This window comes from Lonchura striata, chromosome 1, assembly GCF_046129695.1.
Source record: "Lonchura striata isolate bLonStr1 chromosome 1, bLonStr1.mat, whole genome shotgun sequence".
Lineage (NCBI taxonomy): Eukaryota > Metazoa > Chordata > Aves > Passeriformes > Estrildidae > Lonchura > Lonchura striata.
The window spans coordinates 20,919,414-21,207,771 of NC_134603.1; the positions used below are offsets into that span (position 1 = coordinate 20,919,414).

A 288,358-nucleotide genomic window follows, 5' to 3' on the forward strand; every position below is an offset into this window, starting at 1 on the left:
CCACTGCCAGCTGCTGCCTGGTGGGCTTCCCTGAGAAGTGGTCCTTTTGGGGCAGGAGGTTGCCTAGGACCAAATCTGCAGCCTCCTCTGTGTGTGATATTGAGATGTTGCTGCAGAAAGATCCCTGCCAGCACCTGCAGTGGAGCTTTGGAGAGAAAATTACTTTAGCTGGCTGGGGCCAGTGCTCAGCAGAGGTTGAAATAGCCTCTCCAAGAATTTCAGCCCTGTCCAAGACATCTTCAGATCCTGGGAGAACTGAGCTGGGAGCACAACGTGACAAACTGTGGTGCTTCTGAGCAAACACTGTAGTTGGTGATGAGGCTGTGGTGAACCTGCTGCTCCCTGACACCACGTGGATGTTCCTGCTGCTCCCTGGCACGCGGATGCCCTCGGTGTGCTGGGCAAGCACGTCGCTGCTGCGTGGGCAGCTGCCTCCAGCCTGCTGCAGTCTGCCTCTCTGCAGAGCAGGAATTGCAGCCAGGTGCAGCATTGGCCCAGGGAAAAGACAATTCCCCCCCCCCCCCCTTTTAGGCCCGTAAATGAAGCAGAAAATAATTTTGTACTGCAGATGTTTTCAAATGCTTCTTTTCTGTAAATGTACCTGCATCCAAGACGCAAACTGCAGATTCTCTGTGCCAAGAGTAGTCCATGAACAGCAACCACTGCCCTTCTGTACCAGGAGTGAATGTCCTAAAAAAAACAAACAAAAATGGGTGAAGAGAAAAAGTTTGATCAAAAAGATTTTATCAATGTCAGTTGATAAAGTAACAAATCCATGTGCTTATGTAAGTTTTACAATCCCTTAGAACTGTGGCCAAAAATTGAGCAATTCCCTTACTTCTCTCTGGTGCCAAGTAACTTTCAATCTGCACTATCTATATTAGCTCATATGAAACTCTTGCTACTGCTTTGTTGATTTTAAAGCCCAGCTATCCTGGTGCTTTGAATTTGAATTACTGTGGCATTTACTGGTGGAAAATGCAGTGAAATACTGTGGCTGGTAGAAAACACCAGCCTGTGTGTCTTGCTTTTGTTCTTTATTTTTCTTTATTTGGAAATTTTAAGTTTATTTCTTTGCCCAGTCAATGACACTGGTGATGGTCACTTTTATTTCAGCTGAAATGTGTCTTAAAACCTGCTGAAGAGTATGTTTGGCCGTGTGAGTCTCTTGTCCTCTTGGGTCCTCTGATTGCCACTTCCCCCAGCCGGGTGTCCCTATCCTACCTGGAGGTGGTCAGCATGGATAGATTTGTAATCATGTGCCCTCTGTGCTCAGCCCTTTGTGTGGAGCTGGGCACTTCTTGGCAAGCATTTATCTACCTTCCATAGACATCACATAGGAACAAAAGAACAGGTGGGGTATGTGCAAAAGGATTTGCCAGCACTTCCTTTAAAATGTTAATGCTGCCTCAGGCCTCTTGAGGGTGTTCAGTGATGTGCAATAAATTGATTTTATATGGTTTTGTAAGCAGTTGTGAATTTAAGACTGTTTTCAAGGAGCAAGAAGTATATCTATAATCACAGTCAGGGAGATGGAATAAAAACCTTTTCAGCAAGCAAGCATAAAAATATCTGGCCTTTACCTTTTAAGTCTTGATAATGTTTGAAATCCATTATAAAACTCTATACCTGTGAGAAAACTAGTAAAAATAATGTCAGAGAGATTGATGCTAATGCTAAGCAAGGGACAGAGCTTCAGGCTCTTCAAACACATTCAGCTACCTTTCCTTCTGTAAAAATAAAATGAATATTCTAAAAATGTTAGATTATTAGAGGTCAGCTCATCTCCCTACTTGTGATTTGTCATACTCTGCTCTGGCACAATAAATGTAAGTGATGAGCTGCTGTTTCTGCCAGATCTCATGGGCCTTCCTACATGAATGATGGGAAGCAAGCTGAACTCCATGTCTGACTGGAATTCAAAGAGGCCTATGGGTAGAAAGCTGTTAATAGGACAGAAAGAATAAGCTGAGGCCTAGAAAGGCACCTGAATTTAAGTGGAAAGTCTGGGTCTCCCTGAGGTAACAAAGTGGATGAGAAGAGGAGGTGCTGCCAGCCCCCACGATGGGATGAAGTCAGGTCTCTGGGGTGCTGTCAGGAGACACTACTCACAGATCCCAAGCCTCAGATTTACATCTCCAAAACATGGGAGGGCCAGGACTGACCCAATATTGCTGAAAGAAAAGAGATTAAGGACCAAAATTCAAGTCTTGGAGAAACCAGAGTCTTTCTTGGAGCACTACAAGATGTATTGAGGTGATTTACCAACAAAGAACCGATTAAGCTTTCTTGTATGGAGATACCTGTTGTGTAAGAATGTGAGTGTTTAACCGGTAATTTCATTTATTTCTGATTTGAAAGACAAACTTTCCCTTACAGAATACAAAATGTGCTGGGATTTGAGCTACTGCTGTCATTGGCAGAGGAGATGCAGGAGCTCCTTCCTACACCCTGTGGTGAGACTTCCCCATGATGCTCTGTAGAAGCTAATGAGCCTTTCAGACTAGCAGGTACATCAGGCCATCTGTTCAGCACACTGTTTCAAACCATTACATCTCAGCTGCCTGTCCCTGAGTTGAACCAAATCTTGGGCTCTGCCCCAGGTTTTTTTGAGGGGAATCCAGTGTTGCCATGACACACCATCAGCAGGGGGAAATGACACCAAAGTTTTTGGCACATCAGCCATATTCCAAAGCCTGTGCCTCTCCCTGTTTTTGAGGCAGGCTATTTGTGTAGCCATGCCCATTCCTTTCCTGTTTGCATTGTTCCAAAGTCAGCTTTCCTCCTACCATGTAGTTTAATGCTCTTACTTTAAATTTGTCCCTCATTCTGGTTCCTTCTGATGTTGTTTGGAACCTCTACTCTTTGCTCTTTTAATATTTTGTCCATGTTTTTTTTACTCAGATGAAGTACAGACTGGAGCACTATCTGTTCCATCCTGTGCTGAGTCTCAGACATAGAAGCTTTCTGCCAAAACAGGTAGGTACTGGACATGGTTCTCAGGCAGTCTAAGGGTGCAGCGTCTCCCAACACAATGATTCCAATGTCCTCAAGCCTCTGCTTACCTTGTCTATGGGAATTCTTACCCTTTTTTTTTCCTGACACCATTGGTCAACCTTATCCTTGTTCTGTCAGTAAAACATTCCCAGAGAGATGGGCAGAAAACCAGAAAGGCCCCAGCACTGTCCTTAGGCACCACTTCTCATCCTGGGTGACTCCTGTCTCCAGTAGCTGTGGACATGGCACAGCAGAGGTCCAGCATGCTCCTGGCACAGTGAGCTGGCTGCAAACAAGGTGCAGCTTTTGCTTCGGGGTCCCAGCACCCAGGGGACAGTCTAAGACTGATAAATTCCTGTCACATAGGCTATTAGAGGGCAACTTTTGGTTGTGCTGCCTGCAGAGCTGCCTGCTGCTGCTGACACCAACAGGCAAGGCATCCCTCTGCTCCCCAGCTGCACAGTCCTCCATAAATTCATTTTTAAGTGGCCTCTTTTAGACCATATTTTGCCTTGCATCTAAACCTTACCATCTCCTGGCTGGGGCCAAGCTCTGCTGCCTTGGCTTTCCTGCTCCCTGTCAGCACATGGCACTGAGGCCCAGAGCTGGGTGGGTGTGCAGCCCTGGTGAGCTGTGCTTGTGTGTTCTCTCTCATACAGCTCAAGGGTTTATGCAAAAAACCAAGTGTGCAAAACACATAATTGCATCCTTGCAGTGTGCCCCGTGTGCCATGGCTCCCAATTGCACAAGCTGACACCAAGACCTGCATTGGCTTCTGGCTCAGTCCTCTCCATTTGCTGTCAGGGTGATGGAGCACCTCGTGAAGGGCTTGTTCGTGCTTTAGAAATCCCCCCCAAACACAGCTGGCATGTTTGCCCTCACTAGATCCTCTCTGCAAGGGCTCTGGGTCCATGTGGTGGGATTGAGGTGGTTGATCCCACTTCCACAGCAGGCTGCAGGCACCCTGGGGGAAGAATGGGGTCCTGGTGTGGTATCCAACCCTGCAAACACACGAAGTGGGGATCCAGGAGCAGGAAACTTGTTCTTTTCACTAATGGCCTTGGGTGGGCCAGTGTTGAAGGACCTTGCCACTGAGGGTGCAGCAGTTGCATCCCTGCTCTGTGCCTGCCTGGGAGCCAGGAGGACAAGAGCCAGTTTCCAGGAGCTCCCATGGGACAGGGCTCAGGCTGCAGGCAGCAGGACCCCTGCCTCCAGAGACCAGCAGCCTGTGCAGGGCACAGCTGGGAGCCAGCAGGATACCCAGCCCCCAGGGCCACTGTCTGGCCAGTCTGTCCTGACCTATTTACTGCTGCTCCCTCCCTGCGTGCTGTAATCCTCTGCCGTGTCAGGACTTGCTTTTCCTCTGTTTTCCACATGAAGCAAGCACGTATAAATGGCTGAACAGTACTACAGTACAAGCATTGCTCCTGCTCCTTTAGTAGCTGCTCCAAAGATTAAACAGTGAGTGCTTCCTTCCTCCAGGTTGTTTTGGTGCTTTAATCCAATATGAAGTGTCATTCTCTGTGCACACTTTGCATACCCCTCCTGGAAGAAACCTATCATATTGTCATGGAGTCAGCAGCACCACACTGGAAATGTCCTGCTAACTGGGCACCCAGTCCAGACTGGATGGCTTGAAGTTTATGTAGGTCAGTCCCTTGGGCTATTTTTAAATATTGAGGTGAGGATTACATTACCCTGGTGCACAACCTTCCATAAATCTCTGGGTGCCGGCCCAGGATTTCAAACTAAGTGCCTGGCTCTCCAGGCACAGGAAGCAGCCAAGAATGGGTGGGTGACTGGTCAGACAAGGTGGGATTTTGACACTTTTCCCAATATGATTGAATTTTCCTCTTAGCTCTCTGTGGTGACACTCAGTCCTGGTCATGTAAATATCTCTGTGTTTCTCCAAGGGCATTTACTGTGTAGGTGCTCACAGTAATGGTGAAGTTCTGCTTCCTCTGAAGTTCCAGAGGATTTAATGGGAATAGAAAGACATGGCATGAGTGGGTTCCAAGTGCTGGAATTTTAATTTATTCATCTCTTTTCAATGTCCTGGAGCCTTACTGAATTTGCAGGTAGTAAAACCTCAGCAAGGCTGCATGATTTTTAGCTGCTACAATCAGCTGTTACTACCTGCTACAGTGCTGGTTTCCTTTTCTTCTGCTGCCTCTCTACCAAAAGATGCTCACTGATTTTAATTATTTATCTGAGGTCATTATGCCCAGTTTGTTCTCAACTTCACATCTCCTACCCCAGTCATCTCATCTGCATCCTGCAGATTCTGCTCATATTTAAATATTTCTAGCAGGTTTCCAGAAGAAAGGGAGAAGCCAAGACACAAAGCAATGGTAGCCACAGCTCAGCATTGCTGCTGCAGCTGGCCTAAGCAGGAGGTGATGGCTCTGAAGCACCTTGGAGTTGCCCCGATGGGCTGTGCTCAGGTTTGATTGTCTTCAATGCACCTTGCATGGCCCCAGCCTCTCCTGTTCCCCATCCCTCTTCTGCTCTGCCAGAGGACAGAGCCTTCCCTCCCTGCTGGGCTCTGGAGGAGTCTGTCCTGGTGTCTGTCCCCAAAGCTGGGCTCCAGTGCTTGCCTGTGGCTGGTGTGAGGCTGCTTGTCCCTGGGCTGTGAGCACTCTACAAACTCTCCCAGGCCCCTCTGCCTTGCACTGACGTGACTCCTGCTCACGTTCTCCTGGAAATTCTTACTGGGCCACAGCCAGATGCTCTGGGTGGTGCTCCTGGTTCCGTGCTTGCAGGAGCACCACCCTGTGTTCCCCAGGCACGTGGTGGCTGTGACCCGCAGACGGCAGCCCTGGGGCAGGGGGTGTGAGGGGACAGGGTCGTGTCCTGTGGCTGCTGCTCCTCTCTGTTGGACCCAGGACTCTCCAGGGCTTTGGGGCCCAGACCTCTGCAGAGAGAGGATTTTGTTTTCTCTTTTGACATGTTCTAAAGTGCCACATGCACTTGTGTGACTGTGAGTCAGAGCCCTGGCAGCTCTCTCTTTTGCAGGCTTTTCTGCACACACATGTGGAGATGCAAAAAGCTATGGCAAAAAAAAAAACCCAAAAAACCCCCAAACCCAAACAAACAAAAAAGGAGGCTGTATTTTATTTTTCTAGCAAGTTAAAATCCGTTCTAGTGGGGTGTGGGGGCTGGTGACTTTTAGTTTTCAGATTTTTTAATTCTAGCATTATTGTCACTTGCAGGCCTTTAAAGACTCTGTGTAACACCCCAAGATAGGGACCAGCACAAGCAACCAGAGAGCTGAGAGACCTGCTATTATTTATAATTGATGTTGAAATTGAGAAAAACAACTGCATGGGGAGGATTTCACACCACATAGCAGGGCAATTGAAAGGAAAACCTCTAGGATAGCAAAGCTTTTTGCAATAGAGTGGGGTTTCAAGAGAAGAAACAAGCCCTCATACATCACTTGTCAAAAGAAAAGCCTGACCGACAGCAATTGGAGGGGCACAAATGGCATGGCAGAGGGAATTAGAACACAGACAGAGATGGAAAACTTCCTTTTCATTCCAGAGACCAGGGAAAGGACCTGTAAGGTTAAAGAGGAGAATCAAGCGCCAGTGTCCCATGCTCGTGGAGGTGGCAGCTTCATGACAGTCATGCTGAGTGTGCTGGAAGGATCAGCTTACTCCTAACCTAGATTCAGTGCAGGGTAATTAATGAGGTGGCAAGTGCAGAGTCCAGAATGACAACAAATCTGTGGAGTCTTTGGTACAAAGGCAGAGTTGAAGACATGGGTCCTGCTCTCTCTTCTAAACTCTTAGGGCTTTCTCCAGGAGAGATGATGGAAAACAGGCTTGGAAAGTTTACCTAAGAGACTGAGATGCCAAAGAGCTTGGCAAGGACAATGGTTAAAATTAACTTTAAGCACAAACAGGATGGATGGATGAAGCTTCTCACCTCATGTGGAGGAGCAGTGGAGGACAGCTGCACCAGCCCCCTTGGCTGGGGTGATGCCAAAAGCCTTGCCATGCTCCGAGGAGGTGTGAAGAGCGGAGCTGGCCCCTGTGACAGGCATTTAATTCAATCCTTGGCAGGAAGAGCCCTGCCAAGCAGGCACTGCCCACTGGGAGCAGCAGCCCCCTGCCCGAGCAGTGCTGTGCCCTCGGGAGCAGCAGGGCACCGAGGCACCAGAGAGGAAAGATGGGATCTTTCCATCTTCTCATGAAGGCACTGCTCTCCCCAGGTTTTCAATAGCAGAGAGAGAAACAACAGTTCAGCACAGCCTAAACCTGTGAAGATCACAGCAGAGCACTGCCTGGCTGTAGGAAAATCCCTAGAAATTGATGACTGAGGAGAGGTCTGGATTTAGCATCCTCAGACAACCTCTCATTACAAATTCCTTGGCTATTTATAAATGCCCCCCATAAGACTAGAGTTCAAGAATGCACTAACATTTAGAACCACAGAGCCAATTCACCCTCTCTGATATCTTCCTCATGCTAGGGAATTCAGAGAGATTATCTGCTGCATGAGGATGGTCAAGATTGGCCCCAGAAATAATTTGTTGCAACAACGTGCTGAAGAGTACATGAACCACTGGAAGCCCCTGTTGGGCTGATACCTGTGGCAGAGACAGGCTGCTGAAGCAAATTAAAGTAGCCTTAAACAGGAGCCTTATCTCCATGGGGGAGACATATATTCAGTGTAGCAACCTACTGTCATGGTGGTCTGTCCTGAGACCTCTTGCACACCCAGGATCACAAAACAGCTCTGTCTCCTGTCCTCCTCTTCACTCGCTATTATTGTAACAGAAAAAAATGCCAGATCTGGTGTGTGCCAGCCTTTTTGCTTTGTGACACACCCTCAGCATGTTTGCTCTGAATAAAAGCGTTACACAGTGGTAAATTTTAAAAAATAGTATCTGCCACCTAGTGGTAAATGAATTTTTTTAATGGGAGATGATGATGTTACGGCTTGCTAGGTTAGTGGTGGCTTTCCAAAGGTATTTTCTTCTTCAAAACTCTCAGTATTTGTTTATTATAAATTCTGGGCTAAGTTCCAAATTGTTAACAGCATGTAGGTATTAACAAAACTAAGTGACTATTTAAGTGACTTGCTTCTATTACAGAAAAGGTCTCCAAGATGCTCCCACCAGCCTAGACTAACAACTCACAGGATGTAATATGAATTCAGAATTTTCCTCAGAAAGTCATATCTGTCAATAAGTGCTCAAGAGTCTAATTTGGTTTTAGGAGCGTAAGGAACCTAATTTAGGAACAGCGTGTGAAGAGCATGTGTTAAAGGATGAGCAATAAGGATAAGAGCAGTCATAGCCAGCCTTGTGATTGCTGTGGGACTCGATATGCTCTGCAAGTCACGGGTAGAGGGGAGGTGTTGAAATATAGTTCCCTTTTGCATGCTTAGACAGCTTCTGTAGAAATCATTACAAAGTGCAAAAACCCTATCTCAGAGGGGTTTTGGTTTTATTACCTGGTGGGTTGCTTTGTAGGAAGATGGTCTTTCCCAGTCCATCTCCAGTCCCCATCCCTGCTGTGTGCTCTCACTGGAGGCTCTCTCTGAGCCTCCCAGGTGAGGGGTGGCTTAGGTCTAAACATCCTTGGCCAACACCAGCAGAATCAGACTACCTGTGCATGGGCACCCTTTCAGTATATTAGGAATGTCTATAAGAATGATGAAGAGACCCTTGATACCAAGGCCTGTAGAACTGAAAAATATTAGATTTAAATGTGACATGAGGAATTTTTTTTATTTTTATGGGTGGTGAGACCCAGTGGGTAACCGGTTGCCCAGAGGCCAGGTTGGATGGGTGTTTGAGCAGCCTGGTCTCGTGGAAGATGTTCCTGGTCATGGTAGGGGCATTACATAAGGTGACCTTCAAAAAGTCCCTTAACACCAAAACTATTCCATGGTGGTATGGTTCTATATTGACCCAGCTATACACTAAGCCTATAAAGTTTAACATTTTTTAACAGGTGTTATTTTAAGTGGTAGTTAGATGCTGAAAATATCCCAGAAGCAGTTAATTTCTTGCACCAAAGTTAAATTACCAAGTTGTTTATAGCCAAGCTAAACTGATCCTCAACTGATCTGCTTGTAACATGTTTGACTGGAGGAGCTCCCACCCAGAGGATGGGAGCAGGTGGCAATGGAGCCAAGGGCCCCCCCAGCCATGGACTCACTGCTCTATAACCCATCCCCTGTGATTCACCACCTTCATGAGGTGAAAGTAAACCGTGGCAGGGAGGTTGTGTGTTTGCAGGCTGTACAGAAAGGACTGGCTTTGTTTTCTTCAGGCGTGGGTGTTTCCAGGGGAATAGTCCCTGCTGCAGCAGTGAGTGGGTGCTTTTTGGCTACGCTGGGACACATTGACCCAGTTGGTGTGAGGGTTCTTTAGGGGCCAGGGTCCCCATAGGTGACAGCAACCCAATGCATTTCTCAGCCAGGTTAATGGCAGGGACAACACTCCACTCTGAAGAGTTTCAGCGGTGCAGCACACCTGCACAGCACCAGTCCACACGTGCTCACCCCCTCCCCCGGCAGGTTAGGGAACATCAGATTCTGTGTCAGCACAACCTAAAACATTGAGTTCCCTGTTAGGAAAGTGCTGCAGGGGAGTGCATTGCATGAAGAGGTGGTAACCTTCCTCCCTCCAGCCCCAGGCACTCATGAAGCCTGAACCAGGTGGTGCTCACTGGGGAGATGCTGGCCCAGGTGGCTGGTAAATGCAGGCACCAGGGATGTTCTGTCACACACCTTTGTGCAGTGGGAGGTAATGCTACTTCCCATAAGAGTGAACACCCAAGTGCTGGAGCTAGGGCGGCAAAACTAAAATTGCCTTCAAGCAATTATACTGACAATTCTCCCCCTCTTCCAACATGAAAAATGTTTTCTTATTATTTTGGAGCCATTGATTCAGCAGGAAATGCTGTCATTCCCTCCTCAGCTGGTAAGAGTTCTACCCTAATCACAACTCTTCTAAGGAAAAGCTCTCTGTCCTTCTTCTGCAGCTTTTCCTAGCCAAGCACTCTGTGCAAGAACCAAACAAAGGGAGCAAAGGGTACAGCTTGATTTTTTGGGGAGAAGGCTCTTCTCCTCAAGGTGTTTCTCTTCAAGATTTTTCTCCTAGAAATACCCCACAGCACAAATGGAAGAGGTTGAATTGACAGAAATGTGACTGATCATAAGTGGTGCCTCTCAGGTTTTAAAATCCATGAGATTGTATGCCCTGAGTCCACCACCTCTAGCCCTGCCTTCAGTACCCAGCAAGTGACCAACAGTCATGTGTGCCCAAAAATATCTTTGTGTTTTCCTGGCGACCCTCCCCTTTTGTCCACCAAATTCCTTCAAAATTAGGCTCACACAACCTGCTCAGGATGCTGTTTTCTTTAATGACAGAAGTAAGAGAAGCTGCTGACACACAGTCATTGGGACAGATCTAAATGTGATGGAGAGGAGTGAGGCAGAGGAATGGCTGTGGCTGGTTTGGCTTCCTGCTGCAGCTCAGAAGTTGCAGAGAGAAAGGCAGCTCTTGGCTGGCTCCCTGGAGCACTTGGATTCCACTGAGTAGGTCACCTCCTTGTCATCCACCCCTGGCGGCAGGCAGAATTCCTTTACGAACCTTTTGTAGTTACATGTCTTTGTGAAGCCGGTGCTGCACTCCACCTTGCGCTCCGCTGACACGGTCACCTTCCCGTCCTTCACCGTTACCGTGATGTCCTTGGGGTCAAACCCCTTCACATCGATCAAAGCCAGATTTTTACCAGAGCATGAGTTCAACATCATGCCAAGTCTTTTCGTTCTGGAATTAAAACAAGAGAACAATCTTTACCTTCCTGTATCCCTTTCAATTTATTTCTCCAAAATGGCTATTTTGCTCCCATGCTACTTACCTGTTTCAACCTTTGCTCCTGATAGCAATGTCAAACCTCCCTTTATCCTACCCTAAAGGTTGCCAAAGTCTGTAGAAAGCAGGCAGGTCTCTCTTACCTCTCACTTCTTGAGATGCACCTTCTCCGGAGGCAGGGATGGGGCGGGCAGCAGCAGGAAAGGGCGCACCTGTGCAGGCGGGCTGCACACAGCTTCTCACGGAGCAGCTGCAGGCGCAGGTCCATCATCTTCATCTGCCTCTGTATGTGCCTCAGGTTCTCGGTCTCAAAGTAACAGTGCGTCGACATGGTCGAGCTGCGTGTCAGGGGAAGAGCGATCTTGAGTGCCCCGAGAGCTTCATCTGGCGGTGGCTGCGGAGCGGAGCTGCCGTTGTTCCGCAGCCTCCCGGCAGCCGCCCTGTGACATCAGGGATCGGGACGCCGCCGTTCCGCTGTCCCCATGGGAACAGCAGCCGGGCCCGCACAGCTGCAGCCGCTGCTGCGGCTCCCAGCCCTGCCCGGGGGAGCCCAGGGCAGCGGGACATGCTGGCGCTGGACCGGGCAGGATATGTGCACAGTGGCTGGGCAGCAGGGCCGTGGGGAGCACGACTTGCATGCAGTTTCGTTCACAATGTTGCTACAGTGTGGCTGCCCAACATTCCCAACAATGGTACTGACCATCATCTTCCATCCCATCACCTCTGGCAAGTGTTGGAACCCAGGACATGAGGTGTATTCCCTCAGACTGGCCTGTGACACAAAAGCTAATCCCAGCCTCAGCAGCACCAACACCCTTGTCTCTCAGGCATCTGCCCAGTGGCAAGCCAGATGATGTGTTATTTTCCCAGGGTGAAATATGAATTTGGTTTATCAATAAATCAAAAGGGACAGCTTATTTTATATTGAATGGTAGTTTCATCCATTAAAAAGCAATGCTTTGCACTTTATTACTCATAAAAGGCATCACTTTTTTGGTCTGAAGACCAATCTTTTATTTAGAAGCTGATTTCAAAGGCTGACAACATGTGAAGTGTCCCTCCCGTGTGGAGCCTGTACACCCCTCTGATGGCACTACTTTGTCTTTAAACCTCTGACACACTCTATTCTCCTCAGATCTACATGAGTCCTTCAGGAGGTCTCTCTTGCCTGGTGAGTCTGAGCCCTTTATTTCCCAGAGGGGGTTTTGTTTGCCAAGCCCAGTCTGAAGAGATGATGTCTGGAGCAGATCACTCAAACCGAGCATGGAGCTCAATCTGCCTTCTGATACATGAGTAGGGATTGCAAAAGCCACTACAAAGCAAAGATGCTGAACACAAGGGTGGGCATCAAAACAAAACTTCTGCAGGGAAAGCAACAGCTCAAAAAAGAATTTGAAGTTAAACCTTCCTAGCACATTAAACTAGGGGGTTGAGGGTTCGCTATGTGCCCCACAGGAGAGCGAGGAGGGTCTGCAGGCAGTGGTGCCCATAGATTGCTGAGTCCTTTGGGATGCACCTTTAAGCCAAGGGATGTGAACTTTTCCCCTCAGGCATGCTCATCCAGGGAAGTTGTCCCCAGAGCAGGGGAGCATCAGCATGGTCTGCAAGCAGAACACGGAGCAGAGGGACCTGCAGGCAAAATAACCTTGAGGGGCATCGCCACATGCCATATGTAGGATAAGCAGGTGTGTGTGGACACCAATCAACCAAGCAGGTACTTGCCAAGCTCTGCTCTTCTCTGCTGCCCCCTTTCCCACCCATCATCACAGGAAGAAAGGCAGCACCCCGCCGTGCTGTCGGCTTGCATTGCCATGCCTTGGGAGCTGTGTGTGTTTTGCTTTGTCTTACTGTGTCCCAAAACCTCACAGAAAATCCTGCAGTTGGATGAAATACTGTGTCAGCAAGTGCCCACTGTGGAATTCATAAATCCAGGGGTGGAAACAGTGGTTTACAGAGACTTCTCAAAACACTGCTGTGTGGAGCTTCTCAACCCCAAGGGCTCTCTCACATCAACCATATACCTGCACTTATGTTTGCAAGCAGTGTTTAAAAAACATAAAAGCCTATCTGCAGGCAGGATGTTTTTGTAATGCTCTGAAAAAAGGGTTGTAGTTTTTAAAACAATGGAAACATAGAACTCTGAAAGTAATTTGTAGCCTTGTTTCCCATTACTGCAGCTGCTAAGCAATGCTGGTAAAGAGCTTTTTTTCATGCTTCTATAGCTGTTTTTTGTTACTCCAACACACTTTAAACTTTTGATCTTCTGCTGCAAATATTCTCTTTGCACATATAAGAGATGGATGGGTAGCTAGTCTAGACAACTCAGTAATTATTTTTCATCTTATATTTTATGAAATTTCAATAAAGATCTGCATTGGCAATCATCCTCAGTGTGACTTCCTAGGGGCTGAGCAGAAGTGAGCACCTGCTGTGGTTGACAAGTGATTGTCTTGACCGTATGTACTTGCAAAGAGCTTTGGAAGGTGGTTGCTGCTTCTTGCTACCACTTAGCACTGTTTGCAGATTACAGCAGCCGAGTATTACAAATTTAATTCTAGTATTCTCAGCCATATGTGGTGATTTCTAGTAGTGGTCCACAGAGCTTACAGTCTGTGGATGTCATTTTTAGGAAAGGGGCCCTCAAGAGCATTCAGAGAAGAAGGACTGATCTGTCTCTCTTGGTAAATGAGAATGGGTTGCCTGGTATCCCTTTACAGGCTTTCACTCCCTTTGGGTGCTGGCAGTACACAGAAACCCACGCTCTTAACAATTCTAAGGAGTCAGATCCCTCCTCAGACTAGTACATGAAAACCAAAAAATGTTAACAATAAAAATCCCCGTATTACAGCAATTTCTGAAAATATGTCTCTGTAATAAAGGGTTGGGCTCCTGACTCATGAGAAGCAATTTGATTTACAGAAACAGCTCACTCCTGAGGCAAGCTGATCTGCCATGTGTTAAACAAGCATTTCTTGATAGGCTGCTTCCCACAGCCAGAGCTGTGATCTCCACTTCCTCCCCAACTCCCCTGATCAATGTGCTGTCCAGGGCTGGACCAGCCTCAGATGGGAGTGGGATGGATGGCTGAGCCAGGGCATGGGAATCAGTCTGGGAAATGTCACCCACTATGAGTAATGCTGCTGCTGGTGCCTCTGGGAAGTATCAGGAAGAGTTTTGTACTGCAGGAAGGTGAGCTGCTCTGTAATTATTTCCTGTGAGCTGCGTGAGAGCTTGCCTGCCCTTCTGGGCATGGATGGGTAATTATGGGCCCACACTGGAGGAATAAGCAACCTCGTGCATGTGACTTGGACAATGCCACCACTGTGGAGCTGGTGATTCTCAGGCACAGGGAAGTGGCACTCACATTTCTGTGGGTCTGCCTAGCTGGCCTCACTTGAAAGGAGCACCAAACACTTCCTAGAAGATAGACGGATGAATAAGAATTTTTTTGAGTACAGATCAACTCTACCTTGAGGGTGCTCTGTCTGTCATTTCAAGAACTAACTCAGCTCCGTCTCCCTAGGGGAAGGAGGGACTTCTGCCACACAGTGTGTTACTGCAGCTGCTGGTGGGGTAGTTCCAGTACTCCTGGCTGGTAGAGAGGAATTCTTAGTGTTTCTCTTTCACTGCAAGTCAGCTGGAGCTCTAAATGCAATGTGGAGTTGCTAGTGGCATGCTGGTATGTGGGTGCTGCATGTTACTGGGACATGGAGAACCAGCAGGGTGGTTTCAGCTTAAGCAGATCCCTGCCCAGTGAAGCCAAGGTGAATTTTGACTTCTACGAAGACCAAGCCCCATGTTTGGGGATGTTAAGGAAGTGGGTTCACTGATAAGCCTAACTTGCAAGTGTTGCTTTGAAATTGTCTTTACCAAGCAATGGAATAGGAAATCCTCCTGTTTCATATCTGCTGCAGTCCCAGGGAGCCTGCACAGTCAGCTCTGGCTTGGCATGAGGAGGAGGATGAAGGAGTGCATGTGCTACAGCATCCATGTCTGATCCAGCCCTTGTCAGTCTCACAGGTTGTCTTGAACCCACTCCCACAAGTGACTTCAAAGACATCTCAACACAGACAAGTCAAACACAGTATAGATTATTTGGCTCCTTTAGCATCCCTGGCTGTCAAGGTCTTCCTGATACCCATGAAGCTGAGAAGCTCTTCAAATGGAAAAGCTGAATGGAGCAATGGAAACTGGTAGATGGCTTTCATTGCTTACTGTCAGGTGTAACTGTCTCCCCTTGTTCACAGCACAGACACAGGGACCTCTCCACTTTGAGTCCACTGAGTTCACAGAGTCCAGTGAATTGCCTGGGGAGTCCACAGAGATGGATTTAAAGATACTCCATATGACCTGAAACTCAAAAAAAAGCCCCTAAAAAAAGTCCCCAAAAAACACCCGCCAAAACCTGATCAAACAAAAAACCCAACCACAAACCTCCAGAACCCCAAAATCTAACTCCCATGGCTGGAAGCACTATCTTCTTTCAAACACAAGTCCTGAATTAACTATTCCTTCAAGGTTTCTCTTGGTCTCTTTTGAGCAAGAACACATCAAGTTCAGCAAGTACTGATCAATTCAGGGTGTTGTCAACATATTTTCAGACCTACTAGGTTTTGACAGTGTCTGAAGCACTGATTTACAGGTATGAGGCAGAATCTCTTAACACCCCAATCACTTTCTTAAGTGGGGTATAAGGATATCACTTGAAGCTGACTCTGGACCAACCCTCAGAAGAAATCCAGGTGTTGTTTAACTGAGTGCAATTGAATACAGAGCACTGTAGCCACACACTGCACTCAGGTAATCGTGTACTCAAATGGATAATAATGATAATTTTCTCCTCTTCTCATTTCCATATGGAACAGAAGTAATTAGCCATGTAACTGTGCCCCTCTGTCCAGCCAAGTATTGCTGAAAGGCTTGGAGCAGACCCAGTGTGTCAGGCTCCAGCTCAGCCTCCTGCTCCTTGGAGTGGCATTGACTTCCTGTATGAACCAGTGGAATTAACTCCTGGGGATGGTATTTCTGTATTGCCAACACACTGTTTATGTAAACAAGACATCCTTTGATATTCTCTTGTTTTTACCAACATACTTAACACTCTAACCTTCATAGGAAAAAATACTCATGTTATATTAATGACTGCTTTTTATATATTTCCTCAAGGAATTTTTCTCCACTTGAAACTCATAATAGAGCAGTTGAATTCCTTCAATTCAAATTTAAATGATTCATCAAATATTTTGCACTGACTCCTCAAGCTGCTGCTCAGACACACTGATGCTTAGTCAACTTTTTTAAAAAGAGCTGTCTTTTCCTTGTTTTCCTAGTGCTGTCCTAACATGTCTTTCTACAAAATAATGTTCCTGCATTGTCCTGGGCTCTCTCCCACTCCTGCTTTCCCACTGATTCCCCACAGTGGTAGGGATCTGAGAGGGAGGACCATATTTTGTTACACCTAAGTGAATATATGTCCTTCCTAACAAGGTCTGCTCTAAACAGGCCAGGCGGAAGAAAAGGAAGGGGGTACCCTTCCCTTTCACAGCAAACTGGTTAATCAATTCCTGACCTGCTCATGGTATTACTCACTGTAGCTGTGCTTGTTTGAATGTAATTAAAGCAGTGACAGGTCTTTCCCCAGCATACTTCAGGGCATCATGCTACCCATCATAATTGCTAGAGATGCTTTGTCCCATGTGCACATGGGATCTTGACCAAAACATCCTGCAGCACCATGCCATGGACAGTAAAAGCCCATCAGTGGAATGTCAGTGGTGCTAATTCACAGGAGGGTCTGGCCTTGCTGGGACACCCCTGCCATTGCTCCTGCACTGGTGGGGCAGTGCAGACCGCCTGGGCTTGCAGCAGCTACTTGCCATCCTGCATGTTTGGAGGGGTGATGCTATGAGAGAGCTCCTCAATCCCTCCATCAAGCCAGTCCCTCTTCCCAAAGGTATTATCTGAAAGTGGCTGCAATGCTTAAAGGTAGCAGCTGGCTGATACATTGAAATTATTTTCTCTCTGTCACAATCAGAGTAATTTCTAGGACTCCTTACTATCTTTCTGTAGCAAAATCAGGAAGACTGCAGCAGTTTTCAGGCCCTAAAGTTGCTCTGAAAATCCCCTTGCTTCAGCTTTTGTTTTCAGCCAACATTACTGTATTCCTACTGTTCCAATTTAGTACAAATAGCTCAGCTAACTGAGCACCCAGAAGAGATGTAAATTGTGGTGTAGCTGGAAATGTTCATTATTTGTGCTTTCCAGTTCTCAGATGTATGAAAAAGGTAAGTGATATTAGTCAGCTATGTATAACACCCGGGGTACAAACCACTATCTATGGGCAAGTGACAAGAGCCACTGGTGCCTGTGTAGTTCAGTGTGTAATGTATCTACTGGCTCTTGTTCTTCCATTGTAGGTATCTTGATCACCCAAGTGCAAACAAAAAGCTATTTGCTACAAAAACTGCATTCTATGTTATTAGTCAATAGTCTGACACCTGCTGTTCAGGAGAGTCCTCCACAAATGAAACACAATTTTGCTGCAGAAGCGGAAATCAAGTGTGCTAGTTGTCTCAGTTTGAAAAGACAGGTGTCTGCTAAGGAAGACAGTTGTTTCCCTTGAAATGGAAAATGTAAACCCCTCCCTCCAAATTATTATAATTTTGAAATTAAGGTGCTCTCAGGCAAAGATATGGGAATAGGAATAACAGTTCTTTACTAAGAAAATGAAAATTAAAATGCAGTAGTACAAAAAAACAAACCAACCAACCAACCAAGCAACCAAAAAAAACCCAAAACAACCTACTGGCAGAGTGAGAATATAACCTGATACCCTGTTGGTCAGGGTGTTGGTAGCAGTCCAATTAAATGGTGGCTGCAGCCCTCCTGGAGTGACAGATGTGGTTCTGTTGAAGCAGTGATCCTGCAGAATCAGGGTACAGTTCTCTGGTCCAGTGCTGGTGCAGATGGGTCCAGTCTTCCTCTGGGAATCCAGTGGAAAAAGGCTGACTGTGTTGTTCTAAATCTCAGATTATATCTAGGTAGGAGTGCTTGGCTCTTCCCCCTGGGCAGAGCATCTCACAATGGGATGATGTAATTTTTTCAGTCATGCAAAACAGTTTGCATGTGCCTTTTGTTTTCTCTTCTAAAGATGAAGGTAAGGCCTACCCACTTGCCAGAGATGTGCCCAGGTTACTTGAGCAGCAAGAGAAGACCTTTACCTTTCCATCAGTGTGCTTCAGAAAGTGCTCTCCCAGAACGATGGGAGACTTACCCAAGAATGGTCAGAGCTCTATGAGATGTCACATTTTCTTGGAAGAGCTGATTATTTCACACCTCCTTTCATTCCAAATTTGGAACATAATATAAATATCAAAACTAAGCTTCTTGAAGTCTTTTGCTTACATCCTGGTGTTTGGATGTTTTATGGGATTCATATAAAACCAAAAAGTATTAAAAGTACTTGATAATTCTGTCAAAGTTTCAGTGAAATCAGCGATTATGTGAAACATTTCCACTCTTGTCTGTTCTGCTAGGAAGAAAAAAAAGTTGTCAGCTTTAATAAGAAATTAGCTACCAATTAAATTCATACCACTCATCAACATCAGCTCTACACTCCAGGCTACTAGCAGTGTCTTCCTTTAGCAGACAGGTACCACCACCAGCTTCCCATCATTTCTGCGACAGCTTTTCTCCATGTGGATGGAACAAGGCATGGGCTCTTGTGATGACAAGAAAACCTCAATCCTATTTTGTCTTCCTTTTCATTCTTCCATGTGTAAAGGAGGATGAGCAGCTCTTGTTTGCACTGAGGATCTCCTTGGCAAGGTGCAGCAACAGCAGTGGCTTAGAAAAATGAGCTGTGACCTTACAGGTCTTACCTCACGGCACTAAGCATGGTAAACGGGAGGAGTGCCAGCCTTACTTTCTTCAGTAAATCTACCCTAGGGTCTCAGAGCTTTAATCTACAGTATCCTCAGAGCAGAGGTAAATAAGGCTGGTGGCTAAAATTGAAGGGCTTCTGTTATCTTGTTTCTGCAGCAGTTTAAGGCCAATTACAGGGATGTGAAGCCTGGAAATACATCCTGATGTGCCACTCTACAAGAGATGTTTAACCACTTAAGTATCATGAAATAAGAAGTATCTCAATTTTGAAACAAGGTTTTCTTCTATTTTATATTTTTTTTCTTTTCAATTGCTGGTTTCCAATCTGGGGAACACCTGGAGATTACTCAAGACTTATTGAATCAATTTTCAGCCCCTGTGAATAATTATAAAATTGAATAGTTTAAGAAGAAAAAAATGGAAAAATTCTTTTTTGAGTGGAAAAATGAATTAGCCTTGGAGCTTGGTGTCCTCTCCCAAGAAACTTGCAAAGTGTCTCTTACAATGTGGGAACAGCAATTTGATTGTATTAGAAAACAGACTGGAAAAATGCACAAATCAGACTGACAGGCAGTTCCAGTCAGCAGTGATTACAAAAACTCCAGCTCACAGCATGAGCCCTCTCTAACCACATCCAGGGGGGTCTATTTTTGAAAGGGATCAAAGACCTGACAAAAACATTCTCGCTGTCTCCATTTTAGAAGAATTCTGAATCACTCCATATGCCACGGTGTAAAATTTCAATTCTTTCCCTCCTCCTTCAGCACCACTGTTAGGGTGTGAGACAGGGTCAGACAGTAACTACTTGTATGACTGAGGAGTTTAAAGTTAAGCCTGTGCTTTGATGAACCGTAACAATCACACCGTATTTCAGAAGCACTGATCTCTGAGATGGCTCAGATGCTCTGCACCTCCCAGGCTCAGGTCTGTGAGGGCTGCTGCTTTGGAAGAGGCAATTACCTGTGCACAAGGATGTTGTGGTGATGAGCAAAGCGTATATTTGCTCCATAATCCTGCCTCTATCATCCTGCCTGTGCTAATACTTTGGGGAAGACCCCTTCTCATTTCCAGCTAGAGACATGGTGCTGCCACAGTATATCCTGATGAGAGGGCTCCAGTGGACACCAGTACGCTGCACGGGGCTGTGCCTGCTCGCTTGGTGTTACTATGTCACCTTTATCCTTTGTGTCACACCAGCCTTTGAACTTGCTTTTCCTGTTTTTCTCCTCACTACTCAGCTGTCCTGCATCTGAGCAAGACCTGCCCAGGCCCTGCCTGCTCTGTACCAATCTTAGGCCCATGGCTGCGGTGAGCACAGAGACCAAGAGATGTAGTGACACATGAACTTGTATGGCTGAGGAGATCATTCGTGGGAGGAGCACATCCTTGCTTCAGGGCAGCTGTGCCTGCCAAAGGGGCAGGATGGACTGCAAGGGGTGCCTGCTTCAGTCATCCAGCACCAAGTGGAACCTGCATCTCCCAGCACCCCATGTGGCGTGGCTCTGCCTTCAGAGCAGAGAAAGCAGAAGGCTCCCCAGCTGCAGTTACCAGGCAGCTTGATGGGCCTCACCCTCTTCAAACTTCTTCAAACCTCTAGCAAACACATCCACTTCCCTCTAAATTTTCTCTGCAGTCAACAAAGGAGAGGGGTGCTGCTAAGATATGGATATTCCTATCAGCAGCTATCCAGCTGAGTCCATTGGGTCCTCGTTTCTCCTCACTGGCCATAAGGAAGGTGCAGTGAACTTGCTCAGGTGTGGACGTCACTGCTGTAAAAACATGTGATGTGGGTGCTACTTTCTGAGTCACCAAGTGTGGAATCTGAGAGTCTTTGGATGTCACTCTACTACAGTAACACCACTGGAACAGCTTTCTGTGCATGTACATAATCCTTTCTGAAATGCAGAAAAGCCTTCTTTGAACCAAGAAAGCTCCAGATGTTACCATAACTCTCACAGTTTTCTTGCTCCAGAAACTAAAGGCTTTTCTTTAAATTAACAGCTGAGTTCCTGGCCTTACACACTGTTTTGAGCCCTCCCTCCCACAGCATCTCACAGGGACACAGCTCAAAAGGCTGCTAACCATCAAGTGCAGAGCTAGTCTATGCCTGTCAGGAATATCCTGTGCTGATTCCATATATTAATTATATGCTGTGTAAAAAATTACTTCCTAAGAGGTTTGTTTTTTTTAAGTTAAACTGAAGGTCTGGATCTTTTATATGTGTCAACAGACTAGACAGACCAGAATGGAAAATCCTGTAAGAGCCATACTTCATGTATCAGTATTGCATATCAGTGTCACATCTTCTTTGTTGTGGAATGAACCCTGTTGTTATAAAAGTAATCGTTCTTTAAAGGAGTATCCTCAGGTTTAACGTGTATTTCTTATTTCTCTTAATTTATTGCTTACCTTTGAAGGAGCAGGAAATCCCCTTGTCCACCTTTTGAGTGCTAATGGCTTGTAGCATGATGGATCTTTCACCTGGTGGGCAGGGAGGAATGCAGAATGAACGATATAACAAGGACAGGTGGTGGCAGGCAGGAGTTTGCTGGTGACACACCTTCAGGGGGTTCCCACACAAAGGGAATTTCACAGACTGTAAATTTCACAGCTCTGTTCACTGTGCTCTCAGCAGCCATTCCTTCATCACTGTACCTCACATCACCCATTTTTGCAAAATGCTACCAAGGAAGTATGTAGACAAGCAATCCCTAGCAACTCCTGATAGACATTGCGTGTCTTAATCCCAGTCATGAGCTGCATGGACAGATGACTTCATGATGATCTTTTGCCTACTGATTTCCTCATAAAAATTGACTTAAATGGTTAAACTATGAAGTAGCCATACAAAAGAAATTAAGTGTTAAAAGGATTAAGATACCATCATTAAGATACCATTATAATTACAACTACTTGGTACTGAAATTGAGGTTTTAACATGTGCACACTGACACTGTGGACCTGCAGTTGTAACATTTTTGATTGATGCAGTTTTCTGAAGCATGCCCATGCAGAGAACCCACCTGAGCCTGCAGGAAATCTCTGCTGGCAAAGCCACCATGCAGGTCAGTGCAAAAGTAAAGACTCTGTGGCTGTGCCTGCAGAATTGACAGTTTACCTGATTGAAATCTCAGCATGGGCAAAGTTAGAGCTCACAGAAGCAAAGGTCTTTGCTAAGAACCTAATTAAGATGACAGCAGTCTGGGCAGACCTTGTCTGGACACAGAAGTCAGGGCTTCAGTGTTACTGTGGACAAGACTTTAGTGCTGTCTTCAGAGATGGTTCTGGGAAACCATCAGTTCCCTGAAGCTGCACTGACTTAAAATGAGCTGTAAGGCATTTCCTGGTGCTGCATTTATAGAAATCAAGGTGTATTACAATTTTACACCCCTGTTTTTAGGAAATGCCCAGGCTGGCAGGTGGTGACAACTCTCTTTATAGGTGCCTGCACTGCAGAACTTATCCAGAGCACTGTAGAGGTTTCATAGCAACTTCTTTCCATGGTCTTGCTGCTCAGTTATGTTGTTTGCCATCATAAAACAGTGTTTCTGCCTATTTAAACTAGTTTAGTTCTTTTAAGCTGGCCAGGCATTGGCAGTACAGCAGCAGTGTCTGATTTATATCCTTTTCAGCTTTCTATCTTCATATTCCTCCAAAACTAACAAAACCCGAACCAATGTAAGTGGGTTTCATGCTTTTTTTTTTTTTTATTAACTAGACCATCAGCCCATTGCTTAAATTGCTGAACAATAGAAAACCTCCCAATTCAAAACAGAAAATCCAAATTTAAAAACAAATATACACAGCAGCAGCAATGTATTCTCTGATCTCTGCATCTCTTACATAGCTCCTCTGGCATATCAAAACCAACAGATGCTGATCATGTGCTCTGGACAACTCTTTCCAAGTACCGTGAGAGACATCACATTTTTGAGCCAAAAATGCTCTTAAGGACAAGCAAAACCAAAGTAGCTAAACTGAGATAACCTTTATGTGCACACATGTGTATCCAGTTTAAAAATGGCCATAGGTTTTAAGCCTATTCACCAAGAGCATCCAGGTTTGAACATATTGAAGTGTTTATTCAGTATTGCTGGCTGAGACAGGCAGCTTCTGTCAGGCAGCTTGAAATGACACCTTTAACTAGAAAAAAAGTGAGGGAGCAATTTGGTGAGTGGAGAAAACTTTAAAGGGTTTGGGTGTAAAAGGGTGCAAGAGAGAAACCCAGATTACTTCTGTGTCCTGGAGCAGGGCTGAGACACTGTTTGTTCCTGAAGCAATTCACTACAGAAATACATATTCTTGGTGTTTTCCTTGAAACCTGCAGTGCTCTGTAAGCTCTCTCATAGAGAGCCATGAATAACTATGATTGTATGATTCTACTGTATGATTCTATGAACTGGAGTGCAGGAGGAAATGTGGATTCAAGCCCTCCCATACTGAAGCCAGACTCCTTCCTGCCCTCACCAGGATCCATCCCTGTCTGATGATGAACAAATCCAATATTCACAGGACATGGCATCCCACATGAGTATGACTGAGGCACAAACCAGGCCTTCCAAAACTGCCCAATATGAACTCTCTCCCTCTTTCCCTGAGCTTGGCTGCCACTATTTTAACCCATCATCAGGCACCTCCACTAGAGATTGGCTGCACTTGCCTCCTCATGCATGTTGGGGATTTGCCTGCTCTTGCCGTTCGCCAAACTTTACTGCTATAAAACATTGGATTTGTTGCTCAGCACTAGTGCTTGGACCAATGTGGCTATGTCAGCTGTTGGCATCAGTTGCAGAGACCACGGCAAACTTCCAGAGCAGATCAGACCTTGGATTTCTATCAAAACCCATCTGTTCCTGACTGAGAGTGATTCCCACCACCTTTATAGCTGGGTGGGATAATGAGCTATTGAATCCACAAATTAGCACAACATGGAGTTCTTTTAATAGCTTTCCTCTACAGAAAGTCTAGTGTATACAAGCAGGCCAGCAAGCTAGAGGACTTATAGCTGACAGAGTCAATTGTTTTTAAAGAGTTACTGCAGTGCTGTCATTTGAAAAGCAATTTAATATTACTCCCATGACAGTCACTTCAAATATTCTGGAAACAACCCGTATGAAACCATGGATGACAGTTACAACACTAGTCTTTTCTGAGATGTCCAGACCAGATTTGTGTACAGCTTGTGCTGGGCAGGACTGTGAGGTGAACAATGCAGCAAACACAGCTCTTCCATCCACCTAAATCCACTTGGCAGTGGGGGTGTGCAGGGGGTGAACCTCACACCTCAGGCCTGCCACAGGAGTGCTGTAATTGAAGAGCATAAGGGCTGGAAAGAATTCTCACAAAGGTGCTGCAGCAGCACTCCCTCCACAGCAAGCTGCAGCACCAAGGGTTAACACTCTGCTGCCTGCCTCACAAATCTGCATAATGCCTTGCTTTGGCATCTCATTTGCATAATTTTAAATTACTCTGGAAAATAAAATCTAAAACATAGGTTCAGACATAAGTGGTAGATACTAATGTTTCATATCCTAAGAAGGCTTGGTTAAGTCTATTTGTCTGAACTCGACAATAGAGGTTGTAAAAATAATTTTAACAGAGAGATGTTGTTTCTTTATTGTACAGCCTTGAGTGCCATTTTGACTACCTAAATAAGGTGTAATGTGCTCACCCACTCCTCACAGAGGGGATGAAGCTTGCCTACACACGCTCAGACTCTCTGGCTCTCCAGAAGGCTCTGCAGCTCCATCCTTTGCCGGGAGGGGGGAGGCGGGGGGCAGTCCAGCCCACCCCTCTCATTAAACTGCAGAAACAATGCAGCAACTGGAAACTGAATCCCTGTCATCAGCGCATCCTTACCAGGGATGGGCTTCCAGGCTGTAGCTGTGTACGCAGAGGTGTCGACACCCGATGAGCTCAGCGTCCCACCTCCCACTGCCAGGAGGGATTCAGTTTAACAGAGGATGGATGCCTACATTTCCTCAGACGAATCACACTTCCAGCTCCATTGACTGCCATAACTAAATCTCCACTGCCTAGTGTGGGAGACTAGACACCTAAATTCAGGTATCTGTTTTCTGGATCTGATTCCCACTCCAAATTCAGCTGACAGCCTGTGAGGTGGTCTTTGTAGGCAGAGCCCCATACCTCTCAGTAATCCTCTCCCTCATGCTGGGAGACAGATACAAAGCACAGTGTCTTCTCTCTGTGATGTGTTTCAGTGTAGGAAAAGGGGCTGTTAGCCTGCACTGGCACTTCAGTGTGTTTTAAATCATAGCTTATCAGAACAGCAGAATAAATCCTAGGAAATAGAAAGCCAAATGGCTAAGTTGCTTGTAATTATGACTGAAGCCTATCTGAACTCCTGTCCTAGTGCCTTATGTACTATAAACTTCTGTACATTCCTCAGGCAAAAGCTGGTGGCATGTGCATTAAAATTTAATAATATTTCTAAATGGGACATCCCAAACCAATGTATTTGTGCTCTGTAGTCCCAAAAGCTGGGTGACAGAAGAAGACATTCCCAAAGGGCATCAGCAATGTGCCCAGCAGGCATTCTGCCCAGGGGAGCAGCCAAGGGTTGGTTCCCCTGCCAGCTGGAAGGCACTGCGACAGGGAAAACTTCAGGCAAATTTAGCTGGGTCTAGGTTGTACAAAATGTACAGGGGCAAAGGCCAAGTGTAAGTACGTAATTATGAGTGAACAGATCTGTCAAATGCTAACAAGTTTATACCTGGCTTATTTAATGCAGTTTTTCTTTTGCCCAATGCTCATAAACCAAATTCAAACTTTGAAGTTTCCTGCAAGTGATAATATACTGACTGCCCTCCTTCAGATTCTAGTGGCATTACAGTTTTCATGAAAATGTTTCAAAGATGACTTATTTATATATGGCCATATTTCTTCTCCTTTCCCATTTTGCAATACCTAAACCTTTTGCTTGACATTTTTGTTAAAAAATAGACAAAGTATATATACAGTATTAAACATTTAAGCCCCAGTAACTAAAGTCTCAGTTCACAGCAAAAGGCAAGTGAAATTACCTGTATGTTCAGTTAGTAGTAATTCTGAATGTACAAATCTGCCTGCAGTTTTGTGTCAACTACCTACCTGCCTGTCTATAGAAATACGCTCACCAACACAGATGCAGGCATATGCAAGTGTTGCAATTGCTGTTATTCACAATCAAATGTTCAGCCATCAGTTAACTGTGTCCCTTTCCCCTTAACTGCAATGAAAGAAAAACCTTCCACACTATTTATTCATATTTTCTTTCCTCCATTAGTTTCAATAAAGCTAAATGTTAACTGCCAAACAGTTCCCAGCACAGTCTTCTTGTACTCCGTTTCCTGTTGACCACTGTCTCCATTGCAATTCTTTTTCTGCCTTTCAGTACTTAAGAACCATCACCACAATCCTGTTCTGTGGGACTCACAAATGTTAGAGCTGCCTCTTTTGACATGAATTTAACATCTACTTTTTTTGACATTTAATCACTTCTGTAACTGGTTGCAAGACCAACTGCAACTGTGTTCTCATCTAGGGAAGATGCTATAGGGACATGGAAGAACACTAAAAAAAAAACCATCCTGTTCTGTGTGAATGCCCTTAGTGATTGGAAGGGGGAAAACAAAGAAGAAAAAACCTCATAAGATATTTAGCAGAAGGTGCAATCACCTCTGGAAGCAACACCCATTGTTTAAAGGGAATGGGCTGTGTTTGACACTTTGCCTGTGCCTCCTGACAGGAACCTGAAATGCTGAAATATGGAAGAGATATTTCAGAAGGGATGGTGGATGTGTAGCCTCTGTGTACACTCATTTTGCCAGGCCAAATTTCTCCTGAACAGCCGCTGTTTATAAGCCACTTCTCAAATGACACAGCTTCTGGTTTGCTTCGAGTGCCAGCTGTAAACGGAGGCTGCCTTGGAGCTATTTCACAATCAGATCAGCTTTCTGTCTGTGTGCCTGTGCTATTGTTCAAATCAGCAGTCTGGGCTGCAACTCATCTTCCTCTCACCGTCTTCTGTTTGATGTTGTGGAGCAGCCTGAGAGCACACAACTGTGGCCTCCTTTGGGGTAAAACCAAATGGGAAATTCTGCTCCCAAAGTGCCTCGTTATCTCTGGGAAAGATATGGATGTTCAGTCCATGAGGAACAGATAGAGCTGGCCAACAAAACCATGCTCAATAGGGGGATGGCTGGGGACTTGGCACCCACTGCTTTGTGCTACACTGAACTTCTCTGGAAATGTTTACATTTTAATTTTTTTTTTTCAAGGGGAATTAAAACCCAAGAACTATCTACTATTTCTTCTGATAGTATAAATAGCCATGCATGACAAATGGCTATTTAATGGCAGAGGAACAGCAGCTAAAAAGTGGGCTGAAAATATGTATGCTGAAAGGTAAATCCTGGCCCCACTAGAGTCCATGGAATAATTCACTTGCTTTTGACCTGGAAGGTCTCAACTCCTTTCCCTACCAGAAACAAATTTACTCTGCAATAATTTCAGAAGGAAGTACCTGAATCAAGGCCACACAGAACTGTTGCTGTGAATGAATGTATTTCACCCACACATTTTATAATGATGACTTTTTTCAAAACTGCCGTCTTTGAAGGTAAATATGGTTAAGACAAGAGTAGCTAACCCAATCAAATGAAACTAATAGGGGACAAAAAACTAAACAAACCTTTTCTTGTCCTAGTTAATCACCTTGACAGCCTGCAGATAGATAAGAAGGCAACTCCCTAGGGAACCCTGAAAACCCCTCACCTTAAAGTTGCCACAGTTCAAACAAATTCTGTCTTTCCTTACCAGGAACTTAAAGGAAGCTGCTCTGATACAAAAGAACACAATTCTGGTTTACAGCTGCCTGCACAGGAACACTTGCCCAGGTGACACAAAGTCTCAGAGATAACACCACCAAGTACACTGTGCACGCCAGTTGTGCCCATGCCACCTTACAGGGACAGTCACACAAGAGGCTGCCCACAGCCTCCTCCTTCAGCTCCTGCACAGTGCCCAGGATGCCTCATGAGCTCCTCGTCACATTCAGCTGCATTTGTCACTGGACAGGTCTGGTCTACACATAAGGAAGTGATCATGTAAACTTTGTGGTGGGGCTTGGACAAGATGTCCTAGATGTCCAGTCAGAAGGAATAGATGTTCAGAAGTGTCTCTACAGGAGCTGGAAGAGAAAGATGCAAGTAAGGTGACAACCATGGTGAGATGCAATGTCAAATGAGTGTCAAAATCTCAGTCTACCAGCTACTGGTGGATCTACAAACTCCACCAAACACTGGGCAGATAGCTTACTTTGATCCCAGACATGTTGTGCCAACACCACTAAACAAAGAAAGCAAACCATACTGTAAAGGAAGGAGAAATAGATCATAGGTACCTTGCGTTACTTGGGTTGGAAAGGACATTAAAGAACATCTAGTTCCAACTTCCATGCCATGGGAAGAGATACTTTCCACTGGACCATGTTGCTCAAAGCCCCATGCAACCTTGAACGCTTCCAGGGATGAGACATCCACAGCTTCTTCAGGCAGTCTGCTCCAGTGCATCACCACCTTCACACTGAATAATTTCTACCTTATCTTTCATCTAAATCTGCCCTCTTCCAAAGTAAAGCCATTACTATGTGCCTTTGTAGAAAGTCCCTCTCCAGCTTTCTTGGAGGCTAAATTTCTTGCAGAATCCTAATTTCTGTCCCTTCACTGGGGCCCTTTGTTGCAGAGCTAAAAAGAGGAAATGCAGAGTAGATCAGACAAGGGAGGAGAAGGGAGATTACGCACCTCCATAATTGCCTGATTTTAAATAATGTATTTTAGTCCAGGCTGTGTGCCAAAGCTCACCATATTCACTTCTGAATATCTGAGTCTCAGCCAAATCTATGGTTTCAGAGGTTTCTGCTAGCTTAAGTGACCCAAGAATTCGAGAGGCAGCAGGAGAACCAGCTAAGTCCTCCTGCTAGGGGAAAGATAAAGATCAAAGCAGAGCTTCAGTAACTTTTTTAGTTGCTGAAGAATCACAGGGCAGAGAAAAATCATGTGTGCACTACTAGACATTGAAAAACCCATTGTAAGAAAAGTTCCATGGAAAATGAGTTTTCATCTGCTCTGCTATGAAAGTGTTACCTTGCTTCAGTCTGTGACACAAGGTGATGGAAACGTTGCCATGTACTTTGCTCTTCATTATATGAACTTCTTTTCAGCCTTGGGAACAATCTAGAAACTGCAGTTTTCTGCACAGCAATCTTGCCTGACATTTCTAGGAATGCTGGCCTCATTTCTTCCAGAGCAAAATACAATCTTACGGTGCCAGCCTGATGTCAGCTGTTGATATCTGGAGTTAACAGCATGGAAAGTGCACTCCGGAGCTCTCCTTCACTGCCTGAAGCCTTTAATTCCACTAGGGGCCTCTTCCCTGACTTCTGCACATCCCATCAGCCATTGGCCTGTGCTACACCTGCTGGCATCTGCTCCCACTGTTTACAGAGCAAAGTCCATTCCAGTCCTCTTACCCCAATCCTCCCATCTTTAGCAGGTCCCCTCCCCTCAGAATGAACAGACTCTGTGTAATCTGCCAGGCCTGCAGCTGCTGTGTAGCAAGCAGTTGGGAATAAATCTGTCCCAGTGCATGTTATTGAGAAGCTTTTTCTAATGTGAAAGTTCCTGATCCACTGGAACTGAACATCTGTGGAGCAGGAGGCTGGATAAGATGACCTCCAGAGATCCCTCTTTGGATCTCTGTGCTTCTACCAGTCTGAAAACTTCAAGAAACACTGACCCATCAAAACAGAATTTCAGATATGACAGCAGATATAACAGGAGTTATTTTGTATGGTATTTCCAAGTTGACAAAACTCTTGCACAGAAAATATATGAGCAAGAGACTTGTTCTGCAGGTTGGGTGTTGGTGTATTTATAGCTGCACCTTCATAAGGAAGCTGTTGCTTTACCTGTAGACCTGAAAATAGCACTATCTACACATGGAGGAGCTTTGCAACGTAGGCAGCCAAATTTCTTAGGCCAAGACATACAGTGTCGTCTTAAAGTTATATTTTGTAAAGAAAGATTTTTTCATGACTTGGCAAACATGAATTCAAAATATCATTTCAGTATTGGATGCTCACATCCAAGACTGGGGCAATTGAGAGAACACTTCAGACAAATCTTCTGTTTTGAAGTACTTAAAAAACACAGGTTGTAAGAATGAGTAGCTCTGCAATCAGAAAGCAATTCTATTTGAAGTCAACTTCAGATAATCAAAGGGCTAACATGCTGTAACCCCCCGTAATTATCTTCCAAAACCAATTGGCCAAAGCAGGCATTCAACGCTTGCCACTTCCTGGTAATGCAAAAGTCAACCAGTAAGATGCAGCCTCACATCCTTGAGCTGGAACTTCCTCCATATTCCAAACTCCTGTCAGAATAACATCATGGGTTGAGCACTTGGCTTTGTGTCCTCTCACCTATGTTTAGTTGCCATTTTAGGCAGCAGTGTAAACTCTTTGTGTGAACAAGAGCTGACATTTGCACTACTCAAGTTTATTCTGGCTCCGAATACAGTTCCAGTGGAATCTGTTTTAATTTTTAAAAAAATTTTGGTCATGCTGAGTGTTTGCATTGGCAAAGCCACAAGCAATGGCTAAAACCGGGGTTCAGACACAATGTAAATAAAGCTACAGAAAAGGATTGCTTGGAAATGGCCAGCCGCAGAATGCTGAGGCCTAACAGATGTGCACCCCCTTAGGGCTTTCCCAACTCCTTTCCTGTATCTATCCAGTTTCCATAACCCATTAACTTTTAAAGGCTGTGTGTTAATGGTGAAAGAGAGAGAGCAATGGAAATCTCTTCCTTATGCCCATCCCCTTGAAGAATTCCAATGAACAAATCATAGCATTTGGAAATGTAAATGCTTTGGAGAGCTACATCTTGAACAGAAAAGCAAACACAATTATCTGGAATTTCCCAAAACCTACCAAAAATTCTTGACAGTATTCAGAAGGGCTCCACAGGAATTCACGTGACCCATCTTCCTGCTGTTCAATGGAAAAAAGAAATGATGGCCAAAGGGAAATATTTTTCTTTTTTGCATGGGAAAAAAAAATCAAATGGAGAAGCAAGGCTTTTCAGGTGCTTATCAAAACATGCAATTGATTCTGATAAAATAACTGAGGTAAACACAGCTCACAAGAATCACTGTGATAAACACCACAAATACTTTCAGGGAAAGCATAAAGACTGATGCTGGGAAGAAAAAAGGCAGGAAAAAACCTAACAAACTTAGGTACAGTCAAACACAGAACTAAATAATAAATAAATGCTAAGCTCTGTTCTAACAGGAAAAAATGTAAAAACATAAACATGGATCTACTAGTTTTTAGAAGCACAGCTACTGCACTGTCTCACTACCAAACAGAAGGAGTCCTATTCCACGCCTCATAGATTTCCAGAAACCTGTTAGTATTTCCCTCCCAGGATAAGCTAAATTACTTATTTGTATTCTTGGAGGCATTTGAGTATCACTGCCACTTGAGAACAGAACATATGGAGAAACTTCATCTAAGAAATCTGGAATGCATCAATTGAGTATTTCTTCTCTTTATGACATTTCCTCATGTTAATGATAGTTGGGGAAAAAAAGCTTCATAAACTCCCCAAATCTCTGGGCAGCAAGCAGCTGCATCAGCCTATTCTTGGATTAGCTCCTTTCAGCTGAACTGGAAAAAGAGGCTAGGAAGAAAAGGGAGTGGAAGATGGGAAGTTACAAAGTTCCTTAAGGTCTGAAAGTGGGGAACAAACTGAGATTTTTAGTGTTTACGATTATACAGACTCAGAAATCAGTTCTAACTCACTGAACTAGGTTCTAAAAGTTTTTTGGCACTGCTATCATGTGATCACCATCATTTCTCACATGCTAAAAAATTCTGAGTCAGTTTTCAAAATTTCTGATTTCCCGAAAACAAGAAGAGCAGGCTGCAAAAGCAGTAAATTCCAGTTAAAAAAAAAAAAAAATCACCAAAATCAAAGCTTGGTACAATCCCTGCTAAGGTGTTTAGTTTCTATAGAAACAAATGGCTGTTTTATTGACTTTGCTACTCAACCTTCGGTACATTGACATGTTAATTTGTTAAAAACAGCTCCATTGGCAAGGTGTGGAACAATTCAATTGAATCCTGTCCAGAGGGAAGGCATGCCAGGCCAGAGGCACCGAGTTTCACAGCGTGGTACCTTTTTATTCTTCTATACCACCAACCTAATGGTTAGCCTAAAGAAGACTGAAAAGGGACCGCATCAAAGATATAAATATCTTAAAGGAATGTGTCAGGAAGATGTTGCCAGATGCCTTTTGCTGGTGCCTAGCGACAGGACGAGGACTAAAGGCCCTAAACTGAAATACAAGTTCCACCTCACCGTAAGGTAGAGCGGCTTTTATGCAGAGTGTCAGAGCACGGAAGAGGCTGCCCAGGGATGTCGCTCCCCCTCTGGAGGCATCCCAAACCCACCTGGACACGTTCCTGTGCCACCTGCTCCGGATGACCCTGCCCTGCCAGAGGGGCAGATCTGCACGATCTCCAGAGGTCCCTTCCAAACCTAATGATTCTGTGAACCTCCCTGAAAAGTGGTGAAAATTCCCGGCTTCTGAAGGGAAGACTTGACTAGAAATGCAACAAGAAACGCAACCGGAAAGGAGAGAGTCAGCACGGGCCGCCGAGAGCGGGTGCCGACGGGCGCTGGGCCTGAAGCACCTGCGGGCACTGGGGGAAATCCCTGCGCAGCCCCGGGGAGCGGCGCCCGGGGAGCGGCCCCGGGGAGCGGCCCCGGGAGCGGCGCCGGGAGCAGCCCCGGGGAGCGGAGCCCGGGAGCAGCCCCGGGAGCAGCCCCGGGGAGCGGAGCCCGGGAGCAGCCCCGGGAGCAGCCCCGGGAGCAGCGCCGGGGAGCGGCGCCGGGGAGCGGCGCCGGGGAGCAGCCCCGGGGAGCAGCGCCCGGGAGCAGCGCCCGGGAGCAGCGCCCGGGAGCAGCGCCCGGGAGCAGCCCCGGGAGCGGCGCCCTCCCGCCCCTCCGCGCTCCGGCCGGCGGCGCCGGCTCCGCTCCCGCCCCTCAGGGGCACCGCGCGCGCCGCCCGCCGGGAGCCGCCGGGGCTGGGGGAGGGGGGTGGCGGGGGGGGGAAGAGAGCCAGGGGCAGGCACGTGGTGCTTTACGTCCCTCTTGCGCAATGACGTCACCGCGGCCCGCCGCGAGGGCGGCGCGCCGGGCCAATCGGCGGCGCGCTTAGTGGCAGGGGAGGGAGCCGCGCGCGCCAGTCAGCACGAGGCTTGCACGCGCGCCGCCGCGCGCGCCGGTCGCGCCCCGCCCCTTCCCTGTCGCGGCGCACGGAGGGCGGGGGAGGGGCAGGGAGAAGGGCCCGCTGGAAGCCAAGATGGCGGCGCGTGCGTGAGCGCGGCGCGGGCCCAGCTCCGAGCGGCGCCGTTGCGGCCGTTCCGCCCCGCCCCGCGCCCGCAGCGCCGCGGCCGCCGAGAGCCCCAGACTCCGCCGGGCGGCCCCGAACCACCCCGGGGGAGGGACGGAGGCCGAGAGCCCCCTCCCCCGCCGCCCCCATTGTGTGCCCGGCCCCCGCCCGCCCGCCTCCCGCCGCCGCCGGGGGGGCACCGGCGCGGAACATGACCTCGATCCACTTCGTGGTGCACCCGCTGCCGGGCACCGAGGACCAGCTCAACGACCGGTGAGGGGGGGCGGAGGGGAGGGGCCCCCCGGGGACGAGGGGAGGGGCTCCGGGGCAGCGGGGCCGGCCCGACCCCCCCCGCCGGGCCGCGGTTCCGCCGGGTCCCGGCGCGCCCCGCTCCGAGCGGCCGCTCCCGGCAGCCGCCGCCGCCGCGGTTCGCCCCGCGCGGCGCCGGGGCCGCGACTTTCGCCGCGGGCCCGGCGGGGGCTCCGGCCGGCCACGGGAATCTCGGCATCCGGCCGAGGAACGGGGCTGCCGGCGCTCCCTGGCCGAGGAAGCGGGTTCCCGGGGATCCCCGGCCGAGGAGCGAGAACGCGTCCATATTAACCAGGGATGGAGCGAGGCAGACAATGCGGATGGGGGATCGCGGCGTGTGAGAGAATGACGGGAGCGGGGATAAAGGCGGCAGCGCTGTCACACGCAGCGCCGGTGTGCGCTGCCTTCCCCTGCTCACGCACCGGGTGTTCGATACAAAAGGAAGCCCGATCTCCAAATCACTGATGTTGTGCGGCTTGGCGGAGATGGGGATGACAGCTGCCAGCCTGGAAACCACGCAGCTAACTTTATGTAGGATTGGGGGAGAGAAATTGCAGGCTGGGGAGAAACTGGAGTGCTTTGAGAGAAAATGAATCCATGAAACAAATTTTCCTCGCTGCTTGACGTTTATTTGACAGCTCTGTGTGGCTGTCAAATATTTCTTCTATAGCAATTGTTAATGGTATGTGTAATAGCTTGCAAATTTTACTTCTGCTCTTTTATAGAGGAATTCTTAAAAACTTCATGTTTAATTTCTCACAAATTTATGTGTGAATAAATCGTGATCTTTAATCATCGCTAGATAGAAACCTAAAGTGTTTTTACACTAAATACGAATGTTATTTAATGATTCTAAACAATATTTAAGTATTTTTAAGTCTTAAAAAGCATAAGCTCTTGCTTATACTCTCCTGGCTTTGATAGTACCAGTAGGTCAGGGTCCAGGTCATTCCACAGTTCTTTGTAGTTAGGCCACTTCTCCAAGAACAGTCTTTGCTGAGATGCCTTTTGGAGCAGGTGAGGTTTGAGCGTGTATAATAAGGAAAATAGGTAGTTTTGAAGGCAGAATTTCTGCCTAACTACATAGCCAATATGTTTATACAGGGAAAAGAAAAGATAAAACAGATCCAAAACCTGAAGTGTGTTACTGTGGACTGTATTTTTTTCCATAGCCTGATAATGCATTTTACAGAATCCTGCTTCCTAGGAGGCCTAGCCATTCCTACAGAATTGATTTGCTTTCTCCATAGGTACTGCATTCAAATTTGGCATAGACCATCTTCCTTTAGAGTGACAAACTGAGAGATGATGCTGTTCTGTGACTTATTGCTTGCACTCTTTTGGTTTGGAGTAAGATCTAGGCCTTCGAGCTTGAAAAGACCCCAGTGGGTTTTCTTTTTTTTTTTCTTTTTATATTGGTTGGCCCTTAGAAAACATTTAGCATGTAATTATCACACTTTGCTCCAAGTGAGAGAGCTCATCTGTTTTTTCTTTAATGTTACCTCTTCTGTTGACACATTGATATAAAATGTGAGTCCCTTTCAGTCTTCATAATGCTTTCTCGGTTTTTAAATTTTTTTTTTCTTCTTAACACAGCAGCAGCTTCTACACCTACTTTTTGATACATGAACCTTCCAAATATGTGGTAATTAATATATGGAGAAAGCTGCAGCAGTGCTGTTAAGTAGTGACTGTTCTGAAAAATCAAGTGACTCCTTGATCTGAGCTGCAAGTCAGAAATTTTGGCTTCATAAATGTAATTTTACTAAAAGGGCAGTAGCTATGTATCAGAACTTGTAATGCAGTGAAATCAGAATGATTCATAAATAGAGTTGAGGCACACACATATGTGCTGGAAATGCCAGTTCAATTTTATCAGTAGCATTGCTGCATATTTCTATTCTGTCAATGTTGATAAAGATCTAGATGGCTTAATAAATTCTCATACACATACTCATAGAAGTTAGGATCTTGGAACGTCTCGTGTCTCTGTGATGTTTCTTTTCTCTCTCACTTTATAAGCTTTTTTGAGTCTGGGTCAGTGGTCAGTCAAGTTTTTTTTCTGTCTGTATTCTGAATGATAGTTGTTTCTCAAAATTAGATTTTGGGATCATACTTCTGTATTGTATGCTTTCAATAATGGATTTGTGTTTTTCATCTAAGGAGTAATCACTTAAAACCCAATGAATTTATTGTCGCAATCCCTGTGTGTTCAGAGTACAGGACACTGTTGAATTTTGTAACCAAGTATTTGATACATTATGCTTAATAACCTAGATAATAGTCTAGATGTGTAAAGGCAGTGGTTTTTGGAAACCATCTTTCTCCTGAAGTATTGCTGTGCTCTTAAGTAGTTGAAAAAATGTGAGGAAGTAGTTTTTTCCAGTTTGGTTTGGTGCGTTTTCTGTCATTTTGTTCTACAGTTTTTGTTAGGTTTTCTGTGTAATTTGTTGTCACACTTATTCATGCAGCAGCTGTGAGAATGGCAAAACACTTCAAAGAAAAGAGGAGATAGTAACTGTAGAACCACAAATAATCGGAGGACTCCTGAGCATATCTGCTGATCATCTGAAAATTCTTCTTAGCTAGTGTTTTTGAAAATGTAGGTTAATATTGCACCTTGATGGTAGTTATTAGTCCTCTCTAAAATAAGCTGAAACAGTGTTGACTTCTTCACTCAGAGGTCTGGAGCTGATGACACTGAAGAGAGTTCACAGAGGACAAGGTCATACTTAATTTTGTAGTTGTATTAGGATTCATCTTTTGAAATGGATACTAGCCTAAGCTTTTGTTTAGGATGAACTGAGGTAATTAAGGTTTTTCTGGCAGGTTTATTAAGGAAGACAGGTAACTTGGAATTTTTTCCCCAAGCAATTTGTTGTCTGCAAACTGAATATGAGGAGTTTAATGGAAGAAAAATTCTGTATGGCCTGCAGTTTGAGAAACAACTCTATAGAGTATTTGGGATGTAAATAATTAATGGCTTTAATATTTGAAAAAGAGATATCCAGCCTCTGTTGCATTGGGTGTTAGGTATATTTTGTAGCTTATCCGCCTCTTTCAGGGTGGGAGACTTTGTGCTTTGTGAAGGAAGTTTGACACAGTTTCATAGATAAATTAATCTTAGTAAATACTTAGTATATTTCTTAATTTTTTATTGGGTTAGGAAGTGGGTGTAACCATGACAAATAGCCTTTTCTTGACTGTTATGAAACCTCACAGGAGCAGTTTAACTTGCTGCTCTGGGAAGGAGAAGGGGACTCTTTCACCTTACACAAATGACTTTCCATACATGAACTGACCTTCAGAGACAGGATTAATCTCAAACCTTTGACTTTGTTTTTACCTTATACTAAGAAAATTCTTGTCAGTTAGACCATTTAAGTCCTAGCATAGAGTAAGATGTAATTTTTGAAGTGGTCATTGATACAGTGTTAGTGTGGTCTTTTCTTTCTTCCTGGAGATGAGATGTAATGAATTTGGTTAAATAGAGTGTGGATATTTTGAATATGAGGGTTTAGAAGTGTCATGTAGTAAGTTTTCTGGCAGTGACATCTTTGAAATCAGTAGCACACCTGAGAAAAGTTAATTTGAAGCTTCAGTGAGTCTGTATGTAGTCAGCTTTGGGGGAAGAAAGGATGATCTCGTTTTTTACATGACTTTGTTTTCTCTTAGTAATACATTCAGTGCCTGTCTCTGTTATTTGAATGCTACTTACTTTATGCCGTGCCTGAACTGAAAATTTAAGTTGTGTACTTTGCATTGCCTGCATTGTTAGCACTCTCTGAATTTGTGTGGAAAAAATTGCTAGCAAGAACATACCTTTTTAATCTGCACATCAATTTAAGGTGCTGTGCAAGTGATCTGTGGATATGTGGCTGCTGCTCTGGCAAACGCCACCCCCCCTTGCACTTACTGATGAGCAAATCTGTTAAAAATCTCAAGCAGATGTTGCTGGAAGGAGCTGCTGTAGGGTGTGGTGTGGCTGTGCAGGGAGCCAGCAGCGATGTGGAGCTGATGTCTTGGCCCCACATGTGTGCAGCAGCCATGCACGGGGAGGGAGAGAGAGCTCCTGATAATGCAAGCGTTCATGTTAAAGTGATATTGCGTGACCTGAACCTACTCTGCTGCGTCCAGAGGCATGCTGAGAGAGTACCTGTCCTCTTGTGTAGAGGAATGCAGCCGAGCACGAACTTCTGTGCTGATACTTGTGTGTGTCTGCCCCAAGTTGGGGAAAAGAAGGGATTGATGGATGCATTCTTAGAGAATCTGCAAGTTTTGTGCAGATAATACAGTACTTCTTTTAGCTTAAGTGATTTATTTTGGTGTGCTTTAAACGATTCCTAATCTACTTAGCAAAAGTGCAGGTAGCCCTCCTCAAACAGGAATAGGTGGTTTAATTACTGGGAAGCCATAACTGATGTATTATTTGAATTACCTGAGTTACAGCTGGTTGATAAACTTTAGTAACAGGCAAAATGTTGAACTTGGTTTTAGGATTAATTTCTTGAAAGCATAGCCAAATTTAGATTGTGCTCTTTTGGAAGAGAGGAATGGAACAGTATGACTGTCATGACATTATTATTATCATCAGACTCTTAGATGGAAACACTTTTTAAAATACAAAATGGTTTGGCTGCCTCAAAAGATTTGCACCACCACTATGATAATATAGACTGTTACAAGATTCATATGTGCATCAGTGCATTAAGATTTGATCTTCATATTGTTACTTGAGAGCAATAATTGGGGGTTAGGCATCAGAATGTACAGTGTTATTTCATGTCTGGTTGAACGTGGAAGGTTACTTTTACATAGGCCAGTATTCTAGGCCTTTTTGAACTTTGCTCTGCCGGGGTTGTCTTCTGATTACAATTGCGTGCTACACCACAGATGCTGCTTTTTAGAGAGTACATATGTAATTGTCTGTGAATGTTCTTGCTGAAACTTTCCTGAGATGTTGTAAGTCAAAGTAATTGCTCTCTTCTGAAGGTGGAGATTTGTTTTCCCCACCTCTTAGGTTGCACTAACTTTGAAGTTTCTGGTCCCATAGGAAACTGACTTCAGTTGCTAAAATGATAAAAGATAGCCCTGGTAAAGTGAAGTAAATATAATTTAGTGCACTAGGAAGTTGAACTGGTTTATCTCCTTGTTGGGTGTGCATCAGAATATTTTGAAAAGTGCTGCAGAAGGGAGAGTTGGTAGTGAAGAACGGGAAAGAGGAAGCAGGGTTGAGTTCCTTCCATTTTGAAAGCAGCAAGTTTATTTTGGCTACTGTAATCTGAAACTGTACTGTGAATGTGATCTGGGCTGAGAGTAGTTGTGACCTGTCACAAGGAATTTGGTAAAATAGTAATTGGGACACAAATGTTGCTTTCTTTTTGCTTCTCAAATCACATATGTAAGGTTTGAGTGTATTGGTTGGACCAATGACAAAGCAAGACTGACTAAGATACTAGTAACTATATTTTAAGATTGGCACTGCAAGTCAAAGCTGTCAGAGAACAACATTTTTAATTCTAAGAACAGTAAGTCAACATTTATGCGCTAAATATTTGTAAAAGTTAAAAACTATAAACAATGACATGCATTTGAGGTAATTTTTGGTATAGTATGTATTTATGACATATTCTTATTGCCATGTAGGATGTTTGTCAAATTTGTGATTCAATCAAAAAATAAATGTGAAGGGTGTGACTCTTTCTTAAGCAATCTAAAGTAGATAACTGTTCAGTATACAATTATATGAAAAATGACACTTGAGGAAAAACAATGAAGGATGTACCTAAGCTTGGCAAAATGCAAGGTGTTGTAGCTGCCTTTTCACATTTCTGACACAGTTAATAATTTGTGACTTATATAGGTGGTATTATGTATTTGAAATTTATATGAAGAAGAGAAGGGGTTTCAAAGTATTTTCTTTTAGTGATTACACTAGAGGTAATCTAATTTGCAGTTACTTTTGCAAGATGCTTAGTTTAAAAGCTGCTGTTTTGTCTTTCTCTGCATCAACAGCCATTTATGCAGGAAAAAAACATAAACAGAAAAACTATTTGTGTTTTTCAGTTGTACAGACTTTCTTTAACCTTGAGTTCATTGAAGTCCACAAAGGATTTGGCTCTTAGCAACAACTCCACATAGGAGACTGCAGTAGTTGGCATCTGTGTGTGCCCCAGAGAAAATGTGAAGACAAGGCCTGGTTGCAATAGTTAGCAGATTTTAAATTGAGAGGAACAACTTGAAGAAGAAAGATGTTGAAATAAATGCACAAATCAAATTTTCAAAGTGCACACGTGTGTTTTGTCCAAACCCTTAAGCTTGACAGTTTAAGTGAGGATGACACAGCATTAGTTACTCCATTACAAAAATAATTATCCAAACTTCAGATCTTATTTACTCTTTCTGGCATAGAACTATTTTGACAATAAACTCTGTGCTCTATTTCTAAAAGTCTTTCTGTGCTTAAAAAATGCAGGTCACCAACATTGCTTTCTTTTCTCTTACCTTTCCCCTCTAGGGAAATTAGTGTTTTGCTTCAATTTAAATAATGTTATTGTTTTATATGAGAGAGAACACATACTTACTGATACAAAGGTATGAAGTGTGCCAAGTTTAAACAGTGGAAACATACTGCAAACCTGAACAGAAAGGTTTAAGGTGGGAACACTAGTCGTCTGCATTTATGCATTTACACCTAAAACTGCCAGTTTGGGTCCAGGTGAGGAGTGATGTAGCCATTAAATTTGCTGATTTGAAAAATTTTGTCTTCATCTCATAGGTCTCACTGCTACACCCAGCACTTGTCAGAGGAATTTCTCATACTAAATATGCTTCACCCAGTCTTTCAGCAAATCCTAGCTGCTCCACTTTAAAGTGCATTGTGTTTTACAGCAGCAATCCATGTTGGTACAGTGAATATTTAAATCCCAGCTTGATTGTTTCGTTGCAGTTGTAAAAATGATTTTTGGGGTAGCATCTTAAAGTTTGTCTTACTGGCTAGGTTTTGTAATCCCAAGCCAGTTGCTGTTGAGGAGATTTCTCAAATTGCTTATATCTACAGTGGAGATGAAACATGTATTTTCTGTAATGTTGTTTTGGACAGCTTTTCATCATTAAACTGGTTACTGCCTTTAATCAGAAAAGATGCCTGAAGATATTTTGGTCTATCTTTCTGATTTAGTTTTTACATTATGTGTTTATTAAAGAGTGCAGAATAAAAACTTTGAAAACATTTCCATGATTAGTACTATTTTGGACGTTAGCTATGTTGGGATTTCTTGCTATCATTGTTGTTTTATTGCCAGCCATAAGGTCTGCCAGTGTAATTTGTAACAGCAGTAGTGTAATACAGTAGATAAAGGTACCAAGGTTGCTGGAGACTTCAGTAATCTTACAAAATTTGTCTTCAGAAAAAAAAAAGCCTAAAAAATAATCCACATTCAAGAGAGTGTGGTTTTTGTTTGTCAGATGAATCAGTTCAAAATATCTCAAATAGCTGAGGGTGATAATAACCATGCAGCTGTAGTTTGCCTATCCATTATAAGATAGCCCAGAAAGAAACTGCTCTGTGCCCAGGTCTTGCTGATGTTACTTTCTGCAGCATGTTTGCCATCATCTTTAGTTAAGCCAGATGCTAATTTTGTCTTTTTTTTTTTTTTTTTCTATGTGCTGTAGAAGTAGTAGTTGATTACTTCAATCCAAACTTGTTATAAAACAGCATTTAAAAAATTTGCTTACCGTCTTTCATTATGCTTCATTCTCTATTATCCATTATGGTTCCTCAACCTCTCACCATTTTCACCTTTGGGATGGATTAGCTCTCTGTATAGGTAGGGAGTTCTGATACAGTGAGATGAATCTTGATTGGGATCTCAGGATTCTACTGAAAATTGTAATTTCACTATGTATGTGTCAGCATGGAGTCTGACATTGACTTTATATAAACAACTGTTTCTGCTACAGTGTTTTTCCAAAAACTTAACTGGAAAATCAGTATTTGCCTATGGGAATAAGGGTGAATGTATGCCTTACTCTGCTTTTGCTTGAAGCCGTTGGAGTTTGTCACTTCCTTCAGTAAGGCTGATATAATTTTAATTTCTTGTTCATTTTGCAAAATTAATTTTCTTAAATGTGTCTCTGTATTTATTCTTTCATTTATAGTACTAAATTCTTGCTATTCTCTATCCAGCCTGAAAACAGTCAGAGCTGGTTTTTTTTTCTCTCTGGTAAATATCAGTATATGTTTTTCTGAAGATAATTTATGGCCTTTAATCCATTTCATATTTTTTTAGTATAAATGAGTTATTGTTGTCTGATCTTTAATGAAGATCTTTCTTAGGTTGTTGGAACAACTTTTTGGCTTTGACCACAGTCTATTATTAACAGCAGTTTTTCTTTTCTCATTTTCCATTATTTTAAGTCATTGTATACACAATTCAATGACTTTGGCAAAATGTGTCTGTCTCTAGAGCTGTAATTTAAAGGCACTTAATAAAACCTTCAAATGAGATGGATCATAACATCTTGTCATTGTGGGGCAGATTGGATAGGCAGAAGATAATCTGGCAAGGAGTGCCCTGTTCCTTATGGGAAGGCTGGGGACCAACAGCCTGTTTTGCTGGAATGGCCAAAGTTTGTTTTTTTCTCTTGTGGGGCGGAATCTGTATCTGGCAAGATTGTTACCAGAGATAATATGGCCCTAGGCAAAACGTGGTCCAGGAGGTGCTCCATGTGCTGCTTCATGAGTTCTTCTAGGGGAACCAACACGCTGAGGTTACACTGAGAGAAGCACCTGGAGTTTCATGGCTGGGGTGCAGGCACATGGAAAAAAGAATTATTTTCCTGGCAATGCAAAAAAGTGTTGGGATGAACTGTGCACCTCAGAAGCTTGGGTTTCTCATTTTGTTTGCACTGTGCATCAGACAAAGCGATTTGGCTGCTTGTTTTTCTGGCGCAGTGCTTGCTCTCTACTCTTTATTCCAGGCCTCAGTCCATTCCTATCTAAATCAAAGATGCAGTGTCTGAGAGAAAGGTTTTGAAGATGTGTTTTTAGTGGAAGACAGAGCAGTGTGAGGAGGAGGTCTGGTATCTAAAAGGCAGTTTTTAGCAAGTTCGCAAAAGTGGTGTGCAGATAACTCTGTGATATCAGAGTTTTTGTTGAATACTTCAAGGCTTGGAATTGGAGCAATTGGCAAGTAAAGGACTGGACATGCTAAGTGATCTTTCCCTGTTGCTAAAACTAATTCAGAATGAGAATAAGGTCGTTGGACTTTATAGTAAAGCAATTAGAATTCAGTTCTTGTTTGTGCTTTGTTTTTCATAAAATCACTTGTATAAAACATACAGTTGCTTTTCTGTAGTCAAGACTCTGAGTGTTTAATAATGTGACAGTTCTTACTTTTAAAAATATTTTTATAGCATTTGAATGCCCTAATCAAAGGCCATTTGCCAACTTTGCACAAAGTGATCACAGCTCCCAAAAGCTTAGGGCAAAGGAAAATGGTGAAGAGATGATTTGGGTTCCCGCAGTAGCCTCAGCTGGGACCAGAACTTGGCTCTCCAGGCTTTAAGCTGGTGTGCTGGTAAATTCACAGCCTCCCTGGTGGCTCCTAATGAACTCCTGAAGGAATGTTAACAGCCTTATCACAATGGGGCACAAAAAGGTTCTATGATTTTCAGTGACTGGAGTTTAATTTGATAGCATTTTTTAATGGCATCACTACAGCAATGTTTTGACTGTAAAAATGTGATTTTTTCTTTTCTTTGCCTTAATGGGATCTTTTAATTTTCATTCATTCTAGTTTAACAAGTATACAGCTTCCTAGCTGTATTTTGATAGCTAGCATGTTTTGTTGTTCAGTGTAGTAACACTGCTCATGCTATTATCACATGTGTATTTTTCAAGTATCCTTGAATTTAGAACCATGGGGTTCTAAATTCTCATTATTCATGTTTTATTATCGCAAGAGGATCTATTTCCTAAAATGATGGATAGTTAAATAGCTTACAACTTTAATTGCTTTAAGATTCAGAACTCACCCAATTGAGTTGGTCGATCCAGGTGTTTAGCTGTAGTGTTCTGGCTAAAGAAATGGCCTTTTGCTAAATGTTAAACAAAACAGCTGTGAGGACTTTGTGCAGTTGAACAGAATGTTGGACCACAAAATGATGATTTGATGTATTCTGCACCAGAGAACAGATTTCTGTCTGGATTTGCAAACTGTACTTTTGGAAATCTACTGCCATAGAAGGGCCTCAGATTGAGTCTGACCCGTTCTTCTGTAGTGTATTTTTCTTTTTTCCCCCCCAGAAATGACACTAAATGCTTAGGCAACTTGTAGCTATAGATCTACTTCACTACTAAATCCTATAGATAATGTGCTAAATAACAAGTAGGCATGTTGTTAACTCCTCTGTGGCAGTCCTGTCAGGATCATATGATTTGTGATTTCTTCCTGTTTGTATTCATGTTGTTAACAATTTTTTTTTTTTTCCAGAAAAGGGGCCATACTGTTTCATAGCTTATGGGTGTTTACTTATTTAAAAAGTGTGATTGACTTTGTATTCCTGTTGAGCTAGGCTATGGCCATCCTCTGTGCTGTGGTATGGGGTTATGGTTCTATGTGTTTTTTTTTCAGGGAGTGATGTTTTCAGAGTCACTTAAATTGGAAGAAAGGGTGTAAGTAGATTCTGAGCTAGAGCAACCAGTCTCCCAGCTTAGGAATTCATGGCTAGTTAGAGGCTTTTCATGAATTCTACAGGTGTCTACCCCTGCTCTTGCTGTTCCTGCTAAAGAAACAGAGTACTTCCAGCTTGATATTTAAGTACCTATGAATTTTTTTACTGAATGTGTAACTCTGACACTTTCCTGACTCATTGGTGTAACTTTTTTCCTGTGTCACTGACCATAGAGGGATTCTATACAGCAAAACATGAGTTACTAGCTTTTCAATGGCAAATCCCCTCCTTTTGCTGCTGTGCCTTCAAGTCAAATATATGGAGATCACATCCTGAAAGGATTAAGTCCTCAGTATCAATTGCAGAATAGCTGAGGTTGAAGTGACCTCTGAATATCATCTGGTCCCATTCTCAGGAAAGGCCATCTACAGCTGGTTGCCCAGGAGTCTGTTCAGATGGCGTTTCAGTAACTCTCAGGGGTTGAGAGTTACCTGAACCTCCCTGAGCACCTTGTGTGAGTAACTGGTCACCCCCACAGCAGAGAAAGTCTTTCCTGATGTTCAGACAGAATCTCCTGTGTTTTGTGTGTGTCTGCTGCCTCTGGTCCTGTTACTGGGTGCCACTGGAAAGAGTCTGGCTCTGTCCCCTTTACTACCCTTGCTTTTGGTGTTCATATATGTTGATAAGATCCCCTCCAGAGCTTTTTCTTCCCTATGCTGAAGTCTCAACTCTCTCAGCCTTTCCTCTTGTGTGAGATGCTCTGGTCCCTTATTTTTGTGTCGCTTTGCTAGACTCTCTCTAGTATGCTCATGTCTCTATTTTAGTGGGGAGCCCAGAAATCCAGATGTGGCCTCATGAGTGCTGAATAAAGAGAAGGATTGTCTGCCTCAGCATGCTGGCAGTACTTTCTCTGTTGCAGCCAGAATGCTGTTTTACCTTCTTTGCTGCAAGGCATGTTGGCTCCTGTTCAACCTGGTGGCCACCAGGACTTGCAGGTTCTTTTCTGCCATGCTGTTGTACAGCTGGACAGTCTCTGGCATGTGGTTGTTCTTGTGCATGTGGTTGTTCCTGCTGAGGTGCAGGGATTTGTGCCTTGCTTCCCCTTGGTTGTCATGAGGTTGCTGTGCTCTGGATGGCAGTGATGTCCTGCATACCCACCAGTCCTTGCAGTTGGGTGTCATCAGCAAACTTGCTGAGAGTACCCACTGCCCCATCATCTGGATTGTTAATGAAGATGTTGAGCAGGACTGGACCCAGTATTGACCTGTGGGGCACACAGCTTGTCACTGGCCTCCAGCCAGACCTTGTGACACTAATCACCACCCTCTGGACACAGATGTTCAGACAGTTTTTGGTTCACCTCACTGTCTGCTCATCCAGCCTGAACACCAACTACTTCTATGTGAGGATTTTATGGAACACAGCACTGTAAGCCTTCCTAGGCAATATACAAAGCTCTCCCCTTGTTCTTCAATACAGTGATATGAAATATACCTTTTTTTCTTAAAACTGGAACTAAAATACACATTCTTATCATGCTTTCACCTTTTTGTGGGCTATTTTTACCCAACTTAGGTAATTGTCTAAATCAGTGTTGTTATTAAATAGTAATGATCTACTGTTAGAGAACTTTCATTCTGCAATCACTGTATTACCTGAAGACTTTTCAGTGACAGGAGAAGCTGTTTTCAGGACAATTAATTTGTTTGGTCTTTGCTGTATTAGCATTCTATTGCAGATCACAGAGACAGCGCATTGTGTTACCATTGTTCCAGAGAGAACTATGAAGTGTTCAGAACTACCTTTATCAACCAAACGGACAATCCTGCAAAATAGGAAATAAAGTTTGGGAGAAGTGTCCTGTATGTGTTCTGTAAACTTGTGTTGGTTGATACTATGAAATACAAGAACAGCTGTTCAAGTCAGACAAGAAGTCCATCTTATTTTCCTCCTGTTTTCTGCTGACAGAGACCAGTGCTAGATTAACAGGAGAACAGTGTTAGAATAGGGCAAATATACAGTGAAGCTTTTCCAACTTCTAAGAATTTGCAGCTTGGGGATTTCCTGAGCAGTAGGTGTTGGTTTAGTGTGTAAAAACCAAATAGTCCTAATTTATAATTCTTGAAATGTGGAGAGGGCACAGTGTAAGCCATGGTTCCCCCGAGTACTGACTGAGTAGAGCAAAGGGTTTCTTTGTCATCTAGTTCATTTCAGTGGTCTGTGAATTATAGTCTAAACACATTAGCCCACTACCCTAATGAGCAGTATGGGTTACCTTAGAGCCTGTCGTTTTGTAGTCGCGCTTGGAATTATTTTTCTTTTTTTTTTTTTCTTAAGTGCATTACTTTATTTTCTACAGATAATCTTACTGCCTGCTTTTGGCTGGTACTTTACCATTTGATTTTATGGATTCTTCCCCCTTTTTACCCGGAATGACTTAAATCACACTCTAAATCTTAATTTATTCCAGTAGGAGAAAGGTGTAGCTGTGGAAGTGTATCTTCCTCCTTGGAAGCTGCTCTCTAATGCTTGAGATGGCAGCTGGGGGCAGGATCCTTTTGTATGCTGTATTGTGGCACGGAAGATAGCTGGGTGTGACTTTACATCAATGGCAATGTCTAGTGTCAAAGTTATCCTGGGATTAGGAAACTAAGATAATGTATTTGCTTAATATTTTATTGGTATCCATTTTATGCATTTTTGAGACTGTTTTTGTGACACTGATAGACTGGGACAGGAGCTCATTTCCATGTGATTCAAGACAGGCAGGTGAGAGAGGTGTTTGATCTGGAGGCTGTGCAGCTCTGCTAGTAGGTAAACTGGCCCCAGAGGTGCTTCCTTGGGTCTGGCTTGCTGTGCTCAGAGCCCTTCAGGCTCTCAGATGAGGCACAGGGATAAGGTTGTATTTGCCTTTTAAGTGTTGATAGGTATGTAATACTGTTCATCAATGCTTAAATGGATTGTGTCATATGGGTGTGTCCCCTTGGGTATCTACTTGTTATTTTTATTAGTATTAGCATTAGCCTTCCCTTGGCAAAGCATTGTAGTGGTGCTTGAATACTTCTGTCTGCTCTGGTGTGGGAGTCTCATGTTTGTTGCCATACAGATTTCATTGACATACTGTTTTAAAGAGACCTGATGACTTAGAAAGATCTACCAGGCCTGAAGTAGCTTTATTTCTTATTTCCCTACTTGAAGTTGTTCATCATACCAAGCTGGTTTTGGAGGCTTTAGGGTTTTGGGGTGCGTGTATTTTTGTTTGTTTGGTGTTCTTTTTGTGTGCCTGTGTGTTTTTTTGTTTGGCTGGTTTATGTTTTGTTTATTTGGTTGGTTTTTATAAAAAAGTACATTTTTGTCCTCTGCAACTCTTACCTTCAGTATTTTGAAATTGAATTTCTCTATAACTCTTTTGCATTTTTGAGTCTAACCTGCTTTTATAACACAAGATATGGTGGAAGAATGGGTCCTGAGATAAACTTGTCTGGAAATAGAAATTTTCTTTGAGAAAAGTAATGTATTGTTATGAGTAAAAGGGCCATGTCAGAAATCTGAGCTGTGATAGTCCTGACCTAGAGCCTTTTTGGTTGCTTAGTGTGAGCATAGATCCCTTCTATTCTGATCAGTTTCTGGAGACTAGAAATTGGAGCTTGAAAACTTGAAATTAAAAAATCCCTCCTTGGCTTGGACAAACTGAAAACTTTATTTTCCTCACAACTGTTTTTGGATTAATTTCACTAATAATATTAAAGAATGTGTGTCTTGATAGGAGCTATCATCACTAAACCTTTTGTCTAAAAGTGTTGCCAAGCTCTAGTGTATTTCTTCAAAAATATTTGTGATGAAAATACTTGTTGCTTCTAACTTTGTCCTTTGAAGTAGTTTAATTGCCTTTAATGAGACCTTTTTGAAGTGTAGTCTGTCAAGGCGTTTGTATTGGAGATTTCATTTACCACAGAAAGGTCTTAGTGAAAACGTTGACCTTGATGTGGGAATTGACTAAATCATCTCTGCTTGTACCTCTTCCTCCAGAGCAGATAATTTGAAATTACTGCACTGTATAATTAAAATTAACCTGATCTTAAATAAGCTTTTCCCTTCAGAGGGTCAGTGGTACAATACCCTGCAACTGTGCAGGTAGGAAGGCTTAGATTGCTGCAGGAAATGATTTCAAGTTTTTATTTTCTCCGTAGAGAGTATACAAACACATCTTTCTGCTTTGTTCTTGTTTTCCTGCAGGTTTGGTTTTGTGATTGGTGTTCATGGGGATGCTGGTGCCAGCACAAGAAAGGGGAGGAGTGAGGGTGGAACCAGCAGACCAGCAGGGAACAACTCCAGTGGTGTTCTGCATCAAATTCAAGTCCTCATGGACTTATAGGAGCTTATGAGCAGTACTTTTTAATTTTGCTGTTACAGCAGTTGCATAGGAAATTTTCCAGGCATGAGATAGTACTAATCTCTTCTGTAGAAAGAAAAATAAAAGTAAAAACTATCAGCATTGTTGCTTATAGCTTTCTCTGTTCCCTCCTGGTAAAGATTGATGCTGGCCTCTTTTCGGGAACATTAGATCTCTTTTAGCCTGTGCTTCTTGCAGATAGACCTACTCTCCTGAGATTGATGTTACTCATGGGTTCAATGACTATTCAAATCTTAGCTTTCTGAGCATATTTCTTTCCTATTACTTCATTTTGTACAGGTATAAAAGGAACATAATGATTTTTTTTCAAATTCTAATGTCTGTGTTTTTTTGGTAGTGGTGTGGTCTTGTGACCAAGGCTCAGGTAAGGAAGTTTTAAATGTTGCTCATAGACTAGTCTAGTAATCATGTCTAATAAAGTGCTAGTTTTTTTTGCCATCATATTTTCTTCAAGGCAGTGCAATGAATTTAAAGGTAGGTTTTCCTATTCTCTAATATTACTCATGCTTGCCAGAAGATAAATGTTAAAGGGAAACTACTCAATATCCCTGTGGGAAATTGTTAGGTGGGAAATCAAGACATGGAACTTAGGGATGTTTTACTTGTCAGATATTAAGCAGCAATCCCTGCTTGCTGTATAAAACCATATTATAAGGTGTGGAGTGTACTTGGGGTTCATTCCATAGTCTCCCACAGTAGTTCACTCTTGTGGGGTACCTTTTGCACAGATTGCATGGGAAGTTTGTGTTTTCTCTTGATCTTGTGGGTTGTCTTCTCAGAAACCTTATCTGGGTATGTACTCTTGGCCTGTGTGAAGTAGTTGTGGCTGGAAATTGGGAGTGTGAAATCGTCTACTTACAAATTGTCAGCTTGGCTTGGATAGCAGAAGACAATTCTAAACACATTCAATTCCTTCCTGCTGTCTTCATTTCACTTCTCCTTTCTTCTTGGGCTTGGAAGTTACTTCTATCAATATAAAAGACCTTGTTTCTCAAACAGATTTAGAGATATTTTTCTTTTTTTTTTTTTTTTTTTTTTTTTTTTTTTTTTCTTTTTTTTTTCTTTTTTCCTTCCCCTTAGGACAAGTACTTCAGAGTTAAACACTGTTGGTAATGTTAGGATTTCACTGTTTGGACCTCTAGTCTGTTTTCTTTCTCATTTTCAGGGTTTGCAAGTAGCTGAAGTCTGATGTCCATAGTCTGGGTATAGAAACTGAAATGAAGCAAGTAAAAATGAAGGATTTAAAGATATGGATTCAAACAGATGAAAACAGTGTTGGTGTGGCTTTTTGTTAGGTTTAGAAAGGTGTTGCTGATTTATGCTAGCATGAGCATGGTGCTAAAGCTGAGATTTTAAAATTTTAATTATGAAGACCTAACACAAGTTTTACAGAATTAGTCTTCGTTTTATATCGTGATAAAATTCAAGTACTCTGACTATAATTGGAAGCCCTTTGGAGGCTTTTTCAGATCGCTTGTCTCCTTTGGGAAGAGGGGAATCCAAGCTTTAATTGACTGCTTGCCTGATAGTACTCCAGTGTCTTTGTTGCCAATAGAGGATCTTTCCTTAGTGGATTGGAAATACCTTAGCAATTACTCTGTTGCTTTCTACTTTTTGACACAGTATCCTCTAAGCAGGAGCGGTATATGGGTTGTCACTTTCTTCTGCTCTGATATTTTGAGCTTTTGGAAACATTGTTTACCTTTAGTAAAGGTAATGTTTTACGAAACTCTATAAATAGTGATGTTTCTCTGGATTGTTTATTCTCTTAGGGAGAATTTGTTTTTGTCCCTTTTGCCATTGGCTTTTGTTAATCTATTTCCTTGTGTTTTCTGCTTTGGGGAATTTACTATCATATTTTTGGCTCTCACATGCCACATACTTGGATTTCCTAGAAGATTATAATCCTTTCTCATCTGGGATACTGTATTCAAGCTTATACAAGGAAAAACAAGTATATCTGCAGTTCATGGTCATTGCTTTATATTTCTGTTTTGTGCATGAAGTTGTAAATGGTTGTAACAAGGCAAGAGTAGTGTTTTTTGATAATGACTTGCAAAACACACAGAAATGCAAGCAAATGTTGGCTCTGTTGCAAGGGTAAAACTTCAAAGCAAAACAGACTCCTAGCACCAAGTAGTATTTATATTAAACTTAAATAAATGTGGTGGTAAGTTATTCCCATAACATCATAAATATGCTGTGTGAGTGGATATTGTGGAGTATGTAATCAAATAACAGCTTCATTTCTTTCTGTTTCAGATTAAGGGAAGTTTCAGAGAAGCTGAACAAATATAATTTAAACAGGTAAGGCATATCATATGCTGCTGTAAATAATTTAGGAAAGTACAATTTTTCTAACAGCAACAAGAAGCAGATGATTGTACAGTAGATGATGGAGCCTTAGAAATCCTCAGTGCTACTGATACTGAAGTCCAGACATGCTTCAGATAACAGTTCAGATAACACAGGAAGAAAATGGGAAGTTCTCAGTTATGATAAATTATATTATTAAAATCTTCATTATGGAATGACTTTATAATATGAGGTATAAATCTTCATTATGGAATGACTTTATAATATGAGATGTTGTTTATTGCTGATCAGATAAAGTGAAAGTTATCACCTTTTAAGATCTTTTCCCTGCATTTTATGTGCTGTGTGCTTCAATTAATGCACGCTTAGTCATTTTTGAAAGTTTTTTGTATTGGTAGCCAGCACTGCATAGTTTTCCTTTCATGTACAGCTTGATTTTTTTTTTCCAGACTTCAAAAGTTCTAAAATACTATAAATTCTCACTTTTTATTTTCAGCCACCCGCCTTTGAATGTGTTGGAACAGGCCACTATTAAACAGTGTGTGGTGGGACCAAATCATGCTGCATTTCTTCTGGAGGTAAATTCCTGAAATCTTCTCAGATAACAAATTTGAAACCATACAGTTAAAATTAGTTATTCTAACATTAAATTGATTAATGCTCTTCAGTAACTGAAGACTTGTGTTTTAATTTTTTTGGTAAACTTGACTTATATTTCAACTTTGAACACTTGCTTTTCTTGCTCTAAATACAGGATGGTAGAGTCTGCAGGATTGGTTTTTCAGTTCAACCAGACAGATTGGAATTGGGTAAACCTGAGAATAGTGATGGGTAAGGAATGTTTTTCTTCTAAGATATTTTTTGCACTCAATAAGCAGCTCAGCTGCTTTTCTGGTTTTGTTTTTATTTGTGTGTTTTCAAAGTAGATTTTGGAATGGATACTTTAAGTAGAGACACAATGGTTATGGTGATGCAGCCAAACAGCCTAGCTTGACAAACTGGTATAGGAAGAAATAGTATATGTGATTCTGAAGGAAGTAAGACAGGCTCTCTTTAACTTGAAGAAACAAACTACTCCAAAAATAATCCTTAAGAAAGAAGCTGGGTTAAACTGTTAAGCTTAATGCAGAATCTATTCTGAAAGTGGTCCCATCTGGCAAGGCTCACTTTCTAGACGTGTGGTCCTCAGTCCAGGTAAGTCCCCCTTAATAGGACTAATTAACAGTTCAGATTTGAATTTAAACCACTTAATATTGAAGTAGCATACTCAGGCTCAGGTTTACAGATAGAACACCTGCTGATTACAATTTGTACATATACATTAATGGAAAACTTAGCACAGTGGCTAACTCCAATCACTAATTAGCTTAATATGTAATTGCATCTGTGCTCTTATGGATTGCTTATGTACGTAAGGTCTGTTAGGCATGCTTTCCACTTTCTTTTTCCAGTGTACCTCTTAATATGCAGTTAGATTAGTTTGGAGTATTCCCCAAGGGTGTTGCTTAAGCTGGTATGTTACCAGACTAAGTCCCTGAGAATTTCAACCTGGGATTCCAGGTTTTGTTCTTAACCCATTTGGGATTGTTTTGTGACTGATTTACCATCTTTTACTTTCAGTTCAAAGTTGAGCAGTGGCTCAGGGGCAGGAAGGACATCCAGGCCAGGCAGGACTAGTGACTCCCCATGGTTTCTGTCTGGTTCTGAAACTCTGGGCAGACTGGCAGGCAACACCCTTGGGTAAGTTTTGATAGGATTGAGGCTGCAATCTGTGTGTTCCATATTTGAGTATATGTGTATACACATATATAAATTGTATGCAGTATGTCTAAGGGAACGTATAATCACAGCAGTTGTGTAGGTAGGGTATAACAAAAAAAAATTTGATGGACTTTGTTAAAATAACAGATATTTAAATGACCCTTCAGCACATAGGATACAGAGAGTTCTTCATATATGTGCGAAGAATAACCTGGTTTAGGCTGTGTTGTCTTCTTTTGAATGTTTTTTTTAGTTTCTTGATTTTTGAAAGCGGTCTTTTAGAGGGACACTATCAATTTAAACCATGATAAGCTAGAAGCATACAGTGAAATGAGTGCATTTATGCAGGAAGAACCTTCATTATGTGCTTCATTGTTTTGTGTCTTCCACTCTTGCCCCAAGTCATAAGTGGTGTTTTGATAGCCAGAGTCCTATACATCATAATAGAAAAGGAACATTTGGAACAGGTTATTTCTCAGAATCTTTAAAATTGTACTATATGCAAAATGTACTGTATAGATCCAGATTTCTCATCATTAGCTTTAAATTTGATGGTGTCCCTTTTTATAGAAATGTAATTTACATTCCATAATGACAGTGATCTCTTTGCTATGTTTTTGTAAGGCATGTCTAAATGTGCTGCTTCCTAAGGTTACTAACTGAAGTAATGAGAACTGTGGTTTCTGCATATGAATGATTTGTTAAGAGGAAGGAACTAAATTTTTACCATGAATTTCCAGAAAATTTGTTGTTTTTTTCTTACCAAATACACTAATTTCATTTGGGCCTGAGTTGCATGAAGAATAACCATCCCCATAACCTTGCCATTTTTTTTTCTGAATTCATTATGAATCTGAACCTAAAAATCCATGTGTTAAAAGTCAAAGACAAACTAGTATTGTCATGTTTAAGAACTTATTGTGGTACATGTAACACATTTTTTTCCTCCTTATTCCTAGTTAAGCATAATGTGTTAAAATTGTTTGAGTCTTAGAGACTAACCCTGAAGTGTTCCTAATGTCTTCTCTTGAATGTCTCAGAACTAGATAGTTGAAAGTCACTGAACTAATAGAATAGCAATAGGCACTATAACTAGTCTGTTAAATGGAGGGAATAATTATCTTAATAAGTTGAATTTAAAACCATTCAAACTGTGGAGCCATTAGAGTAGGTAACTGGATTTGGAAAATTGCTAGCATGCTGCTGCATAGTGGAGAGATGTGGTAAACTAGTAGGTGAACAGAAATGAGAGGAAAGATTTCTATTCTATGTTGATATTTATTTTAGGTTTAGATGGTTTTAATAGCAGTGGCTGTGTCCTTATTCTCCTTAACAGGACCAGGTTAGAGCACACAGGGAATATTCAAATTATTACAGAAATAGAAATGGTTTTAACTGTTAGGTGTCTAAATGATGCCATTTACATAACTTAAAGTAGAAAATGCATCTATGGTAAGTATTAATATGTAATACAGAACTTTTTCTTTAACCCCTCACCTCCCTGCAGAGCATTGGATTGAAAGATGCTCTGTAGGTAAAATTTGACTTCCTCTGAGCCTTGTTCTTTTCCTCTTAGCCACCTTCCCACCTTCTAAGAACAGTTTAAGTGGCTCATTTTATTTAAAATATCGCATTGTTTGGTGTTTTTTTCTTTCTTTTTTTTCTGTTTTCAGTAATATCTTTTTATTTTTAGAATTCTCTTTCTAATTCATGAGACAAGACTTTTCCTAAAGACATAATTTTACCGTTTTTTGTCTTGTCATTGTCTGTGGTTACTAGCTAGAATTCTGAAAATGTAGATGGGTCTGACAGGGCCTTGTCTTAAGCAGGCAATTGAGTTTCTCTGTGATTGCAGGGTCTTGTCAGGAGGAAGAAGAAAAACCCAATTAAAAAAGGGTGCTAGTAATCAACTGAAGTCATGCAATGCAAGACAAGTATTCTCACTTAATTAGCTTTTAATAGCTGTATATGATAGACTTCTAATGTTAGTTTATTAGATACTGTTTCAGAGAACGTATCTTTATTTTGGTGTCTAATTTTACATGTTTTTCTTGAAAGGATTTTGAGACTTCAGGTGGTCGATAGCTGGAAGGTTCTTCTGATACAGATTATTAAGTAGCAGTAATACCATATCCAATAACCTTTAAGGTGTATTACAAGATAAAGCTTGGTTAACCTTGAAGAACAAACTAGAGTCTCTTGTCTTACTTGACAGCAGATTATCTTCTTTTAAATTCAGAACCAATTCAATTGGCACAGTTCTGTGGTGATAATTATTAGTGGATTCTTGTAATGATGGTGAGATGTCTATTTCTACAAATCACTGTCTTTTTGTTGCCTTATTTTGATCCTGATTCATTGAAATGAAGAAACCATTCAGTCAGTTAAGGCGTGTTTTTGCAATGCGTAGAGTTGATGTTGATTTCTGCAAAAGGAATAGGTAAAAAGTAGAGTATCTTTTGAAAACTATGCCTGAGGATCAGAGAACTATGTAGTGTAAGATTTCTTCTGCCATAGAGAAGATTACTTGCTATTTCTAGTGTAATCTTAACTATTTTCTTAATGTAAATCAAGTATCAGAATCTTTAGAAGATCTACCTAAGCATAGTGATCTTCTCTCAGAGCCACTGACAGTGAAGTTTGTGCATGTGTGCTTTTATAGCAGGGAATTGACAGATGAGTGTTAAATGTTATGTTGCTGCTACTGCTTTTAGAAAATCAGGAATTGATCCTTTTATGTGTTTATGTATGCATACATCATGCAGCTGAGTAGGAAAGAATGCAAGTTCCAGTTGGAGTACTGTTTTCTTTATTTCTTCTGCATATTTCAGAACTTTATCAGTTTCCTGGTGTTCTTGTTCTTTCTAGTTTTGAGAGTTACTTTTATAGCACTTGTCTGTGAAGTCAAGCTGCAGTATTTTTCAGGGGCTGTTTGTAAGTTATTAATAATAAAATTAAAGACTTTTGAAATAGTCCCCAAAGTATTCTGCTGTATTAACAAAAAAAAAAAATCTAAATCTTCTAGAAGTCGCTGGAATTCAGGGGTTGGTGGAAGTGGAGGAGGATCTTCTGGTAGATCATCTGCTGGAGCTCGAGACTCTCGAAGGCAGACCAGAGTTATACGCACAGGACGTGATAGAGGATCTGGACTGCTGGGGAGTCAACCACAACCAGTGATTCCAGCATCAGTCATTCCAGAGGAACTGATTTCACAGGTGTGTGAACTAGAAACTGCTTGCTGCCAAAAACTTGGAGAGTTTCTCAGAGCATGTGTACCAGAATGTGTTGTAGTAGTGCCTGTTCTCCAAGGAGTAATGGCATGCAATTGAAGAAATTGACTTTCTTTAGCTGACTTGGTTTTATTCTTAAATGTGTAGTGGAAGTGATAGACTTGGATTCTAGAATTTTCATTTTCCAAACGTCACCCAAGACAAGGTATCTTGATGGGGAAGGCCATGTTTGGTTGCAGAGGGGAGATTTAGTGAGAAAATAAAATCTTTGAGAATGGTATCAAATTAAGTTTCTTGAAGGAATGTAATAAAGGAGGGCAGATTGACATTTTTTTGTGTTTGATAGAAGGAATGATCCATTTCAGCTGTAAATGAAAGACATAAAACTTATTTATCCTCTTTAAAATACTGATAATTTTTCTTCATGGACACCTGCTTAATTTTTTATAAATGTGACTTTTATGAATGTTGGGTTTATATTGCTCTACTTCTGCCTTTTTATTCACTTAAGTCTGAAGAAGAGGTTAAGTCTGTTAAAACATTTTCCTTTGTATTTGAAGAAAAGAATACATTTAAAGTATGTGACTAGTTAATGCATTATAACTATTAGGTTAGAACTAGTTGCTGGTTGACATTTGACATACAGATGTTAGTTGCTAGGCCAAAGTTAATCTGCTTTACTTCCCTTTCTGTGATATTTTGCCTTTTTTAAAATTTTATTTTTTAGATAGTGTACTTTGTTTGCCTTTAAAATAGAAGGTGTCTAAAACATTTTTGAGATAACTTGAAAGCAGAAAAATGGGAAAGAACTTAGCAGATGGTCTGTATACTCTAGGAGGTCTCAAAAATCTGTAAACTTCTGGCATAGAAGTTTATGACAAAAAAATTTACCTTTGTGTGCTATTAGAATGTCTCCCTTTTTTCTTACTCTGTTGTGAAAATACTCAGTACTTGTGTCTTATGTTCTTTTGTTTCTGATCTTTCAAAACTCTTATCATCTCTGATATTTGGTAGAGGCTAGTCTGGAAAAACAAAGTGCTCTGAGTCCTAGGCTCAGTGGAATAAATCAGAGTTTCTTTTTTTGTGAATTCATTGCATCTGAAGTTTGGGAGGTTTTATCTGCATTTGCACTTTGTTAATAAAAACTTCAGTGTTGCAGAAAGTGCTGATGATAAGCATTTAGAAATATAATGATGAGGAAAATAGAGTCATTAAACTGGTTTTGTTTGAAGGGCAGTGGAAAGAGAAACCAGCATAAAAGGGATTGAGGTGTGGTTTTGGCACAGCAATTGATTGCCAGCTCTGTTGATTGACACACTAAGATTAAACACTTTTATAGAAACATGCAGAAACCCTCAAAACCAGATTTTACTTATTATTTAACTGCAGCATTAAACATTCCAAGAAGTAGATTCTAAGATTCAAAGATTCTGTTAGGAAATTTAGTGCCAGAGCTGGAGTTCAGTGGCCCAACTGGAAGTGAGAGAAGGCTGGATATCAAGTACATGATACTGTGAAAATTGATAGGAGCTTGTGTCTGTATGTACAGTTACTGACTTTTGATTCTTATTAGACTTTCTTTAGAATTAAGCATTTTCATATGAATAGTGGTTGGTGATCTGAGAATGACCAGTAACCAATTCACTCTGCTCTTATAGGCACAAGTTGTTTTACAAGGGAAGTCCAGAAGTATTATTATTCGAGAACTCCAACGAACAAATCTTGATGTAAACCTTGCTGTAAATAATTTGTTGAGTCGTGATGATGAAGATGGAGATGACGGGGATGACACAGCAAGTGAATCATATCTTCCTGGAGGTTTGTATCCTGCAACTTTTGATGAAAAAATGCCAGTGTGTTCTTACTTTTCTGTATTTAAGTACTGCCAGTGAGCTCTGTGCCGTGCAAGGTACGCAGCAAAGACAATTCTTGCTTATAGGAACAAAGTCTAAAAATGTATAAAACAAAAGATGGACTGGGATATCTTGAGGGATTAGGATAGCCACTGAAGAACAACTGTTGATACTGTCGTGGGGAGCATGAAAGTTATGGATTCTTTTAGGATCCCAGGCTTTGTAACACTAGCATTACTTTCATCTATTTTGCTGCTCAGTGAGATGCTGAGACTGCTGTGTGGCTTGCTCGTAAAAGCTTTCTAGTGACTTGCATGTTTTTTACTACTAACATATATTTTTAATATTCATATAAGTTTTTAGAGCAAAAATTACATGCTTTCTTAAAATCAAAAAGCCTTAATAGAGAGCAAAACACTTTACAGTGGTTACAGTTAGACTGAGGGTTTAGTCTTCATCTCAAGTTCCCCTTACAAATGCTGTTCTGGCTATAATGGCAAAATCTTGTAATATAAGTGCAGCTGTTTTTGAAATACTGCCTGTCCCATAAAATTGCTCTTTATGAAAGACTTTGAATCTTCTTTTGCATTGGCTAAATAATTTAGGCAATCTTTTCTTCCTGAGTGAACAGTTTGGAAAACAGCAGCCAAATCCAGAGTTGTGTTAGTTGCACTGCGTGAAAAGAGCATACCTGAATTCTGACTACCTGGTAGCTTTTCTTCTGTGTGTCAAAATGATGTTTTGATATTGTTCTAATGAAGGGTTGTGCTTTGGTTTTTTCTTTCTGCTCATCTGGTTCACCAGGAAGGTTCATGGGCTTCGTCCATCTTTATCTTCAGTCATGTGATTAGAGAATGTTTTTTTTTTTTAAATTTCTGCAACAAAAACTTTGCATTTCATTTTGCTTCTTTTAGTTTTAGTTGCATCTGTCAAGCGTCTTTATTTTGCTGTAGAATCAAGACTCTTTTGGTGAAAGGGGTGAAAAAGTTTTAATCTCAGTCTTACTTTTTAGTGATCAGCTTAATAACATTAGACAGATGCACTGGAGGAAGTTAATTCTCTGAAGTTTCCAAGTGTTCAAAGCACTTCTTAGTCTTAAGCATACTCAAATGCATTCCTCCAGAACTGACCTTAAGAAGATAAATCACAGTTAGGAACTTCTACTGTAAATTACTCCTTTTAACCATACTAACCAGCCTTCTGCAGCATTAATTGTTCTCTGAGTACATCTTGTGATCCTAAAGATCAATTAATAGGGACTGTCTGACAACCTGTGACTGGTGACATTTATTTGAAGGTGCCTCCAGTACAGTCTGTGAGTCTCATCAATTTGAGATAGGTAAAGTAATATGCAGAGTGTCACTATCCTCGCTGGATGTCCAAAAAAATGTTTCTCCTTGGCTTAATCTTTAAATCTTCTTCTGTGTTCAAAGTAAATTTCCTGTAAGGGATTGCAATGTCCTAAAATTAGGTTTTCCCCCTGTTTTAGCCCACAGAGAAATTGGGCTAATTTTTTACCAGTTTTTATGGGAAAAGATATGGAAATGATGACTGAAATGACACTTGATCTGTCTTAACGCCACTCTTCAAAGATGTAATTTCTGACTTGTAGAATGTGCATGCCTTCTCTGTCCTAAGTTTTACAGGTGAAAATCAGTTTGTTGCACAGAAATTAGTTTGGTATCTGAACTGTTGAGAAATCTAGCTGGACACTAGGCAGTGCTGTCATAACTCTAGTGTTGAAACATTAATTAGTAAAAATTAGCAGCTTTGCTTGTGTCATGTGACCATGCAAGCTAGTTTTCAGGAAAACCAAATGGCCAGAGAAAGTTGCCTATAGCTCTTTTTAAAAGCATTTTTTGCTCTAGAAACTTTGCAGTCTTCTTGCTTTCACTCGTCATCTCACCTCTGGATGGCCTTTTGGAACTATAACATCATCAGAGAAAACTGTGGATAACTGATAAATGCTATATGCATTCAGTTGTTAGGCTTTTGTATTGTTCCGAAAGATAAAGAACCTTTTTTAAAAATACGCCAAATTATGCTTTAAAGCTTTTTGATTCTCATTTTAAGCACAAACAAAGCAAGAAGACAGAATTTGCCTCTGGACTTTTGAAGCTCTTGCATTTCAATTAAAAGCATATGTTAATTTTGTCTTTCTGCCTTCTGAATGTCTGATGATTTGTGACTCTTAAATTTAGGGGTTACTTCTCTAAGCTTTCCAAGATAGAGAAATTTTTAAAAGCACTTTACATATAATTAAAAAACATTATATCATTAATAAGCTGAGATACTTTCCAAGTACTGTGAAATTAATATATTCTTATTTAATGGATCATAATTTTTTAATATATCCGTTGTCATGATATTATTAGTATAGTAAATGTTATGCATCTGGCTTCTTTTGAGGTAGCAAAAAATATGTTCCAATCCTTCCTGAATTCTCAAAATGTCTTAAGTGAAGAGCAAAATGTTACTTTTCTGTACAGATTGCTACAGAGTGTCTCTTAAATATTTTTTTTTTATCCAGTGTACTTTGATTTTTAGCTTCTCTAATCTAGTCTTGTTTCTTTTGTTCTATGATAGTTAGCAGAGAGGAGTGTAGGTTCATTTGTTTCATAACAAATACATAAGGAGAATAATCAAGGTAAAAATACATAGAACAAGATCATTTAGCATAGGAAAGACTCAACAGCCTCTATGAGGCTCATACCACGTTGTATTAGAGGGTTCTTTTCGGTTTTATGTTCTGTTAATAGTTGGAATAGAGGTGTTGTAGATGTTAAAAAGTTGTTTCTGCAGTTCAGAGGAGTGCGTATTTGCTCAGTAACTTCTGTGTGGTACAGTGGGTTCTCGCTAGTGGGACTTGTGAAAGGTGGGTTTGACAACATCCAGGCTGCTTTGCAGAGGGGAGAGATGGGCTGTTTTTGCAGCAGGGCTTGCTATGCTGGCTTCCAGTGAGGGGAGTGGGAACTGCAGCCTAGTGTAGGATCAGCTCAGTGATTTGCCTTTGGGCAAAACAATTAGATAATGGGGTTGGGGTTTTTTGTGGTTTTGTTGTTGTGGTTTGGTTTTCTTTGTTGTTGCGGTGTTTTTTTTTTCTCTGTTTTTGTGACCTTCACGTTGGGTAATATTTTGAATAAATATTATCTTATCCAAAATGAATTCTGGAGTTCTGTTTTAGTCTAGTTTCCTAGGAAACGAAAACAAATGTTTCTCTCCGTTCACTGTCATAGTTTTGCCAATTTAATCCAAACTTGAAAGAGGAGGAGGTACTGAACACATTGAATACTTGAATATTTCATAAAAGTGTGCAGCTCAGAAGAGGGGAGAGAACTTATGATTGCCCCCTTAAGGTAAAAGGTTTCAAGAGAGCTCTACTTGAGACTTGTGATTAGAATTGATCTAAGCAATGCCTTCAATTAATGAATCCGGTGATAATGCTATTTGAATTGCTGCTTATGTGCATACTGAAAACTAGGGTTTTTTTGGTTTGGTCTTTTTTTTTTTTTTTATGGGTTTTTTTTTTTGTTGTTGTTGTTTTGTTTTCTTTGAACTGAATATCCTTTTCCTTCCAATTTTCTTTGGTATTTAGTAGTGAATCATAGATGTTTTCTTACAAAAATAGGTTCATCAGAAGTGTCACACCTAGGTGTGAAGGGAGCAGTCTGGTTCTGGTCTAACACAGCACGAGAGATGAATGATATAATCCCATGGTATTTGTCTGAAGAGCAGGAAAATAAAGACATAGAGAATGTTTTTTTGGTCAGTTGTTTTTTTTTTTGGTTGTTGTTTTTGTTTTGTTTTGTTTTTTTTAACTCTGGATTCTTAAACTGGATGTAGCCTTGCAGTATCTGTGTTTTCACAGCGCTAAAAAAATTCCAGTGATGTTTGAAGGGGAGTGGATTTGGCTCCTATCCCTACTGGTTTTAGCACCTTTCTTTGCTGATATAGAAAATGGAAGAAGGGGGATCTCTTTCAGAAATACTGGAAGAAAATTAAAATCTGATTTGAAGCTGAAATAAGAGGGTAAGAAAAGGCTTCATTTCGTTACTCATCTTAATGCGTATTTAGCCCAAAGCCACCTAGTTTTGGTTCTTACGTCTGATACTTGAATTTTTACCCTTTTGTTTTTTGGAAACACAGCTAAAGTCAAGATGCCTGACCTGGTGGAAGGTGTGTGTGTGTATGTCGCAAGTTAGTGTGTGTTTTCTGTCAAGAGGATTTCTTACGTAGCTTGCCTTAAAAAAACCAGTATTGTCCATTTTGAATGAGGGTGGAAGGTTCTTTTCTGTACTGGGCAATTTGGTTCCTAGAAAGAGATCAGAATTATTTGCAGTTTATTTTCCTGGATACTGACCAGAAGATATCAAAACTAGTTGCTAGACTATGGAGGGGTTGGAGCTTACCTAGGAAAAGATGGTTGTGGGATGAGGGAGAAGGGAGCAGTATGTCAATATTGAGAAATACAATAGAATTTCGTCTGTGTTCGCAGCTCTGAAAGTCTGTTACTTACAAGTTGGCACTGAAGGTGAGGTGTACTGCAACTTCATAGTTGTGAAAAGCCAGTAGCAGGAAGGATAAGGGTACTCTAAGTGATCTGAATTGTTTTAGATAGAGCTTTTTTGCCAAATGTGAATTTTCTTTTAAGATTTCCAAGCAATCTGTTATGGATGACTTCCTAAAGTGTACTGTGTGAACTATGGAGTCCCAGATGATGTGCTTTTAGAAGCACAGCCTACACTTAAGTGGATTACCTAATTAATGCAAAAAGCATTTATGTAGGTCTTGCCTTCAACCCACTGTGCTCACTGGTTTGCAGCACTGTTTTTCTGTGGACAGTCGGTGGCATGTGTTACATTTCCTAAAGATGAGAGTTTAGAAATACAAGGGTGAATATTCTGATGTGCAGGCATATGAAAGTCTTAAGTGAATTAATACTTCTGGCTCCTTTTTAGTTTTTTGATACCCTCTACTTCCGGTTCCTCCCTCCAATTCATTCCAGACACTGAGAAAAAGACCCATAATAATCAGATTCTGCTGTCAAAAATGCTTGTTTTCTAGCCACTGTTTTGTTTTATGCTTATGAGATGAAGGCTGAGAATTGGATGTGCAGAAATTCTGCATGCTCCTTCTAGGTTTCCTGAAGGGAGTCTGTCTATAGCCTCACAAGAGTTTAGCAGGTGCTTTAAGCTTATGAGGTTGTCCTCCTGCCATAAGGCACTATCCTGCCATTCCCTCCCATAGGGGTGAGATTTTTGGGCCTGAATGGGCTACTGAAACCTAATCTTGGGAGGCTGATTTTTTTTTTAAAGTCATATTTGCTTGAAGGTTTGGGAAGGGCAGAGCTATTTCCTTTGGCAGCAAGCAGTAGGGTCTGGTCAGCTTTGCAGCATGTGGTGAAGCTCCACCTTTGGGGCTCTGATTATTCCATTAAGTCAGTTTGAAAATCCATCTGCACCTTACTTCTAAACCCAGTGAATTTCTGTTTCAAGCCAGGTGAATGCACTAGTTGTAGATTTAGAAATCCACCCTTGTCCCAAGGAGGTGCCTGCCACAGGGATAAAGGAGGGAAGTAGGACTGCCCTTCTGTAGCAAGATAGTGGCCAGGTTCAGTAGTCTTGGCAGTTCATATTGCTGGCCATCAATATCTCGCATGAATTTCCAGCAGCCTTTTTTGTGTGTGGATGGAAGGTTTAGTTTAGTTAATGGATGAGATTGTTTTGCATTTTAATGATGATCATTATTCCAGGGAAACGGAAGTTTTCTCACATAGAAGCTAGGGCAGTCGCAGTATTTAATTTAAGTTCAACCTTTAGGTTTGGTTGGGTCTTTTTTTTAAGCTGCATGGTATTAAAACATAGTGCTTTTTCCAGATAACTGTTGTTGTTCATGTAGCTGCCATTTAAAGCTTTGTATTGAGAGCTGCAAGTTGCTAGCTTGTGAATTAAATGAGTACATCATTCTCTGATAGAAACATTGCATGGAGAAAGTTGCAATCTTTGGCATCAAAGATGTGGCTGTGTGAAGGCTGCCTTTCTCCATCAGCTCTGTCCTCCCTTCATTCTAGGTCAACTTGGAGTTCTGCATCACATGCATGAGTGTGTGTGCACATGTGTGTATATGTCTCTATCTTACTTTAGTGCTTTGTTCTTTCAAGTGACAGTCAAATGTTTGAATTTCTGGAATATAGAACAATATGTTTTGGGAAAGTCTTGTTTGGGAAATGTAGTTAGGTAAGTGACAGGGCAGTTTTTGCAGGGAAGCTGGTTTTTGCTCACTAGTTCGCCAAGCTTGATTGTAAATGTGGCTGCATAGGAGGCACATGAGTTTGCACTGGTGAATCTGAAGAGCAGAAATTCAATTAATAGATAGGATTTTTTTTGTTTTGATATTTGTTTAGTTGATGGTCTCTCTAGATTATGTTTTAAGTAGCTGATTATTCACTTAAGACCCTTGTCTCCTCTTATAGAGGATCTTATGTCTCTTCTGGATGCTGACATACATTCTGCTCACCCAAGTGTCATTATTGATGCTGATGCTATGTTTTCAGAAGATATTAGTTACTTTGGTTATCCATCCTTTCGGCGCTCATCACTTTCCAGGCTAGGCTCATCCAGAGGTAATTTTGCATCTTTTTTTCTTTGTAATAACTAGTTTGCTGTGGAAAAAGCTAGTGATAGTACACACTGGTGGTTTAGATGCTCATTTAATGTGAAAGTAGACTGTGATATGTTGTCAAATACAGAGTAGACAAGTAGACTGCTGCTCATCAAAATTATTAATGAATTCTGACTGTTAGCAGGTAAGTTCTGCAACAACATTAGAAGTCTTATATTAAAAATGTAATTGTTGATCATTGCAAGGTATTATAAAATTATTGCATGTTAAGTTTATTTTAAACTGTAGTAGTATATGTACCTACTAATGCAGATGGCAATACAAATATATAATTCGACTCAAAAAATAGTAATGATCAATGACATGCAGCATTCTTAATACTTTCTTGTTTTCTTCTTCTTTTTTCTTTCTTTTGGGTTGCTTTTTGTACACTTTTCTTCACATTTCCTTAGTTGTTCCATGACAGAATTTACTGTAACAGAATGAGGAACTTTAGATAACAAGGAGAGAGAAGAAATCTAAATTTTACTTTTTTGAAGCATTTTTATAGTTGGATAAGGAGAACTACTGGCAGGTGATAAAAACCTCCTTCAGCAGTGTTAGGTCATTTTTTCTTTTAAGCATTATACACATGAAAAATTTATGACAGACCATGCAGCAATTTCTTATCTTTTTGAGGCTGTTGCCACACATACCTAGAGTATTTCCAAACTGTTAATCCAATCTCTGGTGTGATTGTTTATTTAGTACAGTTTTGTTGCCTTTCATGAACATATTTTAATATATTAATTGCTGAACATGTAAGTTTCTGTTACAAAATTATTATAACAGGGGTCAATGTGATGTTTGCTAGAAAGTAAGTACGGTACTTATATGAATACATCTGTAAGACAGGCTGTCGTGTTTGGCTTATGTAAAAACTTTCCCATTTGTCTAATACAGCAAAAGACCCAAGACTTGGTGTAATCCATTGAAACTATGAGATAATAATGCAGTCATCTCGTATATGTAGTTCCAGTTGATTTTTGTGAGCATAAGTGAGGTACTTCATAGGTTAAATGCATTTATGTGCATGTGCAAATATTCAGCATCTAACTCCTTATAAATTCCTTTTTTCTTTTCCTTTTCTAAGGTTATTCTATGTAAGAGGTTATTCTATATAAGATGTTACCACGAATTCCATAGTCCTTGTTTTCCATGCATAGTTGACTTGTGGAAAGTTAGTTTGATTACCTGATTTAAATAATTTTTCTGCATGAACGAACTGCAGAGTACTGGCTTTAGACAGTTTATAGGCCAGTTGGAGGGCAAGCATTTTGGTAAGGAACATTTTTCTGTGAGGATCCTTTTAAAAACTTGTCTGACTCTTGAAAAGTTTTCATTTAATCTACTCAAAGCAGATACACTTTTAATTTATTAAATCCAGTCCTATAGAATATTGCTTTAAACAAAAGGGGTTGGATTATCAAACATGTATGAGAGCTTTTTTTAATGCTTTCTTTGACCTTTTCAAATTACTGTTTTTTCTGGAAAAGTTGCTGTGAAACTCTCTAATAAATACTCTTTTTTTGGTTTGCATAAAGCTATCTGACAGACTGTATAGACTTAAGAGTCTTCTATTGTTGTAATTACACTGATAAAACTACAAAACTGCATATTGTACTAGAAAACTTTAAATAGAAATGTTTAATGTATTTGGCCTCTTAGGATGTAAGTGAAATTTCTCTAGCATTTTTTCATAGTACACAAAACTGTAAGCCTTTATTTCTAGCTTATTTTATGTTTAGCGATTCTAAAGTACATTTCTTGTATGAGTAAATATATTGAATGTTGCATGTCAGGACTATATTTTTAATCTGTGTGAGTAGATTAAACTGCTGTTAGTTGCATCCTAAAGGGTCTTTACTAGAGAGTGGCTTACTTTTATCCCACTGGTGTGACCCAATTGCATACCAGTTCTCCTTCTTCCCTTAGAGAGAGACTCTGAGCTGTTGCGTGAACGTGAGTCCGTTTTACGTTTGCGTGAACGAAGGTGGCTTGATGGAGCCTCATTTGATAATGAAAGAGGCTCAACAAGTAAGGAAGGGGAACCAAACCTGGACAAGAAGAATACACCTGTTCAAAGTCCTGTTTCTTTAGGAGAAGACTTGCAGTGGTGGCCAGATAAGGTATGGAATTGTTTACTCTATTATTTGCATGCTGTGCAATTGATCTGTTTATTTTTTTTCTGAATAAATACTGTGAGTTGCCTTTTTGACTATGATGTCTTAGTTTTGTGAGATAATGTAATAAAGCATATTCCTTATTATACACTTAGTTTAATTACACACAATCATTGGCACCCTTACAGCTGCACTTCTGTTACTACTGTTTCAATTTTCTTCTCTGTGTATTTTCAAGATACTGCTGTAGATCATGAAGCTTAGGGTTTTCTCCTTCTTTTATTTATTTGGGTGCTCAAGGCATTTAATTGCCAGTAGGAAACTCATGAAACAATCTAAACTATGCTTCATCAAGGCAGCATTTTTTGATAAGCATTATTTTTCCTAGAGACACTTTCAGTTTGAGTGGATTGGCCTTTTAAACTACAGTAGTAAAAATTTGCGTTTATTTGCAGTTGTGTTTTGAGTTGATCAGTAACTTGGTTGCTCCTTCAAAATCCTTTGGCTTTGATTAGCTGTTTTTCTTTATAACCTTAATTCCATTTCCAAGGCAAGAAGTAATAACTGCAGGAGATAAAAGTAGTAGAAACACTAGCTATATGTTGGTAATGGAATATCTGTGGTCATTATCTTTGTGAACTACCTAAATGTTTGGGGAGATGAGTTTTTAAAAACCTAAATAAAATAAAACCCAAACCAACCAACCAAACCAAAAAGCTTCCTAAGTAATGGAAGTGATCATCTATGTTTAGTAGACCAAATTTCATTGACTTGATCTAGTGTTCCCATTTCTGTCTGTCCATGGGATCTGTGAGGTTGCTTTTTTGATCAGTCACACTTTCTCACACTTTCTCTGTCTCTGTTCATTTCAGACTAAATCTAGATAGAAAGTTTGAAAACAGATGTGAATGTAGAGGCTTATTTCTGCTAACAGCAGCACGACTTTAGATGCAATAGTCGTCTTCTGAGCATTCAGACTGAGGAATTGACATCTAAAAAGAATGTTTATCTAGTAGTTGCTCTCTACCAGATATTTTACGTCTAAAGTGTTTTTCCTTTGTTTGTTTTGGGTTTGTTGTTGGTTTTGTTTTGTTTTTCCTTATCTATTAACATTGAACTTCTCTGTCAGGCAAAGTTGGCAGCTTTTGTCTCCCTAGCTTAGAATGAGAAAATCTAGCTTGGTAGAGGCACATTCCAGGAATTTAACATCAGTGAATAAATTTAGTTTAAATTTGGAATACTGACTCATCATCTTTGTTTTGGTAATGTTACTATGGCCATTATTACTAGTGTGGGGTTCTTTTGTTTGTTTTGCTGTGATACCTAACTGGATGCCTGTGCAGTTTATATATACTGAACTGCTTCCCACTTACCTGTTTGCATATGCACTCATATAAACCCCAGCTTCCGTGCTGCCAGTTAAATGAAGGTGTCTTACTGGAAAGGCCTTCCTTTTTATTCAAAAGTAATTAAACTTTCTATCATTTCTTTCAGCTGAACATTCATAAGAAATAGTTCTGTGTCTTTTCCTTCTGTAACAGAAGTTGTTGTCATGAATTTTTGTTGGTAGTATTTTCCAACAGAAATTCTTCAGGGGGAAAATCCTGAGGGAGATGGTTTAGCAGAGAGGTCAGTTCATATGTTTCTTCCATTTTGGAAAATAGGAAGGGGGTTTTGAAAGATTACTGGAAAAGACAGTAAGCTAGGGGGCAAGTGAAAGCACACCAGTCATGTTTGTTTTTCATTATTTTGACCTCTAGCATTTGGGACAAAACTCTGTAGAAGGCTGTGATGAAGGTGGTTAACTTTTGTTTGTGGGAGGTGAATTACCAACCTGGGAGGCATGGGTGAAACTTTAGGAAAGCTGATCGTGCTCCCAAGTGCATCAGTTTCACCAGCAGTCTGAGAATGACAGTGTATAGACATGTGTTGCTCAGGTACTGAATTTTCTCCACCAAATAAACTTCAGCAACTACTGAAGTACATTCTTCTGATATTTGGAATCTTGTTACACTGTAGTACTGTCAGTCTGCACTTGCACTGTATCAACTGTGTGCCACATGTATCAGAGCCATGTGTATTGGAGTGTAGTAATGGCAAGTCGGGCTGGTCTTTCCCTGCTTGATTGTAATTTAGGTGCAAACCAAGCCTTTAGTATTTTCTAATAGGTCTGTTCTGCTTGAGATACCAAGATTTTGTCAGTAGCCTGCATCATCTTAATGTGCGTTAATTTCCCTGGTCTGAAATCAGGATTTGTAGTTGAACAGGAGTCTCAGGTTTACAGAAACAGAGCTGTTGTGTTGTTCTTGCATCTTTGACACCCTTACAGCTGCACTTCTGTTACTAGTGTTTTAATTTTCTTCTCTTTGTATTTTCAAGATACTTTGGGCAGTTTGTTGAATGGCCCTCTGGAGGTGAATGCAACATTGATCCTGAAGCACTTAGGTCACAACTGCTAATATTTTGATGGAAGGGAGAGAAAAAATTTGATTGGCAGGTCTCTCTAATATTCAGCTTCTGGTACAAAGCAGATTGTTTTTAAAAGATATGATATCAAGATGAAAAGTCAAAATGAGAGTGTCTTGGAGCAAAAAATATTTGCTTTTCCTACTCAACTCTGAGGCATTAGGCCAGCTAACTTCTGAAGATTCATGTATGCTGATGAAGTAGAGATGCATCTCATTAGACTACAGTAGGTTCTGATGACAGTTCTTTCTCAGAATGTGCAATGTTTATGCCATGGCATGTATTAATAGTCATGACATGGATTAGTATTTGTGTTACTTCTTTGCTATGTTGGTAGATGCCCTCCAGAACAAAATAGTTCTCTAATGATTTAATGAACTCTAGAGACTCTTATCAGGTTATGAAAGAGAATTGCTTATGATTGCTTCTATCCTTTCCTCCTGCTGCTTTTCTTTTTCCCAAAATATTGGTGAGCATTTGGTAAGAGCTGTACTGAATTCATTCTGTACTGAATGAATCCTGTGTCACTTAAGGACACATTCACGTCTTTTGGAACACACATTTCTGGGCATGAAAACAGTAAAACAAAAAATAGTGTAAATCCAGATGTACCAAACTAAAAATGTTTCCACTTTTAAATTTCTGTGGTGAAAAGTCTCCTAATTTAGAGGATAGGTAAATGTACTGGATAATGGGACTTTTTTATTGGCTGACGGAGTTCAGTTTCCCCTCCGATGGCTGAAGTACTTAAACATGGTGTATTGTAATCTGAGAGTCAGTTAAAGGTACTAATCTGGGGAGATAACCACTGCAGAGAAGACAAGGTATCATCTTTCAGATCTATTTTTTCTCTCAGATCAGGGTTTTTTTTCATTTTTTTGTGAAGCTGTAAGTGGAAGAAAAATTTGAGTTATTAGTAGAATGGAACTTCAGAAGGAACATGTTTGTCCTATAGTTGCACTTGCTGAGGAGTGGTGAAATGTTACAAATGTTTCTCAGTAAACAGAATTTAATGTTTTGTGAAATCACTCAAATTATCTGCAGTTTGAGATCAGTTTCAATGCAAGGAGGAACAGGAATTTTTAAAAGTGAGGTTGTAACATTGTATAGTTGCATTGATACATTACCCAATCTAAGAGGGAGGACATCTGAGGCCCCTGTAGGTATATGATGAAGCAAATAAACAAACTGATGCTATGTAAGTAGTAGAAAAACACCATATGAGTTTTGATAAAATACTGAAAAGGAGAAAAGGGCAAGAGGAATAATGAAGAATTAGAAACTCTTCCAGCATGTCAGGTTATAATGATGCATTATTGAGACATAGCATGCCAATTTTTTTAAAACTTGACATTTTTTGTTTGCCGTTACTTACTTTCAGAAGTGCAAGATAAGAGTGGTTTAACTGATGAAACAATGAATTTGATAATTGATTTCTTGGGTAGCTTGGAAGATATATTCCTGACTATACTTAGTAATGGAATAGTGGAATTATGTTGCTTTTTTGTTAATTTCAAACAGCCAGAATTTCAAGCAGAATGTTTTTCAATGTCACAAGTCAAGAGATCTCATCTCTAATTTTATGAGCAGTGTTGTGCTCTTAAAGCACCATGTAAGCTCTTAATAAACCATACAAGTTAATTGCCATGTGTATGTTCTTGCTAAAGGTCTTGGAAATAATACCTTTCTTTATTCCCTTGCTTCATCAGAAACAATGATGTTTTGTGTGAAGAGACATGCTGATCTTGAGACAATCTGGATATATCTTTATTTTCAGGTTTAGCATTCAGGGATGCTCTGAAAAAAAATTTCAAGGTCATTTTTTTGCATTTATATGTTTTTATAGATGCATTTATAATATCATTGTCTTAGACTTCATATTTCTGTGCTTGTAGGATGGAACAAAGTTTATTTCTATTGGAGCTCTATATTCTGAGCTCGTGGCTGTTAGCAGTAAAGGAGAACTCTATCAGTGGAAGTGGAGTGAATCAGAACCTTACAGAAATGCACAGGTACTGTATAGCTTTAAATATTCCCCTTCAGAATTATTTATATGCTTTGAATATCTAAAATACTTTTTTGTTTCTGAAGAATCCTTCGCTACATCATCCACGAGCCATGTTCTTGGGGTTAACCAATGAAAAGATTGTGCTTCTTTCTGCAAATAGTATTAGAGCAACTGTTGCCACGGAAAATAACAAGGTATGAAATGTTTGCTGGCTGCTGAATTTGACAAAGCCGGGTTTTCTTCAATTGCTTGCAGTGTAGTGTAGAGTTGTTGTTTCTTCAGCTTCATCTGCACCAGAAAGTACTCAATTCATTTGCTCATTCCTTTCCTTTCCTCCCCATGAAATGCAACAAGTTTTTAAAAAAGATATCTATCAGATTTAGAGTTGCAACAGTGAAAAGGTTGCCTGATTATATGAAGTGCTTGACTTTTTGCTGTTAGAGTAGAAACTGACTCTGGTTTGAGACTAGAGAAGCTTGTTAATGTTCTGTAGAGATTTAGTAGAAAAACTAGACATTGACACTTTCAGTGATGTAAAGTAAGTTAGCTAAATATGCTTTTCAGTTTAGTTAGAGTGAACTTTAAATTGATTTGGTAAAGATACCAGCACATTCATATACTTTATGACAGGTTTCTTGTTTTTTTTTTCAACCTTTTTTGTTAAGGTTGAGGAAATAAAGGGGAAAGCAATTCTGGAATGCTCTCTTCTGGGGAAAGAAAGGTGGTAGGGGATAAGTTTCCGAGGAATATAATTGTTTATTTGTTTTGTGATACATTTTTCCCCCCATTCCAAAACCAGTAAATATTACATTAAAGATGCAACTGATGTTCCACTTTTCTTTTTCTTTTTTTTTTTTCCCTCTACCTTCTCTGTTCCTTTCTTTCCTTCTCCCTTAGGTTGCTACATGGGTAGATGAAACTTTAAGCTCTGTAGCCTCTAAATTAGAACACACTGCACAGACATACTCAGAGCTTCAGGGAGAACGGATTGTTTCTTTACATTGTTGTGCTCTTTACACATGTGCTCAACTAGAGAACAACTTGTATTGGTGGTAAGTAAATACTGTGTGTGTGTACAACAGTTTGGATGTTCTGCATGTCTTCATGTCTCTGGCTCCAAGAAGCATTGCAAAACTACTGAACCACCATTGTTCTGAGTTTGGTAAATCTGCTCTTGATCTTAGGTTCCCTTTATAAAATATATTTATTGTCTTTTTTAATGCCTAAAGATTTTGGATCCAGTTATGACATTTGTAACAGAATAAGGTCATTCTTTTAGGAGATGTGTGTAAGTGCTTTAGCATTCAGATCTATCAGTACTACACAGGATCAGAAAATAATCATCTCTATGCCTTTTGGGTCTTTCAGATTATAAATATGGAACAAACTTACTCACGTATGAGGTTGATGTTCCTTGGTCTCACTCTGTTAGAAGATTTGGTCTGTTAGTTTGTGGTCTAAATCTTAAAGAAGGGGGAAATAACATCAAACGCTCCCTCTGAAGTTTGTTGTTAAAATATAACCCTTTCAGACATAAAATATGAAATGTTAGTTCAAATATTAAGAAGCTTACACCAAAAAAACCCAAACAAAACAAAGCAAAAAACAAATGCTCAAAAATAATTCTTTCAAAAGGGCTCTGAAATGAGTTTCTAATTTAAGTGAATTAATTGAGTAATACTAATGCATTGTCAGCATGCATTATTTTTCAGTGTGTCAGGAGTCATTGCATTATGTATCATGCCTAAAGTTCAAGTAGCTTTGAGGCATGGATGAGCTCAATACTCACTGATGAGCTGGAAATGAGAGCATTGAAAATTAATACTATGAAACAGCTTTCTCATTAAATTCTATTAACTCTGGAAAACATTTAAGTAGACCTGTATCTAGATTTGTAAACTTCTGGTTCTTGACTCTTTCATTATGTCATGGCTGACATGGCATACTTTAATTACTCATCATATAGATACTGCTAAGCTGTAGCATTGGAGATAATTGGCTGTTAGAACCATGTATATTTACTGGAATAATCTGTGCAAAATGCAAAAATACTTACTAGTGTTTATATGTAGTCTTCAGAGGCAATTTATGATGCAACATGTCTTTTTCTGGTTAAATGTCAGCCGTGGTGATTTTATGCTACCAGATTGATGCAGACAATTGATTCTTCTGTTGCTCTTGATAGTCCGAGTTACAGTGATCTGTAGTACATGAGACAGGATTCCAACTTCCAGTGTTTCACAGGACTGATGCTTTTTATGTTTTGCCTAACATGAAGGAGCTTCTTGATTCAAAGCTTCTAACTGTATAAGCCATTGACTAAATCATGTAATATCGAAATAATGAGAATACTTAACTGTGTATGCAGGCATGATTTTCAACTAAACCGAGCAGATCCAAGTACAAAAAAAGTGGGTTTTTCCCCCTATTGCAGTGGAAGTCAGTTGTAAGAGCCCCAGACTCCTTCTGCCATGTACCCAGACAGAAAGACAGGCTTTTAGAATTTGGAAACAAAAATCATGTTCCCCAGAGGTTGCAAATTCTGGAAATTATCACTAGTTGTGAGAAAGATATCCTCAAGTTCAGAGAGGCAAGCTGCGTGTTGAAAGCTGTGACTGGAGTATACCACTTGTGACAGAGGTTTGCAGCACTTCAGACAGGAAGGAAAGCCGTTTGGCAATGAAATAAGTCATATGCCTCTTCCTCCTCCTCCTCTGTATAAATTGGGGTAGTCGAGATGAATATGGAAAGTTGGGGTACATATGGAAAAAGAAGACATTTCTGCAGTGCTTTGAGATTTTGGAGAAGGTGGTACACACACGTGAATGTTTGCTCATGATTACGTTAAGCAGAAGGAAAAAATTGTTCAAAGCTTTTCTTTCACAGCCTTTTTAAAATAACATGCATTTTTTCCACAGGGGTGTAGTTCCTTTCAGCCAAAGGAAGAAAATGCTAGAAAAGGCCAGAGCAAAAAATAAAAAGCCGAAGTCTAGTGCTGGTATCTCCTCTATGCCAAACATAACTGTTGGAACCCAGGCAAGTACAGCTGTCATCAGTAGCACTTCTACCATGCTATATGATGAGCTTACAACATGCTCTTAAAAAAACATAACAAAATTAATTAGCACAATAAGTTATGAACAAAAATGATAGCAATAATGGGAAATTAAATTAGTATGTTTGAATTATATGGCTGTCAGTGACTGTGTCCTGTTAATATTGTTGCTGTTCTATGAGTATGACTCTTGCTACACAGAAGAACAAGCTGTACTCGTGCAAAGTACTTCTGTTTTAACTTACTTACTGATTCTGTATTTTGAGAGAAAGTAAGTATAGAAATACAATTCTCTGTAGAACAAATAGCTTTGTAAATGATGAGGCATTTAAATGCCTGCAGTATTAATGTCTGGGTTTGATTTATTTTTGCAGTGTGATAGACCTTTGGTTTGAAGCCTTTACCAAAAAGACTAATAACTGATACAGAGGTTTTTTTGGGTTTTTTTTGATAAGTACTAGAACTAATATGAGACAAAGCAGCCCTTTCTCAGGGAGCACATTTTTTTTTTATTCCAAAACCATTCTAATTGACACATTGATGAGTCTCTGTTACTGGATTAATTGTTCTTTTTGTGGTTGAGCATCTAAATATTATACATTAAACACTTTCAATGCTAAAGCTGTTGCTTTCACAACAGTTTCTTTTTTTGTACATAATGCTGACTTTCCTCTTCACCTGATACACAAGTTTTCTGTTTTGACTACTGCATATGCCACCAAGAAAATAATGTATCTCTGCTTTCCCTCAGTAAAATTAATTTTTCTCATAGAAATAAATATTTCTGTCCGTAGGTGTGTTTAAGAAATAACCCCCTCTATCATGCTGGAGCAGTTGCTTTTTCAATCAGTGCTGGAATTCCTAAAGTTGGTGTGCTTATGGAATCTGTTTGGAACATGAATGACAGCTGTCGATTTCAGCTTCGGTCCCCTGAGAGCTTGAAAAACATGGAGAAGGCCAGCAAAACTACCGAGGCAAAGTAAGTGTGGAGACCACGTGCACGTACATGTAGATTGTTCGTGTGATACTCTCCTGAACTTGGGAGTAATAATAGAAAAGGAAGGTCAGATTTTTGTAATTTTGAAAATTTTTGTGATCTTTATGAGGTACTTGGCTAGATGTGCAGAAATGCTTACTGCAGGAGGGGTGTCTCACTTCTGTGAAAGCAGTACATACATGTGAAATGCAGGAGTATTAAATAAAGGCTTGCCTACAGTGTTTCATAAGGTTTCCAAGATTTTATATTTTAATAGCTGAAAATGGAACCAGCTGTTCCCTGGCTCTTCATGAGATTAAACAGATCTGTTTCAGCCCCTCCATAGTTTGGGAAAAAAAACAATCTTTTGGGTTGACAGTTGCCATTTAAATGTTTCAGATTTAAACAATTTCAAGTAAAGCTTGAAAATATTTAGCAGCTTCAGAGTTTCCAGGTTACTGTATAAAGCTAATAATTCTTTCTTTCCTTAAATGAAGCTCATTTGAAGTTTATTTTCTGTAATAGTGTATTTATGCTCAGTTAATGTTAAAAAATTAATCCCTGATGAAGCAGCATTGTACCATCCCCTGCTTCAAGGTTTATAGCTTTGTCAGTTAGGATGGTTGTTCACAAGTGTGGAGTTACTTCTTTAAGGTATTGTTAAAGGAACAATGCTGGGATACACTGGTGCTTTGTCCATTGTTACAGAAAAAATTACACTTTTTTCTTCCTTCATTTCTGAGTACTAACTTTTATTCTAGACCTGAAAGCAAACAGGAACCAGTGAAAACTGAGATGGGTCCTCCACCATCCCCAGCTTCCACTTGTAGTGATGCATCTTCAATAGCAAGCAGTGCATCAATGCCATACAGTAAGTAATGTATAGCTCAGAGTAAACTTAAATAAATAATTATGTAGATAAGAATTTTCCATAAAAGGCAATTCTATGGTGATTCTGTACTAATTACAGAATCCTTTGGTCTGTCAGTCTGTACTGCAGTGTAAGTAAAGGCTTTTGTAATAGACTTTGAATAATCTGTGAATTGTCAGTGTTAAATAAATGTATAAACAGTGACTCCTCGAAGTAAGGTGTATCTGTGCAAGCGTAACAGTTCTCAGAATCAAAAGTATCTTTCAGGAGGTGATCAAGAGGAAATTCTAAAGATAAATTTATTTTTAGTTGCAATGTGATCATGAGTTTCTTTGTAGCCAGGAAGTTGAACTTGTTTTGGAATTCTTTAAAGATTAAGCTGCTGCTGAACAGCTTGCCTTGTAGTTGAAAGTCACTGCACAAAGCAGTAGTTTGTATCTATTACAGAAAATGTCTAAAATGAGACATTATTTACTAACATACAAAAGCAGTTAGGGAAGCTTCAATAGTACAAGTTGTGCTTAAAAATCTGAAAGGCTACATCCAAATTTGTGTAGCTGGACTCCTTAAGCATTATTTCTCTCAATTTAAACACATAAATTTATAAAATATAACTACCATGCTATCATTTGAAGAAATCTTCTCTCTGCAGCTTATTCTTCTAATTGTTCACAAGCTGCAAGTCTTAAGCAGCATTGACCTAATGACTCAAATGGCCTTTTGCAGTGACCGAGAATCTCATCTGCTCAGATCTTCAGTACTCACTAATTTTTCTAGGAAGTCTTTTACTATTGATTTCTTTTGCAGTTCATTCAGCTGTAATTTCCCACTGACTACAACTTTGCTTGGGCTTTTGAACTAGTGTTTGGAATTAACTGTGCAATTAGCTTAGAAGTTCTCTGCTTCTTACATTAAATATGTTGATAGTATTAATTACACTATATACTCAACTTGGAAGATTAAAGATTCTTGTCAGTGTTAATTTAGCCATGTATATAGATTTGATTCTGAGTGTACTACAGTTGCTGTTCAAATAAAGTCTGCAGCAAATTTAACTGTATTGCAATTGCCATTTGCCCAAATAGCTATTTTTGCCTCTTCTAGAAGTTTACCAAGTAATCCATATGTGGTAGGCAAGCAGACTTCTTGTAAGGTTGATACAAAGCACTGTAGCAGGGGTGACTGAATGTTCTCTCAGTGTCAGCCATTTCATTTATCGCCACGAGTATGAGAGCCTTGCCAAAGCAGGACTTGGTCTTTGCTTTTTAACTTCTTTCTAGTTACTGTATTATTTAAAATTCTAAAAAATACTGTAGTCTAATTATTTTTCTTAAATATCTTTAAAATTGCTTTGCTTATCATATAGGCTTTATTATTTTCAAAATCCATAGAAAAACATAAAAGTGACTGATGTTCCCCACCTTGTACAGCCCCCTGAATATCAGGCTAGCCCAGAGGTCCGAGGCTGTGAGGGGAGGAATATCAGGAGATGGCAAAGATTTCCAAAAGAGGCTCTTACCCCAGTATATGTTGGTTCAGCTCTCTTTATTCTGTAGTGTCCAGGGGAGAGCAGGGCAAAAGAGAACAAACAGGAAATGTCAGGGGTCTATATAGACTTTGGACAGGGGGGGCTTCCCTGGCTCTCCGCCAACCCCGTTGGGGCAGGAAGGAGGGGTCCAGGGTTATCTGATCAGTCACAGGGTCCCGGGGAAGGGGGGACAGAATGCCCATGAGCTCACTGTAACAAGTGACATGATATACTTGTTTGGTAGCTGTGACTCTGAAAGTGTTATTCTTGTTAACCTCTTCTTAATTTCTACATTTGACTGCTGATAATCTTTTGGGGGGAAAGGCTTGGTGTTTATTAAACATTGCATTTTGATGCTTTGATTAAGTATGTCAAGTTTCTTTTTGGTGCTAACTTTTTTGTCTCAGAGCGACGACGATCTACTCCTGCCCCAAAAGAGGAGGAGAAAGTGAATGAAGAACAGTGGTCTCTGAGGGAAGTTGTATTTGTGGAAGATGTTAAGAATGTTCCTGTTGGCAAGGTTTGTCTAAAATCTAAAATACACAGCCCTGCTGTTTTTGGGGATGGGGGAAGAAAAGAGTTTTTCTTTTAGATAAGCTAACTGTTTTAAAAAAAATCATACTTTCAGGGATGCTTGAGAATGTTTCTGATGAGTATGACTTTAGCTGTGTTTATATTTGTCCATAACGTAATGCTAATAATAGAGTTGTTGTGTTGTGAGTAAAACATGATAAATCTTAAAAAATTCTGGTATTTTAAGTTGAACCACAATATTACAAAAACTAGGTGTGGTTTTATCCAAAATACTATTTTGTTGTCTTGAGCAATAACTCCCACATGTTTTGTGAGATTGTGAAGGTTCCACCTGTTATGACTGACTTTTACATACACATAGGTAGAATATTTAGGTGAATCTCATGTTCTGGCAAGCAAAGAATATAAATATTTTTGTTAGAAATTAAGCGCTTCATTAATATGATTATAAAGTTATTTGATTTATTACTCAGAAAATCCCTTTGTTTAATCCTTGTAATGTTTTCATTTTTTCTCTAATAAACCTTTGTTCTGACTCAAGAGCCAGATAGAGGAAAATACTCCATTTTCTCCTTTGGCACTGCTGTGTGATGTTAGGAGGGATTAGGTCCTCTAGACAGTTCGCTGTTATGCTTTTCAAAAATAAAAGCAATGAGAAAACCGATAAGGTTTTATTCAAAGGGAAAAGATTGGGTTGCTTTCTGCTTGATTCATAGAAGATTTTAAAAAATGTTATCAGAAGAGGATCAATAACTGTCCAACAGAAGGCAGCTGAAGTTAGTAAGAGTTATTTTACTTGCATCCCTAATGGATTTACTTGTGTGGCAATGTAAGATTTGCTTTCAGCAGTGTCTTTGAAAGGAGCAGGCTCACAATGAATTTTCATTATCAAGTTTAGGTCATTTCTGCAGAACGGAATATGGAGCAACTTAGTTCATTGTAACACTTAAATTTCTCAAAATAAGATTTTGAGATCTAATTGAAGTTGCTGAAGCCATTGTTTTCCTCTGATACCATCTTTGAGAAAGTCCCTCCTGTCCTTATCTGTCATTCCTGTTTTAGATCCTAAGATTTTTCAGTACAGAGACTGTTCCTCTATTTCTGTATACAGTTGCAAAGGTGTCTGTGCATTGCATCAATAACTACTATAATCAGTCTAAAAGACCTTGAATTTTTATGTTTATATTTTCACTGGAGTGCTAAAATCAGTAAGTGGCGTGTCTTCTGAACAGTTACTGGTGCTGAGTCTATTCTAGATTAGTAGTTTACAGCAAAAATACTTGTTTTCCTTCATAAAGCAAGCTGTCCTTTTCCAGTGTTGTATACTGCCACTCATGTTTTTCCTTTTGGAGTTTTGTAATATTTTATCCTTAGAGCTTAGGTAGAATCCAGCAGACAAAATCATAACTATTTTTTACCTGGTGGTGTCCAGGTTAAAATCAAAAGTGCAGTTTATTACAAGGCAGTAAGAAAGCTTAAGCCTTGTTACATGTTCTGTTTGTAATTTGGATCAGTTGTGTGATTGTATGAAGAAAAACCAGAGGCACCTCAGTCTGCAGAGGTTGCCTTTGGCAGTTTTCTCCTACGGACTCCAGAGTAATGTTGTTCATTCTGGAACAGTAATTTTTGTAATTCAGCTTGTTGTGAGCTGAATTAAATACAAAGAGGATTTGAATTTTGAATAATCTGACTGTTGTATCTATAAGTAATTTTTGAACGTGTGTGTACAGAGGTTCAGACTGCAAAAACATGATTAGATAGGTTTGGGCTCTTAGAACTTCATGAGTTAAGAAGTTCTACCCTTTTATAGTCCACCCAGATATACATTAATCTGGTCTTCCCTGGTCTTCTGTTTACTGACTGACAATCTGAAAAGTCACATCTTTGATCTATCATATGGGTGGCTTCAGTGGCATGAAAATTTTGCATGAGAATATATTATTCTGGGAACATGTTAGCGTTGGTGTTTCAGAAAATTGGAAAGGCTTTGAAACAACTTTGAGTTTTAAGAACTTGATGTTACAAATCGTGGTGTCAGTGGAGCAACACTTAGCTTCTCTCAAAGTGTCATCCAGTAAAATATGTGATCATGGAGCATGTGAATACTTGGGCATCTTTGAGAAATACACACTGGTAATTTGGTGGATATTTTTTGAGCACAATATGAAGTCAGTTGTAGTAAACAAATTGATGTCTGGGGCCAAAAATCTTGCTTTATGTAATGGTTCAGATTTAAAGGAGTAAAAGGAATAAAGCACTTATTTTTGACCTTTTACCTGCAAGAGCATCCAAAAGTTTAAACATTTATATTCTTTAAAATAAAATGAATGTGTAGTAGCCATGAGCTTCTGTCAAAATATTTGCTGTCTTTTAAAATTATTTATATAGTTCTTTGTTTTACACAAAAAGAAAAAAATTCACTTAGTCTTTAGGAGGTGGAATTTAGAGATAAGAAAGGAAGGGGTTCAGATTTACTGATGTGCAGCCTGTGTTCCTGAAATGGTTTTGTTCCTAGCAATTCTATGTCCCCATGCTTTTGGATGTATGCAGCAGCTTCATGATGTCTCTAAAAAATGTCTGTTTAAAATCCTTCCACAACCCCTGCTGTGTCCTGTAGAATGGTGGGCAGGTAGAAGGTGTTTACTTCTAAAGTGTCCGTGTCTCCCTGGGCACTTAGTTGATAATATAACAGCTCTCCCCTGAGTGCTAAGATCCAAGATGAGTGTTTGTGATCATTCTGATACCAGTAGATTGTGCAACCTGCATTTTACACACTGCTTTGTAAGTGTTGATTTCATATGATGCCAAAGCAGTGAATGACCAGAGAGTCTGACAAGAGTGCAACGTCCTTACAGTGAGGTGGTGTTGAAAGAGATTAAGAATGCATGTCTGCTAGATACACTCTTCTAGTTAGTAATCTCCTTGCTCCTTGGGATTTATTACCTTCCAATCTCATTTCAATTTAAATCTTTCATGGCTTGGAATGAAATTAAGCCTTTATTCCTCCAAGTCCGTCACTAGATGGAAGAGATAATAATTCCAGGATTATCTACCTAATGGAAGACTGATGGAATGAAATAGCCTGGCACTTGTCTCATCTCTTGTCTGCACTGGTGAGAAGTCTGATGGAGTGTTCTTTAGTGTTGTAGAGAAAAGATATGGGCTGAAATAAGCCTTTGTTACTTGTTCTATTCATCCCATGCACTTTGGGATATTCTACTTCACCACATTAGCTTCTGGATCTTTTCTTCTGAAATGGCTTAAATGGTGTCTGAAACCACTGCTAGAACAGAGGGATGGGGAACCTGGGTTGGAGCTGCTTTTTTCTTCTTTGGCAGCTGCGGTTCGTTTTGGTCTGAGGCTTTCCATTGGCTGTGTCCAAGGCCTCCCCAAACTGCTTCTGGTCATCAAATTATCCTCAACCAGGTGAGAATCCTGTGTATTACCAATTTTGCAATTCTTATACCCAGAAAGCCTATCAGCTCCTAGGGATTTTGTAAACAAAAATTTGGATTGAGTAGTTTGTTCTTACTTTGTATTGCATTATTTCAGTCAGCGACTTGATTTTTTTTTTTCCCCTTTGATTCCTGTCTGAGATTGAAGCCTTCCAATGAGAAGGATAAATTGAAAGGGATCTTGCCCTAGAAGAGTTACCCACTCTCTATTATGAATCTGTTTGTAATCTTTCAAAGTTGAGTATTTTTAAATTGTGTCAGTATTTCTTTGAAGGTGAAGGAAGTATTTCTTTCTACCTTTGGTATAGAGATAGAAACCTTTTCTGTGATGTTAAAATTTCTTCCATTTGAAAAGGAAGATTGGATAGGAAGTAAAAAAATTATTTTCCCTGGTCTTCTGCTGCTGTGTTTTGAGGAAGAATGTGGTGATTTTGGAGAGGGAAAGATGCAATGATTTCCAGGGGCATTCTGGTGTTAGGGACTGTGGAAGTGCGTTGAGAGGAAGGATAAAGGTGTTAACAACTGTATTCATATTTTAGTTTTTCAAATATTATTTTTAATTCCATTAAAATGACCAGGTGTTGTTATCTTGTAGTTGAAAAATGCACTGAAGAGGTATTCTGTTTTTCAGGAAAAATTCTTTCGTTTTCTATTTAGTTTCTTGTTTTTTTCATTCAATTCATTCTCTTAATTAAGTCCTAGTAAGGCACATAGTGTCTATGTAGTTAGGTAAAATGCTTGTTTCTAATTGGTGAAGTTTTTGCATTAGCAGTATCAGCAGTACATTAGTTGTGTAAGCTAACATCTCAATCCTTTACATTTTTCCATTTTATTTTTGTAATGAGTTTTTAAGTTATCTCAGACTTATATAAATTCAATTAAAGAGGAGTGTTTATGTTGCATAATTATCTTGTTTGGTGCTGGCTCATTATGCCATATCTTTGCTTTGGAGCTTTCCATGTACAGTTGCTATCAAATGCTTCACTCAAGCTCATTGCTCTCTACATCAGGGGATAGTTTTATTTTCTTTCTGTATAACAACCAACAGCTGCAGTATAACTTTAACTAAAGAACTGATTTTAGGTTTGAAGAGGTGATTATCTTCTTTGCAAAATCTTAATAAGCATATTTTCCAGTTTTTAAAGATATGTGATTTTCCTGGATAATGGGAAAGAAAAAGTATTTGTCATGTGGATGCCATTAAAGTTCCAGCACATTTCTCTGAACACATCAAAAGTGATATAAGTGAGGAATGATGTAGTGGTAACACTAGGAGCAGCCAGAAAGCATGCAGTAAAAACCTTCTAATTATGGAGATAAAATATGTTAAAGATTGGGGAACTGTACATTTTCTTAAGGTGTGCTTCCATCAGAAAGCAACCCAAATGTATAAGGTTCTTGTAGAACATTTAGTCATTTAAAAAAAAAAAGAAAAATATACATGTTGGACTAGAAGCTCTGATTGAACTGCTGGCATGCGATTACAGGCTTATAAGTTAGTCTGATTATTTTAGAAACATCTAAATGTACATGGAATAAACTTCTTTACTAAACCACAGTTCTCTTCTAGAGAGCTGTCTTGCCAATCTCAGTAGAATTCTGTCTTTGTATAGTCCAGATGATGGTTGATGTTTGTGAATATTTTGACTAGGTCTGAATTTTGAAATTTTTGAGTAGTATTCTTACAGCTGTCAGTGATGCTTTACTACTTAAACTTGCAATTTTGCTTCTACAGTGAAGATTCAGCATGTAGGGAGCAACTGCTGTAACTCTGTCCACAGTAATCTTTGTTACAAAAAAATCTGCTAATGCTTTAAGGCTGTCAATATATAATTTTCTCTAGTGCAATTGATAGGCTGCACTTAGCTAGAAAAATTGGTAGAAAACATGGATTTTTCTTACATACAGCATCTTGAAAATTTAAGACAAGTTTTTTTATTGTTGGAGACCTTTTAGATAAGTTGGTTACAGCTAGACTTTTGTTTGTTAAGCACTTTCTGTGTAGAAACTATTGAGAAATTAGGGCTTATTAAAGACTGATGGTTGCTTATATCTAGTTTTGATCAAGACTGAGAGCATATAGAGTTCTTATTTCTGCTCATAATTAAAACATTGTCTGTTCTTTCCCCACCCCCTTCTGCCTTAGCTTTGTTTTTGTTTTGAGAAAACTACAGTCTTAGCTGGAAATTCAAAGGGCCTTGCTGTTTGGTGATAGCACAAGAAGTTCCTGTATCAAGGAAGCCTGTTTTGACAGTTTTGATTAGATATGCATGGCAGCAACTCTTTATAGAAGCTTACAGTCTTAGAAATGCCACGTCAGTATAGGGTTGAATAGCTTTTGTTTCCTTGGTGGGCCAGAGAAGGACAGACACACACACACATGAAGAACATCTGGATACACTTGTCTGTATCCTTCAGTCCTGAGGGACTGAGTGGAGAACTTGATCACTGAGTGTACAGAACAGGTACTAGACCAGTAAACTAAGAGGTCTTTTTTCCACTGTGTATAGTCTTGTTGAGGAAAGAGCACTAAAAATTTCAGCTGGGGCCAAAAAAGTTTTTTCATTTATCTTGTAATGTAAGATCTAATGGGCACTTAAAGAAGGAGACTCAGTATAGACTTCATTGTTGTTGAATTGTTGGCTAATGTTTAGAATTCATTGTCACAAGAATAGTGTTTATTTCCAAAAGTGATTGCACAGATTAATAAGAGAAAGGTCTATCAAGGCTATTAAACATGAAGTTGTCCTGCTGTTTCCAGGAGTTGGAAGTTGGAAAGAGACCAGGGGAGTACCAGCAGGAGCTTCTCTAGTCAGTTGATGTTGGCTTCTCCTGGATGTAGGATGGTGAAATGGAGGGACCTCTGATATGAGTCAGGATGCTTATGAAGTCATTAGGAAATCCAAGATTTTCAAATTTCAGTAATTTTAGCAAAATGACAAGGCTAATGATTAAGAGCTATACAATTTTATCACTGGATATTGTAAATTTTTTCCTCTCCCTGAAAAAGGTGTTGTTTATTTTGAAGCAAATCAGATTTTGTTCAGCCTTTTGGTAAAACTCCTATGTGTTCTGCCTGTAGGTTCTAAAAGTGGATGGTGCGTATGTTGCTGTGAAATTTCCAGGCACCTCCAATAATGCAAACTGTCAGAGCAGTTCTAACTCCGATCCTGATCCTTCTTCTCTCCTCCAAGACTGTAGGCTGCTCAGGATAGATGAACTGCAGGTATGTGTTTGTGAAACGTGGAGGAAACAATCAATATTTAGAACTGTCAGGGCTATGTGTGCTTAATTGCAGCTTAAAATTTTACATCTGTTTTCAGGTTGTAAAAACTGGTGGAACTCCGAAAGTTCCTGACTGTTTTCAAAGAACACCCAAAAAACTGTGTATTCCTGAAAAAACAGAGATCCTAGCAGTAAATGTAGATTCAAAAGGTAAGTAGGACTTGCCCTATGAGTCCAAATCTGTTGGTTCCTTTATTACCTGTCTTTCATCCAAATGAAAAACACCTACTTGCAAGATGACACAAACAGGTGCTTCCATTGATATTAGTACTGTCTTGAAAGTGCTTTAGTTAGGAGTTCTTTTACTAGATGCCATCCATAAAACACATTAACTTTTTTTCTTCATGTGTCTTTGAAGGAGTGCATGCTGTTCTGAAAACTGGGAACTGGGTTCGATACTGCATATTTGACCTTGCCACAGGAAAGGCTGAACAGGAAAATAATTTCCCTACTAGCAGCATTGCATTCCTGGGTCAGAATGAGAGAAGTGTTGCTATTTTTACAGCTGGACAGGTTTGTGGTTTTATGTCTCAATCATTTAACCTCACTGCACTTCATTTCTGTCATCTTTAAATAAGGTGGTACAGCCTTCTGTAAGACTTTTCCAAAATATGGCAAAGAAATAGTTTTTCAAACAGGTTATGAAAAACTTGCTGCTTTAATATTTTGATGGCACAACGGCAATAGCAAACAACTTACCTAAGCACATCTTACTTAAACTCTACCTTGAATGTAAAAAAGAAGAGAAAAAAGGTGACAGAATGGTTCTTGGATTAATATAAATTTGTTACGTAGCTGCATTTTGGAATGTGATCTAGCTATATTTTGGAGCTGGGTCAGATATAAATCCACTCTTGAAAATAAATGGAAATATTAACAAATAAAAAAAATAATCTGTAATTGGCAGTACAGATTCACTAAAAATTATTGAGATTTTGTGCAACTCTTCCATAAAAATGGTATCCTTTGTTTAGGATAATTGAAATAAATAGTTTTTGCAAAATAATTGAATTTGAATATTTCATTTCAATATATTCAACTTTACTTGGAGCATTTAAGTAAGCTAAAAATGTAGTTACTATTTGTTTCACTGGTAATGTTAATTAATGAATGTTTATGAGAAGCAAGTTTCAGGCATTTGCAAAGGGGAATTTCCTATCTTATGTTGCACCACTTCTAATGACAGGAGTCAATGATGTAAATGAGAATCTTGGGTAAACTGTTCTAATTGTTGTCAGTCAAGAACTGGACATTTTGGGATAATATTTATAAATTGTGGAGACTTAATAATGAAACTTATTTTTCCAAATGTAGGAATCGCCTATTATTCTTAGAGATGGAAATGGTACAATCTATCCAATGGCAAAAGATTGTATGGGTGGGATACGAGACCCTGACTGGCTTGATCTTCCACCTATTAGTAGTCTTGGAATGGGTGTTCATTCCTTAACCAATCTTCCTGCTAACTCGACCATCAAAAAGAAAGCTGCTATTATCATTATGGCTGTTGAGGTAAAATATTTTCTCTGCTACAGAATTATGTGCTTTTCTTTTATTCTTGCTATTATAAAAGTATGCTTAAAGTAGCTTCATGTTTAGATACTGATTTGCATTTTCATTATTTGAAAGAAGCTAATTTCAACTGAAGATTCTCTTAGAAACACAAAACACCAACAAATTTGCCAAGTAAAGTGAAAGACCCATTTTTGGGGCAGACGCATTACTTCTGTAACAGGCTTTTAATTAGTAGGGTTTTTTTAGGCATTGATTTTGAAATTATTACCTTTTTATATCTACTAACACCATGCAGTTTCATTTAGTCTCATGGGTGCACAGTTTTTCTCAGAGATCCAACAATTTGTTTTGATTAGATCCCTGAGAATGCAATACTTCTTTATTTTTTTCTATTTTTAAAAAATAATTTATTTAGAGCATTTACTAGGAAACTGGGAGAGGAAATGAAGGTTTTTTCACTTGAATCACTTGTAGAGTTCTGTCCTCATCAGTGATGTTGTATAAGTAGTTCTGCTGTGAATTTAGATGTCATACTTGTAAAATCTTGTCAGTAATTTGTTAGGTCTGCTGTGTGTTCTGCTGCCACCCCGAGGTACTGTGTACCTGTTAGACTGAGTTTGATTTCACAGTGAAGTAGTATTCCATCATTATGGAAAATCTGGTTATATATGGGGGTGAACCTCCCAGACCTTCAACAGCTTCTAATCATTCACTTCTCAGCACATAATTTGTTTAAAAAGAACTAGGTTAGAACTCATTCGTGTACCTCCTTAAGCTTTTTCAGTTGTATCACTTTTCCCATGTTACACGAAGCTATGAAATGGAAGTAATCTATCTTAAGAACCCAACTGTGAAGCCAAAGGAATGCTTTTGTGAGCCTGATGGCATCTGCTGCTCTGTTCCTTTTGCTTGTCTGTGCCTGAATGCACACAACTCTGTTTTTAACAGTGCTATAATTGAGATGATGAATATTCTGAACAGCTCCTGCACTAACTTGCAGCCAGTGTTGGAGATGAAGACCTTCCAATTTTCTTCTAATTTTGAAAATAATAGGAAGTATTTATGGAGCTTATATCTACCTTTTGTGCTTCACATTTCTAAAATATTTTATTATTTTGAGTACAGAAACAAACATTGATGCAGCACATTCTTCGATGTGACTATGAGGCTTGCAGACAATACCTGATGAATCTTGAACAAGCAGTTGTTTTGGATCAGAATCCTCAAATGCTGCAGACGTTCCTTGGCCATAGATGTGATGGAAACCGTAATATTCTGCATGCTTGTGTGTCTGTATGCTTTCCAACCAGCAACAAGGAAACAAAGGAGGAAGAGGGTGAGCTCAACAATATAATGAAAAAAATTTGAAAATAATCTTTTCATGCATTTTCAAGAAAATATTAAATAAAGGCTGCATTCTTCATATATGGATATATTAAAATTTAGCACCTAAAACGTGCCCTGGCCTTTCAAAGGTGCTGAGACAACATTTTTATTACTTCTATAAAGTTTTATGAGAATTTTATAAGAATTCAATAGTTACGAGCACCAAGCTGTTTAAATGGATTGTAAAAACTTTCGACATTCACGTTAATTTTAGATGAAAAAAGTATTTTTCTACCTTTGTATCACTAGTATCCCCTCTGTATCACTAGTAAAATTTATGATAAATGATACTTAATAATTTTGAAGTGTTGTAGAATATGTTAATACCTTCAATTAGAAATACTACTTGTCATTGATATGTATTAAGAAATGTGGAAGAATGACCTATTAATGCCAGTTATTGACACCATTTTAAAATGTCTGTTAAATACTGTTATGTAAAAAGCATGTTAACAGAGCAAGGTTGCTAAGTCAAGCACTCAAAAATTAAAGAATAGCAGAATTAAGTTTACCCATGTGCTGTACACGGGTATGCATTGTGAAATGGTCTTTAATTACACCGTCATACTATTTTTTCCACAGGACTACCTCATTCAGTGCACAAGATGGACGGTGCTCACCGAATGGGTAGCTATTCAATATTTCTTTTTATCCTCATCATTCAGTGTGTGGCCCCATTCCTTACTCTTGCACACCATACAAACCCTGCACTGAATAACGAATGAACGTCCTTTTGGGATTCTTGTATGGTGCTGTCATTGAATTTTAGTCATTTATAGAATTCAATTGTTCCTCATATCCCTATTTATAAAATGGGGGTAATGTGCAGCTTTCTCATCTCTTGCTTGAAATTTTATTATAGCTTGAAGTTTTTCTGTATTCAAAGCTATTAACTAATTTTGGGCATTATGTTTGAGAAGCCTAGGGCCTGATTTTGAGTAGGTGTTACTTCAAAAAACTGAATTCTAAAACTGGATTAATTGTAGTTTTAGTTGTGCTGTGAATGTTAATTATTTCTGTGAGTCGGGCACCTTTAGGTGTCCAAAAATGAGTAAAATGTATCATGATCGTCTGTAAAAACTTGTTTCACAAAATTCTGTGTGCTGATAGATGTGTCAGAAATAGGTTCTGGTTTTCCTAAGCGATGTTCAGTGGCATTAAGCATAACACAATGTTTCCACCTCTCCTTCCCAAGCTGTTGCTGCCTTACTACACCCCTCCCTAACGTTGCAGCAAAGAAGGCATAAACAGCCTGCTCTCTGTACAGGCCTTCATCTTTAGTGTGTCGTCCATCCTGTGCACTGATTGAGGCAGGGGTATTGTTACTGGGTACAGGGCAGGTGGGGTGACAAAACAATCCGAGACAAAAAACCCAAACCAAAATAAACAAAACCTAACTGTGTAACTGAAGATTGTGTTACTATAAGCAGACAAGGAAGTCGAAATAAGGATGCATAGGCAAACTTAATCTGACTTTTCCTAATTTGAGTGCTTGTATTTGCAACCTTGACATTTTTTTCAGTAACTTCATTTGGGTGTAATCTAACTTTCTGAAAAATGAAAAATATGAACCTGATAGACTTGTGACACTCCTCTGCCTCTCTCTTTTTCCCTCATAAAACTTGTCCTTGAAGGAGATTAATATCTTTAGATTCAGGTCACATTCACCTTCTGCTGTAACTGTTAGTGATGAACAAGCTTATTTTCTCTTTATCATCTGGAGGGCAGTGGTGACTTATGTTACTGTCTGTGAGTTTCATGGTGATCTCTTGAAATGTAAACGAAGTTTGATTTAGAAGTAAAGGCTTCAGTTCCAGACATACAGATTCAATGTTTCTTAAGAATTTCTTAACAATTTAGTGCCACTTCCCGGCTAGTAGCTACTTGAGATTCTTTGCTCTTGTTCATGCCAGAAAGGAAATACTGAGAGCAGGGATAAGCTTGCTTCTTCTTTTTTTTTTTTTTTTTTTTTTTTTTTTTTTTTTTTTTTTTTTTCCCCTTTTCTTCTTTCTCACATCCTGTGCCTAGTTTTGCTATAGCTCTTGCAGTGTTGAATAAATTATAAATTAATTGCAGGAAAAGTGTCCAGACCGGAAAAGTTGGGGAGAAAGCTGCTCTGTTTCTGTGAATTGTTATCTCCTCAGTCTTGCCAATAGAAGGGATCTTGGGAAAATTATGTTTAAAAGAAATGTCCAAATCATGTGAAATAATTAAAAAGTTGTGATACTGAATTTCAGCTAAGGTCACTGAACACATGAAAACTGAGGGGTTTTGCCTGGACAACTGGGATGGATTTCATTAGACAGTAGAACAGCAAATCACCCATTAGAACCAAAGCATTTACAATTGATGGTTCTCAAAAAGAAATGCTAACTTTGTAAGTGGAATAGTGAAAATTCCATTACAGATCACTTTCTCCAGACCAGGTGAAACCTCTGCTGCAGAGAATGGTTGTATTGTTTGAGGGATTACTCTCAATAGCTGTGACCCCTTGTGTGAGAGGTCCAGAAGTGATGGGTCATGAGTTATGAGTTAGTGAGTCTGAGGAAGGAGCACAGAACAAATACAATGGCAGTTCATTTACAGCTATGAATCAACTCGTAGCTGGGGGCACAAGAGTTGTATTCTCTCACTGCTGACTGTTTAACAGTTGTCTGCTTTGGGTAGTTGGTGATCTTTTTCTGAGAAGCCTGCACATGCTTGTGAACAAGCAAAACCAAGGATCTCTTTTACTTAGGGTTGTGATGGCTGGAAATATTTAAAGAATAATGTTACTGTAACAGCTGACACACAGATTACCTTATTCTTTCTTCCTTTGAATGAAAGGTATTAACAGTACTTTCCTATTAAAAAAAAAAAAAAGGAAAGAAGGGAACTGTCATTGGTGAAAATAAGTGTGCAGGGAATGGTGACTCTCAGTTTGAAAAGCCTTTGAATAGAAGGTGAGCACTAGCCCTTGCAACTCTGAAAGCACTAGCCCTGAAAGAACAATCAGTCAATTTAAGAAAATAATTTCTTTGTTCAGAAATACACCTTTTCTGTTTAAAAACCCCCCCTTTTTAAAAAATAATCTTCTATATCTTGCTTTAATATTCTGTATCCCACTTGACAAAATTCAGTCCTCATTATGAGTAGAACCAGTAGGTGTTATGATGCTTAGGATTGTAGATGTTAGAAGAAATGCTAGTTCTTTCTGATGTAAACTAATTGTATTACCTTCTTATACTCCAAACGTAATTCTCCTAAGCATATTCATACCTAGAGTGTGTATATTACAAACCCAGACATTTGCATTATTCAGAGATACTCATTGTGAAGTGTGGTTTGTTTTCTTGTTCTCTTGGTCTAGTGTTTCGGTGTGGGTTGTTTTGGTGGTCTTGTTTGTTTATTGTTGTTTTTGTTTGGTTGGTTTTTTTAATTTTTATCAAGGATTTTTTGAGGTCTTGACTCACCAGGTGTCTGGAATCAGTTACATGATAGGACCTTGTCTGTTGATGATACTGAAAGCTTGTACAGAATCATTGTTAAGCTAATCTAAAATAAAAATCTGTATATGAACCTAGTCTGTCTCTCTAAATGAAAAAAGAACACAAAAAATAGTGATGTTCCATATTTTATACTCCTTTCTTATAATTTTCCCAAGTAAAATTTTAATACTGACACTTTTCTTAATTTTTCAGAAGCAGAGCGCTCTGAAAGGAACACATTTGCTGAAAGGCTCTCAGCTGTGGAAGCTATTGCAAATGCAATCTCTGTTGTGTCAAGTAACGGTCCAGGAAATAGGGCAGGATCATCAAGCAGCAGGAGGTAAACTGAGTAATGCTTTCTTCTTGTTTTCTGATTGCTAATTTCTGTATTAACTACCAATCTGTTATTAATTCTTTCCTTCAGTCTAGTTTAAGAATTGGCCTCTGTTGCTATCTTAAAATTGGATTTCAGTTCTTTAAGCAGCAAACTAGAGCTCTAGTGGTTTTTTGAACCCTTTTTTGTGTGAGAACTAATGGTGGGATATTTCTAATCTAACCTTGTTTTCTGGGGTTCGTGCTTTGTCTGTCAGTTGTGATGTGGATATGTTTCTCCTTGTGGGGAAAGGAAATTTGAGCATAAGCTCTAGTGTTCTTTATCAGTAAGTTTTCAGTATCACAGAACTACTGTGATGGTGTCCAGGTTTGTTTTAAGAGAATTTCTGAGGAAGATGGTCATTTAAGCAGATGAATAATAGTGAGACCAACATAACACCACTGGGCAAGAATTTAAGTTGATTCATTTTATTCTAAGCAGTCATTAAAAAGAAATTCTATCAAGACCTATTTTTTTATTCTTTCATTGACCTCTTATTTTAGTTAGATTTTAAAAAGCAGTAGCAACAAGAGCAAATCCTTGCAAAAGCTTAACTCTCCTGGTAATGAGCTTGGGCTAAAAGGAATGTCAGGTAGCAGTAAGAATGCCCATCAGCTGCTGCCTGCAAAAGGCAGTGCTGTGGTGCCTAGGAATGTATTCTGGGCTCAGATCTGACTTGAAGAATTGCTGAGTGACTCCTCTTCCAGAGCTAAAACATTCTGGTGCAACAAAAATGTAATGAAAAATACCTCTTGGCTCATGCTTATTTATGCTGAAATATAATGGTGATAAGAGGAGTTTGACTCCCTTTTTCAGTGTGAAATTTTTTTTAAATGTCTTCTAATTACAAATGAAAATGATAGTATTTCTGCCTTGGTTTTGTATTTAGTTTGAGATTAAGGGAAATGATGAGAAGATCCTTGAGAGCTGCTGGATTGGGCAGGCATGAAGCTGGTGCTTCATCAAGTGATCACCAAGACCCAGTTTCTCCACCAATAGCTCCTCCCAGCTGGGTTCCAGATCCTCCTGCAATGGATCCAGGTAAATCTGCTCATATATCACATTAGACTGTAGAAGGAGAAATTTGATAAAGAACTGATGACTTTTAAGGTGAGTAATAACTTCTTTTAGTCTCACACTGTAGTCTGTCTAATGCCATTGAGGTAGCAAGTGTTCAGTGAGATAACTTGAAGTGTTTACTGAAGACTTAACAGCTGTTTTTTAATCCAGTATATGTCTTTGTAATGCTGGTGTCAAACTGCTGGGAAGTCTGCTTTATAATGCTGAATTACATTATGGACCTAGGAATGTGGCCATTTGTGGGAAAGATTACCAGTTAAATACAGAAAACCTGCAGTGTGTTAGACATTGCAGCAAGAGCATGTTGTTAGGGATGTTTTTATGTATTGATATACATCCTGCTGTTCTGTTTACTGAAAGATGGTGACATTGATTTTATCCTGGCCCCCGCTGTGGGATCTCTTACCACAGCAGCGACTGGCACCGGCCAAGGACCCAGCACCTCCACAATACCAGGTGAGGACATACTGCTTATTATGCCTTAGAATGAAAATTATCTCAAAAGCTGTCTTTGCTTGCACAGACCTTCTGCATATGAAAATGCCTCTTATCAGATGAAGACTGGATTGAAGCAGAATTTCTCAAGTGTGCAGAAAGTAAATGAAGCACCGTACTATGTTTTATGTAAAAATATACATGGAGAGTGACAAATATGTAAAATTATGGAAATCAGTATGAAATTGGGATTACCCTCTGTATTTCAAATATAATTTGGAACTGAAATTTACAGTACTTCAGTGAAGTGTTGCTGAAACCACTGAATAGTCAATTTACCAGTTATTCACCATAGTGAATTACTTGCCTTTAGCAGGAAGTAATTTTTTGAGGAAAACCAGTTTCTCTGCAATTTTTTTTTCTTACTGCAGGTCCTTCTACAGAACCCTCTGTAGTGGAATCGAAGGATCGGAAGGCAAATGCTCATTTCATACTGAAATTGCTGTGTGATAGCGTTGTTCTACAGCCTTATCTTCGAGAATTACTGTCAGCTAAGTAAGGATTTTCATAAGAGTTCTCACTATCTTTTGTAATGTTATATTACCTTAAATAATTACATAGAAGCCTTTTTAAAAAGGTTACATAGAGGTCTGTTAGCTAAAGTTGAGAATGTTAGAATACAGCTGTATTGTGTCTTGCCATCCTTTAAAAGTATGTCTGTTTCAGAGAAGTAAAATAACCAATAGTGCTTATTTACTCTATCGTTTTTCTGTTTGCACAAGATCAGTGGTGCTAAGTTTTCATGTATTTGCATCCTATGTCTCCTGTTACAATGAAAAAATTCAGTGTTTTAACTTTTTTTGTTGGGGTTTTTTCGCCTAGGGATGCGAGAGGCATGACACCATTTATGTCAGCAGTTAGTGGCCGAGCGTATCCTGCTGCAATTACAATTCTAGAAACTGCACAGAAAATTGCTAAAGGTACAACAGTTTAAGTGATTGTTAGTGTGTGACTTCCTTCTAAACTTTGGCTGTAGATTGCTGCATGTTTTGGACATTTTGGTATTATGGGAGTATCTTTCTTTTTTGCAGTTTGTATATTCAGTAGATTTCTATGAATATTATTGCTTCCATGCTCTTTATAGTCTTTTTTGGCATTTAATTGTTCTATAAACCAGTGGATTAAGGTACTATTTTTTGGCAGCACAACTGTATCACATGGAACTTCCCTGCTGAAATTGAAAAAGCCTGATATGATACAGTGATATGCCAAGCTAGATCCTATTCCTGAAAAGAATTCTATACAAACAAATGTTTTGTGACTCTCTTGTGATGTTGGTATATAATTTTTTGGGAGAAATAAGTGAATTTGAATTTAGGAAAAAACTTAAGCACGTTAGAGCTTATCATACTACAGTTATGTAGGACTTTGTGTCAGACAAGAATACTCCTTTTAAGAATATAGTCCATAATCCTTCAAAATGGTGATTCATTGAATTGACTAAAGTATTAGTAAATTTAAAACTTATAGAGGTAATGGTTGTGTTTTTCAGTCAGGAATTTGCAGTAGCTTCTATAAGAAATAATGTGACAAGCAGAAAGTTTTCTCAAAAAGCTGTAACAGGTTTTATTCAAACTTCTGATGCTGTATGAGATTTTGTGATATCAAGCATCTGCCAAGAATAGATTATTTTCCTGGATATTTTTGGGATTTTTTTTGGGAGGTTGTTTTTAACACTGTTATTTTATTATTTTAGCTGAAGCAACTTCCAGTGAAAAAGAAGATGATGTGTTTATGGGAATGGTTTGTCCTTCTGGTACAAATCCAGATGACTCTCCTTTGTATGTTTTGTGTTGTAATGATACATGCAGCTTTACCTGGACTGGTGCAGAACATATTAACCAAGTAAGCTTTTTTCTTTTTTAAGACAAGTAGGAATGTGTTTCATCCATGTATTGTGTTAGTCTACTAAGCTGATTTTTAAATTATTAATTACATTGTTTAAATTACTGTGACTTTTAAGTCTGGTGTAAGTACTGCCTCCCCAAACTGCTATGTAGTCCCAAAGCCGACTGTGTTCCTCACAACATGGTTATTACTGGGTGTGGCTTTTCCCTTCTGGCTAACTTTGGCAAGAATTTTTATGGTCATGGCTCTTTGAAATTACTGAATATTCTAATGTAACAACTAAGTTTCACTTTCTAGAACTGACCAACTTCCTAGTTGAGGCATTAATTTAAACAAGTGCAGTTTCATTGTAACCTGAAATAGTGTGAGATTGCAAGCACTGTAAGGAAAAAACTATGCATAATACTTCTTTCCCCCCTTTTTTTTAGGATATATTTGAATGCCGAACATGTGGCCTGTTGGAATCACTTTGTTGTTGCACAGAATGTGCAAGGGTCTGTCACAAAGGACATGACTGCAAGTAAGTATTGTGTTCCATTTCTTGAAATTAAATCAGTATTTTGTGGTTTCCTTTGTTTACTGATACTTAATAATTTTTTTCATTATTTGAAGTGTTCCGAACTTGCAGAAGAGAACAGAGATTAATGAAATAGTTTTGTGTCTACTCTATAAGATTTATTTAATAGGTCAGAGTTGAAAGAGTAACCTGAAGTGGTTTTGTACTTTCCACTTCGTAGTATTTAGAGTAAAGGAATAATTCTCAAAGTGCATAATATTGTGAGAAATCTAAATAATGCTGTGTTTTCATTTTGGGTGCCCCTCAGAGTTTTATGAATCTTGAAGACAGATTATTCTTGTGAATTTTTGGAAAGAAACATAGGATATTAGTATTTTAAAAATCAACTGTAACAAAGGGAAAAGTGAGCAAACAATCAAGAAATCTCAGATCAACCTGACCCAAAGCTTTGAAGCTGCATGTGTTCTGTGCTGCTGTTACAGGGTGTAAAAGTTACAGCATTAATGTCCTAGCTATAATGAGCTAATAAATACAATTAAAAATATATTCTCGGTACCATAACAGTTACTGAGGTTTTACTGCATGTCATGAGTATTTTCAGCTTAACTTTCTCAGATGGAGGCTGTTTTAGGGAAGAATAAATGACCTTAGTTTAGTTTTACGAAGACAGTATGTAAAGCTCTGTAGTGAAACTGCCTTCTAAGATGAGTGTAGGAAACATGGATGACAAATGTCAAGTAGTGCCACATATAAAATCTGTATTTCTCTTTTTTAACCTAGGTTTTGTTATTTTGGTAGTATCAGAAACAAAAAACTGCAGAAAGAAATCTAAGCATGTACACTAACACCCTCAGTTTGTGTAGAAAAGATTTGGTATTTTACTGAACAGTTCACCTTTTCTATTTCTTGTAGGCTCAAACGAACATCCCCAACAGCCTACTGTGATTGCTGGGAGAAGTGCAAGTGTAAAACACTAATTGCTGGACAAAAGTCTGCTCGCCTTGATCTCCTTTACCGCCTGCTTACCACCACAAATCTTGTTACCATGCCAAATAGCAGGCAAGTTCATATTAGCATTGACTAGGGCAGAATTTTTAAAATTATTTTCTACATATATGTGGTATAGTGTATTTCCACTAACAATATTTTCATTACAGGGGAGAACATCTGCTGTTGTTTTTAGTACAGACAGTTGCCAGGCAAACTGTAGAGCACTGCCAGTACAGACCACCTAGAATCAGGGAAGATCGTAATCGTAAGACTGCAAATCCTGAAGGTAAGAGCTGTTTCAGTGAAGTAAATGGCAAGTTCCATATTTCAGTACCTCTTCCTTATGCTTTCTTGTGTTTTTTTTATCTTTCTAGATTCTGATATGCCTGATCATGACTTAGAACCTCCTCGTTTTGCCCAGCTAGCACTAGAACGTGTTTTACAAGACTGGAATGCACTGAAGTCCATGATCATGTTTGGCTCCCAGGAAAATAAAGACCCGTGTGTATCTACACATAGTTGTTGATGTAAAGTTTGATCTGATACTTGACACCTACTGACTTATATAAATTTATTTCTTTTCTTTTTGTTTTTTCCAAGTCTTAGTGCAAGCAGTAGGATAGGTCATCTTCTGCCTGAAGAGCAAGTTTACCTTAATCAGCAAAGTGGAACTATTCGCTTGGACTGTTTTACACACTGCCTTATTGTCAAATGTACAGCAGACATTTTGGTAAGCACTCTTAGCCATGTTTTACATAGGTTTTCTGAATAATATGATATTATAAGGTATCTCAGGTCATGTGCTTGGAAACTAATTTGAAAATAACTTAAAGTTAATCTTGGTTTTGTGAATTTATATTTTTATGGCTGTGATCTCCCTTTGAGTCTTAATCTCTCTTGTTTCATGCTTCAAAATTGCATACAACTAATAAGTTGTAATGACCTCTTTCTTCAGCTGTTAGATACTTTGTTGGGTACTCTGGTAAAGGAACTACAGAACAAGTATACGCCAGGACGCAGAGAAGAGGCTATTGCGGTTACAATGAGATTCCTGCGTTCTGTGGCAAGAGTGTTTGTCATTCTTAGTGTGGAGATGGCTTCCTCCAAAAAGAAAAAGTAAGTGGTGAAGATCTGTGTTGGTTGTGGTGGTTTTTTTTCCTTTATTTACGTTTTCTTCCTATATAATGAGTTGATAAAAATCAACAATAAGCAGAAACATCTGAATTGTTTTGTATTCTGTATACAGATTTGGAAAGATGCATGATAGCTGCCAGTATGTCACGTAACTTCTTAATGCAGTGCTTGTTAAACTTACATGTTCATACCAAACCTTTTGTTTACAGTGTCGGGTTTTGGAAATAGGTGTTTTTAAACATATTAAAATTACAGTGTATGGTTCGTTGTGAGTAGTAGATTTAGATATCAAGCCTTAGTCTTGAATTATTGAATGATCAATGTTTTTCACTGACTAGAATAGGTGCATATTGTTTCTATACATACAAATGCATGTATCTCTTAAAGATGATTTTTTGAGAAAAAAATTAGGACAGTTAATATTGCCATGAAGTTTTTGGGGAAAAAAGGATGTATTTGACATTTATCTTTCTGTATTTTATCCCCAGCAATTTTATTCCACAGCCAATTGGAAAATGTAAACGTGTGTTTCAGGCATTATTGCCCTATGCTGTTGAAGAGTTGTGCAATGTAGCAGAATCTCTAATTATTCCAGTCAGGATGGGAATTGCACGTCCTACAGCACCCTTTACCCTTGCTAGCACTAGTATAGATGCCATGCAGGGAAGTGAAGAACTATTTTCTGTGGAGCCTCTGCCACCCAGACCATCATCTGACCAGTCTAGCAGGTAAAACTTGTTAAAGCTTACTATCTGTTCTTTTCAAAGACTTCTTAAATGTGGTTTTATTTTAGTTTTTGTTAGCTTTGCATTAAGTGATATCCAGAGGTCCAAATCTACTTTTTTTGAGGATTTATTTTTATATATTTTTCTTTTAAGTTCTAGTCAATCTCAGTCATCCTACATAATAAGGAATCCTCAGCAAAGACGAATCAGCCAGTCACAACCAGTTCGTGGCAGGGATGAAGAACAAGATGATATTGTTTCAGCTGATGTAGAAGAGGTCAGTTTTCTTTTTGTAATTTTTTTTCTTCTCAATATAGCACACCTAATACATTAGCCCATGCTTTAACATCTGAATCTGAAATCCATGCATCTGATTTGAGAGATGTTAAGTAGTACTTCATGAAATATTAGAGTGCTGTAAGCACATTTAATAGAATTTTGTAATTGTAGTTTTCTATTTTATTTTACCCTGATTAAAATATTTTAAAGTCAGTACATGGCAGCTATTATGTAGCTTCTGTTAGAGAGCTAGAGGGTTTTTCAGCAGATAATAGGAGATTATACCTCGTCAGTATTTAGAAGCTAATTGTTGATTTTGTAGTCAGTTTTATACTTATAGCATTAAAATCTAACATCCAGAGTTGTTTTATTTGTGTATGTGATTTTTTCCCCACAATACTATAAACTGTACAGCCATGTACAACTACTGTGGCTCTAAGTTAATTTTTTATTCACATCAGTTCAATTTTGCTGTCATCTTTCTAAGATATGTTTTTTTAAATTAAACTTCGCACTGTTTGGAAAATTCATAGATTCTCTGATATTGAAGATAGTTTGGCATAATATTACGATCTCTTTCCAGGTTGAGGTGGTTGAGGGGGTGGCGGGTGAAGAAGACCATCATGATGAACAGGAAGAACATGGTGAAGAAAATGCTGAAGCAGAAGGACAGCATGATGAGCATGATGAGGATGGTATGTATAATGTACATCCTGCACATTTACTGCTTGAGTGAGAAAACTATGTATCAAAAAGAAAAGCATCTTTGGAGTCACCAGTGATGATGATTTGGGAGATTTGCACAAGTAGAGAGAATCCAAGGGTTCCAGACTGCTCATCTTACAGAAGGAGATGTGTAAAATTAGAGATAACATATAGTAGACAAATACATGAACTTTTTCTGGTTGAGGAGAAAATATTAAGTTCCCAAAGGTATCAGATGTTATTATATTATTGGTTAACAACATATTTTACCTTTTGTATTTGCTACTGTAAAATGTTGTTGATGGTTGGGACCAGTGTCAAACCATGACAATAGTAGATGTGTTCTCAAAAGCAATTTGAATCCTGGCAAGCTAATTCTCAAACTAATCACAAAGTACTAAATTATGGTTCAATATTTTGTAGACATAATTAATCCTGTATGAAAAAGTTTGAAATTAATATGCCAAGTCTTGTATTACTTAGTTTGGGGTTAGATAACCCAAAGCTATGATTTAAAAAAAAGGTTACCTTCTTTTTTCTGACTGTGCTTTGTGTTTCCAGTCAATCCATTTACAGTATAGAAAATGTGTTTACTGATTTGCTGAATATTCAAACATTTCATTCTTAAAGCTTAAAACTGGAACAGAACCTCTATAATTAATTAGGTTTTTTTAAAGTTTTCAAATACTCCTTAGATACTAGTTGAAGCAGCATATGGTAAATTGTCCTAGTACATGTGTATGAAGCGTTGTGGAGTCTTTTGGCTGGAGTGACTTATTTTGTATCCTAAAAGCCTTTACTTTCACTGTATGTTGAATGTACATGTACAGCACAGAGTCGGAACGGGTGGCTAATGCTGGAAAATAAGAAAACATGCTTCAGGTGTTGTTTGGTGTCTGCACTGCTTTTATGACCCCACTGTATATCCACTAACTTCTGCTGCACTAAAAGTGTCTGGGGCTTGTTTCTGTCTTATATGGGTCACCACAGTAATTATAATTTTGTCTTCTAAACATGAGATGTTTTTTCCATTGTTTTTATAGGCAGTGATATGGAGTTGGATTTGCTAGCTGCTGCTGAAACAGAAAGTGACAGTGAGAGTAACCACAGTAACCAGGACAATGCCAGTGGGCGCAGAAGTGTTGTCACTGCAGCTACTGCTGGGTCAGAAGCAGGTACACCACATCTTCTTCAATCTAATCTAGCTGGTTAAGTTTAGATATTAGGAGTAAGCAGACTCCTCCTTCCCTAGATTTCCTGTTTTTCCTTTGCTCTAATAGTAAGGTACTGTGCAGACTTTTTGGACAAGGAAATGCATTAAGATATGACCTACATTTTTTGCTCTTACAGAGCAGCTGCATGTGTTAGAAATTTACCATGCACTCTTGTGTAGTGAAATGAAATGGTCTTGCTATTTTCAAATGTAGTAGTTGAAAACAGTGGTTTATGGTTTAAATCAATACACAAAACCTGAGTGCTCACTGTACAGGTTTTTGAGAGCAACTGCCTTACTGTCCAATTTGGAAACATAACTTTTAGAATTCTTTTCCTAGGGGGGTAGAATTAGTAAAGTATTTTTAAATCAAATTACCTCTTAATTTATATTTTGAATTGTAAGTAGTCATACTGCTTTTTCATTACACCTGTGGAGAATTAGCAATATGTTATGATAATTTTCAATAGTGGCATTTGAACCTTTATAGTATAGTGTAGTTTCTCATGGAAGAAGTCTACTATGCTGACATGATATGTGTATATGTGCACAGGTGTGGAGTTGTCATTTATTGCTTATTTTTTCCAACAGGAGCTAGCAGTGTTCCAGCATTTTTTTCTGAAGATGACTCTCAATCAAATGATTCCAGTGACTCTGATAGCAGCAGCAGTCAAAGTGATGACATAGAGCAGGAAACCTTCATGCTTGATGAGCCTCTGGAGCGGACCACAAATAGCTCCCACGCCAACGGTGCTGCCCAGGCTCCCCGTTCCATGCAATGGGCTGTTCGGAACACCCAAAACCAGAGGACTACCAGCACAGCTCCCTCTAGTACGTCAACCCCAGCAGGCAAGTCTGAGTGAATTGCATGCATGAATGCCAGCTACCTCTGGCTTTGTTCCTTCCTCTGCTTTTGTTTATTCTCTTAAGGATGAAATCTTACCTCTTCGTCATACTGCTGACCTATCTTGACTGTTCCAGTTCTGAATTTAAAAAAAGGAAAAGATCTGTTGAGGTTAAGATCTGAGTATGCTTACTAGCAATTATTTGCTAGTTACAGTTGTGATGTCAGTAATATTTACAAGTTTATTTCTGTAAATCTTGGTCATGAAATCAATCAATACACAAATGATATAGCGAAGATTCAATGGGTTAATTAATGTAATATCTTCTTTTATATTTAGCAAGTTCAGCAGGCTTGATTTATATTGATCCCTCAAACCTTCGTCGGAGTGGTACCATCAGTACGAGTGCTGCAGCAGCTGCTGCAGCACTTGAAGCCAGCAATGCAAGCAGCTATTTAACATCTGCAAGCAGCTTAGCAAGAGCATACAGTATTGTGATACGGCAGATATCTGATCTGATGGGTCTGATTCCCAAATACAACCACTTAGTGTACTCCCAGATTCCAGCTGCAGTGAAGCTGACTTACCAAGATGCAGTTAACTTGCAGGTAAGAACATGGAAACTTTTGTAGAAAAAACATAACTTCAATACAAATGGAGTGTTTCAGGTAAAATTTTAGAATTGTTGAGATTGAAAGTGACCTCTGCATATTGGCTAATCTAAATTTCTTTGAGGGTCAACAGAAGTAGGCTGCTCAGGACTGTCTGGTTAGGTTTTGAATATCTCCAAGGGTGGAGATTCCACAGCTGTTCTGAACAACCTATTAAATGTTTGACAGTGCAGTTCTTACAGCGAAAGGGCATTTTTCTTGAGTTTAAAGGGACTTACCAAGTATTTCAATTGTTACTACTTGTCCATTCACTGGGTATCACTAAGAAGAGTCTGGCTTTGTATACTTTTTACCTTTTTTGTCAGGTGTTTGTACACACTGGTAAGATCCTCCTGAGTTTGTTTCTTCAGTCTAAAGTATTCCCAGCATTGTCAGCCTCTTCTTATGTTAAGAGAGAGTGTGGACTAAAGTAACTGTGGTCACTTATTTAATTAAATGGATAGTATTTAATATACATATATTCTTTCAAAAAAAGGAACTTAATGTTGATTTTGTTTAAACAGTGTCTGACTGGTACATAATTAATAGTTAAGTCAGAATTGACTAGGGATTTCTGCTATACATCTATTGCCGTATTCTATTTGACATGATCTATTGAGTCTATCTAAGAAGAAAGTTAGTAAGGGCCAAATAATTAAATGAGAGAAAAGATTTGTATAGCTAAATCTACTGTTCACTGTCCCTTCCTTCAGGGACATGGTCATCCTTTCCATGTTATATACATATTTTTCATACAGCTCTTGATTATCTTTGAAAATTTATGTAAAATGTAGAGAAAATATCTGTCAGACAGCAGTCTTCCCCTTTATGTATAGACATTCCTTTCAGAGACTGACAAGACTGGAGGGATTCCAGAGTGCTTAGAAAGTATGTATCAACTTGTACCTGGGCATAGTGTATAGGGTAAAATTGTATGTGCTGAATTTAGTACAGAAGTCAACTGTGAACAACACAGCTGCTGTATTGGGGCAGGAAATCAAGGGATGCTCTTTTCTGTTAGTAGTGCTGTGTAGGGATATAGAAACCTGCTGACAATATATTTACGTGTAATTGAGCCACATGATATTTGTCTGGCTTTGTTTTCACAGTGTGACAGAAGGAAAAGACTTCTGATTTGGGAGAGGAAGGTTAGAAAGAATCAAACACTAGGGTAAACAAACAGGGAAAGAAATAAGAGAGTGTTGTTTTATTATGGAGGAGGCTAAAATAATTTTCTGTTCAGGAGATTCTTAATGGGAAAAGTGAACATGAGATCTGTCCAGCTGAGGCAGGAAGAGGTTTGTATTAGCACAGGAAACCTGAACAGTGGAGGTTTCATTTGGACATGGAAATGGGGTTGAGACAATATTTTGTTAGTCCAGTGCATTGGAAGTGTGAGGAATATTTTTGAAGACCAGAATGCAGAGCAATGAAGAAAGCAGACTACTGTTGAATCAAAAAAAATCCAACAGGTCAATGGAGTTAGCAGATGGTAAGAAAAGCAGGTTGCAGAGCTGGGAGTGGGAACAGGTGAAGCAAAGATGAGACCAGGAGGTGAAACTTGTTTGCAGACATAGTTCTCTGTGCAGGTTTTAATTTTGTTGTCTTCAGTGAGTAATTTGCAAGGGGTGAAGAATGGTGAAAGATCTGGCTGATGAATTCCACAGCAGGATGAGGGCTGTTAAAGCTAACAGAAAGTCAGGAATTAAGCTCAAATTGTCAAGTTGTGCACACCTGGGAGATGCTGAGTGGTCATAAGGGGAGAAGTAGAAGAGATGCCCAAAAGAGAGAGAGAGATATGGTGAGAATGCTTGATAGATATCAAAGTGTTAAGCAATGAGAGCTACATACCACCACTGTAAATGAGCAATCTCAACAGAGCTTTCAGAAACTGATAATAGGTAATTCTTGAGCATGATTTTACAGCCTCTTTGTGGGGAATCAGGAAGATTTCATTCTCTTCATCTAGTTCTATTGTTTGCAAAACCAGTTAAATCTCATTTTCTATAGAATTATGTGGAAGAAAAGCTTATTCCTACTTGGAATTGGATGGTCAGTATCATGGACTCTACTGAAGCTCAGCTGCGTTATGGCTCCGCATTATCTTCTGCTGGTGATCCTGGGCATCCAAATCATCCTCTCCATGCTTCTCAGAACTCAGCTAGAAGGGAAAGGATGACAGCCCGTGAGGAAGCCAGCTTGAGAACACTTGAGGGAAGAAGGTATGAAAATAGTTTGATTACTGCATGCAGTATGAATTACCAGTTTTATAGTCAAATCATATTCACAGACATCTTAGGAATCTAATTCTGCAGCACTGGAAAGTAGTTGCTGTTTTGATTTACGTTGGCTTTCTGTGTTGTTGCTACTATTTGGTTTATTTTGACACACTAGATTAATCTTGGGCATTAACTGTTTACAATGTATTGCATCTGAACTGCTTGTTCTATGCTTTTAGCTTGTTATCAGTATTTTTGTATGTAGTTCATTGAGATTCTACATCCAAATTTCAAATACAGGGCTTATAAATAAAGTGTGTGTTCTCCTGTGCTGTGTGATTTCTCTGTATTTGATCCTTTTCCTTCACCAGACGTGCTACTTTGCTCAGTGCCCGTCAGGGAATGATGTCAGCACGCGGTGATTTCCTGAACTACGCGCTGTCCTTGATGCGTTCTCACAACGATGAGCACTCGGATGTTCTTCCTGTTCTAGATGTCTGCTCACTAAAGCACGTAGCATATGTTTTTCAAGCCCTTATTTATTGGATTAAAGCAATGAATCAACAGACAACATTGGATACTCCTCAGCTGGAAAGGAAAAGGTACTGAGGATGACTCCTAGAAACAAAACCTATGTAAAAGTGGCATAAGCCTTTTTGTTTCAGTCATTGGTATTGTTCCTCAGCAACTTTTATATAAATAGATGCATTAGTCTGTATGTCTGTGTGTGGGTGTGTGTAGTAACATACATATTATAAATGTATGTAGTAACATATATATTATAAAAATAATTTCTACAATGGTATATAATGTACCTGTGTTTGATAAGCCTGTTGCAGTACCCTGTTCACTTCTTTTTATGCTGTAAAATGTTTTCATACTGTTGAAACTTGAGTTGGATTTTTAACTCTGTAGCAGTGCCTCTAAAAGACATACTCAGGACAATTTCTCAGTTAATGACGTGAGACATGCATTTGACATGATAGCAACTTACTGTCAAACATGTTAGAGATGACATTGGAGAAAATGTCATTGTCTGTTATAATGAGCTTTGTGATTTTGTTTTCCATTTGGTTATATGCGGTGAGACTCACCTGATATTTAAAACAGAGTAGGGAAATCAGTAGCTGAAAATGTCCTTAAGTTGAAAAACTGCTGTTTCAACTATGGCATTTTCCAAGGTGCAGTTATTAATTTTTAAGATGTTTTAAGATTTTTTTTTTTATTATTTCAAATGCCAATTAATGCTAATAGAAATGTCCACCTGTTGGTAGTCTACGCCATCTATTCTCATTTCTTACTAGATTTTTAGGTAATGTACCCAAGCAGTCCTAGTCAACAGTTAAATGCAGATCTTTGCTGCTTTCTGCTCGTAGTTTTCAATACTGCAGATCAAGCTTAACTTTATGTTCTCTACAAATGCAAACTGTAAAATATAAGATATTAGTATTTTAGATATATATTGGACTGTACTTCACTTGCAATACTGTGTTCTGTTTATTTTGGTAATGTAAGGTTTGTTATGACCTCAAAGGTGTACTGAGGGGGGTGTTATCAACAGTAGTTTCCTCACAGGTAAGAATGATATACTACAGTAATCAACATTTTGTACTGATTTGAGTAGTTACAGGCACAGCTTTAACTCTTTTCCAGGTAATAATATACTTACAGAAGCTGCTTTTCAAAAAAAAAAAAAAATAATGTGCTGAAATCTGTCAAATAACTGTTCATTAAAGAATTGGGAAATTTATATGAAATGCTTTTAAAACTGTGAAGGCCTAGACCTTTTCAATTAAAAGTGAGTGGTTCAAACAGTTGCTTCTGTTAGATGACATATTAGTACTCTGAGTAAAATGAATTTTATCAGTCTTCATCTAGTTTCAGAACACATTTCACAATGCATAAACTGCCAGAATACTAATCAAAGTTCTTGACAGAACACTAGTATAATACAGTGAAATCAAGTTTTTTAATGTGCAGCTTGCAGATTTACCTTCTGATATTATATCAGTGAGATTATTTTCAAATTTTGAAATAGTATTTACTTGCATATTTCTTCCACTAATACAGGGTTCCTAGGATTTTATATTGATACAGTGTTTAAAACCAAGTATCACTGCCCAAAGCTGTAACTTTAAAGATCAGAATTGTTAAGTGGCCAAATGGCTCTAAGGGTAATCATGTGAGTGATGTAGTGAGTATGTAATGAGAAGTTCTCTATGGTATTTCAGTTTTAGTTTTGTTTTTGTTATGTATAACTCTTAAGAACACTTCATGACTATGCTACAGATACAGATATTTTGCCTAATAATTTCTTCAAGATGATTGACTCTTTTTTATTTTCTTTTGTTGTTGTTTTGGGTGTTTTTTATTAAGGACTCGTGAGCTTTTGGAACTGGGTCTTGACAACGAAGATTCAGAACATGAAAATGATGATGATACCAATCAAAGTTAGTATACAAAAATTGACCTTTCATACCAAAAAGCTAGACTTTATTAGTGCTTTTTCCCTTTTACTAGCTGAGACTTTGAATAAATTTTGCTGCTTGTATATGTAAAGTTGGGTTTTAGTAAGATTTTTCTTAGCATTATTACTTTACCAATTATCTTCTACCATTGCCTATTTCATGGTCTCTCATTTCAGGGCCATCTTTTCATCTCCTTTCTCACTAAACTGCAGCATTTCTGCCCTTACCCACCATTCTACATTAAAATTTGAATCACAGTTAGACTGATTTTTTTTGATCTGACGAAACTGTGCTGAAATTGGTAGAATATATATTCCTACATACAGTGTAGGAGTGTCTGTTCAGTAAAGCTAGGTACAGTAGAAAGGATAAAAACTAACTAAGTGAATTAAAAAAGATACAACATTTGCAGAAGCATCCTGTAGAAGTACTAAATTTACAGAGAATTTTCTCTAGTCAGGTAGCTAATAGGGAAGGATATTAATTTTTGGCATTTTATAACCTTTGCTTTTATGACTGTGAAAATTGATTTGAAATCTCTGATATTTAGGTGCTACACTCAATGACAAAGATGATGATGCCCTCCCAGCAGAGACTGGCCAAAACCATCCATTTTTCAGACGGTCAGACTCTATGACATTCCTTGGCTGCATCCCACCCAATCCTTTTGAGGTTCCTCTGGCAGAGGCCATCCCCTTGGCAGACCAGCCACATCTATTACAGGTGACATCAGAGATGGGGTTTTGGAAGAAAATTGCAGTTTGCTTTTTTGTTCCTCACCGAAGTCTGTTATTGACCCAGAACACTTTTGTTGCTTTTCAGCCAAATGCTCGCAAAGAGGATCTGTTTGGCCGACCCAGTCAGGGTCTGTACTCATCTTCTGCCAACAGTGGCAAGTGCTTAGTGGAAGTTACAGTGGACAGAAACTGCCTTGAGGTAAATGTAAAGCTTTATTATTTTAAACAATATGGTAATTTAAACTAGAACCATCATTCCTCAAAAAGACACTTTAATGTTTTCAGAGAGAATTTTATGTAGCTTTCAGAATGATAATTTAAAAGCCCAGTGCCTGTAAAATCTTGAAATATTTATGAAAAGTATGCTTAATGTAGAAACTTGGTGATTATTGACTTACAGCAGCTTTCAGATAATATTTCTAAATGCAGCATTACATTTGTGACTTGATTTTGGAATGCTAATTATATAATTAGTTTTGATAAAAATATTTAAATCTTCCTATTGTCTGTCCAGTAGATTTGACTTGCTTTCAGACTGAACATTAATTAGCAAGCATATTAAATGCAAACATACTGTGGGGAAAATAAGGTTTTTTTTCTGTATTTATTGAAATTTTTGAGGTCACTGTGTTTTAGCAGGTCAGTTACAGTGTTCACTTTTGTATGATTTAAAATATACACCTATGAATATATGTGCTGAAAAAGCCTTCTGGTCTGCTTTGAAAGTTCAGTTAAATTTTACTTCTCCTTTAGGTTCTTCCAACTAAAATGTCTTATGCAGCCAACTTAAAAAATGTTATGAGCATGCAAAATCGGCAGAAGAAGGAAGGGGAAGAACAAAATGTGCCTACAGAAGAATCTGAGAGTTCAAAACCGGGGCCTTCAGCTCATGATCTTGCAGCACAATTGAAAAGCAGCTTGTTGGCAGAGATAGGATTGACAGAAAGTGAAGGGCCACCCCTCACATCTTTCAGGTAGCTGAGTTAAAAATTACATTTTGAAATATTACTGCTCTGATAAGTTGCTGTTTGGGACTCCAGAAAGTCTTTTTGAAATTAAATAAAACTGGTAGCTTAATTTAGTTTGCATTTGTAGTTTGTGATTGGTAGCTTCTAAAGTGAATAGTTGAACAGTCTTCAAAGAGGTCTGTGCAAACTGCAGACAAATTCCTTTACTCCCTGGTTTCCTGCTGCAGACCTGATGTCCTGGGTAGACAGGCTGAGCAGTTGGAATTGACAGCTTGCTGTCTGTGTCTGGTGGTGCTGCCCACACTTAATGCAGTTACAGACTGAACTGCCCTCCTTTCAAATTACAGCTATTTTAAAATAAATTGAAGTCTTGGTTGATGGGAGATCAGTAACAGTGCATTCCACATAGCACCAAAAGTTATATGCTTTTGGGGTAATTACCCTTTGGAAGCAAGACTTGTGTTTTTGCTGAAACTAAGGAGCTTCATGTGCTTTTGTCCACAGACTTAATGTACTGTGTTATTGTTTATCAGGAATAAAAAACTTAGTTGAAGGCAGAAGGTAGGAAAAGCTGAAGTACACAAAATATGTCTGAAATGTAACTTGATTGACATATTTGTCATTTTTTCTTCTTTCTTTCAGGCCACAGTGTAGCTTCATGGGCATGGTTATTTCTCATGACATGTTGCTGGGACGTTGGCGCCTTTCTCTGGAGTTATTTGGTAGAGTATTCATGGAAGATGTTGGAGCAGAGCCTGGATCGGTATGTATTTCTCAGTGTCAGGACAGTTCCTCTTACAACTCTATTGTGACTCTAATCATTCTGATTTTGGGGTTTGTCCTTGTTTTTTTTTAATTATTTTTAGATCTTGACTGAATTAGGTGGCTTTGAAGTAAAGGAATCGAAATTCCGCAGGGAGATGGAAAAACTTAGAAACCAGCAATCAAGGGATTTAACATTGGAGGTAAAAAATGTTAGTTTCTCTTTGAATAAACTTTCATTAAAAGTTGAATTATTACAGTAACTTGATAGGAAAAGTATTTCAGAGTCTGCAAGCAGGTGTCTTAAATCATACTTTTTGAGTTATGTAGTTTTCCCAGTCTCATTGTTATTTTTTTTGAATCTGTGCAGTAGTGTCCAGAAATCTGTAGTGAAGCTGAAAGTCTCTTAGAATGATAATTGGTAAAGAAAGAATTTTTTTTTGTTTCTTTACTAGGTTGATCGAGACAGAGATCTTCTAATTCAGCAGACCATGAGGCAGCTCAACAATCACTTTGGTCGCAGGTGTGCTACCACTCCGATGGCTGTACACAGAGTGAAAGTTACTTTTAAGGATGAGCCCGGAGAAGGCAGCGGTGTAGCACGAAGCTTTTATACTGCTATTGCACAGGCTTTTCTGTCAAATGAGAAACTGCCAAATCTAGATTGCATTCAGAATGCCAACAAGGGTACCCATACAAGTAAGTGATGCACAGCAGTTAATCTACAGAAAATATTAATAAAAACTTTGTGTGCTTTATTTACATAGAAATACTTGGCCTTGTGCAGAGATACCTCTTGTTAGCTCAGAATCCATAAAAATGATGCATTAGTTCTCTGGAGCAAGGAAATGGCTTTTTCTGTCCCTGCTTTCAGAAACAGGAACTTCTTGTTTTTATAGCAACAGGAGTCTGCTTTAGATGTGCTCAGATTTTTTGAGCATTCTTCTCTCCAGCAGGTAATAATTGTCAAGATTTTAGCTACTAAGAGCTTATACATTTTACTGCCACTGTTCCATCTGACTTGCCACAAACACATTATAATGGTTTTGAAAGTATATATAAACTCTTAAAGTATTTTATGATTTTTGAGTTAGTACAAATACTTCAGGTCCTTTCTTAAGTTTGGCTGAACCCAATCACTGTTTCAAGTGAAATGGTTCTGTCTCATTGATGTCTTTCAAACTCTTCCAAACCTTAGTCTTCCTTACACTGAAACTTAGGTAGGAGAGAGAAATATAAAGATGTTTAAGTTTATGAGGTTTTTTGCCCTTCAGGTCTCATGCAGAGATTGCGAAATAGGGGAGAGAGAGATCGGGAAAGGGAGCGAGAGAGAGAAATGCGGAGAAGTAGTGGCTTGCGAACTGGTTCTCGGAGAGATAGGGATAGGTAAGTGGTTATCTTTATCCTGATGAAGATATTTTGTCAAATAGAGTAATTGCCTTGAATATTTTCAGGAAAGATACTTTTACTTCCTCCAGTTAAAGAAGTCTCAGGAGTGATTTGCAGGGTAATTTTTTGAAATTCGGTCTCTACTTTTAATTCTTTAAATAATTATTATGCTTATTTTATCATTAATTGGTTATGTCTCCACCACAGGCCATCAGTTTCTTCTGCTAAAACAGTAACAAAAACTTGTGTACTAGAATAAAATTGTGAGGTAGTTTAGAAACAACAGTGCCATTGGTGGCATGTCTGACGGCTGTATCCAAAACACAAGTAATACTAAAATCTCTGGTTTATTTTGATTTTCTCTTTCTGATTCATTCTCTCCAAGCAGCTATGAGCAACACTACTATTCCAGCAGTAAAGCTAATGCTAATATCAGTCAGTGTGCAAATAATATTTTTCCCAGAGGATTTTTCCTCTGAAATGAGTACAAACTGCTCTGATTATCTTAAGGGACTTCAGAAGACAATTGTCCATTGACACACGGCCTTTTAGACCAGCATCAGAAGGAAATCCTAGTGATGACCCTGACCCTCTCCCAGCACACAGACAAGCCCTTGGAGAACGGCTCTACCCTCGAGTGCAAGCAATGCAACCAGTAAGACTTCCTTAATACACCTAATGATTGTTCTTGTCATTATGTAATATAAAAATTGAATTCCTTATCCATAATTGAAATAATTGAAACATAATTGATAGTATTCAAATATGAAAGACTGATTTTCTTTTTTATTTCGTTAAGATTTTTTTCTCTAATTTGTTTTTTTAGCTTAGGACGTATCTTGTAATGCATTCTCTATTTAAAATACCAAAACTTTCATAAGGTCGTATTTGAAAACGTGAGAACTGGAGGAGAATAGTAAGACCTATCACTCCTTTATCCCCAGGCATTTGCAAGCAAAATCACAGGAATGTTGTTGGAATTGTCTCCTGCTCAGCTGCTTCTGTTACTAGCTAGTGAAGATTCCCTTAGAGCAAGAGTTGATGAAGCAATGGAACTCATTATTGCACATGGCAGGTAAAGTATCAAAAGTGAGAACTGATTTTGTGGCCAAAGCACTTGTACTGTTCTACATCTAACGTGCATCTACATCAATACATGCAGCTTGTTTCTTGATAGTCTAGATATTTTTCTTTGGACAAGTGACCTTTTGGCTTTGGTTTAATCTATTCTAACCAGTTTCAGAATTTGACAGTTCCTTATTGAGAGCAGTCCTGCTGAGAAGGACTTGATGGGTGCTGGTGGATGAGAAACTGGACATGAGCTGGCCATGCAATGTGCCAGATGTGTTCAGGGCTGCATCAAAAACAGCGTGGCTAGCAGGTTGAGGGAGAGGATTCTGCCCCTCTGGTGAGACCTCACCTGCAGTGCTGCATCCAGCTCAGGGGTCCCCAGCACAGGAAGGACATGGACCTGTTAGAGCAAGTCCTGAGAAGTCACCAAGATGATCAGAAGAATAGAGTACCTATCTTATGAAGAAAGGTTGAGAGAACTGGGGTTGTTCAGCATGGAAAAGAGAAAGCTTATGGATGACCTATTTGTAACCTTCCAGTCCTTGAAGGAAACTGACAAAAAGATGGCGAGGGACTTCATACAAGAGCATGTAGTGGCAATTCAAGAGGAATGGCTTCAAACTGAAAGAGAGCAGATTTAGATTAGATTACAAGAAGAAGGTCTTTACTTTGAGGATACGGAAGCACTGCAACAGGTTACCTAGAGAAGCTGTAGATCCCTGGAGGTGTTGAAGGCTGGGGTGGGGCTCTGAGCAATTTGTTCTAGAGGAAAGTGTCCCTGCCCACAGCAAGGGGCTGGAACTAGGTGATCTTCAAGGTTCCTTTCTAACCCAAACCATTCTGTCATTCTTTGCGTCTGTGATGGTGAAATTAAATCTGCCTTTTTATTCCCTTCTCAAGGGAGAATGGTGCTGACAGTATATTGGATCTTGGATTGCTAGACTCTTCAGATAAAGTGCAGGTAATGGCCTGTTGCACAAAATTTATGTAAGATTAAATTTTATCAGTTAATTTTTAAACCAGAAGCAATTGGAAGCTTTATAATGCAAGACAAAGTTCTGTTTAATAATTTTGTTTAGAAAGGATTAACAGTAATCAGTCAAAACTATAAAATGTCATCATCAGGAAATATCACAGGAATTTTTAACCAATGCAACCTGAATCTTTAGGTCTACTAGCAAATAGCGTGATATGTGTTGGTAACTAGAATGAAGTGTGTTGTTTCAAAACAGGAAAACAGAAAGCGACATGGATCCAGCCGCAGTGTAGTAGATATGGAATTGGATGATACAGATGATGGGGATGATAATGCACCACTTTTCTACCAACCTGGAAAACGAGGATTTTATACACCAAGACCTGGTAAAAACACAGAAGCAAGGCTGAATTGTTTCCGAAACATTGGCAGGTATGCTACCATTAAATTTTTAGTCTGAAAAAATATAAATGACAATCATACACAACACCAGGGAGAGTACCAATGATCCAAGTTGGAAAAAACATTTTTTTTTAATCGTGTCTATCGCCCACACTGAATAAGTAGGGGGGAATTTGTGTATGTCAACTTGAGGTTTCTTTTCCTGTTAAATTTTAATTTTTTATCCTTCTTTTTCTAAATTATATGTGCCCATGATTTTCATTTGTGACCAATACATTTGGAAATCTGGCTCCAGCTTAATTTTTAGAATATTGGAACTCTTAAATGTGAGTCTGAGAAAGATCTCTAGTATAATTTCTGCTGTACCAAAACCAACTCCAAACATATTTTTTTAGAATCCTAGGATTGTGCTTGTTGCAGAATGAACTATGTCCCATCACGTTAAATAGACATGTAATCAAAGTTCTACTTGGCAGAAAGGTAAGTCGAATCATAAAAATTTTAATTTTATATAATTACTTAAAACCTCATACATAAAACTGGGCTTTTCCCTTAACCACATATATATTAACTAGCCGAGTTGATACTCAGAACTGTATGGAGGTCTTTAATTTGAGAACTTTAATTTGAGAACTTAATTTTTTTGTTTCCTAGATTTTGAACAGAGTAGATGTACTAGAAGTCAGGTATTTGACTAAGATGTAATGATTTGTAATAGGTTAGCCTTCAACTCTCTTCAGAAACATACTGTCTCTGCTTTTTTTTCTTCCTGAGATTCAGAAACAATGGTGTTAGACAATACTAGGCAATAGCTTACAGAAAAGCATTTTTCTGGATATTTGAGAGAGCTCATGGAATTAATTTGTAATTAAAATGTTGTGTCAGGTGTAGGCATAATTTAATTCAGAGCAATAATTACATAAACTTTTGACCAAAATTGCTACCCTGGCCCAGTAAAAGCTAATAATGTACTGCACTTTTGAAGCATTAGTCAATGGCATTCTAAGTCCTGTCTAATCCAGCAAATTTAAACCAAGGTTTGTTACTTAAATTCATGTTTGATCACATAGTAAGTTACCCAACATAGTATAATCTTTAATGAAAAAGAGTTAATGGGAGAAATGGCCTTTAAATACCCCCTGGTGTCCTCCAAGAGTGATTGCCTTCTAAATATTATCTTAAGGTGTTTCTTGTTGAATATGTATTCCTTCCAGGATTCCAATGTACCTGCTGAAATAGACCGAAAGTAGGAGTTTAACTGCATTTATTTCTGTGTGTTTGTATCCTTTGTTTGCTAGTGCATAGATCTGGCACAGATTGCATAATTTTGAATGCATTCTTAAACACCTCTTATATTTCAAACTTCTTTTTTTTTATAGGTGAACTGGCATGATTTTGCTTTTTTCGATCCAGTTATGTATGAAAGCCTTCGGCAACTTATTCTCGCTTCCCAGAGTACAGATGCTGATGCAGTGTTTGCAGCAATGGATTTAGCCTTTGCAATAGACCTGTGTAAGGAGGAGGGTGGAGGGCAGGTAAGCACAGCTAACTCTGGGGCTCTGTAGTTTCAGAGTTCGACTGCTTATGCGGGGTGTAGTGTGCACATAATCCATGCTCTTCTCAGATGGCAGATAAAACATTTTACTCTTCTTGGATTCAGTGCAGTGTTCTTAGATATTGAAGCCTGGATTTTTTTCTTTAAAAATACAGAGCCTACCATAGACCCTGGCAACGGTAGTCAATCCTAGAGAATCCTTAAAACTAACCTGTAGTAGTGAATTTTGCTTGGGTTTGGAGGTATATTAAACAATAAATCACTCTGCAGCATACTGTGGTGGTTGTAATAATCTCATTTCCTTTATATCCCTTTTCTCCTTCCCCTTTTTAAATGCTCCTTATTTCTTTGCCATAGGTTGAACTTATTTCCAATGGTGTAAATATACCAGTCACTCCTCAGAATGTATATGAGTATGTCCGGAAATATGCAGAACACCGAATGTTGGTAGTAGCAGAGCAGCCTCTACATGTAAGTCATCAGTGTTTTTTTTAAAAAGAAAAAAAAAATCTTTAGTATTTCCATCAGTTAATTATTCTCCTCATTGTGGTGTTGCTAATCAGTTTTCTTTAAAGTCTTGACAGCTTGATTTAAAGTATTTAATTTTTTTGTAACTGTATAGCTGTTTATGCAGTATTGTAAAGACTGAATACTTTGAGTAATTTATTTTATAGAATGAAAGATAATTTCTTTTATAGTGGGTCTCATTTGTTAAATATATATGTTCATTTCTTGAGCTCAAATGGCACAAATTCTCTTGGAATTTTGGCTTTGTATTTGGCAGCTTCTTTGTTCTTAACTATTTATTACCTTTGATTTTTTTGCATCCTTGTTATAAGGAAAAATAATTTAAAAAACCATTTACACTAGCCTGGCAAGAAAAAGTTTACTAGAAAACCATATTAATTTTTTTTTTTTGCTTTTTTTGAGCCTTGTGAAATAACACTTACAGAATAATATATTTTTCTAGACAGTTAATGAAGGCCAGTCTGTCATATGATGCTACATCTAAACTTTGTTGTTTGTGCTCATTGTGGTTTCCTGCTGCACATGTGAGATAGGGGAGCAGGCCAGATTACCTCTGTGCAGCTGTGGTCCAAATTCTCACAGAAAGAACATGTTCCTGGAATTAAGATACTTGAGCTCCATGTCTGCATATATTAATAGTTTGACTCTTGTTTATTTTAAGCATTGAAATCTCTTACATTTGTATTCATTTTGAAATGTTCTAAAGCAAATTGATTAATAGTATTCCATTTTTGAATATGGAATTTCCTATCTTTCCAGGATATTACTTATTTATATAGACTATATTGTGTGTGTGCGTAATATTTTTGAAGCAGAGTTAGCATGTGTCTGAGGAAGCAAAATAAAAGTAACATGCAAGATGTGTTTTTTTTTTTTTAAATTCTCATCAAATTCAGCACAGCTTAGCAAAATACCTGAACATTTTAGCATTAAAAGAGTTAATGTGCTTCTGCTCCTGGTGAAATAATAGCTCAAACCAGTACTGCTTTCTTTTGCTCTAGCAGGTAGGGTTTAAAAATTAGTGCAGTTCTTTGTTTCAGAAGATTTGCATCTCAGATGATAGAGCTTTAAAAGAAAAGAACATCTCGGAGAATAATGAATCTTGAGTTAAAAGGAATTTCACATTAAACTTTTGAGTAATGTATTTAAAGTGAATCTTAAAAGTTACAGGGTTACAATGTGGATTTTGTGCTTTTCACTTAAGGCAATGAGGAAGGGACTCTTGGATGTACTTCCAAAGAATTCATTAGAAGATTTGACAGCAGAAGATTTCAGACTTCTGGTAAATGGCTGTGGTGAAGTAAATGTGCAAATGCTAATCAGCTTTACCTCTTTCAATGATGAATCAGGTATGAAATAACTTAGTCATAAACAGAGTTGCAGGTATAACTTAACTGTTTTTTCTGTGTGGAGTAGTTACTAGCATTAAACTTGAACTATTAAATCTGACATTAGTTAATAAGCACTGAAAGCTGTAATAAAGTTATTACTTGGGATATTTTTTACATTCTTTAGAAAATATTTACCTTCAGGTAAGTGAGGGTAGAGAAAGCATGTTTTCCAACTTCGCTCTTACTAGATATTAAGTATACAGATTGTATTACTGCTAGTATATTTTTCTTGTGAAAATTCTCAAGAACTGTACATGTGATGGATGCAAGTTTAATGCTTCTTAACATAATTTTTAAACTGCCTTTAGATGCAGTTGGGCTCTTTGGTAAGGAGGGAAGAGTGGGAGTGATACTGAGTTATGTAAGTGTTGGCCTTGCATTCAAAGCTATTAGTTTTGAAATTACTAGTCTCCAATATCAGGACTTTATTAAAGTAATTGTAGCTGAGATCCAACTTGCAGCACATGTAGAACAGGTCTCTTAATGTTATTGTCCAGTGTAGCAGCTGAATTGTGTACCTTATTATTTCACACAGGAGAAAATGCTGAGAAGCTTTTGCAATTCAAGCGTTGGTTTTGGTCCATAGTTGAGAAGATGAGTATGACGGAAAGACAAGATCTGGTAAGTTGTCCATTCCCATTGGAAACATGCAGAAGAATTGGAATAACTGGTGTCAATACTGTTCTTAACTGTGTCTATCTACAGAGACTTTATTAAGGGTTAAAGTAGCAGAGTAGAGTAGTAGGGTTGGGTAAGACATGGTTCTGGAAACAACAGGTGTGAATCCTAGATCTTTGTATAACCGAAAGTAAGTGTGGTGTGTCCTTCTCCCTGTTCATAGGTCTCTTACAGAAGCACAGTTTCATTCCAGACAGTTGCAGAGCAAGATGAGTAACTGTGGTTACTTAACTGTGTTGTGGGCTGGTAGGGTTTTGAGGTCATGTTCTCTTCATGGATCATCTACTCACCCGACTTCTCTGTATGCTGAGGACAATTATGTGTGTCCTCTCTCTAAGATGTCAGTAATGATACCATGTCCTTCTCAAAGCCCTTTAGGAGTGAGAAGCTGATGAGGAACATAAAAGAATAAGATACTGTTCAGGAGATTTCACTTTTAAAAACTTGCCTGTAAATTTTATTAGTTGTATACTTCTTAAAATGGTTTGTTTTTAGCTTCCTACTCTTTAAGGTACTATCTCTCGCTTATAGTCTACTAAAAGGAAACAGAGTACACTGAAAAGTGGAAACCCTAGAGCACATTTTTCAAGGAGTGTCTATGCTTACACCTTGGTGGTGACCCCATATTTCACACTTGAGCTAATAGACCAAATATTGTCTGTTGCTGCCTTTTGTCTGTACCAGTACTACATTCTGTAGTCTCTGACTGGTTTGTGATTCCTGATTCAATTGGTATTGATGGCAGTCATCACCTTCCCAGATGGATTTGTGGACATGCCATTTACTGAGGGTTTGTTGATACAGGATAATTTTGAGTGCTGTTTTTATCAGTTTTGTGAATGAGCTGTTGACAAAAGGCAGTGAAAAAATTGCTACAGAAGGAAGTAGAATGACTGTGGAGTTTAGTTTGGCATATTGAAGAGAACATAGTATGATCAATCTTGCTGTGACTGTGCAGTAATTTTTTAACCTATCCCTACACAATTAGTAGCCAGTATGAATCTTAATTTTAAATGCTATCTTCTTTTCTCAGGTTTACTTTTGGACCTCAAGTCCATCATTGCCCGCCAGTGAGGAGGGGTTCCAGCCTATGCCATCCATCACAATAAGGCCACCAGATGACCAACATCTTCCAACAGCAAACACTTGCATTTCTCGCCTTTATGTCCCACTCTATTCCTCTAAGCAGATTTTGAAACAAAAATTGTTACTCGCCATTAAGACCAAGAATTTTGGTTTTGTGTAGAGTATAAAAAGTGTGTATTGCTGTGTAATATTACTAGCTAAGTTTTGTAGATTTTTCCATTTGTCTATAAAAGTTTATGAAAGTTAATGCTGTCATACCCCTGGTGGTACTTCAAAGATTTAAATGCAAACATTCCTGTACTAAATTTGTAACATAAAGGCCTAAGGAGCACTAGCAATATCTGATTGCAACAGTTTGCTAGTCAATAATTCCTTTGCCTAGCCCCAGCCAAAGATGACAGCAGAACAATATAATTTACACTGTGATTTATCTTTTTGCTGAGGGAAAATATGTAAAATGTTCTGAAAATTCACTGCTGCCTTTGTGGAAAGTGTTTCAGCAAAGGTTCTTGTATAGAGGGAGTAGGGAATTTCAAAATAAAAAATTAAGTATGTTCTGTGTTTTTAACTTTTTTTTTATGGTGTTTAATTTGTGGTTGGCTGCAATTGTGTATCATGTATATTGAACTTGTAAAAAGTTCCTGACAGCTCAGATCCCTAAGTTGGGATTGTTCACTTATGAAATCACTTCCATTACAATTTTTGTTCTATTGCATTGAACTCTGGCACATCAGATACCATCACTAATATTTTGCATGTAATCTGTACCTTTAGTGTTTTTTTTTTTCCCTGTACATATTTGATGAGGCCAATGCACAGTATTTCATAGTTCACAATCAACATTTTTGTATCCTTGTTACAGTGAACAGACAGTCAGGAGATTGTTCCACTACCAGTTCTAACCCAACACTTGTACTACATTATCTAACTATGTAAACTCAGCCTGGGCACTTTCTGGTAACTGTAAAATGTTTATAAGATCATGATTATTGAAGATACATTTTTTGGAAAACTTTAATGTTCGTGAGCTGCTTAACTTCTTTTGTATCTAGCCTTTTTTTAAGTATCTTGTTACAGTTTTTTAATAAAGAAATTACAGACAAAATACCAAGTCATACTGAAGAAACAATAGTTTTTATTTATTAAGCCATTTATACTTTTTAGCTAACAGCATACACTAAAGATAGTTGGTTATTAAAAATCTGAATTTTGTAGCTAAAAAATTGACATGCAGAAGACATTTAGCCCACATTTTACAGTTAGCAGAGAATCCTGAAAGAAATGGGCCAGGCAACCCCTCCTTTTAACAGAATTGGTTTGAAGGAAAAGTAGCTTGTTCTGAAAAATCTCAAGGCAATTAGATTAGAATAAAATTCTTGAACTTCATTGTAGTGAGTTCTACTCTATATTCACTTTTGAAGTGCTTGGTTACTTTTGGGGAGGGCAGTCTTTGACCATGATGTAGGACTTCTTTTTCCTAAGGCTTGAGAGATTTTTGAGTTAGAAATTGGTCGATGAAGAAAGGAGCTACTTTTTCAGTATCAAAATAAATTTATGAAAGCCTAGCAGACTGAAGTACTGAAGGATTAGAGCTTTTGTGGTGGTGATGTTATTTCTTGCTTCTCCAACCCCATTAGTCCATGTTAATGATTTTTTTCTTCCTTTTGTTGGGAAGAGCTGAAGTAATGTTCCATCCAAATCCCAGTAGAACTCACCTTAGCCAGAGCTCTTCTGGGTTTTCCTTTCTGTCAGCTAGTTTTAGGATGACCAAAAGTTACCTACATCTGATTTTCTAAAAAGCCTCTGTTTTCTTCATTTATTTAGTTGCTAAAGGTATGGAGTACAGTTGATATCACAAATCCTGATCACCAGTTGCCAAACTGATGCTGAAAATCCTGTTTTCTAAATAAGGTGGATTGTTTTAGGCTTGTGTAGTTAAACTGCAGGTAAACAGATGTAGAATTATTTTTGCAGGTACTAATACTTCCTCTAAATCAATCATCCTGGAAAAGGATAGTTTCAATGTATGAGGATTGGCGCTAGATTTCCTGTTGCGACCTCCAGTGTATCTTAAGTTGAAAACTGTATTAGATTTTACTGTGATAAAAATGAAAAGCAGTACAGCTTCACAAATCTAGGTAGAGGCATTTTAGCATAGAGAAAATTTATGCTGTTCTCATATACTAAGGAGGATAAGTTACAAAGGTACTAAGCAACATCTACCTTATGCCTGGCTATCAAACTGCTGTGATTATTTCCACTACCAAAACTGCCTCTAACTGAAATGTGCAAAGTTAGTAGAAAGCAACAAAAGAAACTGTTTAGAATAGGCATCAAAGCTCCAGTCTGTAAAATAAAGCTCCCTCACAAAGCTTTGTGAGGTTTGATGTACTAAGAAGTATCCAAGGCCCTTGGATGAAAGGCCATATATACATGTAAAGTACTGTATATATATATGTATTGTGTGTATATGTATATAAGTGTATGTGTATGTATAACATATAAATATATGTTATATGTATATATATTTCTGTATATAGATTAAGCATTTTTTAAGTCCTGTAATGTATAGCTAGACAAAAGTTATGCAGATAGCACAGTAGCTCACAATATATACACACACAAGGCATTCTGATAAGCAGAGAGGCAATTTAGAATGATATATGCTGTCGTCATTGACTTGAAATATGTATGTAGCTTTATAAATAGCTTTTTTTCCTCTGTATGGTATATTTAAACTATATCAAGATTTTAATAAGAAAAATGTTTATTAAAATCATACACCTCCTCTCCCTTTGACTTAAGCCCTTCTGTTAGTTCACTTAAATTGTGGTAGAGAAACTAGTTAAATTCTGTTTACACCTTTTTAATAGTCTAAATCCTTAGCTTTTCACCATTGCTGAAAGAGGAGATAAAGGTAGCTACTAATAAAATGTTAAAGACCAACTACTAGAGCAGGTCCTAATCTGAATCTAGGGAAAACTGATACTTAAGTGCTAATTTCTGTGACTAATTCTTGGCTTTGGTTTCTTTTACTTAGCTAGCTGTATCCAACATAAGGTAAATCACTTGTTCCAGCTTTGATAATTTTCCAGGAATGAAAAATTGTCAAGTGGTCTTTCCCACCTGTGTGGTTTTGAAGTGATTTTTCTGTCCTGCAATTTAGCAATTTGGTCCCTATATAACAAGCAGTGATAAAGCTGGAAACCGGCAATCTTGTGAATCCAAACCAATACCCTTGCACAGCAGCATTCAGGGAGGCAGAAGAAAGGAATTTTTCCTCAACTCTTAAACAGTGTTTATCCTTGTATGCAATTGTGCAAACTGTACAGACCTGCTGTTTTTCAAAAGTTTACTTCCATGCATCTGAAGAGAAGCATGTAGTGAACAGGGCTGCACGTCTCCATGGTAGTTGGTGTGCAGGTGGGAGAAGTTCCACAGCCACCACCAACTGCCTCCTCTGTGGTTGCTTCTCAGAGAGAGCCTGAATTCAGCACAGCTCCTGGTGACCCTTAATACCACATGGAAGATTGTTCACTAAGTTTGTGTTAACCTCCTCCTTTCTATGCCAGCTGCTGTGCCTTGACATCCTCTTTAGGGGGACCCATAGCTTGTGTCTCTTTGTGCTTCTGTAAATGCCATTCTGAGCTGCTTCTGTGTCTGTGCTCTTTGCTTCACCGACACGTGGATTTTTCTGCCTTCCTCTCTGTAAGGCAAACTGTGGATACCTTGTTTAGTACCTCTGATTCCCTTCCTCTTTCAAGCTTTATAGGATTTGACCTTTTTTCTGAACTCTTTGGTTTGCCTATTTAGTAACAGGTCTGCTAAAACCAAATAGAAAGTTCTGCATGTCCAGATTAGCTGGATTTCAGCACGTGTAGCATTATATTCTGCGGTATATCCACACATTAAAGTGCATAGGTGAATGGGTCATGTGAAAACTTCCGTGACTACCTGGAACTCAAAGTGCTGAAGTTTCCACATGATCTCCGTGGGAAGGACATGAGGAGGCTTCACAACGAGTGTGGCTTCCACCCATCACACTGCAGTTATTGCCCATCAGGACTTCTGGCATTATCTGTGCTAGTTGGAAATTGCTTTTGTGACTTTCATTTGCAGCTATTTCAGATTTGCTGAACTGAGAAGAGTGGAGGAAATCCACTAATTTTTAATGGATTTTTAATGAATTTTTTGTGGAGTTGTCTTAGAGGATAACTCCATGTCTTGCTTGAAACATGATCCTGTGAGAGTCTATTTTCCTCCTTTGTCAATGGCTTAATAGAAAGGTATTTTTTTTTTTAATATTATCACCACAAACTACTATTATAGTAATAGACTATTTAGTATAACAAGAGGCAGTTGATTGCTCCCAGGTGTTTCAGGACTTTTCCATAATGGTGAAACTCTTCAGTATCCCTTTGTCCAGTGGCAGTGGCAGCTGACCAAATGAGTGTGATTGAATACTGTACTCATGTTGGAAAATAGATTATTGCCACAACCTATGGTAAGGTTTCTCTGCACGGAGGCTTCAAGGAGACTTAAAGAAATTTTAGGCTTTAGACATACTGAAATAATTCACAAACTGATTTTCTGAGAGGGAACAGTGCTAAGCTGAAAAGCAGATTTCACTTTAGTTTATAAATGAAAATTCTTCAATTTACCTGAAATGACATTTTCATATACAAAATTAGACTCATAACCCATTGCAAAAGGCAGCTGAGTATTCCCCCAAAAAGTAATGCCTTTTGGGGGAGGGAAGAAAGAGGTAGGACAGTGAAAACATTTGCCATAGCAGGACAGCTGCTGCAGCTGTCAGGAACTAAAGGAGGAGTACAGCTTCCGTCACCTAAATAGGATATTGTAGGTACAGCTGAGTAATAAATTTGTGCATAATGCTGTATTTCATTTGTATGTGCTTGTCTGTACTTTAGTGTTGTATACATGATTTAATTTTCATAAAACAAAGTCAACAGAAGTTGGCAGATTTTTGTGGAGGTGTAAGAACAGCCACATGCTGTTTGGTTAATCCTTTCCAGTATTTTTCTTTTTCTGTGCATCATTAGGCACCATGTAAGTAGACATAAGGGCAGGTGTTTAAGAAGTTACCTCCAAATACTTGAACAATTTTCTATTACTAATTATATTAATTTATGGTAGATCTTCATCCCTGGCAGGACAGGGCATTTCTTTATTTAGGGAACTCTGAAACAGTGGCTAGGACAATCAGAGTTTGGGGCTAAGACAACTGGTAGACCAGTCAGTGTCATTTAATATGGGTAGTCTGCTGCTTGTCGGCTTTTGTTCCACAGATTTGTGCATCTCTCCCTTTAAACCACGAGCAAATTCTGTATTACAAACAGCAATAGAATCTGTCTGTAAATGGGTCAGTTGGGGTTGCTCTACATCAGTCAGTGTTGCTCTAATTGCTCTGGACAAAAAACTGGAATCCTTGCTAGTCCATGTACTTGAAATGAGTGGAGCTGTTGTTGGGTGTAAAGATTAAGCAGCTTGTCTAAGTATCTCTGGGAAATAAAATTTCAAGGATGTCTCAGAAATAACAGTACTCAGGTAACAGCAGATATTGTTAATGTGAATACACGTTTTTTCATTTACTTTTTCTGCGTTCCTGCTGTGCTTTTAAGTCACTTGCTGCTCAGGCATGTGTTTCTGTTCCTCAGAAAACTCCATGTAAGAAAACCAGAGCTGTTCTTGTGCTTAGTCACAGATCTCGCCACGGAATTTTCTTATCCCCTGCCCTGGCTAGGCTTGGGCGTCTCTCACAAGGCATTAAACCAGGAAAAGATGCGGTCCAGAGGAGCCCAGCTGGCCTGACTCCACCTTCCCGTGCTTGGGAATGGAGAGGGGAAGTCTCTGTCGCTGTGGCAGCCAGGTGCCTTTAAAAAAAATACCCAAAGTTCTTAACGGCGCACGAATTCTTAAAGCAGCAGCGAAAGTTACCTTTCTGGAAGGGGAACACCCGAATCCTTTGAAGCTCTCTCTGCTGGCAAGGGAGAAGAACAAGCGTCCAGCAGCGCTGTCGCTGACGGGCCCGGCGGCGCCTGCACGCTGTGTTTGTTGTGCAATTGCGGCGCCCTCGGGGGCGGAGCGGCCTCGCCACGGCTCTTCCCCCTTCCTGCGCCGCCGCTGCCCGCGGCCGGGTCCCGCCGGCCATGGGCGAGCGCCGGGGCGAGGCGGCGGGCCCGGAGCGGGTAAGGCCGGGCGGGGAGCGGGGCCGGGCCGGGCCGGGCCGGGCGGGGGCTCCGAGAACGGCGGCGGCGGCGCGGGGAACCCCGGGCGCCGGGGAGACCCCGGGCGCCGGGGAGACCCCGGGCGCCGGGGAGACCCCGGGCGCCGGGGAGACGCCGGGCGCCGGAGCGCTGCTCCGGACGGCCCTGCAGGGGACACGGAGCCGTCCCCCCGCGCCCTTGTCCCGCCGGGCTCGGCAGGGCCGCTCGGGCCGCGGGGAGCGCTGGCAGCACCGGCGGAGATGCGGGCCGGGGCCGGGCGCTGCCGCCCGGGGGTTCTGCGGCTGCCGGGACCGCGAAGGCAAAGCTCGTCCTCTGGCCCGAGCTGCTGTGGCGGCAGCTGTGGGTGTTGGTGTTGTTCCCGGCCTCCCAGGCCCTATGGACCGGGAAGGTCTGCCCCGGGAGGCGTCTGAGCTACGTTCTGGTGTCGCCCCAGTGTAACCTTGCTAAACCAGTCTGAGGTGTGCGAGGAGAAAGCATCACCATGACAGGGAAACGAACGTGTTCTTCCTGAACCCTTGTGTCTCATCAGTTCTCAAGTACCCAAAACCAGGTGTGCCATGTTAAATACAAGTGTAAGAAACGCCTTACTGTGTCCCCTGGAACAGTGACGTGCATATTCCCCTGGAATAGTGAAGTGCGTGGTAGTCCTGGATCCCCTCCAGCACGTGGAACCAGCAGGTGTTGTGCTCCTCAGACGCTGTGCAGTGCAAGCCATCTATCTCAGGAGTGGTGGTGCTCTTCCCAGTCTCACTGCTGGCATGACCTGTGCTGCCCAGGGCTGGCCTGAATGCTTTGGAAGCTCGTGGGATGCAAATGCAGCTTCTTACTAGGGTGTGTGAGGGTTCAGGGTCGCATACCATTGAGTGTATGTTCCGCATCACACTGCTGGCTCTGCCAGCACCTTTAGCTTTGTACCTGCCTACAGCTGATGTAGGGCATGTAACTGCAATGCTTGCACATGTAGCCCAGCAGCTGTAGCTGTGGGGTGATGGGTGTGTATATGTGTTAGTTATTTCCTAGTTTGTTTCCTTGTTTGTTAATTATTTCCTAGTTTGTTGAATTTGAAGTTAATGGAAGGTGTTTCAGTACCCCTAAACAGTTTTTGTTGTCCATTTGCTTTATTGTCATCACCAGAAGAGCTTGTCTCTCACAGTTGCAGAATAACTGGAATATGATGTACTGGAGTGTGTCCAGCAAAGGGCTGATGATTAAGATGTTATACAAAGAGAGGCCATGAGTGCTGGGACTGTTCACTCTGGAGGAGACTCCAGGGGATTTTGTGAGTAGGTGAAAATATTTAGTGGAGGGAATAAAGGAGACAGAGCCAGGCTCTTCTCAGTGGTGCCCCATGGTGAGACTAGGGGCATTTGTAACACACTGAAGTATGAGGTTACATTACATTTATGTATGAGAAAAAAATTGTTTTTTCTGAAAGTGCTCAGTTGCTGGCACAGGTTGTTCACAGAGGCTGTGTAGTCTCCATCTTTGGAGGTAGTGAAACCTCATCTGGTTGACCCTGCTGGTGCAAGGGTTGGCCCATGCCCACCAGCTTCACCTCTTTTATGTGTTTGGATCGTGTTGTCTCAACAGAACTAAGCATGTACATATTATAAACTGGGTGCCCTTTGTCATTATGGTGAATGACTGTTTTATGCACTATCATAGCATTAAGAAAAAGATCTGGGGTGCAGATTGAAGGTAATGTTGACCTGTACCTTCTCCTGTCTCTCACACTCCTGCCAGTGTCCCTGGATCCAGGAAGGCCAGTCAGGGAATGCATTGTGCTCCTTCAGCACAAGGTGGTGACTGTTCAGAAGCCTCAGCAGTGATCAGAATGTGCCACACACCTTGAAACTGAGAGAAGATGGGATTGTCTTGTAGCCACTGCCTGCCTGCCAATTTAGAGCCTGTGAAAGGCTCCTTTCACAGAGCCTGCCTGTAAAACTCCTCTGAACCCCTGAAGGTGATAAGGGAGGTGGGATATAGGTTGAGCAGGAGGTTCCAGTATGGCGTAGCCTCTGTGACTGACCTTTCCTTTTTTAAAATTAAAAAACCCCAAACAACCAAAACCACCTATTTAACAAGATACTAGTACCATTTTTAAAACTGCAGTCCAGCCAGCCTCACCTGAATCCTTGGAAAGATGATGGGATGGCTCATCCTGCAGTCCATTTACACATGTGAAGACAAGACAGTTATTAAGGAGTAGCCACCATGGATTCACCAAAGGGGACTTGTGCTTAACCAATCTGATTACCTTCTGTGATGGGACAATTGGCTGAATAGACAAGGGAGAGCATGGATTTTGTCTGCGTGGGCATTAGCCAGGCTTTTGCCAATGTCTCCCATGGTACCCTCATAGTCAAGCTCAGAAAGTGTGAGCTGGATGAGTGGATGGTGTGGTGGATTGAGCACTGGTCTAGTTTCAGGGCTGTCACTGGTTGTGTCCCCCAGGGTTCAATGCTGGGCTCAGTATTCTTTAACTTATCCATCAGTGACTCGGATGAAAGGGGCAAAAGCCTCCTCAGCAAGTTCAGTGGTGGCACAAAGCTGGGAGGAGCAGCCGATACCCCAGAGGGCCAGGCAGTCTTTCAGAAGGACCTGGGCAGGCTGGAGAGATGGGGAGAGGAATAGTCTGAAATTCAGCAAAGACAGATACAGGTCTGGGGAGGAATAACCCTGGGACCAATACAGGATGGGGGTGACCTGTTTGGAAAGCAGCTCTGTGGAGAAGGATCTGGGGGTCCTGCAGGACAACAAGCTGCCCATGAGCCAGCAGTGGCTGGGATAACAGGGAAGACTTTTGCAGTGTTTCCATTTGCAAGGATGTCAGCTGGTACAAAACCAGATGGAGTTGGCTGGATGCTGGGCCCTGAGCAGGTGTGTGCTAAGACAAGATGCTGAACCTGCCAACCCCAAATTCTCCCAATTCCAGTGAGTTACTGTAATCATCTATGTCCTGGGAAGTAAAAAAGGTCTTCAACTCTCATGGCCATTATCAGAGATTCTGCAAGATTATGAAATCTATATCATGTAATTGGATAATATTTTAAAATAGAATAAAAGGGTAGAATTGTAATTGTAACATGTTTCAGTGATGTATTCACTGGGGGTATCTGGGGTATCTATGCCAGCTATGCAGTGTGCACATATGTTTGGGTTTTGTTTGTTTTTAAAAATCTGAATAGCATTATTTATTTGAGAATATTTTCCAAATTGAAGTAAAGGAATGCTTTTTATTATGTGAGTAGTTAAAATCAGACTGGGTAGGGAAAGGACTTACAGATACCTCTGGAAGGTAGAAATAATAGTGTTCAAAACCTTCAGCTCCCCCTCTCTGCTGTATTATATGGGACACCTTGTATGCTGCCTGTGGCGTACGCTGCCACTCTACAGCAGTGTCAGTGGGATCTTGGAACCAACCCAGAAAGGCATCCTGCTTGCTGAACTTCTGATCAGTGTGACTCCCCAGCCCTTCTGCAGAGGTTGCAGCATGCTGTCCTGACAGCTCTTCACAGCAGTTGTTTCTAGTAGTGTTTGGTGACATGTCTGCAGGGATGCAGGGATTGATCCTGGGAGCAGATGTCCCCAGCCAGAGGTGTGGTGAAGGCCCTGGTCAGGTGCCCTCTCTGCTACTTTTCTCTGGCCTGTTTCCTAAATATCAGCTGTCCCCAGCTCCCCAGCTCAGCTGGGCTAGAACTCTCTGAGGAGGAGCTGTGCACAGATGTCCTCTGGAAGCCCACACAGAAAGGTCAGTGTGGAGATGGGTGACTCCAGGCAGAGGATTTCCTGCTGCCAGCTGCTGAGAAGAGCCAAGTTAGTTCGTATCAAGGGAGAGCCTCCAGGGCAGCCTCCAGACCCATGCTGCTGTGTGGGCTGCCCTCACAGATTGCATACACAAACCTCCATTGAGACTCGCTGTGGCACAGGGCTGTCCTCTGTCAATTAGGATTAGTTACCGTGGTCTCATGGCTTTTTTAAGGCAGTCCATCAGGTCCTAATGGCTGGAGGTGCCTGGGCAGTGAGCGTGGTGGAGCTGTGCTGGTGGCAGCTGTGCTTGTGTCTCCCTGCGTGTGGGACCGCAGTGGGTGATGTCTCCAGGGCAGACTTCCCCCCAGTGCTGCAGAAGGCTTTGTCTGTGGCACACAGGCATTTCCTGGCGCCAGCAGGGCTGGGAGGGGGCTGTGGGCTGGTGAGAGCTGTGCTGGGTAGAGCCGGGCGAGTGGGCAGCGCTGATGGAGGGCGAGGGCACACGTACCCCAGGGGACCAGGTGAGTGTCTCTGTGACACGGCTCAACTTCAGACCACACTTTCGGGATAGTGTGAGGAGGAGGAGTAAATAGTGGTAACTTTAACCAGAGCTGTGCTTTATTTTCAGAGCTCATCAAGTGCTGCTGAAAATGGCTCCGACCTTGATGAAGAGCCTCTACTCAGAAAAAATCACCGCCGGTTCGTCATCTTCCCAATCCAGTATCCAGACATATGGAAGATGTATAAGCAGGCTCAGGCCTCCTTTTGGACAGCAGAAGAGGTGAGCCCTGGGCCAGTAGGTTGGCAAAAGGCAGTCAGACCACTGAGGTCCTGGCACATCTTTCCTAGCTCTGCTGCTGGCTTCTGTGTTGCAAAGGTTGGAGTTAATTTCATCAAACATCAGGTGCCAGTACCAAAGTAGAACTCCCTTCATTGACAGTGGAAAGCAAGCTGCTTCCACAGGGTGATTCAGCAGACTGGTGTAGGTGCTTAATTTAGGATGAGGTGGAATTGTGTCCTGGAGTGCTTCTCTGGTTATGGAGAAATCCTAAGTCAGATTGCTCTAATTCATGGTCAGATAGCTCCTACCGTGCTGTGGTCTCTGAACCTGCAGAACCTGCAACTGACTCCTGATGTAAGGAGTAAGATGCTGTGGGAAATTTCATGCTGTTCCTTAATATTAGGTACCTAAATTTCCAGACAGATAGTGTTAGTTTTGCTGAAAATGTGTTTAGCTGACTCCTGATTGTCCTGGTGAGGTGCTTGCCCCATGTTGCAGTGCAAGCTCCAAGTTTTTCCCCGCGGTTGCTGGTTAGCTAGACCTGAGCTTGTCTGTGGGCAGTGGTCTGCAACTGCAGAGGAGTAAGTTGAAAGCACTGGCAGGCTCTAAACAGACCAGAAAGCATCATGGGATGATGAGGAACTGATGTTTGTGGAGGTGGTATTTCATTACTTGGCTGGGCAGCTTGCTGCTCTGTTGCAGCAGATCTTCATTTAAACCATTAAAGAAAAAGCATTCCAACTCCTGCCTTACCAGCATTTCCCTTTTACTATGTTGCTGGTTCCTTCTTACACTGTCCTAACATCTGTAGGTCTTCTGCATTTTTCAGATCTAACTCTGCGTTAGTGCTGTTTTGGTTCAGAAAACCTACAAACAAACAAAAAAGTACCATGTGAAGGAAGCTGTGGTTTTCTCTCATGGCTGGGGTTTGGTCTGATAGACAAGAGCAGTTGCACAGCATTTGCTTCATACCATTCTTTGACAACATGAAGGCTGAACACCTGTCAAAGGCAGAAGTCCCCTTAGTCCATCTTTTGGCATGCTTGGTATAGCTTTCCTGGGGTATCAGCATTTATTTCAAGTGTCTCAGAATGAGGTCTGGTTATTGGTGTGTGTTCATACTTGTGACAGAAAGATACTAAGGCTTTTCAAAATCACTTTTATTTATTCGATAAACACCAATTTTTATTCCAAATTACAAAAGTGTAAACTGTGAAACAAGTACATGATGTTATTGTTGCAGAGAGAAACAACAGTTCTGCAGTGTTTCTGTTGTCTTTTACAGTCACAAGCAATTAAATTCCCTGCATGTAAAGATTTGAAAGCAAATGCCAAAACTCTGCTTCAGTCACTTGACTGGGCTGCTTGTTTTTACAGAATGACAAATGCAAAAGGACAATGTTTTCCTTTTTCTTTTCATTAGGTTGATTTGTCAAAGGACCTTCCTCACTGGAACAAGCTGAAAGCAGATGAAAAATACTTTATCTCTCACGTTCTGGCATTTTTTGCAGCCAGTGATGGAATTGTAAATGAAAACCTGGTGAGAAAGACTTACAGAGTGCTTGAATACTTAGTCATGTTATTATCTTATTAACTTTCCATTTCGGCTTTTTCACATTAATTCATAGGTTTTTTAAATGTGTACTTTTTTTCTTTCCATCTCACCTTTTTCAAGTGGAACAAACAGCTTGTTCATCTGGGAACAGTGTTTGGGTTAAATTGGGTCAGCTGTGGTCATCAGGGCTCCAAATCACATCACTCTGGAACACTGTTTTTACATTCAGCCCCTGCTTGGCTGTGGGATGTGCATTTCTGAATGAATTAATGTAACCCCATATTTTTCTGTACTCATGTTAATTGAAAAGTAAGGAATACAGACCATGGCTGTACCATGTATTCCTCATTTTAGTAAAATCTGTTTTGTTCTCACTGAGCAGCATCCTAGAATCTCTTAGGGCTGCAGGTGGGTGCTGCTAAAAAGATGAGGAATTCTTCTTGCTGATATCTGTTCTGGGCTGGAGAATATCTCATCACAGGTTAGCAGTGGTATTTGTCTGCAAACGCCCAGTTTAAATCTCGAATATTTGAATGTTTATAACATGCAGTGTATATGTGCATGTATTGCATTAACATGCCTTATGTCATGCTGTTTATATTTTTAATGATGAACACAAAGTCTGAGGCTTTGTTCAGTACTAAGTATTTAATACTGCATTATTTTGCTGTTCTTTTCCTGTGTATGTGCCCTCATGCTTCAGCTCTTAGATGTATTTACTTCTGGCTAGCCTGCTTTATTTTCCTCTGCACCACAACTATCTTATTGACATATCTGTGAACAAAGTAGGGCAGAACTGCTCCCATCCTGTGTCTGTAGCAGAGATCTGATATCTCTCCTGTTGAGCTCAGAGTAGTGTCATGCAGGATTGTTTTCTTGTACTAACTGCATGCTTTCTGGTTTTGGCAGGTGGCACGTTTTAGTCAGGAGGTGCAGATCCCAGAAGCTCGCTGTTTCTATGGCTTTCAGATTCTCATTGAGAATGTTCACTCAGAGATGTACAGCTTGCTCATAGACACCTACATCAAAGATCCCAAGAAAAGGTAAACCTCTGGATGTGTTACAAACCTGTGGGAAATCTGTCGCTGAAGCCAGTGCCAGATTGTAGGGCAGCATGGCAGCTGTCTCCTGTTCTCATACTGTCTTTCTGGGGGAAGCTTTCAAGGCCTGCATGTCTGACCCCCAAAATGGAGAGGAGTATTACTGACCAAGGCTTATTGTGGGAGTATCAGAAGGTTAGTTAATATCTGTATAAATCTTTTATTGCTGGAAGCATGGAGTGTGTGAAATGTTAAAGGTTAGATGAGCTCCTTGAGGTTATCGTGCTCCTGCAGTACTTGTTCTTACATCAGCAAAGGATCAGCCTGAGGAAATTGAGTGCTCATGATTAAAGTGGTTTCTAATATGCAACAATCAATGTATTGCATCCTTTCAGCCTTTTTGTTGTCAGTGCTTTTTAATACAATTTGAACTGCTTATTTTTGAATTATTGAGTTCACCTTTTTTGTCTGAAGAACTTCCTAGTCCAAACAGAATACATTTGAAAAGCAGCACTTTCCCACAGAGACTCCACCATGGTGATGGTCAGGCAGAGCTTGCTTTCCCATCGTCATGTGTTGATGATGGTGGGAGGACTGAAAGGTTTCCTTTCAGGTTTTCAGCATAGGAACAGAGTCTGTGCATGTGGAACTTGTTCAGTTTCTTTTGTGGAGTTGGGCAAGATGAGGTTTTGCTCTGTGGATAGGCTGAAGTAGCTGGCTTCAATTGAGAAAGAGACTGTGATCTGGTGTGTGAGCACTCCTGGGATGGGATGAGTTTGTTCATAGCCTTCCTTTCCTGAGCCCTTGGAGATGCTGCTTTCTGCACATTTGCCTCCCTCTGCTCTTTTTATCGCAGATCACATTGTGGTTTAATCTGGCAGGCAGCTAACACTACACGGCAATTCACTCACTGCCTGCCCGGGCCCAGTGGGGTGGGAGAGAATCAGGGAGACAAGTAGAACTGGTGTTTTGAGGTAAAGGCAGCTGGATAGGACAGGAAAATAATAATAATAATAATAATAATAATAATAATAATAAATAGTACTAAACAAGTGATGCCCAATGCAGTTGCTCACTGCCTGCTGGCTGATACCCAGCCAGTTCCCAAAAGCCCCGGCCAGCTTTTCCCTAGTTTGTATTCTGAGCATGACATTGTATGGAATATCCATTTGGCAATTTGGGATCTGCTGTCCTGACTGTGTCCCCTCACAGCTTCCTGTTCCCCCCAGCCTGCTCACTGGTGGAGTAGGGTTAGAAGCTGAAGAGTCCTGGACTTTGTGTAAACGCTGCTTAGCCACAATGAAAACATCAGTATGTTATCAACATAATTCTCATTCTAAATATAAAACACAGAACTGTACAAGCAACTAGGAAGAAAATAAACTCTCTCCCAGACAAAAATAGGACAGATCATCACCTCTTTGGGCTGGGAATGTTCTCTTACTTGGGTTAGTTGAGGGCCTTGCATAATGGGATCCTCTGTCTGGTGGAGCTGGAAGGGACAACCAGCATACATTTACCTAAATCACTATTTTGATGTTTTGTCTCATTTTCTTCTATAGGGATTTCTTATTTAATGCTATTGAAACAATGCCTTGTGTTAAGAAGAAAGCAGACTGGGCTCTGAAGTGGATTGAAGACAGAGAATCCACTTTTGGTGTGTAGCTTTTTATAAACTTGTTTCTATTGTGTATCACAAACTGACTGTCTGTGAGTAAGCTGCACCCCTGGAACATGAAATGAAATTCTCCACAGATGTAGTGGGTCTCTGGTTTAGTGAGCATATATGTTTTTATCTTCAGGTAGAGAAATAAAGAAATGGCAGTGCTCCCTTAAATCATGTTATGAAAAATGCTCTGTCTTTTGTTTTTTGTTGGTTTTTTTGTCTTTATACTGAATAACCCTGGTTTCCTCAATTTTTGCTTGTAGACCTTACATTCTAGTTTTCTTCTAGTTGGTTCTTATTTTTCACTCAGTGTTCAGAACTGGACAGGCGAAGTTCTTGCAAGTCCAGGTATTTTCTGTGTTCATGTTCCTATAGAGGAATCCTTGGTGTTTTTTTGTAACTGAGGCATGACTGAGCCTGGACAAAAAAGATTCAAGAACCATCTATTTCTGGTGTTTCTGGTTTGCTGTTTGGACTGGGTTTCTAATTTTTGTATCTCATTTCAGAGCTGGTACAGTGGCTCAGCTTCCATCAGCATGGTGTAGGGCATCTTTAGAAATGTTCTGCATTCTTACAGTGTTGACTTGGAAGGGTTTTCTGTAGCTGAAATGCATAATGAGTGCACTCTGGTGAATTTTTTTAAAGTAAACATCCTCTATATTTTGAGAAAGTGCAAGAGATAGAGAGATTCAGCCTGGTGAACAAAATAAATCTGAACATCATTCTTTAGCAGCATCTGTTCACAGCTCTTATTTGAGAGGGGTTCTATTTTGTAGCTGTACATTGCTCTGTCCTGGAGCTCCCACTGCCTCCCCAGTCTGGCTTTGCTTGCTGTGTGTGAAATCCCTTCATCTCCCTTTGTTTGGCTCCCAGCAGTGTAGGGTGTGCCAGGAATCAGAAAGTTCCCTTACTCAAAAAGCAGTGTGCCCCCTGCTCCCTGCCCCCAAACTTAATGCATTTTATCCAAATAAGTAATCAGTCTTCTGCTTCATTAAACCTATATTTTTAAGCAGCCTTTCTCCATTCCTCTATAGCAGTAACCTACAAGATTTTTAGTGTTGCCAGAAATATTCTTTCTTTAATAACTACTCTGATACTTGTAAGTTGGTATTGCTCTCTGTGCTTTTTCCTAATCTGAATTTCTTCAGATGAGCCAGCAGTGGACATTTGTATCTCATAGAGGAAGTGGGACATCTGACTACTTTGGGTTATTTTTTAAACAAAATTCTATGCAGTTCTTATTGGGAAAAGGCACCAGAACTTAGTACCAAAGTGCTTCATGTCAGAATGTACACAATAAGCCTGTGAAGTTGTTTAAGTAGTGTACATGTAGTGGTGTGGCTTCACTAAACAGTTAGATGGTCTTGTAGTCTGAAGAAATACGTTCATGTAGAGAACAGGGAGAACTGGGATCAATAATGCCTTGCTTTCCTATGATTAAACATGGAATAACACAAGTAGTTATTTGTGTCTTGACTTATATTCTGTAGACTTTCATTCTTTTAAGAATATGTGCTCTTTTAAGAATATATGGTTTTATGTAGATTCCCAAGAAGAAGAAATTGTGGTGTAGGGTTTTTTGTTTAAGTTAGAAGAGATTGGCACTTTTCTCAGTTTTGCTGTCAGGTACACAGCTGCTTTCCTGGCTTTCAGGAGAAAGAGATAATGGAGTACTAATGTCTCGGTCACTTTGGACAACTACCTTCTTTTGCTTCGGACCTGTGGCGGTTTCAGTGGGTGCCCTGGTTCTTCAGCTCTGCTGGGGTTGCCTCTGGCTGAGTGCTGTGGGGTGTGTAGACCCATCTGCTGACAGATGTGGTCAAAGATAGCATTTGGTGCTGCAAAGGGGATTGCTTTTCTCCAGCATCACTGTCTGATGCAAATGGTGCCTCTTGCTGATGAGCAATAGAGCAATTTGTGTCTAATGAAAAATGTGTTATGTTAAACAGGTGAGAGAGTGGTTGCATTTGCTGCAGTGGAAGGCATCTTCTTTTCGGGTTCCTTTGCTGCTATATTTTGGCTGAAGAAGAGGGGTCTGATGCCTGGATTGACTTTCTCCAATGAACTTATTAGCAGAGATGAGGTAATGTTGTATATCCTACATACTGTTTGGGAAGAAAAGTGAGTTTCCAGGGCATGGGTACAATTATATTTATGAAGAACCCATAGTCTTATCAGAGGAAGGGGAAAGAAGCAGACTTTTACCAAAAATTACAGAATCATAGAATCATTTAAATTGGAAAAGACCTTTAAGATCACCGAATCAGACTGTTAACCTGCCATTGCCAAGTCCACCCCTAAACCATGCCCCTAAGTGCCACATTCACATCTTTTAAATACCTTCAGGGATGGTGGCTCAACCACTTCCCTTGACCACAATTTCCATGAAGTTTTTTGTAATATCAAATCTAATCCCCTGTTTGAGGCTATTTCCTTGCAACTTGAGGCTATTTCCTCTTGTCCTGTTGCTTGGGAGAAGAGGGCAACCCACACCTCACTACAACCTTATCTCAGGCAGTTGAAGAGAGCTCAGGTCTCCGTGAGCCTCCTTTTCTCCAGCATGAACACTCCTATCTCCCTCAGCTAATCCTCCTAAGACTGGTGCTCCAGACCCTTCACTAGCTTTGGTGCCCTTCCCTGGACTTGCTACAGCAATGTCCTTTTAGTAGTGAGGGGCCCAAAACTGAACACAGGATTCAAGAGCTATGACCTCACCAGTGCCGAGTACAATCGCTGCCCTGGTCCTTTTGCCACGCTATTCCTGACACAAGCCAGGACACTGTTGGCCTTCTTGGTCACCTGGGCACACACTGGCTCATGTTCAGCTGCTCTCAGTCAGCACCCTTGGGTCCTTTTCCACTGGGCTGCTTTCCAGCCACTCTGCCCAAGCCTATAGCACTGCATGGGGTTGTTGTGGCACAAGTGCAGGACCTGGTATTTGGCCTTGTGGAACCTCATACCATTGCCTTCAGTCCACTGATCCAGCCTGTCCAGATCCCTCTGCCTTCCCAGCCTCCAGCAGATCAACATTCCTACCAAACTTGGTATCTTTTGCAAACTGACTGAGAGTGCACTCAATGCACTTTACCACTGATAAAGCTATGAAACAGGACTGGCCACTCAGGCCAGTAACATACACATATATATATATATGTGTGTGTGTGTTATATACATATATATATATAACATGCATATATAGCTAACATAACATAACTGATCCCTGGGGAACCCTGCCTGTGGCCAGCCACCAACTGCATTTAATTCTTACCATGTTTTTTGGCCTGGCCATCCAGCCAGTTTTATATCCAGCAAACAGCACTGATGAACTTAAAGTATGGGTGCTGCTGGGTCCCTCAGCAGCAGTACCCTTTTTTAAAGGGAGTAAACATAAATACTGGTGTCCCACTTGTGATTTAACCCCAGCCAGCAATCAAACCCCATGCAACCACTCTCTCACTCCTCCACCAGTAGTATCAGGGAGAGAATTGGAAAGGTAGAAGCTGGGAAACTCATGGGTTGATACGCAGACAGTTTAATAGGGAAACCAAAAGTCACACACCTGAGCAAATCAAACCAAGGAATTAATTCACTGTTTTCCACGGGCAGGCAGGTGTTCAGCCATCTCCAGGAGAGCAGGGCCCATCATATGCAATAGTAATTTGGGAAAGCAAATGGCATTACTCCAAACACTCCCCCCTTCTTCCTTCTTCCTTCTTCCCCTCACTGAATGTCACATGGTCTGAATGTTCTGTTTCCCCATACTGAATGTCACATGGTTTGGAATGTCCCTTTGGTCAGTTTGAGTTACCCATCTCGGCTCAGGACAGGTTTTGTGTCTCCTCCCAATGTCCCATGCACCCCCAACTTCCTCACCTGGGTGGCAGTGTGAGAAGCAGAAAAGACCCTGGCTCTGTGTAAAGCCCTGCTCAGCAATAGCAAAAACATCTCTATATTGCCAACCCTGTGTTCAGCACAAATCCGAAACACAGACCCATACCATACTTGAAAAACACCAACCCTACCCCAAAACAGCACACCAGCCAAAACCAGCACACCAATGTATATAGTATTAGCAAAAATGGATTTTTTAGATTGAAGGGGATGCTTGTTTTCCTCTGCTGTGAAAGGAGGCAAAGGCCCAGCTGCTCAAGGAGTGGGGTGGAATTGCATGGTCCCCAGCTGTAGCAGGGGGCTGGCTGGAGCAAGGACCTGGATAGTGTGTGACTCTGAGACTTGCTGTGCTTCAGCTACTTCAGGCAGGTTCAGGTGGCCTCCAAGTACCACTCCCCACCTCCAAAGCTTCATACAGCCACCTGCATCCATCACTGAGGCAGTTGTGGCAGGTTGCTGCGGAAGCAGCAGATACCACTCCTCTCCATGGTCTTGTGTTGCTGCACAGCAGTAGAATCTCCTGGGAGGGGCAACTACAGATCTGCCTTTGAGGAGAGTGAATCTTAGCTTTAGATGAGAGGTGTCTGCACACCAGATACGACAGACCATGTGTTTACAAGGGCCCCTTCTTTTCACTGCTTCCTTCCTTCCTTTTTCCTTGCTCCCTGCAAGTTGGCAGCTGTTGTTTATGGCTGGGGACTGTGCACTGCACTACTTACGTTGCTGTCAGCACTGAAAAAGTAGAAAGACCAGTTTTGTATGCAGTATAAACATACTAGTGGTTGTAACTTAGCAGAGCTGGTCTTAATGTGTAAAGAGCTTTTTTATAATGGAGGTGATTTTCATATGTTAGATAAATTGCTTTGAAATGAGAACATGATATGTCTTTAAAAGACACTTTTGAATAAAGTCGTATGATTAGCAAGGAAAAACAAGTCGTTCTTCAGCCTTCAACTTCCTTGTATCTTCTGTGAGTCATCATGAACCGATCCATTTGAGTGAGGCAGGATTTGTTTGTTACAAGGATCACTTGCAGGTGAGTGCATGTAACTGTACTTTTCTGCAGTCAAGCACCAAAAGACTGAATTTTTTTGAGCTCTGCTGGCATAATTCCAACTGCAGTGCTGTTGTGAAGGTTAAAGCTTGGTGCACAGAGCACCTGCGTTGAAACCTAGTGGCAGTAAAAAGAATCCACAATGGAAAACTACAAACTGGTTTTTTGATGCACCTGGACAGATAAATTATCAACTCTCAATGTGTTTTTTGAGCTGCTGGCTCTGTTCCCAGGCTGTTCTTGAGCTGGTGCATCTCTGATACTTAAAGGTGCAAAACTGGTGGGAGCACCAGTCAGCAGAGCACACCAGTTAATGGAGAAGCCAGGCATGTCCTGCATCCTGCTGGTGATATTGCCCTGGATAAGGCCATGGGAAGCCTTGCAGCAGGCAGCTAATGTGGTCACTAGAGGTGGGGATATTTCCCAAATTACATTACTTCAGGGCTATTTCATGACCTTAATCACAAGGATTTTATAGCCTTTCCAAAAAAGTTTTCACAGAATTGTTAGGGTTGGAAGGGTCCTCTGGAAATCATCCTGTCCAATTGCCTTGCCAAGCAGGGTCACCTGAAGCAGGTGACACAGGAGCATGTCCAGGTGGGTTTGGAATGTCTCCTGAGAGGGAGACTCTGCAGTCACCCTGGGCAGCCTGTTCCAGTGCTCTGTCACACTCAACATGAAGTTCTTCCTTATATTGAGGTGAAACATCTTGTGTTTTTTTTTACAGTTTACAGCCATTGCTCCTCATCCAGTGGTTTACATTGCTCCTCATCCTGGTTTACAGCCATTGCTTCTCATCCAGTGGTTGTTGGACACCACTTAAAAGAATCTGTCATCATTCTCTTGGCACCTACCTGTCCTGGCTTCAGCCAAAGAGAGGGTTATTTTTTTGCAGTAGTTGTGAAGGGTTAGAGACTGGAGCTGTGTGGCTAAGACCCTAATGTTACTGGGTATCATCTCAGGTCATTGACAGGGGTGGAGAAAAGGAACTCCCTCTCCTGCTTTTAAGAAGGGTGTTCCTTCCAGTGGGAAAAAAATGTAATTGGGAAGAGCAGGTGGGTATTTGTCATGGGTTTTTCATGTAAATAGCTTCATCTTACACATTTTGTTGTTAATAATGCTGTTACTATTCTTTTCATTATCTTCTTGTTTCCAGTAAATGATTCTAATCCATCCTGTGATTTTCACCTTTTGTGCCTCCATTCACAGACCAGGAAGGGGCAAGGGAAGCCAGGGGTGTCTTGGTTAGGGCAGGGAGCAAGCAAGTGGTTTGGGAGAGTCTTGGTGGGGCACTGAACTGGGGAGTACCATTCCTAAGCCATGACACCACCTTTGAGATAATTTTGTGCATTAATGAGATCTCCTCTCAGTGTTCTCTTCTTCAGACTAAACAGGCCCAGCTCCTGCACTCTCTTCTCATAAAAAAGATGCTCCAGACCCCTCATGATTTCTGTGACTTCTGCTGGACCCTCTTCAGTAGCTCCTTGTCTCTTCCATATTGAGGATCCCAGAACTGGACACAGCTGTCCAGCTGTGACCTCACCAGGGATGGGCAGAGGGAGAAGATCACCTCCCTTGACCTGCTGGCCACACTCTTCCCAATGCACCCTGAAATCCGCTTGGCCCTTCTGATCACAAGAGCACTGCTGGCTCAATGAACTTGTTGCCCACTGAGACTCCCAGGTCTTTTGCAGCAGAACACCTCTCTAGTAGGTCAGCCCCCAGGTTTTGTTTGACCCTTGTTAATGGTAATATTAGATTGTCTTGTACCCCGTAGTCTGCCAAATTCTTTCTGATTGGTTTTCACTCTGGATGTGCCCTCTTGGTATTTATTGGCTGTAATCACTACCTTGCAGTTGAGAGGAGAGATGGTAGCACACTTTAGGCTGGCAGTGGTAGGTACAGCTGAAGCAAGATCATCATGCTGTACCCAGGCAAGTTAAAGAAAAACTGAGGTGCCTCTTGGAGCAGCTGTCTGGAGTTGCTTGTCTCCTTACCTTGGTGGGAGACTTTTCTGGAAATCCTGGAAAGGAGCACAGTTTACTAGGCTCTGTGTAGGATAGCTGAGGGAAATGAGAAGAGGAGTTTAGTTGGGGAAGAGATGATTTGTTAATGTTGGATTTCATGACTTTAATCTGAATCTGCCTTTCTAAAAATGCTGTTGGGAGCAGCAAGGGAAGAAATGCTAGTGAAAGAATTTAAATCAAGTATCTCAAAGTAAAGAGCAAGTAAACAGCCTGTTTTAACTCGCAAGTAGTTTTGCAGTTTTGCAGGTCTTGATGTAGAAGTCTTTCAGCAGAATCATCCCTGACAGGAGGAAGAGACCAGCAAGGCTCTGTGTAGGATCACTCACAGTAGAGCAGCCCTCAGAAAAATTTTACCTGAGAAACATAATATGCTGAACATCATTTTGGCACAGGTAGCATGTGATTGAGATGTTACTGGGTTGTAAACTACAAGTCCACACTACGTGTGATAACATTAAGACTTTCATAAAAGCAGGAGGCTGGGAAACTTCAGCACAAATGAGACTGCCTGAAAATAAAAGCAAACTATGGGGAAGAGGGGAAAACTGACTGTTTTTTCACTGTTCTCTTATTTCAGGGTCTGCACTGTGATTTTGCTTGTCTAATGTTCCATTATTTAGTGAACAGACCGTCAGAAGAGCGAGTCTGTGAGATCATCGTTAATGCTGTAGAAATTGAGCAGGTAATCCTGGTTGTGGCAACATTGTGGACAGCATGGGCTCAGTCTGAGATGTGAAAATAAACAAATTAACTTCTGACTTTTGGGATTCCATGTTTGATACTTGGCTCAGGCTTGATTCCTGATGCATTATACCATTCTTTCCCTCTTCATTAATGGTGACAATAAGAGTCAGAGACATTCTGATTCAATTATCAAACAACTGGGGCAAGCTGAAGCTGGCAGCTGGTTTTCTCCTTAATGACAGAAAGGAAGAAAAGCTGTCATATTTGATATTGAATATAATAGTTACAGTTGGAAGGGACCTACAATAATCATCTAGTCCAACTGTAGCTGTCTCTTAGAGAGGAGTTTGTTTACATCTGTCCTTTCAGGTACTTTGTCTCTCCTTATGGTATTCACACCTCTGCCTACTCCTGAGGAAAAGCAGAGTCTGCTCTGGCCACAAATATCATGCTGTCTTCTGGCTTTTTCTGTGGTTGATGTCAGGTTCTTTCATGTGAAGTGCTGCCCTTCTGCAGGCACAGGTTTCTGCATGGCTGAGTGTTTGGTCATGTTGTTTTAGTTTGGCTTTCATTCCTGTTGTTACCTAACTATTATGATGATTACGAATGCTCCTGCTTTGTCTCACAGCACTGACAGGGATGCATTGGTGCCTGAATATACACAACTGGGTTCAGCACTCATATATATTACTGCCCTCTGATCTGTCATTCTGTAGTGGCTGGAAGCCAGGAAAACTGGTGATTTCTTGCTCTATCCCTGCTCCCACTACTATGGTCCATAGATTTATTGAAGTTGGAGCTTAAGCTTACACAGAAGTGTATTCTGGGGGATTGGAAAAAGGCAGTGGAGGGGCAGTGATAAAAATCTTGCGCCTTTTCCAGAGTAACAGGCTAAAAATAAAGGAAGATACAGACAGTTACTGAAAACAGAAGATATTTGTTGAATTTAGTGATGTGAGTTATTTATTCAGACAACTTCCTGGGGAGTGTGAAACATCACAAAGTATGTTACTGTGAAACACAGGTGTCTTGTCTCCTTTTTTTCTTCTTAAATTTTATTCTAAATGTCATCTGTATTTTAACTTCTAGGAGTTTCTAACTGAGGCATTACCTGTAGGTCTGATTGGAATGAATTGCACCTTGATGAAACAATACATTGAATTTGTGGCAGACCGGTTACTAATGGAGCTTGGGTTCTCAAAGGTAAGAGATGCAGTTGCCTCAGATGCTGGCCTGCCAGTGCAGCCCAGGAGCACTGCCAGCACAAAGCACTCCCTTGTCATGCTGGGAAGCAGGTCATATTTAGCACGTGGACTTCCTGTGAGTGACAGCTGAAACCACAGCAGTCATACCTATGCTTCACTGTAAAAGAGCAAGAACAATTCAGGCCTTTGTTTCCCTTCAGCTGCTCAGCAGGTTTGTAATGGGAAACGTAAGCTGTGCTCAGGTGCTGCAGTGCTTGAAGAATAACAAGCACCTTGCACAAGTGAACTTCACCACAGGCTGATCTCCTGGGAGTGGCAGTACTGAATGTGCTTAGATAGGGGTCCATAGATCCTGCAGGATATTGCAGGCAGAGGTGGTCTAGTTTGAAAGAGTTTGACAGTTTTGCTTGCTGTGGGGTTTTAAAGCATTATTTCCCTGTCAGAATCACCAGTGTGTTTTCCTTCCCCAGGTCTTTAATGTAGAAAATCCTTTTGATTTCATGGAGAATATTTCTCTGGAAGGAAAAACAAATTTCTTTGAGAAGCGGGTTTCGGAATATCAACGTTTTGCTGTTATGGCAGAAACAATGGACAATGTCTTCACTCTGGATGCAGATTTTTGACAAATTGGCAAATGAATGGTGACTGTTTCCCTCGCCTCATCTCTCTTTATGCTGTGAAGTTGACTTAATTTCCTCTTGTGAAATCAGAAGTGTACTGGGATATTTTTCCTCAGTTTTCATGTTGTTTGTCAGAGGAGTAAATATATTTGTCTCTGTGTCATTTGAAAAAAAAGGGGGATCATTTGTAAAAACTTTATATGGCTTTGTAAAATCATGGCCTTTTTAAGATTCCCTTGATGTCAATGCTGTCTTTAAAAATGACATGGAATGGATGCTACTACTTTTTTAAGACTTTGGTCGTGTTTTAAGAAAGCAAACTGCATTTTTCCCTCATGTTATGGTATTTTAATCTGAAAACCAGCTGAGGTATCACTCCATGTAAAAATGTTGCTATAAATTATTTTCCTGTTTTCTGTTTTCATGTTTGTAGATTTGGTATAGAGTAAAAACTCTTCTGTTTCATCCTGTTGCAGATACAGTAATAATTGAATATGGGATGACCTTAATGAGGTCTGAACTATAGAATATTATTAAACCTGGGATTTACGTGTAATCTCCCCATTAACCTGGATTCTGTCTCAAAAAAAATTTACTCAGGAAAACTGATGAGTCTTGGTAGGCATTTAATTCAAATACATGTGATTAATACATGTGATTCTTGTCTTACAGCTGTTACTGAATAGGTCAGTGGGCTTTGAATGGTCCTGGAAAAGGCACATCTGTTAACAGTGGAGAAAAACCACATGCCTGGTTCTTAGGCTTGTGCTGCCTGTTTTTCTGTGCTTCACTGATCAAGTGCCTTATTAAGCAATCTGTAGTTGTATTTGTAATCATCTGACACTGAAACAGCCAGCTCTGGGTGTTGTCCATCTCCCCTTGTTGTGCTGGATGATTTGGTATTCTCTCTTCTTGGTTGCACTTGTGAATTGAATGGGTGAGTGTCATACCAAGGGATTATTCCTTGAGGTGCTACAAACAGACTACTTGGGCTGTAAGGAAGCACCCAGTAATGTATGAAGGTACATCAGGTTGTGTGTTTGATGTGAATCATTGGAACCATTGTCACAGAAGAGCTTCTGAAAGAAGGTATTAAACATTTCAAAACCAAACCAGAAGTAGTATGGAGTAGCAGCATCTTACAAAGGACTGTTGTTTGGTTTTTGATTGTGTGCCTGAAAACGGTTTGTAATTTTTTGATACCACATGGAGAGAATGGAGTGATTGAAGAGTGGCTAATGCGCTGTAGTGCTACTTGGGCTGGAAGGGATGCTATTCAGCTGTACCTGGCTTATCTGCAAATAAATAGGCTCTTCTTTTCCAAGATGAAGTGAATATTCAAGAGCTAGACAAAGGGTTCTGCTTTATTAAACCCAAGAATTTTTCATAATATTCAGCATTTGTGGAAGAGCTTTTGTAAGTCTTACTGTTGCAAGTATCTTGTGCTGCGCTTGATACACCTGGCATGAGCCAAACTGACAGCCCAGGGTTATCAGTGATGGGGTAGCACAAGTATTATTTCCCTGCCAGCCCAGATCAGCCATAGTCCTGGGTACCTGAGTTCCATGAAACAGGTCCATGCCTTGTTCCTAGTGAACAACTGTCCCTGCTGTAAAAATAAGCAGCAAAATTTACTCTGTTCTTTTAGTCTCTGTAAAAGATCAGGAGTATGTACTAAGCATGGATATGGAACAGTTATTTTTTTTCCTACTAGAAAATGCATCATTTGACAACTTACTTGGAAGAGGGCAGAGTGGAACGTTGAAAATACAGAGAAAAGCTGGAACTGATATCCCTCACTAACATCCTGGAACTGCAAGAGAACTGTGGACTCAGAGGGAAAACTCAGTGCCTTTTGAAAATACTGAGTTGATAGGGGAGAAAGAGAAAATACTGTAAATGGGTCTGTTGTTAGAGTAATAGAACCTATTATGTCACTGAAAGTACTAAAAAGCATTTATTTTGAGTCTTGTGAATATGATGGTAGTATAGAGAATATTCTAATATGAAACTGCAATGTGCTCAGGTTCTGTAAATGCGTATGAGATACCAAAGTCTGGTACAATGCCTCCCACTTCATTTGTGTGTAAAATATGTGTTGTTCAATAAAATTTTGAGTGTGGGGAAGCCCGTGCCTTCATTTACAAGTTACTTGCCTCTTTGTGAAATCCAAAGTGATAAAATTGGGATGTGACAGCATAAGTCAGTATTCACAGCTTTGGGATTGTGGGAGAAACTTATGAGTGCTCCATATATTGTCTTGCACTTTTTAGAGCTCTTGAATTGCTCTTTCTTGTTTCTGGAAATAGGTTTGGTTTTTTTGGTTTTTTGTAACAAGTGGGTTTGGTTTTGTTTTGTTTTTAATTGGGATTTTCTGGCACAAGGAGAAATCTTTTGGGTGTTTGTAAGGTTCAGTGAAGAAACACTCCAAAAATGTATTGTCAGTGGGTGGTACCTGATAGATCAAGAGCATCATGCCCTTGGGGCAGGCACCCTGACTGCCTGGGCACAGCATCATCAGGTTCAGGCCCTAAGATGGGGCCAGCCAGGCACCTGCCTGAAGCCAAACACTGGTCACCTGGGTCTGAGCTGGCACAGCTTCACACCTGCTTGTGTAGGCACTGTCAGGGCTGTCATTTCAAGTCTTGTCTCTGCAGCCTCTTTGTGCCTCCTCGAGACAGGCATGATGGGCAGAAGGTGCCTTCTTCCACCAGCAGCTGGGCAGAAACCCCATGGGCCTCTGAGGGCTCTGTGTGTCCCACACTGTGGCCATCATGCTTAAGAAAGCCTGATGGGTGTGAGTGTGGGGGGAGGAGGCGTGAAGCATCCCTTCAGTGTGCGTGGTCTGCGTGCTCTGAGTTGGAATAAGGCTGGTGTGTGACTTCGCTAGTGCCAGTGTGACAGGGAAGGTGCTCCTGGAGGTGTTTGTGTCGTGGTGAAGAACACGTCTGCAAGGGTCACATGAGTAGAAGCCTCTCTGAGGCCTGCAATAGGAGCTGAGGCTCAAGGGAAGAATCCCCCCCTTTTAAATTCCAAAGTGGCCTCTGTACTTCCCATTGTTCCCATTCAAGCAGACGTGTGCCTCCCGGCAAATCCCATGAGTTGGTTATCGGTAGCCACAGGCAGACATTGTGCTCCCAATGCTCTGCTCTGGCTGTGAAGCCACTGCCCAGTGCAGTAGGTCAGTGAGTGTTCCCAGCCCTTGCTGGGAAATAAAGCAGGTGAAGGCAGGGCAGTTAGCAACCTCTTTCTTAGTGTTTCTGGACTGGTGAGATTTTTGCAGCAGAAGAGGATGCTGTGAGTGTGGCAGCACCCTCAGAACTGCAGCCAGCCCTTGGCTGGCTGACACTGTGCTGATCCACTTCCACTACATTTCTTGTCCTTGTCCTTGAATGATGAAAGTTTTGAAAGAGCAAGCATGGCCTCCCTGCCGGTCACCCAGCCTGCCAGAGGAGCATCTTCCTTCTGGCTTTCCTAAGGGGATGATCTGGGCTGGTTTTTCCTCCTGGTGGAGCCCTTGAGTCAGCAAATATTAATGTTTCTGTCACTATTATCTAGCACTCCTTCTGGGAGTCGGTCATTTGCGATGCTGATGCGTTGATATTTCATGTAGCCGAGTTTGTGTTTGCCAGGAGGATGCTCCTGTGCCTGGGGCCCGCTGGCTGCACCGCATGCTGCAGGGATGCTCAGGTGCATGCACAGCCCCTGTTTGTGCCTATGGGTGTGCACGCCTGGCACTCGGCTGTGCATGCACACCACATGCACACACCAGCACAGCTGAGGGGAGATGCTGTTGAAGGGCAGCTTTTAGCAAACCCTCTCCCTGGAGCAGAAGGGCAAGGTGGGCACTGTAATATTGCTGTTAAGAGCTACTGTTCCTGGTTTGCTGGCGGCTGCTGCCTTGCCCTGCTTCCTGTGGCCTGAGCACAGATGGGCAGCGGTCCCATCCCATCGTACATAATCTGAACCAAGGCTGCCCTAAGCACAGAACTGTGCTCTGCTCACTTTAGCTAATGTTTTTTCAGCTTGAAACGCAGGTAAATCTCAGGAATGGCTGGTTTTGGCCAGTGTGGAGCACAAATTTCTGCTTTGAACAGTAACTTTGGCATTTGGCTGTTTGAGTGTACTCACGTGGGCAGGCTGGGGAATTCCCTGTTGAATTTTGACCATTTGAACAAAATAAAAGGATTTATGAATGACAGACGTGGTATTTTCATGACAGGCAGCAGTGCTGCCAATATCGCAGCTTCTTGTGGAGTGCTGCTGACTGGGGGCTCCTGCCCTGCAGATGCTTTTTTACAAATATGCTTGGAGGGCTTACCTGGGAAATGTTCTCCTTCTATTGCTTTGGCAGCACCATTCATCACTGCATTGGCTCTGGTGTGGCTGCTGATGGGCTCATGGGAACAAATCTGTATCATCAACAGCATCTCTAGGGAGCTTGTAGGAGTAGAGCTGTCACAGAGAACTGCCTGGCATAAAGGGTGAGGTGTTGACTCCTGCCATGGGGACAGGCCATCTTTGGGGCTTGTTCCAAGGCCTTACCTGTGCCTTTAGGAAATGCCTCTTGCTGCAGAGACAGGGGGAGGTTCTCACCAGCAGATAATGAAAAAAGATCAACAGACTAATAGAAAGTTGTTTTGGATTCTTCCACAACTTCACCAGCAGGGACCAACTTTGGATTCTGTCCCTCTGGTGCTCAGTGAATGTCAGAAAAAAATCTGTGCCAGCACAGTTACAGCTGGATGTGATCTGCTCAAAGGCTATCCTTGAAACTCTCTCCTAAATGTCTTAGTCTACTCCTACTCCTACTCCTACCAAAGTTAGGGCACTGGGATGCTGCAAGCAGCTCTGTTGGTTGCTGCTCTGCCTGTGTGATGGCTGGCAGGGTGCTGCTAAGCCCTTCCAGGTGCAGCTCCGGCTCAAGTCCTGCCTGGCTTGGACTTGGCTCTTGCTGATCCCAGTGTGCAGTGCCAGAGTCAGAGGAAAGGCCTGCAGTGAAGCACTGGCCTGTCAGACTGGGGCAGATGCTGACCAGAACCTTGTGTGCTTGCCCCAGCCTGGGCTCAGAGGGAGCTGCATGCTCATGAGGCTGGTGTGGTTTTTATAAGCTCCTCAAACAAGGCTCTCTTTTAGGTCATCCCCAAGTTATTTCTTTTAGTGAAGAGGCTCCCAGAATCACACTGGAGGCTCTGGGTGGATACCAGAGGAGTTGGTGGTTTTGTTTTTTTTTTCTTGTCAATGAGCAGATCCAAGAGAAGTGTTAAGAACAAGTCTCGACATCCAAACACTTTTTACTGATCTGACAAATGCCTCTGGCAGTGCAGCCTAAGCTGAACTTGAGAGCTTCAGGGAAAGTCTGCCTTATACTTGGGTTGTTTTATGAGGAAATGCAAGAATCCTTTCACAGCTGATGGCCTTACTATGCAGGAGGTTGTCCAGGCTCTGCCCCTGGGCTGTGTCTGCAGGTCTGTCACCAAGCGGCCTGTCCAGGGCCTATTGTGTGCCAGTGATGGTCACCACTGCTGGCCTCTGCCATGGAGGGTCTCCAGGATGGGGTGGGCTGTTTGCTGCTTCACAGGCAGTTTTGAGAGATTAATTGAAGGCAGACTGCTGTGGCACACCAACCACCTCCTGAGAGACTGAAATCACTCAGAGAAGGGCTGGGGAATCCTGAAGGCAGTGATATGCCTTGAGTAGGTAAAGCAAAAAATGTGCTGGTGGTAGTGGGAGTGACAGCGTATTCACTGCTCATTGCTTAGATGCCAGCAGCAGTGTCACAAAAGTGATCATCATACACAGACTTGTGTGGTCACTCCTGTCCTGCAAAAGCTTCCCTGAGGGCTTCATCGCCCCAGCTCTGGGCAACTGAACCCAATGGTGAGCATCACAAATACTAACTAATAAATATCTAATAATAGTACTGAATAATCACACTGGTGCTACCATCTGCTCACTTGGAAGTCATGGCAGAAATAGCTTTGGGGGCCTGGAAAATCACAGGTTCTGGGAATATTTGCTGCCAGTGTTAAACATGAGGAGCCCAGAGCAAACCTGGGGAGGCCTGAGCCCGGAAAGCTTCATCCCCACCATGGCTGTTGCCATTCTGCTCTTGGCAGCAGCAGTGCAAAGGACTGAGGTGCCTCTGCTCTGAGCCACAGCCCCTCCGTGGAGAGATCCTCATTGCCCAGAGCAGGGCCTGAGTATGAGGGCAAGCCCTGGCAGACACAGGAAGCTTTGGATCTCTTCGAAGAGATGATTTACAGCTTTGGAGCAAGCATGATTGTCTACTAAAGAGGATGTTTCATTATTAGGTCTCTAGCATTTGAAAACATTTTTATGGACCTTTACTGGTTTATTTGCTACTGGTTTAACTTTTCTGAGCTCAGGCTTGCTATGATCCTCACAGTATGGAGCAGGACTTGGGGTGTCCTTTGGGAAAGCAGCAGCTGTGGAGCAGCTCCTCCAGACCAGACCTGAATCCATCTTATGATGCCCAGAAACTCCCCCAATACCTGCTTCTCTCTCAGACATCTCAGCTCTCCAGGAAAATGGATTGCTGGGACTGTAGGGGAAAAGGAGCATTAAATGAGGCTCCAGGAAAGCAGGGAAGTGTCTTTAAAATTTACCTCAGCTGTTGAGTTTCTCTATGGCTAGGTAATTATGGAAAAGAATTTCCATTAATTCATTTAAGCCAGGTTAGTGAATAAAAGATGTTCAAATCCTGGTTGTAGGGTCCCAGGGTGGTGATAAAACCTATGGTGCAGAGGACTACCCGTTTAGAGTTATAGCAAGCATTTTTGCCCCGTGAGAAGAGGCTTGCCTATCAGTTATTGATTTCTTTTTTCTTTCAAATTGAAGGGAAATGGAGTCAAATTACATCTTATTTGACTGACTGGAGAACTGGATGTTTTTATCACATTACTCCAATCACAGTGTGTGAAATTGCTGGCTGCAGAGACGGGTGTTACGATAAGCCCTGACAGAGCTGCCTCGCTCCTTGCTCAGTCATCCCTCTGTGGGCTAATGGGATGGTGACTGGAGGGCTCCTACAGCCACAACCACATGTTTTTGGATTAACATCATCATGAAAAAAAAAAAAACATTGCTTGGTTCATTTCTTCAAGATTCCTGTTGTTAGAAGCCCCTTCCATAAAGTTGGTGCAGTTTGCTTAATTCCTCCTTAGCACAGCAGGTTGTAAAGCCAAAAAATGTTTTCCCAGCATCTCCCACACTGAGCAGGATTTGAGGGCAGAGTGAGGATGTCATCTGCCTTTGGAGCAGATGAAAGGACAGCAGCTGGCCAATACCACAAGCCCTGCACCCAGGCAGAGGGACAAGGTGATGAGTCCTCCTTGTAAGCCCAGTCCTCCTGAGCTATGAGGTTGTAAGGTAGTGGCCACAGCCATGGGATGCACATTCTGCATCTGGTGCAGGCAGGAAGTTTCATGGCACCCAATAGGCTACTGAGGCCACACAAACTCATGGGGAAACATTGCATGCTGCTGAGATAAATGCAGGGATTCTCACAGCAGGGCATGGCCTACTGCAGTGCCTGTTTGCAGTACTAAGTCACTGAATAAGAATTCCTCTGTATAATGAAAAAAGAAAAAATAAAAGTTTAAAACTGTAGTTAAAAAATAATTGTAATTTTAGCTGTCTTGATTTTTTCTTTTTTCTTTCCCCTCTCTCCCCCCTCCCCCCTGCCACTGGCTGATTTTATTCATCTTGGGCCCATTAGATTTGCATACTTTAAAAATATGAGGTTCTTGAGAGGTGTGCTAAAGCTCTTCTGTTACTTAGAATATTAACCTACATTTATGTGTGGTGTGATACCCGCATAAGCAAATCTTTCTCTTTCACATCCATTAGTTGGAAGAAGCAGCACTGGCAAATGCTGAGTGTATTTTCAGCTCAAATCAAATGGTGTTACCTAAAGTCCATAAAACAGAGACCAATTGCTGGCACTTCTGTTTCATTTTGTCATGCCATTTCATTTCCCTATTGCTACTGAGTGTAGGTCCAAATTAACAGGGTCTGGTTAGTCTCACATCAACCACACAAGAAGTCAGGTTTTTGGCCAGAAGTAGGAAAGGCAATTCTTTTCCTCCAAAGAGGTACTTTTGCTTGTGAGGCTGAAGAATGTAAGTCTACCTCAGTTGGACATGCATCAGTGATGTTCAACACAAATATTGATTGTGCAGGTGGATGGCTGTGGCTGGGGTGAGAAGCAATTTCCATAGACCTCAAAGATGGGAAAGCAGATCCTTACACAGGATACTGGTGAGTACAGAAGCATAGAATTAGAGAATAGTTTGGGTTGGAAGGGATCTTAAAGAGAGTCTAGCTCTAATTCCCCTGCTATGGGCTGGGACACTTTCCACTAAACCAGATGGCTCAAAGCCTCATTCAGCCTGGCCTTGGACATTTCCAGGTTTCTTCTCTTGGCACCTTGTTCCAGTGCCTCATCACCCTCACAGTAAACAATTTCCTCCTAATATCCAGTTCAAGACTACCATCTTTTAGTGTCATGGGGAGCCACTGGAAACATTGAACCAAGTCAGTGCCTGATAGATGTGAGACTGGAAGTGTGGCTTCGGTGTGCTAAGCACCTCTAAAGTCCATTCTCTGCTCTTTCTGCATAAAGTAATACATACACACAGGTGAGGTGGAGGGTAAGTTAGGATGAAAATGGAGTTTGTGCCATGCTATGCAGGTATTCACCTTCCCTGAGGGCCATCAGTGTTTTTGACTACACTAGAAAAAACATCCATTTAAAATAAACCGAGAAACCTACAAAGCTTCTGTCCCTTGGCAGAGAGTGCCAGCCCTTGTGCAGTGCATGCAGTGCAGTGCAGGGCTGTGCTGTGCTGTGCTGTGCTGTGCTGTTCTGTGCTGTGCTGTGCTGGGCTGGGCTGTGCTGGGCTGTGCCGTGCTGGGCTGTGCTGTGCTGTGCTGTGCTGTGCTGTGCTGTGCTGTGCTGTGCTGTGCTGGGCTGTGCTGGGCTGTGCTGTGCCGTGCTGGGCTGTGCTGGGCTGTGCTGTGCTGGGCTGGGCTGGGCTGGGCTGGGCTGTGCCGTGCCGTGCCGTGCTGTGCTGTGCTGTGCTGTTCTATGCTGTGCTGTGCTGTGCTGTGCTGTGCTGTGCTGTTCTGTGCTGTGCTGGGCTGTGCTGTGCTGTGCTGTGCTGTGCTGTGCTGTTCTGTGCTGTGCTGGGCTGTGCTGGGCTGTGCTGTGCCGTGCTGGGCTGGGCTGGGCTGTGCTGGGCTGGGCTGGGCTGGGCTGGGCTGGGCTGTTCTGTGCTGTGCTGGGCTGTGCCGTGCTGTGCTGTGCTGTGCTGTGCTGGGCTGTGCTGTGCTGTGCTGGGCTGGACTGGGCTGGGCTGGGCTGTGCTGGGCTGGGCTGGGCTGTGCTGGGCTGGGCTGTTCTGTGCTGTGCTGGGCTGTGCCGTGCTGTGCTGGGCTGGGCTGGGCTGGGCTGGGCTGGGCTGGGGCTGGGCTGGGCTGGGCTGGGCTGGGCTGGGCTGGGCTGGGCTGGGGCTGGGCTGGGCTGTGCCGTGCTGGTGGGGACCCAGCCCTGCCAGCAGAAGCCAGGACAGCCCCTTGCTTGACTGCCTGGTGCCTGCTGGCTGCGTGAGGTCTGGCAGAGATTGCCAGGAGGACTTTACAGTGCTGGCTTAAGCAGCATTCATTTATTTCCCAATGGCCATCCTGAGGAGCTTATCTGAAGCTAATTAATTGTCAGCAGCAGCTGTCCTAATTTTATCATAACTGCCTGGCTTTTGCAATGATAGGTAAGAACATAAGATCATGAAAGGGTGGTAGATTTTGGTTCAGGGACAGCAAATACCTCCAGGGCAGTGTCCATCCCTGTGGGACACCCCAGCTGCCGGCTGGCCTGAGTGCCACCCCCGCAGTCGTGGGCTGAGGGCAGCTGGTGGTGTTTGTAGTGAGGAGCTGTCTCCCTGTTTCACAGCTTGCCCCCCTCCGGCCCCTTGGAGCAGCCTGTGCCACATCCCAGCACTGCTCCTGTGAAAGAGCTGTGGTAAAGCTCACACAGGTTATCCTTGGCTCCTGGGGCCATTTTGTGGCAGGGAGCACTTACAGGCTCATAAACTTTATTTGAGAGCCCTTGTAGATTAGCCAATAAACTTTCCAGGAGTAAAACATGACTCTACCCAGGAAAGGGTATTGGATCCAGAGTTTCTCCTCAGTAGCCAAATGTGTGTTGATCTGGGACCATGCTGTGCATGGATCTGCCAGCCAAGATAAGCAGCACAGGCTGAAAAGTGCCTGTGGGGCTGCCCTGCTGACTCTTTTACTTGACCTTGCCCTGGGGTGTGAGGAAAAGGAAGATGTCTCTGTGAAATGCAGGTGGGTCTGAGACACCACAGCAAACACTGTGATCTGCAGCAGCTCCGTGCTGTGGCTCTGTCTGCTGGGAGCTGAATGTGCCATTCACTGTCTCTATTTACATGTGCTGGGAGAGGAAGAATGAGAGGATCATGTGGAAGGCAAATATACTTTACAAAATTAAAAATAAACCACGGCCCCCTCCTCAGCTGTTCTTTAGCGTCTACTCCTACATGGTAGGAGCATCTCCTGTGACTCTTCATTAGTGATTGATGAGTTATTTTTCCTAGAGCCACTGGCCTGCATGGTGTGGCATCCTCCCACATGGAAGTGGATGCCAGCTGCTCCAGGGTGCCAGTGGCTCCCCCTGCTCAGGGGCTGGTGTGGCTAGGGATGAGTTGTGCCCATGGGAGGGAAATGCCACCAAGAAAACCTTGTGTCTCCTTCCCTCCCTTCATCCTCTTGAGCAGGTCTTTTTGCTCCTGTCCTGGATGAAAACTAATCCCTCATCCTGATGGCCCCTGGGTTGGGTGCTGACCATTCCTTCCTGCTTTTGAGCCACTGAAGCACTTGCTTTTTGCCCAGAGAAGCTCCCAGAGGAAGCAGATGGGCACTGGTGCCATAGCACCGGGGTGTTCCATGCGCTACTTTTGGTTTTGCAGGGCTATGAGGTAGAATGGAGCATCGCTGCTGGGCAGTCATACTGTAATGCAGTAAAATTGTATTTGTATTTCTGCCTACACATTTGCAAGCATCTTGTTTTAGGAGTAATTAATTTACACTAATTAGTGTAAGTTATGAGCTGGGGTGCTTGAGGCAGAAGCTGAAGTGGAAGCCAACTCTGCAAGCACCGGAAGAAGTAAATTAAAATAATCTTGATGTGACCTAGTTTAATTTATACCTTCCTCACACCCTTGCAGCTTTCTTCCAAACCTGCAGAGTGTCAGCCACACAAGTTTAGGCTCCTGATTAAGAAAATTCATGGTATCTGTTATGTGAAGAAAGAAAGAAATCTTCAGAGGAAGATTTCAATTAATTGTGTTCACTTGGAATACACAATATCATTCTGGACTTCTGGCAACACTCAGACTGCAGTTCCAGATGATGTTCATTGCATCTAGTCCCAAGGACTCTAGCTCCAAGCTCAGAAAAATGTCATGGACACTGGGTCATTGGTGGATTTACAGCAATTTTGACCCTATAAATTTCCTGGTTTTGCTCCAATACCTGTGTTGTCCAACACTAAAGTCAGAAGAAAGGAGAAGCTGTAGAGTTTTCAGAGTACTTGAGGTCCCCTGGGTGAATTTTGCCATTCCTGAAAATGGCCTGAGGGAGCAGTTCAGTCACACTTTCTGTGTTAAAAGCTCCAAAGGCGAATCATGAAAGGTTTCCCAAGCCCACCACTGAGGTATTAAGTGCAACAGGTAATTTCAGTCATGGCTGCTCTGTAGCCACTGCATTGCCATCATTTGTTTAGCATGTGCATTCTCCTTCTCTTCTTCTGAGGTCGTGAGACAACCTGGCTTGTGCCCATGTGCTACAGTCTGCTCCCCTGCACCCCCACAAACCATGGCAGCTTGTCTGTCTCTGCCCAGCAGGTTCTGGCCCAGAGCAGCAGCTAGAAAGGGGCTGGTGTGGCTAACAGGAACTGGATCCATGCTGGAAGGTTAAACTCTGCAGGTGGATGCAGGACAGTGCTTGAAACTGTTTTATCCCCTGTACACACAGGGACATACGACCCATGTGTCTGACATTGGCTCAGCACCAAATCTTGCCTTTCAACATGTGAAAGTGGCTTCCTGAGAAACAATTTGGGTTAAACAAGGTACTGGACCTGATTTGAGACCTCCTGGGAGCGGTTTTGGCCAGTCATAGTGGAAATTGGAGCAGATGATGAATGTCTATCATTGAATTTATCAGTTCATAATGAAGAACCTCAGAAGTAGAAATGGTTCATGATGATGATTCCAAGACAGTCACAGCTGAGAAAACACTTGGTAGATGCAAGGGATACACTTGGCAGATGCGAGGGATATTATTATTAAAAATAATATTTTGCTTCAGCCATTGTAACTAGCTATAAGAACATGTGCTCATGTCACCTATGCAAAGGTGTAACCAGCACAAAGACATCCCTTCTGAGTGTGAGGGGGAGGAAGAGGGGAGCAAATTGATGTTACTGGGAAGAGAAGGGGGAAGAGGAAGAAGGAGTTGGTTTGAGCACAGTAGGTGGTTGGATGTGAACTCCTGAGTACCCTGCCCAAGGAAAAAAGGGACAGGGACCCCCACGGGCCAGGGAAGGGCACAAAAGTTTGTGCATTTTAAGGGGAGGTGTGCCTTCTCCTCATTGAGATGCACCTGACTCAGCTGACTTGTTCATATTAATAAATAGTCTTGCTTTGATGGCTTTTGTATTTTTCCAACTTTACCAGTTGAGCAAGCGTTTCTCACAGTAGATGCCCAGCTGCAACTCCCTTCTGGGGAGCATCAAATCTTGAGTGCACACTCATGTCTCTCAGGGAGCAGTACCAGGAGGAAGCCACTTTCTACCATACGTATCTCCTGGCTTTGCTTGGGAGGTAGATTACTGTTCTGGAGATGGGTTTGTCCTCTCTGCTTTGCAAAGCAAAGGATACTTTTCAAGAAAGAGGAAAACCAAACCAGCATGAAACCTCTTTTTGGTTTTCTAAGCTGGGCCCAGTCAAGACCAGGCCTCACTCTCCAGTTACCAGCTTTACATCTTGATTCACTAGCTCTGTCATGTCTGCCTTATCTAGTCTGTCAAACCAACCTCTTGGGATGACAGATTTGCCTCTGCTTGGTGAAAAGTGCCCAGGGAAACTTTTTTAGCTTACATGGTCTTCAGTACCAAGAAGCATGAATTATCTGATCTTTTCATGTGCCGAGTGTGTCTCACACTGTGGTGTTAGGAACAGTTCTTACTGATCTTGATCTTTCTCCCTACATTTTAGCACAGTTTCTTCAGTGGCTCCCATGTTCTGGTTTGCTCCTCTGGGACTGGGAAGGGAATTAGCACATCCTCTGCAAGTGATGATTTAGCTATCCCTATTTCATATTGTCATATCCATCTTAGGAAAAAAGCTCCAAGTCCTCCCACCTTCTTGGAAGGTGGAGATGTTAGTGTACTACATGCTCTAGCAGGAGAAAATAAATGTGTGTAAGAGACATCAGCTGGGACCACGCAACCTCTTGTTCCCCCAGTGTAAGCTGGGGGAGAAGGTGGGTGCTGGGGAGGTTACTGGAAGGCATTGATTTCTTCCACATGGAACTTCCATTCATATCAAAAAAATCAAACCCAGCTCTTTTAGAAGACCACATACATTACTACAGAGTCATATTATGAAACTGCAAATTTAGAGACGTATTTGAACACTCAGTGCTACAGTCCCAGTGTACCTTCTTTTCCTCTGAAGCATCCTTTTTGCAAACAATGTCTTTCCTATATCTGCGTGTCCCTTTTCCTTCCCACACCTAGCACTAGGAAGACACCATGGCCAGGCACTGACACTCTGATGTTGTTGGGATGTTTGCAGGAGTGAATTTACTTTAGTAAATTGAAAAGAGTCTCAGGTAAGTGAAAGTTGTCTCTAACAGTGAGGAATTGACTATCTCAGCTGGTTGTTTCCTCACCGCCTTTAGGCTGGGACAAGGCAGTTTAGTTTTGCTTTTAGGGTCATCCTTGTTACCATTCACATAGAACAAGCTATGTGAAAAATGTATTAGGTAAAATAAATTGTATCATAGAGCTATAGTTTTTTTCAGGGTTTTAAGGTAGCAAAACCATTGTAACTTACAGCATAATCTCCATTTAATTTTTAATAAATAACATCCATTTTTAAAAATTCAATGCCTGTTCTTGATTAAGTTTTGAAGAACAGTGTGTACTGGATAACAAGATGGAATTGCATTAACATCCATAATTTAATTTCTCATCAGACTTCAAAAAAATTTTCTCCTCACGTGAAGCAAATTTCAAAGTTGTTATGGTTCATCTTCCAAGAGTGCTGTCTTTTTGATGTTAGTGTAAAAATGTATTGCACAGACCATGGGACAAGCAAAGTATGAAGTAATTTTCTTCAGCATCTTTCTTAAAAAATCATAGAATTTTGACTTGTTTGTGAACAAGCATATTTCTAAAGGAAAATCCTTTGGTTGTTCTGAGCAAAAATGTTTATTTATATTATCCATTTTATCTAAGTCGTTTTGAAATATATTATGAACAGGCTTTAAAAAGGTGTTTTAAAGTAAAACTGTGTTAGTTGAAATGTAACTTCACCTGTAAATTATGGCAAAAATACTGGAATTCTTCAGAAATGTAATTCAACAGTTCAGTGTTGGTCAGAGTTTTAGTTGCCATCAGGAAATTTAGAGAGGTTCAGGAAGGAACGCCTCAGATACAATTTCAAAGGATTAAATCTAGGTTTTCCTGGCTTTGCCAAGTTTCCAATGGGTCTGTAACAACCCTACAGGATAAGAATGTGTCATTGCTGATGCTGTCATGCCCGAAACTAATAATTCTGTGGTTGTATTATATTAAAGCTCTTATCTGTCAGTTGCTATCTTAAAAAACAAAAGTTTTTTGTTCTCAGCAATGTTCTGAGGTGAAAATAGATGATAGGAAAGATAAACAGTCTCAGACTGTAATAAAATCCTGTAAAACAGGAGAAAAAAAATCAGACCTTGTATTTTGAAGGAAATAATATGGGCAGAAAGAAATACTTAAAATAAAATATTTTTGAACACATTTGTAGGATTATCAGTGCAATTTGCTAATATATTATTCAACAGCATAGTCTAAAGGCAATATCCAAACCCATAAAATCTGTAATTGGAATTTGTGGGTTGATTGAGACTGTTTTGGCCAATAAGTGTAAACTGCTCCTGTTGTATAGAGACGATAAGATTATTTGAGAACTCCTAATAAGAAGACTCATTAAGATAATTCTAACTGGCTCTAGATAGCCAAGAAAACTCATCAAGATAATTCTAGCTGTCTCTAAATAACCAGGGGTGTACCAGTTACTTTGCTAATAAATGTCATGACCGTGAAGACTTCTATAAACATCAATGGAGCTGAGTCACAGAACATTTAATTTTCATTACAAGCAGGTTTGTACTCCTAAAACAAAGTATACAGTGAGTCAAATTTCATCTTTGGCAATCTGTGCACATGCAGCATGGGTCAGTTACTGATGCTGCACTGTGGTGGTGTGGAGAGGCTGTTTAGCTGAGAGCCATGGTATAGTGGTACCACGTGGAGTAGGGTAACAGCCCCTTCAGCAGCCACTGGGAAGCTCTTCAAATGTATCAGCACAAGGTAAATAATCAAAAAACTGGTCCTCGTGGCATAAAGAATGTGTATTTTGAAGCCTTTAGGATTTGCTTCATATGAAGTCCAGCAAAACCTGCTTGCTAGCTGATCTCATTTTTCTTGAAAGCCTTATTTGATTTTCTAGACATGTTATGTTTAACTACTTGGAATAAATAAATACAGAAATTCTCACTTTTCTTGATCCCATGGTGGACATTTTTCACTCTGCTGCTGTATAAATATTTTGGTTTTGTGAAGCTCACCTATTCCATCTTAGATTCCAGGCTACATCTACAGTACTAAATTAGATGTGCCCATGTTCTTTTGCTGTTCCAAGATCAAGCTGAATGGGGCAGCCTGGTCTTGCACTGTTATCATCTCACACTTGGAGTGGGGCTGCATCCATAGCACCTGCTGGGACAGCACTAACTCCCCCTTTTGGGGCTTGTTCTGGAGAGTATTCTATGGTGTGGACCAAGACCCTGCCAGGGACTCCTACAATACCTGAACATCTCACATAGTGTTCACAAGTACCTCATGAAAGTACCTTGATGTTCTTTCTGTTTCCAAATATGCAGCAGCCTGTCAGTCTGAAAGAGTGGTCTGGAGCAAGGCAAAGATCAAAGAATAGCCAAACCCATCTGAGGAGAAATGAGGCCCAACGCTTGCAGTGTTGCATCAATGATGTGTTCAGTTGCTCCTTAATGAAGTAAGTTTTTTATGGTATTTAAGGCATTCCTCCCACTCTTCATGTTTTATGTATTTGTGTATTTGCATATGTGTCTGTGCCTTTTTTGTTTTCTGCCTATCAGATGCTTTCTGATGTCTTCCATGTGACCAGATTAACAAAAAAGTATTTACAGCACTTTTCTTTAATCTTGTTAAGTCTTCATCACTGCACATCTTCCCCAGATGTTTTTATTGGCTTACCACATTACTTAAACTTAAGAAAAAAAAGAAATTGTTAATAAAATATGAGAAATAATAGCTCAGCTAGACAGTGCAGGGCAGTCTGCTCTGGGTGGTCCAAACAAGGTCCTGGTCCAGGTGGCTTCCAGAGATCCCTTCCCACCTCAAGCATTCTGTGAGTCTGTGAGGGCATGTGTGTGGGAATTAAACTTCATTATTGCTCCCCAGATTTGCCATGACTGATTAAAGTCATGGATCGAGCATGTCCTGGAGAGAGGATCTTGGAAAGTGTTGAAAGTAGCCCAGTTCTGATCAGGCTTATCCCATGCTGACCCCAAGTGCTGTTGTGGGTCAAATCCTTTCTTCCTGGTAGGGATGCATGGCTTCACTGCCGACTGATTGCCAAAAATCCAACAGGGTTTGGCTTCACTTGACAGCCTTGTGGGTGATAATGCTATATATGTATTGACTGTGTGAATTATGACTATTTCTCCATGTTTTGTTTTGCTCTGGCCTGCAATCTGTTTCCAGTGTGTAACAATATTCTTCTACATATGGACTTCATATAAATACCTTGCTGCAAGTCTTTTTTGCAGTACAAATTCAGCAGAGTTCCACTGGTATGCTGGCCAGTCTGTCATCAGCAGAGGCTTGATTTTAATGCAGTTCAGATATGGCACAGGGAAATATGGCAGCTTGAGGCCAACAGTCAGGAGTAGGATTGTCATTATTGTAACTGGGCAAAAGGGACAGAAATAACAATTGTGAGGAGTGGAAGAATAGAACTGGTAGGGTCCTCAAGAGACCACCCCAGTAATTCCTGTTGGCTAAGGCAGCATGAATCACACTTCTGTTGATCCTTATAAAATAGCCAAGCCTGTACTTGACAGGATAATCCAGGCTCCAGTGCTGGATCCCACCATCATCCCAGGCAGTGAAATCCATTGCCTCAGCTTAGCCAGTCTCATACAAGCCTTCCTTCACAACATTTTAAAATTAATTTACCTTCTTCTCACCAGGAATGAAAAAAAAAAAAAAACCAAAAAAACCCAAAAAACAACCCAACCCAAAACATACCTGTGTGTTTTGTGCTTGAAGAACATTCTGAATAAACTGTCCAGCCTTGTCTTTCTTGCCTTTCCCCATGGGTTATGGTGAACGTCCCAGCTGCCCCAGCAGTCCCTCTGAGTCCCCTGGCCATGCCTGTCAGTGTTTGCAAACCATGAGTCCTAGGGATAAATGTCACAGATGGCACAGTCACTCCTCTCATCAGCACCTACAGTGCTCTGCACCACATGCTCTGGCCATGGTGGTTGGGACCCATTTTCTGTTGGCCATAATCAAAAGCAGCCTCAGTACAGGAGAAAAGGACAGGTAATTTTCCACACAGAACAATGAAAAAGACAAAAAAATCAACTGGGATAGAGGAGAAAAAGCACCTCAAATTTAGACTGCCCAGAATGAGTTTCTCCATAATTACAAGTGGCCTAATATTGCTTCTAGGGAAGAACCTGTCACCTTTTGCTGGTTTTCTTGAAAATATGCAATTTTCTGGGCAAGGCAGTCATCTTTAAGCACCCTCTGTTGAGATTCTTTGGGAATTGAGGGCATTTAGGCTGTTTCAGAGAGAAATTACCATCCTGTTATTGGCTACTCACCACTAACTCACTTCTCTGAAAGTTGACTCAAGCCATTGTTACCTCACAAACAGAACACAAATGGTTTTTTAAAAAACCTAATATCAGGTATTTTTCTGGAAGGATTTCTGAAGAAAATTCTCCAAAGGTCTTCCTCTGTTCCCATCTCTGCACCTTGTGCAAGGACACTAAGGCACTGCTGTCCCCTGTCCCTTTTACCAAAACACCCTGATGACACTGGGTTCCCACTGACATCCTTGCTGAATTCAGCTGGAGCTGCAAGGCATCTTTGCTTTACTTCCCTGTTCTTCCTCTTTGCTTCACGCAGTTTTGTCTTGCACAGGTGGCAGAGTGCCACCAGTGACATTGGCACCGGAGCCCTGGGGGCTGCAGGATGCTGCTCCGGGGAGGAAGGCCGTGCTGCAGGTGCTTTGCCAGCAGCTTTTGGAGAGGACACTCGGGGAAAGCACCACGTGCACGTGTGGGGTGCTGCTCTGTGGGGTGTGCCACTCACAGCCGCTTCGTTTTGTCATCCTAGGGACACTATTGGAAATGACATTCATTGTAATGTGCTCATCCTACTGGATTTAATTAGAAACATTCAACTTTAATTAAGTGTTTGTTTTGCAGTCCCAGTAGTTCCATTTTGATAAGGCTCTGTCATGCAAATGCTAAATGAAGCTGAGGAAGTAGATTACTGCATGTCATAGTTCCTGAGTAATGATTAAAGACAATGCAGTGTGAGATACAGTTGCTGAGAGTGGGAGGCAACTCTGTGCTTTTCTTCAAGTGTTTACTTCATGCTTTCCAGGAATTTCCTGTACTATTAGTTCTCTGTGTCCTCAGACTCATTCTTTGCTTTCCAGCATTCTCCTCCCATGACATTTCCAGGGACTGACCGGGGTGCAGTGGGGACAGGGAAGGTTGTGCTGTGCTACTGACTCCTCCATCCTTCCACCCAGGACAGGGGGAGCAGGAACAAAACAGAGTTCCATGCCAAAACTACAGGCCTCTTCTCTCTCCTTTTCTCAGTAAACCTGCTAAATCTAATTTTTTCCTTTTTATACCAGAGTTTGGGTGCTAATGCTGCAGCTGTCCTACTTGCCCACGTGTGGCCCACTCTTTAATATATAAAAAATCTGCATATTCTGTAGCTGCTGCCTCTGTCAGTGGTTTTCTCTACTTGCCTACAAACCTTTATTGCTTGAAGCATAACTTGAAGCTTAGCAGAGAAGTATGTTCCAGTCATTATTAACACATAGGGAACAGACCTAAGCAAGAGTTTTCCCACAAAATCATACTAATGCATGAACTCTTGCTTTATAGCTGAAGATGTTTTTCACATCAAACATCCTAAATACTAGTTTGGGGCTTTTTTTTTTTTTTTTTTTGAGACTGTAACAATGAGCAGAGAAAAGAATTTCATGCCTCAGACCCAGAATCATAAATCAGCTCAGACTGAGGGATTTTTACCTGTGAAGAGCCACACTACTCCATAATGACAATCTCTCTTTCCCTTGATTAGGTTAGCATCAAAATTAACAACCCTTTATTGCTGGACCACTGTCCTCTCCCTCAGGAAGTTCAGTCCTAAAGGACATGAAAGATTATCAAAGGAAGACAAACCCCACTCAAACAGATTTTGCAGTTAGACTGTGATTTGTGAACAGCTTTGTGCAGAGATTCTGAACCTCTGGAGATATTGCTTTTCTGGGGAGACAGAGCAGGTTGAGCACCCAGGGAAGACACCCTCCCCAGTGCAGTGTCTCTGGGTAGGTACAAACAGGTTGTGATGTGCCTTCTCTGCTCTCTCTTGTGTGTGCTAACAGCCTCTTGCTCAGTCTTCCTACTTCCTACTCTCACCCTGTCTTTGAATCTCTTAATTTCATCTTGGAAGATTTTCTGCTTTCCTTCTGTCCTTTTCCTTTTCCAGCTTGATTTTCCCAAGGTGATTTACTTTCAGTAAACAGCTGCTGAGCTCAAGAACTTATTGTTCCTGGCAAAGACATCCCATATAAACTACAGACAGGTGTTCCCCAGCCAAGCAATTTCCACAATAGGACCTTAATGACATTGGTCAAATGTTAACATACTCAAACGAGAACTATAGTTTAATATGTGAAATGTTAATAGTATTTACATTTTGTACCATAGCATAAAGGAATCTGCATTTTAGGAAATGCAAATTCCCTTCCTTGAGTTTATTGTATCTTCTGTCCTCCAATAATCCATCATGAGAAGCCGGCATGACAAAGAGCCACAGAAGTTCCCATGGTGGTTTGCAGCCTGATAAATACACCACCTACAGCAACAGAAGCCTTTAGAAGTCAGCTTTGTCTCCAGATTTAAAGTGTCCCTTTGTCTTTGCAGTGCTGCTGGCCAGTCTCCCAGCCCCTCTGGAAAGCAGCCCGATATGGGTTACATGCAGGAGCCAAGCAGGAGCTCCTCCTATTGCAAAATATGGTGGAAAGAGAGAATCTGCATGCAGGAGGTGTTGGGATGAACACATGGGCTGTGGACCATCCCCACCTCACTCATGCCAGGAAAGGAGCAGATCTTCTTGCCTTGGCTGTGGCTTCCCTCCTCACAAGCAGTCATTGAGAAACAAACCACATTTTGTCTCTGAGGTAGAAAGAAGTGAGAGAGAATGCTTTGAAAAGTGGGAAGTGAGGACTGCCACACAGCTGCTCTGTCGGCTCAAAAATGTTTCATTGCAATGATAACAACAGCCTTATGAGTGAAGCCTTTCCCTGATGGAGCCTGAAGCAACTGTGCAGCTGGTCTGGGGAAATGGAGGACGGACGTAGGCCTGGGCATGGGCTTGGGCAGGAGAACCTCCTTCCTTCTCACAGAAAATGGGATGCTGCAAACCTCCCTGGTGGTTGTGTTGAAGCTTTGTGAGGGTGCACCATGGTGCATTCTAGGAGTCACAAACAGCAGGTGAGACACAGGAGGGGACCTTTGCCACCAGGCAGATCAGACCCCCTGCTACTTAGTGAGAGCAGCAGAACAGGTTGGGGACCTGCATGGAGGCTGTGGCACAAGTGAAGAATGTGTCACTCAAAGTGCAGAAAACAGTCGTCCATTCCCACCTCTTTCCATTAATTTGGGGGATGAGTGCTCGGGCATCAACCTTAGGAGAGGCACAGGCTGTGTGGCACTGTGGTTCCAGAATGTGAAGCCCTGAACTTAATAATGAGGGCAAGTAAGACCTTTCTAAATAATATTTGTTTTCTGGAGCTAAGAAGTGATCTGAAAAAACATGAAGCCTTATGTAACTCCATCTGGGTAGGTGATTTTTTTCTCTTAACTCCAGCCTAAAGCAAATTGCTTGCCATTTACTTTCTTTTTGGCTTGACAAAGTAGCTGTTATTAAAAGCAGACCTTAACCATGAAGAAATGCCCTTTGCACTATTGTCTACCCCTTCCCATGCTGCAGAAGCTGGATGGGATTTCAGCAGCATGTTTTGGGATTCTGGGGCACTGGTAATGTTAGCCCGTCTCTCCCTTCTCACACTGCCTTCTTCTGCTTGTCTGTGGGATACACTTTCCATGGCACTTCTTCCCACACACTTCAGATTCGCTCTCCCAGCATTGTAGCAGTGATTTATGTGCTTCTGTGCTAGCAGCCCACCACTGTGTATCAGGAGGATTACATAAAGAGGTGACAGGGAGAGCTCTTAATCACTACATGAAAAAAAAATTAACTGTTACCTGTCTTGCAATGATGAGCAGTGCTTTTAAAACCCTTGTGACATTTCCATGCTTCGAGCTCAGAATTTTATTTTAAATCTTCTGTCATTGCATATGACCCTTGATATTTGGTACAGGAATTAAAAATATTTGTATATCAGCTTTCAGGGAAAGAACATGCAGGGTGTTAATGGCCTTTTGAGTTCAGGTTTTGGCTCCCATTCTGAGTTCCTATTCTCTCTGGATGTCCTGTATCAAAAACACAGTCTCATTTTCCTTTGATATGCACACAGATACACACAAACACTGAAAAGCAGATTGCAGAAGTGAACTGACATGCTGCCTGTTTATGAATACCCATTTCTCAAAAGCATTCTGGAATAACTTCCTCTGTTAACTTTTATTCCAAAATAGTGTTTATACAGTGGATAATGACCAAACAGCTAAAATACAGCAGGGTGTTCTTCCCCCTCAGCAAGACTTAAATATGCTCCCTTTCTATTCCTGATGTGATTTATTATATGCCTAAATGTACAGCCTTCCCCCAAGGCAGACACCTCATCTTCTTTTGTGTCTTGAACACACAGCAGATGTTTAGGAAGCAGCAAACTTGTAGTGTAACAGCAAGAGCTAGAATATAAAGATATGTGACTGTAATAAATGTTGTGGTAACAATATTAAATTTTTGTGGTTTGCAGTTTCAACTTTGACTTTCAGAAAGTGACATTTATATGGGCTCTGGGAATGTGATAATAATCTTGGTACTCCAAAGTAATTTTCCAGTTTGAATGGTAATATAAAGCAAATTAATTTCAGTTCTTAGATTAAGCATCTCCCCTTCCTTAGATGGTAATGAGTCAAAGCTACTACAATAAAATATAATGTCTGCTGTCCTGTTTGTGAGGTTTTTCCTTTAGCTCATATGTATTCAGTAAAACTAAAAATCCAGAACTGTTGATTAAAGGTCTTCCCATAAAAAAATAGCTAGTAATGTTGACCATTCTGTGCACTCACAAGGTAATTATAACTGTAGTGTTTAAGAAATAAAGCAAACTAAATCAAAACAACAAAAACTTTATTGTACCACATCTCTGTTTGCACAGACTCCACTTTTTCCCTTTTAAAATATTTACAAGGACATTTTCCATTCAGTATTTTCAGTGGAGTGCTGCCCAAGAAGTGGTGCAGAGTTCAGTGGGTGTCAACTGCAGATGCTACTGAATTTGATGGAGGTGGAAGATGGGGTAAATGCAAAGAAGACTGATAGGTGCATTACTGGCTGGAAATAGGAAGTCAATTTAAAACATTGATGTTCTTTAGCCTCTCATCAAACAGTTCAAATCTGAGGCAGAAGAAGAGGTGACAAAAGTACCCTAACAAAGTTTCCAGATGACTAGATTAATCATCTGATCTTGGTTTCCACTGAAGCTTTTTTTGTTTCAGTATTAATTGCTATCAGAAAGAACACCATAAAAATTGTTGCTCCATTCCGGAATGAAATAGAGAAATTTATGATGTTCCATCCTGGAGAGAAATTCAGAGAGGATGTCTGTAGTCCAGAGACTCTGCAGGGAAAGGATTGGTCCCAGAGGTGTGTGGACCCCAAGCTCCTAACAAGAGGAGCACAGATACATTTTAGTATCTTCTAAAGTTTCATACATATGCACAGAACCCTGGAATCTGGTGCTCACTTTTGGGCCCCTCACTACAAGAAAGACATTGAGGTGCTGAAGTGAGTCCAGAGAAGTCAATGGAGCTGGTGAAGGGTCTGGAGCACAAGTCTCATGAGAAGTGACAGAGGAAGCTGGTGGTGCTTAGCCTGGAGAAAAAGAAGCTTGTGGTGACTTTTTCACTGTTTACAACTACCTGAAAGGAGGCTGTAGCCAGGTGGGGATCAGTCTCTTCTCCTAGGTAACAGGCAAAGGACAGGAGGAAATGGCCTCAAGTTGCACCAGGGAAGGTTTAGGGGAAAATTTCTTCATGGAAAGTGTTGTCAAGCACCAGAACAGGCTGTTCAGAGAAGTACTTGAGTCACCATCCCTTGAGGTTCCCAAAAAACATGGATATGGCATTGGGGACATGATCTATTAGTAGATTTATCAGTGTTGGCATAACAGTTGTACTTGATGATCTTAAAGGTCTTTTCCCATCTAAATAATTCTATGATACTGTGAAAAGATGCTACTTTGGATTGGGGGTTTGACATTGTCTTTCTGGTGTGCTTCCCAGTATAAAACACTTGCTTATCAGCAGAAAGATGAATACTGAGGGTATTTTACAGTCATAAAGAAGAAGCTTAGCTACATTCATAAACACAAGTATCCTAGCCAAGGCAAATAGGGAAAGCCTAGTGTTTTGTTTACAAAGAGATAGCTGCCCTTCAAATATTTACAAAGAATGAAGGCAAATTCAAGAGCAGTTGGCAGAAGGACTGGAAGCAGTATTGAGGATACTCATGCAAGCTTATTATTCTTGGGGTGAAAAAAGACTTAGACTTTGCAAGAATAGTTAAGCCTGATATTATGAATGTAACTATGAAAAAAATAATTTAAATACAACAAATGCCAAACAAGTTCTGGATCTGCAGTCACATTACTTTGCCCTTTCAGCTTCTTTGATCAAGGAAGATTATGCCTCAGGGAATAAGTCCTTGTGTTAGCAAATGTGAGTTACAAAGAGGTTAGGAATGTTCACACCTATCTGTGGACAAGGGCAATGTGTGCTACACATTTTACTTAAAAAGGCACAGCAGGTAAGAAGAGAGGAATGTCTATTTACCACAGCCTGACTGAACAGGTTGAGTTTCCATGCCTGGGGATGGAAAGATGTGCCTCAGCTGGGAGAAGTGTGAGTAATTTAGGACAGGGCAGAGAGGAGTGGAGAGAGTGAGCAAACAGGGAACTCACAGTGCATGGATGGACCAAGGGACCTGGGGAAGAGAGGACCATGTCTTGGCCTCTGAGATGATGGAAAGGAGGAGGCCTTCTTAGGGGACCAAGTGGACTAAACTGCAGATGGGCAGAAAACAGAACACTTTCTTCACAAAGCCAGAATGGACTGGGGGAAATTTGTATTCTGGTCTTAATTATTCAGCATTTTACTTTCAGCAATTCAGGTCATTTGTTTGTTGCTGTTTTTTTTACAGACAGCAACTGTTTGCCTGGCTCTAGTTCATGGTTTTGCCTTGTGATGAGTCATTCCTGCAGATGTCAGAGGCATTTCAGTGTGCCTGTTTGAAAGCACAGGTGAGCCAGGTCTGCCCTGAGGCTCTGGCCAGCACAAGAGCTCATTGAGGCATTTTGGCCATGCTCTGCTACGCTGTGTGCAACTTGGCAAAGCAGGTGCTGTGTCTGCCAGTCTTACTGTGGGTGTCTTGCAGCTGTGTTCTCTTTCAAAGACTTTGCACCATGAATAAAGGCAGTGATAGTTATCTACTTTCTGCCTCATATGTAGGTTTTTCAGGGTTGTTTCTGTTCTGCTTTGAATTAAATTGTAAAGTGCTTGGCCATCTCATGTGGCTCAGGCTGAGCTTTTTTTCCCCGCTGGGGAAATGTCTGCATCTGATGGCTTTCATGAGCATGAAGAGCTGATGGCCACTTTGGTTCTTCCTTGTGACAGAGGATGCCAGTGCATGCCATTTGTCAGAGACTAGTTTCATTTATGTTGTTTCAGGACTGTTGGACTTTTTCCCCAACAGATTTAAAGGAAGAGCTTCATCTTCCTCCTCTTGATTTCCTTGAGTTTAAATTGTTGGAATGAATTAAAGACAGAAGGCATATTCCTAAACATTTAGGCTCTGAGATTAGGTACTTTGTCTCAGTACGCTCTTCACAGCCTTGCTGGTGCCAGGTCCTCATGACTGTAATGGTTAAAAAACTCAATTTCCATCCTAAAACTATTTGAGGCCCATTTATAACCATTTGTTCTTGTTCCAAAGCTGTCTTCTAGTTTGAATAGCTCTTTTCACTCCCTGGTATTCCCCTCCCTCGAGGGATATTTATAAAAAAACTTTCCTATCACCTTTCAGCTTTTGCTTAATTAGAGGCTGAGCAAGGACATCTTAATCTCCCCTGACAATTCTGGTAGCTTTTTTTTCCCTGCAATTCTTCCCATTTGAACTCTTCTTGGATATGGCAGATTGGACTGATCAGTAGCAGTTTACTGTCTGAGCTGCTGTAGATTGAGGAGTGCTGGATTTAAGATCTGTCTGCTAGAGCTGTCTATTTGCTTCAAACCCTGTTGTGCAAGCACCAACAGGAGTTCTGTGGGAATGCACAGCCCCACTCACTGCTCTGAGGCAGATACATCCATCTCAGGTATTGGAGAGGAGAAAGAAGAAAAAAGAATATAATACAGCTGACACAAGCAGATCTTCACAGAAACATCTTGGAGCCATTGGATCTTGCAAAAAATTATCTAATTATCTAAAATTCACACCCTGATGAGCAACCCTTGGTTAATGAGCATGTTCATGTGTGTTGTGAGTTCATAAATGTAAGCTATTCCTCTCCTGTACTCTGCACAATTTCTCTTGGAAATGGTTCTCAAAGCTCCAATGCCATGAGATAGAGTAAGGCTGACTTGTCCCTATTGCACAACTTTTTGTCCCACTGTCCTTCCCCACCATACATGACAGCTTATTTGGTCTCAGGGAGAGCTGAGATTATCCCAGCTTGAGCACCAGTTCTTACATTGTTCTGGTCCTTGGTTACTGTGTTCATGATGTTTTCTCTTTGCACCACACCACACACTTGTCCATTCACTACTTTCTCCTACTTTCCTCCTTGCTCCTTGTCTTTCTGTTTTGTATCTTTGCACTCTTTCCTCTGTGTCTCTGACAATTTGTGTTATCAACCTCCTCTTCCAGGTATATATTCTGTTTTCTTTTCCTTCTTGCTTTCCTCTAGTAAATTAACATTAGTTTTGCCTTTATGCCTTTCATTGCACATAATTTCTTGGTGTTCTCCTTTTTCCTTCATATTTTTTTTTAGCTGTTGTTTTTTACACATTGAGGGGTCTGCTGCTGGCTGCTCCTGCCATGCTCATTTTCCAGTTCCCATGGGCATCTTCTTGGATGCTTTTTACAGAACTGATTTTGCAGAAACCTTCTGTTCCAACACAGCAAAAGCTCTGGCTGTCTCTGTGCACTGTCCTAGTTTATGGATAATCAGGCATCTCCCTACCCCTGCATGGGGCTGCTCAGGGCACCACATTAGAACTGGGGGGACTGGAGAGACCTGTGAGCCCTACCAGTGCATGGCAGCACCAATTCTTCCAGCATCATTCCTGCTGTCTGCAGGAGGTGATGGTGCTGCTGGCTCTGTTCACCCTCTGCAAAGCTGTTTCACAGGCTGACACGGTGAATGATTTATTGCCAAGAGACAGACTGAGGGGAGAGAAGAGACTGTGGGTGGTGGATGGAGGATACAGGGGAAGGATGGCAAAGAACAGCTTGTGAGGGTCCTGCCTGCAGGACCAGGTTGCTCTGGAGCCTTATTTCAGGCAAACAGAAAAATAAAAGGGTAAATCTGGTCATATTTATAGAAAAACACAGCAAGGCAGAGTTTACTGGACAGCATGTTGGATACACATTGGAGTGGGAAGTCTGGTAATAAGATGTTCCTATTGGAGATGTGCAAAAATTTTAAGCAGCATGATTAGGAGCTCATGCAGTTTGCACGTATTCCCCCAAGGAACAGACCTGCAAACTGGTGTGCCTGCTGTGCAGAGTAGCTTTTCCCTTTTGTTTATGGTTTTCTTGACTTTTTTCTTACCTGTCTTCACCTCTACCCTTGGCAGCTCTTGGTCACACCTTATCCTGATTGCTAAAGATTAAATGCTGTTTCACATAAGCCTGTGTGGTCCTTTCCCTTCTGGTTGCTGTTTCAGATGGAGTGGACATAAAGCCTTGAGCACAGAATGAAGGCGCAAATAGAAAATGTTCAGTGGCTTCAGGGCAAGCCTAGAAGCAGGATCTACTGGAAGATTTCAGTCTGCACATGAATGTGGTCTGTTCCTGAAATGGGGATTCTTGTTTCTGCCCTACAGTGAAGATGATGGGTAATGGTAAAGATGGGAAAGTGGGTATTTTTGGTGTGTAGTAGCAACTCTGATTAAAACCTGTGTATAAAATGGGATTAAACTTGAAATGCTCACCTGAATCTAAACTAGAAGATGTTGCCATCATTAGTATTTCAACCCAGTCCCTAAGAGTGTGTGGCATATCCAAGCTGAGGTATGCATCTGGGTTTTTTAACATTTTAGCAGAGGCAAGTGGTTTTCAGATATTTTTTTCCTGATTATAGCTATCTGCTATCTGCTATCAAGGTTTTGGGTCTGTTTGTTCTGAAAAAGAAATTGTGGACTTGAATATAAGATTTCACCTGTTCCCACTGTTTTTAATTAAATCCTTGACTGAACTCTTGCTATTATCAACAGAAACTGTCTTTGGGATTCCTCCAGCTGTTTTTTATGAAAAATGTTTTGTGTTTCCAGGCCAAAGTACAACATGATCCTAAGTTGTGCTTAGAAGTCCAAACTGCCATAATTTTAATAAGATTTCAAGGCATTCATCACTTCACCAAAATTAGTAAATGACATAAGAAATATGCAGTTTTACTTCAAAATTTCATAAAAGTGTAGTGATTCCTTCCAGTAATTTCCTAATGAAAACAGACCAGAGTTTATATATTTGTGCTCAAATCCCAACATTTCAATATTCCTGATGCTGTAACTACTATCTTGCCCAATTTAAATGTAGGGAGACTTTCAGATTTTATTGTGGCAGCTTGGAGCTTCCAAGTACAGCCTCCCAAGAAAGCTGAAGCACTTCACGGTCTCTATAAAGCTTATGTCTTAGTTGCCCTCCTCTCTCCACAGATGCAGTTGCAGAGAACACACATTTCTAAATGTCCAGATGCATGAGATTAATTTCTGACATATGCAAATGGACACCAAGTTTTCATGTTGCTGATCTCTGAATCTCACCAGTTATTCTGAAGCTGGCTTAGGCACATGGTAATTAGAGGGCATTTTACAGCACAAAGAATTGTCTGCAAGTCCTATCAAAATACCAGTTAGGCAAAAATGTTCTTAAAGAGAAATATCTATTAATTTTGATGCTTTGATATAAACTTGCTCATATCTGCAAGGGTCACCATGTGATTGTGATATTTTATATTCCAGAACCTGGCAAACTGAAACATAAAGCATTTGAAGGTTATTTTGATTTAAAAATTCTGGTAACATTTTAAGAGAAGAAAAGAAAATAATATCCTTTAAATCTTTATAAAGCAGGGTTATGATGAACTTTTAATGTATGCTCTCTTTTGCTCAAAAGCCTTTGCTAGTAGAGTATAAAATTTACCATTTCTGTATCCTCCTCGGATGAAGGATAATCTGACAGTCTGAGTGTACCAAAAGGCTTTGGATAGGGGAAATACCACTCTCCCAGAAGCTACTAACCATGAGGTGGGCATGAAAATGTGTAGGACTGCACATCACTAGGGATTATATAGTTTATCAATACTGCCACCAGTAGGACTGGACTGGATCTAGCTCTTGATGAACAAAAATAGATTAGAAAAGTAAGCAAAACTCTAGATTCAAAAGCAAACTCTAGATTCGAAAGAGTTTTTTAAAAGATCCACAACATCATGCCAACCCATAAATTCATGGGACACCTTCATCTAGAATACTTGTTTTAGTTCCGGTAGTCCTCAAGGAAAAAAAAAAAATAAAAGCCAAACCCTTCCAGGAATTTGCAATGGAGGTGGTGAAAATTATTTAAAAAGCTGGAGAAATTTCTGTGGAACCAGACTGGACTTTTCAAATGTGAGTTGCACAAAGGAGGACCTAGTGAAGATGCATAGAAGAACAGGTCACAGGGAGAGGCAAACTACATCCAACCTTCATGAAATGGAGTATGACAAGTCATGATATGTTAAAAAAGTGGTAAGAAATACAGCACCCAATGTAACTGTGTGTTTGTAGCATTGTGCTGTTGATGACAAGTATCTGTACTTGGTTTATATATCTTGAGACAGAGTGTTCACAGTGAATGGGCAATAGAGCAGAAGGGAATGGGAAGTCCCAGAGCATCCCTTTGCTTTCATTTTCCTCCTAAATGAAACTTTGAATATTTTATTGAATAGCTGCTATGAAGTCATAGCAAACACTGTGTTTGCCTGTTTTCACAAGTGGTTACAAACATGTGCATGCAATTCACTGTGAGCTCTGGCATGTCTTGTCCCCATACCAGCTGCTGCAGCACTGGAAGTGCCCCTTCCAGCAGGGAATCCCTACCTGCCCATTGCAGAGCTCAATGCTGACTTCTTGCAAGAGAAAGGTTATTGGATTAAATGGATGAGTAGCAGGGTCTGTGTGATGATATGATAAAAAGAGAAGTGGGGTACTGCAAAATGAAAGCCTTTAATCAAAATAAATACATTTCAAGCAAGTTTGCCCCTGTTGCTGATGGCAGCTAAGCCTGGCGAGCTCTGTGCGTGTGTGCTCGGGCACGCCAGTGTGTAACATCCACTCTGCATCAAGCAAATCACCCTGGCAGCCCCCTGCCAGCTGTGCTCCCTGTGCCTCTGAGGCTCGGTAAGAACCCTGCTCTGTGCTATGCCATCAAGGGTAGACTCCCATGAGTTACTACTAAAAATATCAATGGATGCCTACAGGTAGTGGTTGTATCGTGTCACACATGAGTTTGTTTTTCAGCTGCTTCTTCCTGGAGTGGATACTGGCTGGATTCTAAAATTATATATGTTGTATATTATCTAAGTTTCTGTGTATGGGCCTCTGAACTGTTACTTTCTGTTTTCTAAAGTGTAATTCTTTCTTTCATATAATGAGGAAGGTTCTCTACAAAAATGATAAATAAATTTTTTTAAGCCAATTCAAATAATAATTTTTATTTCCTAATTTCTACATTTCCATGTTCAGCCTCCACATCTGTTAATGTATGAATGATGTAAAAGCAGTGTAGTATTAACAGTTGTGGGCAGGAATCCAAAAGCAGAGCTAGCAGCAAAGGGCAGCTACTCATTTACTGACCCAGAGCTCTGACAAATGCGTAGTTTTTCTGAGTCTGAGAGATATATTTCTTTAAAAATGCTGCTGTATTTCTTGATAATCAACCTCACCCAGCACTGAGGTCTATAAGGTGTTTGCTCCCATCATGCTTCTGCTTCCCCATGCCTGTTTGTAAAGAACATATCTGGAGAAGAGAGAAATTAAGCCATCAGTGCCTCCCTCTCCTCTTTCCTATCTTTTCCTGACCTCTCACTCCCTTTTGCTTTTCTCTGTGACAAGAGCAATGGACTGAGAAGCATCCCCTGGGTTTGGTATCTGCCTTGGTGCCTCCCAGTGTCACAGAGCAGCATGGAGCCAGGGGTGAGGTGTGCTCTGGCTCCTTGTCTTACCTCTCACACTCCTGGATGCTCACAGGCAGCTTGTTTCCCTGCCTATGGTCCCCAGAGCCAGGCAGGGAACTGTCCTTATCCGGCAATGACAAAGCAGTGCCTGCAAGGTAGTATCTTTCTGAAAAAGTTAATTAACATCTTCATATATAGAGTATTTTAAGCTATTGTACCTGTCAAGTGACTCTCAAAGAAGCTTAACCTTCAGTACTGCTGAGGATTGGGGATTTCAATTTAAAGAGCCCCAAATACCATTTTCTGCCTATTTTCTGTCACAGAGCTCCACTATCCCAGAGGTACATAGTCATTGTTTTGACACTACTGAACACAAAGGAAAAAAGGAAAATTATTATTTCTGGATTTATTTTTTTAAAGGACTTTAGTGTGGAAGAGAAAATGCAAGGGAAAATTTCCTTTTGCTGTTTGGTTATATGTTTCCATGGCAGAGAGTAAAGATGTTATCACGCATTTGCAAAGCATATGTGTGTGATCAGGGGGCAGAGAGGCTGAGAGGAAAATATTATTAATAGATGTAACATGGGAAAAGTTCAAATTATAGTTCCTCACTTAAGCATAAGGAAATAAATTAGAGGAGACTGAAGAATATCTTACCCAAAATGAGAATTTGATCAGATCAAACCTGTCTGAATCCACAGTAGTTCAAGCAAAAGAAAATTACATGCCAGGAAGCCAAATGGCAGAGAACATATCTACCTGAGTTTGCACTATTTTTAAGCAGCAGAAGCCTCTACAGGTTCATTCTCTGTGGTCACTTCACACAGCACGTTGTCCAGCTGGGAAGAAATGTGAAGAATGTTTTTGGGAAGAGCAGAGCATCTGCCAGGACTCTTGGAGCAGGGATGGAGGAATCTCGGTACGGAGGGGCAGTGTTCCTCCCCCTGTGACACCGAGACAAACCAGGCTGCAGATGAGCTCTGCTTATATCCCAGCAGGAAGCCTGCCTGGCAGCCATCCCTATCTCTTCTGAACAGCAGAATCAATTTGATGCATGGCCTGAACAATCAGGTTTAGATTATAAACATTAGGGATGCTCTTTCTGTGTGACACTTGATCAGGATTGAAAGATGATGGGAAGGAGTGAATGGCAGTGTATTCCACCGCTAACTGCACTTCTCCTTTGGGTGACATTCGTGTTAACCCACATAAGTGTCACTCCATCATTCAGCTCTGCTTCCTAAGGCACCTACCAAACCCATTTCTTTCATTATTAAATCAACAAAGAATTGTGAAAACTGTAGTCTGGAGGCTTTTTGTTCCTTAATGACAGGCATTAGCTCATAGGAATCAGAGTGCTACAGACAGGAAGAGTTTGTGTATATCAAATCTGCAGCTTTTTTGGAGCCTAAGACCTGTACATTGTCTCATAAGCTTTTAACCACAGAAATTTAGTGTGTAGTGAGAAATAAAGTCTTTCTCTGCTAGGCCAGGAGTTTACTCTCTCTTAAGTGGTACTTGATTACATACCTGTAACCTGTATCATGCAGAGGCAATTTAAGATGTTCTTATGGGCCTCAAGCCTCTTCATGGGGTGGGATTTTGTTTTTCTCTGATATATTTGAGAACCCTATCTTGGGTGGTGGAACTGGCCAAGTCTCTGTTGACAACTACTGTGGGACAGAGATGGGGGTATGGTGGAAAATTTGCCCTTTCTCTGACTCGGATATCACATCTGTGTATCCTTTCTGGAATTTCAGCTCCAATCATCTGCTAACACACTGTGCTTCTCTCTCTGAAACGTCTGTTTTTGCCTTCAAAATGATACCTCGCTCCCTCTGTTTCACCCACTGTCTGGTAATGAAATAGTTAATTATGATGACTCTTGGAAGCACTCGGTGCCCTCCTGGGTTGAGCAGCCCCATGTCCCAGAGCTGGGGTGTTAGTTAGTTGGTTGTTCCTCTGGGCTTTTACACCTCTCAAGAATCTGTTCAAGAACCCATATCTTTTTCACCATTATCACTATATGGAGCACAGAATTTTCTATCTGAGTACAACTCAGTACAATCCTGCGTGTAAACCAGGTGTTGACAAAACTGCTTTCTTCCTATGGTTCTTCTCCCTACACTTGGAATCAGATTTTTTCAGACAATGTTTGGGAAAAGTACTTAAGGTTGATTAAAGGCCAAAATTCCCACATGGAGTTTTCTGCGTCAGATTAATGTTACTGTGCTAGAACAGGGCAATATATCCAGAACATAATTTAAGGTAAATGACATACCACCAGCTGGGACACCAGCCAACACATTGGATTTGTCTAATTAAGTACTTATTTTGTGGTTTATTACATCCTTAAAAGGAGATGCTGAACTTTCATGAATCCAGCTGACTGTAGCACAGATTACAGATACTCAGCATTTCACTGATATTTGATGATGAAGACTGAGCTTCATCTCTGGCTACATACAGCTACATACTGCAGTTTTGTCTTCACACTGTTAGGTGCTGCTCTCTTTTTGAGTGCCAAAGCATACAGCAAGACTGAAGTGCAGCAAACCACAAGCACTTGGCTAATCTGTGGTGTGGAAGAGGTTGGTAACACAGAAGAGGCTTTGCTGAGAGGTCCAGTCTGTTCCCAGTACTACCCTGCCTTAGCTGTGCCTTTTGCAGTAGCAATCTTTCTTTGTGTCTGCTGACAGGAGGGGCAGATGATGAGGCTCATTTGTGCAGCCCTCCAGCAGTAGGAGCAGGAGCTGTCTCTCCTGTTCCATGATCTTTTGCCAGCAGCCCGGGCTTGCTCCATTGCTGGTAACCATTTGCATCATTCTTCTGCATGTTTTAGTGGGAACTGCCATTGGCAGTGCTTATGGCTGGATGCAACGTAGCACGGCTAAAACACACACGCAGGATTTTGAGCCTGACTGTGACAAAAGACAGAAGAGTGTTTCCTTGCAATCGTTGGTCAAGTTATGTAAAATTATCAGATCAATAATTTGAAATGTTTATTTTTTTCCCAAACAGTGGCTCTATTTTAGCGTGCCCAAGGGAGAGAAGTACCTGAAGAAAAATGGAAACTGCCAATAACACTGAAAAGAATTCAAGCTAGGTAATTATAATGGTGCATTGAGTTGTTGTTGCATCACAGGAAACTCTCAGGGGCATGGGAAAGACTTGTACCTGGCCAAAAGCCCAGGGAGAAAACTGGTATGTGAGGATGTGTCCTAAACCCATGCTCACTTGTAAGACAAAATTCTTGTCTAAAGACTGAAAGCTGTGCAAGGCTGAAGAAAACAAGGTGGAAATCCTGGAACTGAATACATGTTTTGAGTAAATATTTTGTCAATCTTCAAACTGAAGTGGATAATTTAATTCTTTACTTCCCCATAACGTTAACCCACTGCTGAGAGGGATTTTCAGAGAAGGTGGCAACCTAGGATTTTGTATGCAAGGAGAGGTGAAGCACAGGTAGAACCAGTCCAGTTTCTTGCTGCCTGCCATTCTTGTACAACATTAAGGGTATTTCAGAGTGAGAGGCTTTCCTCCAACAGCCAGCACAGGTCACTGTGGAAGCTGATCATCACTTCTGAAGAGATGTTTTCCAGTGACAAGCATGAACTGGGCTCTCTCTGACATTTATCAAAACAGTGAGAACTGCTCCTGACCTCTGAAACTCTTTCTTACCAGTTTGTGGCTGAAAGAAGATACACTGTAGTAGATAAAATAAGCAGATTATTCATAGCAATATTGAGACCTTCTCCTGATTCTGAAATATTTTGAAAATCTAAATGTGTTTTTTCAGTAATTACAGTTGTATTTCATTTAAGTAACTGGCATAACTGATCCATTAAAATATGCATGTACGTAGTCACTTTGTGAGGCTAATAATTATGCTAGTAATAATTACATATTATTAGAGGCTAATAATATGTAACTAGGGTTTGTTGATATAAGTAAAATCTAGTTTTTGAGACTTAGTCTTAAAAAGAACAGTGTGAAATGTATTTTACAATATTAAAAGTGGATGCAGTGCTTTCCAGAGTAGACCGAAGGTTTTTCAGGGAATTTATGAGATCACATGTTGCAGTGCATTAATAATGTGATGTGCAGATGAAGGTTACAGTGTATATAATCTCCCAAATCATATATAGACCTCGGTAAATTAGTTGAAGGAAACTTGTACTTCATTTGCAGTTCTTATGGTACTCAGAGACCCCTTTTTGACATTTTATTAGTGACACTTCTAGCATGTTATGCAGAACTGCACATCTAAAGCTGGATCTTCACTGTTTCTCATGTTCCTCCAATGGTGCAATGCAGTGGGTTGAAGGTACAGGAGGAGCAAGGCATCTCTAGTATCCCCAGCATTCAACAGCAAACAGTAGTGTGGTCTTGTGGGACTGGGTAACTCCCCATCAAGACTGCAGTTCAGTTAATGCAAATTCAGGGAGTCAGTTGTTTTGCTGATTGTTTTTATTTAAAGCCTTTGCTGTAAGCAACATCTCTCCTGCATGGGGCAGACCCTTCCGAAGACCACGACTGGCTGCTGTGTTGTGATCCAGTGAAGAGTGTGGCAGTGCTTTGCAGATGAGTTGGGTTCCTCATACACATGCTTTGTGCTTTCTTTGAGCAGCATTTGTATTGGAAGTGTGCACAGCAATCCTGTCATGACACATTTTTCCCTTTGCAAAGGGACACCTTGGGGTCCTCCTATGACACAGCAAAACTACTTTTAAAGCATCTTTCTGAACATTACCAAAGCTTGCATGGCCTTCTCAGCATGAGATTCCTACCAGTCAGGAGCTGCTGGGGGCACTGCCTCTTCAGCTGGAAGCAATTTAAGCAAGCAAACAGAGTTCTGTGCCCGGGATGAGTAGAAGCTTTACTTCTATTTTTAAATGACAGCCATTCCTCTCCTCCTGACAGGGCAAGTTCAGAAGTGAGGCTCCTCCTGTGAATGAATCCTCAGGGGTCTCCAGCAGGGCCTGGGAAGTTCTCAGGCTGCTGATGGGCTCCTACAGGGCTTTGGGCACTCCAGGCCAAGCTCAGCAGGAGTACTGGGAAGAGCATCACTTGCTGAGGTCACAGGAGCAGTGCCTGCTTACAGCCTGGCTCCACCTGGCCCACCAGCCAGAAGCCCCAGAGAACAACTGTGCTTGACCAGAGCTGTCTGAAAAGTGACTGCTTCTGCTGTAGTTTTAAAAATAGGGGTTTTGTCATCCTAAGTCTTAATTCTGTACTGTATGGAGGAAAAGCAACTGCATTAGTGCCAAAAGACGAAAAGAGCTAAAAGGAGGAGTCCTCTGCAGAGTGCTATTTCTCCTGTTCCATCCCTGCCTCCCCCAGCCTGGAGCATGGAAGCATGCTAAAAGCATTTGTGTCTCCTGGGAGAAGCCCAGGGATGCACCAGCCATCCTGAAATCCCCCCCATTTCTCTGTGTGGGTGTTGAAAGCCCTGCCTGGCTCTGGGAGGTCTCTGTGCTGCTGCCTGCAGTGGGCTGAATGGCAGGAAGGAGAAGGTCAGCTCCCCATCCAGCTGTGACAGGCTCCAGAGGTTTTCCATACTGCCAAGACAGGAACGTGAGTGACAGCTGCATTTTTCTTTCATTCAGAGCCTGGCAGTCCCACATTTTAATTTCATGGAATCATGGAATATTTCATGCTATCATTTTTATGAGTGTCAAAGTTCCATTGTGCATCCAACTGAGAATGCCTAGGTAAGGGATATGTATTTCACACCTTACACCACTTCAGATATTTTCAATGGGAAAAAAAGTGAGGCAAGGAACCCTAAACATCTCACTCCCTTTACACAAAAATTACTCTAAATTTAACAGTTAAATAACAACATAACAATTTAGTGGTTTAAACCTCAATTTATCGATACTTTTTATCAGAAATCAGAGCTCCCCAAAAGTTTCCTTACCTGTGAAGTATTTTGAAAGCTTAGGTATTAACAATATTTTGAATATATTATTATTATATTTTTTGTGTTTGTTATGCATGCTTCCTCACTCTCAGCAGACTTCTCTGATGTGCAAGCACTGCTTTCAAAAATATTCAAATGAGGAAAGCACTCAAGTTTTGCAACACAGTTTAAAGTCACCACCATAAACACCAATCCCAACATGCAAATTCATAGCTTTCAGCCTTCTCCATAGTATGTAGCTCTGTGCTGAAGAATAAAAATCTTATTTAAAAAGAATAAAGAATAATAAAAATCTTATTTCTGGTCTGTTTACTCTTTAAAAATGCCTAGCTGGATATTTTATATATTTATATTTTAATAGAAAATGAGCACCTCTCAAGTGACTGACGTCATACCAAGTCCACTTTTCCCTATTTACAGAATAGATACTGAGAGACTAAAATAGACACTATGGTAAGTTAGAGAAACCAAAGCCATGTGCATGCATTTGTATTCTTTTTTTCCAGTTCTGAAGGCAGAGAGCAAGCAGTTCCAGATCCTTAGCTATCCTGCAATAATTTGAGCAGAAGAGGCCAGGCCAAAATACTACAAGTTTGTGAGAAAAATCCCTGTATACAGAAGCAAAATTAGTTTTCTTCAGTGAAGGGAAACCAAAGCTCTGACCAATGTCACTGCAAACAGAATCACTCTGTCTGATATCCCTGACCCTGCTTGTGCTGCTGGAGATTCCTCCTGTTCATCAACACGAGGCTGAGCATTGCCTTTGCAATAGAGATACAACAGTAAAGAGAAGAGGCAATGCAGAGGGTGGCAGACACTGTGATTATCCAAGTGGTGTGAAAAATTCCACCAGGATATTGTGTTGGTGACACACACAGAGACCAAAGGGAGGTACTTGCCACCCTTAGCTGCAAAGCTGTGCTGCAGATTTCCCACATTTCAGTGTGGCTGTTGACTTGGTGGATCACTCTGCTCATTATGCCTGGTGGTACATGGAGGTGCCTCGTGGGCTGGATGCAGCAGACTATTTGCCAAGTGCATGCTGCATGCAAAACTTACTGGAATATATATCTTGTTTGTCTGGAACACAGAATGTGAAAAAGTCTGCAAAACTCCTCACAGGTTGTTTGGTTATTAATAACTTACTCTAATCCCAGAAATTCTACAATTCATCCTCCTGGGCAATTTTCATTATTCATATGTCATTAGCTGTGGGAAGAGGAGGTGGGAAGCACTTGAGACATCAGGATGAACCAGGAGGGAAGGTGTAAGGAGACCTTACACAGAGCATTGGCCATGGCCATGTGGTGAAGATGGTTTATTGCTGCCTGGGACCCTTCTCCAGCCCATCTCACTCATGGCAGCTGGAAGAGTGGAAATCCTTCCCATGCAAATTAGGGTTTTTCATTTCCAACTCCCTTGCTGACAAAACAGATAGAAAACTATTCAGATCCTGACCCTGATACGATGTCCCAGCCAGGATAAGGGACATCTGCTGTAGCTTCTCTGGACACAGAGGGGCTCGAGACATTCACTTTTGAATATATTTTAACTGTCCCTTTTCCTTTGAGATGTTTACCTTGCTATCTTTTCTGACTTATCAGTTTTGAATAGGAAGTTGTGAAGGAATCATTAGAAGGAGGGTTACCAGAAATGCCCAACATATTTTTTGTAAAGGATCTCTTCAGACCAGACCATTCTGAATAGCAAATAGAGTAGAGTTCCTACTGAATAGCCCCACATCCATGCTGGTATTTCAGCCCAGGTTTGTATAAATATACAACCAGTGGAGGCGTTTTTAATGAATTATATTTTTTTCCAAATGAGAAATCTGTCTCAAGAACTGATTTCTACCGTGACTATCTGAAAGTCTATTAAACAGTGCAATAAAAGTCTTTAAGTTGCACTATGTATTGAGGCAGACCTGCAAATAAATTGGATTTTGTGTGGACTAGAGCATCTCTTTTTAGTGGGTTTGTGCTGTGCCTGTGTCCTTGCCTGTCTCAAGTGGCAGGCTCTGGGGGCTACTCTGAGAGTTTCATTAAAAATGCTTTATGAAAGCCCTCTGATCTCAGCAGCAGGCAGGAGAAACCATGGCTGTATAACCTTGCCATTTGTACAGAGCAGGGGGTAAGCACCTCTCCCTAATGTCCTCTTCCTTTAACGCTGTAAATAGCTCTCCTTGATGCATGGCAATGAAAATGGCTTACTGACATGTTTCTCTTAGCCCTGTGGCTATGAAGTCTGTTCTCTAAAGAAAAATAGATGTGCCGACCATTTGGCTTAAACCCCCTTAAGCAAGTGAATAAAATTAATCAGCTGTCTTTTAACTCTGATTCATTTATCCTTTAATTCAATTTACAAAAATGTGCGGGCAGAGTCTGAGCCTGTGGGCATATTAACATTAATAAAACACAATTAAGCAAATGTTATTATGTTGCCAGCAACAAAAGGAATGCCCCTGAGTATAGAGCTTCCCCTTGCTGGAAAAAATACACAGATACAAGAAATGGGTCTGCAGCCCATTGCTTAAGCTGTATTAAAACCCTGAAATACCCACTTTGGTTAGTACAAAGGCCGAGAGTTAGCACACCAAGGCATAGCTTCCTGAAGAGGAGAAATAGGAATGACAGGTAGGAAAGTTTTGCCTTTTGTAGTCAAATTTAAAGATTTGGACTTGATTGATAAATGTGAGATACAGAGCTTTTGGCTGAGACCTTTGAGAATGACCACATTTTCTCATTGCTTCTAGAGTGGGCCACAATCAAAACTCTACTCCCAGCAAGAAGAACAGAAGAATAAAACTAATGACCTAAGAAATCAGTCACATTAATAAGTAAAAAGGAAGACAGACTTTTTTTTTGGCAAAAACTGACTACCTGAAGTGACCAAAATATAGAAATACGCTAATATGTGTATACATTCATTTATTTGGTATGTTTTGAAAGAACACTAACACACACAAACACACACACATATATATTTATGAAAGTTAATTTTTCATGCTAATGCAGACTTTACAGCTGCACAGTAAGTATGCACATGCTCTGTAGGATCTAGAAGTGTCCTGATTTACCAAACTCAACAGTAAAGTCCATTAATGACTACCTCAATAGCAAGACTTTACATAGTGACACCCCCCTAAAAAGCACTGACTTAATTGTTGTCAGGTGACTATTAAAAATATCAACAAAATGCAAATATCTGGTCAACAACATTAAAGTGGTTTCTTTGGCATTGTGTTCTGAATTAAAAAATGTATGTTTCTAAAGACTGGAATTGACAGCCTGTGTTGAGCAGCAAGCTTTTTCCCAGTGTTTTAACCCTAGGTACTGAGATTCTCTATTATTTATTCCTTTCTTGGACCCTTTCCCTTGTTACTTCCAGCTCTGCCAAGTTAGAATAAAGGTTTATGCTAATCCACTGAAAGACTCTGAGTCCTTTTATTGTTTCATAAAGAAAAAAGTGATTAATTGCTCCTGAGGAGGGACTAGGGACTTTGTTTTGCCAGGATGCAATCTCTAAAGGCATTCAATTTTAATTCTTTAATGACTTAGTCTTTTGGGGAAACCAAAATCTGTTTATGGGTGCTCCTGCCTGCAGCGATCACTGCCCAGGGCAGCTGAGGGCTGCCATGGGGTCCTGGTGCTTTGCTGGGCTGAGGTAGGAAGGACACGTCCCATTGGCACCCCAGGGCTCCATCTGCACAGAGGCAGGGCCTGTTATCCAGAGGATGAACTGGCTGGAGTGGATGCAAAGGGAGCCACAACACTCTTGCTCTGGGCACATTCCACTGCCTGACCAGGTGGGACTGCAGGGCTGGAGACAAAAGCCCACCCAGGGTCTTGTTGCCTCCAGCCCCACATTTGCCCTTTGCTGGGGTGAAATGGAATCTCACATAAGGGGTGGGGGGGTCTACCCTGGGTGGGCAACTCCAGCCTTTGCTAGCTCCTGTTTGTCTGCTGGTGCAGCTTTCTGTATGAAAGGCCAGAGGTGAGGATTGATCAGTGACAAGAACAGGATCAGCAACAAAAGGGATGTGAACCTACAGGAGGAAAGAGAAAGAGAAAGAGAGAAAGAGAAAGAGAAAGAGAAAGAGAAAGAGAAAGAGAAAGAGAAAGAGAAAGAGAGAGAGAGAGAAAGAGAAAGAGAAAGAGAAAGAGAAAGAGAAAGAGAAAGAGAAAGAGAAAGAGAAAGAGAAAGAGAAAGAGAAAGAGAAAGAGAAAGAGAAAGAGAAAGAGAAAGAGAAAGAGAAAGAGAAAGCAGGAAGAGGAAAGGTCCTCTGTGTCCTGCAATGCCTGGAGAAGTGATGGCCAGAGACCTAGAGATGTCTCTGCCAACTTGGATTGGGAGGGTGCTTTTACTCAACATGCATGGCAAGAAGGAATATAAAGAGCTGGAGGAAGGATCCAAAAGAAATAGGAAGCAGGCCAGTAAAGATGTATGAGCTATATAAGGAAAGCCTGAGCAATGCTGGAGTTGTTTATCTGATAGAAGATTGATACATGATAGCCATTTCCAAGTACATCAGAAATTCCTAAAAGAATGTGTATTGTTCTTTATGTCTGCTCCAGTACAGCCAGCAGGATTGGAGCAAGGGAGGTTTCCTGTGAGAAGAAACTTTTTACCATGAGGATGGTGAGGCACTGAACAAATTGTCCAGAGAAGCTGTGGATGCCCCATTTGTGGAAGTGTTCAAGGTCAGGCTGGGTGGAGCTTTGAGCAACCTGGTCCAGTGGAAAGTGTCCCTTCCCTTGGCCAGGGGAGGTTGGAACTAGATGATCTTCAAGGTCCTTCCCAACATATTCTATTCTATTCTATTCTATTCTATTCTATTCTATTCTATTCTATTCTATTCTATTCTATTCTATTCATGTTAGAGATTTCCCAACATTTTCTAAGTTTTGGGAGTCAGATAACTGAGCAGAGTGCCGAGGGGAGTTGCCTACTGCCTAGGTTTGCAGGTTTGGGGAAACAAGTAAAGTGTTATTGATAGGAATGGTTTATATATAATTTATCCTGTCCTGGTGCTTGTGGATGGACTAAACAACTCCTTGAGACCATTCCAGCCCTATTTGCTGAGACTTCTGTCTTGTATAAGCTTCAGTGTAGGTCTGACCTAGCTGGAATGTTTTTGCTGTTAAGCAAAACAAAAGGCTTACAGATGTGAAAATCAAATTAAGTACTGTAAATCAAATCTCTAAGTAATTTTGCATGGCCTTTTCATACTGTATTTATATTACATGAATGTTATTTTAGTTCATTGAAAATAAATAACAAGTTGAGAACTGCTGTTCTTAATTGAAACCATCTCTACTTGTCTGTGAGAGGGATTACCATTTTTAACAGACTCTTTGTGACCCACTGAGGTTATTGGAGGATTTCTTTGCATTGTTGCTAGGCAGCTTCCTTCATGCCAGCAGACAAATACTGCTGGGTATGTCATGGCTAATTAAAATTCTCTATATTTCTGAGTATACAGCAGCCCAAGTTTTCAGAGCTTGCTTCTCAGAATAAGGTCAACTTAATTGGTACGAAGACTGATGAGACAAAATAATAGCAATTGTGCCTGTTGTAAAATAATTTGCTGTTTACAGTCCCCTGAATTCTCAGGGTGAGTGAAATAGAAAATATCTAAATATTTATTTGGGACTAAAGAGAATTGACCTGAACTATTTTAACATTAGCTTTGTACAAGTAATTTTAAAAAATGAGCTATCACATTCAAATATTAGAATAATGAATATAAGAATATTTAGCATGGAACAATAAAAAAAATTTAAAGGGATGTAAATTATTTCATTTCTACAGTGCCATTTGCCACTAAAAAGCTGTTCCTAGTTATTACCAGTTCCACAATGGCCATATATTTTGAATATTGGCCAGCAGACTAGGTAAAAGTGCCTCTGCAGAATGAGCTGATGGGGTTTACAGCAAGATAGATTAGTGCTAGGTGCTAAGCAAGTGCAAAGGCAGCAGCTGTGCCGGGGTGGCCCCCGGGCAGGGATGCTGCTGGGCATCCTGCAGCTGGCACTGAACATCACTGAACATCACTGGAAACTGTCTTGTGCAGGGACACAAGGCTGCACTGTTCAGGAGATTGAAAGCCTTGGGTAGCTTTCCTACAGGTGACTCACACAGGGTGTCAGTGCATACAGTTAGCAAATATTAGAGAAGAGTCTTTGTATGAGTTAAATATGTACAGGATCAGTTACAATTGCTTTGACCTCTATTCAGCCTCAGGAGAGCATCAGAAACTTAACATTTCGGCAAAGAGGAATATAGGTCAAAGAATAAATCTTCATTTAATCTCTCAGGAAGTTACCATTTAATAAAATTATTGAATGGCAGGCTGAAGTATGAGGATTATGGGAGCCAAGGACACCTGATACAGATACAGAGATTTATTGGAGGGAATAGATTTAAATAGGTGCTTGGATTTTCTTTTTTCCTTGGAGGGATTGTTTTTAATCTGGATCTACTTCAAGAAAATGAATAGATTGAAAGAAGCTTAAAACAGCTTCTGTATCTCGGCAAGAATTAGATTTGTAGGGATCTTTGTGGAAATGTTTGAACTCTTTCCAGATGCCTTTTACATAAGGTAGGTGAATAGTCTTACAACAAAACTTTGAACAGACAGCAGAAGCTGCCACCTTCTTTTCTGCTTTAAAACCTTTTCTAACCAGTTGTTTTTTCTGTGCTCTATCCCTTCCTCCCTAAGTATATTGTATTTCTTTTACCTGTTCATGTAAAACACACTTTGAAGGAGACATGGTGGTTTATCCCAATTATATAGCAGTTGGTTTTTGTGTCTAGCACCACTTTCAGGGGTGGAGTCTGGACTGCTGACCTTTCTCTCCTTAACAAAGGTATTTATTTTAACTGTTGTGTCTGCCACTGGTCTCTGAGAGAAGAAAGTTCAATCTCTATTAAAATAAGAAAGCTGTGTTCAAGCAGAGTTTGTTGGTTTCTCTGGAATCCCTGATGATTTGAACAATAGAATTAATGTGAACTGGGTCTGTAGAGAAGTGTACACGGGTCCCAAACCTGGACTGGCCGTGACATGAGGACAGCTTCAGCAGTGGTTGACACAAGGAAATTGAATGGGGTCAAGCTCATGATGAAGACATGATGCCTAGCTGAGAAATAAGGAATAGCCATAATCAGTGGAGCAAAGATTGAATGTATCTTCTAGCAAGAAAAATGGGAACATCCTTGCTTGATCAGTGGTCTTTTGGGGGAGCCATGTGTGTCAAGGCCCTGCCAATGAGTTGCTTTGTCTCACCCCAGCACTGCTGCAAAGTGAGAAGGATGCGTGGCAGTGCTGCTGCAGCCCAGGGCGGAGCAATTTACCCTGGCAGCCACTGAATAATTTAGAAGACATTGCATTCAGTAGGAGTGCAATTACAGGGCTTGAGGCGTGCTCTGACACCTTTGGGATTTATACAAAATGTCTGTGGTGGGTATGGCCTCTGCAGGCCCCCCACCCTCCCTTAGCAAACCGTGGTAACAGTGCAGGAGCTGGCACCACCAGCAATGGGGACAGAAGACAGGCTTGTTCAGAAAGCTTGGTCTCTTCTAGGGGGAAGTTTGGGCTGTTTTCTGCACCACACTAACTCAACACACATCCATGGGTAGGGGAATGAAGGGCAGATGGAGTGGAAAAGCACAATGGAAAAGATCTCTGCTGGTTCAGGAATCTGTATGTCTGATGGATTGTCAGAAGTGCTGAGGATATACAGTTCCTCTTGCCATGAAGGCACTGGACTTATATTCACTATTTTTAACATGTGAGGAAAAAGCATTGATGCTTTTAATATGCTGTTATGTATGATGGGATATTCCACTTTCTGCATTCCTACAAACATATTTGCCTCCACCAATGTAGATATTCAGCTTAGTGTTTGTGTTATCTATTACTTTGAATTTTGCTTTAAATGACACCTATTGTTGCTTTCCTGTATTCCTCTTCTCAAATTCTTCCTCTTTCTCTCCTGTTGTTCCTATAGGAAAAAAAAAAGCAAGCAACCTCATTTTATGCTGGGATAATTGACTCTGTATTTCTGTAAAACTCCTTTCTCAGCAGTGAGACTGAGACCTGGGAGCTGGAGGATGGTTTCTTTCCACACTGTCACTATGGCACTAGGGATTTTTTCATACAGACGGATTTTTAAAAATAAATTTATAAATCCTGTTAGTATTAAATTACTCCAGAAATGCTCTCTCAAGTTAATTTTAGGGCAGTCTCTGAAGATCTAAATCTCCTGGCAGGGATTTTCACATCCACTTAGCTGGGCAGTCTAATATTTTGGCACTGTAATGACTCTCCTCCACATCCTCAACACTGCATGCTGTGCAATTTCTCTGCAGAAGATGCTTCAGAAGGAGAGTGATGTGGTACTGGCTTTCTCCAGCCTCTGAAGCCAGTCCCCAGAAATACCACTGACCTCAGAAGTGGAGCAGGCAGTGCTGGAACTGCCCTGGCAGTGCTCTCAACATGCAGAGAAGGAGGAGGAAGCTTAAGGACCCCGTCACTGTCAGCCCAAACACAACTTTGCCTAATTAGGTGGGTGAAATGGCTCCAGTACAGCAACCCTGTTACTGAAGGGGTGTTTGATGTCCCTGAAATCTCAGTAACAGGCAAAAAGCAATCTGATTATGTTAGGACATTATTTAATTACAAGAGGCATGCTGTCCAAAATCAAAGACTGGCAATTCTCAGTACATTTATTTAACATTAGGGTCTGTTTTAACTTTCACTGTGGAGTGAAGGATGGGTTTAATTAACTCCCTGATTTCTTGTGTTAAAAGAAATTAGATTTTCTTAAACACTATGGGGGAAAAAAGGCCTATAATTTCATATATCTCTAGAGTAGTAAATTATTAATGTGAATTTCATTTTAGTTAAAACAGACTTTGCCCAAATTGAACAACAGCTCTCATGTTATGCACAAACAAGTGCATAACATGAGAGCTGTTGTTCAATTTTTTGCTGGGATGCATCAGGTGATGTTCTGTGCCCAAGCTGAGCCTCACTTCCCAGGCAGTGCCACGTATGGCAGCACCCACCTGTGCTGGCAGCCCCAGCCTGGGCTGCAGCCCCAGCCTGGCCAGGGGGTTCCACACCAATGGATCTCTGTGTGTGCAGCCCAAAGGCTCCTTCAGCGGGGGGACAGCTCAATGACAGCCCCAGGAACACCCTTGGGTTGATCCTTGGTGGCTTGTGGGGCAGCAGCCTGGCAAACACACAGCCCCAGCCTCGGCAAGTGAGCTTTCACAAATTGTTCCATAATATTTCTTTGCAATGTTATGTTCAAAATCAAACATCTGAACACAGTTTTCTATAATTACACCAGTTTATAGAGCTGTCAGCACCATGTCAAGACAGCTAAGGAATTAGTTTGGCTTTTATTTCTTAAAAATAAAAGTCTTTTAAGCAGTAAATGCCTTTCAAATACTTATAAAGAAATAGAACAATGCCAGGATAGAATGGGCTGCCAGTTGTTTTAATGACCTGATTTATCTTTAATTAAATACTGATAAGAATGAATATGCTCTGTCCAGATTTTGTATGAGTTAAATGCATCTTTCTGTTTTAATTGCATCTTTGCAGGTATACAGTTGGAATATATTAATTACAGTCTTGTGGCCTTATATCTGTTTAAGCAGAAGTCTGTGCATTTTCTACATTGAAACATGACTGAAATAACTGTTGTTTCCATCATAAAATGCTAACACATTTCCTTTTATATTTTGTTATTTATTATAATATTGCATTTTTTACTTTATTTAGTTTTATTATATCTATTTATACATTTATTATTACACCTGTATGTGCACTTGGTGATAGCACCAGTGGGAGTGTGAATACTAGAGATAATAAATAATTCTCCACTGAATTGCTAGTTTTATTTATTTAAAAAACCTGAGTTTTCCACATCAATGAACACTTTGATGATTACCTTTTTTCCTTAATTTTTCTTTTTATTTAAATTTTGCGGAAATGATCATATTATTTGGAATACTTTGCTCTGTACTGAAAAAATTTAACTTGTTGAATTATGTCAAACAGAAAAACTCAACTCTCCAATGAAGTGAGGATCATATTTGGAGTCTGATATGCCCCCTCATCTCTATTATCTGTGCTCTTTGGTTGATGATACCTCTCTCACTAATTATGCTGCTAATTTTCCCTCTAATTTTTCTTTTTAAGAGGCTAACACAGTGGTATTTACAGAACAATAACATGCTGTGTTTGTGAAACACATTCCAGGAAACAAATCTTTGGGTAAAAATGCAGCAGCTGGAGTTCCTCAGCTAAGGGTAGTCTACTGGTCGTACCAAGTGGTGGGATTTGTGCCCACAAGAGCTAGAAAGCCTCCAGATCCTTCATGATAATGATGTGAGGGCAAGGAAAAAAAGAAACCAGAGAAAAAGAGAAAGGTATGCTTATACCTAAGTTAACTAACAAGTTCCTCAGTTAGACAGAAGCATTTGGATGAGGATTAGTGAGGTGGCAGCATGTGTTGGAAAAGTGATGGGGTCCATTTATGTTCTCCTTTCTTGCCCCATTGCCAGCCTCTTTCTGGCTGTTATATGCTTCTGCCTATCTCTGGGAAGGAAGGCACAGTGCCAGATCTGGAGGTGCTGACACTTCTCTCTATCACCCCTTACCCAAAATCAGGGGGACCACAGCCCCAGCCTCACTCACCCACTGTCCTCGTAGGACCTCCAGAGCTCCTGTCCCCCTGCCCAGCAGCTGCTGGGAGTGACATGGCTTCTCCTGCAGGGCCAAGAGAGCAGGGGGTCCTGAGTCTTCTCCTTCCCCGCTGCCTCCTCACAAGAGGCTGTGCCCACCTGGCAGGGAGGGAGGAGCTGCTGCAGGGGGGCAGGCATTGGGCTGCCCTCGCTCCTACTGCAGGAGCAGAGGCAGAGCACAGCTCTGTGCAGTTTGGTACCACATCTCCACAGACTCCAACGTTTCGCCATGGTTCCTCTCATAAGCTCTGCCATGAATTCCCACACAAGGGATGTGGAGGAGGATGGGTAGAGGTTAGGTTGCACAGCTGAGTTTTCTGAAATGCGAGTGCATAATATTACAGCAGAGTTCATACTGATGCTAGCAGTGAATCACAGAATCATTAATGTTAGAACACACCTTTAGGATCACCCAGTCCAACTGTCCACCCAGCACTGTCACTGTAACCCCAAAACTCCATCACCCAGAGCCAGATCCAGACACTTCTTGAGCACCTCCAGGGGTGGTGACTCCATCATCTCCCTGGGCAATCTATTCCAATGCCTGACCACCACAACAGTGATTTTTTTTTTCTAGTATCTAATATGAATCTCCCTTGTCTCAATTTAGGGCTATTTTCTCCCGTCCTCTCACTGCAGGCACAGTAGAAGAGCCTGACCCCCACCTCACTACAACCTCCTTTCAGGGAGTTGTGGAGAGTGATTAAGTCCCCCTGAGCCTCCTCTTCTGAAGATTAAACAAACTCAGCACCCACAGCTGTTGCTCATATATTTCTAATTATTTATATTGCTGATTTTTGTCACTACATCTTACATCACAATCCATGGAGGTGTCTTGTGGTAAGCACATTTGTCTCTGTGCACCTCTATGAAAAATCCTGAGAGAGAGAGAAATGTGCTTACCACAATGCCCGACTTAAAGACAGACTTTAATATGCTACCAGATTTTTTTTTTTTCCATGAAAAGGAAAAATCTGTAGCGAGATTCTTTGGCAAGGAAGCAGCCAAGTAGTATAGCAATAAAGTGGAGAGCAGGGGGAAACTGAATGGAACAGAGGAGCTAAGAAAGGGCATAAAAATACTTGTAGTGCTGTAGAAGCCATGGCATCTGTATGTTGCTGCAAATTGCAGTGATGCTGCTTCAATGCCCTAAGAAAGTGTGGCTACGAACCACAGATTTTGAGTTTGGTAACATTGTAGTCAAGGGCTCAAATATAATTCCTGCAAGCAAAGCTCCTTAAGACAAAGTAATTAAAGTGAGAAAATGAGAGAGCTTTAAGTAATATGTCAGTACAAGCAGATATTTTAAGAAAGTGCTTCATCAAGGGACTACTCTTTATAATGTAAACAACGCATTTTTCCATCACAAATGCACATTTTCAAATGTACCAAAAGCAGTCTGTTAAAGCACCAGTGCATGTTCCCATTCCTTTGCCTCGGTCAGGAGAGTGATTTAAGAAGGCACCTGTGAGTAAGAGGAAGGCTGCATGGCATGTTTGAGGGGAAGACCCCACGCAGATCATTCCCACCATGAGCTGGTGGGATCACTGTGTGCCTCAGGCCGGAGCCTTGGGCAGCTCCTGGGAGCAGTGCCTGCCACCCTGGGCCCCAGCCCTGCATCCCTGCATGAGCTTTTTGCAGCTTGACTAGGGCTGGCGTTTCAAAATTTCCCCTGAAATTTCAGCTGCTGGATGCTAGACAGCATGATCTATTTTTTCAGAAATGCAGATCCTCTGTGCCTGTGATTCGTGATGTCAAGAATAGCCATCAAATCTGGAGTTTCCACTTAACTGAAATCCAGCTGAAGAGCTGTGGATGGGTTTCCCAGCCTTGGAGGTTAATATTGGTCTTTTAAGACTGATTCCTGGAATTGCAGCAATTTAAATAAGAGTATATTACATATAAAAAAACACACACCAAAACCACAACGCTATCAGAAATAATTGTGCTTTTTTCTGCGCTTCAACTGCCTCCCTGGTACCACAACTGCTTTGGGTTTCTGTTGCAGCTTTATTTGTCAATGTTTGTTTGCTGCCTCCCAATACTTATGAGAAAAATGCCTTGTCAACAATGAAAGCAGTAACAGTGGAGTTACTTGCTGTTCAAATATCCCAAAACACTCTGCCAAACAATAAGTAGGAAATAATTTAATTACCAACTCAAACCAATTGCTCCAGCCTACAGGAAGATTTTTTGTTTCTTGTTATGTAGAGTTTCTTTCTCATGGGTCTTGTCACTGGTTACCATTAAACAGAACTTGGTAGTGAGGTCCCAGATTGTCTTTAGCCAGGATGTTATGTCCCATTTGATCTGAGTAATTAGATGCTTCTGGGCTAAACTTCCTGATGCAGTTTCAATGGAATACTGCTTTCCTTATGTCTAACCCTGATTTATCATAACATGTCAGGAATGATACTCATTGGCAGGATGAACATGGTAGGAGGAAGACAGATTTCTTATCTAATAAGGCCTAATGTAGCATATGAATTTTAAAAAGCTAGTAGATTACAGCATGTTAGTTTAGAAAAACACTTGTCATCCTTATAGTGATCCTCCCATAAGAAGAGAGCAATAGGAAATATGTTAAGATGACAGGTACTTTTTCAACAAGTAAATAAACTGATTGAAGTAGGTCACTTATGCAAGGAAAGAATTAGACTTTGGAAACACTTCTTTTTCTAATTGTGATTTGTGTAATGATATGTAATGAGTGCATCTTTTAAAAAATGCATGGGGTTTAAGACTTGCTCCAATCTTATATATTTTTCTAATAGAAGACTCTCTGGTGATCTCTCCCTGTGTGCAATTTTTTCTTGAAGGATGTTTGTTTCTACATCTTCCCAGGTGTTTGTTTTTTTTTTTTTCTTTCTTTATTTTGCTTATTATTAATATGCTAGTGATTGGATTAAACAAACCTGAAGGGAACAATCTGCTGCTGTTAGATGCAGAAGCATGGCTAGAGGTATTGCTAGTAACTATTTTTCATACAGTTACCATGGAGACTTGTCTATGTGTTTTAATTTGGTGTGACTGATGTATGAATTTTAAGATTTTCTAGAGGTTTGCCATGGCACAGGCAAGGCCAAGGGCTTGGCTGGGCTCAAAGCAGATGGGATGCTGAGCCTGTGGACCCAGGCCAGTGAGGGACCCAGCCAGGCAAGAGGCATGGCTCGGGAAGGGACCAGGTCTGTCCCAGGCGAGGGAGTGGAATTCCCAAAGGGGTCATTCAGCCCCTTGTCGTGCACCTCATTCCCCAGAGCTGACCCCTGTTACAGATGCACCACATCAGAGCTGTCCATGATCACAGGCTCATTTTGGGCAGTGGACATTGCTGCAGAGCCCTGTCTCTGGTTTTGCTTAGGGAAGAGCTGAAACCAGGACATGGTGTCAGCAGACACTCCTGCACCTGTAGGCTTTTGAGCTCTCATGCTCTGCTTGAGTGAAAGCTGACCATCCCTCCCTCTCCCCTCAGGGAAAGAGATATCTTTTACCATATACAAGTTGAAAAAACAAAAGTAAGATAAAATCTGAGATTTGGGGACAGTCATCTGTGGGTAGTCTGTTGGAAGGAAGGGATCAGGGATAGGTATGGAGGTAGATGGATTTTGTGGGAGGGAAATATCTGGCTTGAAAGGGAGAAGGAAAGGAAGAAAAGCCATGGACAGGAATGTGTAATTAAACTGGCTGCCAATGAAAAAGGCAGTGAGTCCTTGGAGGGTTTGCCTGAAGCTCCTGGGCAACTGAGCTGGTGAAGGATGGTGCTTCCAGGGCAGGTCCAGGTGGGTCTTGTCCCTTCACAGGAAGGGGTGAAAGGCTTCAAACAGAAGCAAAAGTGGTTTGTGGCTGGATGCAAGACCTGTGTGACAGTCTGATGCCACAGGCTTCTGGAGGACATGCACTGCAGATTTGGTGGCCTGCTGGGCTGCCTGTGCGGGGCTGTGCTGACCAGAGGCACGGCTGCCACACGCGGGGCTGCCACTGCAGATGGGCTGGGAGCACCAGCCCTTGCAAAAGGGTGAGAAATAAATGGTCGTGTTCAGACACACAGAGGGCTTTCCCGAAATGAAACAAAGAGGTGCAAGTTGTTTCAGAACCTGAACATTTTGGTAAATGATGGATTTATTGTTTTGTCTGCCTTCCACTTCACCACAACGAAACTCAAAAGCCTACCGGCCCGGATGGAAAATGTAATTCCATTCCAATTTATAGATAAATTCTTCACCCTCATTTTTTAATAGAAGGGAAATCTGAAAGATCACTTTGGACTTGTTTGAACTACATCACTCAGTCAAAAATGAAAATCTATTTTCCCTGATGTAATTTAGAAGTAAAATTTTAAGTGAAAATTGCCATTTTGAATGAAGTCAGCTCAACTTTTTAATTAACAAAATGAGACATTATAACTAAAAAATGCTGAAATTACATGTTCTGATGCTCAGTCTCTTGGGGTAACTGATTCTTGGTTTTTTTTTTTTTCTCCTAGCCTCAATTCCCTTTGCAACTGTACATATTGAAACTTTTGTACTTGCTCTAACTGTACTGTAACATATCAGCCTTTTGAGTGCCCAAATAGTAAAGTGTTACTGATATACCACACAACAAAGGTGTCTTTGTTTCTAATTTTTTACTCATCACAGAGGACAAAACAACTAGAATTCCTAAAATTGGGCAAATTTTGTTCTTGCTTATAACCAGGTGTGTAGGTACTCTGTATATACATTGCTTAACTTATATTTAAATCTGAGTTTTTAAAATTGTGCTTTGGGCTCTGTCTTTAACAGATAACGAGGGAAAAAGTCAGGTGAAGGATTAATGTGAAACTCCATCAAGCAGAAGCAAAGAACTATAACAATTATTTTCCAAGTAAAAGAAAGAATTTATCAGTAGACTAGTGCCATAATAGTTTGGTACTATATAAAAAAATACATAATAAATAAATAAACCCTTTAAAACAGGAAGACAAATGATGAATGAGTCTGTGACTTACTAGGAGATATTTTTCATTAACAAAATCAGTAGTCCATCCTCATTAGACTTAATCATTTATTAACAGGAAAGAATGGATTTGTACCTGAGTCCCAGTGAGTTTCATGGTCTGAGGTTAATTACTTAATCTTTCTGGGTGCCATATATTCCCTTTGGGCTCTAGAGAGATTTCACTAATAATGTCTATGATAGTGATAATATTTACCTGCTTTGAAGCAATACTTTAGAACTGGATTAAGCATTTTATAAACTATTGAGGAAAGATGGATTACGATTAGTTCTGGCAAACTCACTATTGACTTTACGAGATCTTTGGGCTTCATTTTTGAGGAAGTTTTTTTCTAGGAAACATTGAGCTGGGCACTTTTAATCCTTAGTCTTACTTTGTGAGTGTCTTCTAAACACTGTTACACACACTATGAAGTTTTTATCTGCTTCCCACCTTTAAATTCAATTTAGAAAATGCCTCAAGACAAAAGATAGGATAATGGTGAAGAGAAATTATGTGAATTCATCATGGTAAATTTATCACATCTACAGAAAGCAAAAAACATACTAGTAAATATGCTTCAAAGGGAAAAGCAATAGTGGCAGAGGTAAAGGAACATTTAGATACCTTCCAGATGTAAACCATCATGCTACTGAGACCTTCTCAAACATGTTCATACAAAGGTCAGCCAAAAATGGTGAGGAAGAAGGATGAGAGAGATCAACAGAAGACAAGAAATATTTAAAGACTTTTAGAAAGAAGCTTGCCGCATAAGGACCCCAGGAAATAAGGAATAGCACCAATCCCAAGAAGCTGGATACCTTACTTGAGATCTGCTTCAGAGCAGGCAGGGAGGTACTGGTTCAGCTGGCCTCTTCATGAGCAGATATGTAAATGTGGGCTTAAAGGAGGTGCATGCCTTTTTTGGAGGAGGAAGAAGACTGGGGCAGAACAAAGACTCAGTAAATTAGCTAAAACTCCTCAAAACCAGTCCTGGAAAAGGAAGCCCTGAAAATATGTCTGGCAGCATCCATCCCATGGAAACAACAGTGCTATAAATACAGCCTCACGAGCAATGTTGGATCCTCCATTCTTCCACGGAACTTCATTTTCCAAGATGCAAAAGCATTACCTTGAAAAGTTATGTTGATATGGTAGCCCTATTTTACGTTGCAAGTTGAATACTGGGAGAGGCAATGGGGAGAGTACTGAGAAATATTGTGAGCAGCAACGGAGCCCAGGCTAGAATTGTCAAAGCAGGCTGTCCCACAGGCAAGTATCTGGGTGTGGGGAAGACAATCAGCCCTTGGCCATGCTGGGAAGCAGGTATTGCCCTCCTCTTCCACCTACAGCAGCACAACCGGGCTCTGCAAAGGTGTGGGGCAGCAGAGCCAGCTGTGCCCAGGGCAGCAGAGCCAGCTGTGCCCAGGGCAGCAGAGCCAGCTGTGCCCAGGGCAGCTCCCCATCAGGTGGAGAGTGACCAAAAGGAGATGAGGTGCCACATTTGTCACAGCCAGCCATGGCTACAGCCCTCTAAATGAGCCACAGACAGCACAGGAGCTGCCTGCATGTCTGTTTGAGCTGCCAAGGCTTGGCCGCCCATCCCGCAGCCAGTGATGCCAGATTGCAGGGATTTGTCAGAGTCTCTGGAATTTGATTCACTTGTTTAAATTCATCCTTAGGATAAATCCACCAGTCTCAGCTTGGTTATGTAAGAGCTGAGCTTGGCTGGGCATCTGAGGAAATCTCACTTGCAGAAGTAATTCAGAGTGGCTTTTATGTGAGCAGTTTGCAGTTTCTTGTTGATTGAAAATTGGCTGAGAAATTGTAAACAATGTGTAGTGATTAACAGCAGTGAAATAAGCCACAAAGACTGGCCAAAGGGACTGGAATTTTGTCTTCCTCTGCATCTTTAATCGTAATTAAAACCAAACATTTCAAGGATTGTAAAGTCAAATTTCCACTCAATAACCAGGAACTATCCCATTACCCTACTAAAAGAACACTAAAAAGATGAAAAGGTGGGTCAAAAATTAAACAGGATCCATGTCTGAAGCACTAAAGTGCCTCCTGGGAAAAGCAGTTTGAAATGCTTATTTGGGGAGAAATAGAAAACCTAGGAATGAATCATTCACCAAACACCTTATAGGGCAACAGGAGTCTGCAAACTGATGCTGACAGAAACCCAACATGATTTTGGACCTATATATGTATATGTATTTGCACAAACACACACATACACGGTGCTCATGTGGAAACTTCCTGTGCAGGGCTATGATAGGCCTTTTGTGCAAGCACATGGCATGGACCTCACCTCAGGTATGGGATCTTCCTTGGAAACTTCCGCCTAGCAATATCTAAATGTTCCTCTACCTCTGCCACATCTGATTTTCCCTTTGCAGCATATTTAGTATTTTGTATTAATTCCAAATTAGCTCACTCACAGTACCTTTGGTTTAAGAAATACTAAATAAAATTAAGACAAGTTCTAGGAGAGCTTTGCCTGAATTGAGATAAGCAATTTGATAAGACAGTATATTTTCCTGATCTGTTTCCCTGGCAGACAGCTGTGTTTCCAGGCTCCATGCTTTGGGACCAGAACAATGCACTCACCATGTAAACTTGCCTCCCATGTTCCCTGCAATGAGGTTTGACAGTCTTCAAGCAGGTTTCTGAGGCATTAGGGCATGCAGCCTGCCCTGAAACAAGCAACCTCAATGCTTCTGTGGTCTGAAGCTGCAGTCTGGAGTCTTGCCTCTAGGTCAGCATGGCCTCTGCCTCTTCAGATCATAGAATCATAGAATGGTTTTGGCTTGTAAGAGGCCTCTAAACATCATTTAGTCTAATCCTGTTGCCACGGGCACAGACATCTTCAACCAATTCAGACTGCTAAGAGCCTGGTCCAACCTGACCTTGAATGTTTCCTGGGATGAGGCATCTACCAGCTCCCTGAGCAACCTGTTCCAGTGCCTCACCACCCTGATCATAAAAAAGGTCTTCTTTAAATATAGTCTGAATCTATTATATTTTACTTCAAAATCAATAGCCCTTGTCCTATCATAAGAGGCCTTGCTAAAAATGTGTTCCCATATTTCATAAAAGCCCTCTTTTAGACACTGGAAGATGCTCTAAAGTATTCCTGGATCCTTCTCTTCTCCTGGTTGAATAACCCCAACTGCCTCAGCTTGTCTTCATAAGAGTAGAGGGATGGAGTTGAGGCTTCCTGTGGTGCCCACTAGCACTAGTGATTCTAGGAGTCAGGAGCAGCTGTAAAAGGGCTGGTTTCTGTACAAAAGACCAGAAGCTTCTCTTTGATCAGTGATTTTACCTACATGTTCAGGGCTGTGGGTTCGTCCCAGAGAGGAAGAAGAGGGTGCTTAGTGCATGTTTTCTTTCCTGTCACCAGCCAAAGAAAAAACTCTACAGCACATTGTTTGCTGTGCTGGTCTGTAATTCCCTGCCTTTTCCATCCTACAGCATAGATGGTGGAGATGGGCCAGGCCTGAGCGTGGGCTCTGCACAAACTCATTGCACAATGTGGGCAGCACAAAGGCACGACTGTAGAAGACTGGGTGCTGAATTAGAAACTGCATCTGTGTTCAAGTCCATGGACATTTGATTTTAAAGCCCTGCATGGTCACAGTGTATCACTGCTTTTCCTAATTTTCTGCTGTCACATGTCCAGAGCACTGTGAAAGGTGCAATAAGTGACAATGCAGCCCTGCTTGGTATTTGCCTGGTGTGTTGTATGAAAGCTGAAGACAGTGCTACTGAATGTCTTTAAACTGTATGATATTCCCCAGTCAAGGAGAAGGCAGCTAGGACTGGAGCAGGAGAACCTGTGTACTGCACAGATGAGGGCTGCAGCAGAGTTGTGCTGGTCCGTGGGTGAGCTGCTGTTTCCTGGCATGTTTTCTGCCATCCAGACTGTGTGTCCCCAGCCACAGGTAAACCATTGCATAATCCTGAATAAGCTTATTTGAAGAACAACTTATGAAAGGTGAAAATTAAAATGGAAAATAGAGGGTAAAGGTGCCAGAAATCCAAACACTCATTCCTTACATTGGCTGCTGTGAGTGGGTGGAAGCTTGTCCTCCAAGGCACACTGCTTCGTGATTTCAGTGCCTGCATTTTCTCTAGACATCTGGTACTGGGCTTCTGACTTGATATGGTACTGCAGCACAAGCTTCATGAACTGTCTGCCTCTTTTTCTTCTCCCTCCCTAGTGTGAAACCCTTCTCTAGCTTTCCTTGTCATTGCAATGGATGGAAACCCACAGCCATGTGTAAATGCTGTCCATGCAGCAGTGTAAAGCATGATGTGAATTGTTGGTACTTTCCTAGCCCTGCGAGGAGGTTTCAGTTGCTGACTGCTATTGGCAAAGGAGGAAAATGAAGGAATCATAGAACTGGTTTGGAGGGGATTTTAAAGGTCATCCAACTCCAACCCTCCTACCGTTGGCAGGGACATCTTCCACTAGAGCAGGTTGCTCTGGGTCCCACCCAGCTTGATCTTGACAGATATTGCAGGGATGCACAGGAGGCTGAACAATTATACTGTCAAAGGAGATGGGGAGCTTGGAGGGGTTTGTGGAGGTAATGAAGAGGAGGATGGGGAACAGGAGAGATGGAGGGAGGGATGAACGCAGCTAAATAATAGAGCCAGCAAGAGCAGGAGAATTGGTGCAGGCTTTGGATGATGAGGCATGACTCAGAGATGGGATGGGCAGCTTAATTCTATGGAGACAAAAATAGAAGAGTTCTCGACCACCAGAATGACGCTTGGTGGTCATGTCTGAGCCTTGGGAGGTCCCTTGTTGGCTGCTGCCAGAAGAGAAAATGGAGATGAACAATATCCTGGCAAGATCCTTGGCATGTCTTTTCCCTTCTTCTGTGTTGAGACACCCTCCTCATTGTCCCTGGTGAGGCTGAGGAAGCCGATTTTTCTCGGATACCCCTGGACAGCTCTTGCAGAGGTGCTGGAAGGTGCTTGGCAATGCCCTGCTCTGCCCCAGCCCTGGTGTGCCACTGCTGTGCTGGTACTGCTGCCATGCTCCTGGAAAAACATGCCAGCTGGGAGTGCAAATGGCTAAACTGAACCTTGCTAAATCAAAAGGAGAATGGCTTTTCAAATATTACAATTATATAAATGTTGTCAAATGAGCTTTAATGCTTTGCTTCTGTGACTTCCAAAATGAATTAAACAAATTGCTTTTAAACCCACCCATGGAACAAGGCTTGATTATTTACAACTCTCTTCTGTTTCAATACATCTTATGATTGTCAACAGCATAAATAAGGCTTTTGTTTGATAAAGAGATAACCAACTCGTGAGAAGCATTTGCTAAATACTGAGACCCAAGAAGAGTAATTTTCCCAAGGTCTGTGGTGCTCATGCACTAGAATGAATGGTTTCCAGGCCTGATGAACACATGAGGTTTCCCACTGGTGAAAGGATGCAGAGTTGTGCTGCTGGTGGAATGTATATGTCTGCAGCCAATCTCCCTGCGGTGTCCTGGCAATGTGCGGGGCATGACACCATGGAAAAGTGCTGTGCAGGGTATCAGCTGGAAATGGGATGCTAAAAAACTCCTTTACTCAAAACAACTCTAGTGAGCAGGCTCTCTTCATTGGTTGTAAAGCCAGATTACAATTTTTGTGTGTAGTATGCACTAGACAAAATGAGAATATCATCTATCTGACCCCAGCTGACCAGAGGGATATCCCACACCATATGGCACCATGCCCACCATACAAAGCTGGGGAAGAAGGATGAAGGGGTAGATGTTCAGAGTGATGGTATTTGTCTTCTCAAGTCCCCCATTACCCATGATGAAGCCTTGCTTTCCTGGGGATGACTGTACAGCAGCCTGTCCGTGGAAACCTTTTTGGAATTAATGCTTTGTTTTGATTTGGTTGTGCATGTATTAAGATGTCTTTATCTCTATCCATGAGCATTCTTACTTTTATTCTTCCAATCCTGTTCCCTATCCCATGGGGAAATGAGCAAGCAGTTGTATGGGGCTGGGTGACCATCTAGGGTTAAACCACAAGACATGTGAGTCTTGCTCAGTTTTGTTCTTAAAAGCTTCTGTTTATTGTTTTCTTGGATGGTGACTTGATGATGTAATATGCAAAACCAAGAATGCTTGTGTTTACTTTTTCTTTAAGAAATTGTTCAAGCCAGCAACCAGCATCTGCCACTTTCTGTGTCTGCCTGAGCAGTGGTTACCTGCAACATGGCCTTGCTGACTCCTTCACATGGGTGGCCATATCTTCATAATGGAGATATGTTTCAAGTTATCCCTTCAAGAAAACAAGCTATTTTTTCTGAATTTATTTTCCTTTATGCTAAGGATTTACTGTCCTTTAGTGATGCTGGAGAGCAAGGAAACCAACAGAAATTATCTTTCTTCATTTGTGTCCAGAACACCTTACCATTTTGCAACCTCTGTGCCAGCTGTGATGTTCTTGCAGGCTGAGAGACCCCATGGAGAGATGAGCCCCTGCTGGGGACATGGCTGAGGGCTGGCTGCACCAGGGCCTGGCTGAGCTCCCTCACAGCTCATGCCTCAGACTGAGCTCTGCTGTTGTGTTCAAATGCAGCACCCTACTGCCCTCTCCCCTTGAAGCAGAAATCGAGTGCAGATGCTGGCTGTGGAGTCTTCATCAGCTTGACCTTCCTTTCTTCAAGAGGGGCACTGTACTCCTCCCAGCCCAGGAGCAGTGACCTGGCAGAGCTGAGGTGGACGCTGGTGCCAGAGCTGAAAGAGCCCATTAGTTCACCCTACAGCCTAGGTGCCAAAGCTTGGGTTGAGCTTTAAACAGCTCAGAAAAATCGGTGTGGTGGTATAACATCTGCCACTGTCCCTTTTTTCAAGATATCACCTTATCCTGATCTCCAGCTCCATCTTAGCTGGAGAAATGGCTGTTTTGGAGCCCAGAGTCTGGTGTGGGTAGCTGTGCAGAGTGCTGCACACATGGGTTTGTTGGTGTGGCAGAGCCAGGCACCCACTCCCCAGCTGTGTGCTGCAGGAGTACCCAGCTCCTGGAGAGGAGCAGGAGCAGGAGCAGCTTTGGTGCCTGAAGAGTGCTATAACACAGTTTGCTTTGCTTAAAAAACACCCAGCCCTTGGTCTAGTTAAGTAGGGAACAGTTTTTTGAAAATACTTACTTTGTTTGTTTGAAGCTTTTAATTGACTGCTGTTTATGAGATTTTACGTGAGTGAAGGAAGAAAAAGCTTTAAAAATGCCCCATTGCATGGAAATAAGTCTAGACTGTTTACAAGTGGTCCTTGTTTTGCATTCAGAGCCCGGATCTTTGACTTCCTTTTGGACTATTCTCTGCTGGAAATGAGAATTTGCTGCCAAAATCATCCACCTTTTCCTGAAAGGTTTGGTATTAATAGTTTTGACAGAACATCTTGTTCCTGTGTAATACTGGAGTCAGTCTAGCAGTTGGTCCTGATCAGAGGTACAAAATGTGGTTGCTTGACTTTTATTTTATGCAGTGCATGTGATTTGGAGTATTTCAGAAATGCAGTTTTAGTGCCTCAGGTCCGGTCCCCAGAGAGGTCTTTTCTCATCCTCCCCTGTTATGAATGGATGTAGGGGTTTAGATAAATCCTTGCCTTTTGCTCAGGCCTCTGGCAGCGGGCAGTAGCTTTGTTGAGGTGGCCAGCATCCCAAAACCCACTCTCATTCACAAGTTCTTTAATAATGGCTGACTGGGTCTATTATAGAATGAATTATTTATTTCATAGACAGAAAACTCACAGACATAAGACCTAGAACAAACTAATACTTCACAGGAATAAAAACAAAAAAGAGGAAACTACTAGTAGATATATGCAGCACGAGGTTAAAGGTACCCATTGATGTTACAGATGGCAAAGAAATAACAGAACTTAGGATTCAATGTATCTTACCATCCAATGGTTGATGGGGCACACATCAAAAGCCTTTCCCTCAATCCCCAGAGAAGTTACCACAGAACCTGCATCCAGGCTCTGGGGAGAGGTCTCCCACACTTTTAGGGTGTGTGTGTAGAAGTCTTCTCCTAACTTGTATGTCTTTTATAGTTTGTAAATCAGGGTCTCTTAGTCAAGAGTAGTTCCTCTATCTCTTCCCACGTCAGCTCTCCAGACCAGGATGTTGATTCTTAGCTGAGGCCTGAGCGCTTTTGGTGCCAGCAGTAAGTCCTTGCTGAGCCTTTCAGCCCTGGGTTATCTGTTCTATATGCCCCAGCCACCTGTGGCACAGAGGAAGGGGGTGTATCCCCTCAAACCCTGCCTGCGTGGCACCCCCATGGGCTCCCTGCTGCCCAGCCAGGGACAGGGGCTGATCCAGAGCCCCAGCGCAGCCGCAGTGAAGAGCCTCTGCTGATGCCTTTGCTGGAGCACCATAAAGCTTAGATGCTCTTGGCCTGGTACATGGGATAAGAGCAATTTCAGACTTGGCTAAAAGCTCCTTTGGAAAGGCTCATGACATCTTCTAATTTATTCTTGGTTTCCACTGTTTGATTTTGGTTGCTATTTTTAATGAGCAGCCACTGCAGCCATGTGAGAGGGAATGAATTATCTTTGATAAAGATTATTTGTTTCTTGTGGTAGGCAAAAGAAAAAAAAGGCAATTTATATTCTTTCAAGACTTTTCCCAAGCAGAGCTCAATAATTAATGCTGCAGACTGTAACACACTAAGTGAAATGGCATTTTGTGAATGTTTTCCTGAATGTTTTCAGGCAATTTTATTTTGCTCTGTACCTGTGATTGCTGGATGGCTGTATACAATTTTTGCACATATAATGTGATTTTTCCAGCAATTAAACAATATAATAATTTATTCTGTTAGACAAAGATTTCTCTGCTTGCACATAAAACCATGCTTGTATGTGTCAAAAATGCATCATTTTTCCACACAAAGGATGAACTGTAATTATAGAAAGAACAGTTAATAATGGCTTTAGGAGAATATAGTTTTTACCAATCTCTGTGACTGGCAAAATTCCATAATGTCCTTCTCAACACTGTTGCTTAAATTTACCTAAATTAATGGAAGGGACCAATCCACCAGTTCAGTCAGGCTTCAAGCTGCTAACAGTACGTGTTAAGGATAATGGGCTCAGATTTCTAGGTTTTTGTTGAATGTAATTATTTTTGTAATTCTATCTTTTTTAAAGGTATAATCACTACATAAGTGCTACTACCAGTTTGGGACCGGGCTTCTGTTGTCAAAGTAAAAATAAGTTCCTAACTCAAACAGAAAAGTTTTTGTGTCTATTGATTGAACAAAATCAGAAAGAAGATACCTGGCATTATTAAATCTAAGAACTAAAAATTTACTTTAGCAACACAAAGATGTAATCCTTTTTTCCCTACCATGAATTTTTATTTAGAGAGAATCTTTTCTAAAGAAAAAACCCTGATAACTAGTTGAAAGAAAAAAGTTGGAAGAAAAAAAGAGACATTAAATGCCATTTGAGAAGGGGTATAAAGTGGATCAGGAGTGAGGGTAGGGGAAAACCATGCTCAGTTCTGCTGGTAGCTCTCAGGTTGTTGTGTTGATTTTGACTTTGTTTCTGAAGAAGAGGACAGCTGGAGATGAAAGCACACACAGCAGAGAGAGGGGCTGAGCACAGAGCACAAAGCTGCACTCTGGCTCTGCTGTTAGCAGCTCACCTATTGAAACAGAGGTTTCCAGCACAAATGCCCATGGCCCCAAATTTCCTTGCTTGAGTGCTCACCCTCGGTGCCATCTATCCAAAGATTTGCCAGCTGATTTGCAGAAATGCAGAATGACTGCAGGAATGACAAATTTGCCAGGTCAAAATAGGCCAGTAAAGGCATATTTCTCTGAGACCTATTTAATATCATATTTCTCTGATTTACACTGTAAATCAGAAGGTGAAAAGCAACAGGAAATCTCTTCCCAGGAGTTCACAATGGGGACAAGAGAAGCTCTTACATTTTGTGTTTTAAAAGCAATTGACAGTGTGCAGTCACCCCTAAGGGTCTGTTGGGGGTGGGCTAATGAAAAGAGTTGCAACCCCAAATTTTCACCTTTTCATAATCACACCTGAGAAGTGGCATGTCTTCTTCTATTGTGTGCAGCATCAAGCAGAAGAAGTGTTTGTAGTTTTTCATAAACCAGACCAATGTTTGTAGCCCTCCATACATTTGTCTTATCTGCAAACAGCTTCTGAGCAGCACAGGGCCAGTGTAGCCAAATGGTTCACGTAACCCTGTGAGCATCCTGCTCCCGGGGATAAGGACACGTATCACTGCTGATTTCACTGGAAGCCAGGCTGAGACCAGAGAGAAAACAGCAGGATAAAGCAGATCTATTAGCTAAAACTGCTGCCTCTTCCCGGCAGGGGATCAGAGCCTCGAAGGATTCAGTGGCCCGCAGGATGCATCCATCTCCTGTCGGTCCCAGCGCTCTCCCGGGGCTGCGGGCTCGGGGCCGGGCCGGGCCGGTGTCCGCCTGAGCTACAGCCGGCAGGGAAATGCATGCTGCTTCCCGCCCAGCAGCAGCCAGCAGCGAGGAACTGAGGGAAGGTTCCTGGTGCGGTGAGAGAAGGCGGGCGCAGCCCCGCAGCAAACCGTGGTGCTGTAAGTGGCTGGAACAGGTATGAATCATTTTCCACCCCAGTGCCGCCTGGGGACTTGTCTGTCATCTGCTTTAGATTTTAGAAGTATTCTTGAACTGTGAAAGCACCTATAAAACCTGAGAATCTAATTTTATGTTGTTTTCAGTAATTTTCAGAAGCACCAATCTTTGGTAGAACCCTATCAAGTTTCCTCACAGCATCTCCTCTTTAGTAAGATTTTTTTCCACAAAGTCAAGTTCAAGTAATTATTTTCTCAAAGCAGAACTTCCTGTCTGTCATGACTTATTTCTTTTTATTCAGCTTATAGACAAAGAGATGAAAGAAGCTAACAGAACCATCAGCATATGACAAAGAGAAGAAGACAAAGAGGTTATTTATTAGTTAACTGATGTATGAACAGGAAGGAGGAAATCATTTTAGTCTAAGAAGTGAATGTTTTGACATACCTGTAGCCAAAACTGTTTGCTGCCTGCTTCCCCAGTGCACAGGTAGCTCTGCCACATGGCTACTAGGGAATGCTGCTAACAGAGTTTAAGATACTATTTTTCTCTGTTATCTGGAAGATCTGTTTAGGCAGGATTTTATTATAATTATGAAAAATATATGCCATTTCTGCTGGAGAGAAGTATCCTTTGACATCTGCATGGTTCCACTCAGGTGTGTGTGGGATGCAATCTGGCCAGAGTTCCCAGCCTGCAGAGCAATATGAGAGTCCAGGCACTGCTTGGTAACAGTGATAAAGCTCACTCTTAGTTCTGAGCTGTCTGCAGAGAAAATGGTTTTCCACCTCAGGAACAAGAAAACCAAGCAAATGAACAATATTTTTGGATTAATGTCCTCAGATAGGTGCATATATCCACACACACATTTCCCTATATAGGGAGTCAAGTCGAATGCTCAGTCACACTGAAACCAGAAAGTGACAGGGACACTGATGCTGTCCATAAATAGATCAGAGATTACAGTGAACAACAATTATTTGGGAAAGGACAAGGTTGGCCCAAGACCATCTGTGTATGAGCTGTTGCAAATAAAGTAGATGTTAGAGGCATGCTGATGAGTATCAGATCAAGCTGTCCAAACCATTAACAATGAAACAAGGATTTTTACAAGATAGAAGCTGCAATGCAAGGTAGCAGACGTGCTAAGCTGGGCCCTTTCAGTCATACAGTTTACCTTTCTAAATTGCAAGTAATTCATGTATTTACACACTAATGATGCCTATATATTTGCATGTTCTATCATACAGTGTGTGATAGCATCTCTTACCTTTCCTCTGTAGGTAAATGTGTGTGTGGATATACATGTCTCTCTGTGTAGAGGGTGAGAAGTAAAGGCTACTCCCACTGCATATGTTTACATGTTTATCATTAATGTCACAAAATTTTAACTCTCTATCTCCTTAATCGAGTGCCCTTCTTCTGCAGCAATAAATACTCATTTTTTGTAACACTCTGTGGCTGACAAGAAGGAAGGGTAAGCACATTCTGTATTACTTTTAAACAATGCCCACTGGCAAACACTGCTGAGTACTCTGGTTTTCCATCTGTCAGCTTTTCTAAGCTATAGATGCTGTGATTAGTCATTAGTCCAATGGGTCACTCTCATTTCCTCATCCAGTCTCTTTTTTAGTTATTTTTTTATTTTATTTGCACATTTCCTCCTATTGCAAGGGTGGATGCTCTTTCTGAAGTGTGAGTGCATCCCAAATCCATAGCTGCAGAAATACTGGTAAGGAAAGAAGACTTCTCTGACTCCAAGCTGAGTTTTCTCTCACAGATGTTTCATGAACAATCTTTCTGTTTCCGTAGCAGGTGCTGGAAACTCAAAAATTGGCAGAGAATCCTATTCTAGCTCATGTCTTTGGCTTACTGGTGAAAAATGCCATGTGTTGGATGTTTGTCATATGTTCCTTAAGATACAGTTTAAAAAGATATTTTTTGATGAGGTGGTGACCTTCTCTGATTACTGTCCTGATTATGGGATCCTTGCCCATGGGTGTGCTGCTGGGAGCCTTGTGGGGAATCACAAGTCCTCTTGTGATTCATCAACAATGTGCAGGAATAATTCTAAGTCAGCAAAATTTTGAACAGTATCTTTCATCTGTGTGAATTGATCTGTTAACTAACAAGGTATGTACAAAAACCACTGACAGGATTTGAAACTTAAGAATGAGAGTATCAGTGTCTGGAAAAAATGAAGTTAAGTGGTATGTTTCCTATTTGGAGGAGAACAGGAAAGAGAGAATGCAAAAGAAACAACCTTGCAAAGAATCCTTCACTTTTTGTAATTGTCACTAACTGTTTTTCCTTGATTAAACTGTTGCAGATCTAAAATTTGGTATGTATCATGCTCATCTGCTAAAACGAGGTTCGAATCAAGTTTGCTTCCCTGGAAATAGGCATTGCATGCTTACATCTTAGTTCTTCCAAAATAGATGAAAAAATGATGACTTCTGAATGGTTGTGTCATTCATGTAATGTTTGGATGTGTTTGTTTTTATTACAACACTGTTGATGTTTCTGTTATTTTTATTCCCCAAGTGTTGTGTTACTCCTATGCTGCTATTTCCTATTTTGTCAGTTCTTTCCTGGAGGAGGTTTCTCTGGAGTCTATTTATCTTTCAATTAGAAATGTTTTCTTTGCAGCCCTACTGATTAATTTATTTTGCTTAAGCATGAAACAAGTTGGATATGCAGCATGGCAAATGTAGGAGTAAAACAGCAAGGATGCTTCAGAATATTTTTTTGAATTTTTATTTCAAATACTTCCCTGGATTCTTCTTTAAAGCCTTTTGTTAAGTGCTCCCAAGGGCAGGATGCTGGTTTTGTATATTTGTGGATCTTGCACCTTATAATACAGAATGCAGTGGTACCTCCTGTGGGAGAGCTGTGCAGGGCCACTGCAATTTCATCAGTAGTCATTCCTGTGCCATTTCACTAATAAGGATATTAATTGCAGTGTGGCAATGATTCAGTTTTTAAAACACATTTTGATATCTGGATGTATGGATATGAAAGCCCTGTAAGCTCCTACACATCTCATGCTGATGGGGTCATGGTAGGGAGGTGTTTTGAGAGGCTCAGGGAGTGCATAGCCCAGTCTTTAGCTATTAGCACCTTGTTTCCATGCTCAGCCACAGGCAGTGGGAGCAGGGTTTCTGCACAACTGCACACAGGAGCTGCTTGGCTTTGATCCTGGGTGTTTGCACTGCCTGGACCATGTAAGTGGCCTTCCACTTGTTGACCCAACCAAGCCCTTTAGCCAGGCCTAGTGCAAGGGACAGGTCTCAAGCCTTGCAAAGCTTCTCTGATTTGGGATATTTGTCATCTTGAAAAAAGTCTGTGTTGGTGGGACCTCTCAGCACCCCCTTTTTAGGTTGTCCTGACACAAAAAGTGTCCATACAGCCTTACTTTGCACAGCCACTCTTTGCCTTCCTTCCAGATCTTCTCTGGGCCATGATTTTGATATCCTACCATTGAAAACTAGTAATAAAAAAAAATTATAAAGCTATTACAAGGTCTGTGGATACAAAACAAATTCTTGCCTGAAATATGTTCTTTGCAGGGACATCAAAACCATTGCAGTTCTACCTGTCCACATGGTTCAAGTGTAATGACTAACATTTGTCATCACCTTTATTTCCATCTAGATTTATTATAAATAGCAGTCCTCCTTTCTAGAGCAATTTGTACTACTCCTCATCTCTGTTTCAAAGGCATTTTGAGTAAACAACCTTATTTTAACAAAGCAGATGGAAACCTTTTTATAGCTGTGAGGCACTGGCAGTACATACACCCCTGAGCCAGCTCTGATCTGCAGTACTGCTCTCTGCTGTACTAAGGAAATGTCTGAAGTCATTAAAGTATTGGCTATAACCCATCCCACTTCAGAGAAGTTGGATTTTCAAGGTTATAATATTGCTGAATTGGTTTTACAGCTACTCCAGAGGTACCACTGAGCGGCTTACATTGATTTCTCTGGCTTCTGTTATCTGAGAGCTGAAAGCAAATAAAGCAATCAGACTTCCTTGGGAAAGGCCCTGGAAAAGGCTGGGGCTCAGGGATCACGTACATGCCCACACTGTGATATGCCTCTGTGCTGGCCTGGCCATTGCATCTCCCCATCTGTGGGACAGTGCTCACCTCATGCTGGACCCTCAGCAGTGGCAACTGGACAGTTGCTGCTTTTGAGAAATTGTCCTCTTGCAGTGCAGGATGTTCAACACAGGTGCCACAGGAGGTGACAGTGCCCCTTTTCTGCTGTTTCCACCATTCCCATGGGCAGCTGCAGGTTTCTGACCTCCTTCCTTCTTGCAGGATAGCATCCTGGCCTTCAACAAAAGGTGTCTCTTATTGGGTGGACACATTATTAGACATGTCTGACTGGGTTATTTTAGTTAATCTCTGCCTTACTGCACAGGTCCTTCCCAGGCAGATGACATAATTTCTAGAAAAAATGAAAATACCCAGAAGAGAATACTTCTCATACCTCTGTATTAAGTCAAATATGATCATGGAGCTATCCCCAGAGCTCTGGTTCTGGAATTCTCCTTCCTGCCCAGCCTGGAGTCCCTTTGGTGCATCCCAGGAAATGCTTGGCTGCCATTCTGAAGTCACAGGAAGGGTTCGTAGCATTAGACATCAGCATCTAGTCATCTAGTAAGTGGCTGTTTTGGAAGGTAATTTGGAAAGTGAAGGGAGTTGTAGGGTAGGTGCTCCACGGGCAGTATGGAAAAGAGGGGCTGGGTTGAGAACGAGTCACCACAGCTATGGGGATTGGGCACCTCAGTCCTGCTCTGGCCATGCTTCCTTCCTCCTGAACCTGTTAATTAGACAAATTGTTATTATGTGCTGTCTAATCAAATCCTTCTTTTAGCAAATTCATTAAATGACAAGACACAACTGACATTCAGATTCCCTCTCATTGACCTCCTTCAGTAATTTTTCCACTTCAAACCCTACAAGAGAACCAGCGTGTATCCCTGAGATCTCTCCATGCCAGGCTTAGTTGGTGTAAAGACTCTTCTGTTTCTGAAGCCAGGATTTTGAAAGCAAGTTAATCATCTGGCCTGCATTTGTTTGAAGTGAAAAGACAAAGGGGAAGATTAATAAAATACTGCTATTTTGTCATGTGAAGTGACTTGAGGTAATTTCAATGTTTAGTTTCTTGCCCATCATGGAAGCATTCATGAATTCCCAGCTTTGTCAGGAAAATACAATTTTTTTCATTGCTGATTACCCTCCTGGTGTGAACTGCATAATTTCTTACTCAGAAGAAGATTACTGTAGCCATTTATTTTCTGGTTAAACTGGTGTAAATAAAACAATTGCACTGAGATGATTGAATTTTCTCTTTAACGTATGAAACACAGATGCAGAATACACAGTCCATTTAAAAAATGTTCTTACTTCCAATCAAATTTATATGAGGAAATTATCAACAAAAATATATGTTTTTTGCTCTCTGTTTGGGGAGAAAAGCAGAACAAGGCCATATGCTGAATACGCTTCTACAATTTATGAAGAATTCATGCAAGATAATGAGCTCCTGCTCTGTGCTGGGGGATGTGGGGCTGACCCTTTATTCCCACTGAGGGGCTTTTAGTGTTCACACTAATTATTCCCACTGATAAGGAACCTCAGGGAAGTCACTGCAAGGGCTGTATTGCTTTTGTGTGGGGAGCAGTAAGGAAATGAGAGGGGTGCAGGTAGGAGCCCCCCGTGCTGGTCGCTCCAGGGCTGGGTACATGAGCAGATCCGTCCTCTGCAGCCTTGTGGTGAGTGAGCAGAATCCTAACTCACTCTGAGCACCCAATTACACGTCTGCTTTACTCCTTTGATGAAGGCTTATATGGCTTGGCTCTTCTTCTTTTGATGTCAAATTAATTCTCATTGGCCTTTTTCTGTAGCTCAGGGCAACAGACATCAGTCCCTCACAGGATGATAAACAGCAAGCAGCCACAGTTGCTCCTGTGCAGAACCTAAATCAATGGCTGTTCTGCAGTTGTGGTTAGCTAAAGATGTTGTCCTCTGGTTTCTTAAGAAGTAGTTTTCCTGTGGAGGGCAGAAATACAGAATTCCTTAATACATTTTTGGACATCTCATCAGTAAATCAAGATGCAAAATTGCCTGTTCATGACAAGTTTCTGGGTAGGTGAGAAGCTGGTGACATTTTCTATGCCTGTTAATTATGTGAAATGTCTTCTTATCTTAAATTTTGCCGAAGTGTTTATTGGTCTCTGGAGATTGCAACTTATGGTGAGCTTTCCAGAAAGCAGTGCTGATGCCTCCCTGGAGTTGAAGGGTCATAAGCAATAAATTCACTCATGAATTATCTGCGCTGCTTGTCATCTGGGGTTCATTAGCATGAAAATATTTAAGCAATAAAGTAGAGACACAACTCTTGCCTTTCCACTTCAGTGGATATTCTGGGTTTTCCACCTGCTCAGTGGATGACATGGAAATAAATGCTATTTACCTTTTGTCTTGCTCCAAGCATTCTTTCTCTCCCTGCTCTCCAGCAATCATGTAATTTGATTGCTTACTTTGAGGCCTAGAAAAGCCATTTCAAAGAGAAGGAAAACATTCAGACAAGGTTTTGCCATTGCTATGTGCATCATTATTTTGTGTTTTTCTAATCGCTGTAATGAACTCCCATGCAGCTCAAGAAATTGTACATAAAATGTGTGAGAGAATACATATATAAGTATTCTGTCTTCTGTCAGGGCCTATTGACCTGCCCATGCCTAAAGAGACCAGCACTGGAAGAAAATATTAGACTATGGATCTTTCGATTACAATTGCTTATATAATTTTTCAGACACTTTCTCTAGCTGTATTGGAAAAGGTAAGCTGGAGTGTCAAACTACACTTTTACAGAGAATTGTTCTTTACCTTTGGATGCTGTATTAAATTGAATTATTTCCATTAAATCTCAGGAATGCCAATGCATTTCAAAGTGCGAATATTGAAAATGCAGGAAGGGAACTGATGGCCATCAAGAAATACACAGCTTCCTGCAGGTCATGAGCTTTTCCTGATCCAGGGCAAACACCTGACTTTTATACTTGGCTAGCTCTGGGGCTGGTTGCAGGCACCTTGCTTCAGTTACAGCAGCAGCAGAAGCCTTTCACACATTGCCCAAAGGGCTGTGGGAAAGGCTGCTCAGATGCACTAACTGGTTTTTTTTTTGCTCTGGCCATTAAAGTTGGCTTTTATTTGTGCTCTGCTCCATCAAACAACTAAAATGATGGATTTAAGCATTTGATTATGCTTAAAGAATATGCACATGGTTTGTTTTTTTCCCAAATGAAGTAGGAACAGAGGCTGAAACAGAGGTCAGTTCTATTGCACCTGCTCCCAGGTCCTACTTCTGTCCCACACAGCTCTTCATCCTAAAGATGCTTTAGTTTTCTGTCTGAGATATGCTCCCAAGTCTTCTCCTTCACTTGCTTGACCTCCTGATGCTGCTCTCTGCAAAAATCCTGCCTTTACCTAAGAGATTTCTCACCTGCCTGTGTGTGATCTGTGTTTTGGAGGCAGTTCTTTGGTTTGGGTTTTTGGATCCTACAAGGCAAATTTGACTGCATCTTTCATTTGGGTGGAATGAAGCCTTGCTGTCATGCTGAAAGCTTTCGGCTACAACAGACCTCAAGCACAGGTCTTGTTAAGAGTCATGTTTACCCAAAATCAGCAAGGTTGCTCATTTGCTTAGGAGGTGAATTTGAACTACTTACCTACCTACACTGGTAATAATTTATTTTTCAGGCATTTTGTCCCTTTCTTTCTTATGCTAGTCTTTCCCCCTTTCAGGTAACACATTTGCCATCATTCTTCCTTATGTCCTTTCTCCAAATCCAGCCTCTCTCTGCACACCTCACTCTCTGTAAACAACCAGGGCTCTGGAATGGGCTCTGGGAGCTCCGGCTCAACCTGGGCATCTTCCTCCTGGACACCCATGGTCAAACCACCCTCCCCACTTGCTGCCCCTCACTCCACTCCTCCCACCCTTCACACATTTTCCTCCACCCCATCTCTGCAGGGAAGTTCCCTTACTTTACATCTTGCTCATTTTTGTTTCAATCCCCTCTGTAAACAGACTTCCCCATTGCAGGGTGTGGTGTAGCAGGCTGAATACATTTTCACCTCCCATGAAGCCATACTAAAAGCTTTACCCCTTTTCTCTCCAAATCACTCACCAACCCAGTCCTGGCTGTATATCCTCCACAAACACACCACCAGCACTCCTCCTCTGCTCCCGGGGAGTCGGGCTGCTGAAACCAGGAATAATAATACAAGAAAAGTAGGTCATCCGCTCTCCGAGAGCATGGAATACAAAACTCAGCCACTGAGAGCTGGGTGAGCACAAAGAAGTTAAATCAACTATCAAATCCAACTGATCGAGAGCAGAAGTTTTCCTGCATTTCAATGCAGAGCTTTTCTCCTCAGCAGTGTGGCAGTGCTGGTGCGGGCAGGCTGAGCTGCCCGTGGCTCTGCCTGCTGCTGCTGCCAGCTCCAGCGGCTCTGCCTGTGCTCTGCTGACTGGGCACAGCAGCAAGCACTGTATCATGGATATGGATCTGAAGGCACATCATTTTACTGCAGTTTACTACTTCTCAACATTCCCAAGTGTTTTTTGTTTTTTTTTTTTTGAAGTATCGTTTGCTGTACTTTGCCTCTTAATTTTGCTGGGGAGCATTCTGCAGTATAACATTTTAAATGTGGCCAGAACCACTGAATTTTCCTATGTAGAAACGATAGGAAGGGGGAGGGAACATACTATACACACATACTGCAGTCTTTCTATTCCAGCACCATCTCTCCTAGGTTTATGCGCTTCTGAGAAATTACAAAAACCATGAAATAGTCAAAAATTGAATCATCTGTTCAGCAAGAAAGAGTCTTTCTAGCTTTCATTACTTGGCCGGGACTTATGCCCTAAAGCTTGAAGCTTTATTGAAGTGCCTGTGCAAGGAGCTGGAGAAAACTGTGCTGCCTTTAACAAGGCTACAATTTTACAACCATGCAGAGTGAGTACAGTGTCATTGTGTCTGGTCAAAGAGTCCCAATATTGCTGAACGACATTATAGTGAGAGGATCAGTGAGCACCTCTCCACTGCAAGCTTGCTGTGAACCTTCTGCACAGTGTTTAAAGGACTTTGGAGATGGATTTCCACTGCTGTGTTATCAGGGCCTGCCTTTCCCAGTGTGTTGCTCCCTGCCTGCTCTTCTTTCTGTATGCTGTTCTTGTCCAGCGGAGCAGCCACATTTCCCCACAACTCATCTTTGTGCCCCACTCAGGCTCTGCAACCTTTTTCCTTTAGAGTGTTTTTTTCAGTGTTTTCCAGTGGGTTTTTTTTCTAGCTTGTACCAGACCCATCTCATTTTTTGAAATGCGTACTTTCTCCCTTTCATTGAGCTAAGCTCTGAGGAATAAAGGAACCTCTGATGTGATGGCACAGTTTTGTAACAGCTGAGGAGACATGAACAGTGTAAACGGTCAGACATGAAAGGGGCAGAAAAGCAGCTGGCTTTATTTTCATGCTTTCATCAATATTGCACATACTGACATTGACTTTATTTTCCTTGGGAATTGTGTAGGGAAATGTTTGCAGCATGAATGAAGTTACACTTCTCTGCAAAGCAGGACCTACAGGAAGTAAAATTAATGCTTATTGCATCAAACCTTTTGCTGGAAGCTTAATGATTCACAATTCATAATTTTATTTTTTTAATCCTAAATATGTATAAGCACAAGGCATACTCTAAGTAGATACTATTATGGTACAGGAATAATGCAATTCCCTGTGTCTTTGGGGATGGTCAATATGTTGTTCATTGCTGGTTGCCATAGAGATGCAGTAATATTTTCTTAGCTGAGTGATGTGCACTGAATTATAATGCTTTCATAGGAGTGGCACAAGTTAATAAAATTCCTTATAGCTCAAAAAAGTCATCCTTCAAATAACATTTGAAATCAAGGTGTTTGTCTAATGCCCAGTTTCCCTCAGTCTGACTGAAGTGTGGTGAGAGGATAAGAAAATTAAATCTATGCAGCTATATTTAAATGTTCTGCCACACATTTTGACTTCTTTTATGAAGGCTGCTGTTGCACAAAGGTGTGCTGGATTCAAAATGGGCAGCAAAGGGAAAGGAGGAGGGAGAGCAATGGAGAATACAAACCTATAGCTTTCCAGAAAAAGAATGCTTGCAGTTCCTGAGATTCCATATGGCCAACCACTTTGTAAAAGCCTGTGAACAACATTCAGTTGTGGACATGAGTCTCAGCACTCCTCATTATAAAATCACAGAATTACAGAATGGTTTGGGTTGAAAGGGACCTTAAAGATAACCTAGCTGCAACCCCCCTGCCATGGGCAGGGACATCTTCCACTAGCCCATTTGCTCAGGGCCCCATCCAACCCAGGCTTGAACACTTCCAGGGATGGGGCATCCACAGCTTCTCTGGGCAACTTGTGCCAGTGTCTTATTCCTTGCACAGTAAAGAATTACTCCCTAACATCTGAGGTAAACCTGCCCTCTCCCAGTTTAAAATAATTGCTCCTTGTTCTGCATCTATCTGACCATATAAAAAGTCCCTCTCCTTCCTTTTTATAAACCCCTTTAGTTACTGGAAAGCCACAGAAAGGTCTCCCCAGAGTCTTCTCTTTTCCAGTCTGAACAACCCCAGCTTTCTGAGCCGGTCTTCATAGGAGAGGTGCTCCAGCCCTCTGAGCATCCCTGTGGCTCTCCTCTGGACCTGCTCCAACAGATCCATATCTTTCTTGTGCTGAGGACCCCAGCTCTGGATGTAGCACTCCAGAACAGTCTCTTGACAGCAGACAATATGTGGAAAATCACCTCCCTCAACCTGCTAGCCATCCCTCTTTTCACAGAATCCCAAAATAAGCTGAGTTAGAAGAGACCCTCAGGGATCATCAAGTTCAGCTCCTGGCCCTGCACAGCACCATCCCCAGGAGTCACATCATGTGCCCAAATGCTTCTTGAATTCTGTCAGGCTGATTCTGTGACCACTTCCCTGGGCAGCTGTTCCAGTGCCCAACCACCCCCTGGGTAAAGAACCTTTCTCTGATATCCAAACTAAACCTCCCCTGACACAACTTCAGGCCATTCCCTTGGGTCCTGTTACTGGACACAAAAGAGCAGGGATCAGTGCCTGCCCCTCCTCTTCTCCTCACAAGGAGATTGGGATGAGGGTCAGCTGGGAGTTATCATTCTTGCAGTCATGGTCCTCCAGCCCAGGGCACTGATATCCCTTGGCCCACCATCAATGTTGAAGACAGAGGCAGAGAATGCATTAAACACCTCTGCCTTGTCTCTGTCCCTGTTTGTGGGGTGACCATCCTGATCCTGTAATGGGCTGACACAGCCCAGGGTGCAATACACCTTCTCTGCTGCAGGCACACATTGCTGGCTCATGCCCAGCTTCTCATCCACAACAATTCTCAAGTCCTTCTCCACAGGGCAGCCCTCAATGGCTTCTGTTCACAGTCTGCGCTCACTGATAAATATGCTGAAGAATACTTGCCCCAAGACAGAGCTCTGAGGGACACCACTTGTCACTGGCCTCTACCTAGACATTGAGTCATTGACCAAAACACTCTGGCTCCATCCATCCATCCATCCATCCATCCATCCATCCATCCATCCATCCATCCATCTCCTTATCCACTGACTAGTCAATCAGTCAAATTCCTGTCTATCTGGTTAAAATAAAGATGTCATTTGGGACCATATCAAAGGCCTCACAGAGTGTAGATAGATGACATCTGCCATCTTCCCTGGTTGACTGTTGCCATCACTCCATCATAGGAGGCCACCAGATTGGCCATGATTTGCCCTCAGTAAAGCTGTGCTGGCTGCTTCAGTTCACCTAACCTTAACCCTTGTCTTTTATATGCCCCAGCATATCCTCTGTGATGCTCCACGATCTTGCCAGGCACAAAGGTGAGGCTCGTCAGTCTCCAGTTCCCCATATCTTCCTTTCTCCACTTTTTAAAAATGGGAGCAATGTTCCCCTTTTTTTTTCCAGTCACCAGTGACTTCATTTGATCACCATGACATGAAGAGGATGGAGAGAGGCTTGGCAACTACACTACAGCCAGTTCCCTCACTTCCCTCAGTTCCCTCTATGGGATCTGCCACCAGATCCCATAGACATGGATTCACTCAATTTCATCAAGTGGTCCCAAACCTGTTCTTTGCTTACAGTAGGAGGGTTCATGAGATGATCTTGGGTGCCAGCTTTGAAACTGCTTCCTGAAGTTATGAGTGAAAATAAACAAAATCTGCTTCTACTGGAGTGGAGGGTCCAGGGGCAGGCACAGAGGTCTGGCTAGGACCTGTGGTGGCACATACAGTGTGGCAGGGATGAGGCCCATGTACAGAACTCCAGCACGGCTGCAGATGTCAAGCACTGTATCCTTACCTCAATGAACAAGGAATGAAGCAAAGGCTTTGAGCTTGTCAGAGCCAAAGCTGTGGTTTAGATACATTTCTGGTGATAAATCTGAGTGAGGGGAAGGTGCAGAAAGCTCAGGCTGCTGAAAGCAAATCCTTGCGGACTGGATTTTTTTTTGTTTTATGGGGAAGATGTTTTGTTTGCTGAAATGAAACACACTGGCTGAACACTAAGAGGGTACAAATAGCCATTGTTGAACTTATGACTTCCACACCCATTCATCCCTCATGGAAATGTTGCTCACACAAGTCCTCTAGACTGTTTTGCACCACAGCCACCATGGTTACCTGTGTCTGTAGCTGCTTGGGGCAGTAGGCTTTGAGCTAAACTGTATTAAGTACTGACTTTTAATTTGCCAAGAGTAATTACAAGAGGTAGGAAATTAATTTTTTAGATTATATTGAAGTGACTGCCAGAGCAGGAAATGCCAAAAAATTTATTGGCAAGAAAAGTCCATACATCACCTAAGAAATCTTTGCCCAGAAAACCACCAGTCTGAGGTTGGCCCACTTCCTGTGTTCTGCAGGGGTGAAGGATGCTGCAGGGAAGGGCGTGCTGGGGTTTCCTGCTGGGATAATGGCTGGTGGGACCCCTCATCATAGCCCATTATGGTGCCACTCAAGCACTTGTGTGTATGATTGGCAAGTTAGATACACCCCAGTCACCCTGTGGGCAGATTTGGGATTTCCTGTATGTGGCTAATGAAAGCCTCTGCCATGGAGCACAGTGATCTGCATGTTGTGGGAGGACTGGGAGTGACCCACTCAGACCATGTCACAGCCAGCTATTGCTGCAAGCCAGGCCACAGGCTTTAGGTGCTTTGTCTTGTTCTTACATACCTCTGCAAAGCCACCTGTGTTTTGTGCCAGATGACAAGCAGAGGTGACAACCTCTGTGTTTGGTGGCATTTGTGTGAGACCAGAGGTAATCCATTAAAGGGTTTCCTCCTGTCAGGATTCAACAGTGCAGGGTGCTGAGTGCACCCAGTGCAGCTCAATTCCCCTGAAACTGAGGTGAAGGTGCTCACAATATTTCAGGATAGTTTTTCAACCTGAATAATTGATTTAATAATTATTTTAAACTGTTTGATTTAATAGTGAATGACTACATCAGCACTGGATCATGCTGGCTGCTGTACAATGGCCAGGCCATTCCCTGCAGGTTAAAGACAACCTGGCCAGAAGGAAGAAAAAGTGTATTATATTCAAGATCACACAAATGTGATCTTTGGGAATCTTATATCCCTCACCTGTGTGCTAAACTATGGCTCTCTTCCCCAGATTAAAGTTTCTTTTTAACAGGTAAACTGGCACACTCTGTACGCTTACCTGAAGTTCAGAATATATATATGACATAAAGAAATTCTCTAGTCCTATATGCAATGAGAAGTCAGTGGAAAAGTTGGGGTTAGTTTTAATACATATGTGTTCTTGGTCACAAGAGCATTATTTCACTGTATTAGAACTGCTGACATTTATTTAAGTGTTTACGTACCAACTTAAAACTATCCTGATAGTTACTGCCAGGATCTTAAATGGTTAAAAGATGGGTTTTAGTCTAGAGCCCAGACTGTAAGTGTAGATATGATGGTAGGCTTTCTGTTTTTTTAAAAAAGCCTTAATTTGTATCAGCTCATTTGACTTCCTTTACAAATAATACCAGCCCACTACTTTTTACATAGGGGATAAAATATTGGCAGTGTCTGGCCATCAGTCTTACTACATATCGGATTGCCAAGTTTGTTTACATTTTCTCTTGTGAAACCATTTGCTAGGTGCATGCTTGACCTTTTTTTCTGGTAGTAACCTAACTCAAAAGCATGGGGCTTCACAGATATGAAATCTCAAGGTGATAGTTAGTGTGTCTTTACTACAGGAAGTTAAATTTAAAGGGTTACTAAAACCAAAGTATTTTAGGAATGCAATCTCAGGCTTATAAGCTCCACATGATCTAGCAACGTGTTTTCTCCTTTGCATAACTCAGAGCTGTACTTTCCCTCCCTGGAGCCTGTGAAACATCCAGCATACAAAAGCAAGCAAAGGGCATGCTGTTTCTGACTAGTTTTAATACAGAAAGAGGTCCCTTGGGAAGGACACCCCATGAATATTCATTCTTGGGTGCATCATCCCCATGGACCAGTTTGATTTAATTTTTCAAATAAGCTGCACTTTGGGACTCTTCTTTCACTGTTTTGAGTGCCCTCATTGCCTCTGTGGGCATGGGAAGAGCTCAGTACCCCATGGTGGGTTCTGAAAGTGCAGAGCAGGTTTCTTCACTGGGCTGTTTCATGGAAGATGGATGTTGTAAAGTGCATGCTACAACCTGGGGTCTGTGCCAGGTGCTGGAGCCCATGGCCTGCCCCTGCCTGCTGTGCAGTGGAGCTAGGGAGCCCAGCAAGGTCCGTGCCACTGGGAGTTTGCTGCAGGCTGCAGGGATCACTAACAGAAGCTTAGCTCTTAACTTTTTTAAGCTGACTTAGCAGCAACAGCTTCACTCTCCAGTGTACGCCAATAAAATCAGTCAAGGCTTGTATCTGACCTGAATCTGTGTGACTGCTGCAGAACTCGCACCCACTTGCATCCAACAAGGGCTTACACTGCTACATCCAGCAGAGAGGTTCCAGATCAGCTGAGAAGCCCAAGAAGTTGGCATTCTGGGTGCTTGTGGATAGGATACAAAAGGCTTAAATCTTGGCATGGCTGAGACTTGGTACATCAGCTGCAGAGAGACGCCTGACCTCCTGCTCTCCCAGGCTGTGTCTCCCTCCCAAACCCTTCCCTGTGACATCCTCAGGTTGCACACCTGAAGATGTCCATGCTGGCCCATGAGTGACCATGCTGGGGAGGTGGGCACCTCTCCCTGCTGCTAGGTAGGAGCCAGCTGAGCTGTGTTTAAGCCTGCTGGAAAAATCCAGATGAAGTAAAACATATCTGCCTTTTGCAATGAGTTCAATGGGTAGAACAATGGCACAGGGAAACAGAAAGTCTGGAGTTTACATTAAGAAGTCTTAATGAGACAAAAAACATTGCCAGTAGGTAAGACAGATAAGATTGCTGTAATTGCATATCTTCTTGTAGATCCAGTCCTAGGGCAAAACTGACAACTTCATATCAGTAATCTCTGTGGCTGTTTGGAAACACAACACTGGGTTGACCTGTGGGTTTGCATCCCAAACCAGACAGCAACACAGCTGGAACTATGGTGGAGTGTATATTGCCTAACATTTTCCGCTAAGAACATCACAGTTTCTCTTTCTTCTGACTTTGCCAATTTTCAACTGTTGGGACCAAAATTCTTCATACAAGGTGAGAAAAATCTGTCTGAGATTTTCTCAGGTTAAGCAAATCTAAAAATTTTAGCCAAATCTAAAATTTTTACCTCATCCTTTTGTTAAGAGATGTGGTAAAAGGAGAACTTGGGTAAGCTGCCCATCCAAGAAATTCTGGAAGGGTTTCCTCTGTGTGGCTCCTAGAACCTGACTCTGGGAGCCAGGTCTCCATCTCTGCCATTCCACCACATACCAGGGAGCAGCTTTCTGCCTGTGATAATACAAGGACTCAGATAAGACCAAGTCTGTGCCCACACTCCCATTCCAGCAGCTGAGATTCCCCAATTGTGATGGACACCTGCCTGATTTTGGGACTGCACGGTGATTGAGTATGTGATGCCCTGGGCAGCCCAGTGCCCTGAAACAAAGGAGGGGAAGCTGTTTGTCTCTTCCCTTCCCAGACACCATGCAGTGCCAGAAGGAAGGCACCAGTCTTGGAGGAGGTGCAGGAGATAGCAAGCAGAGAGTCAGACCAGTGCATCAATTTTGTTTCCAGGACTTCCAGAAAAATTGCTGCTCCTGTCCTGCCCACCTGGGGCAGCATGGGCTGTACTCTACAAAGGAGAAAACAGAAAGTACAGACAGGGCAACCTGAGCTGGTGCTCATTGGTTCTGCCCCACCAGCAGCATCCAGCCCACGTCCTGCTTAAGACTTCAGTCACTGCCTTCCCACTGCACTGTATGCTGGGTGAGGTGGATAACTGCTTTCAGGTGCAGAAAGGTGTCAGCTTTGAGCCTTAAGGTACCAGAGAGCACAGCAGGTAGTACCCAGCCTCCTTTGCTCCTCCTTCTGTGCACCCACGTTTTGAACAGGCAGTCTGTCCCTTGCCTGTGCACCCCATCTGCAGTAATCCTGGTCAGTGTGGGCAATTTCCCAGAACTATTTCCTGATATAAATTAAAAATACCATTATCAAGCCAACTGGGCACTTTGCCAGCATGGAAGAGTTTGGCAATAAGTTTTTTCTTGTTCTTTCTGTTTTCCTTTTCTGTTTCCCTATGACTATGTCTTGGCTGAAATCCTTCATGGTGGGGTTTGGAGAACTTCAGTACCGTACCCAGGCAGAAAAAAATGCAGATATGGCCATGGCAGTTATAGGTTGTCGTCAAGGGGTCAACCCAAATGCCACCATCAGAAAGTGGCAATGATGCAGATTGTTTCAGAGGGTACTGAGAAGATGTGGCACTGATTGGAAACCTACATCTTGTTTCTCTGTATTCATATACATACCCCTGAATGTGCTACTGAGTCCTTCTACTGCATGTAAGAGTGCTGAATATTGCATCCAGCCCAGCTGAGGAAAAAAACAAAAGGCAAGATCATTAGAATGCCCAAGGGCTTGTTCACCAGGCTGTGTGTGCTCTTGCCTTCCTCTGTTTCTTTTTGATCTCTCTTCAGCTTCTTAGGCTGTGCTGTCAGTCCAGCCTTGCTCATTCACGCATTCACAGTTTATCCAATTATTGCATTACTAGCAGTGAGGAACTGCAATGGACTCTTTCCTACCCACTGCTAAAAGCAAATGGCAGGGGAAAGTGTGTGTGTGTGTGTGTGTGTGTGTGTGTGTATGAGAATACAGATTGCTTGGAACATTCTCTAAAGCTGCATGTTAAATTACAGAATATGCTAGGTAGGTAAAAGAGACCAAGAAGGATTTCTTTCTAGAAACTCTATTTAGGGAAAATAAGTTGTATTAATTAAAACACATTCATTAGCATTTTTTTGGGTTTTTTTTTTTAGCTGAGTTCCTTACAATTTCTAACTTGTTTCTACTTCTGCAGAATGACCCTTTGGTGCAGAAAACTCCTGATCAACAAATTTTTTTCGAAGACATCCTGGAGAATTACTGGTGCAAGCCTGCCATTGCTCTTAATGCTGACCACACTTCAGAGCTGGGCCGTCATCCCTCAAGTACCACTCTAACACTCACCTGCCTCAACACTCACTCCCACTTGCTCTTTAACATCATTGTGGATCCCCAGTTTTGGGTCCAAAACCTGCTAGGGGATGGTAAAAAATAAAGAAGCTCATTGATTGCTTGACTGTGCTTTGATAGAGCTGCTGAAATCACTTTGCTATGTTTTGGCCATTTCTGCTGGTGGGCTGGTGGGGTGTCATGCATCACTGACCCTGGAATCTGAGTAGCAACCTTCACTTTGAATCAGTTTCTAAATTGTTTCAGTTCTGGGCCTCAGGGACCCTTTCTTACCCACACTGTGCTATTAACAGTGTCTGCTGGGACTGGAGGAGGTTTCAATCACCACCACATTCACATAATGACAAAAAGAGCTGAGGAGGCACAAAATAACAAGCCCAGGGGCTTCAGCTCCTTCCCTGGCATTCTCTCCTGTCCTTCTGCTGCTGCTGCATCACTGCTCTGGTGGCCAAACTCTGCAGCTGAGGCGCCTTTGAGGTACCCAGTGCCCTCCCCATAGGCAAACCTGCATGTCCTCTGGGGTCTGCCACTGCAGAAACTAAAGCTTCTTTAAAAATGTCCACAGAAAACTGCTCCCTCTATGCCCACCATAGCACTGCCTTACTGAGATTGGCAAAATCTAGCTCCTCTAGTGCATTTTCCTCAGAGCTGGGACCTTTTCTGTTAGCAGCTGATGACTACAAGAGGTATCACACACACCTGGGGCTCCATTGTCTTCCCAACTCAAGTCACATGCTCTTTGCACTGCTTTCTTTTGACCTCAGAGACATTTTAGCAGTCTCACAGCTTGGGAAGTTTGACCCTGAGCTGGCCACAGCTGTATGACCAGAGAACTGGGATAGGTACTCGGTGGTTTCTGCCACCAGTAGGATTGTAAGCGTTCCTGGAAACATGTTAAAAACAAATGTTGGCTAGTGAGATTCCCAGATCCTTAATATGTGTAAGAGACAAATCCTGGCAGGATTTTCCACTGACCCTTTGTAAGATCTCTTACTGAGCACACCTCTGCACTTGTGTTTGCAGAGGAAACACCTTTGGGGCAAAGTGGGGAGACGGAGCATTTGCTTGTTTGCAGTATAGAGTTACTGTAACCTGTGATGTGATGTGAGCAGGCAAAGGGGAAGATGATCTTTTGATTTTATCTTCCAGCTGCCTGCTGTATTTTTCATTTCCATCTTACAGTGTGCTCACTTCTACCTTACGGTCTGCTCACTTCTGTCTGCAAAGAAATTGAAAGCATATAATTGAAGAGCTGGTTGCTAGCAAGGTGAAGTCTTTATGCCTGTCATCTCAGAAGAAAAAACTCATCCTAAAAAACTAAATCTGAAATGCTCTGGGACAAATTATATTCTCAAAAATACTCCCATCTATTGTTATAGGATCCATTTTTTTAATAGCATAGTTAAAAATAATTTAGATGTTTGTCTGACTTGTTGGTGACAGTGAGAATTTGCAGCTGTGGGAATTAAATCCCAGAGGCCAAAAATGATACTTGCAAAAAACTTCATCTGAGGCAAGAATGTATATAAGGAGGCCAGAATGAGGCTGAGATGAAAACCAGATTTCATGTCTGATGACATTTTTAAGCATCTGTCTTTTCCAGGAGAGAAAAGACCAATAAGTGTAATAGCAACTGGTAGCTCTCTGCTGGCCATTTTAAAGTATTGCTGAGCTCTGAAACTCTTAAATGAGATTTATTACACCTACCAGAGTAATGTACAATGGATCCTCTGCTGAGGATTTCCATGTCTGTGGAATATTTCTTCAGTTACACAGTTATCAAATTGTTAGATCAGTCAAAAGCAAACACAAACTAACTTAGCTATTGTTGAGAGAATTATTTGAAAACATTTATCTGTTAGGGACTATTTTGTTTTGGGTGATTTATCATGCACAGCATGCTTCCTGGTTCAGCAGGAAGATCAGTATCAAGAACTCATTTTGGAAAACAGATCAGGTGAAAACAGTAGCCTTCATTTTTAAGCAGAAATTATAAATATGGTACAGGTCAATATGACAATTACTGGACAATCCTCTGAAAATAAGGAATTTTCCTAAGGTTTTATCTTGTCAGAGCTTGGGATACGTTGAGAAAATAATAATAATGTTGTTGCTTCAAGACTAATTTTCAGAAAAATATTGAAATCCTCAAGGGCTCTGTTAAACTCTCATCATTTCCAACACTGAAATTGCATCTTGCAGAGGTGAAATTGCCCTCAATCTGATGAGCATTTGGCTTCCTTTGATCTAAAAATAGCCTGTCTGAGCCCCAGGCACCCATCACCATGCTGCTTCCTCTCCTGAGGTAGACGGATGCTGAAGGGAAAGAGACACATCAGTGCTGGGGAGAGGGGACCCCTCTTCCCACCTGCAGGCAGACAACAGCTCCCTGCATCCAGCCCTTCTGCCCTCCACAGGAAAACCAGCTCCAGCTTTAGGTCACATCAGCAGCTGGTGTCACAAGGAGTTTTTTGTGGTCAGAACAGAAATTTGGAGTCTCCTGAAATGGTTTTTGATGTGAGCAGACAGGGCTGAGGGTGAGCTTCCTTACTGCCAGGGTCCCTGAGCGTCCCCCTGGGAATGCCTGTGCCCCAGCCAGGCTGTGCACCCGCAGCACCAGGTCCCACAGGCATGACTGTCCTCTTCTGGGCCATGGGGAATAGGAACAAGCAGAGGTACGACAGGACGTGGGAAATACTTCTCTTGGATGCCTGGAGCCAAAGCAAGGTCTCCTACTGCATCTCAGCTCCATGCCATTGGGAACCCTGCATGTTCCAAGCAATGTACATAGTGACCTGTGGGTGAAATGGCTTCAGGGCGAGGCTGGATTTAACCCTGCGCTGAAATTTTGCTCCATTGACTATTCTTTGCCAGCCAGAAAATACCAGAGAACTTTCTTAATGATTCCTTTGGTTATTATATGTTTTGTTTCAGTTTCAAACCAGGTCACAAATCTGTGACTTCACAGCAGCTGGATCACAAATCCTGTATTTTTTTTTCTTGTAGGTAAAATACCTGTATTGATTTCCGATATATGCTTCGTTCTTACAAGGAGATTTCCATGACCATTGATTTGTCCACTGGATGGTGTTTTTTTAAACACATCTGAATTTGTTCTCATATCCCTATTAAAATTGTTGATGAAGATGGAATTTACATTAAAGCAATTTGCAGAGAACACCAGCCTGGCCATGAGTCAGCATGTGGGTGCCAGGACATTTATTTCTGATGCTGTCCTGCTGTGCGAGATTGGTGCTTGGGACTGTATTTTCTGACATCTGTGAATGTTGTTTTCCTTGACACCTTCAGTAAGTGGACCAGAACATTGCTTAAACTAAGGGAGATGAAATCTGTACAAACTAATTTTTCTCCAGCATTTCTGCAAAACAATCCTTCTTCTTTATATCAGCTTTATTCAAAGCTCTGGTAAGAGAGAACTTCACTATTGTTTCTTAGATTGCAGCTGCTAATGCCAAAACAAAATCCTTTAAATAGTATATATAAAAATATGTGTTGCATTTGCTAATTTGGTACGTGGGTGTTATGGCAGTAGCCCATTTTTGGGTGTGTGCCCTTAGCTGAATGGCACAGTTCAGCACTCATGCTCTTTCCTCTATTTTGTCCCTGGGAAGCCCTTAAAAGTTTTTTCTTCAAACTTTTGGTAAATTAAGATGCCATTAATATTTTTTTTTTCTCTAGTCAACTGTGTCCTTTTTACTTCTGCCAGTAATTCCAACAAGGCACACTTATAAGCAGATACATTTACTTCATGTATTTCTGCTCTGCATTTCATCCCTGATAGATGCTTGACAGTTGCCTGTGTATGGAGTTTGGTCTCCTCTCTGCTCAGTTAAATATGAGGCTTGTACCTTGTCTAAGGCACATCTAAACAGCTGCTTTCAGAACCAGGAGATTTACCTGCTGAGAGGCTTAGGTCAGTGCTCATAATTGTGATGTGCTAAGTGCTCATTTTCAATAATTCTTTTCCAATAACAACAATTGATTATTTAGGATAAAACAAGATGCTGTTTTTCCAAGATGCTTGAAACAGATAAGCAGATATACATATATATATATATGTGTGTGTGTGTGTGTGTGTGTGTGTGTGTGTGTGTGTGTGTATGTATGTATATTTGAGGTCTCCATGTTTATTAAACACATTAATTTCAGTTGATGTTATTGATTCACCTTTGCTGTTAAGCTTTGTCTTTTAAAAAGACCAATCACATCTTCAAGCATTTACTAATCACAAATTAAGTTTAAGTGGAACCAGAGCTCTACAGCAGATGTTCCACGCCATCATTATATAATGCCATATACTACCGTATTTTGGCTTAGGACTCTAATAGTGCAGAAAAGGCTGGGACCAGTGGCATTCCTGTGCCTGACAGCCCTGGCAGAGCCAAATTGGTGTCTTGTCACTGAGTAAACTGCTCTGCAGCAGCTGTGAGGCAGGAGGTTTACAGGATCTATTTGCACTTTGAATTAGCAAGCCACAACCTGCTCTGTCTTGTTTGAACAGCCGTAGCCAAGAGCAGGATCCTGCATGATCCACCAGCAGGCAAATTATACTGAGCAGTGAGTCTATGGACTGGCTTCTCATGAATATTATTTAATTCATTGTGTTTGCATGAAAATAAAAGCCTTGACAGGAGAGATGTGAGACCCCTCATCACTTCTGTTTGACTTGTTGCAGTAGCAAAGAGCTGCAGCAGTTATCTTCAGGCTGAGATGATTGACTGGAAGTGATTTTTCACCAGGTGACATTTGCAATAATTACATGGTGCTTTATTTGCTTGGGAGGAAATAATCAGCACGACCTTCAAAAGGATCTACGGAAAGCAGCTCTTGCAAAAACAATTATTTGAACCTCCTACTACGACAGCTCCTGGTACAGCTAGGAAAATGGGGGGGAGTGTACTGCATGTATGGGAGCTGCTGATGGCTGCCAAAAAAGACAAGCAGAGCCAGGAGGGAGAAGTGCTAAACTCAAGGGAAATCAGATTTCCTTCTGAAATCCTGTGTCTTTTCAACATCTGCTTCTCCCTGCCAGGCTGCAGGTGGTGGAACAAATCAAAGTGAGTGGCTGGGGAATCAGGTTTATTGCACAGGCTAGAGCAAGGCTGGAAATCTGACCCCTTGCTCCATCCTATGGAAGAAATTTTTTTGGTACTACTTATTCCAGATTTTACAGCATCACGTGGGACAATACCTTACATGCTTTTTACCCTGAGGACAGGATTTTCTCCATGCTCCCTCATCCTGTGGCCCTGAAAAACAACCCATTCTACCATGGTGAAACTGGACAGCTGGTGCGTGATCCTGTGGGGTCAGCATCCCCGATCATGTCCTGGGACACAGCCTGGTCACTTGGGTGCCCCTCTCCGCTCCAGCCTGCCGTAAGTGTTGGAGCCAGTGTGTGTTTCCACTCTTCTTCCAAGCCAGTGGCAGCCCGGGTCTCACTTTTCTGAACTCATCCCTCTTTTAAATAAAGTGATGCCATATAAAAATAGCAACCTATGGCTAACTGTTTATTGAAACTCTCAAAAGAAACAGTTAGCAACAAAGTTACCCATTATAAATAACTTTTCTGATTTTCTGACATCCCCACACCCACCTTCTTGCTGTCAAACTGAGACCAGCCTGGAATATTTAAAGGAGGATTTTTTTTTTTTAAATGAATGTGTACTAAATTACTTTAAATTTAAAAAAAAACCCAAACAAACAAACAAACAAACAAGCCAGAAAGGCCAAACAACAACAGAAATCTGAAGAGACTTTAAATAAGCAAGTATATTAATAATTATTCTCGAACCAAGAGAAAGCTGAAAAAATTACTCATTTTGGGTAATCCTGAAAAGGAAGCCAGAAATCCTCTCTCCTGTTCTAGCCACTAAAATATTCTGTCTCATCAGAGAAATCTAATGAATGGTTTGTTTTAAAGGAGGTTGTTAGACATTTGTGTCTCACGTGTTAGGGATGTGTACCTGGCACCAGGGCTTGTCACCCCCTCACTGCCCAAGAGCAGTCCCTACCTCAGTTTCCCAGAAGAGGTGCCAGAAATCAGCCCGTGCTGGTGCAGTGGATGGACAAGAGACATCATTTTGGCTTGTCGAAAGAAGGTGCTGCCCTGGGCCTCCCCAGGTGTTGCACATCCTGTGGAAATCCCTGGAGCTGGTGAAGGGCTGTGCAGGGCCCCAGGAGCTGGGTCACCGAGCCATGCCAGGTGTAGCACCAAGTCACCAAAGCTAAGGGCAGCTGAGGGGTGGCAGGTCAGAGATTTGGACGAGGCACTGGGATTTCCACAGCACCTGTCCCTGCAGGCACCCTTCCCATCGCGAGGGCTGGCACGGAGACACAGCCCCTTAGGTGAGGGGCTTTAGCCACATTTCTGCCTTCTTGCAGCACGGGGACAAAGCCTTGCACAGTGCTCTGATTGCTCAGCTCTTTGAAGAGCGCTGGCTGTGTTTATGTACAGCTGCCTTGTGCAAAAACTGGCTGTATTCCAGCAGGAGTCCCCAGCTCAGCCCAGGGTGTGCCTTCTCTGCTCCCTGGGAATTGCCCCCTTCTTTGGGACTGCAGACTTTCTCCCACTTCAGGCTCTGCTCCATTGCACAGATCCCGAGGGCTGGGTGAGTGGCTTTTACCTGCCCTGCAGGTAATGCAGAGCCCATGTTGGTGTTCCCTGATGCCTAACACCTCTGTCAGTAGGAGTATTGCCCATCATTTTCCAAGGAGCACGCCCTTGTAAGGCAATGGATGAGGTCCGTGAGTGTGCCAGTGCTTGGAGTTAAATGCCCTGCACCTTCTGAGCTGGAGCCCAACCATCTGCTGCACAACTGTGGATTGGTCAGAATACTGCTGGTGACTCAGAAGAGGAAGCAGAGGCATGGACAGTCTATTTTTAGCTGTCAGTAAATGTACTAAAGTGGCTTACTGCTGAGTTGAAGAAGGGGCACAATCTCTGCTTGCCCTATTTAGGGAATAAATGTGAAATACTTGCATCCATTTCTAAAGTCTAAATTATATGTGCTGCTGGGGAGAGGTGTGCTTGGGAGGACAAATCTCTGGCCATCCTTCTGTGTGCCTTAGGACAGGCTTTGCTTCACAATGCAGCAGCAATTGAAAAGGCAACCAGCACTTTTGCAGAAAGAAAAGGAGGAACGTGGGCACTCATCTGGAAGTGAGCTGCAGCTACCTGACAGTGCTCAAGTGTGTTCAGCCTTCCTGAAAAGGATGTAAATAAGAGATGGGCAGCAATGAGCCCAGGGGGAGTGTTAAGCTTTTCTTTTACAAAGGGGAGCAGTAAAAAAGAAAATTGTAAACCAAATTTTATATATATCTGTCTTGAATCAAAGATAATAAACATATATAAAATAATCATAGACTCATAGAATATACTAAGCTGGAAGGGACCCACAGTGGACTATCACAGTGCAACTCCTAGCTCTGCACAGCACCCCTCTGGGAATCACGCCATGCATATATATGTAAAAAAGTTTGTGTTCACTTTGTATCAGGATATGAGAAAATATTTTGGGAAACTAAGGGTTTGTATATTCACAGCCAACAAACACGTTTGTCTCACCCAGCGAAGAATTGTCTGCACATACAGCAAACTTCCAAAGTATTGTAAGGTTGCAAGGAAGATGAGCTATTAGTGGATATAAAAGGACACATAGAAACCTTAGTAAATTTTAACAGATCCCATTTTTGCCTGAAATGTCCTCTGCTACCATAGGCAGTAACTCTGACTTTGATTGAAATGGAGAAGAAAGAAGTCACTTTTTTTTTGTATGTGGCCTTGTCACAGTTCCTTCTCTGGTCTTTGTTTTCAAGGCTTCCATGCATCCTTTCCGATGGGGTAAGAGTTGACATTCAAGGGACGGATGTTGGCAGGGATAAATTTGCCTAGAAAAATGTGCTGGCCAAGGCTGTTGCTGGGATAAGACGCCACGAAGGAGTGACTGGACCAGTGTGGGAAATGAGCCAAATGCTAAGGACAGCAGAAAATAGGTCTCAGCAGGGCACCTGCATGTTGGTGTCTGGGGCTGGACCAAGATCTTCCTTCTGGAGGGGTTTGCCTGATGGGAGCTGAGACATAAACTGGGGGAGACTCTTGCAATCTGATCTGCAGATTGTTGTTGCCATTGCATCAGTTCTCTAAAAAGAGACTAAGAGAGCCTATTCCATCTCCATCTGTCAGTGGCAGTGGGAAAGGCTGCTCTGCCACAGGCACTGCTGCTCTTTAAAAGCTTCCAAATGCTCCTCCACTGAGATTTTGCAGAGGTTTATTTCCTTGTGGTGGCTGCGGTCACAGAGCAGCGTGATGGGCTCACAGCAGTGGGAGGCAAAGCATCTGTCCTGAAACAACTTCAGCATGGTAAAATGATTTGATACATGGGAAAAAAATAGCTGGGGGTGATAGAAAGAAGGAATGAGCCCTAAAAGATAAAGGGAAGAGGATAAACAGCCTCTTGGGTTTTATTCATTATATTCTAAGCATTAGCAGTTTCTAATGGAGGTCTGGGGGAATCATGCAGTGCAGATCAATATTCTAGGGGAAGGATAATATAAAAATGTATTTTCTCTTTGGTGACATTATGTGCTGGAGCTGTAGGGATAGTCTGCTGGCTTTCCAAGACTATTCACACACAGTCGCTTGCAAATCTTGCAGAGACTGTAGCTTTTCCCAGCAGGTACTTGTGACCCATCCCCGACAGTGTCCCTGCAGAATCTGAAGTGGGTCTGTAAAGAGCTCTTCCTGCACCTGACTCAACCATGTCCAACCCCATGCTGTGCTCCTGGGACTTGCACTGCTGATATTCATCTTGGCATTTGCCTGTTCCTCATCCTCACCTGCCTTCCTCCCATCACCTCTGTGGCTGGAGGAATAGGGCTTGCTTGTCTGCTATGGCAGAGAAAGACACAGGAGCACCTTGAGTTTTCCACATTTTATTATTGGAGTAAATGTTGGTGAGAAACCAAAGACTGAATGCTTAAAAGCATGGGAGGCATTAGAGCCACGTGGGTTTGGTGGTTGAATCACCCAAAAATAATCTCTTCAACTTGCTGAGCCAGGATAAAAGTCACATCTCTAGGAATGCCACATAATAAAAAAATCAATTTAAAAGTCAATATTCTTAAGTTTTTCCTGCAGAGAGCCTGTCTGGATTTGCATTTCCTCACAGCTGGTCCTTATGCACATGCTGTTCCTCATGCAGAGCTGCAGCTTCTGCTTGCTCTGTGCTCCCAAAGCTCCAGCCCAAGGCTGGCAAGGCAAGGCACTGGTGCTAAGGAATCTTGTGCTGCTATGAAACATGACATTTATAAAGCACTAGTTCCCTGTATTCAAAATCAGCCTTTGCAATCCTTTTCTCTCTGGGTCTGTAGAAGACACCGTGCTGGGTGTGAGCAGGCTCACGGTACCCAGCTGTGTAGCTGTCCCTCAGACATTGCTCCCTTCCCTCCTGTGCATTTGGATCTGAAACTGTGCAGGGTTGCTCTGCAGCAGACTCCAATTTCTTTTTGTATGTGGCTGCCCAAAACAGGAGGACCTGAATGTTTGCATTCCTTAGAGGATGACTTCAGTCCTCAGCTCTGACCACCTATACTCTTTATTCCTTGCTGGATCTTGAATTAGAAAGGATTTTCTTGTCATTTTGCACTGGAAGAAGTTGAGCATTGGTAAGAGCACCGATTCTGATCAGTGGTGATGAAGGAAATGGTCCCTCTTCTCCTATTGCTGCAACTCTCCTGGCTTCCCTCCAGTTTCAATCTGTGCAAAATCAGAGGGAGGGCTGCGAAACACTCCAGCATACAGTGATGAAAATGTCTTCCTCTCTGGGGCTTTGGCAATTTTGAATGGAAACCTTGGGTTATTCCAGTGCTGGATATTGCACAGGCCAGCTTTATCGCTGCTGATATTTCAGTTCCTGTCTTAGACCCAGCAAGATATCAAACTTCACATTGCCCCTGGGATCTGTCCTTAGGGGTATTTATGACAGTCTCATAACTTGGCTCTTCTTTTGCATTTGACATGCAGTTGTCTTGCACTGGGATCTTTTCACTGATGTTTTCCTTTGGCTTTAGTTTTGTTCAGTTTTGTTTATCAAATCCTTCATGAAGCTTCCTGCTACTGCAGGCAATAATTATTCTTATGTGTACAGACACTGCACTAGAAAAGTTTCCATTGCCTCTGAACATACCTGTTTAGTATTAAAATATGGAGTTTGGATATTTTTGGCAATTGCCTCATAATGGTCTTTGCTGCAGAGTTTTCTGACCATTTGTTTTGTAGTCAATGTGGCTTTCTCTGAGGCCTGGATGTTCTGTTGCTTGTGGGTTCATATTTTACCATTGCCACTTGTTCATCTTTAGACATTCATTTCCTTCTATAGCTCTGAAGAGCAACACTTTATTTAATTATTTTTCTTCTGTTACGTGGGAAAACACTTCTTTGTTGATTCGACCACTTGCACTTTGAAACCTTTTGCCTTGTTTTCATTGTTTTGTTATGTCTTGGCTGAGCCTGTGCAGCTCATCAGCTTTAATTGGGGAGAAAGCACAGGGTGTGTTTGCTTTTCCCTGAAAACCATTTTCTTCATAACAAATTTTAAAGGCCTATAAAATTAATTAATAGCCTGTCTGAGTGCAGCTGGTGCTGAGGGGAAGCACAGCCTGCCCTGTCACAGAGAGTAGGGAGTCCACCATCCTCTTCCCCCTTTCTAAAGGCATTGTGTGCATTTTGGGGCTAGAAATAATACTCTACGAGTAACTCAGCAAGCAGCTGACCCTCTTCACATCAGTGGGATTTCTGCCTGGAAAGAGAGGTAGACTATCTCCAGGAGTGGGTACAAGTTGTCATTCCTCCAGTAGCCCCTTCACAGCTCCCATTGCAGGGTTGTGGGACCAGCAGGATTGTCTGGAGGGGAGCAGGAGCTCCCCTGCAGAGGCTGGTGGTGAGACAATATGATTTCAGTTCTCCTGGGGGTTAAAGGAAGAGAATTTGCCTTTATTTTAGTTTGGCTATAGCTGAGCCTCTGGTGCTGCCAGTTCAGCCTGTGGTGTGCCCACACAGCCACCAATGGTTTATGAAAGCTTCACACGAGGGGATGGCAGCTTCATTCCGTGCCTTCCTCTTTCCTACACCACGGTGTGCTCAGGCTGGCTCTGGACTGGGCTGTGCACAGGGGTAGCCCTGCATGGGCAGCCCTGCTGCCTGCTGCACTGTGAGGCAGGAATGAGAGGTGGTGGGGCAGGAGGGAGAAATGCCTAATGGGGAGGAAGCTGGCATCTGCCTTGTTGCAGACATGGTGCCATTTTTTTGCCTTCTCTTATGAAGATACAATAATTTACTTCTGAAGGAGAGCTTAAAATAAGAGTTTTGGATTCTTGGTGTAATAGACCAAGGATGAGCACCTTAAGCAACTGTGTTATTGCCTGTTCTGGGCTGAGTTCTCTTTTGTAGCCTTGATCTGTCTCAAAGGACCACAACTCCTCCTTTCTTGCAGACGTGGTTTCTTTCCATAAATGTTTACATTCAGATATTACTGTTGCAGTGAGTGGAAAGGTCAGTGACTTTAATGCTTTCCTCTGGAATGCAGATGGAGGAGTGCTCCAGCCCCTGCATACCTCCTTCCACCTTCTCTGTGTGAGAGATGCACAGTTTTCCCAGGGAGGTCTACAGTGGCCTCTTAGTGCCTTCTTAGTGATTTTTTCTGACTAAAAAATCTTTGTTATTTTCTTGAGTGCTTTGCATTCTCAGAGGCCTTCAGGACTTTGACTATGAAGTTGTTTCTAAGTATTAATTTGCTCTGTTGAACATTAAAAACAGCAAAGAAAAGGTTGCAGTTGACTCTCTCATTGTGTGACTTGCAGAAATAAAACCAAGCACGGGCTCATCTGAATCTAAGGAGACGTGTGCCTGGCTGGACAGCCCTGAAGGATGATGCAATGGGTCTGCAGAGCAGTGCAAGTAAGTGTAGGGCTAAGGACCAAGGCAGGTGTAAGTACAATAGGAGGGGCAGAAAGCAACCCCTGCTTGGCTGTCTGCAGCTGCTGGGCCACCAGTGCGATGGCCCAGGTGCCACAGAACTGAATATGGATATGTACTTCAGGAGATCAGCTGCAAATTCCTGAGCTGTCCTCACATGCTTCTCATGGGAGGACAGATCCACCTGAGTGTGTGATGGCTGGTGCCTTGTCTGCACCTCATCCTGCGAGGTGCTCATCACACCCTTCAGCTCTTGCACTGCTGAAAGCCCACAAGTATTCGTGTCGGCACACAGGTGGCCTGAGTAACAATTCACACACCCCTGTGTAAGCAGAGAGCAGCACCTGGCCATGCCTATGAGGCTTGAGCAGAAGCCAAGCTGTGTAGGTGGAGGGTTTCCCCAGAGGTCCTGGCAAACGCGGGGCCAGGAGATGGATTGATTACAGCTGTGTGTGAGGGGGGTTAAAAATAGCTCTCCAGCTTTCCAGAGGAATGTATTTGTTATGGAGTCGCTGAAAGGCTGTAGTAAGAGATCCAGGAGCAGCCTCTGGGAGCAAGCCAAGAGACAGAGCTTCTTCTGGGCACAGTGCTCCCTGGAAAGGCAGGCTTGGGCTGCTGAGCAAGGAACCTGCTCCTGTTTGTTTGCCCTCTGTGCTCAGGGAAACAAGACTCTGTATGTCTCATAAGATAAATAAACATTGCTGCACCAAGGATATGCATGACGTATCATCTGTTGTATTGTAGTGGAAACAACCTGGCAAGACCCCACTTATTGGCTAATCCTTGGGCCAGATGGAGGAAAAAATATGTTTAAATGTTAATTAACTACTTCATTACGTGTTTGATTTTCTGGTTTTAAACAAATAACTAAGAAGGCTTGGTAAGTGAATGTATTTACTGGTGCATCCTTATTCACGGCTCAAACCCACGAGATCTCAGCCTTACCAGTGAAATTGTTAGCTTGGGTGTAACAGCAGAGCTAATCACTAACACGTGGGGAGCACAGAGCCAAAAATCTGCAAATGTACAAGGGTCACAGCAGGGAACTGAAATAAGGGATACAAGTTCTGCCAGTCTGCAAGGAAAAGAGGTTTCCACCTTTCAGATACACAGAGGTTCTAATTAACTGTTCATGCTGATGATACATTAAGATGAAAGGGGCTTCTGTGAGTGTGGAAATAATGCACAGGTTCTGGTGAGTGTTTTTCCAAATAAGATCCTTAAACCATGTCTCCAGCATATACACTAGGATGGGTGTGAAAGAAGCAGTGACATTCAGGTCGGTTAGGACAGAAAATGTGCATGGCTTCAATGGAAAGGGTAGAGATCCCTTAAGAAAGAGCAAAATAAAAGCAAAAGTTATGATGAGAGAAAAAAAGGAGATGTAACTGTTGTGCAGGATGGGGGAGATCGTGGAGGCGAGGCCAGGGAGATCCCAGTACAACATCACGGAGCTGCAGGGCTGTGTAATCAGAGTGCCACAATAACCTCCATGAAGTGTGGACTTAACAGCACAGAGGAGCAGAGGCACTGGCCGTGTGTGCAGTGAAAGGTAGGTTAGTCCTACGAGGAATTAGAACTTGCTGAGATGGAGGGGAGCTGATTCAGATCTGTGGTTTACCCTGCATAAATCCCTGGAATTACACCAGCCTCACCAGCATGCGTGAAAGAACAGTTTGGGCCTAGGAGGCATCTGTTGGTGGACAAGTTGGCTTTTTATTTCAGGGATAAGTTTTTTGAGATGGTCTTGAGGAAATAACTTTAATTGCAAGAAGTAGGCATTTGCCTGGATGTCTCTGAGAGACCAGAGCTCTCGCAGAGCTCTTGAATGTGTTTGCAGGTGATAACCTCATCTTGTGGCCACAGCATGCTGTGGGTTTGCCTGCAGGGTTACACATGTTCAGGAAATGACAGCTAGATTGATGTGTAGAGATGTATCTCACTGTGTTGACTAGATGTAGGCAAGCATCAGGATGTCTTGAAGGCTTGTGCCTGCCTTTTGGGACCCTCTTCTAGTGGACACATTCCTTCTTTTGGTGCATCTTACACCCCAGAATCTGGCACAGAAAGCCAAGGTAGAAAAACATCCATGCTGTAAACTGCACATCCTTCCAGTGGCACCAGCCTAGAGCTGTTATTTAGTCTCACATCTAAGGCAACAGATTTGCCTACTGCAAGAAGAGACGTGGAGGAAAGGGTTTCTCATTGTTACAAGATGGTGTTCATCAGCTCCAGACCTGCTGTAAGGAGCAGTCGATTTGTAAGACACAAGGAACAAAATGAGGTCATATTTTTCCAAAGAAGAGATGTTTTTCGAGTCTTGTATGATCAAGTAAGTGCAGAAACATAATTTTTCTTCTCAGGTTGAGCCTTGACTTCTATTTCCTGGAATAAGTGCATGCATGGAGGTCTAAATGCTACAAACTAGATGACATAACCTTTAGCCTATAAATCAGCATTTTTGTGAGCACGCATCAGATTTGTTCTGAGAAGAACCTTTGAGCTGTCTCAAAGGTTCAACACAAATATTTCAGAATCATTATTTTATTTTCTTATATAAAAAAAAAGAAAAATAAGAAAAACATTTGCTGCAATAAAATCAGTTGAATTTTGGGGTGCCAGTGGGACATGATTCTCCCTTTCATGGCTTTTTCGAGCATCCTCTCGTAGTGTGAACACAACTTTGGGTCTGATTGCTACCAGAAGCCCTGCCAAGCACCCAGCATCACTGGGTGAGCACTGGGAGCATCCCCCCACCATCCATCCCTCCTTTTCTTGTCCTTGAGCGTCCAAAGGAAGGGACATGTGAGAAACATACCTGGGTGCACAGAGAAGCAAAACAGTGCAAGATGTAATTTTAAGATACGGGTTGAGCAGCCCCAGGATGATTAGTTCACACTGCATTTCCATAAGCAAGGGCACTTCCACCCTGAGACACAGCCTGTTGGTTAGACATCTGGCATGCTGGGCAGCAGAGCTATATCTATCCTGGAAATAGTGGTGGCAACAGGTTCAAAACACTGGGAACAGCATGTAGCAAGTTTACTTTAGGTGTATCAGCAACTAGATATGCCATGTTTTGGAAACATCTCAGCAAGGCAAGCTTAGAGAAGGAATTTGGAGGCATGGTAGCTGCAGGTTATGTTTTTCTGGAATGGCCTTCATCTTATTCCTTTTTCTATGAAGAAAAAAGTAGAAATTAAGATAAAAATAGATGTTTTATATTGGCCAAGCAGCTCTGAAAGGGCTGGAAGGGAAAACCCAAACAGCAGAAGTGTTGCTTAAAAAACCAATTTTATGATATTTCACAAAATCTGAATTTTTCCATTACTGTCTTCAGTTACATGAAAACCTTTCATATATCCAGGTCTGATGATCTTTGATAAAATTGTGCAAGGGAGGCAGCTCATTAACTCTTGTTCTGCACTGAGCATGTTTTGATGCACAGACTGCTGACAGCACAAAAAAACCTTTTTGGCTGTGTACGTAGGGATAATAGCAGTATTGCTAATGGTACCTGCTGCAGTCAAAACACAGGGGATCCCCCATCTCCTCAGCATTTCATCTCAGGAGTAATGACCAGGGAATGTGAACAGTGATTGTGGAGTTCAACCTAATACAAAGCTCCTGTAATTGAAAGCCCACTACAGCATCTCAAGTCAGACTCTTGAAATAAACACTAGCTTTTAAAAATTCCTGCCATTACTATCTAGTTATTGATTAAAATAATGGTTTGGTTTTTATAAAGGTTTTCAAGCTCTCTTGTGTACCGAAGACTTCTCAAACATTTAACAAATCCAGGCATGAACAGTTTATTTTAACATTTAGCTTGCAACACTGGAGACTACAAACAAGTAAGTGTTGTGTTGGTATAGGGAGGCAGAGAGCAAAACTAACTCACCTGCTTCAATCAACTAAACTGGTTGGAATTAAACAGCATGAGCGGTAAGAAAGTTACATTTAATGGATCATTTTTTAACTAGAGGATATTTGGCATAAGAACTGGTATCTTTTAAAAGAGAAATTGTTGGCAGCACACCAAGAGCATGAATGATGGCTATGCAGCTTTGTGGCTGTGCTTTGATTTCTTCCTCTCTGCTCCAAAATCATGAAGGATCATGGAGAGATGTAAAATGGCTCCACTAGAGTTAAATGCTGGCATTCACTGCAAGAACAAAAATAGAAAGCAAACAAAAAGTGCATTGCTATGAAGCTTTGGGTGCTTCACTCTCCTAGCTAGTGTCCTTGTCTCTCCCTAAACAAGGAGAAGATGGTTTCAGGTCCATTTCAGGTGGGATCAGTTTGCCTCAGTAGATATAAACATGATGGGTTTGTAGTGGTGTGATAGGGGATGTCTGTGCAGTTTTGGGGTGGCTGGTGCTGAGCCAGAGCTAATCCACCCCTCCAGAGCTGCTGGGCCAGCAGAGACCATGGTCTACCCTTTGCTCTCCTCTCACTGCCCCCAAGCCAAGCCCCAGGAGTATCCACACCATCCCCTGTGTGCTGAGAGGCTCGTGGGGAGGCACACCCGCAGGGAGGGACCCTGGCAAGGGAACACCCTGTAGCAGGGAATTGGTGGTGGCACGGGGACCTCCCTAGTCCCCAAAAATCATCATCATGCTGTGGCCTAGCTCTCCAAGCACAGCACAGGGATGAGCTGCTTTGCTCCCGCTCACAGCCCGCGCTGTGCCCTGGCGCTTGCTCCAGGCTGGCACAGCCCTGCTGCAGCCATGGCAGCTTGTGGAGACAAACAGCCAGGGTCTGCATCCCTGCTGCCACATTCCCAACTTGACTGGCCCAAAAACTTTGTCTCTATGAATGGCAGTCAAAACTAGACCTAAGGAAAGTTCAACTTTAATGTCAAGCGCCACTGTTTCATTATGTGGATTTTTCAGAGCTGCAGCCAGATCTGTCCAGTGCTGCTTAATTGCTTAATATGATAAATTATGTCTTTTGCCAACTGCTTGCCTAATTATGTATTTTATTCCTTGTAAACATCATTTCTGAGACGATGGAAGGGAGGCTGTGCAGAGTTTCCACAGCCAATCTGATGGGCTGGAGTACAGCAGCTATTTCTGCAGCTATATTTATCTTCCTCTCATCAATGTGACTGACATGGACCTCCAAGAAGTTATCTTTTATACTCCACTCTTCAAAATGAGGGCTCTCTTTGTCACTTCTCCAGGGAAGCTGTTTCTGAATCAATTATGAAAGGTTGTTTATCTCATCTCCCAAGAACTTGCATATTTTCACAAAATATCATTTGGCATCTTGCCATGTTTTCAGTCCAGAATGTCAGAGGCCAGGCCAGCTTCGGGCAAGAACTGGGAGGCTCCTCTCTGTCTGAACTCCTCCTGCATCATACCAAGACACATAATTTTTTGGGGATTTTTTTTGTGGATTTTAGTCAGGACCAAGCAATTCTGACAAACTAGAAGAATGTTATTTCTGAAGCCACTAAAAGTTGAATTTCATGTCTGACCAAGTTTAAAGTTTTACACTGGAAATGGAGGGACAGGTTGCAGGTGGATTGCATGTGATGGTGCCGAGCACTCAGCAGCCCAGAAGGGCAGCAGCTCACAACATGATGTTTGTCGATTTGTACCCAGGGAGGTGTATAATGCTGTACTTTAAAGTGATGATCATTAGAAATAACTATTTGGGACATGACAGCTGAGGAGTAAAGGACCCAAGTCATCTGTATCAGCACTGTAAAATATAAATGTCTCTGTTTCATTTATCAATGCTTAAAACAAAAGGTGTTTAACTTCACAGGATTTAATATTGGTTTAGATTTTTTCCTTCTGACAGTGCACAAGATGAACCATGCCTGGTTGAATTTTGAGAGCAAAGTTCCCCTCTTGCAGATACACTGTACTTTGTTAAAAGAGAGCAGCTCAGAGAAATGAAGACCAGAGTTCCATTTGCAGAAATATGTGTACAAAATGTGAGCAAAATTGCAGAAAAACTATCAGAGTCACATGTGACAGCTGAACAACCCTGCACACAATTAGGATAAAAGGGCAGCTCCCCCTGGGCAGCAACTGCATGATGGACAGCTGCAGCTCGCTGCACTGCAGCTGCACAAGAACTTTGGTATCTTTTTTATGCACATTCATTTCTTGTGAGTGGAGGCCATGCTTCTTGTGTTGAAAAGAACATTAAAATACATTTCCACAGAAATTCCAAAAGCTATTAGATTTATTCTTGCATTTTGTGAGTGATATCTATGTGCTTCCCAGCGTTTTTCTTCTTTCCTCCTTTTGTCCCTTTTTCTGTAGGAGCTGAATATTTTGTCATAGAAGGAAACACATGGATTTTCATTTTTTTATTTTAGTAAAACAATACTTCAAAGAAAACAGTGTCAGAGGTTTGCTCATTGTGACTCAGATTTATGGAAAAGGCACTTAGAGTCTCTGGGATCTCATTTTAGCATGGACGTATTTGTAGGTCTACTCTCAGTCTTATGTTTTCTCAATATAAGCTTGCAAAAAATTACCCTCAAATTTAAGGAATTCTGCCACTACAAACTGTATAATTTGACCAACAAACATAAGATTATGTCTTTTCATTATCTGGTTACAGCAGAAATTTTTAAAAATATGTTATTGGCTTTTTTTTTTTGTTGGTAGTGGGGCATGTATTAAGTTCTTGCTGAATAACTTAGTAAATTCCATCAAAATCAGCTGAGAATTCTTCAGCTGAGGAAACTGCATTTTTTGAGCATTTCTTAGCAATGAAACTGCCAATGCAAGATTCAAAAGCTTTATCTTTTTTATCTCAGTCACACTTAAAAAGCAACCCATGTTTGTAGGAGAAGATCAGGAGTTTCAAAATTCTCAGTTTAGTAGGTTGACAGTTCAGCACTTCACATGGGACCAACACCAAAAGCAAAATGTATCATCTTCAGAGAGAAGGCTTTGGTCAGCCCTGATTGACTTCAAAGTGCTCTCCACTGCCCACTGTGATATTTAGCTCTTAAATCTGTCTGACTCTTGAAGTTCCCAATAACCCACCATAAACATATAAGCCACTTGGAAAGTGTAAACACAAGCAGGTCCCTACCAAAATGTAAATCTCGTGCTTCTAACAGGACTAGCTGGAGTAAAAAGGTCTGGGGGAGTGAGGAGTTGTGACACACAGACACAGCAGGGAACCTCTGCAGACCACACAGGCTGGGAAACACTGTTGGCAAAGCTTGCAAATTCAGATGAAGTAAATGGCTAGTTGTCCAGAAAGGCAGGCTGTGCATGGGTTAGTTTTGCTCATTCTGTGTCCCACAGCAGAAATGTAGAATTTGGGTATGAGATGCTATAGGTAGGAGGGTCTCAATCCAGCCTTTCCTTAGAGTTTTCCCTCCTGTTTGCCCATGCCACAGAATAGTCCTGTTTTTAATACATTCAGGAATTAGATCACAGTCTTAGGTTCTTTGCCATGTAGCTCTTCAAGCCAAAGTGCCAGACCCATGGAGAGGTCTGAAATAATGTCCCTGCAGCAGTAGAAATTACTCCTTCTACCTTTGCAGCGCATGAGCTGTGGGATGTTAAGCACAAGACACAGTCTCACACCAGCTTCTCCAGGTTCTGCACAGAGTCTTGGCAAAGCTAAACCTGATAGGGACCAGCTCAGGGCCTCCAGGGACAGGTTTGTTGGGATTTTGGCTCTGCTGTTGTCAGGTAAGTACAACACATACTTAGGTACTCATTGCAGATCATATGTACCATCTCTTTTCTTGAGTATTTACCTTTTAAGCCATACTGTTTTAATACCTATTTTTTCTCCTAAAGGTAGCAAATTCTGCTCACCTCCTGCTTCTTTGGGCATTACTGGCATTTGTCAGGGATCTGACACACCCAAGTGCATTGCTCTTCAAGGCACAGAGATTCAGCTCTCCACTGGGAGCTATTATTTAGGGCTCAATTAATCTTTTGTCCATGTTTTGCCTTCAGCAGCTCAGCAAAACTCCTCTCAGTGCACACTGTGCCATGTGCTGGATTGTTGCAAGGCTGTGCTGGCCTTTGTTTAACACACCAGCTTGTCTCACTCTCTCCTGGATTATCTTCTGACCCAGCAGTTCTTACCCAGCCATAGCTGTCCCCAGGATTCCTCAGAGCCATCAGTGCGTGTGGTGTTTATGGAGGCTCAGAGGGGAACCCTCTGTTGTGAGTTCATAGGGGTTGACAGGGCCCTTTTTGTCCTCCTTATGCTTTGCATGTGAATTTTGTATTGTTTCCAGACAAAGTGAGACTCAGTTGTGTGTGGTGTCTGGAGCCCAATACATTTTTTCCCTTCTTTCTCTTGGAATTGCAACATGAAAAATGGTTGATGCTCCTTTTAGAAGAAGCTGAGCTGATTTATCTGACCCCAGCGACGTTACGTGGGCAGTGAATGGGGCCCCTCGTGCTCGCAGAGCAGTGGAAGATGTGGAGCAGGGCTGCAGGCTCAAGCCAAAGGCCAGCTGTAACCAACCTTGATTTTTTTCACCCAACCAACTCTCCAGCTACATCAGCTGTTTTGGTTTTTTTTTAATAGAAACCTGCAGGTTTTTGTGAAGGTTCAGCAGTACGTTTGAGTGAAGGCTCTTAACCCCTTAAGAAAAAACTGAAACACATTTTGAAGCAAATACACTTCAGCAAAGTGCCCACAAATACTGCAGTGAGGGAAGAGACTTTAGAAAATCTTAATTTGGATTGTTAAACTTTGGTTTGGTGTGGCTTTTACATTGAGACTTATCAAGTAACGAAGGCAATGTGGGTGGTGTTAAAAAAAATGTCTTTCAGTAACATTTCAAGACTTCTGAATTTTTCTTTGTAAAAGTAGATCATTCATTTTCTTCCAGGCTGGGGTGAAAGCTGGGTTACCCTGAGCCATGGATGGCAGCTGGGAAAGAGGCCACTTGTCATCTGGCATCAGAAGTACACCTCAGTGCATTCCTTCTCAGGTGAGTGGAACTGGGGTTTGTGCTCACCTCTTGCATAAAAACAAATCAATTAAATACCTAGTCTTTGTGACTGTGGCAACTTCTTGAGATGTTTGTAAGCTCATGCTTCTTTTCTGACCAATTTTGTGCATGTTTTATGCAACAGAAAATTGCAGAAATATTTTGATCTATTGAGTGGAGTGCTTTTCCTCATGCAACATCCAGTGGTGTCTAAGCCAATTAACCCTTTTTTAAAATGCTGTCACCCTTCTTACAGAAATAAATACACAAGACAGAATGAGGGAGGTAGGGGACAAAAAAAAATTTAGGTGGATATTAGTGTAGAAATTCTTAAGGGTGCCTTTGAGGTAGAAACATGGAATTTCTGACTACCATTCCCTTTGTTCCCTTGCTTGGGGCTTGTTTCCCCCTACTTATGTGAAGTTTAGAGCTTAAGCTATAGACTGAAAGCAGCAGAATGGGCCAGAGAAGACAGAAATCTAGAAGAGAGTTAGTCTGGCTTGTAATGCCTGTGGGAAATCAGTATGGTGGGAATGTTAGTTCTCCTCTCCTCGCATTTTCTGATTACAGATGTCCCCATCCTTCACATCCTTTGTTCTCAGTTTGCTTTATAGGCAAAAGAGCAGGTCCTGCTCCCCCAGATGGTTCTGGCACTCCCACCAAGCCAGCTTCTCCAGGAGACACCTGAGCAGGAGTGATTGGAAAATGGGATTCCCATCTGGGGTACCCAGGAGACAACATAAAATGTCGTGTGCTAAGGGTTAAAGGGGATTTCCAATTTCCCTGAGGGCATGTGCATTCCCTACCTCTCAACATAGAGGAATAATTGAAAATATAGAAGATATGTAACACAGCCACCATGTGTGTGAGGGGGAATGGTAGGCTCCCAGTCTTGGGGGTAGAGGTTCCCCAGCCTCTCTGTGCTTGTGCTTGGTATCAACAGAAACCAGCAGGACATCAGATCAAATGGTGCATCTTGTGTCCAAACTGTTTGTGATCAAAAAACAGGTCAAGAGGCCACACAGAGGCTCCTGTAGGAGGAACACAGAGAGTAGGGACACAGAGAGTAAGGGACCAACACCAAAAGCAGGTTCTCAGGTGTATCCTCACTTCAGGGGGGTGTGCTGGTAAAGGGTGGCTCTGTGTGCCAAGGCTAAAGTTTGCTTCTCCTTTTGCATCTGATGTGAATGGCTTCCTCCATTCTAAGAAAAGCCAACTCCTTTGAGAGATCCCATAAGCACAAGGAGTATTTACTTTTTCCAGGTGCCAGCCTTGCAGCTGGATATAAGGTGGGAAAGAACAAGGACTTTGCCTTGTCATCATGGGTTTAAAACCTACACAGTTGACTCTTATGGATCTGGTAAGAGATCCATAGGATCCCTACTGCCTCTGACTTACCAGACTGGTCTTCCAGCAGTGAGTTTCACCCTCCCCAGCAGCCCCCTGTGGAATGGACATCAGCCTGGTGGGCTGGGATGTGGTCTGGGGGATGGAGGTGATCCCTTCTGCTTGGATTCCCATAGATGGTAGCACTAGGGAATGTGGCCAAGGGTGCAGCCTAAAACAAGCACAAGTTAACCCAGATACTGCCTGTTCATCTCCCCATCCCATCCCAGCACCAGCCCTGGCTCTGGATCAAACCTGGCTCTGCCCAGAGGAACCATTCCCAAGCAGGGACTGCTCTCCCTGTGACAAATAGACACCGTGAGCCTTGTGCAATGCTTTGTGTGTCTGCTGTCACAGCTCTTTGGTTTCATGCTTAAATTAAGATAGCTGATGAATACTTAGACACCTTGATTTTTCTATTTTCCTGCTCTGTTTTCTCCTTTGTTCAAAGCTCTGTTAATTCTCTGTATCACCTGGTCCCCTGAGCAACTTCTCATTTCATCTTGGGAAGGAAATTAATTTAGCAGTTTTTTAAATTCTTATCCTATGCCCAATGATGTGAATAATGTATGTGCTACCAAAGCCATTTGCAATTAGTCCATTGTGCTGCTAAATAAAATCTTAGGACCCAGGGTTTTGATAACAGTGGGTAGGAAGGCTTTTGGCAGGTAGGAGGACTTTTGTTACTGATTTTCTTTCTGTGCTTCATTTTTTTTTGGTCATATACTTTTTATCTCTGCTATTGTCTGACTGGCTGATAGTTTCCATTTCTAAAGAAGAAAATCGTCTGAATCCATTATAAACAAAAGCCTCAGATAAGTGAATTTCAGTGGGTAATTATGTCACATTAGCAGTAACAAAAATGAAATCCAAATATCCTCACTGTCATTTAGATGAAGTAGTGGCTGGGTGGGTGAATATCTGAGCCTCAAAGTTTTCCTCTGTTTTGCTAAGTCTTGAATTCTGATTGATTATTTTAAATGTTCTGATTTGTTTATCATAAGTTCATAACAGCGTGCCAGTCATCTTAAAGACATTTACCAGTCAATCTTTGTGTTTGTTCTTTTTCTCTCTCGTTCTGGATTCTGGCATCAAGACACATTTGTTTGGGCAGTCTAAAGCCTCCTCTGCCACCAGCCATTATCAAGGAAATGCTCTGAGAAATGTTTCCTGATAAATCAAAAAACATTTATACTTCCAAAATGGCCTTTTCAGTTTCCAAGAGAGAGCAATGCATGCTCCATTAGCCCAGATATGCTTATTAACTACACTAAGACTAACAGCTTCAGCTAATAAGATGCAAAGTTTGAGCCTCAGGATCGTGTTTAATAGTGAAGAAAATATGAATATTTATCAGGGGGGAGATTTAGCTCTTTTAAAAAGAAAAAAATCTCCCCCCCCCCCAAAAAAAAAAAAAAAAAAAAAAACAACAAATAAAAAAACTGGAAAAAGCAAAAAAAGCAAATGCTAAAAAAAAAAAAAAAAAAGGGCAGCTAACCATGTAACTGAGGTAAAAGGGTGACCTAAATGGCCAGTTTTTTACCCTGAATTTTTTGCTTTATGTTTTTTTTAGTTCCTAAACAACAACACAACAGGGATGATGCTAAATGCAGGGCTGTACAGAGTTTCCAAAGTGCTCTGTGGTGTCACAGGTCAGGCTACTGCCCCTCTGCTTTACCTGCACCAGGGAGGTGGGCTTTGTCTGATGAAGAGCAGCCAGCCCCTTCTGAGGCCAGAAAAGAGGTGTGTATTGTAAAAACACTTGTCTTGCTACACAAGCAACCTGCGTTTCACACTGCCCTTTGAAGTAGCATGTGTTAAATCGTTTGTGAAAGGCTGAGCAGGGACAGGGAAGAGTTTTAGAAAGTTGAGAACCAGCTGGGCACATTTCCACTTTCTCACATTTGGCATCTGGTAGGAGTTTTCTCCATGTCCTGATCAGATATGCTGGCTGGTTAATAAACTCAGGTGCAGGGCAGCAGCTTGCCTGATGAAAATGAGTAATTAGGTTTCACTTTCCCTGACTGGAATTTTGATTGCCACAGACATGATTAATAGGATTTTCTGACCATTGCTTAAAGAAAGCTTTAACTCCTAGAAAATAATTTAGTATATGGGAACTGCAACCAGGCTTTAAACCATCAGCAAGGATGAGGGATAGTGAGAGACTGAGGGAGCAATATCATGAGAGGAGGTCTGACATTTTATAATTGTCTTGGAGAATAAGCTGGTGGAAAAGGACACAAACAGCCCAGTGACAAACTGGACACACAACACTATCAGGTGGAGCTGCAAGGCATGGGTATTGTTCAGGGGACTGGGAAATAACATCAGATCTGTGATTTCTTGGAAAAGTAATATCACCCCTCTTTTTGGAGAGTTTGGGGAGGAGTTAACATGAGCCAGATGTTCATTTATCAAATAACTTTATTTCAGCAATCGAATACAGTTGAATAAACCATAGCTGAGTGTTGGTATACCAAGCATGAAGAAATTGCACTGTGTCCTCAGAAAGCATTTTTTAAAAATAAGCACTTCATCTTCTTCATGTTTGAAATATCTAACACACAGTTTTGAACTGGCACTGTGGGAAGAAGCAGGATTCAAGAGCAGAAGTTCTGGGAGCCATGGTTTCCATTCGCAGCTGTGCAGTTTTCCCATGCATGACATGCTGCATGTGAGGAAGTCTGTCTTAACCCACACAACTCCAGTGGCACTGGAGCTATTCAAGCCTGGGTTTTGATGTAGGGCCTTGCAACAACCTGATTTTGGTAACCAGGAATGGGCTAACTTTGGCAGGAGCTTCCCCTGCACTGGGGTGGCCATGGAAACGCAGGAACCCTGAATCATTGGAGATCTCCTGGAGGGAGCAAGCAGCACGGGGGCAAGTGAGGAGCTCTGCCTGGCTGAGTGCTAGCTCAGACCTCCTGCCTGTGTCAGGGCATGTGCCACACTCCCATCACCCTCCCTGCATTAAGTCTGCCCCAGTGCATCTGCAGTTATGCTTACAATACCCTTCTCTCAAATGCTATCTTCTCCCTGTCTCTTGGCCAGGCAGATGAGGAGCTCTGGATCAGTATAATAAGTGCCCTCCTTTCTTGTGCTTGGCAGGGAAATTTCTCTTTAACAACACAAGGAAAAATCCAGCAGTTGCATTTCAGGAGCCTTTATTCCTTTATCTCCTTCTCTTTCACTATATATTTTGATGATTCTTTGTCAGAAGACATGGTTTAGATAGGCTTGCTTGTAGTTCATTATTTTGGGGGTTCTGCATTCCTACACTCAGACCATTTGTTCCTTTACTCTCTTCTAAAGGGGAATCTTTCCACCAGCTTCAGTGAGATCTCAGATTGTGTCCACTCCTTCCCACCCACCACATTCCACTCTTGCATCCAAGCCTGCTTCCCCCATGGTGGTTCTTGCTCCTCAACCTGCCCCTCCTCTCCACACCTCTCTGATTCCCAGGCCTCCTCTTTACCCTGCTCATCTCCTTTATGGTTCCCACCTCCATCCATTTTCCTGCATCCCTCTGCCCAGTTGTTCCAGGATCCCCTCTCATCCCCTGCTGCAGATGGCTCACTCCTCCTGCTGCTCCTGCTGGCACTCCCTCCATCTGGCACTCATTCACCAGCCCTGGCACTGGCTCCTCCTCAGCTGCAGCCAGACAGGTCCATCCTTCAGGAGCTTTCCGGTCATGGAAAAGTCATGGCAAAGAGACTCCTAGTTCCCATTTTCAGGACTTGATTCCAAGGGCCTTGGCTGTTCCTGAAGTGCCTGGTTTTCTCTGTACTTGTGGAAATGCTTCCAGAGAGGTCACCAATATCTTCATCTGGGTGGGACAGGAAGCAGACATGAGCAGGCATCCACCCAGCTAGGACAGGCACCCAGAAAAACTTTAGCTGTTGAGACCTTGCAGATTTCCTAAGAATGTGCAAGTGTGGTTTTCCAGGTAGCCTGGATTTGGAGCTCTGCATAGGTCGGACAAAACCCAGAATTTATGGGGCTGGTGCTGGCATCTCCAAATGGGTTACATCTCCAGCTAGAAGGGCAGGAGGGGTGTCTTGGTTTGAAAAGACAGGAGTCTGTGAAGGAAGACAAGAGCCTCCTGTGAAATGGAAAAGGTAAACCCCCTACTTCTGAATTACCACAATTTCAAAATTAAAAGGCTCTCAGGCAAAGATATGGAAATGGGAATAACAGTTCTTTACTAGGAAAACACCTAAATTTAAAAAAATGCAATTAATACAAACAAAACTAGTGATAGAGTCAGAAACCTAACACCATGGGGAGTCAGGATGTTGGTAATAGTCCAGTTAAATGGTGGCTGTTCCCCCTGGAGTGGCAGATGAAATGCTGCTGAAGCATTGATAGGTGGAAGGGTGTAGTTTGCTCTGAAGGTCTGGTGATAGAGTAGATGGACTTGGTCTGCCTCTGGGGATCCAGTGGAGAAGGAGCTGCTCCTCTGGGAATCCAGAAAAGAGGTTGTTCGGATGTCCCAAAAAGTGCTGATTTTATGCAGGTAGGGGATGCTTGGCTCCTCCCTCTGGATGGAGCATCTCACCATGGGATGATGTAACTTTACCAGTCATGCAGGGAGTCATTCAATGGCCCATTAACAGAAGATATCTCCCCGAGGGAGACATTGTTCTTGGAAGAGATAAGAAAACTGCCCAACTTAGCAGGAGGTACCTGCCCCACCCCCAACAGATGGCAAATAGAATACATGCTTATCTTACAAGCCATGACAAGGGGTGATAGTCTTATGCAAGAAAATATTTGAAAGTTTAATGCTGGAAAACAGTTTTTTCATTTTCTTGTTTATATCGAAACAGCGAGAATAGATTTTTTTCAAAAAACAAACAAACAAACAAACAAACAAAAACAAAAACAAAAAAAAAAACCAAAAACAAAACAAAAAAAAACCCAAAAAAACCCCCACCAAATTCAGCCTGTAATAGCTGGAATCACAATCTGTAGCCCAAATGGACAAGTGCTGTCATTCTTCTAAACATCTCACTGTGGCACCTCATAATGAGGCTTCTGGGCAGTGTTAAAAATTTCAAATGTACTCCAGCAATCTTTCAGAGGGATTTGGTGTCAGCTCTCCAGCCTAATTGTGGGCCTTCAGGAGAAGCCTCATGAATATATCTAAATAGCTGGAAATATGCTGTGACAGTCAGTAAATTCTTCAAAATGTACATAATTGTGCAGTCATGGTGAAGACTGATAAAATGTATGATTACTTGGAAAAGAGAAACCAGTTGTGAATATTAAAGCTGAGTCAGGCATATGAGATGGTACAAGAGGCTTTCCTACTCAATAATAACATTCTTTTCCCAACTTCAGCTATACAATATCAGTTATGGAGGCTCCATGATGCCTCCAAGACATTTGTCTGAATTTCCTTTGCCAGATAAAACATTGCTGATAAAATATTGAACTATGTGTGGGAGCACTTTAAAAGTGTCTCTGTAAGACCAGAAACAAAATACTTCAGTAAACAAAAGTATTTTCTTTTCCATTGGATAGGATGGAGGTAACTGGCAGGAGATATGTATGTGGCAGGGACACTGCATGTGACTGGGGGAGCTGGAACTGTTTCAAAAAGGTTTAAAAACTAAAAAATTAAAACTTGGTTACATTTCTGCAGCCTGTGTGTGCTCCTCCTGCTGCAGCAGAGAACTGCTCATCACTGTGCCCTTCCCAGTTGGTGGCCTTGTCTGCTTGATTAGGAGAGTTCTGGAAATGCAGATCTCCTTTGAAATGTAGTATGTATTCAGGAAGCAATCAAGGCATCGCCATTCCAAAGACACGGTGCAACGCTTCCCCAGTACTTAGTTATTATGAAGAAATTGGCCACTATTTGGTATTAATATATGTCTTAAAGACTTTTTTGTGTATCCTGTAAATTTACTAAAATGCCAAAGTGAGGGAAAAATAGATAAAAATTACAGTTTGTAATGATTTTTTTAATAATTCTTTGCATGTTGTGCTATAAATTGATATTTTTCTGGAACAACTACGCAAACCTCACAATAAATAGAAGTTGCAATATATTAGTATGGAAAACACTCTGCAGTTTGTCTAGGTTTGAAGGATGACTCATGTAATACATGTTTTAAGGGCAGTTTTACGGGTTTCTGCTGACAAGGTTAATTATTTTGTATCACATACTACTGTGCTTTTCTGGACAGCTTTGGTGGGAATACAGCAGACTGATCTTGGCCTTTTACATATGGGACTGAAATGTTTAAGATGTTGCTCTGAATGACTTGTGCTTGCTACACCAGCCATTCAAGGTTTTTCAGCTTAGTGACCCGGGGGAAGAGCACGCCACAGCTCTCCAGAGTCTGCCCAGCAGTCTGTGCCTGGTGTGGACACAACCAGAGGGCTGTGCACTCTGTGTGTCAGCACGCAGATAAGCCATTGAAGCCACAACAAAAGAGGTTTGTGCTCCAAATGTACTCATGCTCTTTGGTTTTAGTGCAATTTATCTGGTTTCTTTGAAACTGAAATAGTCCCGGAGCTACATGGAAGGGAGACAGGCTTGTTCATCTTCTAGGAAACCACGTGAATGCTTGTTATAGGAGAACAGCTGATACAGAGTGAAGCAATCATACTTTTTTTGGCAGGCTTGAAAGTAGGTGGTTCCTGCTATGAATACCAGATGTGTCACCAAGTGTTTCTGTGTAAAACCAGCCATCAGTCCTGAGGCCATATCACCACTCTCTCTTGGCAAACAGATTTACATCTGTTTGGTCTGTCTGGCTTTGTCCTGCATCATCTGAATTTGGAAGACAGAAGGTGTAGAAATCTCACCTGTAAAGAGATTTCTGCCTTGCTCTGGACCAATGTAGTCTTCTAGCCATCTTCCCAAAACCTTTCCCTAAGCAACTCTCCAAATGGGCTTGCTGAAGTTCATTTATTGACTCTCCTGTGCTCCCTTGCCTGCCCTTGGTGAGAAGAACCATCCACACCAATCTGTGTGAAGCTTCCATACAAATGGAGGAAGGCAGTGTGGTGTCTTGCAGGTACTACTAAAGAACATGTAGGGTTAAAACCAACCTAGCCCAGTAAATCCCAGTTAAGTCAGTTATTGGTAAATCGGAGTATGTTATTAGGTTATTTTCATTAGCCAGTGAGAATACGGGATAGTGGTTGGAAAGTGCCAAAAAATTGCCTCCTTTCATTTGTGGTGCATGGAGACACTTGTCTTCTTGCAGCCCCAAGAAATAATGCACACAGTCTGTATTACATTTTGTGAATCAAAAATGTGGCCAGAGCCTAGAACAGAGAGAAATGCATCTCAATGGGAAGTGAAGAGAGTGCAGAAGACTTATTTTTCTGCAGGCTCTCAGCTCTTTTCACTGCCTCTGATTCTACTGCAGGTTTTTCTCTACATCATGATCTTCTGAGTTGGCTGTACCATTAGATTCCCATTCCCCTTTGTTCTTATGGAGGTGAAATAGAGCCTTAATTTCCTTGGAAAAGGAATTTACTTTCTGCTGATGATTACATAACACTAACATTGTCTTCTTGAGCTTTTCTCTCCCTAGACTCACATCTCCATCTGTGATATTTAGAGGAGTGTCCCTGGAAATTACAGAAATGGTTGTGTCCTTGCTCCTGACATGTGATTGATACAGACTGGCTTCCTTGGCATGGTGAATTTGGGTACTCAGGGTATGGTGAGTCTGGCTGGTATCTGCCAGGGGTATTCTGGTTTTGAAGGTGGCCTTTTCCCTGTGCAGTTCATGGAGATACAGTGACTCCAGAAACCAGTGCTGAGTGATATCTCTTATGAATTTGACCCCAGGAAGTTTTTTCCATGGCTTATATATATAAAGCTTCATTACTCTTTCAAATCTACTTTCTCTAATAGTAGTATTATCTCTACTCTTGCCATCAACACACATTCAGGATGCCTAAACCAGAGATTTTGGTCTTCCCATTAAACTGCATCTTCCTCAGATATTGGGCATACATCTTCATCCTTGCAATTTCAGTCTGGGCAGCATCCTCAGGTTTAATGTCTCTAAAGGTCCTCATATCCAGGCAATAGCCACATCTTGCAGATTATTTCAATGCAGTTTTTCCTTATTTCTGTCTGACTATTCTCCATCCTAATAGTCTTATCCAGATTTTCATATGTCTCAATTGCTGCAAGGTTCTTGCCCTACCAATATATCCATCCAGTTCCTACTAAGAGGATTGTTTTCCTAGCTTGCTGTTTTGAACATGACAGCTCTCTCTATCCACCCTACCATCAGCTTCCCTCCTCTCCTACAGTGCTATTCCACTCCTTTCCCTGGCATCATCTCTCATATACTGTCAAAACATCCGTGCCTGCCCCAGCAGGATTGCCTCCCACCCTTTCTCCCACCATCCCTCGCTGGTTCCGTTTTGCTACAAGCACTTATGTGTTGTTTGTGCTGGAAGAAGCTCCTCTCAGTCATCCAAAATGCTTCTTTCTCACCCCTGAAAACTTTCTGAGCAATCTCTTTTGTTCTGACACCTGTAACCAGCTTAGGACAGGCAAGTGGTTGGGATGGACTGAAAAGAGCATTCCCTATTGTATTGACCAACACTTTTGGGGTGCTTACCTGAATTTATCTTTTTTTCTATGTTTAAGGGCAGATGTTAGAGCACATGTGATGCCTAATGGCTAAGATCCACATGAACTGGCCTTTTGTGCCAACAGATCACTTAAAACAGTGCTTAATTCTCCTAGGCACTGTGTTAAAAACAATGAGGCCAGCAAATAGCTCTCCAAACACACCCCTTCTCTGACAGATTTTGAGAACTGCCCATTGCTTCCCTCCAGCCCTCAGCCACAGGCTGGCCCTTTCCCTGCTTTGTGAAGCAGCATCCTTTGGCTCAGAAAGGTTTCAGCTGCCAGGCAGCTGCCCTCTCCTCTGCTAGCACCAGCCACAATGTGTCCTCCTGTGTCACTCAGTGGGGCAGTGGCACTGCAGCCCCCAAACAGGACAGCCCCCTCCCACCTGCCTTGGTCATCTATGGCTTCCCCCAGCCTTGCATAAAGGGGGGATATAACAGTGCTAGGAATTGTTAAAGGTACACATAGAATCATTGAGGTCACAAAAGACCTCTAAGGTCATCAAGTTCAGCCATTAACCTCACACCATCAAGTCACCACTAAACCATATCCCTACAAGCCACATCCACGTGCCTTTTGAACTCTTGCAGGGATGATGATCTCACAGTTTAAAATCGGTTAGAAGACCTTTGTGTTTTATGAACCAAAGACTAAAATCCTTTGGCTGTGTAAATAAAAAAAGTCATGACTAGATGGAAAAAATAATCTCCTTTCCTTTTAAAAATTCATCCTTCTAAAACTTAATAGTATGAATTAAAAATGGCCAAGTGTTGAATTCTTAAATAAAGTGCCTCTAAGAATGTTACTTTAAACTTTCATTGCAAAAACTTCTTAAAATACTTCTGTCATTTATGTCTGCATAGCTTGCAGTATATTGTGATATCTGGGTCATCTTCTGGCCATCACAAGCCCACTCAGAGCACCAGCCAATGTCACTCTGCACTTGTGCTCTGCAGGTCCATGTGAACCCCTGCACAGAGCTATGCAGAGCAGCCTACTCCATTTTTCACAGTAACACTTCTAAGCCACCTCCTTCCCCATGATTTAAGCAGTGTCTATTTTCAGCTCTGCCAGGGAAGGTGACACCCTTGGGACAAAGTAGCATGCCTGACTCCTCTGAGTCATCATGGTCATGGGTCCCATGGCCGAGTGGTGTCTGAAGCCACAGCTCTGCCAACATGAGACTTCAGTACTGTCCTGAGCACCCCAACTCAGACATTAGGTCCTCCTGGTGTCCTGCAGTGCTCTTTAATGCTGTGCATGAGAGAGATGAAATCAATTAGCAAGGGGCATACTAATCACATAAATGGCTTCATTATCTTGATTAGACCCACCCACAAGCATAACTGGAGTGCCTGGCAGTGCAGTGAGGCAGGTCCAGATCAGATGGCAGGGGAGAGGGTGTAAGGGCTGGCCTTTGCACTAGGTGTGTCTCAAGCCCTCTGCTCTGTGAATGAGTTTGTATCAGATGTTTGCAGAGTCAGAGGTATTTGTGTTGGGGGCATCTCTGGGAGGACAGACTGAGTTGATCTGGCCTGTCAGTTTGAAAAGGGATGACGGGTATGATGGCATGAGGTGCATGGGGTGATATCATATGATGTATGATGCCTCATGATCTTCTGGTGAGCAACTCCTGCTTTGGTAATGTTTAAGCAACAAAGAACATCAAATATCTGATCATTTAGATACTAAATGATCAGATATTTGATACTGGATTTGGATTTGGTATAGGATCTTATGTCTTAAATTTTCCCTCCTGTTTTCATCCTGCAGGCTGGACTGATGATTTAAGTGGGGATTTCGCCTTTCACATTCTAAAAATATAACCTGGAAATACAAGTGAAGTCTTTTTTTAGGGTATATTTCTGAAGACAGTGAAGCTTGATAAAACAAGAGAGAGTGTATGGCTTGTGTTGGAATGTCAGTATGTTTTTGATATGCATACAGAGAGATTTTGTTGCTACTTTGTCCACTTACAGCAGAAGAGTCTCCATTACTGTGGTGGCCTACATACATTTTACTACTTCAAGAAATCAGACACAATGTGTTTTGATGGGTTTTTCTTGTAATAGAGACTTGTTTCTGGAATGCCTCTTCCAGGCTAAAGGTAGTAGAAACTGATCCTGAATTTTTGGGCCTCCCTTAGCAGTAACAGATGCATGAACTTTGAATATGTTGCTATATAAATTACAGCCTCATATTGATACTTCTTGGCAATTGAGACACAAAGGAGAGAGAACACAGCTTAATACCAATGTAAAAATTGCTTTATATAGCTTAATTTTCTCTTTTCAAGCACATTTTAATATTAATTAGTTATTTTCAAATATAGACTGTGGTGAAATGCAGCCAGAGAAGAAAGAAATGAGCACACACATTTGATTTTCCTGCCCCTGTTCCATGTTGATGCTGCTGGGAGTGAGGCACCTGTCCTGCTGCTCCTCTGGTCTCTATCCCACATGCTCCTCTCCTTACCAAAAATGAGAGCAGATCCTGGACCTGCATTTTACACCTGCCCTGTGCTGGGCCCATTGCTTCCATCATACACACCTTTGAAGGAGGTTGCAATGCAGTGTGAATGCTGGGGGGCTGGGAGAAGGAATGTGTGGCACAGGGGTGATATTTTGGCACAAAAGCCAGTCAATCATGCATGCAGTGATAATTCTTCTGCCACCCAGACACTGGTGGGTCCCATGCTGCTTCCCACAGGGCCTGGCAGGGGAATGGTGTCACCCTGAATGGCTTCACAGGCAGCAACAACCTTGGACTGTGACTTCAATGACATCAACCTGTGCTCCTCCTTGGGACAGACCAGCCCTTTGTGTGCTCTCCTTCTTTCTCTTGCCTTCCCACCCCAGTAGCTTGTCTCATCCCCTGGCCCTTTCGTGTGCTCCCTCACACCTTCAGCCCCAGAGGGAGGGAGCACATTATGTCCCTCCAGGGCAGGAGCTGCCTCTCAGCGAGGTGGAGTCAAGGCTTACAGGACTCCAGGGGGAAGTGTAATGCAGTAATGAGGGAGGGAAACCCCCGTGTGGGTTTCTGCAGCACAGGCACAGTTCAGTTGGAGCATCAAGAAACATTTCCTGTACCTTGCTTATCCATAAGCTGGCGCTGGACATTTTCTTGGGAAATGAGCTTTCAGCCTTTCCATCCAGCTGGCGTTTTAACACCAGGAATGGATTGAAGTTCTGCCTGGGGAGGTGTCAAACTTCTGCCTGTGTCCCTGCTTCAGGTGAGGAGAGCTACTGCACTGGATGAGCAGCACAAGCCTGATGGGCAGAATGCTGGACTTCAGTACTTGCTCTGGTACAGGTACCACAAGGACTTGAAACTGATTTTCCTTCAGCCTCATAACAGTTTGGGCATGCAATACCAAAGGCTGCTCCTCTTGCTAATTTTTGTTTCTTCATGATGGGAGTGCTGTGCAGGCTCGTGAACCAGCTCACCAGAACAGTAGCACCCTGTAGGCTGTGGTCCCTGCTCTGACTCAGGGGTGGCAGGCAGCACTGCTGTGTGGCATCCTGAGCTGTGGCTGCTGGTTCTGTCAGACGTGTGTGGGAAGCCCAGGAGAACCAAAATTTGCTGGGAGAATCAGAAGGGGAGGACTCATTATTAGCCATGTCAACTGATGACAGCCGCACCTCAGACGTCCACCCACACCACTTCCTACTCCTCTGAAGCAGCTGCTCGGCTTGGCTCCACGGGGAAATGCTCAGCCAGAAGCTCATAATCCATATCTGACTCCTCGGTGTAAAATTAAACCACCCTGCTGTAAGAGCAAGGAGGAAAGCACAGCTGGTGCTCAGCCTGGGGGGTGATGGGGAAAAAGGGCTCCTCATGACCAGACTGAAGGGTTCAAGGTCATCTGGTGGAGCAGTGGCTTTTCTGGACATCCATCAGAGCAAAGTCAATGCTGAGCTCCTTGTCTCTTCCCTGCCCTGATTTCAACTCACTTCTTTTTGTTTTTCTGCCTCTTCTACATTTAAACTTATGTTCTGCCTTGCACTTACCTCTAGGAATTCCTCAGCATTTGTAATGATATCCAGGATAGCTCTTTTTGTTTGCAAACTGATTTAGCCACTTCTCAAGTTCTTAGCATAGAGGCTGTGCATTTGTTGGCAAGGCCACATGGGTTCTGCTGGAGAACTGGAGACAGATGAGAAGTTGGGGGTATTTCAGGAGCTCTCCATACAGAAAGCCTGGGGGGACCATCATGGCTATAAAGTCTAGTGAGAATTCCCCAGTGGCCTACTAACATAGATTTTTTTTTAAAACAAAACAATTCATAATTAAGCTTTCCTTGAGCTCCCTTTGTAACTGTGCTGGTGCTCCTAATGCTCTAGGCAGGGAATTAATATTTCTTAAAAACTCAGTCTGCATGGCATCTCACTGATCTCCTGGAAATCTCTGGGGCATAGGATATGGCAATCCAGGGGCATGAGATAATACAGGTATTTACAACCATGACAGGCAGATGAGAGGAGCCTGATCCTAACCTGATCCCAGACAGCACCCCAGAATGTGGACTCATGAGCTCCACCTGTTCTGCTAAACTCCAGGAAGACATGGGGGCAGCAGAAGTCCCTTCCTCTAGTCTCCTGTCCCTTGTACTAAACCTACTCAGCAGCCTGTTTAAATACTAATCACTAGCACTGAGCCCCTTATTTGCCATGGTGTGGGCCATGCTCTGGAGGATCACAGATGTCACTCATGAACAGGGTGGTTTTGGAGTTCTACTGCTGCAAAAGTCAATGGTTTGCAAGTGTGGTTTGTAACTGTTCTCCTTCCAGTGACTCTGCTGCTCTCCTGGCTCCTGGAGCAAATGGTGTTTTCATCCCTGAGAAGGGCTTAGCAACCCTACCTGGGCTTAATGAGTAAACTTTTATAATCTATTAGGTATTTTGAGGGTTTTACAGTATTTTATTTATGTAAAGTAAATCTGTGCAAGAAGGAAGAACTTTACCACCCAAGTTCAGGGTGCCCTGGGCGGTTTTGTTTGCAGGGAGGAGGTGTCATGGGTTCAGCTCTTTGGAGCAGGAAGAAGGATACCTGCTGAGCATCAGCCTCAGGTTTAGCTCCTGCTGAGGAGTAGGCAGGGAAAAGCACTTTGACAGCCCTCTCCTTAAACCTCCCTCCAAGGTGAAACTGTGGAGACAAAGGCTTACTTAGCTCCTGGTGAGTTACAGCAAGGACTTAAAAGACTTTAAAATGATCCCTGCCACTGTCTGGCTGCCTCATCTGAACAGGAAATAGATTTTCCTAATTGCTATTAACAGTTTGTCACTTTGCATGGGAAGTCTAACTGTGGGTTCAAATCTGGGTGTACAGTCTGGATCTTGACCTGACTGCTTAGAGCTCTGTAATTTTAATAATTTATTAAAGTTTCATTATTGGGTTATTTTATTCTATGCTTTACTATGCTATTCTATGTGGTTGTGATTTTGCAACCTGAGCAGTACTGCTGGACCTGGAAGGAGGGCAAGATAGGCATCCTGTCTAACACAGTGCAGGTGCCTGACAGCTCTCCTGGAGAGAGCAGCAGAGACATTTTCCTCATAATGCAAGGGTCTGTACCAGGCCAGAGGACAATGGCTTTATTTTAACAGTATGAACAGCTCCCAGCTGCAGGAGCTGTTCAGTGCAAAATGTGTGGTGGTAGGTGGCTGCCAGCACACTGGTGGCTGGGGCTAAGGAGAGGTCACCCCTGCACATGCTGAGGATTCCCATCAGCTGGCAGAGTACCTGGTCTGCCTCACCCCAATCTTAGCTTGACCTGGTTCAACTAAATCCTCATCCAGGGATTGTCTTTGCTGCTGACTTTAAATAGCAACATCTTCATTGACTTAAGCCTTCTCTTGAGCTTTGTGGCTGCTCTCTCTCTGAGCCTTTTCTGTTACCCCTATCTCCAACTGACAAACCAACCCTTATTATGCCTGGTGCTAAAGGCTCCATACTTAGGGGAATAGCTTAAAGCCCTGGTATGTGGTCCATGGGCAGCAGAAATTTGCCCTAGGAAAATATCTCCAATAGTCCTCACAGAGAAGCAGCTAGCTTTCTTCCTTCCTTCCTTCCTTCCTTCCTTCCTTCCTTCCTTCCTTCCTGCCTGCCTGCCTGCCTGCCTGCTTTCCTTCATTCTCACCATTCCTTGTGGGAACTTCCACTGCCTGAGACACAAAGTTGTGATCAGGGCTTTCCAGGAACCTCCTGGACTGCATCTGCTTTGCTGTGTTGCTTTTCCAACAACAGGGTAGTTGAAGTCCATCCCAAGAAACATTTCCTGTGACTTTGAGGCTCTTTCAAGGTGTCTGCAGAAGGCTTCACCCAGTTCCTCCTCCTGATGAACTGTAGCAAACACCCACAATGTCATCCTTACTAGTCCACCCTTTATCCTAACCCATAAGCTCTCAGTTTGCTCATCATCCTCCCCCAGGACAGAGCTCAAAATCCCATCATTATAGGTGTGATTTCCCTGGGGACAGGGCATACTGCCACCAGTTTTTGTAAAGCCATAGCTATTTTCAGTGTTAAGGACTGCAGCAGGTGACATCCTCATCTCACCCACTGGGGTTTTTGGGAAGGGGGGAAATGACCCTCAATCCTGCATGTACAAATCCATTAATCAGCACTTGCAGGCAGAAATGTGGAGCTATGGATCACCCTGACCATCTCCACATGAACTCTAAGGAGGGCCACAAAGCCTCCCAACCACCAAAAGAAGCTTAGATGGCCTCCAGTGAATGAGAAGGATGAACCCTACACCTCCCTCAACTCTGAAAGGGAAGCCAGATTTCAGCATAATGACAATTCATATCCCCTTAGAAATCTGAGCTATAGTGTTTGTATCTGTGCTAAACTGCCAAATAACCTCTCAGATACTGACTGGGGAGTACAGACCCACCTGCTGAGATGGATAAGTGATGCAGAAATTGAATAATTTAAATCCGTCTTTGCCAGAGTGAGGCAAACCAACAAAAAGCCCATTCATCTCTTTGATAAAACCTTTTCTACTTTTCTGTAATCAATATGGCTCAGATCTCTTTTATGTAATACAAGGCTCTAATTCAGCTGAGTAAAAAGTGTAATGTAATTTTGAGAAGCTATAAAAGCTCTAACTGTGATGTATTTAAAAACATCTATTCTAAGTAGGAAGCAGAAAAATTACTTATATGACCATTAGGGATGGCGTTTACTATTCCAGAGCAAACACCAATAATTATATCTCCCATACACTGGCAAATTCAGTGCCTTCCAATAGTGTGGACACATGTTGCTTAACCCTTTACTGTATTGAAATAGCCATTTAAATAGAACTTTCCAGTCAAGGCACGATATCTGATTCTTTCCATTCTTCTCCAAATGCATTCACACCCAGCACTGGTCAGTAAGATAACTTGATCTGATACAAAAACTACAAAAATTTTTGTATTTATGAAAAGCTCAGTTTCAAGAATGGAGAGCATTTCACTCCTAAAACATAGCAAAACGGTCAGGAGAAAATGGAGGAGAAAATGGAACTGGCTCTGGGCAATCTTCCTTTCTCATGGCAAGTTACTTTAAAATAAGGAGAGACAGGTGTTACAGACTCCCTGCCATCACCACTGGCTCCATGGCAGGCTCTTGTCCTCTGAAACCCCAGCCAACAATTCTGTCTCTTTCCAAGGACTCTTCAGAAAGGTTGGAGGACAGGGAATACTGCAGATGTGGGCAACTCTCTGGAGCTGGCTGCAGCTGGATCTGCTTCTCCCACCCATGTCTTTCCACATGCTGCATGCAAGACAGCAGCAGCACCCTGTGAATTTGCAAATTCCAGAGAAAACCAACCCAACTTAGCGTATTCCCAGGCATTGCTACAACCATTGAGTTTTGCAAACAACAAGAGATTCAGTTCCCCAGCTGAATCCAAGCTGCAGTTTGTCTTGTCTTTCTTGCACTCAGCCATGGCCACAGAAGTGGGATAAACTGCAGAGCTGCTCTCAGGGCAGGAGGTGCCACCACCAGCAGTGCAGGGATAGGCCACAGAAGACACTGGAGTGTTTCCCTGCACATCTTAGAGCAGACTTCATAATTTAATTCACATTTCTTTATATTTATTCACACATCCAAGGAAGTCTGCTGACAGACAGGGTGTCAGGCAGTCACTGTGTCACCAAACAGCTCTCGGTGCTGCGGGCTGTACCCACCTGCAGCTCCTGGCCATCAGCAGGTGAGGGACACCTCACTGTACAGCTCCTTGTGACAGCTTTGTTAAGTGGATATAATTAATGGCTGGAGAATGACATTTAAACATGTGTTTGATACTTTCTCCTAGAATTAGAACAGAATTACACTACTTTGCATGCTGATTAATTCTTTTAGCCTGCAACTGACTTCAGATTTGAATAAGCAGTGTAGTTCATGCTTTCTGCTATCAAAACTCTAAAAGCAGGATGTTTTTCAGCTATTATTTTGGTTTTCACATTTAATTTCCATGGTGCATTTGTCATCATTCAAGAACACACAATGCACTGCCAGCTCTATCATTAATGCCAGCTCAATAGAGCAGTGTCAGAACAATGATGGCATCTTGCTTGCATAAATTTCAGCTTTTCTGATAAAACTAAAAAATTCTGAGCCTTATGGGTAATTTTTTATGACCCTGCATGTTGTTTTCTGCCCTACAGACCATCTTGTTTAGCCCATGAAATTCTATTTATGGATTCCCCCACCATGGGGGTGCTCAGGTCTGAGCCCGCTGCTGGCACATTTGGTGCTGACAGTTTTAAGACTATTTATGGAAAACAGAAGCTTGCAGCAGCCATAATAAAAACATCACAACACTACAGTGAAAGGACTTCAAGGTGGAGCTCATGCTCTCTGCAGGCTCCCATGGTATGCTCTGGAGTATCTGCATCTGGCAGTCACTCCCTGTCAGCTAAGCAGGGTAGAGACAAAAGCACAGACAAATTAACTAGGGAAAAGGAAGTCCTGCTTTCTGCCCACTGACCCAAGCTTCTTGTCTAGAAAGGGCCTCTTTCACTTGTCCCAACTCCTGGTTCATGAAATGCTTCTCCTTTCTGCCCCATGACACACACACTATTCTTCTTTATGTTACCTACCAGTAAATCCCCAAAAGAGGAAATATTTTCTTCATTTGGAAAGTGTAATTAAATGGACTTGATGTAAAGCCACATTTCTATATAACTCTTTGTGCTTTTATCCAGGCATGCCACTAAGCCTTTACCTGTCAGGGAGGAACGAGGGAAGCATTTGCATTTTCTGCTGGAGGACAGATGCTTCTCAGTAAACAGCAATGGGCACTCAGGTGTGGAACTCTGCCTGTTCAGACTGTTATTTGTGAATATTACAGGATGACCTTGTTTTGGGATGTCATAGTTGGTATTTCAGTTCCAGTTAAAACACCACTGCTCTGGAGGTTCATACAGTCCCTCTGTGCTGGCTGTCAGGGACACCTCATCAGTGTGGGACTCATAAGGGAGATGAGACATCCCTCCTGGTTCTCCCATGTGTCACAGACAGAGACAGATGCTCCAGCTGTAGGCTCCCACAACTGGTGAGAGTGACAAACCTCCCTGTTTGCCCAGACAAGTATATCAAAGGTAGAATCATAGGGTGGTTTGGGTTGAAAGGGACCATCGAATTCCATCCCCTTTCCATGGGCAGGAATATCTTCCACTAGACTTAGCTAGTCAAAGCTCTATACTTTCAGGAATGGGGTATCCACAGGTTCTCTGGACAACCTGTTCCAGTGCCTCACCACTCTCAGAGTGAAGAAGTTCTCATCAATAACTCATCTAAACCTACAGTTTTTCAGTTTAAACCCATTAGCCCTATGGAAGTACTCAGGATGAAGGAAATCTTAGCAATAATTTCTTTGTTTACAAGGAAAGGCAGAGTTAGGTCATCATTAAAATAAATCTTCCTTGCTGTAGTGCTTGTCCTAGAGATCAGCAACACAGGGCTTCAAGGCATCAGTGCATATACAAATTGGAAAGCACAGTTCTCACACTCCATTCCCCACTGCCAAGCCTGGAAGACACTGCACAACCAGAAAATCTTTGGCTTTGAAAACTTGCAAACAGCAAGGAAGGGTCCTAGCTGCTTTACAAACCAAACCCTGTAATCTGGAAATAAGTGAGATACTGTGGCCAGCAGCAGTCTCAGAGCAGGAAACCAGGGAGCTGGAGAGAAGAGGCACACGTGATCCTGCAGGTTCAATGTGGGCTGTGGGAGAGGTGGAGAGGGATGAACATGACAAAAAGTTGAGGTCTTCTGGGGATGATGAATCAGTTAAAAAAGGTGTGCTTTGGGGCATTGAACAGAAATGGAAAAGTGAAGAACAGTGTCAAAACAGGAGCCATGTGAAATTGTCTCCTCAAAAAGTGCTCTGAACAGTGCATGCCCTGACAAAACAGAGCAGATCTCTTCTGCTTGGAAGTGTCAAGAGACTGGCTGTGGCACCGCAGTTTTTCTGGTTAAATGTTCACTGTGGATGCTCAAGTTCACACCAGTGCTGCCATGGTGTTAAAAGTCAAATACATCTTGCTGGGCTGCAAATCACCTGGCAGAGACAAACCCCAGTCAGTGCCTGCTGCCCCTGCAGATGCTGGGATGTAGTGAGCAAGAAAGAAGCTCAAGCAGTTTTATCCAGAAGCTCACACTGACATTTTTATCCCATTACAGTCACACACACTCAAAGAGCCCAAACACATGAGGCCAAAGGCCACCACAAGAATTCAAACAGTTTCAGTCTCTTCTGCAACTGCTCAGTCTTGTTATATCTCAGTGTTATTCCTCACAGAGTATTCAGGGCATATATTCAGACACAAAAGTTGTTTCTTGCCTCTCCTCCCTTGATTAAGCCTGTGTCTGAATTTCCATGGGTGAATATCAACCTTTCTTAAGGAGCAATGGAAAGCTGCTGGGCTGTGCTCAGCCTATTTGCTGAGCTCTGAATTTAAAGTATTGTTTATCGGATTTCTCAATATTTACACTCGGTTCCCATCTCAGTAAACAGATGACATATTATATTATACTACTGCTGAAAAACCCCAAAGAAATGAAAAGCAGAAACTCTTTGCAACAGAAACCCACAAATGCAAATGTAGAAATTAGCTTCCTTCCAATGCCTTTTTCTTTGTCCATTATTTATAGATAACGTATATAGATAATGTATGTAGAGCATGAGCGCTGTTAGAAGATAGGCATTGCTTGATGGGTTCAGATTCTCAGTATTTTTAACTCACACAGTGACAACTTCCAGATGCTTCAGCAGTAAGATTTCTGTAAGGAATGATAGTAGGAAGGCTGGCCCCTAAATCAAATTCTTCTTTACTGAAAAACTTGGTACGTGACAGAGGATGAGGAATATACTCTACATCTTTGAAGCTCAGTTGAGTGGAGAATGAGAAAATATCCCTGTTTATACATCAATGCCTGGCCCTGTCTGAATCCTGCATGTTTCTGGCACAGTCCACAATTCCCTGGGCACTGAGTTGCCCAGATGAGTTCTTTTGATTAATGTATTGGAGATTTTTCTCTTTTTTCTAGAGTACGGTACTGGCCATACCTTTCCCTTTGCTTTTCATAGTTTTTGCAATATTTCTGTTCCTCTCTGTTGGCAGGCAGTGACCAACAGCACTTGGTGATGACATTGCACATGAGCTGTTCATTGGCTGTCCACCTTCTGCACAGGAAAGCCCTTTGACAGCAGCCGCAGACAAAACCTCTCCCTTAAGGGTATTTTGTCTGTGCTTTGAAAGCACAGAGGACAGTTAATGAAATAAGGGAGTATTTTCAAATCTGCTGCATCCTGGTATTAACTGCAATCCCTGCAATGCTGTTGAGTCTGAGTGGCAGCTCAAGCCTTGCCCCAGGTTGGAAAGGTTGCCTGTGCCCCAGGAGGGTCTGTGACCCACACAGGTAATGCTGGTGAGCACAGCTTTAGAAAATCAAGGCACTGAGAAAGCAAACAAGTCCCTGGCTGGGATAGGACTATGGTATATGGCTTTTGCCTCAGAAGGAGAAAATCCCTCTAATGTTATTGAGGGAATGCTGTTGTTCTTTCTGTATTGCACTTTTCTGTTTTTAATTAAATTGAATAATTTTACCTAATGAATCAAGAAGTGCACCTGCAGTAAGCAGTGTAGACTGGGCAAAATGTTGATTTTAATTATGCTAAGTTTATTCAACTGTATTAATGCCAATAACTCCATCTGGCTGGAGCAGCAAGCATGGTTTAGCCTTTATTTCCAGGTATACAAAGCTTTGGTTTGTGTAGACTGAAAAGAGATGAGTCATTGAAGGGAATTTGACTGCAATGCTTTATTTAGCAAATTGATCTTAAGCTCCAAAAACATAGTAATAGTAAATAACATTATATGAACTTCATCTACATCAGAGTTATGGGGGACATTCCATGCATATAAATTACCTTAATATGGCACCAGTTTTGGCAGTGTTTTTAATTCAGTGATCTATACCACTAAAAGTTAAACAAATGAGGGGATTTTAAAGAGTATGTTTTATTGAATATTAATGTGATACTTTGTTATAATACAGACTAGCTGCTAAGGTGTGACAATTTTCTTTTGTGTTTCTTAGTTCATATTCAGTTTTTGTTAAGAATGGAAGTTTTCTTCTTTTCTAGTGCAGAGAGAAAGGCAAACCACCCAAAGACAAGCATATTTTCAGAGGTTGCAAAGCTGTCAGTACAAACTCATTCATTCTGCATTTGGACTTTGAAGAATGTGCACAGTGATGAGGACCCAATCTGAAAGAGCTGTGTGCTACTTTTTAAGGGAAAAAGCAAATGTTCAACCTCATTAACATGAGTTACTGTTGTTAAATAGCCAGGAGATATGGAAAGAAGCAGCAAGTTGGCAGGCCCTTGTGGTTCATGTGCCAAATGAGTATGGAATTGAAGAGGTTGCCATGAAAAGGAAACTTCTTGCATAGTGATTTACAGTGCAAGCGCCTAAGCATAAACCAGAAATACTTTAGGGCTTAGGAAATACTGAGATTGAATATATTTTTTTTCTGATGATTCAATAAACTCTTCCTTTTTAATAGCATCTCCTGTAAAGCTGCTTTTTAAAGAGGTCAGTCCACTAGATACAATGCAGATATGGGATATGAAGAGCTCAGCTTCCTAAAAGCTACTGCAGCTGTAGTCCCTAGTCCTGATGTCTGTGGCTAATCTCACAAGTATTCACACAGACTATGCCTGAGATGTAAGATTTACAATATAAGCTATAATAGAAAACAGTCTCTTTTTCAGGGTGAGATTTGCCAAAAAAAATACAAATAGTTACAGTGCTTCATTCACAGCTGATTTTGTGGAAAACAGAAAACCCAGACACCCCCGCTCTTCAGGTTCAGCTGATTTCACCACAAAGTTTCTACTCTGTCATTAGAGAACCCCAACGTACAAGAAGCAAGAGCTGAATTGCTTATCATAGTAGGGACATAGCTGAGAGCAAACAAATCCCCTCTGGTGACCAGGCTCCCCTGTGCAAGGAAGGCATTACTCAGCCATGTGCAGGACGGGACTGCTTTGTTCCAGAGAACTCAGCAGACCTGGGAAATATAAAATGCAAGGTGACTGCTAAGAAATGGTAAACAAAGGGATGTGTACATTGTGCTGCCAGTGCTGTGCTGGGCTCAGCTTCACTGCTGAAATTATATCCCTAACAGATGTCACTATGGAGGGAAATAGTGAAAAAATAATTAGTGTTAATGGCAGCTCAGTAAATTAAACTTGTGGACTCAATTACTTGGTACTCCTATCTTTGTAGGTGCTGTGAGAATCCCTAGGATGGGGTCTTGTACAAGTTTGTATAGATAAATGGGTCTTGATCATGCAATCACCAGCTGATATTTGAGTTGAAATGCAGAAATGAAGATACAAGTCCCACCATTGTAGCAAATGTGGCTGTTGGTCAGTATGGTCAGTTGACCCTGGCTGGACCAGATGTCAACCAAAGCTACTCAGTTACTCCCTTCCTTAACTGGACAAGGGAGAGAAAATATAACAAAAGATTCATGGGTTGAGATAAGTACAGGGAGATATCACTCAGCAATTATTGTCAGACAAAACAAAATCTATTTGAAAAAATTAATTTATTGTCAATCAAAATCAGAATAGGGTAATGGGAAAAAAAAATCCTGAATTTTAAAACAGCAGCACAGGTGTACGTGGCATGGGGTCTGTGGTCAGTTCATCATAGGGTGTCTCTGTTATTCCTTCCCTTGCTCCAACGTGGAGTCCCTCTCATGGGAGACAGTTCCCAGTTCTCCCAGTTCTTTACAAACTGCTCCAGTGTGGGTCCTTCCATGGGGTGCATCCTCCAGGCACAGATTGCTCCAGCGTGGGTCTCCCATGGGGTAACAAGTCCTGCCAGCAAACCTGCTTCAAAGTGGGCTCCAATCTCCATGGGTCCACAGATCTCAACAGATGCCTGCTCCACCACGGGCTTCTCATGGGGTCACAACCTCCTACAAGCATCCACCTGCTCCAGCATGGGGTCCTCCACGGATGCAGATGGATCTCTGTTCTATTGTGGACCTCCACAGGCTGCAGGGACACACCTGCCTCACACAGGCTGCATGAAGGGCTGCAGGGGAATCTCTGCACCAGTGCCTGGAGCACCTCCTGTCCTCCCTTCTCCACTGGCCTTGGTGCCTGCAGAGTTTTCTTGCTCACATATTCTCACTCCTTTTTTCTGGCTAATGTTGCACCACCACTTTTCCCCCTTCTTAGACACATTATCCCAAAACACTACCACTGTCACTGATGGGCTCAGCCTTGGCCAGTGGTGGGTCCATCTTGAAGCCATCTGGCACTGGCTCTGTCAGAAACAGGTGAAGCCTCTAGCAGGTTCTCACAGAAGCCACCCCCACAGCATCTCCACTACCAAAACATTGCCATGCAAACCCAATACATTCAGGGACCAGGGAGACAGCTTCTTACCCCATGAAGGAGCAGGGAGGCCTGGAGGATGAGGGACAGAGGACAATTCAGAGACTGAACTTACATCTCTGAATTAGGATTGGCATACAGTGCCATAGGAGGCAAGGCAGAAGGCTGCACATCAGTCTCTCACTGGAGAGGGCAAAGCATCCATCTCCAGTGCAGCATGAAGTACATGCTGGAAAAAATTTCAAGAGGAAAGAGGGTCTGGTTTGGATCATTGCTGTGACAAAGCCTACAGAAAAGGACTGATATTGTGCTGGAGGACAAAATACAATAAACCCCTGTTTGTCTGCCTCTGCAGAGCATGGAGAGGGAGTGGGAGCTGGACTGCTGCCCAGGCCCAGCATGCCCCAGCGTAGCCTTTATTCAGACCCAGATAATCCTGGAGAGGACAAGAACTTTCCCATCCATGGTGCCCATGCCAATGCACCCCAAAGAACATGACAGCCCTGGCAGGGCAATCAGGACAGTGGGGCAGACATCCAGGGAAGAGAGATTCTTGTTTTCTCAATTTTTTGTTGGCTGTGAGGGACTATTCACTTCTATCCAAGTTGTCCTTTCCACTGTGAGACCTGTGTTCCCTGCTGGAGGAGCACTCCTCCCGTGCCCTGCTGCCAGTGCATGCCAGGCACTGCAGCTTTGCAGTGGCAGCCTGACCCCAGCAGCAGCTGCACTGCCTGGCCAGGGGCCCCTCCTGCTAGCACGGGGTTGGTGCCTGTGGGGCTGTGAAGGGACATTGTGCCCCTTCATTTAAAAGTTTTCCAAAGCAGCTTTATTTATAAGAGGAGATGCAGAAAGATGGAAGATGAGAATTTCTGGTAGTATTGGACTGGTGGTTGCCTGCTGAGACAATCTGCTATACTTTGGTGCTCACTTTTGTTTGATATATGCCCTTCTGTGTTTATTTTACAGGTGTTTATTTTGGATAGGGTTCTGTTTACATTTCTGTTTTTACCAGGAGTGCACATATGTTGATACTTGCTTTGCTGGGACTTGGCATTCCTCCTCCTCCCTTCAACTCAGCCCTCACTTTGGACAAGCCACTGGTCATGGCCAGTAAGTTAAAGGCTCCTTCTGCTTTCAGCCCACTTTCCATGCACCAGCCCTTGGGCTCCTCTCTGAGTCAGCTTTGACAAAGCACGTTCATGCTTCAGACTCCTTCGGAGCATGGCCAACCCCCATCCCCTCCACCTCTCAGTGCACCAGAGGAGGACAGATGTGACATTCTTCACTTGTAAGGCATCTGAATTACACCACTGCAAAAGGCCGTTCTGCCTTTCCTCGCAGAGTGACCTGGGCTCAGCGGGAACTTCACATCCCCCTGGGCAAAGTCTGCATGAACCCTGCTGCAGTTTTTTCACTGATTTGTGCTGAGGTGGTGGAAAAGCTGACGAATCAGATCTTTCCTGTCCAGCCCGTGAAGTTAGGTAGGTGGAGCTTAACTATTTCTTCAAAGGGAAGGAAGCCACTGAATACCTTGTACATGAGCTTTCCCTCTCTGTGCCAGCTAAAAAGGCAGAATGAGGATGTGCTACACACTAACCGAGCTCTCACATTGTCTCTCTTACCAAAAACCACAGCTAAAGTTTCTAGGAGACAGGGAATAACATTCACTCAGCCTTCACTTGTGGATGAGCTCACTCCTTTTCTCCAATTTCTTTTTGCAGCAAGCTCCTGTCAGTGTTTTGCTGGCAGCTGCTTTGCCTCTCTTTTGTTAGAAGTTTTGGATTCTCAGCCTCTTGCCAGATGTGTGGGCTTTGCTCTGTGGTTCCCCTCTGACACCATTCCTGCCATTTTATAGCAGCCCTTACCAGGTTCACCAGAGCTCAAATGATGGGAAATCCAGCCTGGTCACTTGAGGGCATTGCAGACCTCTTCAGAGCAAGCCCTTGAAGTGATGCTGATGAGGGCCTTTGTGAAGTTTGCAGCACAACAGATGAATACACTGTGACTCTTTTGGAAGAAAATCCATGACACTTTTATGACTCTTACAGGTGGTTGCTGAGATGTGACAATTAAAAACTTGTGGCCTCTTGCCTAGTTTTGTGTTTTTATATAATCCACAGGCAAGAACTGTGCATGTGTTACATGCACTCAAAAAGTCATTCAATTGAACGTGCATCGGTCCTACAGGTAGTGTTATGTGCCTTTAACACCACCTGAGCTAGCAAGTATTAATCCCATTTGAGGCTTTTCCTCTGTAACACAGCTGATTAACAAAAGAATGAAAATCTGATGGGAGAACTCTCTTCTGCCATGCTCTGATGGCCAGACAGGACAGTGTCATAGACCCCAGATCTGTACTGAGCCCACAGCTTCTCACACCGATGGTGGCAGATGACATCGCTTATCTCCTAAGAGGTAACTCCTATGAGTGACCTGTTATCCTTCAGGTGCCACAGGAATAGCTCTGGTCAGAAAAATTGTGTTTCCAAACAGAGTAAGACTGAGGAAGAAATACAAACACTCTGGTCTGTCCTTGAGGATGATAGCACTGCTCTAGCTCTTCCAGAGACACCTTTCCTCAGTTCTTTTCACATCTTTTGGATGCCTGCAACCAGGAGACTCATGGAAAGGCAAGAGGTGAGGAGCCATTGTGGAGTTCCTGCAAGAGACAAGATGAACCTGGGTGAAGGAAGAAGAATGATTTCTGGATATGGAAGTACCTATAGTGTGAGGCCAAGGTTTGGGTTTGTGTGCTTTAGGGACATGCAGGAGTGACAAATTGAGGACTAGTGGATTCTCCCTGAGGACAGGGAGAGCCTTGGAGTGTAGAGCAGGCAGCCTCACTCCCTGCCTCAGCATCATTATCTTCCTTATGCTCTCTCTAAGGCAGAATATCTTCTATTAAAACCAAGGTCCAAACCCATGAAAATAATTAGACACTTGAAGTAATCCCTTGCTGGGAAGTGGGCACCTGAATCCACAGTTTAGGTTCTCCAGACTACTCTTGGGCTGCCCCAGTCTGAAAGATGCTGGAGGTACACCAGCATCAGAGATTTGCATTTGCACTGCCAATTGTGCCAGGTGAACATGCAATGCCAGAAGCCTCACAGACCCCTGGGGCTCCACTGAACATCTGGTGCTCAGAGAACATGGCTCATCTCCAAGAAAGGTTTCAGTCTTGGTCTTGTCCTGACAGACACTCTGTCGAGGTGGGCAGAGGCTGACTGCAGAAAAGTGGAGCTCCTGGAACTTCTGTCTGCCCAGTTTGGTCCATCTCTGTCTGAGAGCACACCACTACTGAGACCTCCTGGCTCAAGAGCTGTCACACAAACTCTTCTCTTCTGGGCCTGCTCCACTTTGCCTGGCTCTCTCAGAGCTCTGCTGGTACAGGAGCAGCTCAAAGGCCTGCAAAAACTGGTGCATGGGGCTCGCATATGAGCCTTCATCACCAATCCCAGGAAATGAATAAAATATATATTGACTAAACTATATAGATAATTTATGTATTTTATGCCCAGTTGATCTTTAAATACTCCAGGGTCATAGAAATTTTTAGAATTGGCTATTTGTAGAGATCTGACTGTTTGTTGACCAGCACATTAAAATTCTTTGTTTAATTTTGCCACTGAGCTCATGAACAAAACAGGAGGAATGTTGTATTCATCTCCCTCCTGTCCTTGTCTGCTCAGAAGAAGTACAGGATGCCAGCTTCTAGAAAATACAAGAGTAACAAGTTTAGGATTTGAAAACTATGTGAGAGTTCATAGGGGAGAGCTATAGCTCCAGTTCCTGATGTCCTCATGCAGCTTCACACAGTGTTACAGTGGTCTCATTTTCCTGGGGAGGGCTCATAGGTCTCTGCTACCTGGTGAGAAACTGCTGGTAACCTGATGCTGCAGCAGTGCCCACAGTGTAAGTCAGAGCCCTAGAAATGGTCTCCAGAGTCTTTCAAACTGTAGTCAGTGCAGAAGCAAAGCAGGGATTGCTCTCAAATACAGAAGATGTGGTGCCTGTTCAATCATAAAGACCCACCCAGTGAAAACACAACCATGTTTTATGACGTTTTATGAAAACACATAGATTAGGAAAATTGCCATTTCCTTAGGAAGCATGAAGTCCAGTGCAAAGACATGTAGTCTGCTGCTCCTTCATGTGGTGCTATGGCATCCTGCTAGAGCAGGTGTCCCTCTGCCAAGCCTGAAACTCCTGCAGCCTCCGCAGCCCCAGGAGAAGCCTTCAGCTTCTGCAGGTCCTGCCATTCAGCATCAATGCCATTAGGGAGGACATCCCAGTCTCCTGGGAGTCCCTGCATCCTGGGAATCCTGCCAGGCCTCAGCTATTCACAGATGACATCTCCTTTGTCACAGCCATCCACCCCCTGCATCCACCAGACCCTGAGTTGGCTCCCCAGCAGCAGAGAGATGGCTGTGCTCACTGCAGGGGATGGGGGTCATTCTGAAGGCCTTGGTGACCTCAGCTGGTTTCTGTATTTCTTGTGGCATACATAGGGCACCAATTAAGTCAACATGTTTTTAACTTCATTGGAAAGGGACAAACCACTCCCTGCAGGCACCTTTCTCTCCTCTGAGACAGGGGCTGCGACAACTTGCTTAGCTGTGATTAAGCATATTGTATATAGTTACAAGGTTATATACTCATATAATTAAAACTAATTTCAGACTGTTGTTGGGGAGATCTGACACTTGCAGATCTTGGAAAAAATATCTAAATTATGGTGGTTCTAGACTGAAGGGATTTCAAATTCAGGATTTTTAATAGGATTTCTCATTACACATTCTCTGACTTTTTGCAGCCTCTCTTATATTCACAACAATTGATTTCTTTTTATTGGAATGTATTTGCAGAAATGAGGCAGAAACATATTTCCTGTCTTCTGCATGCCTCACCTGCATTCAGATAAACTTTTCTGGCTCATAAATGGGACAGTTTTGGTTTTCTACTACAGACTCAGCATGTTTGCAAAACACTCAGCAACAATAGACATATTTTAAAGTTAATTACTGAATAGAGAGTGAATAGGGGCTCTCTTCATATTGCTGCAAATATGCCCCACGCCTCTATTTCAAATATTGTACTTGTTAGTCACTTAGGCCCTTGTCCAACAACTTTTAATATCACTGGAAAGACTGACGCTGGCTGCAGGGACTGCTGGATTAAGCATCACAGTGAAATAGTTTTGACACTTGCAAGATTTTAAAGCTGCTTTTACTCATATTATGGTGAGGTGTGAGGCTGGTTGTGTTCCCAGCTCCATGGATAAGGGGGGAGGGGTAGCTTGGGGGGAGCCCTGGCACCATGCTCCTCATTGCCATCCAGCTTCCCAGCCTCTCACTTATGGTAATTAAGAGGTTTGGTCCTCACTGCTCAATTAAGGGCTGTTCCCAGCCTGCTAAATGATATAAAATAAGCAGACATGAGACTGGGCATCTTTCAGGGCAGCTGGCAGTGGCTGGAAAACCCTTGCAAAGACTGCTGCCACTCCTGTCCCAAGCACTGCTGTGAGTCAGTGGTTAAGTGCTCAGACAGCAGATTAAGGGGGGCTGCTGGGGACAGCTCTCCTGAGTGGCATCGGCAGCACCAGCAGAAGTGTGAACAGGCACAAGTAGCAGGATGTGTCTCTTGAAGGGCTACAAATAGATGAAACCAGGTTCTCAAAGCATGGTGTCAGTGCCTGCATGCACCAGGAGTGCTTTTGTGTGCCAAACAGACTGAGTGAGAAGAAAAGTGCTTCCACATCTTGAGCCAGTTTTTGAAAACCACCTCCAACCAGGCACTCTCTCTGACACCATGTTCCCTGCTGGAGCAGGACTTTCCTTAGCAAACTTGGATCACCCTCCTTCTCTGCTTTTTCCTCCTCCTGCTTCTCCTGGCTGCTCATCTTGGGCATCTCACTTCTCAGTTCTCTGCCACAGCCCAGCTCCCCATCCATGTCCTCACAGTCAGCTGATACTGGTAGTACATGCCTGCTCCTGACATGTAGTAATCTGATATAAATTTATAAAATATTCCTAGAATTTAACCAAAATCTTGACATTTCATATTTAAAGAGGAAACACTGTACTGCAAAGCAGCTAAAAGTTGTGCAGGACCCTTTCACACAGAGGTTGATCCAGAATATGGGGTCCCATATGGGTCTGCACCCCAGGGTGCAGTAGGCCATTCTTCACATTTGAGTGCTGGCCGCTGGGTGAAGGAACAGACTGGTCAGAGATCTGGGCAGGGGACTCACTCATTTCCCACCCCTGATGCAAGGATGCTGAGGGCTGGCCCAGGCTGGGCACTCGTGTCCCACACTCCCCTCGGCTGCACAGGCTCCAGGTGTGTGAGTTATTTGTCATCCTTCCTGCCCTCCTGCTCTTGTGACAGCTGCTGATACCTTTTCTTCCTGGGATATATTGCTCAGGGCTTGCTTCTTGTTGGAAAGGATACAGGTCCACTTCTGATTAGTGCTCAAAATAATAGCAAGGCAGGCTTTTAAAAGGTATGTTGGAATGATTAGAAATAGAAAAAATAGAAAGAAATAAATAGAAATAGAAATAGAAATAGAAATAGAAATAGAAATAGAAATAGAAATAGAAATAGAAATAGAAATAGAAATAGAAATAGAAATAGAAATAGAAATAGAAATAGAAATAGAAATAGAAATCCAGTGCTTTGCAGTGTAGGTAAACTTTCCATATGGTCAAGGCCACTGGGAGGGGGATGCCAGAACTGCCTGTCCCGGGATGTCTGTGATGTTGCAGTGCTGGTCACACACCTGCTGAAAACAACTCCCAGTCTCCTGAGCTTGTTTAGTGTATCAGCACAGTGGAGTTGGCCTGAAACATTTGTAACAGTCTGGCTCTGGATACATTTCCAAGCTTCTCGGTCCAAAACCTGTCTGTAACTATGATGAACTAAGCAGTATCTGTCTGAAAAAACCAAATAGTTTCCAAATGTTTCAGGCTTGTTCATGTAAAGAAGTGTCTCATAAATATCGCTGAGACTTTACTACTGACCTCTGATATAATTCACTTACTGAAATCAGGGTCTGACTTGTAGGGTCTGTGTCCTGAACCATCTCTTCCAGATGTCTTCATCTCTTGTCTCACTGTGCCCCCCAAGCAGCTTTTGAAACCACTGCCCAAATCCAGTCAGACTAGCAGAAGTCTCCTTCTGGGGAAATCTGCCCTGAATATGCAAGTTCCTCTGTATTTGTGAAAACTAATAACTTAGTAAAATAAATCAAAATCAACAATCTTCCACTCAGCGATATCTGGGGACATTTCAGGCCTTCCTTATGAAGTTTAATCAGTTCAGACATCCTGTGAAACCAGCTGTGCAGCACATGAGGAAACCTACCATGACTACCATTATCCATGTCCACGTCCAAAGCCACCTGTGTGGAGCAGCAGGAGGCTAAAGCACAGCACTGCTGGCCTATGGACACGCTGGGTGCCCCACAGAGGTAGCTCAGAAACAAAACAGAAGAACTGGAAGGATTCTGGAGCTGTCTGCAGATGCAAAGGATGCTTAGGACTCTTGCTGTGAAGAATCATAGGGGACATAGAGCAGGTCTGGGGTCACTGTGATAGGGAGCATAGGGGCCATAAACACAACTCCAGAGGAAACTAGGTATTCTCTTTGCCCCCTTCCACAGAAAAATAGATATATTTCAACCAGTAGTAGGAATCAGTTCCTGCTTATCCTAGGAGCTTCCATTGTTGCATTTCCTAGCATTATTTTAAATTTTTATGTTTTTCTACTGGCTTATTTTACTTACTGTTTCAAAAATGAAATGGAATGCTCATGATAAGACAAGGCAATAACTTTTCCCCTTCATTTTGGCCTTCTCCCTTTCTTTTGGTCAGCTACCTTAATCTAGTCCTGTCCTGTCAGTGTCATGGTGGCACTTTCTCTGTTGTGTAAATGCCATTTACTGTGCACCCACAGTTTAACTGCTTTATTTTCATTGTTGCTAATCCACCAAAGACCTTAAAATCCTCTAAAAATTACCCTTTGGCAATGTGAAAATCTCCCTCATCCAATTCATTTTCCAACAGAGAATTTCCAAGAGATAAATCCATGCTTATTTTATATTGTTTTTGTTTTTGCATTGCCTAGTTATGAAACGTTGTGTGACAACAGTTCAAAACGGTGACTAACTACCACCATAGTGGAACTTGATATTTTTTTTTGCCTTTTAGGAATGACTCGAGTCTTTTTATCCAGAACAGACCTTTTGGTAAAACAATTCAAAAGAGATGTAGACAAATATGCAGATAGTTAAAAGAAATAAAATGCTTGAACTCTTTTTTTTTGTGTGTGTGTGTCTCCTTTTTATTGTGGACTGTAGTTTCAAGGAGTCACTGCTCTTTGCCAAACACATACCTTGAAAAGGAACATTTTGAGTTAAGTCTAACCAGCCCAGCAGTAGGGTAAAGGGGAAGTATGTCATTGCTTCCCTGTGTCCTCAGGAAAGTGTCCGTGGGATAAGCAGGATGTGCTTGGAAACAGTGATGGCCAGTGCTCCATACCCTCCATACCTTTTTGCAAAATGTTTTTTAGCTCATCCAGTCTGACCAGAGCTGAAGGAAACAGAGCTGAGAACTAGCTTTGTTTCCTCCAGCCAGGTAGCTTCCCATTCCTCAAGCATCTCTGCCTCTTCCTAGTTTGAGTTTGTCCATACTCTGCCACTGTGATCATCTTGCATGTAGACAACATCTTAATTGCCATATTTCACCAGCAAAATATTGCTTTTTATGCCATTATAAATTGGAGCACTCACAGGCTCCACTCTTGAGGAGATCTGCCAACACCCACCTGCCAGCCTGCTCCAGATTCAGGAAGTTCTTGTCCCCTGGCCAGTTCCTCCTCTCCTTGCAGTTCTTGTAGCTTGCATAATCTGCTTTCTCTAATACTTACCCATATTGTACCATGTTGGGTGGTTTAACAGAGTCTAGGTAAATAACATTTCCTTTGGCCAGTAAAATCCTTTTATCCAAAGCAGATACTGGCTAAGCTGAATGCACCTGTTCCATAAAGATATGGGCTTGTATTCTCCTCCTCTTTGTTCCTCCCTTAAAATCTGACTTCATGCTATTTATGCTACATAGATGAGATAAAGGGACCCTTATTTGTAAGCAATCCTTTGATCAGAGACAGCGTGAACTAGAAATATTTGTTAGAAACACTTGCTGCCAGACTTACTGTTTAATTTGCCAGCTCTTTCATTATTATTTGATTCTTAGATACAGATAATCTGGTCTTTTGATTCAAACAGATTAGAAGTCTTCAAATGTTATTCCATTGGTAATATTCATCCCCATATTCTAAGTCTGATTAGCGACTCTATCTTTGCCCCTCTGTTCATTGTCCTGTTGTACTGCAGATTGAGATGAAGGATTAAATTTCTTTTGGGACTACACCCAAATCATCTTTAACTTGAATGTCACCCTTTCTCTATATACTAACTTCTCTCTGTTTTTGTTCTTGTCTTGCTGGGCTGGCTTGCAGCACTTAAGTACTTGGGTGAGTTTCATTTGCAAAGTCAACATTGGGGCAGTTCTTATTCATTACATTTCAAAAATTTCAAAAATCTCTTTTTTACCAGTTTTGGGTAACATTTCATCAAATTCAGCATTAATAAAATTTCACTCTCCTGTTTGAATGTTCCTGAAGCAGATAAAACACACAGCTGTAACACCTTGCACAGCCCTGGAGAGCACAGGGCTCTGCTCTCCAGCCCCATGATGAGTCTCCAGGGACCTGGCAGGGAAGGAGAAGGACTGTGAAGGAGCAAACAGGTACTGCTTAATCCCTGGGAGGGTCTGTGACCACCTGGGAGAGGGGGCTGAGCAGGACTGGATGATGGCAGTGCTCAGACTCAGTGAGTCAGGAGTAGAGATTCTTGCACCTACCTGTATTTGTCTTGTCTTTGCATCTTCTTTAAAAGTTAATGCATTTTTAGCCTAGAAGCCATCCTCAAACTGGGGTGGCATTCACCTTCTGAAGAAAAAAACAGGGTACACCAGCTGGAAAATGCTGCTTTTGACAACAGTGATGAGGGGATGAAGGCAAGGCCTGGATCTGCAGTGTCCAGCCGTGTCTTGTCATCTGACTTACTGGAGTTATCTCCTCTCATGTCAGTGACAGCTTCACTTTTGCTCCGGTTTGTTTTGTTTTGATGAGTTTAGTTGCTGGGATTTTACACAACTGGGCAGCTGTCCCACTCAGAGATAATGTGGGAAAGCAGCCACAGTTTTCACTCTCTATGAGAGTCCAGGGACATCTGTTGTGCCTCAATAGGGTCGTCCTCACCAGGAACAGGAAGGTGCTTCATGCAATGAGGCCTTTAACTCAAAGGACAACATAGTTCTTTGTTCCTGGTAAAGAGAGATAGGAGCCAAAAATGCAGCAATATTGGTAACTGGATCTTACAGAATTTGGCTGTTCCTAGGTTAGCTTTTTTTTATTCTTTGGGTATTTCTACATGTTTCTGGCAGGCAGTTGTCAGCTCCGTCTTACTTGTGCTCTGCAGCAACCAAATACTGTCTAAGTGTGGCTGATTTCTTTACTTGGTTTTGTTGGATTTTTTTTTTTCCATGTAAACCACACTCATGTGGTTTCCAGTCAGCTGAAACCAGGGCAGAGTGAGCTCATACCTGCCTGCGAAAAACCATGTGTGCACGCATATCCATGGAGTCAATTAAGTCAATGGAAAGACTGATGGAGGTGATTTGTGAGAATCTGCCTTTAGATTCCAGTCCACATAAAGCACTGTTGGTCCCAGAGCACGTCTGCCTGTTTGTCTGTGGGGTCCACCCAAGGAGCTGTCTTACACACAAGATTGCTTTTACATGGGGACAGAATGCCATAGCATCAGGTCTGGTTTCAGGAGAGACACAAAACACCAACTGGAGACTGGAAAGCTCTCAAACATTTGGCTTAGTGTCCAGAGTCCTAATAGAGTCCATGGTTGTCATCACCTGTGGGGAAGGAGTGGAAGATGATAAGAGAGGGTATTCTGCTATTGCCTGCCCAGAGACTGACAGCTTTTGGTTTGTTGCTGCCACAGATGGCTGGCCATGCAGTAATCACTCCTGCTGCTCTGTGCCTTCCTCTTTTTGCAGTGCCAGGCTGCAGAACCTGTGATATGAAAATCTGGGCAATTGCCTTTGGGCAGTTGCTGTGAGCTTGCACTGCAGGTATGTGCCTAACTGGTGTCCACATATCCATCCTGCTCACAGCAGGGCCAGAGACACAGACAGGCACCTGCAGCAGGTGCTGAAAAAGTCAAAAGTGAGAAATGGGATGTGGAGGGATGGAGTTGGCCACTGCTGTTGGAGTTGCTGATAAGGCACAGCTAGGTCCTTCCTCTCAGCTGGGACAAAGTGGGTGCTGAAGCAGTAGGGATGGTCTGAGTCCCAACATTATAGCTTCTCTGGCTCCTACTCCTGTGTTTAGGAAATGTATAACAAATTTATCACCACTTACCTTTTGGATATCAAGAAGAGAGAGGGGAAAAGTGCATGTGATAAAGGAAAGGGCAAAGACACTTGGTGTAAGCCAGAAAACAGATGCCAAAAATGCTTTCATTCCTATCTCTTCAGCAGCTACTGACGCTAGGAAACCATATTATCTGCGGAGGAAGAAGTTACGGAAGCGCCTGCCAGAGACGCTGTGTAACAATGTGTACAAGGACAGCGAGTTGCATTCCAAAGAGCAAAACTCCTGATCATGCTGAACTGACCTTTTATTCCATTCTGACCCCTGCCTGCCCACTGATAAAAATCCAGGCAAAGCTGGCAACTTAGTTTTTACCCATCTAGCACTGAGGAGTAGGGATTAGCTGCCGGGGTGGTGCTGGGTAACTGGGAGGGACACAGAAATGTCCAGGTCAGGACTGGCAGAGAACTGAAGCAGAATGAGTTGCTGCTGTGTCCCAGTTCAACCCAGGGGAGATGTTCCTCGAGGCTAGATAGTGTCTGGGTGGCAGTCTGGGGCTGGGTGAGGAGGAGGCTGGCAGTGACCAGCGCAGCCCAAAGGCCCTACATCCCCCAGGTCCTTCTGGGGAAGATGTGTGGGCAGAAGCCTTCTTTGCAAGGGTGTACACAGGCACCAGCTGGGCTCCTGGGAGTGGGCTGCAAAACACCACTATCCTCTGGAGAGGAACACAGGTTTCCAACGCCAAGGGCTGATATGACCTTGAGGGCTTCAGAGCCATGGGAAGCGCTGTGTCTCCATGAAGGAAGGATAACATCCTGCTCTCATTCCTAAGGGTAGGCAGTGAAACATTATGTCAAAGGTGTGCTGAAATTCACTGTTTTATAAATTGGGCTATTCACAAATGGATACATTTAACAGAAGTGTGATAGAGTATTTCCACGTGGAACTGCAGGCTGGTGCCTGGTGATTTGCTATTACAAATTAAATAGTAGCAGCTACTCAGATAAGATTAACTACACAGAAATGGACAGCAGCAACTCGGTGAAAGGGGAAGAAAGAGAGGGAGTGAAAGCATGGGAGAAGAAAAGTGGAAAAAAAATTTGAAATTTGACAGATGTGATTAACACTGCAAAGATTTTTTAAAAAAACTGAAGAAGTTCCTTTCAATATATGTGGGAGTAAAATACATATGACTGAATTCCTGTTACTGATTTCTCTTCCATTCTCTTTGTTGGTGAAAGAGTGTTTGGGAGGAAAAGGGTATTTCTATCTTGTTTCTTTGTTTTTCTGCACTGCTATCTCTGTGTGCACGGTTGGTTTCCACCATGCTGTCAGGCACTTGGGCTCTCATCCAGCAAATACTTAAGCACATGTGTAACATCCCAGCCGGCGTAAGGTTATCCATGTTCTTAGATGACTTGGGGTCAGGATCTTAATTTCTGTGCAGCTCAGATGTGACTTCCACACAGTAAGGAGGAGGTGCAAAAGAGCCAGACAGTTAGAAAATGTTTTTCTGAGACCACAGAGATCCTAGCAAGAAGGCCCAGGGGCTAATTTTCTACCTGAAGTATTTTGGTCTGAATGAAAAATTGGTAAATCACTTACTCTCCAGAAAGTGCTGCTTTTGGATATTGCAAAAAATCAGCAAATTCAGTGCAGATGATCTAGGCTAGGTTAGACCATACACATACCAGAGTTTGAGAGGAGAGGGGTGGTTTGTGCTTCCCAGTCCAACAGGCCTCCAGGATGAGGGAGGGTGACCACCGGCAGGACAAGCAATGGTGGCCCCTCCTGCCCACACAGATCTTTGCTGAAGTGCCAGTGTAGATGAAGACCTTTGTTTCCAAATATCCTTGGCTTGTTTTAAAATGCCCTAAATGCTTTATTTGATCCAAAGTGTATTTTTTTTTTTCCTGCATGTTGCCACATAGTCAATTCTTGATTAATCCAAATTACTTTTCCTTGTTTTCTTTCAGTTTGGCCCCTAGATAAGGACACACAACTGAAGTGCATCAATTAATGGAAAGCATCCACATTCAGCAGCAAAATCAATCTTCTGGCTGGTCCCTTAGGAGGCACTGACTGACTGCTAGATGATGGAATTTTTTTTCCAGCTAAGGATATTTCATTACTTATCTAGTCTCTTAGGTTTTTGAGCTGGTCTCCTGGTGTTTCTGTGCCAGTGAGATGGGATTCCGACAAGGGTCATTTCAATCTGTCACACTTGCTACTGCTCAGAGGCTAAATGATGTTGTGGTAGCCAACCTCAACTCCTCTCACTCTCCTGGCTGTGGTTTAGAGAAGAGCAGAGGCTTGAGGTCATTCACAGCAGGAGGAAAGGGGTGAGGCCACCCTCTTGGGGGAGAGGTTTGTCACTGCAGGCTCCAGTGGTGCTGTGACATCTGATCTCTGGGCCCCAGCTCCTTTTAGCTGCTGGAGTAGATGTTGTCCAGGAAGATGTGCAAGGTGGTTGAAAGTGAGTTTTGTCTTACTCATGATCAAGTAAGTTACTCATGGTTCAAGATTCTTTTCTCATCTAAAGTGAAGGTGAGGGAGTTTCCCAGAGTGGAGGTGAGGGCATTGCAAGGGAAATGCAGGAGAATAAGCCAAGAAAGGAGAGAATGCAGAGACATTGGCATAGGGGAGGAGATGCAGGAGGGATGCACAAGCTCCAAAAATGATCAGTTCGTGTGAGGAAGCATTTGCAAGCAAAACTTTTAAAAGAAGATGTTGCATATCTTAGCAGTAAAAACAATCAGTGTAATACTGCATTAGGATAGATGATGGCATCATTTAGGCTCAAATGTCAGAAAAGTTGTTGCAGACCAATTGATCCTTTCTACAGAATATGTCACAAAAAGGCAAATCACACTGCAAGAGCTTTTCCATCCCTCAGCAGCAGCCATCAGAAGCCTTTGCTGGGACCTTGCTGCTGATGCTTACACCCTTGCAGAGTCTTCTTTCAGTCTGGGAGCTCTTCCCACCCTTGGGAAGGTGCTGGTGACCTCCCCAAAGCCATTTGTGCACTACAGAAAACAAAAGTTACTGCTTTGGAAAGCAGAATCTTTCAGCCTCCCTGGGAACAGGAATTAGTGGCAGTAAAGAGTCATGACAGATATATGGAGAGTGTAGGATCTTCTTACAGTGCTGCATTCCTGGGAAACCATCTTCCACCTGATTTGATTCAAACAATAACTCTTTCACTGAGTCACCATCAGTGAACAGGGTGGGCTGAACCACTTTCTCTTGGTTTTTTTTTCAAAACCTCCTGTGCTAGTAGTGCCATGACAGCTGTATCAAAATTAAAATGTCTTTTCCTGTGGGTTTTTTTCCATGTTGTTTTTCTACAAGAGCAAAAGTCAACATGACAAGTTTGCTGAGCCCTGTTTCTCTCTCTTTTTTATCTATGTAACCAATGCCAATGGAAACATTAGCCACTCTTTCAAACAGCAAGCTGCAGAGGCCAGCAAAACACATGTGGTTTGTTCTTGATACTTATTACATTAAAATTATGCCTCCTTGCCTTTTTCCTTCCTTTTATTTTTAAGAACAGTAAAACGTAGTGGATGTTTGAGGGAAGATTCCCAGATGAAACACTTTCTAAGTGTTGTTTTGATAACAGGAAAGCCAAGAGTAGATTCTCAGCTGCTTGCATGGATGTGGCTCCTTCCTGAGAGTGGGGATTGACGCCAGGGTAGATCTAGTCCTTTGGGTTCAAAGAGCAACCCATATAGAGTTTCTGCTCCCTGCCTGTCTTCCATTTAATGGGCAAACAAGTGTTATCTATTGTTAGCTCTGCAGAGACAAAAGTGCAGGGGGGAAAGCTGGATGGTGCCCTGCCCTGTAGTACTGCATTTGTGTGTAAGTTACTACACAAGTCCTGATACATGTGTGTTCTGGGTTTAGGTTTTTTAGCTATAAATGTGTGTATTATGATACATATATCACACTTTGCTGCAGTCAGTGAAGTTCTGGTAGACTGTGCATTATCTAAAGAAGAAGGAGCCAGCTCCTGTTCCCTCGTACTGCCCTCCATGGGCCCCAGACTCAAGGGGTGTGAGGGATAGAGATGCTCCCAAATGCACGACAGAAATCTCTCCCCAGGAGGCATCATGTTCTTGCAGCAGGAGTGCCTGTGTGTCATGGTTCCAGATGCATTTGTTTCTTAGTAGGCTTCAGATTTTAATTTATAGAATGTTAAGGGTAGGAAGGAACCCCAAACATCATCCATTGCTGACTCATATTCAACCTTCCATCAACCAGGACCCCAGGTCCCTTTCTGTGGTGCTGCTTTCCAGCCTCTCATTCCCCAGTCTGTCTCTACATCCTCTCTACACCCCATCCCATGTGCAAAATCCTACACTTCCCCTTGTTGCACTTCAAGTTGGTGATTGTTCAATCCCCTTATTTCTCTTCTAATTTGGTCATTTTGATGCAGCCCTGGATTCAGTTGGCTTTCTGGGCTGCCAGATAAAACTAAACTTACTAAACTAAAATAAAATAAGCAAAAAAATTATTTAAAAAACCCTAAGCTAACTAGGTTTTCTAGACTGCCAGCTCATGTTGAGTTTTTAATAAGGCATCACTCACAAATCCTTTTCTGCATAAAATATCTATTTTGTATTTTTCCTGTCAGTGTCCATGTCTCATTGCTTTGAGCTTACTTGGTTGATTGAGACTATAGAGGAAGCTGTTTTTATGTTGGGGGTTTTATCACAGAAAAGTTAAGTTAATTCAGGGAGTATAGGGTTTTTTGCCACTTCTTGCAGAATATTTCAGCTCTCTGAGGGACAGATGCTGTTGCTTTCATTTTTGCATCTGTCTGCATGGTGCAAGTCTCCCTTGACCCTAGTCCTGGAAAGCTTGAACAGTTACATCAAGAAGTAGGGATTCAGTCAGCAATTCAGAAAATATCCCTGTGGAGGAGCCATATCACTGGGGGAGGTGCAGGAAAACTTCAGCCAAGCCTTAGGAACTGGGAACATCCAAACCTACACTGCCATTATAATATGTTCTTCAGAGCATTGGTCTCTTTTTTTCACTTACTATCTTTCAGCTGGATGAAAATTATAACCCTTTCAACATATAATTAGTACCCCCCCATAAACACTGTGCATGGTTTAAAAACTCCTCCAAGCTCTTGTACTGCAGCAGAAATATCCTGTAAAGGTGGGTGAAAGGGCTATTTTTATGCTGGAAGATGAAGGTGCTCTGCATACACACTTGTCTGCAGGTGTGGAGGACCAGATTTACACAGGAGCAGCGCAGGTGCAGGTCCTTGAGGGTCTGTGAGAGTTGGGGTTCTACAGCCTGGAGAAGAGGAGGATCTGGGGGGGACTGTAGAGCAGCCTTCCAGTACACAAAGTTTTACAAAAAAGTTTACAAAAAAGATGGAGAGGGACTTTTTACAAGGACAAGGAGTAGTGGCTTTAAACTGAACTAGTGCAGACTGAGATTAGATATTAGGAAGAAATTATTCTCTGTGAGGGTGGTGAGACACTGAAACAGGTTGTTCTGTGAAGAAGTGATGGATGTCCCAATTCTGGAAGTGTTCAAGGCCAGGCTGGATGAGGCTTTGGGCAACCTGATCTAGTGAAAGGTGTCCCTGCCCATGGCAGAGGGATTGAAAGTAGGTGATCTTTAAGGTCCCTTTGAACCAGAACCATTCTATGATTCTATGATCCTGCCTGGCTGTCTCTGCCAGCTCTTTAGGGAATCAGCACAATGGTTTTTGGGGTTTTTTTAAATGTTTTGTGACCATTAAAATGCATGTGTTGTATTGTCCCCTTTTGTGAAAAGCCTTTTGTAAGATTTAAGAACCATTAAAATCTTTCAGGTGCATGCATTTTTGTCAGAGCAATACAAAGAAATGCACAACACAGTGTTGAGAGATATCTTTTTAAACTGCAAACCCAAATTTTATGTAGTATTGTACAAACATTGCCATTAAGTGAAAGAATACATCTGTAAATTATGATACAATTTCATTGGTGGGTGTTGACATGAAGTGTCAGCCTTCTATATTGGATTAATATGTGGGATTATGTGCAACACATGTAGCAATCAGTGGGTTTTTAAAATTCATCACATTATTCTTGTTTTGTTAAACAGTCACAGGTTTCCTAGCTAATTGTGAATATCTTCTTTTCATGGCATGAGTTTTAGACAGTGGAGGCTGCCTTATTCTATTGTAATAACTTTGAGCCCTCTTCACTGCTTTGCACTGAGGCCCAGGGGGCAGCTCAGGATCTCAGAGGGCTTTGCCCCTAATAGCATCTGCCCAAGAAAGCTCCAATGCAGTGCCAGTGCTGGAGAGGTTGTTGGTAAACCGTGCTGGAGATGCCCTACTCATTAAATGTGTGCAAGCCAGCACTGGCTGTTGTTGATCCCAGGCTCACAGAATGATTAGAAGGGACCACTGAAGGTCATCTAGTTCATCTTCCCTGCTCAAGCAGGGTTCCCCAGAACACGTTACTCAGGATTGTGTCCAAAGAGCTTTTGATTAACTGCAGAGAAGGACACTCCACAATCTTTCTGGGCAGCTTGTTGCAGTTCTCTGTCACCCTTAGAATAAAGAAGCTTTTCCTCATGTTCAGGTGGAACTTTCTATGCACCAGTTTCTGCCATTGCCTCTTGTCCTATTACCTGGCACCACTGGGAAGAGCCTGGCTGCATCCTTTTGATACCCTCCCTTCAGATACTGATACACATTGATGAAGTTCCCTCTCAGTACAGGCCCAGCTCCCTCAGCCATTCCTCAAAACGGAGGTGTTCCAATCCCCTAATAATCTTTGTATCCCTTCATTGGACCCACTCCAGGAGTTTCATGTCTCTCTTGCACTGAACTGGACCGAGAACTCCAGATGTGGCCCCACTAGAGCTGAGTACAGGGGCAGGATCACTTGACCTGCTGGCCACATTGTTCCTGTCACCCCAGGATACCTTTGGCCTTCCTGGCCACAAGGGCACCCTGCTGGCTCATGGACATTTTGTTGTCCACCAGGACCTTCTCTGCAGAGCTGCTTCCCAGCACGGCAGCCCCCAGCCTGTACTGGTGGTCCCCGG

General features: G+C 41.9%; 2 protein-coding genes and 2 long non-coding RNA genes across 4 annotated transcripts; 2 read left to right on the forward strand and 2 right to left on the reverse strand.

Moving 5' to 3' along the window:
• Positions 1-18,341: 18,341 nt before the first annotated feature.
• Positions 18,342-33,454, reverse strand: LOC110481124 (uncharacterized). The gene is made up of 4 exons (XR_002467204.2): positions 33,398-33,454; positions 30,711-30,770; positions 21,128-21,199; positions 18,342-18,362 (listed from the first exon to the last, which is right to left on the reverse strand). It is a non-coding gene; the product is annotated as an uncharacterized LOC110481124 (long non-coding RNA).
• On the forward strand, positions 33,352-120,946 carry UBR5 (ubiquitin protein ligase E3 component n-recognin 5). The gene is made up of 59 exons (XM_021529445.3): positions 33,352-33,454; positions 50,844-50,888; positions 51,394-51,475; positions 51,652-51,728; positions 52,518-52,637; positions 55,684-55,873; positions 57,547-57,706; positions 64,214-64,363; positions 66,319-66,530; positions 70,886-71,002; positions 71,082-71,192; positions 71,896-72,050; positions 73,917-74,034; positions 74,848-75,032; positions 75,791-75,900; positions 77,836-77,948; positions 84,500-84,643; positions 84,741-84,852; positions 85,061-85,215; positions 86,017-86,214; positions 87,343-87,553; positions 91,284-91,410; positions 92,333-92,484; positions 92,884-92,979; positions 93,390-93,513; positions 93,841-93,938; positions 94,715-94,863; positions 95,295-95,386; positions 96,296-96,442; positions 96,541-96,659; positions 96,748-96,874; positions 96,974-97,103; positions 97,329-97,489; positions 97,996-98,235; positions 98,386-98,509; positions 99,095-99,206; positions 100,260-100,391; positions 101,021-101,278; positions 101,614-101,882; positions 103,935-104,146; positions 104,515-104,745; positions 106,520-106,593; positions 107,162-107,334; positions 107,434-107,547; positions 108,102-108,322; positions 108,959-109,079; positions 109,183-109,281; positions 109,534-109,777; positions 110,353-110,464; positions 110,978-111,122; positions 111,412-111,542; positions 112,439-112,499; positions 112,771-112,946; positions 113,312-113,396; positions 114,296-114,451; positions 114,829-114,942; positions 116,204-116,348; positions 116,926-117,011; positions 118,102-120,946. Exons 1-59 carry the CDS (start codon positions 33,393-33,395, stop codon positions 118,312-118,314), a joined length of 8,397 nt encoding a protein of 2,798 aa, XP_021385120.1. The 5' UTR covers positions 33,352-33,392; the 3' UTR covers positions 118,315-120,946.
• A 3,117-nt stretch (positions 120,947-124,063) lies between these two features.
• On the forward strand, positions 124,064-144,802 carry RRM2B (ribonucleotide reductase regulatory TP53 inducible subunit M2B). The gene is made up of 9 exons (XM_021529440.3): positions 124,064-124,363; positions 128,781-128,933; positions 130,357-130,473; positions 131,398-131,531; positions 133,091-133,185; positions 135,144-135,277; positions 140,744-140,848; positions 141,940-142,053; positions 142,526-144,802. Exons 1-9 carry the CDS (start codon positions 124,325-124,327, stop codon positions 142,676-142,678), a joined length of 1,044 nt encoding a protein of 347 aa, XP_021385115.2. The 5' UTR covers positions 124,064-124,324; the 3' UTR covers positions 142,679-144,802.
• A 66,720-nt stretch (positions 144,803-211,522) lies between these two features.
• LOC110470084 (uncharacterized) lies at positions 211,523-214,528 on the reverse strand. The gene is made up of 3 exons (XR_002465346.3): positions 214,446-214,528; positions 212,726-212,800; positions 211,523-212,301 (listed from the first exon to the last, which is right to left on the reverse strand). It is a non-coding gene; the product is annotated as an uncharacterized LOC110470084 (long non-coding RNA).
• Positions 214,529-288,358: the final 73,830 nt, after the last annotated feature.

Bases quoted from the DNA above. Each gene is read 5' to 3' on its own strand.
- UBR5 (XM_021529445.3), top strand. From the start codon at position 33,393: ATGACCTCGATCCACTTCGTGGTGCACCCGCTGCCGGGCACCGAGGAC. The intron at 71,003-71,081 runs GTACTGTATAGC...TTGTTTCTGAAG, and splicing joins AACCTTACAGAAATGCACAG to AATCCTTCGCTACATCATCC. The intron at 107,548-108,101 runs GTAAATGTAAAG...CTTCTCCTTTAG, and splicing joins TGGACAGAAACTGCCTTGAG to GTTCTTCCAACTAAAATGTC.
- RRM2B (XM_021529440.3), top strand. From the start codon at position 124,325: ATGGGCGAGCGCCGGGGCGAGGCGGCGGGCCCGGAGCGG. The intron at 130,474-131,397 runs GTGAGAAAGACT...TGGTTTTGGCAG, and splicing joins GAATTGTAAATGAAAACCTG to GTGGCACGTTTTAGTCAGGA. The intron at 133,186-135,143 runs GTGTGTAGCTTT...TATGTTAAACAG, and splicing joins AGACAGAGAATCCACTTTTG to GTGAGAGAGTGGTTGCATTT.